General features: G+C 42.9%; 1 protein-coding gene across 1 annotated transcript; it reads right to left on the bottom strand.

Moving 5' to 3' along the window:
• Positions 1-8,085: 8,085 nt before the first annotated feature.
• On the bottom strand, positions 8,086-182,919 carry LOC126278318 (uncharacterized). Its single transcript, XM_049978336.1, has 5 exons — positions 182,806-182,919; positions 182,339-182,654; positions 75,982-76,144; positions 61,033-61,456; positions 8,086-8,116 (listed from the first exon to the last, which is right to left on the bottom strand). Exons 1-5 carry the CDS (start codon positions 182,917-182,919, stop codon positions 8,096-8,098), a joined length of 1,038 nt encoding a protein of 345 aa, XP_049834293.1. The 3' UTR covers positions 8,086-8,095.
• Positions 182,920-248,713: the final 65,794 nt, after the last annotated feature.

The following is a 248,713-nucleotide window of genomic DNA, read 5'->3' as shown; positions in this document are numbered from 1 at the left end:
AAAGAAAATATATGTAGGGGCCTGTGTTATTCTCCTACACTCCTTACTTAATACCGGATCTTCAAACGCTGTAAATGTGCTACTCTGGAAACCACTGTGAACTGTTGGCATAGGGTACTGAATTTCTCGTTTTACCAACTATTGCAGTAATTTACCGTTGCAGATGTGTAAGTGACACGAGAAGAAAGACTGTTCAGTGGCCTCTCTGTGCGCCATAATTAGTTAACATTGTGTCTCCTGCTCTCTACAGGCGACGCTTACGAGCGTGGACTCGTCTCATTTAATACCGGTCGTGGAAACTTTGTGAAGCAGGCCTCCACGGGACAGCTGGCGAGCGTCTGGTAGTACCAGGTCACGTGTTTAGGCAGTCCAATGACGTTCACCTCTTACTCAAACAATCGTGGACCATTCGCACTGCACTTGGCTTTATACCTCCAACACTCCGTGTTAGCCCTAATTGGTACTCGCCCCTCGCACTTGGGCGTTACTCCAGGACCTGCAACACCAGAGTCTTATCAGCACTTTCCTTTGAAGGATCTCTCTGTTTCGCAGGATTCTACCAATGAACCGAAAATCTGCCACTTGCTCTATCCACGAATGAGCTGACGTGCATCAGCTCCTTCCCGTGCCTTCAGATTTTTACATGGCCAAATTTGTACGAATCAACTAATCCAGACTGCTATTCAGTGACATTACAGACTGGGATGCAAAGTTTATACATTTTGTCTGTAAAACCAGAATCGCGCTGGCCGTCGAACCAGAGCAATCGTCGTCAATCTGCCATGCGAACACGATCTGGGCTTGGCCCTCCTCCCTGACTCACGAGCTACAGCACTGCGCACTAAGGTATAGCAGCAGGTCGACGCTGCCAACACTAACTGAACTGGCTGAACATATTGCTAACATTTCTCACTTTGCTAGCTGTGAGTGCTAAGTGTTACGTTGTTAATTAAAGCGACTTTTAAAAGAGAGTGAATGCTGCTTTAACACAACAGTGACGTTGGCACAACGATGGCTGCGTTGTCAGACGCCGTATATGACGTTCCCAACGTGTGCTACTCAGCCGCGGTATTATTACCCTGGCCTTTTAACGAGAACACGCGTCGACATTGCAGTAAACAACTGCAGCGATGACTTGAGGTAAATGCATCGCACTGTCGGTCGTTTCGAGTCAGTTGTCCGTACGGTATCAACGCCGATTACACGCCTACTCAGCAAGAGCTGTCCGAATCACTCACACTCCCAGGTGATACTGCGTCCGGCTGAAACTATGGAGAGCGACGTCACTATTAAAGGAGAATAATGGATCACTTGGAAGTGGCAACAGAGCCGAAACTGCAATAATGTCTAAACCGCAACCGTGAGAAAAATGTACACCACAGACAGACGTGAGAGGCCAGCTCGTCAAGTCGGCTGCGGATGCGGCCTCCGTCTCATTACGATTCGTGGCTGCAGCGTCTTGCAATGCTGAACACGACAGTACCAGAGTACTAAGTTACGCTAGCCCTCGATAGCAGACGTACAGTCAGAATGGAGGAAAAGAGGCGTGAAACCGAGCTGTCATCCTCCAGCGGTGAGTCGCTCCTCAAACAGCACAGTGGCGTGCGAGTAAGAGGGCGGACAGGGCAGCGCCGTGGTGGCCCAGGCCACGAGCGCCCCCGCGGCACACCCTGCCTGCTAACCCGCAACGCTGGGGCAGCGGGCTGGCGTACCTAGCTTCCAAAACGCCGCACATACAAACGAGATTTTCCAGTGCTGATTTCTCGGGTTCTGTTGGTCATAACAAGGTAAGATCGAGTTGGTTGTACAGCTCTTGGGCCAGGGACTATTTGTGAACCCAGCATATGGATCGCCTATCGTGCACGATCACAGTATGAATATCACACACTTCCTCCTGCTTAAGCAAATGGTGCAAATCTGTTAGTTCTCTTTGTATTTGATGCAATCTGTGGTGGCCTTGGTGAGATAAACACGACGACCGTGCTCAGCAAACTGATGAAATTTTTACAATGTATTCCTACGATCGTAATCTCGAACAGCTTCGAAAATTTTCTTTATATCTTTATCGGTTTACAAGATACAGGGATTAAAAGTTATCCTACTCCTACACATAAAATCCGATATGGGACAAAATCTAAATAATGTATAGCCCCAGCAAATTGCTCACATTTGACAGTATATTCTCAAGGCATTTACCTAGAAAAGCCACATCCGTGTTTTCAAAACTATTTTTCGAGAAACACATCAAAACCTGGGTACCAATACCCAGCAGCGAATTCCGATACCTCTGTGTACAGCAAATGGCTGTAATTTTCACGATGTATTCGAGATGCCGATACGTCGAACAGCCTTGAAAATTTTCTTTATATCTTCACCCGTTTCCGAGCTGCAGAGGTTCAAAGTTACCCTACTTTTACTCGTAAAATGCAGTGTGACGCGGAAATGTAGTTTATAAACTGACGTAGTACGGAAAAATGTCATTTAATGTGTCTCTGTTATCATATGGAAACCCCATGTACTGAAACACATACAAACTTTTTTGTTCATAAAATCCGGTCTCAGGTACAAAATTAGTTTTGCATTATATCAGTTTCATATAACTAAACTATCTAAATTTTACTGGCCAATACATTTCTCTTCGCGTGAATTACATATCCTGCTACAGCACGGAAAAGAAGGGAACCAACCGAAAAATGCTCCTAAGGGAACACAAAAAATGCGAATATGTCCCTCTTTGTTTAAAAGACTCACTGAGAAGTGGGGTACTAGCTGCCTCGTTCTATTTTCCTCAGAACCATTAAAAAAAATTCAAAAATTTTGGCATATGAACATATTCGCGTTTTTATGCTGAGGGAGAAGAAAACAGTCGCAGTGGCAAAGAGATGGAAAAGTGATGTATACTGGAAGACAGTAGACAGTGGCTGTGGTATAGAAAGGCGAAGCAGATAATGGCCGTGTCAGAGAAAGAGAGGGACAAGGAGGCCGTGTAACACAACTGACTGTGACACAACAGTGTGCTAGGAGGCTGTGCCAGTGGGCCGAGGAACAGAGAGAAAGAGGAAGTGGAAGTGGTTGCGAGCGAATGATAATGAGAGACAGAGACGTAGTATATGACGATGACAACGGGGACGAGAGGGACAGGGGCAGTGAGAAAAGACGGAAGGAATGAGATAGCAGCAGCAAGAGAGACGAGCAGCAGTAGTGCGAGTGTGGCTGTGAGGCAGCAGACACAAAGAGGTAGTGACAACGAGTTGGGCTGAATGGCTGAGTGAGAAGACGCAGCCGGGAGTGGGAGTGTATCAGCGACTTCCAGCGATGGGCTTGTGGGTATGAATGAGTTACAGTTAGGTCAGCTTGTGGGAGTTTGAGGTCAGTTGCATGTTAAAAATAGTGCGAAGGTGTTAGGCATGTCAAAATTTCTTAAGGTGGTGTGGAGGCAAAATCATTACATTTGATGATACAATTACAAGGGTCGAACGGAAATGAACTGATGAATTAGTACCAATTAAAGATTTTTTAAACTTTTAGTTACCTATTGCAGATCCGACTACAATCCTGACGCACACGTGACTGTGGCCGTGTAGCTTGCTTCCCTCAGAGGACGGCCTGCCATTAGTGTGTGTATGAAGTCGAAGTCGTCAAAATACGGCGTAAAAGATCTGGGTCGTGGCTGATGTGAACTCAACATATTGTATAAACTTTCAAGTTTATAATTGAAAAGTGGGAAATTCAACTTAGCAAACTGTGTTCAGAGGGATCAAGATGTCACTACGGACAATTTCTTTACCTATGTTCCTCTTGCACAATAAGTTTATAAGAAGAACCTGCGCCTCTGTGGTACCCTCGGAATGAACAACGCTCATATTGGTAAAGTTACACTTCCTAATGCATCCAAACCAGTTGGGTCCTCTACTTTTAAAGATGAATTAATAATGTTATTTACACTATGCTGCAGAAACACTTAAACTAACAAGAAATGGAGACCTTGAGAAACTAGAGAAGGTCGAAAGAAGAATTTTAAGGAAAATACTGGGAGCTAAAAGAAACGATAATGCTGAATACAGGTTAAGACCAAACAGAGAGCTATATCTGAAAACGGAGAAACTAACTGATGTAATGAGGAAGAGGAGACTACAGTTTTTTGGACATATATTCAGAATGGATAACAACAGACTAACCAAGCGGATATTCACATTACTCAATAGCTACAAATCCAAGCCAGCATGGTTCATAGAGACTGAAAAGGACATTGAAAATGCTGGAGTTACAATAGACACAATAGAAAACAGAACACATTTCAGAAAGGCAGTTCAAAAGGCAGAATTTCAGGGGAGAAAGAAAATAACTAGACGAAAGTGGACTCAAGAAGAAAGGGAACAACACTCTAAAAGGATGAAGGAAATTTGGAAATTGAGGAAATCTAATACAATGAAGATTAGCCAAAGTTGATTCATCGTACCCTCCAAATGGGTTATTCGAAAGAAGAAGAATGTTATTTACCCAAAAAGAAGCAGGCTGCAATTTTGCTAAGTACTAACCACTAGAGAATTGAAAACGAAACCATGAACCAGATATCAATCTCCATTACAACCAAACGACAGGCAGTGTGGATACAAAGCAAAAAGTTTTCGGTGAATATTTCACAAATCGCACAAGAAGAAGATGGCCGTATGTTCTGTTCATGAACTTGATTGACATAGGATCCTTAAATACCTTCATATTACGGAAGACGAAAAACCTTATGTGGAAAGCAAATTCTTGAGACCGTACAAGATATTTTCTTCTAGAAGTAAGGTAGGACTTGGTAATTTCACATGTGAAGAAGAGTCGATGCCGGCCAAAGTGGCCGAGTGGTTCTAGGCGCTACAGTTTGGAACCGGCGACCACTACGGTCGCAGGTTCGAATCCTGCCTCGGCCATGGATGTGTGTGGTGTCCTTAAGTTAGTTAGGTTTAAGTAGCTCTAAGTTCTAGGGGACTGATGGCCTCAGAAGTTAAGTCCCATAGTGCTCAGAGCCATTTGAACCCGGACCACCGATCCTAAAAGGGTTATGTTTATGATGTTCAATAAAAATGGCAGAAACACCAGAACAGAGTCTGAGTAGGAAGAAATTCAGGGAGTGGTGTGGCTTGGTTGATATACTTAGTGAACGTGAATGTAAAACTCCTTGTAAACGATACTAGTATTACATTTAAAAACGTTAAAATGCAGTTGTGACTTCTAGTGAAAAATTATAGTGAAATGAAGTGAAATGAAAATAAATCTTTTATTTCATCTAATGCACCAATGCTGCAAAATAAACATAATATTGCAATTTGGATTCGGTTGTTTGTCTGACAGTGATAGTTTTGAGGTAAATTATTAATAAAAAAATTGTGGTATCAGAATTTTTGTTCTTTAAGTATTTTATTTGTTGTAAGTAAAATACACGACAGATATATTGCGTTAATTCGAGTTTCCTGGGTGGGGTCTACTTGGCCCCTCTCAGTGGCTTAATGAGGTACAAAAGCACAAGCAGCTAACTGGAGCACCACGTGGTGCTCTGCCCCTGCCTAGTTCACATCGCCCACCACCCGCCTTCTTACGTCAACACCACCACAGTCCACATTTACGTCAGCGATATCAACATAACGACACTGTAGTCTTAGTGCAGTTCCTTGATGACATACGTTCCCCAAAAGTGGGAGGCAACTTGCGGTAAAATATGAAAACAATAGTCAACGATAAATTAAATAGAGAAATAGTGTAGGCCTAATAAAATACAAATTAAAAGTGTAAAAGACGACAGGATACAGAGACCAACAGGCTACATGGGACTGTCTAAAATGATGAAATACGTTTTCGTGATCTTCTATTGGAAGCTAACTTTTTTCGGCTTCGTACAGTGGCAATGGAATGATGGCTGTGTGCATAATTATTTACAAAGAGTTAAGAATTTAACCTAAAGCCTGACTTCACTGATCGAGTACACTACCAAATAGCTGCGCATTGCAGCACATATGCTCCTGGCGACTAAGCGCTCAATAGGCCAAAAACCTACAAGAAGTGAGAAACAAAAAACATTTATGACGGATTTCAACGTCCAAGTTTTCACCAGGAGCGGAAATATCTACCTGCCACTCAAAATTCAAACACTGCGAGAAGCAATTAAAGAAATATCTGGTAAATTAGGTGACCAATGCTAGTGAAATTTAAAACACGAACGTATCCACCACAAGCGTGATATAACTTTCAAGTATTCAAGTCCCTAACACATCAAATACATTGACAGAAAGGCAGGAACCCGGAAAAGGTATTCAAAACTCAAGTTCATGGGAGATGTCAGAGAAGGGAAAGGGATTCGTTGAAACCTTCGTCGAAAGAGTAGAAGTGTGACTGAATGAAACCCAACGACCACTAAAAAGGAATGCAATGAATTTTAAATCCATCAGACGAACGAAACAAATATAATTAACTTCTCGTCATCTTAACGAGATTTGGGATGTAAGACATTCGCAACTGAGAGGCACGATAATTAATTTACGAAGATCCGCTTGACTTGTACTTAAATTTATTCAATCCACAACCGGTTTCGGGATTTTAACATCTCGTCTTCAGGTGTATGAAATTATTGTGTTTGGTAGCACATAACATGTGGTCGGGCCAAAGACTGCAAGAGATTGGCAGAAACTGCCTGCCGCAGGGCATCCGCAATGTAAGAACGTCAACCATCATTTGTGTTACCAGACACGATAATTTCCTACACCCGAAGACGGAATTCTAAAATTCGGAAACTGGTCGCGGTTTTAATAAATATTGGCACCACTGAAGCGGATGTCTCTAAATAAATGTTCTCGTCATCTTGTGGAACAATTTCGGATAAACGAGAAAGGGACTGCTGATGTAAACCGTCTCCTAAGCTACAACCGCAGGGATTGTCTGTGAGCCACTGTTCTCTAAATAGTACCATAAAACGTAAAGAGAGTAATACAATTAAGAAACAGCCCGAAAAGACGTGTTGGAGTGGAAGAGAGAGAAACAAGTACGGGAAATACAGGGAGAGACGAAAACACAGAACACGGTTCACGTCTTCAAAACAAATCTGAGCGACAAGAACTGAGAAATGAAGGTAGTGATGTGTCAGTGAACGAGCAGATAAGATGAAAGACACCGAGCAGAGAAAGAAGAATGTGCAGACTTCCATAGAAGATTAAGAGGGTTGGGGGAAAAATTTTGTGGAACGAAGGTAAACTATAAAATAAGGTCCATGGAAATAGCTCAGTGTAGAAATTTCAGTTGCAGATTGAGAAGGCACTGTGGAAAAATCTTAAGAATGTGAACAGAGGCTTAGGAATGAGGCAATAGGTAGGGTAGAGTTTGAAGTCCGTCAGAGTCACATCACAAATTCATTTGCGGGAGGCTTGTTTAAGAACCCGTATGGGGGATTTTGGGAAACCAAGGAACACTGAGATGAGGATGAGCAGGGTATGATTTAAATACCGTTCCTCTCAATTACGCCTCGTTTGCCAAAACGAAGGGAAGACAAAGAGCAAAACTTGTCAGAGGAACAGCACAATTTTTGGCCTCCAAGCGAGTCAGCACTGCAGTCGTCTAAGGCACCACTGGGCGCTTCCTGCTGGCCGCAGAACGCTGTAGAAACAGATCGTGCGACATAAGTGTGTACCAAAACACTAACCGTGGCGACGGCCGCAGGCAAATAGGAGCGCATAACTTTTTACGAATGAAATACGTACTGCTCATATCTGCAAAAAATCTACATTTCATATGGATGGAGGTTCGTGCTGGGACTCGTCACGATGAAATGGCCCCTTAGTTAGAAATTATGCGGCTATTTTCAAGATATTACCTCCGCTTATACTAATGTCACTCCCTTAACGAAGACTTGCATCAAGAGCAATGGTGCACCTACTTACTGGCTGATCACACGGAACTTGGGAGGAAATCATGGCCGAGCCGAACCCTTCCTATCACAGAAGTGACTGCCTGGTGACGCAAACGTGACGCAGCACACGCGGGCAGAACACACGCCCCCCTCGCACTCGTGCCGCCTCCGAAGATAAAAAGCCAGCGACCGCCCGTTTCGTCGTGAAGACGGTTACCACGCAGCCGACCTCGACTGCCAACAGAGAGAAGAAAATGCGGGAAACAACAGGGGCAGAGAGCACGAACAACGCACGAAGTCCAGAATGGAACGGGAGGGATTTACACAAGAATCTTACAAGGAAGCAGTGCAGCTGCATGGGCTAAAATCGAGTAAAAATTATTTCACGGCACGGAGGTACTGTTACATAGTAACGTTTATTCCGTCACTTGTGCTTTTTTGCTCTTTATTATCGTCAATCTACAAACACAGATTGTATTCAGACACAGGGTATACACGTTGTTAGAAAGAGATAGTCACATTTTAAATGACTCTTTCGTCACTTCTTGGTAGAATAACTTCAAAATTCCATATGCAACTGTGCGTGCTCTACGGTATAACACTGTAGAACATACACAATATTGTGCTTTTCATTTGACAACGCATCCTGCATATTAATACCATTGTTTCGTTACACCTCAATGTTTTCACCAATTACAAAGTTGACGCCTCGTGTGAGGGCGGGACGAATATCGTTGCCCCAGTAATCGATTGTGACAAACAGGAAGGAGACGCCACGAATGTAACATATCCGCGGCCGATTACCTGTTTATACGTTCGTCTAGCCGTTTCCCTGGGAGCTAATGGTCGATGTTTCCAACCCACATATAGCCGAAAATGAAATAAAATGATTTAAATTTTCTTCTGGAACGGTTTCCTTCAGACTTCTTGCTCTGTGTTGATCCGAAATTATAGCTTATTGTTAACATCGTCTGTAAGGGCGCACAGCTGGCCGCAAATAATCTTACAAGGAAACAATCAGACTGTTAGTCACGGATTTTGATCAGTGTGTGTGTGAATTCCTAAGGGACCGAATTGCTGAGATCACCGGTCTCTAGACTTACACACTACTTAAAGTAATTTATGCTAAGAACAACACACACACACCCGTGCCCGAGGGAGGACTCGAACCTCCGGCGGGAGGGGCTGCGCAATCCGTGACATGGTGCCGCAAACTGCGCGGCTTTTATTCGTTCTTCTGCATGTTGCCGAGGGACCTGTGTTCAACAGCCGGGTAGCGGCTCTTCATGCGACGCCGCCCACTTTCCTGCGAAAACCCGCGTTGGAGTTTCATGAGCGCCTTCTCTATCCGCAACGTAGGGCTTGGTTCGTTTTATAGAGCCTACCACACTGGCGGTACGGGTTCACATGATGCCCGTGATTTTTTTTAATTTCATCGCACAGAATATCATTAAACAGCGTTTGTCATGCAAAATTATTCAAAAATAGTCATTTTCGTGGTAGGGAATTCATTAATAAATCAATTTTACAGCACGCGTTGTTCAACTGTGTACTCCGTTTCTTGTTCGTAATTCAAATTCCAAATATTCGGACTGTTCTAAAGAATTCGCAACAATGGACGAAATTTTAGCAGCTGCGAAAGGATTCCAGATAGACACAAAAGTACTCGTCCTAATTTTGACCTCCATTTTGCGCTTAATACCGATCAAACCGGCTGTCATTACTAACCGACGTATAACAGATCCATTGCGAAACAAGGAACAAAAACCGTGCCTATGCAGAAAAAGAAATTTGAAGAAGTGTATTCACCGGCCGGAGTGGCCGAGAGGCTCTAGGCGCTACAGTCTGGAACCGCGCGACCGCTACGGTCGCAGGTTCGAATCCTGCCTCGGGTTAGTTAGGTTTAAGTAGTCCAAGTTCTAGGGGACTGATGACCTCCGAAATCCCATAGTGCTCAGAGCCATTTTTTGAACAGGGATATTCCTTCAGAGCACGGTATACTATATTAGCGTCACGAAAGGTATTCCTGTAAGTTTCTTTATCTATAAGAGAAGCATGCAGACAATGTAGTCAGAGTGATCAAAAAGCAGTTGGCGAGTTTATTCATATTAAAAAAACGTAACTGTGATCTGCAAGAAGTCAGGAAAGTTTACGAAAATGCTGTTCGAAGAATTTTTAAAATTGCCGTTCTTCCGTGCGTGGGACAGGAAAAATATCATTACATTATACATTCTTAGGGAAAGTAGACTGATCAGACACTTTACATACCTCTGCAGATGAAAGAAATGCATCCACCTGCAAGCTAAAAATTATCACACCCAAATGCACTCCACTTTAGAATCCCTATAATGTTTATTTTTACAGGCAGACTAATATTCTCACGAAAAAAAATTCAATATGTTACCAACTAAAGAATAATAAAGAAATCGACGGACGATTCCATAAAAATACATTCTTTAGTCCCGCATGAAACCAGTACACTGTTTCTCACAAGAATGATAAAATACGCGCGGTTCGCATCAAAGTTAACCCGAAAAAATGCCAATGATTTTAAAAGAAAACGAACTGTAATTAAATGAAACAACAAGTTCACTGTTACCAGTCACCGTTTTATTTATTTCCACGACGCGTTTCGAAGGCTTAAACTTCCATCATCGGGTGGATTTACATAAGAAAGTATTACATTTGTGTGTGTGTTGTATTACGATTTTTGGAGGAACTCGTGACACTGCCTAGTGGAGAAACACGACACTATTTCAGAATATGGTTTAGGATTACTTTTGACAAAAAAATTAAACTGATATCTAATGGTAAACATTAAATAAGTAAACTACAGTACCTTCAGTGGTAACAGGTTCATTTTGCTGTCGTAACACATCACATGTATACTGCCACATTTGTAAACGAATATGGCGTTAGAAATCAGCTGGGTGTAAGGATCGTATAGCAGAAGAGAAGACATAATCGCAAAGTGCAAAGAGTATACATCGTAAAAACATTATTACAGAATAATTGCTTTAAGCATTTGGCGGTGTTTGTTTTGAGGTGTCAAATGTATGTGTGTGTACTTCAGGTGGTATATAAATCCAATTCTGACAAGTTAAAACCGCTAAACATTCATACTCGTTTATACAATCAGGTGAAATGTTAAAATGGCTTAAACTTCATACTTGTTGATAACAATTAGTTGAAATGTTACAGACTTAAATTACAATAATCATATTGGCTACAACAGTAAAGTTGCTCAGTTGCAGGCAGGTACAACAAAAGGCTACTACACGTTTTACCTTTCGGCCAAAAGGCCATCTTCCGAAAAGGAAAGCGGGGTTGCTGATAAAATATCGATATATCAATATTTCGATATTACCCACATAAACATCCATATGTAAGGCATTTGTCCAACGATATATCGATATAAAAACTGCAATATCGACCGCCGATATTTTTCTTTCTTCGTTTGGGTCATCTAAGGACCACGCACCAATTTCCATGCTTTCTTCATTGTTGTTCTTTCTTTTTCCTCCATTATTCTTTCATCTTTTCACTGTGTATCTTTTCTCTCTCCCCGGACCACTTTGACCCTGTCTTCTTCACCCTCCTGCCTTGGAATCCTTCAATTTTTAACAGTTTCCTCTTGAAACCCTCTCTTTCTATAGCATATTTTTCACTTATGTTGTTTCTTTGCAAATCTTTCCTAACCTCTTGAATCCAGGCTATTGTTGACTTCTTGTCCCAAAGATAATTAAAAATCTGTTTGGTTAACCTGTTGCTGTTCATTCTGCATAAGTGTCCAAAAAATAGCAGTCGCCTCTTTCGCAGCGTTTCATTTATGTTTTCTATGTTGCGATAAACTTTTCATTCCTTCTTAATATCCATACCTCTATATTTTTTGGTGGTCCAGGTATCTTTCCAATGATTTTTCTTTCTATGACTTCAAGTTTGTGTAATTTGTAGTTCAGTACTAAACATTCATTTGCATAAAGACATTCTGGTTTTACTACTGTGTTGTACTGCTGTATCTTCAAATTTGTAGACAGACACCTTTTGTTGTAGATATTCCTAGTTATTCCATAAGCTCTCTCCATTTTATGTACTCTTTCTTCTATAGCGAATTTATCTAAGCTATTTTCTTGGATAATTTCTCACAAATATTTAAATTTATTTACCCTCTTTATCTGGCCAATATCTGTTGCTAGGGTTTCTCGAGCATTTTTTTATATTTGTCATAAATTTAGTTTTTTTCCACAGAAATTCTTAAACCTGCTTTGTTGGCTATTTCTTCTATTTTTATTTTATATTATATTTTATTTACAATTTTTGGGAAATTTTTCAAGTTCTTCTTTTGAAATTATAGTAGGACGTACGTATTACTTTTACTCTGTGAAGGAGTCTTGCTATATGTTGAGCTTTCATCACGTCCAATCTTTCTCTCTGACTGTATGAAGCACGAATATGTGGCACAAAAGAATAACACCGATTGGGTAAATGGATTAACAAGAATTGTGAAAAGAACAGTACACTCGTCGCGTTAAAAATTGTTTTTTTTTTAATGCAAATGATGTACTGTTTCTTCACATCGACATTCTTCAAAAACAGTTGTTGAAAATGATGATCAAAAATTCAAATGACAAGACCGGCCGTAGTAGTGGGTGGAGACGTGTGAGTGGAAATATTGAACCAATAGGCGCTCGGTGCCACCAATACAACTGCAACGTTTAGCTTCGCCGCTCAATTTTGGCAGTGCACCTGCTAGGTCGCTGGCGTTTTCAGAAATAAAAAAACAGGGATGTCGACATGAAGTGTCCCGGACAAATCAGACGTGTAACAAAACCGAACGACGGACCCCCGTGACACCTCTGTCTATATCTCTTACTGTCAGCAAAGCAGTTGTCGTCAAGGGTGGACGGGCACAGTTACCCTTTTAGTTCTTGCTCTAAGGGCGGTGGGCAGGCTGCAAGCTTGTTGATTTACAGAATATCTAATAATAAATCTATATTAAAATATATCGCTCTAAAACTTCTAAAACTGGCAGTATATTTACAATGTGCGCCGTTGATGTTACTTTTTTTAAATATCGATTTATCGGATTCCTCATACTTTTAAAAATATCGACAGTCTTAGTTCACAACAAAGTAACAGAACAGTCAAACACTTCAAATACCTTGGTTGTGATCCCTTTTTGTCTTCTCTAAGATATCTCTCTGTCTTCTCAACTTTCTGCTTTCTTTGAGTCAAACAAAGTTGCAAACACGATTCTTTGGGTGGGGGCAGGAATATATCGATTTGGACACTTTCAAAATATACAGAAAAGTGGGTTTCATAAATTTTTGCAGCTGAATATGCAAGATTTAGAAATATATCTACGGATGATTGAGGTACGCATTTCGAGATTTGATAACGGTTTCAGACTGCCAACTTCTGTTTCCCTCAGATTATCAGCCGCAATTCGCTTCTTAATTGATTACAAATTCTTCAGCGAACGGGCAGTGCATTATTCAGCTATAAAGTATCGTAATAAATATGACCTATAACGAAAAGATAACTACCGCCTCATCAGGCTTTACAATTTGAAAGTGATCAGACATTTTTAACCAAGGGTAGCCCTGCAGTAGTTTAAGAATACCTGCATAAAGAAAAAACGTGCAAATTTTACTTTTTTATGCTGCACGAAAAACTTTTCTGGAAAACTACTTCAGTAACTCTCCTTGGTTTGCATACAGAACGTCCCTTCATCTGCGCAGCAAATGACTCAACCTTATAAGCGTTCTGCTTTCCTACAGTAAAATCTAGATGTGGAAATGATTTTCTGCGTGTCATGGCGAGGATATATCGATATCTTCCTTTGATAGCTCGAGAGCAGAAAAATATATTATAAATATCGATATACTGGATCCGCGATGAGAGACCTGGTCGTGCTTGTACGAGTTGTGCTTTCCGCGTCAGGTCATTTGGCCGAAAGTTACAAGGTGCAGCAGTATTTTTGTTGTGCCTATTGATGACTCAGCCTCTCTGTATTGTTATCCTGGAATAACTTCGCGTGACATATACAGCTTAATAATATTCTGCACGATGGAAAAAAAACACGTACCGCCACAGTGGTAGACGTGAATCTTAGCCGCTGCGCTGCTATCGATTGTTGGAACGCGTCTTACATTAAGAAGGTGAGTGTAAAACTTCAACATCGATGTTTCCGGAAGCCAGAGGTAGTCGAATGAAACACCGCTAGCTAGGTACGGAACGTTTCCTTTTACAACATCTACATCTACACCTATGTGATTACTCTGCTATTCACAATAAAGTGCCTGGCAGAGGGTTCAATGAGCTATCTTCAAGCTGTCTCTCTACCGTTCCACTACCGAACGGTGCGCGGGAAAAACGAGTGCATAAATTTTTATGTGCGAGACCTGATTTCTTCATTTTTATCGTGATGATAATTTCTCCGTATGTAGGTGAGTGCCAACATAATGTTTTCATAATCGGAGGAGAAAACTCGTGGCTGGAATTTCATGAGAAGATCCCGTCGCAACGAAAAACGCCTTTTTCTAACGATTGCCACTCCAATTCACGTATCATGCCTGTGGCTCTATCTCCCCTATTTCGCGGTAATACAAAACGAGCTGCCCTTCTTTGAGCTTTTTCGATGACGTCCGTGAGTCCCGCCTGATGCGGATCCCGCACCGCACAGCAGTGCTCCAGAATAGGGCGGGCAAGCGTGGTGTGAGCAGTCTCTTCAGTAGACCTGTTGCACCTTCTAAGTGTGAATTGCAGTCTCTGGTTTGCTGTATCCACGGTGTTATCTATGTGATCGCTCCAGTTTAGGTTATTTGTAATTGTAATCCCTAAGTATTTAGTTTAATTTGCGGCCTTCAGATTTGTGTGACTTATCGCGTAATGGAAATTTAGTGGATTTCTTTTGGTACTCATACGAATAACTTTACACTTTTCTTTTTCCAGGGTCAATGACAACTTTTCGCACCATACAGATATCGTATCTAAATCATTTTGCAATTTGTTTTGGACATCTGATGACTTTAGAAGACGGTAAATGACAGCATCATCTTCAAACAATCTAAGGGGGGTACTCAGATTGTCTCCTATATCGTTAACATAGATCAGGAACAATAGAGGTCCTATTACGGCTCCTTGGGGAACGCCGGGTATTACTTCTGTTTTACTCGATGACTTTCCATCTATTACTACGAACTGTGACCTTTCTGAAAGGAAATCACGAATTCAGTCGCACAACTGAGGCGATATTCCATAGGTACGCAGTTTGGTTAGAAGACGCTTGTGGCAAATGGTGTCGGAAACCTTCTGGAAATCTAGAAATTTGGAATCAATTTGTCATACCCTGCCGATAGCACTTATTACTTCATGAGTATAAAGAGCCAGTTGTGTTTCACAAGAACGATATTTTCTGAGTCCGTGCTGAATCCGAAGACTCGTCAAAATTCCTTATTAGCTTGTAAAATGGATCGATACCAAACTTTTGTTAAGTCATATTTAAACTCCTGGTTTCGTCGAAGCTACGGAAGTTTCGCGTGTGCTAAGATGACAGAAAGACGCAAACAGTTTGTTCTAGCGCCCGAAAAGAAATTATTAGTAACGAAAACATCCGCTAATGATTAATCATCGACAGCTGGGAACTTGGATTTAAACAGCTACGCGACGCGGACGTGATGAACAAAATGTGTTAGACGAAGAAGACGAAGACGAGGGGAAATATGAACCCGTTATAACTTACACCGGAGCACTGAATTGCGTTGATCTGTTATCAGAGTAAGGACAATACTGGCTTGAGTACAACAATGTTTTGCGACTCTGAAAAATGAAAAGCGTTGACAGGGAAAAAGTGAATCAAAACCAGGAAGGTACGATTATATTCCGAAAGTGAAGTGAAAGCAAGTGATACCAAATACTGTGCGTTTTAAATCTATTTTTGTAGACGAGTTGGGAGTTTTCGGCGTAAATAATGCAGTGCGCTTTTGGATGTGACACTTGGCAGTTTCCGGTAAACAAATACTCGTACTTCCGGCTATGTGTGTGCAGTCTGGGGTGAGCGCTAACCAGGACAGTGGAGAGCTAGCCGCGTGGCGGTGAGGGGCGGAATGCGGCGGCGGCGGCGGCGGCGGGACAGCGGCTCACGAAGCGACAGGTGCGTTACGGAGGCCCGGACTGAGCGCTGCGCCCACCGACAAGTCCGCTCGGAAACTCCTGTAAACCCTCGCCGCCAGATTTGTTAAGGCTTCGCCGCTGATGCTGTGGAGACCGAGTTGCCACTGTTGTTACGGTAGGCCGAGTCCGTGAATCGGCTTCTGGTGCAGTACACCGCTAAGACGATTTCTCCCTGCCACTGTACCACAGCTATGTCCCGGGGTCAGGTAAAAGGATAGGAGAGTGAAGGTTCTGCAACAAATTAGTCACAGAAATGAGTTAAAAAGGATTACTTATCTTTCTGACTTGCACGAATATCAAGAACTATGGAAAACCAGTCCTGAGCAAAGAAGGGAAAGCAGAAAGGTGGAAGAAGTATGTAGAGAGCTTATACAAGGCGATGTACTTGAGGGCAATATTGTGGACATTGAAGAGGACGTAGATGTAGATGAAATGAGAGATATGATACTGCGTGAAGAATTTGACAGACCACTGAAAGACCTAAGCCGAAACAAGGACCTGGGTGTAGACAACATTCCATTACAACTACTGATAGCGCTGGGAGAGCCAGGCCTAACAAAACTCTACCATCTGGTGAGCAAGATGTATGAGACAGGTGAAATACCCTCAGACTTCACGAAGAATATAATAATTCCAATCCAAAAGAAAGCAGGTGTTGACAGGTGTGAAAATTACCGAACTATCAGTTTAATAGGGCACGGTTGCAAAATACTAACATGAATCTTTACAAACGAATGGAAAAACTGGTTGAAGCCGACCTCGGGCAACATCAGTTTCGATTCCGTAGAAATGTTGGAACATGCAATGTAGTATTGACCCTACGACTTATCTTAAGGAAAGGCGAACTTACGTTCATAGCGTTTGTAGACTTAGAGCAGCTTGTGACAGTGTTGACTGGAATACTCTCTGTCGAATTCTGAAGGCGGCAGGGGTAAAATGCAGGGAGCAAAAGGATATTTACAACTTGTACAGAAACCAGTTGGCAGGCATAAGACACGAGGAGCATGAAAGAGAAGCAGTGGTTGAGAAGGAAGTTACACAGGGTGTTAGCCTACCCCCGATGTTATTCAGTCTCTATATTAAGCAAGCAGTAAAGGAAACAAAAGAAAAATTTGGAGTAGGAACTAAAATCCATGGAGAAGAAATAAAAATTTTCAGGTTTGCCGATGACATTGTAATTCTATCAGAGACAGCAAAGGACCTGGAAGAACACTTCAACGCAATGGACAGTGTCTTGAAACGTGGATATAAGATGAGCATCAACAAAAGCAAAACGAGGATAAAGGAACGTAGTCGAATTAAATTAGGTAATGCTGAGGGAATTAGATTAGCATACGAGATACTTAAGTATTAGATGAGTTTTGCTATTTGGGCAGCAAAATGACTGATGATAGTCAAAGTAGAGAGAATATATGGCAGTGAAACACGAATGGCAAACAAAAAACTTGGATCAGCAGAAAATTAAATGTGTGTATTTCAGAATTTTACTTTTCAGATGTGTGCCGATGTTTTCACAAATATTTGCAAACGCATTCACTTTAACATGTGTGTTTGCATATTTCGTTGCAAATTGTACGTTCACATGCGACCATGTCCGGCTTTGCACGGCCAGACGACTTGTGTGTCGTGGCGTATTTTGTTTGGAGGCCACCAATAAAATTCACAGAACAATTTTTAAGTACTTGAATAATATCACTTTCATATAACTTTTGCAAGTAAGCAGCGCGTGCCAGGACAGTTGTCTGGAGGCATGAATGTTACGTGTTCCATACTGAAGTGGCGTTTGGCATATCTCTTGGCAGTGATGGAAGCACATCGTGATGTAAGTAGGTTTACAACCAGTGTGAATATTGTATGCATAACAAAGGTGTATGTTTGTGTGTGTGCGTGATCCAAAATGTATCGGAAGCTGGCTGAGGCAACACAAATAAAAGAAAAAAATACGAAAAATTGTCATGAAGCAATTGTTTTGGCTCGTATTACAGCATTCATCTTGCGAAGCATAATAACCATTGTGATGCATCTTTGAGACTCACTGGCGCAGCTCTTTGTAGTGGACGCTTTCTGACAGACTTCTTCGCCATGAGACGCAGCGAATCGTTTTCACATCCACATTTTACTCTAGGAAAGCAGAACCAAATATGGTTCAAATGGCTCTGAGCACTATGGCACTTAACATCTACGGTCATCAGTCCCCTAGAACTTAGAACTACTTAAAGCTAACTAACCTAAGGACATCACACAAGACCCAGTCATCACGAGGCAGAGAAAATCCCTGACCCCGCCGGAAATGAACCCGGGAACCCGGGCGTGGGAAGCGAGAACGAAAGCAGAGCCCTCAAGGTTGAGTCATCTGCTTCGCACCTGGAGGGACGCTCTGTATGTAAACGAAGCGAAGTTGCTGAAGCAGTTTTCCAGAAAACGTTTTGCTTGTAGCATAAAAAAATAAAATACCACATATTATGTATTTGCACGTTTTTTTCTTTGTGCGGGTGTTCTCAAACGATTTTACGGAAGCTCATGGATAAAAATGTTTGGTTAATTTCAAGTTGTAAAGCTCACGTCAGAGCCTGATGAGACGGTGGTTATGTTTTCATTATAGGTCATATTTATTATGATACTTCAAAGTTGAATAAGTCACTGCCCCCTTGTCCGAAGAATTCGCAGTGAATTATGAGTGCAAATTGCGACTGATAATTTGAGGACAGCAGAAGATGGCAGTAGGTGGAAAGATGTTGCCGTCATATATCGATACCTTTGTAAATGTTACCGATATAGCGATATTTTATCAACATCCCTCTTATGAACCTTAATTTTATTTGGAGTTTCGACATAGAAATTTTGAGGTTGCTTTTGTAATATGTCTTATTCCATTAATGAACACCTTTTCTTTTTTCCTTGTTTCTTTCACTGAAACCAATGTAATACCAGTATAACGATGTTCTTTTGATACTGAAAATCAATTCAGTTGTACATCTAGGCGTAACATTAAAAATGTAACTGCAAAGATTACTGGATTACTGTTCATAGCTAATACACTTTGAATTGTGTATTGTATGAGTTGAATGTGTGGCGCCAGCTAAATAATTAACATTTCATGCTCAAACACGCTATGAACTGGAGTTTTTCATTTTCCGTTTGTAAATGGTGACTTATTTCACATTTTAGCTGAAAAAATGTGTTGTAGATGGACGCTAAGCAGACAGCGCTATAACCGCTGTTGCTGTAAAATGGCGTCACGCGAGGGTAAGTGGCAGTGTGTTCTGTAGCAGCACGAAACAAAATCCCCAGCTGGTGCGCAGAGAAATTTCCGAAGACAATACGGAAGAGGAACTTCTGATAGACGGACTATTAATGCGTGGTTCACGAAGTTTAAACTGACGGGCAGTGTGTTGGATTTTCCGCAAACAGGCCGGCCTTCGGTCAGTGAACAACTTATCGGGGCTGTGGGACCGGCGATCTTACGGAGCCCTTAGGGATTCCTAGGACCACACTGCGAAAAATCCTACGCAACAAATCGCATCTGCATGCACGGATACCTGCACACACATGAGGTCCAGATAAATCACGCATTACAACCAGTTGATGGAATTTGTCGAGCATTTTTTGCAACTGACATGTTGGCACGAATCGACACCAGCAAAGAGATCTTCAAAGAATTTCATTTTTTTTTTAGTTAAGACAGTTTTTCCCATATCACGTAAAGTAAACAAGCACGATGTGAGGATATGGGATTCGGAAAGACGACACGTTGTCTTAGATCACGTCAGGGATTCCCGTAAAATGAATGTGTGGTGCGGTTTAATGCACAACAGTCATCGGCTCTTCGTTATTTTTTTTTTTTTGTCGAAAAATCGGTAACAGCTAACAGCTATCTAGGTATGCTAGAACAATTTGCGGAAACGCAGTTGAGAGACTTTCGCCTTGATACGATTTTCCAATAAGGTGGTCACCACCGCATTGGGGCTGCGATTTAGAAATGTTCTTAATGAAACATTTCCTGACAGTTGGATTCGGCATGATAGCCCCACCGCCTGGCCTGCGAGATCACAAGACATAGCACCTTTAGCTTTCTTTTTGTGGGGCTTACGCTACACAAATGCCTGATCCGGATACGAGAACATTAAGGAGGAAAAACATGTTGTAGCTGGTATTACACGAGAATGTTGTGAAACGTACGACGTACAACCGAATATCGATGAGACGTTCTTGGAGCAACAGACAGGGCACGTGTCAAAGTTTGTTGGAATCGTACAAAGGCTGGGTGATTTATTCTTTCATTTGTCACTCTCCGCAAATTCATAAGTTATGAATATATACTAATAATTGTGCAAAGACTTTAGGCCCACGCTGTAACAACAGGAAACATTTTACAGTGAGTACATGACACGTACATGCGATCAGAAATTAACTACGTTTCGCCTCGAATCTTAGGCATTCAAGATTGTTTTCATGGCGCAGATCATTGTGCCACTGAAAACATCTAAGGCAGTAAATAATAAAGCGACCAGAATACTTGACAAATTGAATGGTTTGCAGCCGCCACGACCTCATGACACGTGAGACCTTTGCGGAACGGGATGCACCGACTGTGGAAGGGACGCGCGGCGAATACACGCGGCCGGTGCGACGGTGTCTCGGCGTTATTACGTCCCAGCAGGCGCTGTGGGCGTCCGATCTGACGACTATAGCAGCACGTGGATTTCATAACTGCCACCAAAGCAATAATTCTAATCTTTTATTTGATAACAGATTAAAGCAGACGTCATTCATACATGACCACGTTTTTAAATCGTGAATAATCGAAAAGGCTACCTGCGAAGCAGCTAATTTCAAAGTGAGCGAAACGATTTCAGTTTTACCAGCTGGGATGCTCATCGTTGAAGATTATAGCCACTAAGCCTCGAAAATTTTCTCGCGTGTACGTGGCAGAATCCAGAAAACATTATCGTATTCTTATATTTCGGATAACTAAAACATTATAATTTTGATGTGATTCTGTGGTATATTCATCTACCGACAAAGGCGATAAGAAGCAACGAACGATAACATACAAGAGTCACAAATGTATTCAGCTTTGTCGCTACGTCCACTGAAACACCAAGGAAGGTAGTGAGGTCTGATAAAAGTTATCCCGTGACATAGGGTTAGTGATATATGAACTGAAGTGTATGAAAAAGTATTTTAACGATGTTAACTGAATCTTCCGTCAGTTCTTGGTGGAACAACGTTATAATAAAGGAAAAGCACTAGTTTGCTTTTGTTCTACAGTATTACTTTTATTGTGCTAACCGGTTTTCGGCTTACAAGGCCATCGTCCGACATTTACTGAATATTGTCACCAAAGGAGATACAATGTTTGCAAACAACATAGGAAGAGAAGTTACACGTCTACATTGAAACAGAACCATACAGTAAGCAACATCTTTGTGGGTGTGGTGGTAATGCAATGTAAAAAGTAAAAAAATAAATAAAAAATAGAAACTGAGTAGACAGGAGAAAAGTTTAACAGGAAATACGGACAGCATGCCTACATAACAGTTTGTATTAATAAACAAAACCAATAATATTAGTACTTGACAAGGCTATTTCAGTAGGTATAAAACATCGAGAGTCATACACAAACCAATTAAAACAAGAGACAATTATTAATGTAACTACAGAATATGTGAGGAACGTGAGCAAAATCAGTAAAATAGACAGAAATGAATAAATGGAGGAGTGTGAGGGCACATACTCTAGATGCAATCTTTGAGAGTGTGGTGATACTAAATTTTAAAGGTAAAAAAGGCTGAACGGTATACAAATACAAAAGGAGCAAACAGGAAAAACATCAACGTTGTACTCAAAACTACGACTATGTAACAGTTTGCGTTAAATAAATGAATCAACTAAAATAAAAAGAATATTTGATGTGAACAACTACAAGTGGTATTAAACTTGGAAAAAATAAATAAAAAATAGAAACTGAGTAGACAGGAGAAAAGTTTAACAGGAAATACGGACAGCATGCCCACATAACAGTTTGTATTAATAAACAAAACTAATAATATTAGTACTTGACAAGGCTATTTCAGTAGGTATAAAACATCGAGAGTCATACACAAACCAATTAAAACAAGAGACAATTATTAATGTAACTACAGAATATGTGAGGAACGTGAGCAAAATCAGTAAAATAGACAGAAATGAATAAATGGAGGAGTGTGAGGGCACATACTCTAGATGCAATCTTTGAGAGTGTGGTGATACTAAATTTTAAAGGTAAAAAAGGCTGAACGGTATACAAATACAAAAGGAGCAAATAGGAAAAACATCAACGTTGTACTCAAAACTGCGACTATGTAACAGTTTGCGTTAAATAAATGAATCAACTAAAATAAAAAGAATATTTGATGTGAACAACTACAAGTGGTATTAAACTTGGAAGATATGATAAGTACCAGTTAGAAGAAAGCCTTAACAATTGAAACTACAGTTTATTTGGATTACATACACAATTTCGATAAAATAAAATAATTTAATGAATACAGGAAAATGGGAATATATAGGAACAGAGTGTGGGAAGTAATGAAAGACGGTGACTATTATGTGAAGTTTAGCATCTCTGTTTTGTTTATTAATAGAAATTCTTATGCAGGCATGTTTTTCCTGTTTTATGTTAAAGTTTTTCCCTGTCTACGCCGTTTTATTTTTATTTATTTACTGTTCAAAAAACTTTTTTCTTTTTACATTGCATTACCACCACACTGTCAAAGATGTTACTTACTGTATGTTTCTGCTTTAATGTTGAGGTGTAACTTCTCTTCCATTGTTGTTTACAAACATTGTAACTTCTTTGGTTAGAATATTCAGTAAATGTCTGTTGATGACCTTGTAAGCAGATAACCGGTTTACGCAATAAAAGTCATACTGTAGGGGAAAAGCAAATTAGTGCTTTTGATTTCTTAGTTTAACGATCTTTGTACTGCTAAGTTTACCGTATGATGACTGTTTGGCAGTAAAAATATAGAATTTCTTGTTTTTCTGTTGGCGAATAAAAGAAAAAGGGAAAAGACCAAGATATTTTCTTCGTACAGAAAGCATTTGCTTGAAGAATTCAAAAAGTTAATTTTACGATTTTTATTTTCGCTGTTAATTGCCACTGTTCTCTGTTTCCCTGTTTATTTGCTGGAAAAGCATCTCACAGCCAGCAGCGGAATATCTTGGAGTGGTTGTAGATTGTTGTTCAAAACTATGCAAGCTATACCACTTACAATCAGTACATCATCTTCTATTAATATTTGGCCCACGAAAACTGCTCCGAAAATATTAACAGGAAACAAGCACCACTTAGAATGCAATCACGTGAAATGAAATGACAAAATTGACAGAGATTTTTCCGTATACAAATAATACTCCGCGGAATCGGTATGCAGAGCGTTAAAACTACCTACAACAGTACTACATGCACTATAGTGTCTACTGGTAAGAACGTGAGCTGTGAGCCAACGAGGAACGTCATGAGTGGCCACAGACTGCGTATGCGCGCCCCTGCGCTCGTAGCGTACATACACCACAGTGGAGTGCGACACGCTCCCACTCAGCACGGCGAGCCGGTAGCCGCAGCTCTGCACGCATCTCCTTCGACGTCGCATATAAAGCTGCCGCCAGTGGCTCACCTTATAGTTTAATATCCCATTATCTACATCTACATCTACATCCATACTCCGCAAGCCACCTGACGGTGTGTGGCGGAGGGTACCCTGAGTACCTCTATCGGTTCTCCCTTCTATTCCAGTCTCGTATTGTACGTGGAAAGAAGGATTGTCGGTATGCTTCTGTGTGGGCTCTAATCTCTCTGATTTTATCCTCATGGTCTCTTCGCGAGATATACGTAGGAGGGAGCAATATACTGCTTGACTCTTCGGTGAAGGTATGTTCTCTAAACTTTAACAAAAGCCCGTACCGAGCTACTGAGCGTCTCTCCTGCAGAGTCTTCCACTGGAGTTTATCTATCATCTCCGTAACGCTTTCGCAATTACTAAATGATCCTGTAACGAAGCGCGCTGCTCTCCGTTGGATCTTCTCTATCTCTTCTATCAACCCTACCTGGTGCGGATCCCACACTGCTGAGCAGTATTCAAGCATTGGGCGAACAAGCGTACTGTAACCTACTTCCTTTGTTGTCGGATTGCATTTCCTTAGGATTCTTCCAATGAATCTCAGTCTGGCATCTGCTTTACCGACGATCATCTTTATATGATCATTCCATTTTAAATCACTCCTAATGAGTACTCCCAGATAATTTACGGAATTAACTGCTTCCAGTTGCTGACCTGCTATTTTGTAGCTAAATGATAAGGGACCTATCTTTCTATGTATTCGCATCACATTACACTTGTCTACATTGAGATTCAATTGCCATTCCGTGCACCATGCGTCAATTCGCTGCAGATCCTCCTGCATTTCAGTACAATTTTCCATTGTTGCAACCTCTCGATACACCACAGCATCATCTGCAAAAAGCCTCAGTGAACTTCCGATGTCATCCACCAGGTCATTTATGTATATTGTGAATAGCAACGGTCCTATGACACTCCCCTGCGGCACACCTGAAATCACTCTTACTTCGGAAGACTTCTCTCCATTGAGAATGACATGCTGCGTTCTGTTATCTAGGAACTCCTCAATCCAATCACACAATTGATCTGATAGTCCGTATGCTCTTACTTTGTTCATTAAACGACTGTGGGGAACTGTGTCAAACGCCTTGCGGAAGTCAAGAAACACGGCATCTACCTGTGAACCCGTGTCTAAGGCCCTCTGAGTCTCGTGGACGAATAGCGAGAGCTGGGTTTCACACGACCGTCTTTTTCGAAACCCATGCTGATTCCTACAGAGTAGATTTCTAGTCTCCAGAAAAGACATTATACTCGAACATAATACGTGTTCCAAAATTCTACAACTGATCGACGTTAGAGATATAGGTCTATAGTTCTGCACTTCTGTTCGACGTCCCTTCTTGAAAACGGGGATGACCTGTGCCCTTTTCCAATCCTTTGGAACGCTTCGCTCTTCTAGAGACCTACGGTACACCGCTACAAGAAGGGGGGCAAGTTCCTTCGCGTACTCTGTGTAAAATCGAACTGGTATTCCATCAGGACCAGCGGCCTTTCCTCTTTTGAGCGATTTTAATTGTTTCTCTATCCCTCTGTCGTCTACTTCGATATCTACCATTTTGTCAACTGTGCGACAATCTAGAGAAGGGAGCACAGTGCAGCCTTCCTCTGTGAAACAGCTTTGGAAGAAGACATTTAGTAATTCGGCCTTTAGTCTGTCATCCTCTGTTTCAGTACCATTTTGGTCACAGAGTGTCTGGACATTTTGTTTTGATCCACCTACCGCTTTGACATAGGCCCAAAATTTCTTAGGATTTTCTGCCAAGTCAGTACATAGAACTTTACTTTCGAATTCATTGAAAGCCTCTCGCATAGCCCTCCTCACACTGCATTTCGCTAATTTTTGTTTGTCTGCAAGGCTTTGGCTATGTTTATGTTTGCTGTGAAGTTCCCTTTGCTTCCGCAGCAGTTTTCTAACTCGGTTGTTGTCCCACGGTGGCTCTTTCCCATCTCTTACGATCTTGCTTGGCACATACTCATCTAACGCATATTGTACCATGGTTTTGAACTTTGTCCACTGATCCTCAACACTGTCTGTACTTGAGACAAAACTTTTGTGTTGAGCCACCAAGTACTCTCAAATCTGCTTTTTGTCACTTTTGCTAAACAGAAAAATCTTCCTACCTTTTTTAATATTTCTATTTACGGCTGAAATAATCGATGCAGTAACCGCTTTATGATCGCTGATTCCCTGTTCTGCATTAACTGATTCAAATAGTTCGGGTCTGTTTGTCACCAGAAGGTCTAATATGTTATCGCCACGAGTCGGTTTTCTGTTTAACTGCTCAAGGTAGTTTTCAGATAAAGCACTTAAAAATATTTCACTGGATTCTTTGTCCCTGCCACCCGTTATGAACGTTTGAGTCTCCCAGTCTATATCCGGCAAATTAAAATCTCCACCCAGAACTATAACATGGTGGGGAAATCTACTCGAAATATTTTCCAAATTATTCTTCAGGTGCTGAGCCACATCAGCTGCTGAGCCCGGGGGCCTATAGAGACATCCAATTACCATGTCTGAGCCTGCTTTAACCGTGACCTTCACCCAAATCATTTCACAATTCGAATCTCCGTCAATTTCCTTCGATACTATTGCACTTCTTATCGCTATAAACACGCCTCCCCCTTCACTGTCCAGCCTATCTCTGCGGTATACATTCCAATCCGAGTTTAGGATTTCATTACTGTTTACGTCTGGTTTCAGCCAAGTTTCTGTTCCTAGTACTATATGGGCGTTGTGACCGTTTATTAATGAGAGCAGTTCTGGGACCTTTCTATAGACGCTCCTGCAGTTTACTATAAGCACATTAATATTGTTATTCCTTGTTGCATTTTGCCTACTCCTGCCTTGCCGCGTCTCAGGAGGCGTCTTGTCGGGCCTATGGAGGGAATTCTCTAACCTAAAAAAACCCCATGTGCACTCCACACGTACTCCGCTACCCTCGTAGCCGCTTCCGGCGTGTAGTGCACGCCTGACCTATTCAGGGGGACCCTACATTTCTCCACCCGATAGCGGAGGTCGAGAAATTTGCACCCCAGCTCTCCGCAGAATCGTCTGAGCCTCTGGTTTAAGCCTTCCACTCGGCTCCAAACCAGAGGACCGCGATCGGTTCTGGGAAACTAAAATGTACTCGTGCCTTGCTCTTCTTTGCAGTGGCGATTCATACCTGTCCTTTTATCAGGCCAATAGTCTCACGCAACTGAGAAAAAAACTATCTTCCTAATATGCACGTTGCTAGATGGCTGTCCACATTCACGTCGTAATGGAATGAAAGAACAACATCGCATTATTAATAGCGGCTAGTAGATGTTTTTACCTCTACTAAGAATTAATGTCCAACCAAACGAACTTTAACATTTGGATGGTGCAGTATCTGATACCAATGCAATGTAGATTACATGAAGATAGGTAATGATGGAACAAGACTTTAGTATTAAAAGCAATTAACAAACTAATAACCACTCTAGTATCGACACGAGAAAGAAATTTATCGAGAAACTTTCCACGATTTGGAGGAATGGTTGTGGTCGGTACATCACCTTTACCTGTCTGAATGTAGAGACCGAGGTACTTTACTGCAGCAGCAGCGTCGCGGAATAGATGCGGCGAAGAACCGATTGCATCTCTCTCTCCCTCTCTCTCTCTCTCTCTCGCCCGCTCTAGGAGAGACTGCTCAAGGATACGACAACGGAGGCACAGTAATACAAAGCAATACCCTCTAACTGAAAGGAATGCTGTTTTTAAACTTCTGAAGCAAGCAGGGATAAAATACGATGATCAGAACGTTAGCTATGCCATTTGTAGCCACTACAAGGAAGAGAGGCAGTGGCTAACAAGGGAGTAAGACAGGGTTGCACCCTATTCCTCGTGTTATTCAATCTGTACATTGAGCAAGCAGTAAAGGAAAATAGGGAGGAATTCAGAATGGAAAATAAAATTCATCCGAAAGAAATAAAAGCTTTTAGAGTCTGCCGACAACATTGTAATTCTGTAAGAGACAACACACTGGGAAGGTCAGTCGAACGGAATGGGTAGTGTCAAGATGAGTGAAATGTAGTTGAATTAATTCAGCTGGTGCTGAGGGAATTATATTAAGAAATAAGACACGGAAAATTTGCTATTTTGGGAGCTAAACAAGTGAAGATGATATACGCATGAAGGATATAAAATTCAAACTAGGAGAAGCAAGAAAAATGATCCTGAAAAACAAGAAATATTTTAAAATATAAATTTATCTGTTAAGAAGTCTTTTCTGAAATTATTCGTAGGAAGTATAGCCTCGTACGGAAGTGAAATGCTGACGACGAACAAAATGAGACAGAAGCTTTTAAATGTGGTGCTGGCAGCTACTGAACCGACTCGGCGAGGAGAGAGCGCTACGCAGCAAGTGCTGTACCAGAGGGGGCCAGCTGCCACGGCAGAGTCCGGGGCGCCGCGCCAGGCGGTGGAGTGCAGTGCAGTGGAGTGGAGTGGAGTGCAGTGGTCACCTGTGCCAAACGCGTTCAGTTCAAATGCGCGCACGGGACAGGCGGGCGGCGAGGGCTGCGCCAAAACCAGTCTGCGTACTGAAGAACCAGGGAGCCTTCCCCTCTGACACACGTCGTCATGCGACTAACTGACGCATGCGAACGTATTCGTAGATTTCTGATAAAGTGAGGCGTTTCTAAGTTGGAAGAAAAGGTAACCACACGACCATTCAAGTTGGCATGTAGAATGTATGACAATGGACAAATACCAACGGAATCTACTACAGCTACTTCCACATCTAGATGACTATTTTCCAATTCACAATTACGTGCCTGGCAGGGAGTTCATCGAATCACATTCGAGCTGTTTCCCTACCGTTCCACTCTCGGACAGCGCGCGTGAAAAACATACACTTAAATCTTTCCGTGCAAACTCTGATTGCTTTTATTTTATTACGATGACCATTTATCCCTGTGTACGTTGGCGTCAATAAAATATTTCTGCATTCAGACGATAACGTTGATCGTGAAAAGATCTCGCAGCAGCGATAAAGGCCTTCGATTTAATTATTTCCACCCAAACTCTCTTATCATTCCCGCTTACCTCTCCCCTATATCGCGATAACATAAAAGTAGTTGCTCTTCTTTGGACTTTTTCTGTGTCCTCCGTCGATCGTATCTGGTAAGAAGACCATACGTCACAGTATTGATCCATTGGAGGGCGGACAAGCGTAGTGTGGGCTGTCTCTTTCGTTGAGCTGTCGCTCCTTCTAAGTATTCTGCGAATAGAATGTAGTCTTTGATCAGTTTTCCCCACCAAGTTTTTACAATGACAACGTCATTTCCAAACAATCTAAGAGGGCTGCTCAGATCGCCTCCTAAATCATTTACAATTACCAGAGCATCTATAACACTTCCTTGGGAAACGCCAGATATCACTTGTGTTTTACTCGATGACTTTCCATCATTTACTGCGAACTGTAGCCTTTCTGACAGGAAAATACGAATCGAGTCGCACAACTGAGACGACACTCCGCAGAGACGCAGTTTGATTAGAAATCTACAAATATGAAATCTATTCGAGGTTCCCTGTCGATAGCACTCATTACTCCGTGCGAATAAAGTTAGTTGTGCCTCAAAAGAAGAATAATTGTTGAATCCGTGTTATTTGTCGTTAGATCGTTTTCTTCGAGGTAATTCATAACGTTGGAAGGCAATATATGTTCCAAAATGCTACGAGCAAATCGACGTTAGTGATACGAGTCTGTACTTGACGGCGTTAGTCCTGTTTCCTGTCCCGAGTATTGGTGTGAATCTCGGAAAAATATCATTCACACAATCCCGAAGATAGGAATAGCAAGTTCAGATAAGTACGAGATGTTTAATGAAAAAAAGTCTTCATAAACCCGAAGCACAAGCTTGGATTGCGGAAGGAAGTCGGCAAGTATTCGCCTCGAGCGATTTAGGGGAATCGTGGGATACGAAAGCCTGAGCTGCCGGACGGGGTCTCAGTGTGTGAGGAGGCACTGCGCCGGAGTAACGGCGGCTCATCCACGCGGTCTGCTGATGACCGAGGCACGGGGTTCCTTCACGAACAAGTAACTTGCTGGCACAATTTGACGGCTGTTTGATCCCAGCACGGTCTACTGGGCGGCGCAGTTCACCAGGAGTGGCGGTGATGCCATCTGTGCTGCGAAACAGCGAACAGGTCTGCTAATGTTCGAAAATACGATAAACAATTTTCCAGGTATGGTCAGTAGCACGTGACCTTGTCCTGTAGTCTGGAGTCTGTTTCTCGGTTTTATATACCAATAGGAATAATGCAAAGTGATATGGAATGAGGCTAACATGTGGGATAAGTAACAGAACGCTATCGTTACTGTGGCTAATTTTTTATACAGTTTGTAGCAGAAAACTGTTGCACTGTTCGATTCAACTTACCGATACAGCTCGTCCCAACTTTCGTTGAAATTTCCTCTACAGCACTCCCTTGAACATGTTGGAATCATTCGACATGTTATCCGTCTGTACTTGCACTCTAAGCTATCTAACGTTCAACGTAGTGAAGATACATGTCCCCAGTGAAACCCAAACAGTTCAAGTGGACGCATATTAGGGAAATAAAGACGCGGGAGTGGTGCATCGCTGTGGAGGCCGAGGTAGCGGCGGAGGCGGTCTGCCGCTGCGTGCCACCGGTCTCTTTCTGTTCCGAAGCGGCCGGCCTGTGTCCGCGTCTCGTGCGGCCCCTTGTGGCGAGTGTGTGCACTGAGGGAAGGCAGGGGGCGGGGGGTGAAACCCGGCGGCCGGCTCTGACGTCACCGTCCACAGGACAACACGCCCCTCTCTTCTCCCCCCCCCCCCCCCCCCATCACCCTTTCAATCATCACGAGGCACTGCGAAGAGCTTGCACCGGCGCAAAGTCTAGTAATTTTACACAACTTACTCTCTTCCCCTTGCCAGCCAAATACTGGCAGTGAACACTTTTCACCACCGGGACTCGAACTGGCTTACCTCCGAAACGATATTTTTAATACTCGCCTATAGTAGGAAGCATCCAGATCTGTCGCAGACACTTGACCTACACTAGGACGAACTCTTTTTATTGTAGTTTTTAGTCTCGAGTATCGTGATCGCTTTTAGCTTCTTCAAACCACGTCAGATGATCTGTTCAAAAATAGGGGAATAGTAAAATATCAGAAAACTAAATTGCAAAACCAAACCAACTTCTACTCACACCTACACGCACTTGAATAGGTTACGTAGTGAGCATTCAAAGCCACGGGAGGCACACGCAGTGAAAAGGTATCTACGCTCTGATCGTAGAAACTGAAGGCTACAGTTAATTGCGTAACAGTATAAAGTTGGTAACTCGTGTGGGCAACTTGAAACGCAACGTTTTGTCAGCTGTGATGCGATAGATCTACGCCCCTGAACCGATAAATCGGTGGTGAAAAGTTATCGATAGTAGAGAATGGAACGGCGCAGATGTCGGTACACGTTTGGTTGGAGACTAGAGAAAGCAGTGGCTGTGAATTGGTCAGAGTTAAAGGGCCATCGTTAACAGAAACGAATACAGCAAGCGACACTGTTACAGTAATCTTTTTTCCTGTCGGTCCTGCGGTTGATAAACTGATCGTCCGCAGCAACTGCGAAGTGATCCATTAAAACTGAAAGGACCAGTACAGTAATGATTGGTTCAGATTTAGTATACGAAACAACAATCGAGATAAATATTTTTGCTGTTGAAGAAATTTTTAGAATCATACTAACGGTTGAGTGAGCCTTAATTTACATTTCGTAATGCACGATAAACTTTCAGTATCCTACATTCCACAGAAACAATCGCGGTATAATTCGTAGTTCGTGGTCTTCCACTAACTGCTCGCATCACAGCTTTTTTTTAAGTGGAACATGGAAAAGCATTTATCATTCTGAATCTACGATATGCAACTATAATCGCAGCAAGTGGCGCTATAATTTTCCTGCTCATTAATCCGTGTGTTATTTGTAGGTTCTCGGCGGAAAAGATGAACAGATGAACAGATATCAAATAAATAGATAATATAAAGGGCAAAGACATACGTAATCTCCTTTATTGATTTCAAAAAAGCATATGATTCGATTGATAGAGAATCTCTGTTGTCAGTCCTGGAAGAAATGGGTTTCGATAAGAAAACAACTAATATTATAAAAGCGACCCTTACAAATACATTTTCGAAAGTTAAATTTATGGGCGAACTATCGGAACCCTTTGAAATAAAAACAGGAGTGCGACAGGGCGATGGGCTCTCGCCGTTGCTGTTCAATTGTGCGCTTGAGAAAGTAGTCAGAGAATGGAACACAAATATTAAGAGTGGTATAAGACTGGGTTCCAAAAAGAAGAACCTTAAAGTAAATTGCATTGCTTTTGCAGATGATATGGCCCTGTTTGCTGAAATAATGGAAGAAGCACGGGAGCAAATCCTTGAACTAAAGAAACAAGCAGCTAAAATTGGTCTTCACATCTCCTCTGAAAAAACTAAGATACTGACAAACATCAAACACTCATGTAAATGCCTCAACGTTCAAGAACAGAAGATTGAAATAGTAAAAGAATTCAAATATCTCGGAGAATGGATTAGTTGCAATGCTGGGGAAAGCAAAGCAATGAAATCCAGAAAAAATAAACTTGAATTGGCCTTCCAACTAACAAAAAATACATACAACAAAAAATCCCTTTCATGGGGGTCCAAAATTACACATTACAAGATAGTGATTAAGCCAGAAGCACTGTACGCAGCAGAAACACTTAACATGAATTTCAAAGGCCAAATGGAGAAACTTGAGGTAAAAGAAAGAGAAATTTTAAGAAAAATCATTGGGCCAAAATTTCAAGACAATAAGATTATATACATAAAAAATGAAACTCTCTACAAGAAAATTGAAAAACTTTCAGATTCTATGCGAAGAAGGAGAATAAATTTTTATGGTCATCTTCTCAGAATGAATTCCAACAGATTAACTAAACAAATCTTTGACTTCTTCCGTAACCGAAAAACGAAGCCTAACTGGTTTAAAGAAACCGAGAAAGACCTAGTGGAATTAAAGATTTCAGAAAATTCACTTATTGATCGAACTGCTAAATTAATTACTAAAGATGAAAACATAAGGTTCCAAGACAAATCCATACAAAAGTCCAAATCCTTCATCTCGGAAGAAGAGAGGAGAAGAAGATCAGAAAGAATGAAGAAATACTGGGCCCTAAGAAAAGAACAACGCACAAAGAAATGATTGATCCAGCGTACCCCAAAGAGGGTGAAACGAAAGAAGAGAAAATAATATTTCCACAGCACGTGCTAATTGTGGCAGTTCAAAACGAATTCTGCCTACTAACAAGATTTAAATTCTCATACAGTCTCAATTAGTGGCTTCTAATAATGAGATTATTAAGAGGATAGTTTGGTCATATTCAAGAGATCAAGTCTGAGGATTTTTGTTTTAATGAACCTGCAATTGTTTTAGCAAATGGGCTACAACATATTATTTTTTGTGTCTCCATGAACACGTGTGTGTAATTGTAGCTTACTATTTTTATATAAAATCATTGATTTTTGTGTGATGTAATTAGGACTGGGCTGGTACAGGGTGTTTCAAAAATGACTGGTATATTTGAAACGGCAATAAAAACTAAACGAGCAGCGATAGAAATACACAAAGCTTTTCTTCATTTTTCTTCAAGCCTCGCGCTGTTTTTAAGCTTTTACTAAAACTGAAGGGGGCGTACAGTGCTGCAGCGTAGCGGGAACCGAGTAAAACTCGAGAGTTTGCTCTTACCAACAGTACGTTGTTCACGAACATATCTCAAATAACACAATAGTTATGACTTACTTAAAAGTACCGATGTTTCAACTGTACGGAAATCTACATCGTCATCTACATTATATGGGTACTCTGCAAATCACATTTAAGTGCCTGGCAGAGGGTTCATCGAACCACCTTCGCAATTCTCTATTATTCGAATGTCGTATAGACCGCGGAAAGAATGAACACCTATATTTTTCCGTACGAGCTCTGATTTCCCTTATTTTATCGTGGTGATCGTTCCTTCCTATGTAGGTCGGTGTCAACAAAGTATTTTCGCATTCGAAGGAGAAAGTTGGTGACTGGAATTTCGTAAGAAGATTCCGTCGCAACGAAAAACGCCTTTCTTTTAATGGCGTCCAGCCCGAATCCTGTATCATTTCTGTGACACTCTCTCCCATATTTCGCGATAATACAAAACTTGCTGACCTTCTTTGAACTTTTTCGATTTACTACGTCAGTGCTATCTGGTAAGGATCCAACACCGCGCAGCAGTATTCTAAACGAGGGCGGACAAGCGTAGTATATGCAGTCTCCTTAGTAGATCTTTTACATTTTCTAAGTGTCCTGCCAATAAAACGCAGTCTTTGGTTAGCCTTCCCCACAACATTTTCTATGTGTTCCTTGCAATTTAAGTTGTTCGTAATTGTAATATTTAGGTATTTAGTTGAATTTACGGCTTTTAGATTTGACTGATTTATCGTGTAACCGACGTTTAACGAGTTCCTTTTTGCACTCATGTGAATGACCTCACACTTTTCGTTATTTAGGGTCAACTGCCACTTTTCGCACCATTCGGATATCTTTCCTACATCGTTTTGTAGTTTGTTTTGATCTTCTGATAACTTTATTAGTCGATAAACGACTGCGTCATCTGCAAACAACCGAAGTGTCTTCCAAATCGTTTATATAGATAAGGAATAGCAAAGGGCCTATAACACTACGTTGGGGAACGCCAGGAATCACTTCTGTTTTAGTCGATGACTTTCCGTCAATTACTACGAACAGTGGCGTCTGCGACAGGAAATCAGAAATCCAGTGACATAACTGAGACGATATTCCACAAGCACGCAATTTCACTACGAGCCGCTTGTGTGGTGCAGTGTCAAAAGCCTTCCGGAATTCCAGAAATACGGAATGGATCTGCAATCAATAGCACTCAACACTTCATGTGAATAAAGAGGTAGTTGTGTTTCACAGGAACGATGTTTTCTAAACTCATGAGAATCTTTGTCGGGATAAACGTAAATGAATACTAGAGACAGAGCAAAATGTGGATTGTTACTTCCCGTCAGTGAAGTGAAAGTAAGTGATTCGAAATAAATTGTGCTTAAGTGTAATTTTGTAAATTCGTTATCAGTGCCCCGCGAGTAACTCGTAATTAGCGCAGCGGGCTTTCAGACGTGACACGTGTAATGTTTTGTAAACGTAGTGAAACAGCAGTTTCCGGTAAAAAAAATACGCGTTCTTCGGATTGTCCGCGTTTTCCGGTTATCCGTGACGTCTCAAATCCCCATTAAACCGAACAGTGACGTGTTTTCTGAACTAGGCAGTGAGTCGTGATGCAGTGCAGTCGTGAAAAAGAATTGCTCCTGATGATTCGATTAGTATTTGAAGAGGGTGCGAGAGAACCGGGTTGCAGAATGGAGTCGAGCATCCACGTAGGGAGCGGCCGGGCAGTCTAAAAGCTGAGGGCGGACAGTTTGTGTGGTGACTCGCAGCACGCAGTGTTGTGCGCTTTTTGTGAACTCCTGAGGAGGGTCGATGACAAACGAACAAAGAAAATACCGTTCGTGATCCTAAATATCACCGCTCCCGTATTAGAACCCTCCATTACCCAATTCATTATGGCGCCGTCATTAACTGGACGGGGGAGGGAGGGGGGGGGGGGGGGGGGGGGGGACAGTGCGGGTAGCGCTTGGTCACGGCCCCGCCGCTTCGTCCCCTACTAAACGTACACCACGTAAGAGAAAACGAAGGCGCTTACAGCTTACGGGATCGCAGTGTTGTACGTTCGTTCTAGCCGTCTGCAACAGCTACATAGATGCGAAACCGAGAGGTTTGTGATTATCAGAAGCGAGGAGGCGCTTCCTCACGTGTGGGTGCACTTCCTTGTGACACCATCTGTTCAAATAAGTTCGTCTCAATGACCGGCCACATAACTACTGTTAAGGGGATGGGGGTAGAAAAAAACCTTCACTCGTTCAAATCTGTAATCCACACTGTCTTAAAAAACAGGCAAAATATAATGCCTGTTGCTTGAGTATTAGTAATAAAGTTGCTACTGCTACACGTTATAACAACATGTCTAACTTTCGTTCTACTCGCCACATTCATTCAGAGAAATACAACAAAGACCAAATGCTGTAACTGCCAAACAAAACCTGGAATTTGGAATCAAATGTTAGAAAGTATCTAAGAACTAAATTTGGAACTGATTAAAATTTTGCGTCAGTTTTCTTTGGTAATGATGGAAGTTACGTCTGAACAGCAAAATTAAAGATATTCTTTCTCTCAGCGACCACACCGGCTCCGAAATGGAAGATAACAGAGAGGTGGCCGAAATACTGAATTCGATCTTCCGAAGTTGTTTCACTGCGGAAGATCGTAACAGTGTCCCTCCTTTCAATCGTCGTACGAACGTCGAAATGGCAGATATTGAGATAAACGATCGCGGAAATGAAAATCAGCCACAATCACTTAGTAGTGGAAATCCGTCAGGACCAAGTGAGTTACCTGTACGAGTCTGTAAAGATTATGCGAAAGAACTTGCTCCCTTCTAGTAGTAATTTATCGTAGTTCGCTTGAGCAACGAAAAGTACCTAACGACTGGAGAAAAGCGCAAGTCATTCCCGTTTTTAAGGAAGGCCGTGAGACAGATACACACAATTATAGACCTACATTGATGACGTCAGTCTGTTATAGAATTATGGAGCACGTTTTATGCTCAAGAATTATGACTTTTTGGAAAATGAGCATCTTCTCTATACAGATCAACATCAATTTCGCAAACAGAGAGCCTGCGAAACTCGGCTCCCTATGTTCCTCCATGGAATCAACAGCGCAGTGGACAACGGCGCTCAGGTTGATGTGTGTTCCTTTATTTCAGTAAGGCATTTGACACCGTCCCACGTTGCCGTTTAATGAGAAAAATACTAGCTTACGGAGTATCGGAACAGACTTAGCATACTTGCGATTGGATTCAAGACCTCCTTGCAGATAGAACTCAACACGTCGATCTTAACGGAGCAAAATCGACGGATGTAAAGGCAATATCCGGAGGACCACAGGCAAGTGTGATAGGACCATTGCTGTTTACAGTATATATAAATGATCTACTAGAAAGCGTCGGTTGCTCTTTGAGGCTATTCGCAGATGATGCAGCAGCAACGCCAGAAGATAGTAAGAATTTGCAGAAAGACCTGCAGAGAATGGTGCAGGCTCTGGCAGCTGACCCTGGACGTTACTAAATGTAACATATTGCGCATACATAGGAAAAGAAATCCACTACTGTACAGCTACACTAGCAGCTGGAGACAGTGTCTGCCGTAAAATATCTAGGCGTAACTATCCAGAGCGACATTAAGTGGAAGAGCACATAGAACAGATAGTGGGAAAAGCATATACCAGACTCAGATTCATCGGAAGAATCTTAAGGGCATGTAACTCGTCCGCGAAAGAAGTGGCTTATAAGGCACTTGTTCGCCCGATTCTTGAGTATTGTTCACCTATCTGGGATCCCTATTAGGTAGGACTGATAGAGGAGATAGAGAAGATCTGACAAAGAGCGGCGTATTTCGTCACGGGGTCGTTTAGCTGGTGAGAGAGCGTTACGGAGATGCTAGAAAACATCCACTGGCAGACGTTACAAGAGAGGCGTTGGGCATCACGGAGGGATTTACTACTGAAATATCGGGGCAGTACTTTTCAGGAAGACAGGAAGAGTCGGACAACATATTACTTCCCCCCACATACATCTCGCATATTGACCACGAGGAGAAAATTCGAGAAATTAGAGCCAACAAAGAGGCTTACCGACAATCATTCTTCCCACACTCTATTAGCGAGTGGAGCAGGGTTGGAGGGATCAGATAGTGGTACCGAAAGTACCGTCCGCCACGCACCATTTAGGTGGCTTGCACACTATGATGTATATGCATATGTATATGTGATGGCAAATGATAAAATGTGGCCAAGCGGTTCTAGGCGACTTAGTCCGGAACTGCGCTCCTGCTACAGTCGCAGGTTCGAATCTTGCCTCGGGCATGCCTGTGTGTGATGCGCTTGGATTAGTTAAGTTTAAGTAGTTCTAAGTCTACGAGACTGATGACCTCAGATGTTAAGTACCACAGTGCTTAGAGCCATTTGAACCATTCGAGCAAATGATAAATCGCCCAAAGCATTTAGTACTTGTAGCAAAATACAAACTTAAGACTTCACTCGTTTTTATAAATCTCATCTGTAGCCAAGTTTTCCAAATTAATTTGTCTGCCAGGAGTTGGCAAACACAGATCTGGAAAACGCTTTTAACCTGGTGCCCTCATCACGTGCCAACTAAGCTGTCAGCAGGGCGCGTTGTCCCGTCATTCGGCGACTCCATCTTAACTGAAGTGAAAAAAATTGTAATTTCCGAAAGGAATTAAGACCTTCCATATGTTGCTGCTCCTTAAAGTCTCCCAATCTCTGCTTTCTGCTTCAAGATTTTAGTGCCACAAAACACAAATAACTTCTTCATCATTTTGATAGAAATACTTCTAGTATTTGTGTGTTTCTAATCGCTGACGCACACCGTGTATCTTTGTGTCAGGTGGTTTTAATTCAGCATTAGTTAGCACACTGGTCTCACATTTGGGAGTACGACTGTTTAGAGCCCGGTTTTGGTTTTCTGCAATTTACCTAAATCGCTCCAGGCGAATGCCGAGACGGTTCCTTCCCCAACCTTAACTAAACGTACCGAATTTGTGCCCCGTCTTTTGTGGCATAGTCCTCGACCGTAAAACTTCATTTTTTTAATTCAGTGACCGACTCATCTTGAAGAGAGATGTGTGGCTAACAGCCGAAACGTCGGCAGAAAAAATACTGTTGTCCCTCGAAAGAAGAAATATTGTCGACCCGGATGCACGCCGAAAGACGATGGAATAATAGAATTATTCATATTTTTCATAACGTCTGGACGGTGGAAACTGCTTTGAAAGACGTCTCTATATTTCCTCAAGTGACCAAATCACTAGAATCTAAGAAAGCTAAAATAAGGAGCTAATTAAGTCGAACAGCCACAGGAATGACGAAATGATGAGTTTGCTCAGCAGACATTGTTGTAATTTTGATTTCTATTCCCTCAAATGCATTTAGAAATAAGACTTGATGTCGTTCCTCTGGCAGTTCGGATGGCGCGTCTCTCAAAGGTGAAATGCTTGGCCAGAGAGGCTGGCTGACAATGTGCGCGTATTTCCCTGTGGTGGGTTTAAGCGAAGTACAGCATCGGCATATGCATGTATGAGGTTTATTTTTGTCTCGTAGTTTCATTAAAAACTTGGCATTGTCAATGGGTATGGGGAAGGGATAAGTTCTTGAGCCCCCCCCCCCCCAACTTCGCCATCTTTCCCATCCATTCATGTACGGAAATTGGGAGGACTGTGTCTCCCCTAGTTCTGAGTTACAGTGTTGAGCATTGGGTTCCGCTTCATTTTAAAGACATCTTTACTTTTGAATATCAGCTTACTGGAACACAGTTCGGCACATTTGTGCCATCTTGAACGGATCTTTTCATTTGAATTGTTGTGTGAAAATTGCAAAGACTACAACGACATATTATTTCGAATGTGTTACACAAAGTAAATGTAGAAAATTATGTTACACTGAAAATAATTGTGTGTTTACTTTTTTGAAAGTTTGTCGTCTCCTACAGCAATAATTTTGTTTTTTCATACAGTCGTTCTAAACTGAATCTGCGATACTATTTCAATGTTGAGTGCATTAATTTATGCAGCACTAACGACACCCCGTTTTCCATTCTCTCGATGCCTGTTCTACGCATAATAGTGGAATTTTCAAGTAATGCAGAATTTCTACGTTAATACCACGAGAAAATACTCTTATACTTGGCTCGTCAGAAGAACTTAGATTCTACAGAATGAAGAACACCTCAATATAGCGGACAGATTCTCTCTCTCTCTCTCTCTCTCTCTCTCTCTCTCTCTCTCTCTCTCACACACACACACACACACACACACACACACAATGTATAGGTTGTGAGGCACATTTATTTTAGGATCCTTGTGTACAAAAATAAATTCAGTGCTGTTACTGGTCCCAAACTCCTGGAAAAGGGTGAAATTTCCTTTGTCTCGTAGCTTTGTACATTCGCTGTATCATACTTTAATAATCCTGGAACGTGAAATGAAGCGGCGACAGCACAGTAATCACACCGAAATAATTATACGTGTCGCAGATCTCGATAACTGGAACAGATCCCTAATTCAGATCACAGGAATGAAAAGAAGATCTCGGGAATTATATCAACACACTGACGTCTGACACTTTCAGGAACAGAGATTGAAATTTTACGGTCACATTTCCAGGAATACTCCAACAGGTCATCACGATGAGATGGCCAGAGAAAACAACAGAAAATGGACAGAAGAAAAAGTGAAACTGCTGAGCTAAACAAATATAATCGCCCTCTACACTTGAGTATAACGATGTAAAGAAACGTACCATCTGTTACTGTCAGCACAGCAATTTTAAGTAAACTTCAAACGATAAAAACCACTGATTATGATAAAAAGGAGCTGAACAAATAATAATATAAATACACCAGATAAAGAAAAGATAATGTTTCGCATGAGGCTGATGCCTGTTCATGATACTCCGTGCAGTGTTGCGCAATGTGATGTAGACAAGAGACGAACAGTGTGCAGACGACTATTTTCGTCCTTGGATTCGTTTAAATATTCCTGTAAATCGACTTGGAATGCCACAGCAACTGTCTCTCTCTCTCTCTCTCTCTCTCTCTCTTGCACACACACACACACACACACACACACACACACTCAAAACGTTCTGTTGAACAGAACTGGAAGTCGTGTGTGGTGACATCGATGCAGGGGCAGAACACGAACATAGCTCTACACACTGTTGACCTGGCGCATGATTCCATCAAAAAGTACAAATGTTTTCTTCTTTCCTGGCATAAATGCGACCATCGATCTCTCTCTCTCTCTCTCTCTCTCTCACTCGGCAAGAGAGATCGTTCAGAATATTAGACGCCTTGTTGCGTGTGAAGACGTGAACGCGCAACTGGAAAGATGTAACCAGCGCTAGGAGGCGCTTCCCCATACTTTCATTTTCTTAGTGTATTTATATTTAGCGTAATCATTATTGTTTTTGGGAACACAGAGAATTAAACGAAGAACTGCGAAATGGTTGTGGTGAAACAGAGCAGCAGATCATTTAGCCTTGGTCCTTACAATTCGGCCTACTAAGAGATTCATTACCACCTATACCCGTCGAACAAGCCATCCTACACTGCAACAGACTTACGCATATACACTGGATGCTCATATTTTTGTTTTGGACATCTTTTCCCAAACAAATATAGAAAATTTCTCCAATAATCACTTTACAGCAAGGGTTTTCGGGAGGTTTCCCGTGTTCTTAAAGAAACTCACAGAATTGGAAATGCTCTCCGATATAGTCGTGGTTGGGGAGTTGATTGAAAATGAACCAGCTGCTCAAGGGGCTGAGCCCTGAAACAACATTCCGTGCCCTCCCGGGTACTAAAAGAGGTAGACACACTTATTACAAATTGGTTTTCGAAAGGAGCCGCGTTCGTCTGCTGCAACAAGCGCAACACGACCTGAAATACTCCACACAATTCTCCTACACTGAGAAAAGCGAACAAGAGGACCCGGCAAGCGAACTTAGTCATGGCACTCTGAACACAACCAACACTCCAATGTTCTTGTACAGGGTGAAGAAAGATTCACACACTGGTTATACAAAAATGTCTCTCACATGATTTCGTTCTGCGCATATTTTGGGCAGTAAATCGACGTTAAAGACTGGCGGCCTGGCAACACTGTAATCACGTGTGCGGCCACGACGTCTGTCAGAATGTGGCAGCAGTGCTGTGCAGCTCGTGAGTGGCCAACGTTTTGGGTTAACTTGAAGGAGGTCGAGGGTTCGATTCTGGGTCGCGGATTATTTGCACGTACTACGAACATAGAAATGGAAGTACAATCGTTTTCATTGGTAAGCTTTTAAAGAAGCCTTTTGCACGTCGCGGCCGCGAATTGTTTCGCACCACTGCATCTGCTAGATTCCAAACCTGTTTATTTTGTACTCTCCCTGAATGGTCCCATTGGTCAATACCAACTACTGTTCTTGGCACGTTCAGATCCATTACAGTCCGTTAGGGCCATACGTCACCAGCAGGGCTAACAATGTACGTTGCAAATAATTTCTTTGGGACCATTAGGGGAGACTACACAGAAAATAGTTTTGGAATCTAGCAGATGCAATGGTACGAAAGAATTCGCGCCCATGACGTGTAAAAGGCTTCTTTAAAAGCTGACCCATGAAACAATTGTACTTCTATTCCTGTGGTCGTAGTACGTAATTGCAAATGTTTTGTAGAAGATCCATCGAAATCACTGTATGACGATGAAGACGCCAGATACCATACCACGTAGACTTTCTACGGTTCCGTTGTATCATTTCAAAACTCTAGTGTGATTTTTTCTTTAAACAGCAACTACTTTTTGTTGACATCTTGTTGATTTTGTAATACAGAAAAGAGAAATGTGGCAAATCACAGGTATCATTGCCCGGTCGATATTTCGTCGTCTTTGTTATCTACAAACAACACCATTCTCCGAGATATAGAGGCATGTTAACACGAGCGTGTCAAAACTCTTTTGACAAAGGCGATCTTGCATCTTTTGCTAATATGACATATGTGACTTTTAGTCACGGATACATCGAAAACGACGTACCCTCCTTATCAATTTCCGCATTGTTCCAGTCCGCTTTATGTTAATCACATAACTGAGACTCTATATTTGAACTTCGATGACAAATGAGGGAAGAGCGTACGACAACACAGCAACTTGTGTGTTGCGAAGTATGACCGTAATGGGACTCTCGTAGTTCTATATGCAGTTACACGGTATTGCTTCTTAGGAAGCTTGAGTATCTGTATTGAATCCGTTAAACTTATAACATGAATTGTACATAAATACCGTTTTTCGAGGTAAATGAATAACATGCAGTGTATATAAACACTTTTTTTCCAGGTGATGATTGGTACTAGAATAAACAGGCACTTCCCGCATTTTCCAATTATTTTTTGTTTGTTTTAGTTATTAGTGCTGCGATACTTTTCACAATAGTAAAAAGAGACTTCAGACTCATAACAAACATTTTATGGTGATGGGCAGGAAAAACGAAACAAGTTGGCTCGAAGTGCAAAATCGCTGTTTCTGATCCTCATCGGCAGATAGCTGGAGATTAGGACTGAAGTTAGAGAAATGAACTGTATTAGCAGCACTGCTGCACAACACCACATGGGAACTAATAAACACCTGCATACCGAATCAAGCATCTCCACGTTGGGAGGTACAAAAAGCCAGAAACAGTTGCAATTAGATACCGAAACGTTGTTGAAAATTATTATAGCGAGGTAAATAACAAAATAGACTTGATACGAGAAAATTAGGAACGTACGACATATTTAGAGGATACAAATCTCTAATAGAGCAACTACATTGAACAATAGTCAAAAATAAAATACAGTGGAAAGTTTTAAGGGCTAAAACTGACCTGCAGAGAATAAATGTAGAAACAAACGACACACAAATTAAAGAAGAATTTGAATGAGTGACAGCCCTTCAAATTAAACAATGGCACATAATTAAACGAAGAAAAAAAAAGAGAGAATACGGTAGCTGAGTCACTCCTGGGCAAAAGGAAAGTCCATCTAGTCATTTTTAACGTACAGAACGAATACCACCATTTCTTGTGTAAGATAATTTTAAGAGCTGTACCAGATGCGATAAATATGATATTGTAACTAGTATTACATCTGTATGATGTAATAAATGGTGTTTTTCTCTCACATTTAGCAGTCTGAAATGAGATATTACAGCAATACAAGCTGGGACACGTGAAGTCGAGACAGAAAAAGGGAAGCATGAGTGGTGCAATATAAAAACTGCTGCACAATATGTGGGTCTCCTTTGAAGAGAAAAATTTAGTATGTTACACTCACACTAGTTTCAACAAGGTTTCGTCACCTTTAACGGATTTTCAATTCTGAAACATTTGCTACATACTAATCACTATGAAAATTACAGGTATTCGATGTTGTTCGTTACTAATAATTATATCTTGCAGTTTATCAGTATCTCTTTTTGTTTCCCGTCATGTCCCCCAATTTTTAGGCGGTGTTACTATCGATGTTGATTAATTTTATGAATAACAAATATACTGGACACTTGTACATGCATCCTGTCCCTATTTCTATATGCTGCATGCCCACATTATTGAGGCTTTGGTTTCATTTTGCACCTCGGATACCCAGGCCACAGTCAATTAAAACAAACAATGAATGCTTTGTTCTAATTTGCACAACACGGAAAATATAAAACAAACGGCGGAAACAAAGTACGTTTGTAACGGATAATGTTGTCTCAAGTTTAAACCTAACTGTCCCAACACAGTTGTAATTTCGTGATTGTAAAGTTGACCAACGTCAATAACATTTCACGTTGTAACAGAGCTCATGTTGTTGACAACATGTTTTGTTACGAAACACAACTTTGAACAGTTTGCTGACCATGTTTTGTTACGAAACACAACTGTGAACAGTTTGCTGACATGTTAGACAAGAAAAAGATATGGTAGTATAAAAAAAAAGAGCTCCAGATCGTGATCAGCAATAAATATCATAGAGTTTCAGTTAACTGCACTGTATCTCTCTATTTGTGTTTCCCATTAGACACAAAAGTAAATGAGTAGCTTGCAAATCAGTGCCAAGTGCGTTGTTGATTGTAGTTTTTAATGTAACATATTTTTTGTTGGGAAAAGTTACATTGTGCAATTTGAGTGTAGTGAATACTGTATAAATATGGTTGTGCGGACTGTGAAACGCGCTGTTCTCCTTTCAGAAGTTATAAACACCCTCTGTTGACGGTGGGGTAGCAGCAACACCTCATTCTTCACTGGCGCCTTGCTGAGAACATACGGAGAAAACCTGCGGGCACGGGTCAAGTGATCTACATATCAGTTGTAAATAAACAGATGTAGCGGATGATACAGTGTCAGAGGTTAAGACTTTTTAGCAAGAGTTCATAAGACACTTGGAGCCTTGGCTGAAACGACTCAAGATAATCACACACGACCAAAAACGCATCTATCTTCCAACGTGCAAATTTCGTCAGCAACCAAAATCTAAAAATATATGAATATTTTACCCATAATGGGCGCGTGAAGCACCATGAGCGTGGAATGAAAATAAACAGTGACAGGTAACGAATTTAACACCTGTTTACAACACGATACTGGCTCATATATTCAATTTTCTATGCGTGTGTTGTTATCATCTGCGACTAGCAGTGAGTGCACTTTGGTAGTTCTTTAACGCAGAAACTCGCAAATACGAATGGAAAGGTGCTATCTGCTCTGGAAATCGCCGTAAGGGAACTGTACAAGTCCGCTGTGGCCATCCGACGTCGCCCTTGTGGGCGGACTACGAGAGCTGCGGTCAAATACGGGCTGCTTGCAGTTTATTCCGAACATTTATAAAGGCAAATGAAGCAAAGCCAAATAACTGAGCCGAAGGACAAGATGAGATTCGCGTAATTCTCTTTAAGGATGGATAAATCGATAAAATGGCTACAAGATGTGGAAGAAATTATAAACAGAAATTAAAAGAAAAAAAAAAAGAATTGTGCTGTGAAGCGTCCATAGCGACGACGATCGACTACACACACAAGCTGGTGTTTCATAAGGGCAATCCAGGACAGATCATATACGGAGAGAGTGAGGTTTTAAACCAGCGTGTAAACTGAACATTATCGCGATATCTGACGCCTGCCGCCACATGGAAATGTAAACTTCAAACAAGCGCTGGGTCGACCTCTCAGCAATATTAGTTGCCAACCGAGCAAGAAAGCGAAATCTTGCATGCACTACAATTTAAGTACATCATTTCCAGCTTGACTGCAATAGAACTATGCAAGAAACCAATGAAAGAGGCTACAAGAACAAACGGTGCACAAGCTGAATCAGTGCTTGATTCAGTTAAGATTTTCATAATACTGAGTCAAAGGTTTTTCAAAACTATAAATACCAGACAAAGAACTCACTGATAGTAACTGTTCTGTTCCACAGTCTCGTTCGCGGTGCGAGTCTGGCGGCCAGCCCAGCCCTGCCGTCCTCGCCGCGTCCCCCTGCAGCCAACACGACTGCGGTCAGGTGATCCTCGAGAACCAGTATTCTAAAATTTACACAACACACTCTCGCGAGACCAGTGTCACCTTTAGTCCAACGATTCCCCATTAAACTTCTCCACGCATTTCTCTCACATTTTCGTGTGCACCTATACAAGTCGTTTTTCAATCGGGATAATTTTTGAGCGTTAAATATGAGATGAGTATGGTAATATATAAAAACATTGTATTTTTATTGCACTACCTTAGCACCTATTTTATTTAACCTCGTCTTAGAGACGATCGATAGAGAATTTAATAAAACTAATCCACAAGGTATCCAAATGCAGGAGATGAACATTACTAGACTCGCCTACGCAGATGATGTAGCATTGATAAGAAGTTCCAAAACAGAATTAATCAAAATGATGCAATACTATTACAAAAGTGCTGAGAAATCAGGATTACATGTTAATGAAGAAAAGACAGAATATCTTGTCATAAGCAAGAAAAACCAAAGTGATGCACCTTTGGCTGTAGATGGATTCGCTTTCAAAACAGTTGACCGCTTCTAGTACTTAGGGAGTCTGCTTAGGAACAATAACGGAACCGATATAGAAGTAGATGCCCGTCTAGCAACAGCGAACAAAACAGTTTAGTTTTAGTAAAATTTTACAGAAAAGATCACTTAGTACTTACTAACTTCAAAATCCGCTTGTATCAGTCGACTATTATACCAGTAAAATTATACAGATGTCAAGCATTAATATTTAGAAAGAAAGATGAAGAGAAACTGTCAACATTTGAAAGAAAAATACTAAGACAAATTTTTGGTCCAGTATACGATGAAGATAACATGGAATGGAGGATAAGAAATAATGAAGAATTAAGAGAGCTGTACAAACACCTTATCATCGCAGATGTGCTAAAGAAGGTTGAACCGGACAGGCCCTATGGCAAGAATGTCAAAAGACAGACTACCTAAAATAGCATTGGGAAGGATAATAGGTGGAACGAGAGGAAGACCAAGACTCAGAAGCAGGTGGAGAGATAAAATCCGGGACGACACAACTAGGATTAACACGAATTCTGAATGGACAAACAGTGCACTCAACAGATGGAAATGGAAGAGGCTTGTAGAGCAGGCGTATGGTCGATAAGGCCCTTGCCACTTTTAAATAAATAAATAATAGTCTTATCAACTGAAACAAGTTATCTTAGCAGTCAAGAGTCTTTGAAGTGTAAACAACTGAACGTAAAAGTATTAAGTTATGGTGTTGTGTTTGTTGTTGTGCTTCGTGTGTCAGACATATACATATCCAGCAAAAACATAACTAAAGACATCAGTAGGATGATTTAAACGTCGCACTCACTTAAGGTATACACTGTAATTAATCAATCTTTTGGAACAAGGTGAAATTTGAGCACATAAAAGTCAGCAAATTTACGTAATGTAAATGTAGCTGTAATGCACCTGATAATAGCAGGAAGCTGCCAAAACTTTCTGTGCTAGTAAAAATTGGCAAAAAGTGACTGAAACAGTAAATATTATTTCACAGAAAAATCAAATATATTTCGGTTACGGCTTATCACCACCTCTAAAATATTCTTAAAAAATCGCTAGAGTCATTTTTAATTGTTATAATATTCCTTATAGCACCATCATCATCGCCATCATCAACCATTTGACATTTACAGACTTTCCAATTCATTCCGGTACTCAGCGGTACGCATCCTTCTTCTCGGGCTGTCCACACATCATGGTTTCTCCCTCCCCTACACCGAAAAAAATCCCTCCATCACTGTTCCTTCCCTACCCTTATACAGTATATAAATATACAGACAAATAATTAAATAAAATTGCAAATATACAATAATCTTAACAAAAATGGTCGTGGGTCAAAAACAAAGTAGCGGAAAGGTTATGTTGGCAACACTACAAAACACAAACCACAACACATACCTAGAAGTACAAAAACAGAGTACAGTGGTTTGCATAAAAGTGAGTTGTGAAAAAGATAACAAATGCATAGTGTCGCATAACAACTAAAAATTAGACCAAAATTGTGAGTGTATAACGCAGACAAAAGACGATTTGCTAGCAGACGGCATTTCCCGATGTTGGTGAGAAATCAACATATCTTTAACGAACTGTTTGTCGATCTAAAATCAAATCAAAATGTAAAAACTTAATTACAGACCACTGATGGTGCTTTACCTCAATAAAACGAAACGCGTCTGGTGAAAAAGTCAAGCATTTTTGTAGTTGCATCGACAGAACAAAAATTCCCTCAAGAACTGTAAAGCAACTACGGACACTAGGGTCACACAAATGAAGGATTAAATTCGAGTTATATTTGTTTGAGTGTCCACTAAATGCCACATAACATCCGTCAAGTTGAAAGAAAAATATAGCTTTCCTATTTCTAGTCATAAGTTGAATATTGCTGGGATATTGGTCACTATACGACCTCGTCCAGGGCTAATTGGCTAGGATCCAGCGCGCGTACTAACTGCCACACACCCCGTGTGACCGAGGCGCAGACAGAGGAACAGGAACTCTACAGTAGATCGCAATGCGATACTTTTTCCGTGGGCGACAATGTCGCCAACAAACAGGACAAAGCTATGCGATAGCCAGCTTACGCAATACCGGTAACATTAGCTTTCCTACCGGGTTTTCTTTGGACGAATGCACAAAAACGCACCCAATTCTGTTAATAAAAGTATTCTGGATAGCTGACAGGATTCGTCATATGACGATATCTGGGTTATAATTATACCGTGTGTGGTACGGAACACAAGCTCGACATCTTTTGGAAACTTAGGAACGTGGCAAGCAACTAGCAAGTACAATAAACACCACCTCCAGTCTGAAATATCGCTGGTTTACTGTGTCACGCCGTGAACCATCGTCTTCAGTTGTAATTTGCGTATCACATTATTTTCCCCTTTCCCGAGCGGTGGGAATTCGGTCCAAAGTGCGCTGCGTGGCAACAGCGTCCACTGACAGCTAACACTGACGACTAGACGGGGCAGTTATGCCCTACGATGTGCTGCAGGGGCGCGAGTCATTTGTTCGCTACTTAAACGTGAGCCTACCACTTTACTGAACGCTCTAATTTCTGCTCTCGTTAGTCGCGCTTTCTGCAAATACGAGGAACGGGGTACAGCTCCACACGAGTTTGGTAGCATACTAGAAATGATGCTCCTGTCTTCTCTGGAAAAGCACTTTTGGCACAAATTCGTATCTACTTCACAACTACCGCCAAGTGTCCGACAGAGGGTATTTCCCATTAGATTTTCTTCACGTAAGGCCGGCGGCAAGAACGACTGTTTAAATGCTTCCGGCCCGGCCGTAATTCATCAGATCTCGTCTTCCCTGCCGCTATGTTACGGGATAAGGCAGCATCCTTGATTTCGTTCATCACAATCGACATTCCTGGAAAGCCTACAACTTTCTCATTCGTGATTTACGTAATAAAATACTGTATCAGTTACGTATTAGTTCGTGCTTACCACAATGCGTTTCGAGAATTTATTCTCATTTTCAAGTGCACTTGTTTGTATAAATACTTTTTCTGATGTTTGGACGTGTGATTTTTTGCCTCTCTTGCGCTAAAGTTGACTTTTTGAGGTTACAGTACGAAGTGGAGAAAAAATTCTGGGATGTTTTCTATACGTTATAGTAGTTTGGTCTGTCTGTTTGCAAGTATTGCCGCACAGGATTAGCCGAGCGGTCAAAGGCGCTGCAGTCATGGACTGTGCGGCTGGTCCCGGCGGAGGTTCGAGTCCTCCCTCGGGCATGAGTGTGTGTGTGTGCTTGCCCTTAGGATAATTTAGGTTAAGTAGTGTGTAAACTTAGGGACTGATGACCTTAGCAGTTAAATCGCATAATATTTCATACCCATTTGAACATTTTTTTGTCCGATATTCGATTGCATTATAATCGCAAAAAGAAAACTACACTGCAACAGTGGTAGAAAATCACACATACCAAACATCACAAAAAAATATTTATGTGAACAAAAACACTTGAAAATGAGAATAAATTCTCGAAATACTCTGCGTTAAGTCCGAAAAAAATGCTAAACTAGTGCAATTTTTCATTATTGAAATCGTGATTATAGTATGTCCTTCAATGCTTCACTTAAAACGGGTTCTTGAAACTTTGTAAATTAACTTTAGTGGAACAGTCTGTCCGTCTGCAACGTTGAATATTTCCTTACCGCTCCTTCATGAGCGAAACAAACTGCCCTTCTTTGTAAACGTGCAACATCCACTGTTACTAGTATTTCAATTGGGTCCAATACACTTGAGCAGTATTCTACGGACGAATGCTTTCTCAGCAAACTCTTCTGTACGCCAACTGTATTTTGCCCTGTATCCTACGAACCTACAGCCACATCTGTGCTCTGCAAACCACTGTGAAGTGCTCGGCAGAGGATACGTGCCACTGCACCAGTCACTGTGACGCTTTGCAGTTCCTTTCGCGTGTGGAGCGCGAGAAGGACGAGTGTCTGAATGCCGCTGTAACTGGCCTCATCTCCCCCTCGCTGTCTCCGTGGGAGCGACACACGGAGCGTCGCTTCTGTAACGGATCAACCCAAATCTGCAGCTTGACTGAGAGTGCGTGATCATTCCACTTGATATCGTTACTCGTCGTTACACTGAGGTAATTATATGAGTCCACTGATTCCAGTGGCGGCTCACCGATATTGTAGTGATAATACAGAGGGTTTTTGAACTTATAAATTTCACAGTTTTATATTTCTGTACATTTAAACAAGTTGCCGATCTTGGTTCACTTTGAAATGTTGTCTAGCTCTGACTGGATACTTCTACAGCTTTTTCAGGCAGTACTTACAGGTAATTGCATCAAGACTTTAATTACTCTTAATAATGTCTGCCAGGTCATTAAGACACATCATGAATAGCGAGAGTCGCAACATACTACTCTTGGGCATACTTAGTGTCATTTCTACATCTTTCAATGACTCTCCATCTAGGATTATACGTTTCTTCCACCCAACCAAAACGTCTTCAACCATTTCGTTTAATACGAAAAAGATGGTAACTTTATCTTTAACATGTATATAAGAATAAATATTATCCGATTTCTACAGCTGTATGTTTATTTTGCTTACAACCAAACATGTTTCACCTGTCGATATTAGGCGCAACAATGGTCTACAATTGTTTCAGTATATGTAAAATACATACTATTTCTTGGTAGTAAAATCAGGTAAATTTACTATTTACAGTTATAGGATTGTGATTTATCAGTTACTTTAACGGTTTCTATTCCTTTCGTCTGACGACTGTTTTTGTGAAGGCACTAGATGAGCACAACATAGGTTTCAATTTTATTGCATTTCACAATTATACAATCCACTTGGAATTTCTTGTTGCACATAACCTTGCTGTAGGGTTGATTGACGAATAATGATAAATAATTTTTTAAAAAAAAGTCACACACAGACACACACACACACACACACACACACACACACACACACACACACACACTGAGAGGGAGAGAGAGGGGGAGAGAGAGACAGTGCCTCCATTACGACAGGAGCATCCACTGTTTCACCAACACCCGACGCTGCTAGCAGCCTCTTAAGCTCCCATGATCCGTCAGCCAACCTTACAGCAAGGTCAGGAGCAGTGGCAGAAAGAACTGTTATGTACAGATCCTATACCGTGGAGTCCAACGAACCGGAAACCTCTATCGTATACATCACAAAGCGACGTGGGCACAAGAAAAGAATAGCAAACAAAGTGAAAACTGCAGTTCTATAACTGTAAATATAAGATAACCTAAGTGTTTTAGCACGAACTCTACATGTTTTTAAAAGTACATGTGTACAGTTGGAGAATTAAAGCCACAGGTGGTGCCAAATACGAACAGATAATCATGTGTGGTTAAAAAGGAGATAAACGTTAAGTTGCAAAAGACGGATAAATTTATTGGTATAAGCATAACAAAGGGAATTGAAGTAGCAAATGAGGAAGGACGGCTACAGATGTCAACAATATCTGCGTACACAGTCTGCAAGCCGCTGTACGGTGCATGGCGGAAGGTACCTTGTATCACTACTAGAATTTTCCTTTTCTGTTCGACACGCAAATAGAGCCAGGAAAAATCTGCTGACTATATGCCAACGTGTGAGTCTTAATTTCTCTCATTTTCGTGGTGTTTACGCGGAATGTGCTTTGGCGCCAGTAGGATCGTCCAGCAGTCGGCTTCAAATGGCGGTTCTCTAAGTTTTCTTGACAAGAGTTCCCCGAGAATAAGGTCGCCTTCCGTCCAGAGCAGCTCCGTAATGCTTGCATGCTCGAAACTTCCGGTAGCAAATGTAAGAGGCCGCCTCTGAACTGGCGGGATGTCCTCCTTCAAGGCGACCTGGTGGGGCCGCCAAACTCCGGCGCAGCACTCAGGACTGGGCAGCACCAGTGTCCCGTATGCGGCCTGCTTTACAGCTGCACCACAATTTCCCAAGATTCTGCCAATAAAGTTAGTCGACCATTCGCCTTCCCTACTACCGCCCCCACGTGCTCGTTCCATTTCGTATCGCTTTGCAACTTAGCTCTAGATATTCGATCTGGCTATGTGCTCGAAAATGACGGGAGTGTTTTTGCTACTCGTTTGCCTTGACTTGCACCTTTCTACACTTGGAGCTATAGCAGCGTGTTATCAGCCGCCTTGCCACGGTTCGCGCGGCTCCCCCGTCGGAGCTGCGAGTCCTCCCTCGGCGGTGGGTGTGTGTGTTGTCCTTAGCGTACGTTAGTTTCAGTTAGATTAAGTAGTGTGTAAGCCTAGCAGCCGATGACCTCACCAGTTTCGTCCCATAGGAACTTACCAAATTTCCATATTTACCTTTAGAGCTACCTGCAATTCGTAATACGAACAAGAAATTTTATCTAAGTCATGTCGTTTGCTGCTGCGGTCACTCAACCGTGGACGAGGCCATGATCAGCATGATCAGGAGACAACCGCAGATGGCTGCTGCCGTTCTGCGTCAGATCATTTGTACACACAGATCGAGAGCGGTCCGGAGACGCTTCCCTGGGGCAGGCCCGATGCTACCCTCGTCTCTGACAGAGGCTCACCGTCGAGGTCGAAGCACACGGTTTTACGAGGGTCGCTCAGTAAGTAATGCCCGACCTTTTTTTCTCAGGACACATTTATTGCCAAGTGTAAGAATTTGCTGACAACGTCGAGCAACAGTCTTGCTGATGTCCCACTCTTGTACGAAGTGTCCACCACGTTCTGTGGCCGCACTCGAATGTTGTGGAGCAGCGCGTATTCCCTGCTGCTAAAAGCTCTTGTCCTGTTTTCACTACACGACTGACATTCTCGTCATCTCGAAAGCGTGTTCCCCGTAAAGAATCGAGTTGTGATGCGCCGGTCGGCACGAATAATGGCATCCTCACGATTCGGCACGTCTGGAGCAGTGGCTGTGACAGGACGTCCCGAGCGCGGCTGATCGTGCAGCTCTGTTTCTGCCTTTCCTGAGGCTGTAACGTTCTTTACCCATCGCCCGACTGTACTCCTATCGACAGCAGCATCGCCATACACTGCACACTGACGTTTGTGGATGTTCACAACCGCTTTCTCTGCACACAAGAATTCAATGACAGCATGCTGCTTGTAAGGCGAGTCGTATCGAGACGCTACTTTGACGCTGTAATAGTGCTCTCCCATCTGCCACAACGGTTCGAAACTTGACCGGCGCACAGAACGAACATCAAATGTGAAGCACCACCAAGGACGTTTGTCTACGTATATTGATGTTTAAAAGCCATTATTGAAGTAGCGTGGTATTTCTTAACAAGTCTTCGAGCGACTCAGATATCTGGGAACCTTATCCGCGTGCGTGCACCTTCCTTGGCACGGGCAGAGTCGGAGGGCGGGTAGAACACGCACGGGCCACGGCCCTGCCGGCCACGGCGTGGACCCGCGCGCCGCTGCCTGGCTGGCTGGCTGGCTGGATGGCCGCCCGCTCACCAGGCCTCATGAATATGCGATGCGCTGCGGCGCGGCGCGGCGGCTGCCAGCACCCAGCACACAGCACACACTCCGCAGCGCTCTGCCTCCCGTGCTGCGCCATTCAAACCACACCGAGGGCGCCACCTCTCAAAACAAATAGCCTCCGCCCGCCACGCGCTCCGCCAGTTTCCGCGGTCGCCGCGTTCCTCCTTTGTGTAAACAGTTGACAGTCGACATTGACGTCAGTTACAAAAACTGCACACGTCTGAGGCAGTACGACGTGTCGTAAACTGCACGGTGTCCGGGTCAGCGCCGATCCGAGACGGAGGACCTAAAAGCACGCACAGTCCAAACTATACGTGTTTTATACCGAAAAATGGTACACTGCGAAGATGGCTATTCGATAAAGAACGATCATAATTTCTCCAGGTAATATTTAATCTTATTCTTTTAGCTTAATTTGCTACAAATACGCCGTAGTGGCCTATGAGAGGCAGGCAAGGTCAGACACGTTAACACATGGCTTTGAAATTCTGCTTTCGTCTCAACAAATCTTCAGCTGAGGCCTACACAATGTTACGGGACGCCTATGGAGAGTCTGTGCCTCCCCACAGCACACATCTCGAAGGTGGTTCAAAATGTTCAAAGAGGGGAGAGAATGACCAAAGATGTTAAGTCCCATAGTGCTCAGAGCCATTTGAACCATTTGAAAGGAAGGCGGACGCGGTGCTCCAGTTACTGCTAACACAGAAGAAAACATCAGCACTGCTGCTATCAATGTGAGAGAGGATCGAAGAATTATCTTAACATCACTTTCTCAAAAACTCAATATTTCATTCCGTGCCACCCACACTTTGGTAACAGAAAAATTACACACGACACGTTTGTGTGCGATGAGTTCCGAGACTGTTGATTCTCGAACAAAAGGACATTCACGTGCAACTCGGCATGCAGTTAAATTTGATGTTAGAGGAAGGTCCGGAGTTTCTTTGAAATGTAATTACTGCTGATGAAACTTGGCTACATCATTTTGATCCCGAGAGCAAACAGAAAAGCTCAGTGTGGAAATCCCCTTCATCACCAGCTCCCAAAAAGGCCAAAGTGGTTGTTTCTGTTGGGAAAGTTATGGTCATCTCATTCTTTGATATTCGCGGAATGGTTTATCAGCATGCTGTACCTGCACACACACATCAGTAACTAACTGCACAATACTACAGGGATGTCCTAAAAACATTGCAAGTCCATATTAGGCGCAAAAGACCACATTTCCGTGAAGCAGGCTGAATGCTCCACCGCGATAATCAGCGGCCGCATGCTGCCAATGTTGTTGCTGAATATCTTGTAAAAATCAACTAATCGCACGGTTTTGCGGTGCGGTCGCAAAACACAGACACTAAACTTATTACAGTGATCAGAGACGCCAATGAACGAACGGACAGATCATAACTTTGCGAAAATAAAAAAGTAAACTTTTCACTCGAGGGAAGACTTGAACTAAGGGTCTTTCATTTCGCAGCTGCTCACGCTACCCACGGGACCACGGCGCTCCTGATTTCACGCTGTCCTTGATGTTGCGTATCTTCCGCATGGACTACTCAGTTTGTATATTTTGCTTATTTTTTTCATAGTTCCACACAACTTGTTCCTGTTTTCTCGATTGATCTGCGCTCAGTTTCTCAAGGCCTATCCGCTGTGCCAACTTATAACCAAATCTGAGGGGGGTGAGATGGGGAGGTTCCCTTGTCAGCACGGCAGTGAGTGCCGCGTTCAATCGGGTAGCCGGCGACCCAACACGCGGTCACACCGTCTGTGCTCTGAGCTTTATAGGCTCGTTTAAACCTAAATCCACTCACTTTTCGCAACGTTTCGTAGCACTCAGTGAAGCGAGCATTTGTAATCTACCACCGGAGCCGGAAGTTCAGTCGACTACGGTGTGTGACAGAACCGAAAGACCGCAGAGTGGAACACAACCGGTTCGGTATGCGGGAAAGGTCGCGGCTACGTTTCGTGGAGTTTTCAGTGTGCGCTGCTCACAGGACGCACCGTCTCCACACGCATACAGCAGACACCGGGGTGCATCGGAGTCCACTACGACACACAAGTAAGCGCTGCCATCCGGGCTGAACTTCCGCATCTCGGGAAGGAGAAACCCCTCCCACACCACCATTCTGGTAGTCGTTGCAGGCCTTCGGTTCCGAGTGCTTTCGAGTCCGCCCTATCGGATCCCAGTGATTACCCTCCTTTCCCAGAGTTGATGGAACGATTCACGAAACGATGAAGTTCGCGTAACTGTGCCGATCGTAAATTAGTAGGACTGATTCGGAAATTGTCACCAACTCGGACTAAGTGAACTGAGTTGCAAAATGATGAAGAAAAAAATCTCTCAAAACCTGCTCTGCCTTTGTGAGCGCTGCGTTGCGAGGTGGCAGACCGGCCGGAGGCGGCTCGCCTGCGACGCCTCCAGTGGCGTCATACGGAACTGCAGGCACCGTGTGCAGGCGGGCTGCAGCGTCCGCAGGCCGGCACTCCGGACAAGCTGGAACTGCCGCTGCTCCCTGAGACTCGGTCCCTTCTGAATCACGCAAGCACATTTGCTCGAACGTGTGAGGTAGCCACGTACAAGCAGACGCCAATTGTGAGACCACAATGGCTAGCTACAGGAAGCAAATGAATAGCAGATGGCTGGAAAATTTACTCGCGCGTATAAAAGTCGAGGTAACACAAAGGGGAATGTTGTATAAGTTATACTTTTGGCAAGACACGAAACAGTCCATTATGTCAGAAAGGGGAGGGGGCAGGGAGGGGGGAGACGTTTACTGGTCTGCGGAAGTTAACACTCGCGCATTAACAAGGTGTATTCGAACTCCAGAGACAAAATTCTCGAGGTTATTCGGGGACTTTTCCAAATGTTTTGGTACAGGTAACCTTGTGGTTTCGGGTACCTCGTTACAGATTAACTGCATTTCGTACAGTGTCTTACCATCGTTTAGCTCCGCATCTGTATTGCAAACGAAATGGTGGAAGAACAGTACAAATGACGACGTTATGCGTTGCGCCACTTACTTCGGATCAAACATGTTCCGTGCACTCACGCTGTTTGTAGCTGACGATAGTAAGACCGAGCTGACTCTTCGGCCTCGAGCTGGCTTCCAGTGCTGCTCGATTCTGTCGCGGGTCTGTTTCTGCAGCGAAGCACGCAGCAGCTGGGACTGGCTCACTGGTCGCGAACTTAACTCAAACACACGTTGTTTAGGTGTCAAGTGAATGAAACTGAACACGAGCACGACGATGTCACGGTGCAACCACATCACAGCACGTGTACATCGGCACATATTGTAGTATCATTGCCACAGATACTACTACAAGGCCGCGGCAACGCAAGGTTGGCAGCCCGTCGTCTGCCGAGCACAGCGCACTCTAGCGGGCTAAGCAGCTCGATGGAACTGGAGTATGCCTCGTTCACTTCTCAGCTAGATTACAACCTAGGCAGACGCTATTTCATAATTGGCCCTCAGCCAGTTCCGTTTGCATCGAATCTCTGAGGAGGGCCCATCAGTCTTAGTCCCTGAGAGTATGCTGTGTTAGTTATAGCTGTAGCTGCAGTCCTACAAACTACTGAAGATAAGTAATTTTCACTATACTATGTGTTTCTCGAATAATAATCCTTCTCTCTAACAGTGTGCCGTACCGTATATCATTGCAACCTGGACTCCTTCAGCTCCTATCAACTCGGGCTCCTACTTATTTGCATTTAGTAACGAGCTGAAAACACCCACGCGTTTTGTGCCTCTAAACGGTGATACACAATACATATGAGAAACCGGATCCTTCCCTGTTACGGTAACTACATACTGCGAGCGTTTTCACTGTTACTAAACTAACTTCACAGAAAAAAAGGCAGTTAGTGTTAGAAACCGGACGAATCGTGATTACATTGTTACTCTGTAATGAGTCAGCGAGCGCCCAGACTCGATTGTACCCAAAAAAATACCTCCGGACAGTCTCCGATATTTTGTCGGTTGAGTTTCGGTTCTGCCTGCGTATGCGTATTTGATGTCTCCGTAGCCCCTCCACGTAGCGAGAAAATGCAGTGCTATTGACAGCCTGTCGGATGTGTCACAGCTTGTCCCACAACTGTGTCTCTTTTTTTTAATCGAAGCTGTTACGAGTGACAAGGAAGTTGGAATGTAATTATCTGTCGCTCCAGTCGCGTGGATACTGCTGGGACAGAGTGGATGGACGGCAGGGAGGAGAGCTGTGCGCCGGCCGCGGCGGCCACGTCCAGCTGGGCCAGCTGGCGCAGCAGAGGGCGGTGAGGGGGCAGCGGGAGGTCAGGCAGGGAGCAGCACGTAGCCAGCTCACTGCAAACACCTCTGGTCCATCTCGACATCAACCGCTCCCTTTAAATGTCCGCACATGTAAAATTGTGCACTGCACCCTGTGACTGCAACATCAACAAGTCACAGTTGTAATCGACCAACTAACGCGCATGCCTCACTGTAACTGTTTATAGTGATATCAGATGGAACGATCGCATAGGCTCAGTCACAGGTAGAGCAGGCGGCAGACTCCGGTTCATCCGTAGAATGCTGGGCAGGAGATGACTTACAGAACTCCTGTGCGGATCATCCTACAGTGTTACTCGAGTGTGTGGCAACAGTACCAGATAGGAGTAACAGGTGACGTTGAAGCTAAGCATATAAGAGCAGCACGAATCGTTGCAGAACTGTGTGGTCGATGGGAGAGTGTCACAAAAATTCCTAAAACACTCAACTACCAGACGATCGAAGGAAGAAGTAAAGTACCCCCGTCAAAGTTTACTCACAAAGTTCCGAGAACGGGTAATAACTGACGAATCTAGGAATATATTAAAAACCCCTGTGTATCGTTCCCCTTGCCAGCTCTAAGAAACGTTTAAGCTAGATACAGCTCGCGCAGAGTGAACTGAAGGAGAAAGAGCCAACTGGAACATAACGCTGTGCCGTGCGCTGTACACCGCTCTGCCGAAAATCGATGTCCGCACAGAGCAGACGATGCTGAACAGAGGTGCGAAACGTCTCCTTCGCGAGCAGTACTGTTTGGCGCCATTGTCGGAGATCTTCGTCAAAGATTTCTTTCACTAAAGTAAGAGGGCAGATGCAGCGCATTCATAGGGTGAGAGATCCCGTCATTTTGCGATTACACGAATGAGGAATTCAGGATGCTTCAGTGATTTACCGTGGAACGACCAAATAAAACTAATCGCAGGAAACGCAGCTGCGAGAGAGAGTCTGACTGTAGTCTGTCCGTAAGGCGACTTGGGAAACCGTCCCTGGATCGACACACGAGTACTGCTGGTCGGTCTACTCCCGTTGTTATACAGCATCGACTGGGGACATACACAACAGCGCGTTTGGACGCAGTTTCGATCATTAAGCCACGGAGTGGTTTCCTGTTCCGGTAATCTTCTGAAAAAGCCATCAATTATTTTAGCTCAGAAGATTTACTAGTAACTGTTCTTTCCTGGGCCCGTTTGAGACTGCATCAGTGGCAGTGGTACTCGCATCGGTGCCACACCGTAAAGGCGTCTTGCGAGTACGGACGGAGATAGACAGCAGTTAGTCGACCGTGAAAGTGGACGCTGTCTTAATGCTGTCGGAGCACACATTTGACCGAAAAGACAGGGCGATAGAAACTATTGTCGGTGGAACCGTGACTTGCGAGAGAGTGTTCACCAAAATTACAATCGTGAAGAACAGAGAGATAACACAAAATGCTACGAAAACGAATTCATATTGAACGAACGAGCATTACAGTTTGTGTTTATGATATTTTTGAGCATATTTGAATGCGACAGTTTTCTTTTTGGCGACAATCGAACGCTAATCGTCAATAGTAACACTAATACTAATATAAAATATTTGTTTCAAATAAAGGGAACAGGTCACGGAGAGAAATTTACAAAGGCTATAGATACAGTCATAAAATACACTGTCGCTCTTTCTATTTGTCTGCCATTTAATTTACTCTCGCGTCCGCCCCGATAACTTGAGTGGTCAGTGCGACCGAATCGCACGCTAAGGGCCCGGGTTCGATTCCCGGCTGGGTGCGATATTTTGTCCGTTCAGGTACTGGGTGTTTTGTTGTCTTCATAACGATCGTCTCATCCCCATCGACGCGGAAGTCGCCCAAGTGGCGTAAAATCGAAAGACTTTCACCAGGCGACCGGTCTACCCGACGGGAGGTCCTAGGCACACGACATTCGATTTCGTTTCATTTCTCTCGCGTCGTCGTCGGCGGCACCTTCTAACGCAACTGCACTTACCGGTACTTCCGTCACTGTTTCTGGCCGCTCGACGGTATTTTTACGCATTCCGCAAAAGTGGGATTGCACAACGTGTCACTCTGTTCGTAGTCGGAAAAGATCGTAGCGGAAGCAACAACTCACCGAGTACGCACTGTAGCATTTCACGCAAATGTGAAGTGTACACTGTGAAAGATTTTACGGAAGGGCTTCTTACGAAGAAACGTCGCTGAAAGCGTAGCACGGCCGTAGAGCCTCCGTCGGCACAACGACGATCCCAGCGAATGTGCCGGCGCGGCACCGTCGCAGCACGCGCCGTCTGCTTCTGCGGAACGCGAAAACACGTGCTGCGCTCCGAGATCGCCGTAGGAGGGTGAAACCGGTCGCGGACGAGAAATAAAAGTAGGCTGGACGGTGCAGTAAAAGACGTGGCGGCAGCTGGCCGCTCGCCTCTGCCGCTGTCCCCGAGTCTCGGCGCACACACCTCCTGTGGCAGGCGGGACGCACTGAGGGCACAATTCGCGAGACGGATCCGGGCGCAGCAGTTGGCCCGGGCGAGGCTGCTCCTTGCCGGCCGTCCTCCACACTGGCGAGCGGCAACGCGGGATGCGACGTAGTAGGGAAACGACGCACTCGCCTGGGCGTACTCACTGCACCTTATCTCGCCCTTATTGGCAAAAATGTCCGCAACGTAAGAAGAAGGGTAGCGGCCAGAGTGTAGAGTGACAGAGAGCGAACTGGAGAGAAGGAAGAGCGCGGTCCGCAGCAGTGGCTGTCGTGGCCCGGCCGGTACACACCTGCACGGGCACCGTTCCCCTCGCAATCTTGTCCTCGGCGGTGGCCGGCGCGACGGCGCGGCGCCACGCGGAGCTGCCTGCTGGCCGATGGCCCGTGGACAGCGCGGAAGACGCGGCTGCGCGGCGCGGTCGCGTTCGCCGAACTCTTACGCACGGAGCGGGCGGCGCGCGGTCGTCGTAGCGGCGGCGGTCCTGCAGTGGTCGTGTCGTGGTCGTGCCGTGCCGTGCCGCGCGGTGCCTGGGTCCGCAGCGTAGCGCGAGAAGCGACTGCGTGCTGGCGGCCGCTGCCTGCCCGGGCCCGGGCTGTGGCGGGGGGCATTCTTGCGGCGGCCAATGGGCGGCGGGCGGCAGGCATGCCGGCGTTGCCAGCTCGGCGGCCACGGCCTCGGCTCGCCTCCTGCTGCCGGCCCTGGCCCGACGCGAGCTGCGGGGGAGGCAGCGGCCGGCCGGCCGGCACCAGCCGCCAGCCGCCAGCCGCCGGTCTCCACCTGCCACCGTAACACATTTCCGCAGTCGTCTGCCGTCGCCACTGACAGCTGAGCCACGGCGCCCAAATCGGCTCCACCTCAACTCTCGTGATTTGAAAGCAATACGTGCAGCTCGACACGTCTCCCTAGATTTCTAGAAAACGTTCGACACTATCCGCTACGATGTATAAGGTACAGTCAAACCGACTGTGCACTCCTTTTCATTAAACTACCTACCCCTTATATTTCCGCGAATACAAAATCTGATCAAAAGTATGCCGGTAACGACTTTGCCCCTCCTTTAAGACAGCTCGAATTCTGGTGCTGACACTTTCAGGAAGCTCTTTGAATGTATATAGATGAGATATTCCAGAACTCGAATCGAGAACAGCTGCTAACACGAGTAACGTAGAAGTAGATATCCGTGGAGTAGTGAACCAACTTAAATCACTTAATAAAACCGAGTCTTCTGGTCCAGATAATACACCAGTCACTTTTGTCTCAGAATATGCCGATACAATAACTCTATACCTAACAATCGTATATAATGGGCGTTCAAAAAGAAATGCGCCGGAGACATAATTACAGACCCTGGCTGTTGAGACATTGTCCCGCTGAGACACGAGGTCGTCAATGGCGGTCTCATAAAATTCCCGGGGCTCCGATGTCAACCAGTTCCGCACGTACAGCTGGACGTCGACGTCCGAGGTGAATCGTGTGCCCCTCAGAGCCTCTCTAAGGAGAGAGAGGTCCGGACTGTACGGAAGGTGCCCGAGAACCTCCCACTTGAATTTCTGCAGGAGTGTGGCGACCGTGTTGTCCTTATGAGGCTTTGAACTGTCGCGGAGCAGAATGACCCCACGGGTGAGATTCCCTGCTCGTTTTGATTTGATCGCTTGGCGAAGGCTGGTCAAGGTTTGCGAGTAACGCTGGGCGTTCACTGTTGTCCCGTGCTAAGGTGAATCAGAAGGGGGCCATCTCGGTCAAAGAAGATCGTCAGCATACCGGCGTTCGTCGGACGACGACGCCCAGCTGTACGTGCGGAACTGGTTGACATCGGAGCCCCGGGAATCTCATGAGACAGCCATTCACCGCCTTGTGCTACAGTCGCACAAGTGTCTCAACAGCCAGCGTCAATACCTCTAACATACAGGTACTGGTTTCTGTAATTATGTCTCCGGCTGTGTTTTTTTTATTTTTTATTTTTTTTACACCTCATATACAACTGCACGCTAGACGAAAAACACTCGCACCAAGTGTTGAGTGTTACTGACAGGGTATTTCAAATTCATTACGCGTCTCTAGATTTCCCGAAGGTTTTCGACACTGTGCCGCACAAGCCGGCCGCTGTGACCAAGCAGTTCTAGGCGCTTCAGTCCGGAAACGCGCGACTGATGCGGTCGCAGGTTCGAATCCTGCCTGGGACATGGATGTGTGTAATGTCCTTAGGTTAGTTAGGTTAAAGTAGTCCTAATTTCTAGGGGACTGTTGACCACAGATGTTAAGTCCCATAGTGCTCAGAGCCAATTACAGTTACGGACAACTTCAGTTTGAAAGAACACATAGAAAATGTTGTGGGGAAGGCTATCCAAAGACTGCGTTTTATTGGCACAACACCTCGGAAATGTAACAACTCTACTAAGGAGACTGCTACACTACTCTTGTCCGCCCTCTTTTAGAATACTGCTGCGCGGTTTGGGATCATTATCGGATAGAACTTATAACACTACCGTCTGCTACTGCTGTACCATAACCTTAAAGTTGTAGGCAGCTCGTGAAATAAAACTATCTTGTTAAAGCAATTATGGTATAAAGCAACAGAGCAGTGTTACCCTCTGAGAGGAATTTTGTTATGTTGACCATGTTGTACCTAACGGAGGTGGCTTATCGGAAATGAAAGTCAGAATTACGTAAACATTTGAACAGTAACAAACAAAATTTTGCCTATCTGCACTGTTCAATGGATTAGGAAAACCGTCGCCAGCCTAACTACGCAAGACAATGATTAACATTCTCGTTCAAGAAAATAGTTATTAGTAACTTTAATGGATAAACACAACCTATACTTTGTCACACGCGAGTGCAGTGAACTCTGACACATACATATGTTTACGGTAAGATTGAAACTAACAGCTAGAGCAGCACAAACTATTTGCGAAAATATAACAGATACCGAAACACTCTATTACTTTCAGGACTTGTTCAAACTGAATGGTCTTTTTATCATTACTATTAACATTCACTGCAGGATCATACAGGGTGTTTCAAAAATGACCGGTATATTTGAAACGACAATAAAAACTAAACGAGGAGCGATAGAAATACACCGTTTGTTGCAATATGCTTGGAACAACAGTACATTTTCAGGCGGACAAACTTTCGAAATTACAGTAGTTACAATTTTCAACAACTGATGGCGCTGCGGTCTGGGAAACTCTATAGTACGATATTTTCCACATATCCACCATGCGTAGCAATAATATGGCGTAGTCTCTGAATGAAATTACCCGAAACCTTTGACAACGTGTCTGTCAGAATGGCTTCACATGCAGATGAGATGTACTGCTTCAGCTGTTCAATTGTTTCTGGATTCTGGCGGTACACCTGGTCTTTCAAGTGTCCCCACAGAAAGAAGTCACAGGGGTTCATGTCTGGCGAATAGGGAGGCCAATCCACGCCGCCTCCTGTATGTTTCGGATAGCCCAAAGCAATCACACGATCATCGAAATATTCATTCAGGAAATTAAAGACGTCGGCCGTGCGATGTGGCCGGGCACCATCTTGCATAAACCACGAGGTGTTCGCAGTGTCGTCTAAGGCAGTTTGTACCGCCACAAATTCACGAAGAATGTCCAGATAGCGTTATGCAGTAATCGTTTCGGATCTGAAAAATGGGCCAATGATTCCTTTGGAAGAAATGGCGGCCCAGACCAGTACTTTTTGAGGATGCAGGGACGATGGGACTGCAACATGGGGCTTTTCGGTTCCCCATATGCTCCAGTTCTGTTTATTGACGAAGCCATCCAGGTAAAAATAAGCTTCGTCAGTAAACCAAATGCTGCCCACATGCATATCGCCGTCATCAATCCTGTGCACTATATCGTTAGCGAATGTCTCTCGTGCAGCAATGGTAGCGGCGCTGAGGGGTTGCCGCGTTTGAATTTTGTATGGATAGAGGTGTAAACTCTGGCGCATGAGACGATACGTGGACGTTGGCGTCATTTGGACCGCAGCTCAACACGGCGAACGGAAACCCAAGGCCGCTGTTGGATCACCTGCTGCACTAGCTGCGCGTTGCCCTCTGTGGTTGCTGTACGCGGTCGCCCTACCTTTCCAGCACGTTCATCCGTCACGTTCCCAGTCCATTGAAATTTTTCAAACAAATCCTTTATTTTATCGCTTTTCGGTTCTTTGGTTACATTAAACCTCCGTTGAAAACTTCGTCTTGTTGCAACAACACTGTGTTCTAGGCGGTGGAATTCCAACACCAGAAAAATCCTCTGTTCTAAGGAATAAACCATGTTGTCCACAGCACACTTGCACGTTGTGAGCAGCACACGCTTACAGCAGAAAGACGACGTACAGAATGGCGCACCCACAGACTGCGTTGTCTTCTATATCTTTCACATCACTTGCAGCGCCATCTGTTGTTGAAAATTGTAACTACTGTAATTTCGAAAGTTTGTCCGCCTGAAAATGTACTGTTGTCCCAAGCATATTGCAACAAACGGTGTATTTCTATCGCTGCTCGTTTAGTTTTTATTGCCGTTTCAAATATACCGGTCATTTTTGAAACACCCTGTAAATTGTACATAGGTTAAGTCTCTCTCAGTTAAATACTTTACTATTTAAAATGAAAGTTAATTGGTATCCACTAACAGGTTGCTTCTCACTATCATTTGAATAAAGAAATTAAGGTTTTCCTAATTAGTGGTCTTTCCGTTACTTATTACCGAGCATTAACACAATAGACAACCTGTCGATCCTGTTATACTATTAATATGCACTTCTAATACACAAGAGAGACAAACACTTAGCAAACAGGAGTATACGACGTTTCACAACTGCAGTTTTCCACTTTTACTACAGTGAGACACAAAATTAGGATATATGTAAGATACTGACTCACCTTCTGCGATTTACAATAGGCAGTAATGTGATCATTTACTAATCAAAACTTTATAAGCCTCAGCCTTAAGAACTTGTAATTTGAAGTTGGCATCAACACATTAATAAGCAGTTTTACTAGGAAAATTATTTTCATCAAGCATCATTAATTTTAAGTCACTCTCTTGTCACATTAACTTTAACTTTCTTTTTACTATGTTCAAGAGGCATTAATTAGCAAAACACTGGTCTTTAATGTTCTTTCAGTAGGGACACTCGGTAATCACTTTAGTTCAAACGTAGAGGAACCTGAGAGGTATTATGATAAGGAAAAAATTGAGGTAGGCACATAAATTCAGTTATAAATTACCTTATATTTAAGCACACTAACACATCCATTAAGCTGATCCTTCACTGTACATTGCTACAGTGCTCCATTATAGTGATTGCGCAATGTGGTGGCGATTGCATGTCGGTAGGTGGAATTGCAGGTAGAATTGCTGGACTCTGTCATTTCTTGGTGGCGGTGATAGCTACAAATTCCAGAATAGTTCCAGCTATTTATCCATCCATCCGAGGCATTGGAAAGTAGCAGAAAAAGCCTCTCTCGGAACCAGCACAATATGCATCTTTTACATGGCAGTGCACAGTTTGGTAGCTCGTCCCCGACCCGTAGCTCGTCCCCGACTGACTCTTGTTCCACCTTTTCTACCTAGGCCAACCACAATTTGCGCGCGCTACACACTTCCGTTCCCGAGGGGAACCACAACACCTTTTACATACATAATAACTAAGAACCCTAAGTGAGGATCATCAGTTTACATAACAGTAACCAAATACATCAAATAAAACAGAACCTTTGCACATATTGACATTTCTACACAAAATTATTTATTCAGAAATTACAATTATATATAGTAAGTTTTGTTCCCTCCTAATGGGACAAAGAATTTAAATGACAGCTATACTACATTGCATAGAATCAAATAAAGACATCAAAGTTCTTACAAAGAAAGGAGTATACAATTTTATGTTATCGATTCAAACAAACACATTTACAGAAGCTCAGCGATGTAGTATTAAATAAAACAAAAGCAAAATAAATCCGTACAGCACTAGAGCTATGGTGTTACAAACTGACGGAGCACATCGGAAAAGTTCAAAGAAGGTCATCACGTTTTGTATTATCGCGAAATAGGGGACAGAGTGACACTGAAATGATACAAGGTTTGGGGTGGACATCGTTAAAACAAAGGCGTTTTTATTTGAGGCGGAATCTTCTCACGAAATTCCAATCACCAACTTTCTCCTCCGAATGCGAAAATATTTTGCTGACGCCGGCCTACATAGGGACAAACAATCACCGTGATAAAATAGAGCTCACACGGAAAGATGTACGTGTTCGTCTGTTTCCGGGATCTTTACGAAACTGGAATAATAGAGAATTGTCAAGATGGTGCGATAAACCCTCAGCCAAGCACTTAAATGTGGTTTGCAGAGTATCCATGTAGATGTACAGCCCATTCTTCCTCGACAGCGAACCCGGACCACTTAGTGATGTCGGACGCTGGGAAGTGAAGCCAAGTCCAAGTTCTAACTCATTTCCACGGTGTTCTGCAGACTGCAGGTCGGAACTCTGGGCGAGCCAGTCCTTTCGGGAATGTTATCGTCTAAAAGCCAGTCCCCCATACATACTGCTATAGAACAGGGTGCATTGTCATGCTGATACAAACGATATTCCTCTCCGAACAGGGTCTCCGTTATTCTCGTGTACACAGTAAACGGTACTGTAAAAACTTGTTCGTATTCAGGTTTCCTCGACCACAATATGCGGACCGCTACTCAACTACGAAAACATTGCCGTACCATAGTACCACCGTTTCCGTGTTTCACTGCTGCCACTCTACTTAATAACTGATAACATTCTCCAAGCATTTCCCACACCCAGACCAGTCCGTCGCATTGCCACAGGATATACACTATGTGATCAAAAGTATCCGAACACCTCCAAAAACATACGTTTTTCATATTAGGTGCAGTGTGCTGCCACCTATTGCCAGGTACTCCATATCAGCGATATCAGCAGTCATTAGACATCGTGAGAGACCAGAATGCGGCGCTCCGCGGAACTCACGAACTTCGAATGTGGTCAGGTGTTTGGGTGTCACTTGTGCCATACATCAGTGCGCGAAATTTCCACACTCCTAAACATCCCTAGGTCTACTGTTTCTGATGCCATAGTGAAGTGGAAACGTGAAGGGACACGTACAGCACAAAAGCGTACAGGCCGACCTCGCCTGTTGACTGACAGAGACCGCCGACGGTTGAAGAGGGTCGTAGCGTGTATTAGGCAGACATCTATCCAGACCATCACACAAGAATTCCAAACTGCATCAGGATCCACTGCAAGTACTATGACAGATAGGCGGGAGGTGGGAAAACTTGAATTTCATGGTCGAGCGGCTGTTCATAAGCCACACATCACACCGGTAGTGCCAAACGACGCCTCACTTGGCGTAAGCAACGTACACATTGGACGATCTAACAGTGGAAAAAAGTTGTGTGGAGTGACGAGTCACGGTACACAATGCGGCGATCCGATGACAGGGTGTGGGTATGACGAATGGCCGGTGAAAATCATCTGCCCGCGTGTGTAGTGCCAACAGTAAAATTCGGAGGCGGTGGCGTTATGGTGTGGTCGTGTTTTTCATGGAAGGGGCTTGCACCCCTTGTTTTGCGTGGCACTATCATAGCACAGGGCTACATTGATGTTTTAAGCACCTTCTTGCTTCCCACTGTTGAAAAGCAATTCGGGGATGGCGATTACAACTTTGAACACGATCGAGCACCTGTTCATAATGTACAACATGTGGTGGAGTGGTTACACGACAATAACATCCCTGTAATGGACTGGCCTCCACAGAGTCCTGACCCGAATCCTGTAAAACACCTTTGCGATGTTTTGGGACACCGAATTCGTGCCAGGCCTCTCCGACCGACGTCGATATCTCTCCTCAGTGCAGTACTCCGTGTATATGCGGCTGCCATTCCCGAAGAAACCTTCCAGCACCTGGTTGAACGTATGCCAGGTGTCCGGATACTTCTGATCACGTAGTGTATTGTGAATCGTCACTTCAGATCACTCGTTTCCAGTCACCCACTCTCCAGAGGCGTCGCTCTCTCAGCATCTCAAGTGCCACTTAGCCCTGAATACAGGGGCATGTTCTCGTAGGTACTGGACAGGGAAGTCCAGAAGTAGTAACTACCTGCAACGTATTCTGATTAAGGCCAGTGCCCAAGAGTTCGCTGCCCCCGCACCAGTTCGTAGTGGGTGGTTTATTCCCAGAGTTCAGTACTGCAGTTGGTTGACCTCTAACAGGCAAGTAGTGTTATGTGTTTTAGAGCTGAGATAATGGAGTTTACCGAGACTACCAAAGGGAAGCTTTCACTGGTTCACTACGGGCATCAGTATATACCGGACTAAACAAACAAGATGTGAATCACTGGCGTCGTGTAAACTTTAAAAAGAATAAACGCGAAGAAAGCCTATCCACAAAAAATAACACAGTTTTGTATTCCAGATGAAGCAGCACATAGAGTGCGAAAACATTTTGTCAGCGCTAAAAAGTTGGCAAAAGAAACAGACGCTACAGTTTCATTACTTTATGTTGAAGAAGTAGGCGAGCTCTTCAGTCCATGCTACGACATACAGTTAGCAACACCGTTTCCGTCGCATAGAAGTGCGGAACAGTCGTTACACAGTATTAGGCGAAAATATAAGCGAACTACACAAGATCCCACCGATTGTGGAGGAATATTCTTCCAAGAAAATAATTAGCTGATGATTGGTGGCAGTAATATTTTACCTGCAGGTGTAAGAATGTACCGAACAACTGAATACCGGTGTTTGCCAGCGGAAACGGAAAAGCGTGCTTATCAGACCGCGAATCATTCTTCGTGGATGGAACATTCAAGAGTTTGAGCGAGTTGTTTGGACAGTTGTTTATCTCCCATGTCGACCTTATTAGTTCTCGGAAGGAAACAAACACCTTTCCAGTTGTTTATGCTTTGCTGCCAAATAAAAAGCGAGAAATATGTGAACTTTTTTTAAGCTATTAAAACTAACGTGCACCTCCGTCTATGGACTTGGAAATTGCTATCGTCAACGTAGCTAAAAGTTTGTTTCCTGGAAAAGAGATTACTGGTTGCAATTATCATTTCAGTCAATGATTGTGGAAACAAGATCAGTGTTGCGGCCTCGAGGAAATACACTGTCACATAAGAATGTGTTCTGCTCTAACACATCTTCCCCTGGAGATGTTGGTTGATGGTAGGCTGTGTATTCAGGAGAGCACTCGTGCAAAGTAAAAGCTTCAGGATTTTCATGACTATTTTGTGGACCAGTGGTCGATAATGAACAAATTTCAAGAGAGGTGAGGCACTATAGTGGAAGACGCTATCGCAATAAATAACGTCGCAGAAGGAGGGAATCGAAGAATAAATACACTAATGTCAAAAGTTCATCCGAATGTTTAGTCATTAGAGAAAATTCTTCGAGAAGATGCAGAGCGCCAAGGTCACGAGTTTGGCCGACTAATTTTAAACTTTGATGGGGAAAAAAACAAAAGAAGTCAGCAATGAAGACTGACGAAAGGATTGAAAAGGTTTTAAAGAAACTCCAAAGTGATGGGAACTTAAAATCACTTCCGACTTGTATGGCCTATGCATAGAACTTACAAGGACGTAGAAAACGTTAGAATCATTGAAAAATTTGTAGATATTGAAAGGCAGAGTAATATAATCATTAGCAATATTGTAAACATTGTAAAGAAATTTAATGTGGGCCGAATTCTTGAGACTACCTCGCCGTGGTGTTGGCTGGAAAGGATACAAAGTCAGCTAAATGTAGTTTTGAAGTTTGTATAATATTTCCTAATGAAGGCTGACAAGATTATCTCAAAGGCGAAACCTTTTCTAGGCAACAATCGCAACATTCACTTTGAGAGTATAAAATCTTTGCAGCGGAATCGAAGGCAAGTGACATGCGATCACATAGTCCGTTGGAAGAGCAAATTGTCATGAAACAAAATAAATTATGATGAAAAGTGACTGGTCGCAGTTTTCCAACCTTTCAACGTATGTTAAAACTAATTTCTACCAACGCATGTAGACAGTAGGGCCTAGGGCCGTTGGGGGTGCGATTAGGAGAGCAAGAGCGCCCGCCGCCTGGGTTGTTGGACTAATTAAAATGAGGGCCACGAGGGATGAAGAAGATGTCAGACACAGAGGATACAAAGAGGTCAGCTTTTTTCCAGTTCCAAGGTAAGGGATGGTTGTTGTGAAGGGGTGGGTAGCCAGTTGTGGGGCTACTGTCAATGAATTGATGGAATGCTTTCCAGTACTTGTAAGAGTTTATGGGGAGTGGGGAGTCTAGTGCATGTCTGGCAAGAGCCCTGACGTTTCTTTGCATTTAAATAAAGCCCTGATGTGTCTCTATAGTATTTGTCGGTGGAGTGTGAGTGTATCTCAGTCCTGAGTTCACAGGAAGCAGCAGTACATGTGACATGATTCTCAAAGGAGGAGCAGGGCTTGGGTGGGACATTCGGGATATATGGTCCTGGTAGGAATGTGGGGGGATACAGCGTGTGAAAAGATATCCTGCAGGAAGGATGTTGCATGAGAAATCTCATCAGGTTGATGGAAGGTCTGGCAATGACTTACAGTATGGGTTTCTAGGGATTCCTGGTAAGCATTCCAGGTGACATGGGAGTAGTCTTGGATAACTCGGATGGAGATGCATGAGGATGAGGCTGCGTGTAGGAAATGATGAGGAGTAAAGGTAGATAGTCACTTACAACTGGATTCAGGACTTGTGCATCCAAGGTGGTTGGGAGGTGTTGGGATAACATATGGTGTAGTGTTGCTTCCAGAACAGGTGTGGTGTGGGTGGAAACAATATCACCTTTCAGGGAGTCGTTAAATTGATGCCATCGTTGGAGCTATGCAGGGCATCTACTGTAGATGTTGATGTCAGTGGCAAAAAAATAAGTCGAAAATGTACGGTCTATGTGGGTGAGAAAGTCATATGGGATGAGGTGCTAAGGTCAGATGTAGATGGTGGCTTAGGTAATGATTAAGGTTCGGAAAAAGGATAAGGATAAGGTGATCAGCAGGAGTATTGTGCAAGGGTTGTGGGCAAACAGGGATGTTTTTGTGATGACTAATTGCAACTCTAGTTCTGGCAAGGGGAAGGGGGTTACATGTGTGGTGGAAGATGTAGGGAGAGGATTGGATGATCTGATATAGTTGGAAGAACGTTTCATTGACCTATGGACATTGCATTGAGAGGTGGTAGGAATTAAAAATATTTTATTGGTAAGAATTGATGGTGTGGTAAAGAATTTTGTAGTGCTGTTGCGCTTTTATAAGCAATAAGATTGGTACGTGTGGGTGAGTACTAGATGGAGTTTAGTCTAGGCTGTCAGGGTCAGTGAAGAGGAAGAAGACCTGGTTGTGGGAATATACAACTTTGGTGTTGAGATGGAAGACGTAGGAAGCAGCAAGTGAAACTTGTTGAAGCAGGTGTGGAAGTTGGAATGGATGAATGTTTTGTGGGACAACTGCCATGTATTTGATGGTGTCTTTAGCAGTGGGGGTTCAGCAAATGGAATTGTTGCGATGAATGGGCTATCAATGGTATAGATTGGGACGGTGAATTCGGGTTTCCTTGGTTGATGCTTGACTTCACATTTCATAGAATAGTCACTGCAGGTGCTGCAGGTACAAGGGGAAACAAGGTTAGGGCACTGTTTGAGAGAAAGGGACTCTTTGCTGTGTGAATAAGTGGGTAGGTTCTCACAGTCTGCGGTTAGTTGATCATTGTAGTGAAGAATCTTTTGAAAATGACATGACTGAGGATGACATATTGAAGATTCGTCTTTATGGCAGTGGTGATACATCACAGCTACCTCTTTAAGGAAAAGTTCTATGGTGGAGGCAGCTTGAGTAAAGACACAAATGAGGTGAGGGGAACCATAATCATTGTTGATCTGAAGGCCTTTTCGAGCTTCTAAATTTGTGTTTTTGTTCAGTTAGAATTCCTCTTCCTCATCCACGATATCAGAGTTGACTTTGGTAATCTCTCTGATGAGGGTGGGAGGACGGCAGCGAGGGTGGGGTTGCTTGGTGTAGAGTACTGTGGTAAGGAATCAGGCTTTGGGGTCTAAAGGTAATGCAAGGTATTTTGGAGACACAGTCACTGTCGAAGGTGAGGTTGAGGGACTTAAATAATACTAAGTCTTTTCTAGGGTTGATTTGTTGGAATATATTTTTTGATTTCGAGGTGAAAGCTTTGGTCTGAGGAATTTCAGATCTCGTTGGAGAGCATGAAGGTGTTGACAGTAGATGAAGATGTTGGCAGGGGAGGAGTTGTGTCCATATTCTGGATGTTGTCGAGATTAGTTTGTGATTTTTTGGTGTAGGGTTGCGCTGATATCAATGTTTTGACAAAGGCTGTTGCGGGGAATGATGGTTGTGGGATGTGACATTGCTGAGAGTTACCTGAGAGTTATACTGGTCCTACAGCACAGCATGCATCAGTCGGTGCACTGAAGCTTGACGACGTGAATGCTTATGACATTGTCTGAGGCAACTGTCACTCGAAGGACATTTACACGTACAGATTTTGTGGATGCTAGATCTTATGAGTAGTAGCTGAAAGAGAATAGATACAGGGAGGTGGGGATGAAGAGAGATGATTGTTACTGCTGTAATGGCAGCGGATGACCTAGGTATGAGAGGATAGCTGTAGAGGTTGTGGGTGGGGGTGGGGGGGGGAGACGTTCTGTATGTGGTGACAGTGGGAACAGAAGAAGGAGAGGTATAGATGGTAGTTGTGGGAGGATCAGTGATGGTGGACAAGTGATGAGCGGCTTTGATTGGGGTAACTGGTCACTGAAGCAGTGCTGAGACGATGGTGACAAGCTGTGGTGGAATTGTGAAGGATGCGAATGTCTTTGATGTGACAGGGGGGGGAGGTAGCTACGTCATAGGAGATGCGGCGGTGGTGACAAACAGATGGAGGTGGCGGCAGTGATGGAAGTGGTGCTGGCGAGATGGTGACGATGCACACACACAGAAAAAGTGTTGATGACACAAATAACCTCATGGAAGAAAAACTCAATATTGCAGCATCACGTGGAAGAAAGGCTGGAGGACACAAATCATCATGAAGTTGAAATGGCTTTGAGCACTATTGGACAACTTCTGAGGTCATCAGTCCCCTAGAACTAGTTAAACCTAACTAACCTAAGGACATCACACACATCCATGCCCGAGGCAGGATTCGAACCTGCGACCGTAGCGGTCACGCGGTTCCAGACTGTAGCGCCTAGAACCGCTCATCATCAAGTAATCACCCTGTATACCCATAGTATCTAATGGAATTAACAATAGGACAGCTTCATGCCATGAGAATTGCCATCGTATTACGTGAAACTAGAAAAGCGGCGGAAGAGTTGAAATTAAATGCTTTGTGTCTCCAAGAGCCAAATTAAAGTAGCAAAAGTCGCCAGTACGTCGCTAACTGGCCAGCGAGTCGGCCACGTCCTTTGGCAGCAACAATAGTATTAACAAGGCCACTACAGTGATATAAAATCACAGTGTTGCTTAGAACACCTAATGTGAGTCGAAATGTTAACCTTTCTTTTTTTCATTTCAGCAATGAGATCGACAAGTATCTGCTAAGGCTACAGGATACTAGACACCTAGGTCCAATTAATTCTTTAGTGTTTCAAATACTGATGAAATCCGTGTTGTAGCATAGCTTACTGACTGATGGCCGTAGGGACGAAGACATTATGGAACTCAATCTACAGATGCTGAACACACCTCGCAATCCGCCAACCCACGAAGGGAGGGTCGGAGTAACGTCACGAAATGAAGTCACTCTAACCTACACTGACTGACGACAGCCGAGGAACGGAGACATTGTTGGACGGGAATAGTAACAGGAAATTATGGACGACATGGAACACAGTACATAAGCGATAGAGATGGAGTAGTACATTTACAACGAAAAATGGTACAGATTTCGCCACATGGAAAGGTAGGATAACAGACTTACATGTTTGATGCAGGCCACACTCCGAACGCAAAGGTCGATATCGGACTCTCAGTAAGGATTATGCCCTCCTCGGGCACCAGTGCACATTTTGCACCAGTTATTCACGCTGTCTACCAATCAGATGAGGGGTCCTTGAAGGATATTGTCCCACTTATCGCTCAAGGCGTTTTCTAGTTCTTACCCGATTCAAATGGCTGTTTTCGCGTAACAAATTTACGGAAGTTTCTTCTCAACCGTCCTATATGTTTTTTGGGGTTCTGAATCCGAATTTCGTGTTTTCTGCATTGTAAGAATCGGTTTCATAACGAAAAACGCAAAAAACTCAAAATTTTCACCCTTTTTTTGTTTTACACTTATATCTCGAAAACTATGCGTTTTCCGCAGACGACCACTCTATATAGAATTCAATTAGCCAATATTGCCTATAAAATGCACTAGCCAGGTTTGATTTTCTGACGAGCGGTATCGGAGCTAGAGCGCGCTTAAATTGTGCGATTTTTGGTTCTTCTGCGAAAACGTGAACACGTCAAAAGCACCAACTCCCACCCTACTATATCTTTAAAAACTAAAACCCCTACGCCACGTGCAATCACATTCAAATTCCCACATTGCAGATATATAACATTCAGTTTTTTTCACAAGCGGGGAGGGAGCAAAGCGAAAATTACGAAAAATGTCTTCTGCGCTCTACAGTCAAACGCCCACACACCTGTACCTTTCCTGTCTATCTCTCATTTGCGGTATACTTCCGATGTATAACGCTTAAAAGAGGTTGCTTCGAATGAATTTATGGGGATGCATGTTTCGTGAAAACTTTACCAAATTATAGTTACAACACATTAGATGCACGAACAGAAAAACAATCAGGAAATGTGTATGCAGTAGTGTACATGCGTCATGAAATGAGGGAATGTCTAGCTCAGGAGTAAGGCATCGCTCCGAACAGATTCTCTATCTGGAAAAGAAAGGTGACATTTAGTGACAGAATATGGAGCATGACAGCAAAGCATCAGGCACAGCTGCTAAAAACGAGAGTTGTGAAGAACAGGCATGAGAGACTCGTCTGACTGCAGCGCGGCCAACAGCGCATCGAGATGCGCGAAGACTTTTGGGAGCATGGAGTTGCTTGGGAGATGTGGGCGCAGCGGATGCTGAGGAAAGGGTGGATCAAGATGTGGAAAAGAAGGGCAGAACTGAAAGATAAGTGGGCAGAGAGTCGCGTTGGGTACAACTAGTGTGAAGGATGCCTACCACAGTTGCATCACCGATGCAAGGGCGCTGGAGGCCAGAGAGAGTGTTGCCTGTCGGGCCAGAACTGGGCAGGCACGTGCTGCTGGAGAGGTGTCACCAGCACAGAGAGCGGGTGAGCTGGTGGTGCCGGGGTCGGAGGGAGCAGAGCTGGCGCCAGCATTGACTGAAGAGAATGACGCTTTGACGACATGATGAGAGGCTCAGAGAAGCTAACGGCAGGCTGATTAGGGACACTAGAGCCAGGGTTGCACGAGCCGGTGGTGGGCATCAGAACCCGGGACAGCTGCATCCATTGCAGAGGTGCTAGCAGAGACGATGGCGCAAAAGTAGGAGGCAATAAAAGTGATGGAGTCAACTGAAGATGTGTTATGTCTGGATAGGAAGGACTAGCATGAGGGTTGAGCTGGGGCCAGCGAGGATGGACAACAAGCCCTGGAAGGGAGAGAGGGCACAGGAGCGTGGGATCCATTGTGGGGAAACGTAATGAACAGTGAGGTGGTCAAGCAACTAAGCACAGGAGAGGGCAGAAGGGTCCATTTCAGGATTAAGGGCAGGAAGAAGGCGAGGCAGACTCAAGATAGTCAGTGATAGCAGTGTCACTGTTGTTGCTACACGTAATGCCTGTGGGTGACGATAGCATTCCCCGGAGGTGCTTGTGAGCGTCAAACCCGTAAATGGGATGTTTACAGTCAGCGCCAAATATAAAGACAGGAAGTACTGGAGGGATTCATAAGAAGGAGCGCCTTTGGGAGTAAGAAGCAGCAACCTTCAGCGCATAAACGTCATCCCAGAGCAGAGTAAATTCCAGTCATGGGAAGTTATGGTCACAAATGGCACTACCGAGAGGGAAGACTGTCATGTTTGGTGTGTGGCTGTGGCACATCGCATCGTGCAGTGGTTGGCACCACAGTCACACAACGGACAGTTAGAAATCCGTTACTTTAAAGACAGCTTCGATCCAGATGCTATGTAATGTGCATTCCACCCATCCAAAACCACCACCATTTGCGACTTCAGTTGAGACAGGTGAAAGTACATTGGAGGGTGGATAGGAGGTCTGTTGTGTTTTCTGCCTTGGTGCCAGTGATGGCCTTAGAGAAGGGCCAGGTAAGCGTCAGCAACCAGGCTGTCTTTGGCGTAGACGCACTGGACCTACACCTGCAGTTATGGACCAGAGAGTGGTTTCCTATGACAACAAGAGCTCTCTCGTGTTTATCCCACGCAACCTGACTGTAAATCTGTTCATAGTCTGGAGATTGGACCTGTTGTGCTGCCGCTCCAGGGTGTGTTTCCAAAAGGATAACGCTCGTCCACATACCGCTATTGTAACCCAACATACTCTACATAAGGTCGACGTGTCGCCTTTTCCTGCTCTATCGGCAGGTCTATCAGTAGTTGAGCACTCACGGGACATCATCGCACAACAACTCTAGTATCATCCACAGCAGCAATTTCTGTCCCCGTATTGAGTGACTAAATGCAAGAGGCACGGAACTGCATCTCACTAAACTACATCTGATAACTGTACGGGACAACGGATGCATCTTTGCATGCTTGTATTCAACATACTGGCAGTTATACCGTTTAATAATGTACCTGCATTTCACATTTGCAATGATTTTTGTCACACTCACATTAAATTGCGATTTTGCAACGTTAACCACTTAAATATGTTACCTGACAAATGTATGGAATTTCATTAATCTACACTGATGAGTTATTGGTGTTGGGATTTTTTTCCGTCATTGTAGCACGTTTAACAGATTTATGTATCACATCATAAAGTTCATGCGTGAGGTTATAAATTGCATATACAGTGAAATTGCATTTATACGTTTCTCAGCTCTACGTTTCTCGCACTTGTACGTTGTATACTGTGCACTTTTTCGTTTTTGCACGCAATGTTACACCACTTTTACGTTTCCCATTTATACGTTTTCGCATTTTTACGCTGTTATTTTTACTCCCCCACAGTCATTTTTGTCGCACTTGTACATCATAAAGACCAAGGAATCGTCTCGAAACGTTTCGTACATGATGTGGCCAGTGGTAGCTGGTTTGCTGTCCGCACGCAAAGTTGCGGGCCTTAGCCACAGTGAACTTGGCGGCAGTCAACTACATCTACATCTGCACAAATACTCCACAAGCTACCGTACGGTGCGTGGCGGAGGGTACCTGTACCACTACTAGTCATTTAATTTGCTGTTACACTCGCAAATAGAGGGGAAAACGACTGTCTATACGCCGCCGCTTGAGTCCTAAATTCTCGTATCTTATCTTCGTGATTCTTACGCGCAGTGAGAGTTGCCGGCAGTAGAATCGTTCGGCAGTCAGTTCCATATGTCGGTTCTCTCATTTTCTCAATAGCGTTTCTCGAAAAGAACGCCACCTTGCCTTCAAGGATTCCTATTCGGGATCCCGAAGCATCTCCGTAACACTTATGTGTTGTCCGAACCTACCGGTAACATATGTAGCAGCCCACGTCTGAACTGCTTCGATGCCTTCCTTTGAAAGGACCTGGTACGCATCCCAGACACTCGAGCAGTATTCAAGAACAGGTGTTATAGCTCACCTCGTGCTAGTCGGTTTCAAATCCTATACTTGTCGAAACATGGCTCGCAACAGCGGCCTTCACACGACGCCACTGGAGGCTGCTGTTGACCGGCCAAACGGCGAATAGCCGCTTCCTAACAGTCAGTCGGCACGAGAAGTCAGCGGAAACAGCAGCGGCAGCATCAAAGCTCCTCACAGCAACAGCTACACCTGTCCTCAGAGGCGACACGGCGCGCCGTCTGGATGCGTGAGGGCTGCAGAGCACCGTTCCTCGGTGGCGGTGGTGCTGCGATGGGGCCCTAAAGGGGGGTGGGGGGGGGGGGGGGACGCAAACATAATCGAAAAAGTGCAAAGAAGACCTAGTGAAACTAAAATGAGCCTCGCAAAGCGTCTCAGAATCCTATGTCCTGCGTCAACCATCGTACTGGCTAATGAAACGCAGATAAGAAGCCGGGCCAGGTGGTGAGAAAATCACGCGCATCCAGGGTCGAAAACTTGCAGACGTGGAAAAATGCCTACAGACATGGTTTCAACAGCCGCGTGCAGCTGATGTACCTATTTCAGGCGCAATACTGCAAGCAAAGGCTCTAGAATTGGCAAAAAAGTTAGACGTTGAAAACTTTCGTGCCTCTTCTGGTCGGTTAAACCGCTTCAAAGTAAGATGGGGCATCACTGGCGCAGAGTTTGTGGGGAGGCTAAAAGGATGGATGATGTCACTGCACAATTTTGAAAAGAGAGTGGTTTTATCACTCGGCAATTAGGAATTTTAAATGTAACATAGAAATTTGTACATGAAAGACTGCAATTAAATAAAATGTGCAGATACAATTTTAACTCCTGTAAATGATGAGAATGCCATTTGTTACTATAAAGCACTTATTGGCGTCGATGGTCCAGCAGTTAAATAAAATATAAATTGAATAACAAGAAAACAATAGATTCCTACTGGACGTAATTAGTTATGAGCAACAACGTAGCTCGCGAGATATTTACTGCAGAAGCCACGGAAATGCCAGAAGCGCACAAGTCGTCGCTACGAAGTATTCCTGCGCCCCGCGATCACGCGCAGCCTGCTCCACTCTCCTGCGACCAGCCGTCACGCCTTCCTGTCCACCACTCTCTCGTGCCCTGCGACACCCGATGCTCCTCCCCCACTTCCACACAGTCTCTCCGTTGACTTCGGTAGTCGCCTGCCGTAGTAACGAGCGCTGTGAGTGGCTAGAGCGCTTCCGCCACGTCTCCAAGTCAACGCACACTCACAAACATATTGAAACACGAACGAAATACTGGATTTACATTTAAATAACTTGAAATTAAATAACGGCTGCACAATAAACACGCTCTAACACACATTATTAAATACATAAACAAATCAAATAAACGTATATCAAAGGAACAGAAACAAAAGTCTCTGTGCTTCCTAAAACACAGTAAAAATTTGACCAATTTCTTCATGAATAGTATACATCGGATATAAACATAGCATCCTGCTACCGCTTCTTCGTGTCCTATCGCGATCGATAGTAATCGGCCACTTTGACCTCCAATAACTCATGTACTATTTAAGTTACATAGGCATGTAATTCCCACCAATTTAGGTTTACACTAATAGCTATCTAAAGACATGACGATCGACAAAATCGGATAAACCGTTTAGGTTTTGGAAATTCGTTGCTGGGTGTTACTTGTATAATTTACAGTCAGATACTAAACTTTAAGTTAATAAAGATATTGAAAAATGTGACAACACCATCAGAATCGTCGTGCAAATAGTGGTGATGTACATGTTTCTTCTTAGGTATCATGATTTCTCTGGCTATTATTAATTTCTACGTGAACTGTGAAAAGTTTGCCATTATGGTTTCACAAAGACCGCCATCTTTGGCACTACTGGCAGACAAATCCCCCTCATCGACACGAAGCACAGCCCTCGACACAGCGCCATCACTGAGCTCCGGCCACGCAGCCGGCCTGTACCACGCACTGAGGCTGGCCAGCCCTCTCGCTCCGGCTACCCCTCTTGCACCATGTGGCTGATGGCGGCCGCGCCAACTCCCAACTCAGAATGTTTTCAGGGAGCCACAACTCGCCCGTTACCTCACAGTACTCCTTATGTTAAACGCATGTGGCTCTGATAAGTTACCCTCACTAGTGATTGGGAAGTCAGCGAAGGGCGTAAAGTCGTATCCCACCGAGTATGAGTCAAAGAAGGCGGCACGGATGACTGCAAACCTCTTCCAGAATCATCTCGATAAGCTTAACGCCTGCATGCGTCATGAGAAGAAGAAAATACTTTTGCTTCTAGGCAGATGTTCGGCTCATTCTCCAGCACTACTGTTCAGCAACATAGAACTGACGTTTTTTCCGGAAAACTGCACGAGCCATGTTCAGTCTCTGGGCTGTGGCATCATTGCTGCAACAAAAGCGAAGTACAGGAAAATGCTTGTTCAACGTGTCATCGGCATCTCGACAGTGGGAAGGAGGATCCTAAACTGGACGTGTTGCAAGTAAACCAAAGTATTGAGCTCTAGGTTAGGACAATCTTTACGCATACACTATATATGTATAGCATTCCCTGCCAGTTCGCTCTGAACTTTCCTAAAATTTTTACAATAGATCTATAAATTAAATTAAAATCATCGCAGATACTGGGGATAGGCAAAATAATGTGAACAATCGTAGTTATGGGATGGGTGTGTTTGACAGTCAACAACACAGGTAAGGCACGTGTCGCACTGGACTGCACGTGTTCAGTGTGGACTCGGGCATCAGTGCAGGTTGTTTACGAGTTGTGCACACTTCGTATTCAGATTCAGAGGCCGAAGTCGACGTGCAATAAAAGACCTAACAGAGTTCCAAACAGGGCAGATTGTGGGGGCCCGATTAGCTGGAGCACCTGTAACCAAGACAGGCAACTTAAAATGGCTCTGAGAACTATGGGACTCAGGAAACTTAGTCAATGTTTCAAGAGGAACTGTTTCAACAGTCATGACACCCTACACAAAACATGGAAAGACATCATCGAGTACATGTAATAGAGGGCGCAAATCAAAGTTAAATGACGGAGATCGACGTACGCTAATACGATATGCGTCAAAACAACACAAGACTACTTCGTGCGAAATGACTGCAGAGCTCAACAGCCACCTTCGAGACCCCATATCTATCGACACGGTCCGCCGAGAACTCCATAAAGCGAATATTCGTGGACGAGCAGCTATACCGAAACCATTAGTGACGACAACCACAAGAAGCGGAAAACGTGGTGTCCGGAGCGTAAACCCTGGACGGCTGATCAGGGGAAACGTGTCATATAGTCCGACGAGTCAACGTTTTCGTTCATTCCAACATCGGGTAGGGTTTACTTCTGGAGAACGCCAAAAGAAGCCTACAATCCTGACTGCTTGATTTTAGCGATTAAGCATGGAGGTGGAAGTGAGATGGTGTGGGCAGCCATATCATGGTATTCTGTTGGTTCCATCATTACTCTCAAAGGCCATGTTGTAGCCAATGGTTATGTGAAGATTTTAGATGGTCAGGTGCACCCCATGATTCAAATGTTGTTCCCCGACAATGATGCCATATTTCAGGACGATAATGCACCCATTCACACAGCCAGGACAGTACAATCATGGTATGAGGACCGTGCAACTGAACTCAAGCGTCTTCCCTGGCCAACACAGTCCTCGGACTTCAACATTATCGAACCCTTGTTGGCGGTATTGGAGCGCAGACTACAGAGCAGATTTTCGTGTCCCTCGTCACTTCAGGACCGAAAAGAGACGTAACATTCCACTGGAGACTATACAATCATTATATGCTAGTATTCCAAGAAGAATCGCAGCTGTATTACGGACAAATGGGGGTCCAACCCCTTATTAATAAACCATTCGCAAGTAAGCACAGGTGTTCACATTATTTTGCCCATCTCCTGTACGTACGTGTAGCTTTTTAATTTATTTCTCATACATAGGCAATGCAGTACATAAGGAATGCTTGGGGATAATTGAAGCCAAATACAATAGGGAAGTGCTTTCGAAAGATTGGAAACACAAATGATACTCAAGCTAGACCCCGAAAATGTAGATTTTTGATGTAGATTACGATGTACCAGAAGACAACGACGCGGCTCATATTTCAAATAGAATTGAGTTTGATAATTTTGTTGATCGTGATGCTGATATTGCCGTGTGTTGTGTGCAAAATGAGGATGAAATAATTAAAGAAGTAGTGCCAGAATCCGCTGAAAAGCGAGGGTTGGAACTTTAGTAGTGGCAGCTATTTACTTACAATTCGATCAAAATTGATACGTGTTTCAAAGTTTTACTGACCTCCAAAGTAGTCACCAGCGATGTTGAAGTCGTGCCAGTTGTGTTGACAGTTCGAGCGGTGCGCTCTGTTGCCCGACGAATTAATAGCAGTTCTGAAGAGAATGCCGTGAAGTGTTTCCTTCCGTTAGAAATCGAGTTGAACTCACGAGAGCTTACGTCAGGAGAGTGCAGTAAGTGATATAGCACTTAGCCGCCTCATCAGTCAAACAAATCAGTAATACACTCCTGGAAATGGAAAAAAGAACACATTGACACCGGTGTGTCAGACCCACCATACTTGCTCCGGACACTGCGAGAGGGCTGTACAAGCAATGATCACACGCACGGCACAGCGGACACACCAGGAACCGCGGTGTTGGCCGTCGAATGGCGCTAGCTGCGCAGCACTTGTGCACCGCCGCCGTCAGTGTCAGCCAGTTTGCCGTGGCATACGGAGCTCCATCGCAGTGTTTAACACTGGTAGCATGCCACGACAGCATGGACGTGAACCGTATGTGCAGTTGACGGACTTTGAGCGAGGGCGTATAGTGGGCATGCGGGAGGCCGGGTGGACGTACCGCCGAATTGCTCAACACGTGGGGCGTGAGGTCTCCACAGTACATCGATGTTGTCGCCAGTGGTCGGCGGAAGGTGCACGTGCCCGTCGACCTGGGACCGGACCGCAGCGACGCACGGATGCACGCCAAGACCGTAGAATCCTACGCAGTGCCGTAGGGGACCGCACCGCCACTTCCCAGCAAATTAGGGACACTGTTGCTCCTGGGGTATCGGCGAGGACCATTCGCAACCGTCTCCATGAAGCTGGGCTACGGTCCCGCACACCATTAGGCCATCTTCCGCTCACGCCCCAACATCGTGCAGCCCGCCTCCAGTGGTGTCGCGACAGGCGTGAATGGAGGGACGAATGGAGACGTGTCGTCTTCAGCGATGAGAGTCGCTTCTGCCTTGGTGCCAATGATGGTCGTATGCGTGTTTGGCGCCGTGCAGGTGAGCGCCACAATCAGGACTGCATACGACCGAGGCACACAGGGCCAACACCCGGTATCATGGTGTGGGGAGCGATCTCCTACACTGGCCGTACACCTCTGGTGATCGTCGAGGGGACACTGAATAGTGCACGGTACATCCAAACCGTCATCGAACCCATCGTTCTACCATTCCTAGACCGGCAAGGGAACTTGCTGTTCTAACAGGACAATGCACGTCCGCATGTATCCCGTGCAACCCAACGTGCTCTAGAAGGTGTAAGTCAACTACCCTGGCCAGCAAGATCTCCGGATCTGTCTCCCATTGAGCATGTTTGGGACTGGATGAAGCGTCATCTGACGCGGTCTGCAGGTCCAGCACGAACGCTGGTCCAACTGAGGCGCCAGGTGGAAATGGCATGGCAAGCCGTTCCACAGGACTACATCGAGCATCTCTACGATCGTCTCCATGGGAGAATAGCAGCCTGCATTGCTGCGAAAGGTGGATATACACTGTACTAGTGCCGACATTGTGCATGCTCTGTTGCCTGTGTCTATGTGCCTGTGGTTCTGTCAGTGTGATCATGTGATGTATCTGACCCCAGGAATGTGTCAATAAAGTTTCCCCTTCCAGGGACAATGAATTCACGGTGTTCTTATTTCAATTTCCAGGAGTGTAGCTTGCACTGTATGTTCTTGAGACTGTCCTGCAAAATGATGGTCAGTTCCTCCAGAAAGTATCATCACTTCTGCCTCTAAGCTGGTCATAGGTTCTGTTCCAAAAATGAACAGCATGTCTCTAAAATTATTGCTCCTGCTCATTCAAGACGTGACGTGTGTTAAATACTTACCTGGAGACAATAAATGCGGAGGTGAAAAACAGGAAACGTTCTTTTAAAAAGTATAGTTATTGGAGGACTACGTGATGGTGTTTTGCATAAGCAATCAGCCCAGTACGTATGCTTGTGCCATAGATGGGGCCACGTGCATTTCCGCGAGATAGTGTAGTGGCCCCCTGGCAGCCGTCACACCCGTCACACCTGCTGAAATGCTGTGTATACACTGAAGCGCGAGAGAAACTAGTATAGTCATGTGTATTCAAATATAGAGATATGTAAGCAGGCAGAATAAGGCCCTGCGGTCGGCAACGCCAATATATATATATATATATATATCGGTTACTGCTGCTACAGTGGCAGTTTATCAAGATTTAAGTGAGTTTGAACGTGATTTTATAGTCGACGCACGAGCGATGAGACACAGCGAGGTAGCGATGAAGTGGTGGTTTTCTCCTACGATCATTTCACGAGTGTACCGTGAATATCAGGAATTCGGGAAAGCATCAAATCTTCGACACCGCTGCGACCGGAAACGATTCTGCAATAACGGGAGTGAAGACGACTGAAGAGAATCGTTCAGCGTGACAGAAGTGCAACCCTTTCGCAGATTGCTGCAGATTTCAATGCTGAGCCATCAAAAAGCGTCAGCGAGCGAACCTTTCAACATCGTCGATATTGGCTTTCGGAGCCGAATGCCCACTGGTGTACCCTTGATGACCGCACGACACAAAGATTTACGTCTCACCTGCCCGCTCAACATTGGACTGTTGATGACTGGAAACATGTTACCTGGTCGTGAGAGTCTCTTTTCAAATTGTGAAGAGTGGATGGACGTTTACGGGTATGGAGACAACCTTACGAATCCCAGCTGGTGAAGGCTCTGTATTGGTGCGGGACGTCTGCAGTTGGAGTGATACGGGACCCCTGATACGTCTAGATGCGACTCTGACTGCTGACACGTAAGTAAGCATCCTGTCTGATCACCTGCATCCATTCATGTCCATTGTGCATTCCATCGGACTTTGGCAGCTCCAGCAGGACAATGCGACATCTCACACGTCTAGAACTGCTGCAGAGTGGCTCCAGGAACACTCTTCTGCATTTAAACTCTTCCGTTGGCCATAAAACTACCCAGACAGGAACATTATTTAGCATATATGGGATGTGTTGCAACATGCTGTTCAGAAGAAATCTCCACCCCCTGGTACTCGTACGAATTTGTGGACAGCCCTGCAGGATTCGTGGTCTCAGTTCCCTCCAGCACTACTCCAGGCATTAGCCGAGTCTGTGCCACGCCGTGTTGCGGCACTTGCGAGAGCTCGTGGTGGCCCTACACGATATTAGGCAGGTGTCCCTGTTCTTTGGTCTTCAGTGTACGTATATGCAGCAGTATCAGCTTGTCGTTGATCACTATCACTGCAGCTTCAGCTTTCTGCTACAGTCAAATCGTTTGCAGCACACGAGAATTGGACATGAGTTGGTAAATAACGATGCTCTCGTTTGTATGGCAATTTACTGTCACTTAATTATAGCAGCTTCCACACACTGAAGTCGAGTTTCTTGTGACTCTGTCAGGTGTGCTAGCACTGGTTCGAAAGCCCCTTGGGCAGTGATAGTTCAGGCAGTACTACGTTGCAACTTGACAGGGTCCAGTGGCGGGTAGGAGTACCACTACTCTGTACCAACTGATTCCGTGTGTTATTAATCAACGAAAAACCTACAGAACAGTCGATGTGCAAGGTTTGAAAACGTTTCTGCTGTTTGTCTATTGGTGTATAGGTAGACGATCAGCTGTAGTTCATCTGCATACCGCTATAAAAAGCTGCTCTGACTTCGATGGAAGTTCCATACTAAAGCACGAGAGGAAACATTGTTTTTCACAATACCGTCAGTGGCATTGTACTCCTATCGTGATTTGACAATCTGTCACACACAAATCACAGAATATACCATTAAATTACCCTGTTAAGTTACAATATTATCCGCAGCCATTTTTTTTGGAATATCCAGCGACATCATTCAGTTATAAATAGTGGATATGGGATTCACATGCTATTTTCATAACCTACAGTATAAATCTGCATTAACGGAACCAGCCTGCTTCGGTAGTTGTATAAAGGTTTTCTAGGTGGAATGTAATGTTTGCTTGGACGTGACATATCCCATATATAGCGTCAAGTAGGGTAATACTACATGATAAGATAGTTGGGGTTCACTGTTAATATCACGTGACAAGACCAGGAGTGAGTAGCATTATAGGTAAACACCTTACAGATTTTATATATAGACATGTGACTGCAGGAAACGTTTTACATATTCCTTGGCTCCGGAACGCATTTGCCTGTGTCAGGCTGGATATCGGCACAGACTGGATGGTGTGTTTGATCCCTGTGCTTGACTCTTTAGATATCTACACATTGGTTTGTATCTACCTTTTGAATTTATCTGTTACTGAAAATAATTACATCCATCACTTCTGCAATTACTGCTAATTCCTCACTGCTTTTGCCGCTGTAATCACATTATTCAGAGTCTGTTTTCCGTGCATTACGAACTCAATATCTTGATCTCTTCGAACCGGTGCTGACATACTCTCATACCGTAGAACCGAGGTACCAAGCCTCCTAATACTTACAGTCATTTTGTTTCAGCTTTGCTTATTGGAAGACCTAACATGAACTATGTGGTCGAGGGCTTGATATTAAGTGTATACAGTATGTGATCAAAAGTAACCGGTGATCTAACTGAAAATGACTTACAAGTTCGCGGGGTTCTCTATCGGTAAATACGGGAATTCAATATGGTGTTGGCCCACCCTTAGCCTTTATGACACCTTCCACTCTCCCAGATATACGTTCAATCAGGCGCTGCAAGGTTTCTTGGGAAATGGTAGCCCATTCTTGAGGGAATGCTGCACTGAGGAGAGGTATCGATGGCTCGGTCGGTGAGGCTTGGCGCGAAGTCGGCGTTCCAAAACGTCCCAGAGGTGTTATATAGGCCAGTCCATTGCAGGGATGTTATTGTCGTGTAACCACTCCGCCACAGGACGTGCATTATGAACAGGTGCTCGATCGTGTTGAAAGATGCAATCGCCATCCCCGAAGTGCTCTTCAGCAGTGAAAAGCAAGGTGCTTGAAACATCAGTGTAGGCCTGTGCTGTACGGATATTACTGTCAGCCTACACACGCTGGCAGATGACGTTCACCGGGCATTCGCCATAGCCACACCCTGCCATCGGATCGCCACATCGTGTACCGTGATTCATCACTCCACACAAACTTTTTCGTTTGTTGCATCGTCCAATGTTTACGCTCCTTACACCAAGCAAGGCGTCGTTTGGCATTTACCGGCATGATGTGTGGCTTATGAGCAGCCGCTCGACCATGAAATCAAAGTTTCTTCACCTCCTGCCAAACAGACATAGTACTTGCAATGGATCCTGATGCAGTTTGGAATTCGTGTTTGATGGTCTGGATAGATGTTTGCCTATTACACGTTACGAGCCTCTTCAATTGTCGGCGGTGTCTGTCAGTCAACAGATGAGGTCGGCCTGTGCGCTTTTGTACTGTGCGTGTCCCTTCACGGTTCCACATCACTATCACGTCGGAAAGAGTGGACCTAGGGATGTTGAGGAGTGTGGAAATTTCGTGTACAAATGCATGGCACAAGTGACGCCCAATCACCTGACCACGTTCGAGGTCCGTGAATTCCGCGGACCGCCCCATTCTGCTCTCTCACGATGTCTAATGGCTACTGAGGTGGCTGATACGGAGTACCTGGCAGTAGGTGGCAGCACGATGCACCTAATATGAAAAACGTAGTTAAGTGATTAACATTGCAAGACCACAGATTAGTGTAAGCGCAAGATAAGCTATTATTAAATGCTGGTACATTAATAATCGGCGTAACCGTCAGAATGCTGAATGCAACCATGCAAATGTGCTAGCATTGTGTTGTATAGATGTATGATGCCAATTTGTGGGATGGAATAGCACGCCTGTTGCACTTGGTCGGTCAGTACACGGACCGTTAATGCTGTATACAGATGACAGTGGAGTTGTCGTACCATGATGTCCCATGTCTGCTCGATTGGAGACTGACCTGCAGATAGAGCAGGCCGAGGCAAGATGTAGACGTTCTGTAGATCATGTTGTATTAGAACAGCGGTATGTATGTGGGCGAGTGTCTTCCTCTTGGAATAGACCCCCAGGTATGATGTTCATGAATCCCAGCACAACAGGTGGAATCACCAGACTAACGTACAATTCCGCAGTCAGGGTGGGTGAGATAACCACGAGAGCGGTCCTGCTATCATACAAGCCCACGTTCAGGTGCAGTGTGTCTGGGTAGCATGCAAGCGGGTTGGATGCAGGCTCTCTGCTGGCTTCCTCCTAACCGACACGTGGCAATCATCCTCCATCAGGGAACACACCCTGCCCTCCGAAGACGTCTCGCTTGTCGCCACTGAAGTCCCAAATGGCGGTGGTTTGGGGTCAGTGGATTGCACGCTACAGGGCTTCTGGCTCTGAGCTGTCCTTGAAGTAAGCGATCTGTAACGCTTTGTTGTATCACTGTGGGGCCTGCTGGTACTCGAGTTCCCGCTGCAGATGCAGTACTTAACGCCAGAGGCAAACTGCGAACACGATGGTCTTCACTCTCGGTAGTGCCATGTTGCAGTCCGGAACCCATGACATTCTCGTGACCACTGACATAGAGTGGCTACCTTCCCGCCAAATCTTTCTGCAGTACCGCAGAAGGAACATCCAGCTTCTCGTAGCCCTATTGGGCAATCTTGTTGAAACTCAGTGAGGTGTTGATAATGGCACCTTTGTCACCTTAAAATGCAATCTTGACTACCGTCTACTCAGCACGTCCAGTTTCAAAGGCAACTGACGCTCACGACCCTTGCAGCCTGTACTTAAATGAAACGTGATTTGCAGCCTCGTAATGTTGCTACTGGCGCCACTGTTATGTAACTGAATCGAAATTTAAATATACATCGTCTTTCAGTCGTAGGAATACGCCTACAAACTTCCGTTTACGTCGCACATCTCCTTCTTGGTGTAGCGATTTTTTTGGTGCCAGTGTATGTATGTATTTGGCCAGCTTTCTGCTCCCAGTACTATTTGGGCAATTCACTGAGGCGACAGAAGTCATGGGATAGCGATATCAACGTATAGAGATGGCGATAGCATCGCATACGCAAGGTATGAAAGGACAGTGCATTCTAGAAATGGCTTGAGAATTCAGTATTCTGAGATACACAGAGTCAACAGTACACGGAGAACACCAAACTTCAGGCATTGCCTCTCGCCACGGACAACACAGTGGCCGACGGTCATCCTTAACGTCCGAATGTAGGATCTGCATAGAGTTGACAGGGCTAACAGACAAACAACAGTGTCTGAAATAACCGCAGAAATGAATGTGGGGCATACGATGAACGTATCCCTTTCGACAGTGTGGAGAAATTAGGCGTTAATAGGCTACTGAAGCGGACGATCAACGCCAGCGCTTTTGCTAGACAGCACGACGCCGCGTGCACCGGCTCTCCTGGCTCTTCATCTTATCGGTTGTACCGCTGACGGCGGGAAATTCCTGGCCTCGTCAGACGAGTCCCCACGGAGCCACGAACCAAAGCTGTCGACAAGGCATTGTGTAAGCTGGTAGTGTCTCCATAATGGTGTAGGCTGTATTTACATGGTCCAACTGAATCGATCACTGATTGGAAATGATCACGATCAGTTACTTGGGGATCATTTTCAGGCCACCCGGTCGCATGACATGAATCCCATTGTACATTTATGGGGCGTGATCGAGAGGGCAATTTGTGCACAAACTCTTGCACTTTCGCAATTACGGACGGCAGTGGAGGCACCGTGGCTGAGTACTTGTGCAGGGCAACCCCAGTGACTCGTCGGGTCCGCGCCGGACAAAAGAGGGCCCGGCAGGGCATCAGCGGGTATCCCATGACCTGTGTCACCTTACTGTGTTCCTTCTAATAAGTGGGACTAACAGTGGGATGTCCCTGAAGGTATTAACAAACGAAACAAGCACCTTAATTAGCTGCTCACATTTGGTACCTGGGAAAAAGAAATGACAGCTGTACTTTCGCACTGAACAATGAAAGTAAAACTTCTTTTCCTAAAATTAGTATTTGGACTAGTTAGGTTGGTTCCTTTGCCAAACCTTGGCTTCAGCGTAATGGCTCTCTGACAATGAAACATACTCTTCAAGAAGAAAATTGGCGGTTTTTATCCAATTCGCTGGCTCATGTAAAAACTCATTTCATGGCTCACCTTAATATTTATATCTATATGTAAATCTAAGTCCACAATCTAAACCAATATGAAGTGCATGGGAGGGAGTACTTCCCATAGTACCAATTGCTAGAGAATTTTCTCAAACAGGTTTCTGCCAGAAGAAATGAATTATTTCCGTCGGAAACGTAGTGTAAGCACATTGTGATGGCACATGATTGTATACCGTGTGATTACTGAGAAGAATGGCTATGTCGCACAATATATAGGGTAATTGCGTGGTAGTGGAACCCACTTTGAGGGACGAAGAGAAGCGCAAACACTCAAGTTTGAGGTATGGCGCCCCGGCGGGAAGCGACCGAGTCGAAAGTTGTTGCGAGGACCAAGAGAAAACGAGGTAACGGTGGGCTCTAAAGTGCATACCTTAAGAGCTACTATCGAGATGTGTTTCACATTAGCAAAGACGAGCAGGTATTGAGATATCTCAAAGTGGGTGCTTCAGAGCCCGTGTGTAACGGGCATTTTACTTTTGTGGTGGTCCCTACTACTGGCTAACAAAACACGGGAAGCAAAGAGCTTCCAGCAGAACAGCTAACACAGCTATTCGAACGATTTCCGCTTATAACGTTCGACTCGATCGCTTGCGGACCAAGATCTATTACTTGAAACTGTTACATGTACTCGTCTGCATCATTCCTGAAACTTTGCATCATCATCATCAAGTTCAAATGGTTCAAATGGCTCTGAGCACTACGGGACAACTTCTGAGGTCATCAGTCCCCTAGAATTTAGAACTAGTTAAACCTAACTAACCTAAGGACATCACACACATCCATGCCCGAGGCAGGATTCGAACCTGCGACCGTAGCGGTCGCGCGGTTCCAGACTGTAGCGCCTAGAACCACTCATCATCAAGTAATCACCCTGCATACCCATAGTATCTAATGGAATTAACAATAGGACAGCTTCATGCCACGAGAATTGCCATCGTATTACGTGAAACTAGAAAAGCGGCGGAAGAGTTGAAATTAAATGCTTTGTGTCTCCAAGAGCCAAATTAAAGTAGCAAAGGTCGCCAGTACGTCGCTAACTGGCCAGCGAGTCGGCCACGTCCTTTGGCAGCAACAATAGTATTAACAAGGCCACTACAGTGATATAAAATCACAGTGTTGCTTAGAACACCTAATGTGAGTCGAAATGTTAACCTTTCTTTTTTTCATTTCAGCAATGAGATCGACAAGTATCTGCTAAGGCTACAGGTTACTAGACACCTACGTCCAATTAATTCTTTAGTGTTTCAAATACTGATGTAAATGCGAAATCCGTGTTGTAGCATAGCTTACTGACTGATGGCCGTAGGGACGAAGACATTATGGAACTCAATCTACAGGTGCTGAACACACCTCGCAATCCGCCAACCCACGAAGGGAGGGTCGGAGTAACGTCAGGAAATGACGCCACTCTAACCTACACTGACTGACGACAGCCGAGGAACGGAGACATTGTTGGACGGGAATAGTAACAGGAAATTATGGACGACATGGAACACAGTACATAAGCGATACAGATGGAGTAGTACATTTACAACGAAAAATGGTATAGAATTCACCACATGGAAAGGTAGGATAACAGACTTACATGTTTGATGCAGGCCAGACTCCCAACGCAAAGGTCGATATCGGACTCTCAGTAAGGATTATGCCCCCCTCGGGCACCAGTGCACATTTTGCACCAGTTATTCACGCTGTCTACCAAACAGATGAGGGGTCCTTGAAGGATATTGTCCCACTTATCGCTCAAGGCGTTTTCTAGTTCTTACCCGATTCAAATGGCTGTTTTCGCGTAACAAATTTACGGAAGTTTCTTCTCAACCGTCCTATACGTTTTTTGGGGTTCTGAATCCGAATTTCGTGTTTTCTGCATTGTAGGAATCGGTTTCATAACGAAAGACGCAAAAAACTCAAAATTTTCACCCTTTTTTTTGTTTTACACTTGTATCTCGAAAACTATGCGTTTTCCGCAGACGACCACTCTATATAGAATTCAATTAGCCAATATTGCCTATAAAATGCACTAGCCAGGTTTGATTTTCTGACGAGCGGCATCGGAGCTAGAGCGCGCTTAAATTGTGCGATTTTTGGTTCTTCAGCGAAAACGTGAACACGTCAAAAGCACCAACTCTCACCCTACTATATCTTTAAAAATATACATGTTATCAACTAAAACCCCTACGCCACGTGCAAGCACATTCAAATTCCCACATTGGAGATATATAACATTCAGTTTTTTTCATAAGCGGGGAGGGAGCAAAGCGAAAATTACGAAAAATGTCTTCTGCGCTCTACAGTCAAACGCCCACACACCTGTACCTTTCCTGTCTATCTCTCACTTGCGGTATACTTCCGATGTATAACGCTTAAAAGAGGTTGCTTTGAATGAATTTATGGGGATGCATGTTTCGTGAAACCTTTACCAAATTATAGTTACAACACATTAGATGCACGAACAGAAAAACAATCAGGAAATGTGTGTGCAGTAGTATACATGCGTCATGAAATGAGGGAATGTCTAGCTCAGGAGTAAGGCATCGCTCCGAACAGATTCTCTATCTGGAAAAGAAAGAAGACGTTTAGTGACAGAATATGGATAAAGAAGAGAGATACATTGTGTAGTGCATTATTGATGTACGAAGAAATACATCTACTGATGTCACGTGCACATTGCGTTTACTCGTCTTGTATGTATTTAATGAACCGGGGACCTAGAAACGACGGAGAGGCTTCGTCCCGCGGTAGCCCTCAGTGGTTCACCACCCCACAACAGGCCACAACAGTCCACCCACCCCACCGCCGCCCCACACCGAACACAGGGTTATTGTACGCTTCAGTACCCAGTGGACCCCCCCCCCTCCTCCCCCGATAACGTCTCATACCAGACGAGTCTAACCCCAAATGTCTGCGTGGTAGAATAATTATGGTGTACGCGTACGTGGAAATGGTGTTTGCGCATCAATCGCCGACACAGGGTAATTGAGGCAGAATAAGGGCAACCAGCCAGCATTCGCCAAGGTAGGTGGAAACCGCCTTAAAAACCACCCAGGGATTCGTGCAGGGGACGGGCACGCCTTCCCACCCGGGAAGCAGTACGTTAGACCGCGCGGTTAGCTGGGCGGGCTTACTCGTTTTACTTTGGTCATTAGTGGCCCGGACAATGTTCCGTAAGGACTCGCAGGTACACGTCAAGGCTCATGGACTACAGAAGGTCCAGACCAAGCGTCATGGGGTGTGGAACGTCCAGTCTGAGAAGTGAGTTGCCGCTGTTCTTCAACTGAAGAAAATGTTATTGAATGACTGATAAATTAAATATTTATTAGTAAAGAATCATAATGCTGCAAAATATTATCTGAATTAAGACCTTCTGTCTCCTCGGCTACTTAAGACGTTGAAACTGGAAGGGGCTCGCCCACACCGCCTTCATCTTCAATATCGATGCTACAGGATGACCCTTTCACATTCCTGCCACAGCTTCGTGCAGAACAGTCCTGCTCGCCTACACCCACACCCATCTTGACACTTTGTCTTGCATTTGTAAGATATAAGTTGAACAAGCCTGTCAGACGCCGGGGATTTTAGTGTGGTAAGGAGAGCCAAGCAATTTTTTGTCAACTTCCACCCCCACTGTTCTGTATGCAAGTAGAACGGTATGTGTGGTTCATGTAGCACAGATGGGAATGGCGGAGTGGGCATACCTCTGATCAAATCTGCGACTCATATATCCATTATGTACACCGTAAGTACAATCAAAGCGCGACAATACTGTTCGACGGGTGCTCGAACTTACAGAAGACTACCAAGTTTATGGGGCACTAAAAAGGCGGACCAAAAACCAGTTCATGGGCGTGCAGTTTAGCAGCACCTGGACACCAAACAGTTTCAGAAGTAAATTTTCTGTCAAATGCAAAAAACAAAGATAAGCTAATCACCGTGCAGATGACAAAATAGAATGAAAATGGAATCGCGCTCTAGGCAGAGCATATTGGCAGTGCGGCCGGCGGACCACAGAGTCCTTAGCTTCGGGTCGCAGCAGCCGCAGTTCTGGGGGAAGATGTTGACCTTCTGGTCGTAATGGTGGACCTCCAGATCCTCTCCAACTCCCAGAGCCAGGGAGAGGTACAGCCCATCTGTTCCTCTACCATCCTGGAAGTGCAGTGGAGGAGAGTGTCGCCAGTGACATGCTCTTTCCAGTCACAATGAGCGGTTGAGACTCTGTGTGACCGTGAGACATCCGAACCGAGGATAAATATTTCTCCCCAAAAATCCAGATCTCGAAACTTACATTACAAAATTCACTGATCGTTCAGACCATCCAAATGAAATAACATCTGCTGCTGAATGATTTATGACTCCACTTTATGGTGGGAACTACAGAACCACAATATTCAACAACCTAAGGTGTAAGCAATACATTACATCACCTTCAAGGCAACAGCAAACGCCCCTTCCATTATCACAATGAAACCCCCTGCATCCGAGAAGCTTTTCCAACACTGTGTCCGGACACTTGGCTGAAAATGACTTACAAGTTCGTGGCGCCCTCCATCGGTAATGCTGGAATTCAATCTGGTGTTGGCCCACCCTTAGCCTTGACGACAGCTTTCACTCTTGCAGGCATACGTTCAATCAGGTGCTGGTCGGTTACTTGGGGAATGGTAACCCATTCTTCACGGAGTGCAGCATTGAGGAGAGGCATCGATGTCGGTCGGTGAGGTCTGGTACGAAGCTGGCATTCCAAACCATCGAAAAGGTGTTCTTTAGGATTCAGGTCAGGACTCTCTGCAGGCCTGTTCATTACAGGAATGTTATTGTTAGTAACCACTCCGCCACGGGCGGTGGATTATGAACAGGTGCTCCATCGTGTTGAAAGATGCGGTCGCCATCCCCGAGTTGCTCTTCAAGAAGGTGCTTAAAACACCAATGTAAGCAGGCCTGAGCTGTGATAGTGCCACGCAAACCATTGAGGGGTGCAAGTCCCGTCCATGGAAGACACGACCACACCATATCACCACCGCCTCCGAATTTTACTGTAGGCAACACACGCTGGCAAATGACGTTCACCGGGCATTCGCCATACCCACACCCTGCCATCGGATCGCCACATTGTGTACCTTGATTCGTCACTCCACAAAACATCTTTCCATTGTTCAATTGTCCAATGTTTACACTCCTTACACCAAGCGAGGCGTCGTTTGGCATTTACCAACGTGATGTGTGGCTTATGAGCAGCCGCTCGTCCATGAAAACCAAGTTTTCTCATCCCCGCATAACTGTCATGCTACTTGCAGTGGATCCTGATGCAATTTGGAATTCCTGTGTGATGGTCTGGATAGATATCTGCCTATTACACCTTACGACTCTCTTCAACTGTCGGCGGTGTCTGTCAGTCAACAGACGAGGTCGACCTGTACGCTTTTGTGCTGTACGTGTCATTTCACTTTTCCACTTCACTATCACATCGGATGGTCGAAGTAGAGAGGATATAAAATGTAGACTGGCAATGTCAAGGAAAGCGTTTCTGTAGAAGAGAAATTTGTTAACATAGAGTATAGATCTAAGCGTCAGGAAGTCTTTTCTGAAAGTATTTGTATGGAGTGTAGCCATGTATGAAAGTGAAACATGGACGATAAATAATTTGGACAAGAAGAGAATAGAAGCTTTCGAAATGTGGTGCTACAGAAGAATGCTGAAGATTAGATGGGTAGATCACATAACTAATGAGGAAGTATTGAATAGGATTGGGGAGAAGAGAAGTTTGTGGCATAACTTGACTAGAAGAAGGGATCGGTTGGTAGGACATGTTCTGAGGCATCAAGGGATCACCAATTTAGTATTGGAGGGCAGCGTTGAGGGTAAAAATCGTAGTGGGAGACCAACAGATGAATACACCAAGCAGATTCAGAAGGATGTAGGTTGCGGTAGGTACTGGGAGATGAAGAAGCTTGTACAGGATAGAGTAGCATGGAGAGCTGCATCAAACCAGTCTCAGGACTGAAGACCACAACAACATCACATCGGAAACAGTGGACCTAGGGATGTTTAGGAGTGTGGGAATAGCGCCTATAGATGTATGACACAAGTGACATCCAATCACCTTACCACGTTCGAAGTCCGTGAGTTCCGCGGAGCGCCCCATTCTGCTTTCTCACGATGTCTAATGACTACTGAGGACCTGGCAGTAGGTGGTAGCACCATGCATCTAATATGAAAAACGTATGTTTTTTGGGGGTTTCCGGATACTTTTGATCACATAGTGTGTATCTTGCAAATGCAACGTTTACGCCGACATTTGATACAGACACTGCTGGGTGAAGTTCAAAATGGTTCAAATGGCTCTGAGCACTATGGTCATCAGTCCCCTAGAACTTAGAACTACTTAAACCTAACTAACCTAAGGACATCACACACATCCATGCCCAAGGCAGGATTCGAACCTGAGACCGTAGCAGCAGCGCGGTTCCGAACTGAAGCGCCTAGAGCCGCTCGGCCACAACGGCCGGCACTCCAAAACAACTTCTATGTGAGTGTAGAATGTCGACGATCAGGATTGAGCTGCACGGAACTGTGCCAGCAATGTGAAGGCTCGCGCTCTAACGTCGACTACAATTTTGGCTTAGAAGACAACCTGGAAGTGCCCCTTGCAGCACTGCTGTCTGCAGCAGCTGAGGAGACACAAGGTATTAATTCATGTAATGTTTTGCAGCGTTATGCATCTTTACTAATCAATTTTACACAGCCACAACTCACTGTTCAGCCAGGACTTTCTGCAACGCTGAAGCATTGCCTGGACCTTCCACCGGTCAGGACGAAGCACCTGGACTTTCTGCTGCCCGAGAAACATTGCTGGGCCACCAGCAGTCAGACGGAGACGAGTAAAACAACTGCGGACACAGCGTCAGTACAGGCATTTCTTTACACATCGATAGTCCAGTACACAACGTTTGTACCAATATATGGAGAACCCACTTGAAGTGATAACCCCATCCTGGGCTCTGCATTCATTCACTTCATGACTCACGTACATTATTACATACAGATTTCATATCAACCTTATATTCATTAGCACACACCTAATACATCGTAAATACTATTCAGACTTCAAGAAGAATGTAATACTCGTAATTCAAATCCCAAAGAAAATGGCAGTTCAAAATAAGGTCTTATGGGACCGTACTGCTGAGGTCATCGGTCCCTAAGATTCCACACTATTTAATCAAACGAACTAACGATATGGACGACACCCACACCCATGCTTGACGGAGGACGCGAACCTCCGACGGGAGGATCTCCGCGGACCGTGCAAGACGCCCTTTGACCGCGAGCCTACCCAGCGCGGCAAATCCCAAAGAAAGCAGGTGTTGACAGCTGTTAAAATTACAGAATTATCAGCTTAACAAGTCACGGTTGCAAAATATTAACACAAATTCTTTAGAGTCGAATGAAAAAACTGATAGAAGCCGACTTCGAGGAAGACCGTATTGGATTACGTAGAAATGTTGGAACACATGAGGCAATACTGAGCCTACGACATACCTTAGAAGATGGAATAAGAAAATGGAATCCTACGTTTACAGCATTTGTAGACTTACAGAGTGCTTTTCACATTATTGACTGGATTACTCTCTTTCAAATTCTGAAGGTAGTTGGGGTAAAATACAAGAAGCGAAAGTCTATTACCAAATCGGACAGAAATCAGATGGCAATCATAAGAGTCGAGGAGCACGAAAGGGAAGCAGTGGTTGAGAAGGGAGTGAGACAGGGTTGTAGCCTATCCCAGCAGATGTTATTCAATCTGTGTATGGAGCAAGCAGTTGTTGTTGTTGTTGTGGTCTTCAGTCCTGAGACTTTTTTGATGCAGCTCTCCATGTTACCCTATCCTGTGCAAGCTTCTTCGTCTCCCAGTACTTACTGCAACCCACATCCTTCTGAATCTGCTTAGTGTATTCAGCTCTTGGTCTCCCTCTACGATTTTTACCCTCCAACCTGCCCTCCAATACTAAATTGGTGATCCCTTGATGCCTCAGAACATGTCCTACCAACCGATCCCTTCTTCTAGTCAAGTTGTGCCACAAGCACAACTTCTCCCCAATTCTATTCAATACCTCCTCATTAGTTATGTGATCTACCCATCTAATCTTCAGCATTCTTCTGTAGCACCACATTCTCTTCTTGTCCAAACTATTCATCGTCCATCTTTCACTTCCATACATGCCTACACTCCATACAAATACTTTCAGAAACGGCTTCCTGACACTTAAATCAATATTCAATGTTAAAAAATTTCTCTTCTTCAGAAACGCTTTCCTTGCCATTGCCATTCTACATTTTATATCCTCTCTACTTCGGCCAACATCAGTTATTTTGCTCCCCAAATAGCAAAACTCATTTACTACTTTAAGTGTCTCATTTCCTAATCTAATTCCCTCAGCATCACCCGACTTAATCCGACTACATTTCATTATCCTCGTTTTGCTTTTGTTGATGTTCATCTTATATCCTCCTTTCAAGACACTGTCCATTCCGTTCAACTGCTCTTCCAAGTGCTTTGTTGTCTCTGACAGAATTACTATGTCATCGGCCAACCTCAAAGTTTTGATTTCTTCTCCATGGTTTTTAATACCTACTCCGAATTTTTCTTTTGTTTCCTTCACTGCTTGCTCAATATACAGATTGAATAACATCGGGGATAGCCTACAACCCTGTCTCACTCCCTTCCCAACCACTGCTTCCCTTTCATATCCCTCGACTCTTGTAACTGCCGTCTGGTTTCTGTACAAATTATAAATAGCCTTTCGCTCCCTGTATTTTACCCCTGTCACCTTCAGAAATTGAAAGAGAGTATTCCAGTCAACATTGTCAAAAGCTTTCTCTAAGTGTACAAATGCTATAAACGTAGGTTAGCCTTTCCTTATTCCTTCTTCTAAGATAAGTCGTAAGGTCAGTATTGCCTCACGCGTTCCAGTATTTCTACGGAATCCAAACTGATCTTCCCCGAGGTCGGCTTCTACTAGTTTTTCCATTCGTCTGTAAAGAATTCGCGTTATTATTTTGCAGCTGTGGCTTTTTAAACTGATTGTTCGGTAATTTTCACATCTGTCACCACCTGCTTTCTTTGGGATTGAATTATTATATTCTTCTTGAAGTCTCAGGGTATTTCGCCTGTTTCATACATCTTGCTCACCAGATGGAAGAGTTTTGTCAGGACTGGCTCTCCCAAGGCCGTCAGTAGTTCTAATGGAATGTTGTCTACTCCGGGGGCCTTATTTCGACTCAGCTCTTTCAGTGCTCTGTCAAACTCTTCACGCAGTATCATATCTCCCATTTCATCTTCATCTACATCCTCTTCAATTTCCATAATATTGTCCTCAAGTACATCGCCCTTGTATAGACCCTCTATATACTCCTTCCACCTTTCTGCTTTCCCTTCTTTGCTTAGAACTGGGTTTCTATCTGAGGTCTTGATGTTCATGCAAGTGGTTCTCTTATCTCCAAAGGTCTCTTTAATTTTCCTGTAGGCAGTATTATCTCACCCCTAGTGAGATAAGCCTCTACATCCTTACATTTGTCCTCTAGCCATCGCTGCTTAGCCAGTTTGCACTGCCTGTAGATCTCATTTTGAGACGTCCGTATTCCTTTTTGCCTGCTTCATTTACTGCATTTTTATATTTTCTCCTTTCATCAATTAAATTCAATACTTCTTCTGTTACCCAAGGATTTCTACTAGCCCTCGTCTTTTTACCTACTTGATCCTCTTCTGCCTTCACTACTTCATCCCTCAAAGCTACCCATTCTTCTTCTACTGTATTTGTTTCCCCCATTCCTGTCAATTGTTCCCTTATGCTCTCCCTGAAACTCAGTACAACCTCTGGTTCTTTCAGTTTATCCAGGTCCCATCTCCTTAAATTTTCACGTTTTTGCAGTTTCTTCAGTTTTAATCTACAGGTCACAACCAATAGATTGTGGTCAGAGTCCACATCTGCCCCTGGAAATGTCTTACAATTTAAAACCTGGTTCCTAAATCTCTGTCTTGCCATTATATAATCTATCTGATACCTTTTATTATCTCCAGGGTTCTTCCACGTATGCAACCTTCTTTCAGGATTCTTGAACCAAATGTTAGCTATGATTTAGTTATGCTCTGTGCAAAAGTCTACCAGATGGCTTCCTCTTTCACTTCTTACCCGCAGTCCATATTCATCTACTACGTTTCCTTCTCTCCCTTTTCCTACTACCGAATTCCAGTCACCAATGACTATTATATTTTCGTCACCCTTCACTATCTGAATAATTTCTTTTATTTCATCATACATTTCTTCAATTTCTTCGTCATCTGCAGAGCTAGTTGGCATATAAACTTGTACTACTGTAGTAGGTGTGGGCTTCGTATCTATCTTGGTCACAATAATGCGTTCACTATGCTGGAGCAATCAGTAAAGGCAACAAAAGAAAAATTTTGAGGAGGAGTTAAAATCCATGGAGAAGAAATAAAAACTTCGAGATTTGCCAATGACATTGAAATTCCGCCAGAGACTGCTAAGGACGTGAAAGAGAAGTTGAAGGGAATGGACAGTGTCTTCAAAGGAGGATATAAGATGAACATCAAGAAGAGTAAAATTAGAATAACGGAATCTAGTCAAAGTAAGTCAGGTGATGCTGAGGGAATTAGATTATGAAATGAGACACTTAAAGTAGAAAATGAGTTTTGCTCTTTGGGGAGCAAAATTACTGGTGATGGCCGAAATAGAGAGCATACAATGTGTAGATTGGCTATGGCAAGAAAAGCGTTCCTGGAGAATAGAAATTTGTTAACATCGATTATAGATTTAAGTGTGAGAAATTCTTTTCTGAAAGTATTTGTATGGAGTGTAGCCTTGCATGGAAGTGAAACATGGACGGTAAACAGTTTAGACTAGAAGAGAATAGAAACTTTCGAAATGTGGTGCTACGGAAGAATGCTGAAAATTAGATGGGTATATCACGTAACTAATGAGGATGTAGTGAATATAAATAGGGAGAAGAGGAATTTATGGCACAAATTGGCTAGAAGCAGGGATCGGTTAGTAGGTCACGGGTTGAGGCATCAAGGGACCACCAATTTAGTACTGGAGGGAGGGTGGAGGGTAAAAATCGTAGAGGGATACGCTAAGCAGAAGGATGTAGGTTGTAGTAGGTACTGGGAGATGAACAATCTTGCACATGATAGAGTAGCATGGAGAGCTGCATCCAACCGGTCTCTGGACTGAGGACTGCATCACAACTGTTTGTTAACGTTTTCATCAAACATAGTTTCGCACAAATTCGTTCAAAACAATGTCTTTAGAGCGTAAGACACCGAAAGCGTACCACGAGTGAGCCGTAGATAGGAGGCAGGGGTCGTTTAGCCGTAGGGGGAAGGAAGCACATTTCGTAATTTTCGCTTTATTCCGCCCTGTCTTATAAGAAATTTAAATGTCACAGACTGTAGGAATTTTAACGCACGTTCACGTGGTTTAGGCGCCTTTGTAGATAACATGTATAGTTTTCGAGGTGTACTGAGGTGGGAATGGGTGTGCTCGACGTCTTTAGGACCAAAAAATCGCAGCCTTTCATCGCGCTCGATCCATCTGAGTGACGAAGGACGCAGAGGATAGTGCGACCACAGGGGCTTATCTCCGGCACGCCTCCTGTGGGGCCCACACTCGCAACTGATTGTTCATAGTGCCCCTGCCCATCTTACTCGTTAATCGAGGCTTTACTGCCGACTCCCGTAAGAGTTCGGACACTGTTTGTGCATCCGTACAGAAGAAGATAGTCAAATGGCCGGTGAGCCTTAACTATAATATATCCGAAAGAACAGATACCATCTTCATACATATATACTTCAGTATTTGTATGTTGTACTGTATTTTTCTTGCGCTACGAGGAAGACTGTTCATGGCACCAATTTAGTTTCAACAAGGATCATTGGTGTAATTCTAATACTGCAAGTAGTAATTATGCCTCATTACGTAAATTTCATCCCAGTTCATACTTTTTGTGTTAGCTGTTGGGCTGCCTCCCAGCATAGTTATTCCAAAACCGACCAACACACTAACACAAAGCCTGAGAGTGGAGTGGCATCACAATATCATACGCTTCACCATTACGGGAAGGGAAATCCAAGACAGCACAGAAAACGTCCGCATAATACCCACATGCAGAATCAAGGAGGTTAACTGAAAAGAACTCAGAAGAATGTTCCATTGTCCAGGTAGTCCACCGCTGGATGATGATGTAGACGATTGCAAGAAGTGACAACAACCATATAAAGTGCAACGGAACCGTCGACACCATTCAGTAGGGATCCATCTAGAGGAGCGCCTTGGAGGCGCCGCAAACATTAATATGTGAAACGAGGACAGCAAGGGAGCTATACCGGAGCAACAAGAGCCAAGAACAAAGAACCCGAAAGCTGCATACATACAGGCAAATTAAACTACTTTACGGAAAACAAAACTGGAACAGTGGAAACAATTCGTTGAGACTAATTTAGAAACTGATCGCTGGGGAACACGGTAGAAAATGGTCTGCGAGAAAATACTATCACCAACAATCTCATACACGCTAAAAAGAAATGTCGGGACGGTATCAGAAAGTCGGGAACAGTCAGCTACGCTAATAGAAACAACGCTTCCAGACGATGAAGAAGAGGACGAGACAGAAAATCAGTATAGGTTACTAACACCGTTATGCGAACTCTACAGAAAGAGGAATTTGTGTACCCCTTCGCACGTGAAGAAATTTTAAAAGCGGTAAGCCGTCTGGCATGCCCCCTTTCCACTTAATACGAGAATAACACTCTACTTAGAGGATAACGAGGGGACGGAATACGATAACAATGCTTATGAAAGCGAACTGACTGCAGTGACTGTACCTACTGACTTATGGCTTCAAATCTTAGCTGTTTTGAGATGGTACAGGTCTTCTTATCTTTTTACTTCTGAGAGTGCGTGGGAATAGGATAGAACGGTGGACACGGGACAGGCACAGCGGTGACCGACGTCACGGAAAGAGCGGCTCCTGGCATCCTGGCATCCGCACAGGCAGGCAGCCTGAGGCGTCCAGGATAGGGTATGGCGGCGGCTGCGTCTTTCTCAGTGGCCCCCAAGCCCCGCGACGGAGAAGGGACTTTCGTCAGCGAGATTCCGACACGTTCCCGTGTTCTGAAGAGTGCCTGCAGCAGGTAATAATATAACGTTTTCGTAAAGAAATACGATTTAGGAAAAGTAAGAGCCCGACCTTGGACACAGTTTCTTCCTTTCAGAGGACTTTCGATGCGATGCTAGTTCTTAGGCGTGAAGACGTGTGACGGTAAAAAAAAAAAAAAGTGATGCCATGAAGACAGAGCAGAAGCACTAGCTTTTCTGGGAAAGAAGGGCGAATCCAAAACCCACTGGCACTTTAACGTGACATGATTTCTGGGCATGACTTTTGTGCAACAAGGAATAACATTACTGGTCGGACGAGTGTACTTCTTCAGCAGTTTGGTGGGCATGTACCGTCTGGCACGAAGAAAAGAGCAGGCCGTATGTTTCAGCTGCAATATACACTGAAGAGCCAAAGAAAGTGGTACACCTGCCTAATATCGTGTAGCACGCAGAAGTGCCGCAACACGACGTGGCACGGACTCGACTGACGTCTCAAGTAGTGGTGGAGGACACCGACACCATGAATCCAGCAGTGCTGTCCATAAATCCGTAAGAGTACGAGGGGGTGAGATCTCTGCTGAACAGGACGTTGCAAGGCATCCAACCTATGCTCAGTAATGTTCATGTCTAGGGGACTTTGGTGGCCAGCGGAACTGTTTACCTCAGATGAGTGTCCCTAGAGCCACTCTGTAGCAATTCTGGACGTGTGAGGTGTCGCACTGCCCTGCTGCAATTGCCTAATTCCATCGGAATGCACAATGGACATGAATGGAGGCTGATAATGAGACAAGATGCTACAAGCGTCACCTGTCAGAGTCGTATCTCGACGTATCAGGGGTCCCATACCACTCGCACACGCCCCACACCGTTACAGAGCCTCCACCAGCTTGAACAGTCCCCTGTTGACACGCAGGGCCCATGGATTCGTGAGGTTGTCTCCATATCCGTACACGCCCATTCGCTCGATACAATTTGAAAAGAGACTCGTCCGACCAGGCAACATATTTCCAGTCATCAACAGTTCAATGTCGGTATCACGGGCCCATGCGAGGCGTACAGCTTTGTGTCGTGCAGTCATCAATGGTACACGAGTGGGCCTTCGGCACCGAAGCCCATATCGATGATGTTTCGTCGAATGGTTCGCATGCTGATGCTGACACTTGTTGATGGCCAGCATTGAAATCTCCTGGAATTTGGGAAGGGTTGCACTTCTGTCACGTTGAATGATTGATTCTCTTCAGGTGTCGGAGGTCGCGTTCTTGCAGGATGTTTTTCCGGCCGCTGCGATGTCGGGGATTTGATGTTTTACCAGATTGACGGTACAATCGTGGAATGGTGGTACGGAAAAATCCCCACTTCATCGACACCTCGGAGATGCTGCGTCTCATCGCTCTTGCGCCGGCTACAGGACCACGTTATAACTCACTTAAATCTTTATGACCTGCCATTGTAGTTGTAGCAACCGATCTAACAACTGCGCCAGACGCGTGTTGTCTTATATAGACGTTGCCGTCCGCAGCACTGTATTCTGTCTGTTTACGTATCTCTCTATTTGAATACCCATGCCTGTAACAGTTTCTTTGGCACTTCAGTGTAACTGTTAAGAAAGAAATTCGATACATTGGAGCATTTATGAGGCAATTAATACGGAAGTTAGCCAGTCGGGGCATTCGTGCATGCAAGTTCGAGCGGCCTGCCAGAGACGGTGTTTCCAAATGTGTTTTTCATTTGGTTTCCAAAAACAAAACAATAGAGAGATACAAAAATTGGATATCGAATGTTAGTAAGTATCGATCTCGATCCAAAGACTGAGCTATCTCAAGTGCTATGAGAACAACTGACTGTATCTGGTGGACAGCCAGAAATTGCGAGCACAATGGCCTCATTGGTTAACTTCAATGCTAACTAACTCGGAAACGTGGCAGTCTATCGAATTTTTTCTTAACAATTGTTTGTCAGCACAGCCTTCCCTCAAGACGATTACATGCTTTTAGTCTGTTACTGACCACCCTGGAACACTGTTGTTACTATGGGTAATAAACACAATGATGCCTTAGGATGTCGTGTCAATAACGTCGTTAAAAAATAGCGATGGCACACGTAAATAACTACTGAAAATCCAAAGTCATTTTTCGTGTCCACAGTCTGTGTGAATGTCACTATACGATGAGGCCGTGCGGAAGCATTGGGGGAGGTGCCGTTGCGGCGGTGTCGACTCCTCCCTCAGAGCCGCTCGTGTCTATCGGAGACGCGCAGCGCAGCACGTTGTCTGTGCCTCGCGTAGAGGCACAGGGTACCTGCAACTGGCCACATCCGCCTTGTGGACGGCACATGCAAGCTAGCTTTATGCAACGTTCTACACATAACTGATAGACGCGGAGTACCTTCACAGCTGGCTGGAGAGAGAGTGCCACGCTGTGAAGCTGTCCACTGGTAACTGCCTCCCCGCAGCAGTCGCCACGCCACCGTGCCCAGACATTACACAAGCCATGAGAGAGAAAGAAACGGTAGCTCCGTGAGACGCCAACGTGCCGGCAGCACCTGTGATCACGTGTCAGACACAACTGCCAGAAGCAAGAGAAGGGCGCATTAGTAAATTTCATTACATGTCTCTCTAATTCTCGGAGAACAATGCGAGTATTCTCTCCTGGGACTGAAAACGCTTTATTTCCTCGATGTTTATTTCGTTACCACTCGTTGGTAATAATCTTGCTGCTTTGAACTCTAAGTAATTACGTTGCTTTGCTGTTTGTGAGGGTGCTAGCATCTTTCCGTATCCTTCCCTTTGGAAACTATTTGGTAGCAATACATCGTTTGTTGCCTCCGAAAATGTAAAAAATTATAACATATTCCATAGGTTTTGACGGCTAACTTTGTAGAAGTCTTTCTATAAATAAGTTAAGTAATGCTTTGACACACAGATCTTTTACCAGTAGGTTCGATCGAGACGGAAGTATTACGGATATGATTCGTGAACTCAAATAGGAATCGTGGAGAGAAGACGGCGTTCTTTTAGTGAAAAAACTTTCTAGAAAATTTAGAGACCTGTCGTTTTCAGCTGACTAGAGAACGACTCTACTACAGCTAACGTAGTTTTGTCGAAGGATCACGAAGGTAAGAGAAATTATGGCTTGTATAGACAAAGGCTTTTTTTCCCTCGGTCTGTTTTAGACTGGCACAAGGTACCTTCCACCACATACCGTTCGGTGGCTTGTGGAGTACGAATGTCGAAGTGTATGCGTTCTGAGCCAAAACTGGAAGAGTTATGATGTTCGTGTGACCAATTCATGAGCATAAGCGACGTAGAGTTTGGATCGGCATTACATATATTAGCAGAGGCATTAAAAAAAAAAGAAACATGAAGTACCTGTCACATGTCTACAGGTTTAAAGAACGTTGAGTGTGTGCGTGTGTGTGTTTCGCGTTTCAGTCTGATACTGGATCGGACATACCGTGAACTGGTCTCTCATCTCCGCAGAAAAATAGGCTGCCATCGCTGATGGTGATTATGATATTTGGTTTCTGGGGCGCTCTACAGCGCCGTCATCAGCGCCCAAACAAAGTCACAGTTTTTACACAGTCCAATTTCCTTCACATTCCAATATAGCCACTGTCACGAATGATGATGAAGATGATAAAATGATGACGACAACACAAACACCCAGTCCCGGGTAGAGAAAGTTCCCAACGCGCCCGGGAATCGCACCCGGGACCCCGCGATCCATAGGCAGCAGTTATCGAAGAACGATAACATAGTTCCCGCAAAACTGTGCAGGGTAATTTTTAGGGAACATGCGGTTGAGGTGGGTTGCGTAGTCACAATTGTATCACACACAGTCGTATATCCTACGCTGACAACAACAACCGTGTAACGGTCTGAGGCTGCCGAGTCACCACCAGAACCTGACGAACTGATACGTAACACACCACGAAAAGCGCACGTGGAAATCCAAATCATTTTCTGGAACGTGTTACGCAAGTGAAAAGTAATTATAATTTAGATTGACCATGACGGGAATTCTTACCTCAGCAGACAGGCATTGGCGTAGCGAGGTGGAACTGTTAACATGTTTCCACATTTGTTTTTATCTGTTGTAGCATTATAACAGTAGGGCTGGAGGACTGAACCAATCATTTAATCCGACTTTACTAGTATTATTAATATGTGCTCTGATTTTAGGAATAATAACCTGAAGTGACATCATGATCACGCACGTAACTCATTCTAAAAAAATGTGCATTGTAAAGATCGAGATATAGTTGCAGGCATCCGCCTGAAACGTATTTTTTTTACCACGACGCTGCCATGAAGGATTTAGTATTCACAGCGAGAGTCGAGCTGGAAACGCCTTGACAACCAAATACATTAATATCTTGGCGTTTAGAGATGCATAGCAGTTCTTTGCATTCTCAGATTTACTCTCAGGGACACAATGACTTTCATTAGATTTGGCCATATCCTTAACGTTGTTGTAATCATAAAAACGTTTCTCTGATTTAGTATGTGTGTTTTTCATACATGTGTAACTCTATCTCCATCCTTTCCTTAAACTTCTTGCTCTCTACCTTACTTTTTTCTGTCGTATGATGAGAATTACGAACTCCTACATGCCCCTCTTAAGAATAATTACAGTTTTGATTGGTAAGTGGTTTGTATGTTGCACATCCTTGACTTTCGTCATGACTATTTTTCTTCTAGGCAGTGAATCTCCTGTCAATATGTCTCAGAATCCCTCAACTCTTTCAATATTTCCTTTGCGTACAAGTACAAAACTATAGTTATAAATCACTGCTCAGTACTAATTTCTGTCTGCCATTCCTCCATTCATCGTCCTATGCTTGGAATGCCTTTACCGTAGTAATTTGATCAGAATACCTTCCACCTACAAATCGTTTTTTTCTATTTTTGATGACGATTATATGTATCACTAAGAAAAATCTATGAGAAGGTGGAACCTTCACCTGCCGTAGTTTTGAATGCATAACCACAAATTACAAGCATGTTTCCCAGCATCAGCATCTTGCCATCTTGATTCTACCGGCAAGATAGCACAACGGCAGTAGGTTGACGAACAAATAGATTTTCACATATGAGACCTCAACTTTTCCCGGCGAATTGAATGTTCAAATAGCTTACGGGTTTGCTGCCGGGAGCCGTCGTCTACCATCGCCGATATTTCGACAGGAGCACACCCTGCCATTCTCAAGGCACAAGTGCAAGAAGGAAGCAATGTGCAAGGGAATTTAATACCTCAGTTCACAGAGGAGAAACAAGGAAGATACCACACACAGAAAAACTAACCGCAGAGTCAACACACAACCAAAGATAACCAACATCAGAAATATCGATAGTGACTATTAATTAGCAGGTGAGGTAGCACTAACTCTGTCCCTCTGTTTTTTGATGAGAGACAGAGCCGGATTCCAAGCAGCGTTTAAACAAAATCCACCATCTCTGCTTATAAGGTTGCTTCATAGTTTGATTTCAACAGCTTTCTTAATAACACTATCCCAATAGCTGGACGTGCAAGCCAGAATCTCAGTGTTGTTGTATTCCATAGGATGACCGGTGTCAAGGCAATGTTCTGCAATAGTGGATTTGCTCGGCTGTTGTCAGCGTGTGTGACGCTTATGTTGAATACACCGGTGTTCCACAGTCCTGATTGTCTGACCAATATATGACATGCCACAACTGCAAGGAATACGATAGACACGAGCCTTGCGCAAACCAAGATCGCCTTTCACGGACGCCAACAGGGCCTTAATCTTAGAAGGTGGTCGAAAAACACATATCACATCATATTGACGCAAAATACGGCCAATCCTGTTGGGAATGCTTCCTGTGTAAGGCAAAAAGACCGTAGACTTCCGTGCCACTTCATTACTATTGTCACTCACCCGTTGCACAGAAGGCTGATAGCGAAACGCACGTTTGATCCGCCTGTCACTATAACCATTCTGACGAAAGGTGACTGCGAGATGTGATAGCTCAGCTGCCAAACTTTCAGGCTTTGAGATAACGTGGGCCCTGTGAACCGAGGTACGAAGCACTCCTTCACGCCGAGCTGGATGGTGACAACTATCAGCCCGCAGGTACAAGTCAGTGTGAGTAGGCTTCCTTGCACATTGCTTCCTCCTTGCAGTTGTGCCTTGAGAATGGCAGGGTGTGCTCCAGTCGAAATATCGGCGGTGGCCGACGACGGCTCCCGGCAGCAAACCCGTAAGTTATTTCAAGATTTTCACATAGTTTACCACCCTACCAAAACGTTAAATAGAATTAGCCCACAAATTAACAATAAAACTCGGTAATGCACATAAACAGTGATTGTCGGTAGTCCTATATATTTACTGCCGCGCGGGGTAGCCGTGCTGTCTTAGGGACCTTGTCACGGTCCGCGCAGCTCATCCCGTCGGAGGTTCGAGTCCTCCCTTGGGCATGGATGTGTGTGTTGTCCTAAGAGCAAGTTGGTTTAAGTTAGATTAAGCAGGGAGCGACGACCTCAGCAGTTTAGTTCCATAGGGTCTTACCACAAATTTCGAAAATATATTAACTCTAATTTCCAGATAAATCATAAAAGAAGGTTGTATACATGGAAGAATCGTGGAGATACTAAAAGAGATCAGATAGATTATATAATGGTAAGACAGAGATTTAGGAACCAGGTTTTAAATTGTAAGACATTTCCAGGGGCAGATGTGGACTATGACCACAATCTATTGGTTATGAACTGTGGATTAAAACTGAAGAATTGCAAAAAGCTGGGAATTTACGGAAATGGGACCTGGATAAACTTAAAGAACCAGAGGTTGCACAGTTTCAGGGAGAGCATAAGGGAACAATTGACAGGAATGGGGGAAAGAAATACAATAGAAGAAGAATGGGTAGCTCTGAGGGATGAAGTAGTGAAGGCAGCAGAGGATCAAGTAGGTAAAAAGACGAGGGCTAGTAGAAACCCTTGGGTAACATAAGAAATATTGAATTTAATTGATGAAAGGAGAAAATATAAAAATGCAGTAAATGAAGCAGGCAAAAAGGAATACAAAAGTCTCAAAAACGAGATCGACAGGAAGTGCAAAATGGCTAAGCAGACATGGTTAGAGGACAAATGCAAGGATGTACAGGCTTATCTCACTAGGAAAATTAAAGAGACCTTTGGAGAAAAGAGAGCCACTTGTATGAATATTAAGAGCTCAAATGGGAACCCAGTTCTAAGCAAAGAAGGGAAAGCAGAAAGGTGGAAGGAGTATAAAGAGGGTCTATACAAGGGCGATGTACTTGAGTACAATATTATGGAAATGGAAGAGGATGTAGATGAAGACGAAATGGCAGATACGATACTGCGTGAAGAGTTTGACAGAGCACTGAAAGACCTGAGTCGAAACAAGGCCCCCGGAGTAGACAACATTCCATTAGAACTACTAACGGCCTTGAGAGAGCGAGTCCTGACAAAACTCTACCATCTGGTCAGCAAGATGTATGAAACAGGTGAAATACCCTGAGACTTCAAGAAGAATATAATAATTCCAATCCCAAAGAAAGCAGGTGTTGACAGGTGTGAAAATTATCGAACTATCAGTTTAATAAGTCACGGCTGCAAAATACTAACGCGAATTCTTTACAGACGAACGGAAAAACTACTAGAAGCTGACCTAGAGGAAGATAAGTTTGGATTCCGTAGAAATATTGGAACACGTGAGGCAATACAGACCCTACAACTTAACTTAGAAGCTAGATGAAGGAAAGGCAATCCTACGTTTCTAGCATTTGTACACTTAGAGAAAGCTTTTGACAATGTTGACTGGAATACTCTCTTTCAAATTCTGACGGTGGCAGGTGTAAAATACAGGGAGCGAACGGCTATTTACAATTTGTATAGAAACGAAAATCTAATAGTCATGGGCGACTGGAATGCAGTTGTAGGGGAAGGAGTAGAAGAAAAGGTTACAGGAGAACATGGGCTTGGGACAAGGAATAAAAGGGGAGAAATACTAATTGAGTTCTGTAACAAGTTTCAGCTAGTAATAGCGAATACCCTGTTCAAGAATCACAAGAGGAGGAGGTATACCTGGAAAAGGCCGGGAGATTCGGGAAGATTTCAATTAGATTACATCATGGTCAGACTGAGATTCCGAAATCAGATGCTGGATTGTAAGGCGTACCCAGGAGCAGATATAGACTCTGATCACAATATAGTAGTGATGAAGAGTAGGCTGAAGTTCAAGACATTAGTCAGGAAGAATCAATACGCAAAGAAGTGGGATACGGAAGTTCTAAGGAATGACGAGATACGTTTGAAGTTCTCTAACGCTATAGATACAGCAATAAGGAATAGCGCAGTAGGCAGCACAGTTGAAGAGGAATGGACATCTCTAAAAACGGCCATCACAGAAGTTGGGAAGGAAAACATAGGTACAAAGAAGGTAGCTGCGAAGAAGCCATGGGTAACAGAAGAAATACTTCAGTTGATTGATGAAAGGAGGAAGTACAAACATGTTCCGGGAAAATCAGGAATACAGAAATACAAGTCGCTGAGGAATAAAATAAATAGGAAGTGCAGGGAAGCTAAGACGAAATGGCTGCAGGAAAAATGTGAAGACATCGAAAAAGATATGATTGTCGGAAGGACAGACTCAGCATACAGGAAAGTAAAAACAACCTTTGGTGACATTAAAAGCAACGGTGGTAACATTAAGAGTGCAACGGGAATTCCACTTTTAAATGCAGAGGAGAGAGCAGATAGGTGGAAAGAATACACTGAAAGCCTCTACGAGGGTGAAGATTTGTCTGATATGATAGAAGAAGAAACTGGAGTCGATTTAGAAGAGATAGGGGATCCAGTATTAGAATCGGAATTTAAAAGAGCTTTGGAGGACTTACGGTCAAATAAGGCAGAAGGGATAGATAACATTCCATCAGAATTTCTAATATCATTAGGGGAAGTGGCAACTAAACAACTATTCACGTTGGTGTGTAGAATATATGAGTCTGGCGACATACCATCCGACTTTCTGAAAAGCATCATCCACACAATTCCGAAGACGGCAACAGCTGACAAGTGCGAGAATTATCGCACAATCAGCTTAACAGCTCATGCATCGAAGCTGCTTACAAGAATAATATACAGAAGAATGGAAAAGAAAATTGAGAATGCGCTAGGTGACGATCAGTTTGGCTTTAGGAAAAGTAAAGGCACGAGAGAGGCAATTCTGACGTTACGGCTAATAATGGAAGCAAGGCTAAAGAAAAATCAAGACACGTTTATAGGATTTGTCGACCTGGAAAAAGCGTTCGACAATATAAAATGGTGCAAGCTGTTCAAGATTCTGAAAAAAGTAGGGGTAAACTATAGGGAGAGACGGGTCATATACATTATGTACAACAACCAAGAGGGAATAATAAGAGTGGACGATCAAGAACGAAGTGCTCGTATTAAGAAGGGAGTAAGACAAGGCTGTAGCCTTTCGCCCCTACTCTTCAATCTGTACATCGAGGAATCAATTATGTAAATAAAAGAAAGGTTCAGGAGCGGAATTAAAATACAAGGTGAAAGGATATCAATGATACGATTCGCTGATGACATTGCTATCCTGAGTGAAAGTGAAGAAGAATTAAATGATCTGCTGAACGGAATGAACAGTCTAATGAGTACACAGTATGGTTTGAGAGTAAATCGGAGAAAGAAGAATGTAATGAGAAGTAGTAGAAATGAGAACAGCGAGAAACTTAACATCAGGATTGATGGTCGCGAAGTCAATGAAGTTAAGGAATTCTGCTACCTAGGCAGTAAAATAACCAATGACGGACGGAGCAAGGAGGACATCAAAAGCAGACTCGCTATGGCAAAAAAGGCATTTCTGGCTAAGAGAAGTCTACTAATATCAAATACCGGCCTTAAACTGAGGAAGAAATTTCTGAGGATGTACGTCTGGAGTACAGCATTGTATGGTAGTGAAACATGGACTGTGGGAAAACCGGAACAGAAGAGAATCGAAGCATTTGAGATGTGGTGCTATAGACGAATGTTGAAAGTAAGTGGACTGATAAGGTAAGGAATGAGGAGGTTCTACGCAAAATCGGAGAGGAAAGGAATATGGGGAAAACACTGATAAGGAGAAGGGACAGGATGATAGGACATCTGCTAAGACATGAGGGAATGACTCGAAAACTGTAGAGGAAGACAGAGATTGGAATACGTCAAGCAAATAATTGAGGACATAGGTTGCAAGTACTACTTTGAGATGAAGAGGTTGGCACAGTAAAGGAATTCGTGGCGCGCCGCTTCAAACCAGTCAGTAGACTGATGACAAAAAAAAAAAAAAAAAAAAAAAAAAAACCCAAATTGTAGTTATACTAGTTGAGGGGCATGAAAGGGAAGAAAGGGAAGCAGTGGTTGGGAAGGGAGTCAGATAGGATTGTAGTCTCTCCCCGATGTTATTCAGTCTGCATATTGAGCAAGCAGTGAAGGAAACAAAAGAAAAATTTGGAGTAGGTATTAAAATCCATGGAGAAGAAATCAAAACTTTGAGGTTCGCCGATGACATTGTAATTCTGTGAGAGACAGCAAAGGACTTGGAAGAGCAGCTGAACGGAATGGACAGTGTCTTGAAAGGAGAATATAAGATGAACGTCAACAAAAGCAAACGAGGATAATGAAATGTAGTCGAATTACGTCTGGTAATGCTGAGGGAATTAGATTAGGAAATGAGACACATAAAGTAGTAAAGGAGTTTTGCTATTTGGGGAGCATAATAACTGATGATGGTCGAAGTAGAGAGGATATAAAATGTAGAATGGCAATGGCAAGAAAAGCGTTTCTGAAGAAGAGAAATTTGCTAAAATCTAATATTGATTTAAGTGTCAGGAAGCCGTTTCTGAAAGTATTTGTATGGAGTGTAGCCATGTATGGAAGTGAAACATGGGCGATAAATAGTTTGGACAAGAAGAGAATAGAAGCTTTCGAAATGTGGTGCTACAGAAGAATGTTGAAGATTAGGTGGGTAGATCACGTAACTAATGAGGAGGTGCTGAATAGGATTGGGGAAAAGAGAAGTTTGTGGCACAACTTGACTAGGAGAAGGGATCAGTTGGTAGGACATATGTTGAGGCATCAAGGGATCACCAATTTAGTATTGGAGGGCAGCGTGGAGGGTAAAAATCGTAGAGGAAGACCAAGAGATGAATACACTAAGCAGATTCAGAAGGATGTAGGTTGCAGTAAGTACTGGGAGATGAAGAAGCTTGCACAGGATAGGGGAGCATGGAGAGCTGCATCAAACCAGTCTCAGGACTGAAGACCACAACAACTCCCTGTAGGGTAAATCAGGGTGATATGGTGAGCAAAAAATTTGGGCCTCTTAGAAGACAAGAAATTGTTTACTTAAACAAAATAAAAACACTCTTCTTTCTCAAAATACATAAGTAACACATTAACAGTAGCACATATTCTTTAAGGCACTACAAAAGTTAAAAAAACAATACTTAGTTTTATCGATTTCACCATTCCACCTATGTATATAGGTGAAATGGCGAATACCCTTTGGGTGAAATGGTGCACTTATTTCCCTTGCTTTTTGCCATATACGTCACATATAGATTCATGTTTTGAACGGCCTTCATGCAGCCAACGTTGGCAGCTAATACATTTGATCCAATCCACATCCTTTCTAGTGAAACTGTACAGCTCACCGCATCCTACACAACAACACTCTTCATCATCCGCGTCGTCATCATCGTCTTGCAATTGGATATCCAGAGAAGAGTCGGATACGGTGTCAGTGGTAGACGCTTTTCGTTTCTTAGGCTGCTTCTTTTTGATAATTCCTTTGGTAGTCTCTTTGGTTACGGATTTTCCTTTGGTTACTGTTTTTCCTTTGGTTACGGTTTCTCCTTTGGTCCTCTTTTTAGCATTTGCTCTATTCTTCACTAACTCATTTTGTCGTTTTCTGTTTCGCAGGTTTTCGATCTGTTCTGGGGAAATCAAAACCTCAGCTAAAGCTCTGGACTTCTCCCTGGCAGATGCAACTTTATCTAGGATAGGTATCTGCGAAATATGGTCCAAGAGTTTGCCAGGGGTTATTTGAGATTCTTCTTTTGCCACTGTCGAGGTCATATCTGTTGCTTCTGATGAAGACTGCGTGTTCTGTGGATTTTCCGCCCGTTGCGAACAGCCCAGTTGTGGTGAAGCTTGTATGTATTCAAGCCCCTGTTCAAGTCCCCGATCGTTATCTACGTCTGCAGTTGCTTCTTCGAGGGATTAAGTATCTCCTGCCAGTGCGAAAAACTTGGTCGAGGTGAAGTAGGTCTGTTTTCATGTCGTTCATTGTTTTCCTGATGTCGATCTGAAGCTGATGTTAAAAACGCGTATTTGGGGATAATATCAGGATTAAACGGGATGATTCCTGTGCTTCTGAACCCCGATATTGCGTTCTCTGTCGTAGCTGCTTGCACCCATGCCTTTGTAAGTAGTTCTCCGAACACTAGTCTGTACATTTTTCTATTTGGATTCGTTGTAATGTACGAATTGCAAGCGTTGTAATACTAGGATTTCAGAGCTTTAAAAAATGCTCTGTCTAGCAGCTGCAGATTGTGTGTGGTGTGGCTGGGTAGACAGAGCAAAATTATATTTTTTTCTTCTGCAAACTCTACTGTATCCACGCTGCTACAATGAGAGCTATGTCCATCCACAATAAGCACCAATGTTCCCTCAGGTTTCCTCGGTGTAAAATGGTTCCTTAGCCACAGAAGAAAAATGTCAGTTGTTACGTACGCCGTCTTTCGTGACGTGAAAACAGTGGAAGCCGGCGGCATACCGCCCTTGTACTCGGCCTTTTCATTTTGGCCATTTTGGTCACAGTAGCCATGCACCGACACGATATCGACCTTTTTCGCAATTGGTAAACGGTCCATTTTAACACGGGTAATGTATCACGAAGCAAATACCGTCCGCACTGGAGGAATGTTACGTGATACCACGTACTTATGTACGTACGTTTGTGACTATTACAGCGTCATCTATCACAAAGCGAAAAAGTAGGCTAACTAAAAATTCATGTTTCTGTACGTACTACACGAATATGTAAAAAAAATGAGGGTTCCTATTTAAAAAAAAAACGCAGTTGACATCCGTTTGACCTATGACAGCGCCATCTAGTGGGCCAACCATAGCGCCATCTGGTTTCCCCCTTCAAGCTTGACAAGATTCGTTCTTTGTAGTTTTTTCGTTTGACGCTTATTTCGTGAGATATTTGGCCCGGTCACAATCAATGGCCTACCCTTTATACACACCCGTCTTCCATTTTGAAAATGTAATTCGCTTAAGAAGAACAGGCAGTTACTTAGTAGAGCAATGGAATTACTTGGTTTGCAACAAGTCTGTTAGCCCTGCTAAACTGTTACGTGCTGCAGACAGAGCCTACAGCTTTTTTACTAATGCGGCATTTATAGATAACACATGTATCGTCTACATATACCTGTTCCAATATTATGTTAGAACACCAATTTTAACCTCGATCAGTCCCACTTTGTAGCAAGTGTATTAGTTTGTTTATTTAAAATAACAGTAATGCATGACGGAAAATGTCAAACATTACCTTATTGGACGTCGACAGTCGTAGTTGATTGTTACAGATAGCATTACCGCCTCAGATAGAAGCGGCTGTGATGAGGCAATACGAACATCGTAACCAACCATACAATGATTAAGCGTGAGATGTGAAGGATGATATAACATGACCGTCCTCCCAAGGAAATGACTTTAGAATCTGCGAACGTATATCTCTTAAGCAATGTACACCAACCCAAAAAATAACATTTCTTCTAGATTACTGCATGTAGTATCCGCACTGAACCCACCACTGCTAATAAAAGTACCAGAAAAGTCTTGATTATGTTCATGAAGCTGTTACAACAGTCCAGACTCTTGATGCAAAAGAATATGCATTTTTAACATTGACAAACTCATCTTTATATATAATGTAACCATAGGTTATATTTCTTCGAAATGAGGTCCAGTGCTTCCCTGGAAAAATTGTTTTCTTTGATATGTCTATTGCTGACGCAGTATGACTCACATGTAAGGGAATATGGCAATTTCATCTCGACACCATGTCTGTAGAAAGCTTCGTCTTTCCGCTATTAACTCTAGTAACACTTGCGCATTTTCGATAATGCTCATTACTGACGGGTGGGGATTACTTTGTGCCCATTTTAAATAAATTTGAAAAAACATATTCGTTAATTATTGTTGAATTATATTAACAACATACTTTGTGAAGAGGTGCTGATGAGTAAAAAGAGCCCAGAACCTGAAAATATCTTTTAGAACATTCTAAGCACTATCAATGCACTTTCAATAAAGCGTACAACTGAGAAAAAAAATGAAAAATGTAAATGTCATTCACTATTGTGGACTCTAATCATACTTTTTGTAGAGATAATGATGTCTAAGTTAGACCCTGAAGTAAGGATGGCGGTTATCACTGAAACAACCAGTTTACAGTTATCATTTTTTTTTTCAACGCCAGTTTAATCTGACTATTAGAATCGTTCAAAACAACTGATTTTCGGTTTTCTGTTGCTATTACTTCCTGCAATAAACGCAGACGTCTAACGCCCTCAGTTTGAAGACATACATAACCAAAATATTAAATTAAATAGGTAAATAAAAGAAAACTTAGTCTATACACCATTCGTTGCTTTCTCTCGAAGATAGATAAGTGTTTTAATGCTACAAAAAAGTCACCAATATTCTCCGACTGTTTGTAGTTCTGCTCAAATCTCGTGTTGTAACCGAGGATCATACCTTTATTTGAGAATTAGGAGCAGACAGACTAAAAGCTGAAAACAGAGGTTGAAGAACACTATTTTCGTGTTAATTTGTCCGTTTTCAGGGACAACAAGCGGATAAAAGCACATTATGCACGCACAGGCTGCAGATCAGCGTTCTATTTTTATCCTGGACTATAAATGAATTGCCAAGTTTTAAGTGTTCTTCTCAGATGATGTCACAAGATTCTTGTGGCTCATACTGTTTTAATCTTTTGAAGCAAAAGGGTTATTGTACTTAACTGATACCTCACGTAGTCAAATACTTCCAGATTACGGATGAAGTCGTTCTGTAATATAACTGATGCCTGACGAGTCCAGAAAAACTGCCATTAGGCCAGATTGAACAAGTCTTGCACACAGCATGTATATGTATAGCAACTAACAGGCCACACCACCTGACAACATGTACATTATTATCTAAGTAGTACTGTAGGAATTCTTATGCCATGTGACTGTTGCTGGTTTCTATCCCCTTTTCTACTAAAATAGCACTGATCGCTTTTCGCTTTTATATCAAAGCAATGGAAATTTTACAAATTAAAATTGACGGTTTTTTAGAAACTCTTCTTTAAAAACCAAATATTTTAACACTGATACTTCTATTGTTGTTGTGGTCTTCAGTCCTGAGACTGGTTTGATGCAGCTCTCCATGCTACCCTATCCTGTGCAAGCTTCTTCATCTCCCAGTACTTACTGCAACCTACATCCTTCTGAATCTGCTTAGTGTATTCACGTCTTGGTCTTCCTCTACGATTTTTACCTTCCAACCTGCCCTCCAATACTAAATTGGTTATCCCTTGATGCCTCAGAACATGTCCTACCAACCGATCCCTTCTTCTAGTCAAGTTGAGCCACAAGCTCCTCTTCTCCCCAATTCTATTCAATACCTCCTCATTAGTCATGTGATCTACCCATCTAATCTTCAGCATTCTTCTGTAGCATCACATTTCGAAAGCTTCTATTCTCTTCTTGTCCAAACTATTTATCGTCCATGTTTCACTTACATGCATGGCTACTTTCAGAAACGGCTTCCTGACACTTAAATCAATATTCAATTTTAGCAAATTTCTCTTCTTCAGAAACGCTTTCCTTGCCATTGCCATTCTACATTTTATATCCTCTGTACTTCGACCATCATCAGTTATTTTGCTCCCCAAATAGCAAAACCCTTTACTACTTTATGTGTCTCATTTCCTAATTCCCTCAGCATCACCCGATTTAATTCGACTACATTCCATTGTCCTCGTTTTACTTTTGTTGATGTTCATCTTATATCCTCCTTTCCGTTCAACTGCTCTTCCAAGTCCTTTGCTGTCTCTCACAGAATTACAATGTCATCGGCGAACCTCAAAGTTTTGATTTCTTCTCCATGGATTTTAATACCTACTCCGAATTTTTCTTTTGTTTCCTTTACTGCTTGCTCAATATACAGATTGAATAATATCGGGGAGAGCCTACAACACTGTCTCACTCCCTTTCCAACCACTGCCTCCCTTTCATGCCCCTCGACTCTTATAACTGCCATCTGGTTTCTGTACAAATTGTAAAAAGCCTTTCGCTCCCTGTATTTTACCCCTTCCACCATTACAATTTGAAAGAGAGTATTCCAGTAAATATTGTCAAAAGCTTTCTCTAAGTGTACAAATGCTAGAAAGGTAGGTTTGCCATTCATTAATCTATCTTCTGAGATAAGTTGTAGGATCAGTATTGCTTCGCGTATTCCAATATTTTTACGTAATCCAAACTCATCTTCCCCGAGGTCGGCTTCTACCAGTTTCTCCATTCGTCTGTAAAGAATTCGTGTTAGTATTTTACAGCTGCGACTTATTAAAGAGATAGTTTGGTAATTTTCACATCTGTCAACACCTGCTTTCTTTGGGATTGGAATTATTATATTCGTCTTGAAGTCTCAGGATATTTCACCTGTTTCATACATCTTGCTCACCAGATGGTAGAGTTTTGTCAGCACTGGCTCTCTCAAGGCCGTCAATAGTTCTAATGGAGTGTTGTCTACTCCGGGGGCCATGTTTCGACTGAGGTCTTTCAGTGCTCTGTCAAACTCTTCCCGCAGTATCGTATCTCCCATTTCATTTTCATCTACATCCTCTTCCATTTCCATAATATTGTCCTCAGGCACACATACTCCTTCCACCTTTCTGCTTTCCCTTCTCTGCTTAGGACTGGTTTTCTATCTGAGCTCTTGATATTCATACAAGTGGCACTCTTTTCTCCAAAGGCCTGTTTAATTTTCCTGTAGGCAGTACCAATCTTACCCCTAGTGACATATACCTCTACATCCTTGCATTTGTCTTCTAGCCATGCCTGCTTAGCCATTTTGTACTTCCTGTCGATCTCAGTTTTGAGACGTTTGTATTCCTTTTCGCCAGCTTCATTTACTGCATTTTTATATTTTCTCCTTTCATCGATTAATTTCTATGTCTCTTTTGTTACCCAAGTGTTTCTTCTAGGCCTCGCCTTTTTACCTATTTGATCGTCTGCTACCTTCACTATTTCATTCCTCAAAGCTACCCATTATTCTTCTACTGTATTTCTTTCTCCTGTTGCTGTCAATCGTTCCCTAACGCTGTCCCTGAAACTCTCTACAACTTCTGGTTCTTTCAGTTTATCCAGGTTCCATCTCGTTAAATTACTACCTTTTTTGCAGTTTCTTCAGTTTTAATCTATAGTTCATAACTAATAAATTGTGGCCAGAGTCCACATCTGCTTCTGGAAATGTCTTACAATTTAAAACCTGGTTGCTAAATCTTTGTGTTACCATTATATAATCTACCTGAAGCCTTCCACGTGTACAACGTGCGAAATTCTAGCAGGCAGGTTCCTCTTTCATTCCTTACCTCCAGTCCGTATTCACCTTCTATTTTCCCTTCTCTTCTTTTTGCTAATATCGAATTCCAGTCCCCCACTACTACTAAATTTTCGTCTCCCTTAACTAGTTGAATAATTTCTTTTATCGCATCATACGTTTCTTCCATCTCTTCATCATCTGTGGAGTTAGTTGGCATATAAACCTGTACTACTGTGGTAGGCGTGGGCTTCGTGTCTATATTGGCTACAATAATGCGTTCACTATGCTGCTCGTAGTAGCTTATTCGAGTTCCTATTTTTTATTCATTATTAAACCTACTCTTGGAATATCCGAATTTAATTTTGTAATTTATAACCTGTATTGACCTGACCAGAAGGTCTTGTTCCTCCTGCCACCGAACTTTACTAATTGCAGCTATATCTAAATTTAACCTTCTCATTTCCCTTTTTAAATATTCTAACCTACCTGCCCGAATGAGGGATCTGACATTCCACGCTACGATCCGTAGAACGCCAGTTTTCTTTCTTCGATAACGACGTCCTCCTGAGTAGTCCCCGCCTGGACTCCGGGTTCCACTGGATAGGGCAGGAGACCACTACACACAGCATGCGGCTACACGGGTAGCAGGGGTTGTGTGGCGTGGACTGGGCGGTTTTTTAGGTTAGATGGCCTCGGGCAAGTACAGAAAGGGCAACAGCCTCAAAGGGTGCGGGGCAAAGTCAGGACATGCGGGGACCAAGCAGCAATCCAAATTGTAACTGTTAACTGTCGAAGCGGCGTTGGTAAAGTACCGGAACTTCAAGAGCTGATAGAAAGCACCGAAGCTGAAATCGTTATAGGTACAGATAGCTAGCTGAAGCGAGAGATAAATTCTGCCGAAATTCTTGCAAAGGCACAGCAGTGTTTAGAAAGGATAGATTGCAGGCAACCGGTGGTGGCGTGTTTGTCGCTGTTAGTAGTAGTTTATCCTGTAGTGAAATAGAAGTGGATAGTTCCTGTGAATTATTATCGTTGGAGGGCATACTCAACAACCGGGCTAGGTTAATAATTGGCTCCTTTTACCGACCTCCCGACTCAGCAGCATTAGTGGCAGAACAGGTGAGAGAAAATCTGGAATACATTTCACATAAATTTCCTCAGCATGTTATAGTATTAGGTGGAGATTTCAATTTACCAGATATAGACTGGGACACTCAGATATTTAGGACAGGTGGTAGGGACAGAGCATTGAGTGACATTATACTGAGTGCACTATCCGAAAATTACCTTGAGCAATTAAACAGAGAACCGACTCGTGGAGATAACATCTTGGACCTACTGATAAGAAACAGACCCGAAATTTTCGACTCTGTAAGCGCAGAACAGGGAATCAGTGATCATAAGGTCGTTGCAGCATCCCTAAATGGAAGTAAATAGGAATATAAAAAAAAGGAGGAAGGTTGATCTGTTTAGCAAGAGTAATAGGAGGCAGATTTCAGACTACCTAACAGATCAAAACGAAAATTTCTGTTCCGACACTGACAATTTTGAGTGTTTATGGAAAAAGTTCAAGGCAATCGTAAAATTCGTTTTAGACAGGTACATGCCAAGTGAAAGTGTGATGGACGTGAAAAACCCACCGTGGTTCAACAACAAAGTTAGGAAACTACTGTGTAAGCAAAGAGAGCTTCACTGCAAATTTAAACGCAGCCAAAACCTCTCAAACAAACAGAAGCTAAACGATGTTATAGTTAGCGTAAGGAGGGCTATGCGTGAAGCGTTCAGTGAATTCGAAAGTAAATTTCTGTGTACCGACTTGACAGAAAATCCTAGGAAGTTCTGGTCTTACGTTAAATCAGTAAGTGGATCGAAACAGCATATCCAGACACTCTGGGATTAAAATGGCTTTGAAACAGAAGATGACACGCGTAAAGCTGAAATACTAAACCCCTTTTTACAAAGCTGTTTCACAGAGGAAGACCGCACTGTAGTTCCTTCTCTAAATCCTCACACAAACGAAAAACTGGCTGACATCGAAATAAGTGTCCAAGGAATAGAAAAGCAACTGAAATCACTCAACAGAGGAAAGTCCACTGGACCTGATGGGATACCATTTCGATTCTACACAGAGTACGCGAAAGAACTTGCCCCCCTTCTAACAGCTGTGAACCACAAGTCTCTATAGGAACAGAAGGTTCCAAATGAGCACAAGTAGTTCCAGTTTTCAAGAAGGGTCGCCGAGCAGCTGCGCAAAACTATAGGCCTATATCTCTGACATCGATCTGTTGTAGAATTTTAGAACATGTTTTTTGCTCGCTATTATATCATTCCCCCCATGAACCATGGACCTTGCCGATGGTGGGGAGGCTTGCGTGCCTCAGTGATACAGATGAAACGTCCCCTTTGTAAAATTTATACAAGACTGTGCTTAAACTGACACACAATATTTTTAGCGCAACGCAATCTGACTTCCAAAAATCCCTACGAAAGAATGGCCCTGACTAACATTAACCTATACGTTGCACAAATCACTTAGCTCACAAAAATCTTCGTTACTCAAGCTACTGCAATACAGCGAGCGCCACTACTGCCAGCTAAATAAAAGATTCAAACTACGGAAGTCACTAACTACTGAGGCACAGTTAGCAAATGACAGATTTTAATAGAGAACAAACAATGTATTTACCTTAATAGTCATTATATATATATATATATATATATATATATATATATATATATATATATATATATCAGTTCATAGCACCAATTCTTACAAATTTCAAAACTCCGCCATCTCTCTCCCCACGTCCACCACTGCTGGCGGCTCACCTCCAACTGCGCAACGCTACGCGCTGTTAACATCCAGCTGCCGCTGCCCAACACCACAATGGCAGACAACAATGCAAACTAGCCACAGACTGCGCACAGCACAGCCAGTGATTCTTCATACAGAGCGCTATGTGGCGTTACCAATAAGAAAACCTAAACAGCCTACTTACATACCCCCATGCTCCCCACAAAAAAATTTACTAATTGTTTTGGGCAGTGGCCAATACAGATTTGAAAATTTTTTTCATAATTACAATAACAAAGAAATGAAATGCACACACTTATGGATACAATGTTGGTCAAAAGCTAAAATTTTCTCACAGTCCATAAAGACAGTCCTGATCATTCATCAAAGTAAAACTGCAGTGTTTTTCTCAAAGTCTGAGTAGTAAAAGAAAATGCACACAGAAGTAGTGGATTTCCATGCAGTCTTGAAGAAGTAGTGTTGTCCTTCCAACGGAAAGACAGTGCTGACTCTTGACATGCAGACAGGTAATGTGCCACAACAGAGCAAACCCATAGCAGAGTCAGTCGAAGTTGAAGACTATTGGTACTTAGGTCATCACAGAGCAGACCCATTGTAGTCCTGGTAGAGATTAGGGTATTGGTGGGCCAGCAGAGATGCAGACCCACTGCAGTCCTTGTAGAAATAATGGTACTGGTGGGCCATCAAAGATGCAGACCCACTGTAGTCCTTGTAGAGATGGCCAGCAGCCATCTGTTGCGACTGCACAGGTGCACAATCACCATCGAAGAGTCTTGCAGAGAATACAGCAAGTCCATAGACCACCACTTGTGCACTCACAATTTTTTTTATATGTCCTTAGAACCAGCAATGCTTTTATCCAGTCCCTTGCTGAATTATTAATGCACGTGGAAACACTATCAGTCCCTATTTCTCACATATTGTCCATATACTATGACCAACAGAAACGTGTGCAGTGAAATGTAATTTACAAGTTACTTAATTTGATGAACTTGTGTCAATTACAATTTTATAACATTAGAATACAATAATAATGGTACAAAATACATCATTACAGAACATAACAATACAGATAACATTTGTAGTAAACAGGCATTACAAAAGAATAGAAATAAACATGTACATCATTGTTACAAGAATTATGACGTAAGTACATACATAAAAGATCAGAATAACTTTTGAAACATCAACTTCACACATGAGCATTAGAACAAAACAGAATAAATAATGTTTAAACATCTTTACGAAGTAAATAGCATGTTATTAATGCAAATTATATTTGAGGATAACAGTATTTCTCATCATAGTGAATGTAGCTTAGTATTAGAAGAGAAAAAATTCTATGAAACAGTACACAAAGACAGGAAGAAAACAAATACACAAGGGTACACAAACAAATAGCAGGATAACACAAAAGGAAAGGACAGGGTTTGTTTTCAGTGTAACATTTGGTACTGCAGTCCAACCCAAAACGTCATTCTGTAGATCTTACGTCTTATCTCAACATTTGTTTCCACCAAAAATATCCTATCCAAGCATGCTTTCTGTATTTTGTTCACATCCTCATTCAAAAATAGTTTTTCTCCACTGTACACTACTTTTTTGGCAAAACCATTTTCTTATAGCTTCTCAATGCTTCTCTTCCAATTCATCATAGTTAGTTTCTTATATAGTCTCCCCCCTCTTAAGCTAACTTAAATCTACTGAGCTCAGATACTTAACTAAGGGACGAGGCAATGCAGCAGCACAAAACAATTAATACAAATAGCAATGATAAAAAAAATGCAAGTAAGCAAAGCAAGCAGCAATAAATGTAATAACTTATACCTAAACATGACAAACCCATAAGCAGAAAAAATAGTACACTGAAGACAATAACGCAGATAAGGGAAATGTATATTTACATCTTAATGTCTATGTAATTAAAATGGTGCACCACTACTTATTCAATGAAATAAATTACCAAGTACTTGAAAAGAAAATTATGTATGCAGTTCCTGTGAAGGGCAATGTCTTTTTGTGCTCCCTCATTTTTTTGGAAGTATATCACGAAGTTATTCCTTACTGGGTCTGTAGGCATAAAATATTTATATCAGTACATCTATAAAATTTTACTTTAACCAGTGCTGCAGGGCAGCTAGAAACTAGATATTAAACAAAATAGGCGAAGCAAGGCGTGAAACGTAGTTCGCTAGCCATAAGTCATTTCATAATGCAGTAAACAATCTTCTAACTAGCAAGACAATAGACATGGAATGTTTCTCATCATTTCATTTCAGTAAATATCATAAATTAAGAACTCCAAAGTGTAATCATATGTTTTCAAGTGTCGTATTTGCTTTCTACAAAGAAATGTCAATAGCGAGCATAATGGCTTTTTTTTTTTTTTTTTTTTTTTTTTTTAACCTGTGCCTCTGAAAGGCACACACCAATGGCTTGTTTCCAGGTGGCTGTCGCCCAGCTGGGTGCCCACAACGCATTACGTGCAGGTGGTCACTTAACTGTCTTACCGAAATATTTACGACACCAGTTTCCGCTACAGTGGCAGTCTCATATAAAAAATTTCACAGGTCAAGAATTTGCGTTACACATCTGTAGAAACAAAATTCTATTAATATAACAGTGTCCAAAAAGTTTTTGTCGGCATTGTAATACATTCAAGCAGTTACACACATTTCATAACTCTTAAAGTACGATTCTTGGTTTTCCTCAACCTTTTTCACAAACCAGTCCCCCTAACCACTACTCATTATTCCTTACCTTATTCGTCGACACTTCTTCAATATTTCATCATAACAGATACGTAGCATAATCAAATAACTCATATAGCATCAGCTTATTGATCATAAACATACCGCAACAGCATAATACACATAGTCATCGTAATAACAACATCATAACACCTTAGTCAAATTCTCAAAATCGTCGTAGCTTCCTCCACTAATTTCAAAACCTAAAAAAATTCTCTGCTCATGTCAAAAGTGTCATCTACCTCAAATGTACTTTAAAAATCATGATCCTATACCAAATACATCATTCAAAGCTCTGATAATATCACAATGGTTCCGAAAAAATATGAACTGTTCACAAAGTACAGACAAAATACAATTTCATAAGTGTGAAGTTATCCAACGGTGCAATTACGTAAACATCTGTCACTGATGTAGTAAAATAAATGTTTGACTCTCCCAGTTAGATGATCAGATAGCTCTGTAATTTATGTGTTAGAGAAATATGGTACTGATGTGTAAAGTTGTATAAGCAAATACCATATTAGCTAGGGCTCCTTGTGCTTGCCATACACATGGTACACAAAGTAAGCGTGTACCCCCCTGAGGATTAATGTAATTATATCCTCAGATGTTACAGATTACAGCAATGGAATGAAATGCATCACGGAAAACCTTTGTATCATTGTATTTCAAATATCTTTAAAAATAAATGTTTTAAGTACAAAATTAGTCACTCAAATACGCGTACTGTAGCGCTAAACTGTGCGTCGTGTTGTAAGATAATCTCTGTGGTAGTGTCGTAGTTATCGTCCTCCGAAAGCTAAGTTCTACAGAAGTCAATGTACTTACCTCATGATAAACAAAAGTGAAATGCTTTGCGTATAGATATCGTAGTTACTACGCTTATTGCCGTGATGAAGTAAGTACTGTACTGTAACGTATTGTTGTGCTACAGAAAAGGCTGTCTCATTGTAGCTATACCACAAAGTTACTACTAAAACATGTTTTACTTTCCAGAATAATACAGAAAAAGTGTGCAGATATAAAACAGATACAGTGCAACAGCAACATTGTAAATTGTCACTCATTAGTAGCGTCGTGATAAAATCGTGTAGCTGTCACATAAACTAACCACTGAGTCATCTGGTATCTCACAGAAAGTACTTTAAATCCAGAATTTATTTTCAAGTAAACCAAAATGTTGCATTAAAATCTCATTAGCAGTACTGGTAACCGTTCTAAGTATGTCAGCCTTATAGTCGTTACGTAATCGTGCAACTAACAAGCAAGAATGTACACGCACAATAACACTGTGACGTTTGTTCACTATAACAATGCATTCGTAATTTCTGTTTAAATAAGTTGTCTTGGTTCTTGAGTGGATATTTAACTTCAAACATGGTTGCATGTTAACAGATTCTAAGTCTGACAAATTGTACTAGTAGCGTGAAGTGAAAAATTTTATGGCAAAGACAAAGTTAAAAAGTAGATTATCTTTCAATAAACGGTTTTACATGTGAAATGTGGTGTAAACCTTTACTCTTCCTAGTACGCAGACTGTCAACTGAAAAGCAATTATCATGTGTTACGTCGGTAAGGAACACTGGAATTTTGCTCAAGTTTAGCTTATCTTATTTTTCTCGGAGCCAGCCGGCGCACGTGGCTGCCTGCGGTGCGAGTCATTGTCTGTTACCTCTTTGTTGGCGCGCGTCGTTACTGGTATTAGGAGACCTAACTTCTACAAATTCACCTTGCCGAGAGGGCCCAGCTCTGTTTGAATCCCAGCAGTTCTGATGAAATTCCGGTCTGTCGTTATGATAATATCGTCTGTCGCCATGTCGGTAGTTCCTGTAGTTTCTTTCTTGTCGGTTAAGTGTTGGAGAATTTCTCCCTGAATTATCACTGCGCGGTGGACCCTTGCGTCTGAAATTATTCTGTCTCCCGTGATAATAATAGTTCTGGTTGCCATATTGTCTGTTTCTATGATTGTCTCTGTCATGTTCACTACTAAGGAAATACGATCTTTCTCTGTAACTATTATTACTCCGCCAGTGGTTGTCATATGGGTGGTGTCTGTTTTGGTCACGATTTGCGTTGTAAGAATAGACATGTCGTGTCCAGTTATTGTTTCTGTCGTCACGGAATTGTGACGGATGTGAACTATAGTGATTGTTTTCCTGTTTTCGCATCCCGCGACTGTCTGTGTCAATTTCTAATTCTTGTAAGAGTCCCTGAAAAGCTTCAATGTCGTCTTTGCAGCGCCCTGCCAAAATAATATTCCTTAAATGTTCAGGCAATATCATTATGCAAATGCGGATGAGTTCTGAAGGGCTATATGGGTTTGAAAGTTATTGATTCTTATGCAACATGTCTTCAAAATATTTGACAAGACTGGAAAATTCAGATTGTTCAAAGTGTTTCATCATCATTACGCTATGTTTTACTCGGTCTTGTGTAGCTTGAGACCAATATGCTGAGAGGAAAGCATGATAAAATTCTCCTTCACTGTGACAATCGTGAATGACCGATCGCATTCTTACAGCTGGTTCATTCTCCAAGTAGCCACACATAAATTCTAATCTGTGTTCTAATGACCAGTTGGAAGGAAAACAATGAGGGAATTGATGAAGCCACGCTTGAGGATGAATGTCGTTGCCAGAATTCTTAAATGTTTTGAATTTACGTGTAGTAATGAACAGCTTATAGTCAAAATCAGCATGTCGGCGAGTCGCATGTCGGTCATTGTTACGTCGTTTCGGCGGTTCCATCTCAAAATTCGGTGTACCTTGCCAATTTCTTTCATAATTTCCGAAGTGCCCTGTGTTATTATTTTGTGGCTGTTCCGTATTTCTATGTCCCTCTTCCCGTATTGGAGCGCGAGTGTCCTCTGAAATACGTAATTGTTGTATTACCTGTGTCAGCTGATCTTGTACTTCCCGGATTTCTCTTTGGTGTTGCGTACTAATTTGATTCAGACTTTGTTTGAATTTCCTAATTTTTTCGCACTCTTCTGTGTCATTAAAGACTACCGGTTTTGTGTCATTCAAATTATCATCTACCTTCGTAGATAAATTAGTGAATTGATCCGAAAGTTCGGCTACTTTTTCCGATAGTGAACACATTTCGTCAGTGTGTTTTTCTGAACCAAGTTTCAGAGTGTCTATTTGTGTTGAAATCGAATTTACTGTGTCCTTTAAGTTTTCCTGAGTTCTTGCAAGTTGCGTAACCGAATCGGTGGATGCAACTGAGTCCATTTTAGCTTGCAAGGTGTCGTGATTTTCACGAACAACAGTTTGCAATTCTTTTATGGCTGCTTCGTGATTCTGTAAAGCGTTTCCATGCCGCGAAAAAATAGGTTGAAAATGCTCACAAATTTGTGTTTTTACGTCATTACAGATTTTTTGACATTTCGATTCAATGTTATGTAACTCAGTAGTTAAATCTTCACGTGTTTGATCAAGTGTGGTGTCTAACTTCCGAAGATTTTGTTCCATTGTTTCTAACTTTTGAAGATTATGTTCCATTGTGTCTAACTTTTGAAGATTATGTTCCATTGTGTCCAACTGTTGCTGTGTTTGTCTCTGATTTTGTTCCATTGTGTCTAACTTTTGAAGATTTTGTCCCATTTGTTTCTGATTTTGTTCAAGCGTTGTGTCTAACTTTTGTAGCCTTTGTCCCATTTGTTGCATTAACTGTAATAACAGTGCACTGGTGTCTGAAACATGTTCCTCAGTGCTTTTCGGCAGTGCATTTGAACCGGCAATATTCGCATTTTGAAAAGCAGAAAATGTGGCTTGATTTATTTGAGAAAACGGTGAGGACGCAAAATCTGAATCTACAGTATTTGCAAGATTGTGTCCTGTCATTTCGGAATCCTGAGGCGAGCTGTTGCCGACCGATCGATCAATAATGCTTCCCTGTTCACTAATTGTTTCACTGCCTACACCATTATTTGCAGCCCGCTCCATTTCCCTATGCGCTATTACCAAATTACTACTTTGAACGTTAGTGAATTCATTACATGGTGACGCTAACACACTGCTTTCGTCTTCACTGTCATTTCTCAGTTTACTTTGGAGCCTAGTGTTACGTTTTTCACACGCCATTATTGTCACAATTTTTCACACGACAACACAGAAAAACACAATTTGAAGAACAAAAATAAGAGAACACATTAACATAGCACTGAAAATAATATCTAGTTAATTTCAAGCGCAGCTGCAAAATACTTCGTGCAAAACTACATGCATGCCACAACTATTTTACTGTACAACAATGAAAAACTGCAACTACAAAGGAAATTCTCTCTATGATTACGCGCTAGCAATAAACAAAAGCTACACTAATTACACAAACTACAAGGAAAAAATCAGAAGATTTCAGTGAGGTATCCTTGGCTAAGGGTCGACATATCAAACGTCCCCTTTGTAAAATTTATACATGACTGTGCTTAAACTGACACACAATATTTTTAGTGCAACGCAATCTGACTTCCAAAAATCCCTACGAAAGAATGGCCCTGACTAACACTAACCTATACGTTGCACAAATCACTTACCTCACAAAAATCTTCGTTACTCAAGCTACTGCAACACAGCGAGCGCCACTACTGCCAGCTAAATAAAAGATTCAAACTACGCAAATCACTAACTACTGAGGCACAGTTAGCAAATGAAAGATTTTAATAGAGAACAAACAATGTATTTACCTTAATAGTCATAATATATATATCAGTTCATGACACCAATTCTTACAAATTTCAAAACTCCGCCATCTCTCTCCCCACGTCCACCACTGCTGGCGGCTCACCTCCAACTGCGCAACGCTACGCGCTGTTAACATCCAGCTGCCGCTGCCCAACACTACAATGGCAGACAACAATGCAAACTAGCCACAGACTGCGCACAGCACAGCCATTGATTTTTCATACAGAGCGCTATGTGGCGTTACCAATAAGAAAACCTAAACAGCCTACTTACACAGATAGCAGTACCGTAGGTGCAACCACAACGGAGGGGTATCTGTTGAGGGGCCAGACAAACGTGTGGTTCCTGAAGAGGGGAGGCAGCCTTTTCAGTAGTTGCAGGGGATGATTGACTTATCTGCCCTTGTAACAATAACCAAAACGGCCTTGCTGTGCTGGTACTGCGAACGGCTGAAAGCAATGGGAAACTACGGCCGTAATTTTTCCCGAGCGCATGCAGCTCCACTGTATGGTTAAATGATGATGGCGTCCTCTTGGGTAAAATATTCCGGAAGTAAAATAGTCCCCCATTCGGATCTCCGGGCGGGGACTACTCAGGAGGACGTTGTTATCAGGAGAAAGAAAACTGGCCGTTCTACGGGCCGGAGCGTGGAATGTCAGATCACTTAATCGGGCAGGTAGATTAGAAAATTTAAAAAGGGAAATGGTTAGGTTAAAGTTAGATATAGTGGGAATTAGTGAAGTTTGGTGGCAGGAGGAACAAGACTTCTGGTGAGGTGATTACAGGGTTATAAACACAAAATCAAATAGAGCTCATGCAGGAGTAAGTTTAATAATGAATAAAACAATAGGAATGCGGGTAAGCTACTACAAACATCATAGTGACTGCATTATTGTGGCCAAGATAGATACGAAGCCCACACCTACTACAGTAGTACAAGTTTATATGCCAACTAGCTCTGTAGATGACGAAGAAATTGAAAAAATGTATGATGAAATAAAAGAAATTATTCAGATAGTGAAGAGTGATGACAATTTAATAGTCATGGGTAACTGGAATTCGGTAGTAGGAAAAGGTAGAGAAGGGAACGTAGTAGGTGAATATGGACTGGGGGTAAGAAATGAAAGAGGAAGCCGCCTGGTAGAATTTTGCACAGAGCACAACTTAATCATAGCTAACATTTGGTTCAAGAATCATGAAAGAAGGTTGTATACGTGGAAGAACCCTGGAGATACTAAATGGTATCAGATAGATTATATAATGGTAAGACAGAGATTTAGGAATCAGGTTTTAAATTGTAAGACATTTCCAGGGGCAAAAGTGGACTCTGACCACAATCTATTGGTTATGACCTGTAGATTAAAACTGAAGAAACTGCAAAAAGGTGGGAATTTAAGGAGATGGGATCTGGATAAACTTAAAGAACCAGAGGTTGTACAGAGTTTGAGGGAGAGCGTAAGGGAACAATTGACAGGAATGGGGGAAAGAAATACAGTGGAAGAAGAATGGGTAGCTCTGAGGGATGAAGTAGTGAAGGCAACAGAAGATCAAGTAGGTAAAAAGACGAGGGCTAGTAGAAATCCTTGGGTAACAGAAGAAATATTTAATTTAATTGATGAAAGGAGAAAATATAAAAATGCAGGAAATGAAGCAGGCAAAAAGGAATACGGACGTCTCAAAATGAGATCGACAGCAAGTGCAAAATGGCTAAGCAGGGAGGACAAATGTAAGGATGTAGAGGCTTATCTCACTAGGGGTAAGATAGATACTGCCTACAGGAAAATTAAAGAGACCTTTGGAGATAAGAGAACCACTTGTATGAACATCAAGAGCTCAGATGGAAACCCAGTTCTAAGCATAGAAGGGAAAGCAAAAAAGGTGGAACGAGTATATAGAGGGTCTATGCAAGGGCGATGTACTTGAGGACAATACTATGAAAATGGAAGAGAATGTAGATGAAGAAAAAATGGGAGACACGATACAGCGTGAAGAGTTTGACAGAGCACTGAAAGACCTGCGTCGAAACAAGGCCCCAGGATTAGACAAAATTCCATTAGAACTACTGACGGACTTGGGAGGGCCAGTCCTGACAAAACTCTTCCATCTGGTGAGCAAGATGTACGAGACAGATGAAATACCCTGAGACTTCAAGAAGAATATAATAATTCCAATCCCAAAGAAAACAGGTGTTGACAGATGTGAAAATTATCGAACTATCAGTTTAATAAGTCACAGCTGCAAAATACTAACGCGAATTCTTTACAGACGAATGGAAAAACTAGTAGAAGCCGACCTCGGGGAAGATGAGTTTGGATTACGTAGAAATGCTGGAACACGTGAGGCAATACTGACCCTACGACGTATCTTAGAAGCTAGATTAAGGAATGGCAAACCTACGTTTCCAGCATTTGTAGACTTGGAGAAAGCTGATGACATTGTAATTCTGTCAGAGATAGCAAAGGACTTGGAAGAGCAGTTGAACAGAATGGACAGTGTCTTGAAAGGAGGATATAAGTTGAACATCAACAACAGTAAAACGAGGATAATGAAATGTAGTCGAATTAAGTCGGGTGATGCTGAGGGAATTAGATTAGGAAATGAGACACTTAAAGTAGTAAATGAGTTTTGCTATTTGGGACGCAAAATAACAGATGATGCTCGAAGTAGAGAGGATATAAAATGTAGAATGGCAATGGCATGGAAAGCGTTTCTGAAGCAGAGAAATTTGTTAACATCGAGTATAGATTTAAGTGTCAGGAAGTGATTTCTGAAAGTATTTGTATGGAGTGTAGCCATGTATGGAAGTGAAACATGGACGATAAATAGTTTGGACAAGAAGAGAATAGAAGCTTTCGAAATGTGGTGCTACAGAAGAATACTGAAGATGTAATGGGTGGATCACATAACTAATGAGGAAGTATTGAATAGGACTGGGGAGAAGAGAAGTTTGTAGCACAACTTGACCAGAAGAAGGGATCGGTTGGTAGGACATGTTCTGAGGCATCAAGGGATCACCAATTTAGTATTGGAGGGCAGTGTGGAGGGTAAAAATCGTAGAGGGAGACCAAGAGATTCAGAAGCATATTCAGAAGGATGTAGGTTGCAGTAGGTACTGGGAGATGAAGAAGTTTGCATGGGATAGAGTAACATGGAGAGCTGCATCAAACCAGTCTCAGGACTGAAGACCACAACAACAACATCATTTCTGGGAACCCTAAATCTACTCTGTAGGAATCAATGTGGATTCCGGAAACAGCGGTCGTGTGAGACCCAACTCTCTTTATTTGTTCATGAGACCCAGAAGATATTAGATACAGGCTCCCAGGTAGATGCCATTTTCCTTGACTTCCGGAAGGCGTCCGTTATAGTTCCACACTGTCGCTTGATAATCAAAGAGCATACGGAATATCAGACCGGCTGTGTGGGTGGATTGGAGAGTTTTTAGCAAACAGAACACAGCACGTTGTTCTCAATGGAGAGACTCTACAGACTTTAAATTGGCCTCTGGCGTGCCACAGGGGAGTGTTATGGGGCCATTGCTTTTCACAATATATATAAATGACCTAGTAGATGGTGTCGGAAGATCCTTGCGGCTTTTCACGGATGATGCTGTAGTGTACAGAGAAGTTGCAGCATTAGAAAACTGCATCGAAATGCAGGAAGATGTGCAGCGGATAGGCACTTGGTGCAGGGATTGGCAACTGACCCTTTACTTAGACAAATGTAATGTATTGCGAATACATAGAAAGAAGGATCCTTAATGTATGATTATATGATAGCGGAACAAACACCGGTAGCAGTGACTTCTATAAAATATCGGATCGATTTGAAGTGGAATGACCATATAAAATTAATTGTTGGTAAGGCGCGTGCCAGGTTGAGAGTCATTGGGAGAGTCCTTGGAAAATGTAGTCCATCAACAAAGGAGGTGGCTTACAAAATATTCGTTCAACCTATACTGAGTATTGCTCATCAGTGTGGGATCCGTACGAGGTCGGGGTGACAGAGGGGATAGAGAAGATCCAAAGAAGAGCGGCGTGTTTCGTCACATGGTTATTTGGTAAGAGTGATAGCGTTACGAAGATGTTTAGCAAACTCAAATGGCACACTGTGCAAGAGAGGTTCTCTGCATCGCTGTGTAGCCTGCTGTCCAGGTTTCGAGAGGGTGCTTCTGGATGAGGGCTCGAATATATTGCTTCCTCCTACTTATGCCTCCCGAGGAGATCGCGAATGTAAAATCAGAGAAATTCGAGAGCGCACGGAGGCTTTCCGGAATTCGATCTTCCCGCGAACCATACGCGACTGGAACAGGAAAGGGAGGTAATGACAGTGACATGTAAAGTGCCCTCCGCCACACACCTTTGGGTGGCTTGCGGAGTATAAATATAGATGTACATGTAGGAGATCGGAATGGGGGACTATTTTACATCCGGAATATTTTACCCAAGAGGACACCATCATCATTTAATCATACAGTAAAGCTGCATGCCGTCGGGAAATACTAGACGTCAGTTTCCCTCGCTTTCAGCCGTTATCATTACCACTGCTTCTATAGCTAATTAATATCTAGATTTTTACCCAGTAATTGGTAGAAAATAAAAAAAGGGCGCTTACTATAACGGAGGTCAAATACCGAAAAATATCGGTTGTTTAGAACTAAAACACTGGTATTGGTTTTAATTGGTTGGTTCTTCCCAACCCTTTCCTGAAGCTGGGAATATCGAATATGATAGTCACTGAGGAAAGTTACATCTACTTCTGAGATTCAAACTTCTTGATTTAGTTTAACTAAAAAGTTTAAAAAATAAATTCAATCTGCTAGAATAATTCAAAAAAACAATAAATACGCGTATTTTGCCAAAACTTTAAAATACAGAGTAATTTAGTCAATTGTAATACTTTCAAAAGGAGCTCATAAAGTACCCCCCTGCCCTCCCTTGGTATTTAGAGGGCCAAAGCATATACAGGTGTCGTCCCAATTTTCCTAGATGTGTGTATACGTGCGTGGTGTTATCCATACCTTGTGCTAATGCTACAAATATTGTTTACTCACTCTTTAGAAATATACACTGAAGCGCCAAAGAAACAGCTATAGGCTTGCGGATTCAAATACAGAGATATGTAAATACGCAGAATACGGCGCTGCGGTCAGCAACGGCTGCATAAGACAATTGTCTGGCGTTGTTATTAAATCGGTTACTTCTGGTACAACGGTAGGTAATCAAGATTTAAGTGAGTTTGAACGTGGTTTTATAATCGACGCACGGGCGATGGGACACAGGATCTCCGAGGTAGCGATGAAATGGTGAATTTTCCGTACGACAATTTTACGAGTGTCCGTGAATACCAGGAATCGGGTAAAACATCAAATCTCCCTCATCGCTGCGGCCGGAGAAAGATCCTGCGAGAACAGGACCAACGACGACTGAAGAGAATCGTTCAGCGTGACAGAAGTGCAACTCTTCTGCAAATTGCTGCAGATTTCAATGCTGGGCTATCAACAAGTGTCAGCGTGCGAAGCAGTCAACGAACATCATCGATATGAGCTTTCGGAGCCGAAGGCCCACTCGTGTACCCTTGATGACTGCATTACACAAAGCCTTTCACCTCGCCTGTGCTTGTCCACACCGACATTGGGCTTTTGATGTCTGGAAACATGTTGCCTGGTCGGACGAGTCACCTTTAAAATAATATCGAGCAGATGGACGTGTACGGATAAGCCTCATGAATCCATGGGTCCTGCATGTCGGCAGGAGAGTGCTCAAGCTGGTGGAGGCTCTGTAATGCTATGGGATATGTGCAGTTGGATATGGAACCCCTGATACGTCCAGATACGACTCTAACAGGTGACATGATCACGTGCCTCCATTCAATTCGATTATGAATTCCGACGGCCTTGGGCAATTCCAACAGGATAATACGACACTCCACACGTCCAGAATTGTTACTGAGTGGCTCCAGGAACACTCTTCCGAGTTGAAACACTTCCACTGGCCACCAGACTCCCCAGACATAAACGTTATTGGCCATATCTGGCATGCCTTGCAACGTGCTGTTCAGAAGAGATTTCCACCCCCGTGTTCTTACGGATTTATGGCAGCCCTTCAGGATTCGTGGTGTCTGTTCTCTCTAGCACTACTTGAGACATTAGTCGAGTCCACGGCACGTCGTGCTGCGGCACTTCTGCGTGTTTTCGAGGGCTTTACACGAAATTAGGCAGGCGTACCAATGTCTTTCGCTCTTAAGTGTGCATGTCCTGTATTCCCATATTGACCAGGATCTTCCCCGAAAAGTGGCGTATTCTCCATCATCATCAGGATTTCTTTCCAGCGATTCGGACATGAACTTTGTGTGCGATATTCCTCCACTGATTTCAGTCCTTTTATATCTACTCTCTCTCCACTGCGTCCCACGTTACTCCTTTCCTGTTGAGATCTTCATTAACCTGGTCTGCCCATCTCTTCCTAGAGCGACCATTCGGTCTATTTCCTTGTACCTCCATCTCCAAAATGCAGACATGGAGTTATAGTCGTATGTATATCTTAAAATGACATAACTACTTAGGTTTCGCAACACTCAATCTTTTCTCCTGTGGCAAGATCACCTGCAGGTCTCTTCTTGCGTTTTCGTTCCTGACTCTGTCCCTCCTGGTTTTTTGTAGAGCTGACACAAGGAACCTCATTTCATATGCTTGTATTTGACTCTTTTCTCTTTTCTTTGTGACACAGACCTCCTGCCTATACATTTTGACTGGCAGGAAATAGGTTATATACGTGGTCTGTCTAGCACATAGAGGAACCCCTTGTCCCAGATTACGTTTCGTACTTGGTGAAAGAAGCTGGGTCTTTTTGCTACTATGTTTAAAATTTCTGGTTTGGCACATGCTGCACTTGACATGATACTACCCAGATAATTGAAACTTTACACCCATTCAACCTTCTCTCCTTCTGTTACAAAGTGTGGGTATCCTACTCATCTTCACTGCCACTGTCTTGTTCTTCCTCACAGTCTACTTGAATTATTTCAGTTTTTTATTCCAGTAATCCAGTCACCTCTGAACCTGCACTTCCGTCTCTCCGGAAATGATGATATCACCAGCAATACAAAAACACTGAGATCTTCATTATCTGCTTCCTTGATTTCTTTTGTAATTGTACTGAAGAGCTGAAGAGTAGCGTGGGAAATGAACACACACACACACACACACACACACACACACACACACACACACACGCGCGCGCGCGCGCGCGCGCGCGCGTTTGCACGTGTGACCACACTAACTTTAGATATCTCAGATACAACTTTATGCCTACTAATTCTTACAAAATATCACTCCATCTATTTATACTTACATGTTGGCTAATAACACAAAATCAGTCCAACTACAGCAGTCAAAACTTCATATATGTAATCTAAAACAACAAGATTTACTTAACAGATGGAAATAATAATGTTTCAAGAACTGACATTATCCTACTATAGCTCAATTATGCTATTTTCTGTGACAGTCTCACTTGTTGACACCACTTTCTGTACTAGGGTTTGGAAGTGGATTTATCCATAATAGGGTTGGTATATGGTTCAGGCTGGATCCACCTAGCGTAGCGTCCAATGGTGGATCCACTAGTGTTATATATGGGACAGCATCTAGAAGTGGGTTCAGCAACGTTGGTGCATCTGGGGGGCTATGGAGTGAGTCCCTTCAAGAACGCAACACACAAGACAATGCGATTGAGATACGTTTGTTTCCAATAGATTAAAGACAGCTCCTCAGACATTTTTATATTATTTCCATCTGTTAATAAATCTTGTAGCTTTAGAGTACATTTACATCACATACACAAAGGTTTAATTACTGAAGTTGCACCGTAATAAACATAAGAAAAATTATAAATACATATTTTGTCATGTAGTAAGAATCAGTAGAAACAAAATTACATTTAAAATACCTAAAGTCAGCAATCCAAGTCTGTGTCTATGTGTGTGTGGTGTGTTTTACTGTATATAAGGGTTGACTTGGCAGTTAGCACAGTATGTTGATGGATGTGTTCTTTCTGGGTTGTTCTGCGTTCTCACTGGGAAGAGGAAGAGGAACAAGAGTTCCTGCAGAAACTTTGTACAATCTCTTTGGCTTGGTGTAGGGATAAAAATCATTATTGGGTGCTAAAAAAATTTGTCAGTGTACCCAATACAAGTGTAGATATTCTTGAAAATTTACCATACACATAGAATATGAATAGAAATATGGAAAAGAATGGGGAAGATATGGAAAAACGGTAAGAATATGGAAAAACGTAGAAAAAATTTGGAGCATATGCAAAAATATGGAGAAGATCCTCACTAAAAACGAGAATAAAAGGTATCTTTGTTTATACAGAGGGATAATCGAAATTAGTAACATAAGTACTTGATATATGGATATGGATGACATTACAAATACGCTTGCAAAGTAAGTATTGCACAGGAAGAGGAAATTGAATGACACCACAATGTATATACTTCCGTAGTGAAAAGATGGAGCATTCTAGACACATGACATTTTGATAAAACTACCACATTCAATTACAAGTGGGTCAGTAGTAGACATACCAGAAAAAACTTTAGCTGGGTAGCGCCAGAAGTCATTTTGAAGAAATATAACCTACAGTTACATTATGTATAAAACTGAGTTGATCGATGATAAAAATCATGTTCTAATGGATCAAATGTCTGGACTACTGTATAAGCTTCATGAAAATAATGCTAAACACTGCTGAAATCTTTTTTTAAGAATGATGAATTCAGTGTCATATACTCTATATTCATTATTTTACATGACACTTTGGACATGAGAGATCTAGAAGAGAGTCACTTTTTGGTTGATTTATATTGCATTAGAGATACGTATTCACAAGGTTCTAATCCTTGGGGGGACGATCACATCATATCACTCGTAACTGCTCTCGCTTAACCATACTCCTGCACGATAGGTTTGAATGCTTCTGTTGCCTCGTTAAAGCTGTTTCTATCTGAAGCAGAAATGCTGTCTGTTATAGTCCGATGGCTTCTGTCGGCGTCCCACAATTTAATGTTTAACATTTACCACAGACGTATTGAAAATAATGCAGAAAATCAGTATTACGCATACATCCGTTGCCGTTGGTCTGCTGGAAGACTAACTGTTAATCATATACAATTTATGTTTCCAAATCTGGAGTGGTGTATTTATACTAAAGAAGACTGCAGTTTTAACACAACTTTTGGTAGTACCGTTTGGTTAAATTTATGTCCAAGACTCATCCATCATGAATGGACGAATGATGGATGTATCCCTAAATAAGGAGACATTTCTGACCGGGTGATAAAACATCAAGATTAGTATACTGTGAAGTCGCCACTTTATAATATAATAAAAAATTAAATTTAGATATATAGAAATAATGAAAGTAATTAATCGCAGATAAGAAAATAATAAAGAGGTGATCTGAAATTGAAATTTTGATTCCTGTCTCTTATGAAATTTTCTGGCATGTCGGACAAGCACATTAAGGTGGGCTATGCCTGTAAATGGTTAAAAAATCTTTTCATATTAGTTCCATATAAACCAAACAGTCTTTCTCTTGTTGTAGAATTATGCTTACCAATTGATAATACTAGGTCCGATCACCATATCCACGTACAAAATCTTGACCATGTACTTTGTATTGTTGTAAAAGGATTGTCGTGATAACTCCGAACTACACAGGTGGGCTTCTTGGTTTTCTATATATTGCAGTACTACTTGGAATAATGACTCATACAATTTTTCACTAGTAAAATATTACTATATTCTTCCTTTGATGCACATAAAAAATACAGACTTTTTACTTATTGTCACAATCAAAATGGCTACCATCGATTATGCTCTAAAATAACGTCTGTCTACCTTCGTTCATTAACAGAGAGCAAGTCCTTCCTCTTACTGAGGAACAAGAAAAAACATGTTTTTTTAACTTTTCAAAATCAAAAACACATGACAGTAGGTGCAGACTCTGCATTGGGCTACCGTTTCACATTTCTCTTTGCCCTCGAAGAAAACGAAAACATAAAAGCAAGAAATGCAAAACATACATCATATGGAGAGGAGGTGGTACTAAGTTTCGATTTACAACTACTGTGTTTGAACCTGCACACAAAGTGAGTATTAAAAGAGTTGAGAAAAAACAGTCATGTTCAAAGGTCAAAAGTGATCACATGTGCTGTGCAAAATAAAGACAATTTATAAATCAAAAATTATTCTGAAGAGGGAATGTGAAGGAGTTCGTGATTCTCTTTGTACAGTAGAAAAATTTTTCAGTTAGGTCAAAGTTCAAAATAGGATGGACAAAGAGTTGCACATGTATTAAAGAACACACTCATTAAACCAGAGAAACCGTTTTATGATAGAAACAATATTAGGAATATAGTCAAAACTAGTGACGACATTTGCTCCCTGCCAGTAAATCCGAGAATGCAAAGAACAGCTATACACAGTGTAAGTGATTAGTGTTCAATCAGACAATTCATAACCCATGTAACTGACGTCACAAACTGTAGAATTGTAACCATATAACCATTAATACTGTAATACTTGTATTTTTATTATTTATTATGTTTAATATTGTCAATCATCTAAGTCTAATGTAAAATATTACAAAACGTGGTTCGCGCATTACATAAATGGCGTAAAGTCAGTTTGACAGTTTCTCAACCAATGTCACAACCTCAGAAACTTAAGCATTATAACTATAGAATCCTTAGAACTGTAATTATTTAATGAATATGACATTGTCCACAGCATAAAGTGTAATTTACAATAGTTAAAAACAGGTCTGTTGCACAACATTCTGTTCAAATGCATTGAATCTTTGTTGATAATGTTTGCTTACTAAGGGCAAGTCAGTTGTGACCTGAAGATGGCCAAATAAGTGGAAAACTAGTGAGACATAAACAAAATCGGTAGAACAAAAACAGTTTACTTGTTACTCAACCTTAAAAGTTGTATGGTTTCACAAGGAAGTGACAAAAGAGTCAATAAAATAAGAACAAAAGATTTACTGCTACAAAATTGTTTCCAAAGTGCAGGCCACAAATGGAAGACAGCAACCTTACAAACCCCAAAGTAACATAACGCCATAGAGGTTAAATCACCGAGATTATTATCCATGTGTGTTAGTGAAATAAGCATCGAGGAAATAACGTATATGAATATCACAGCGTTTCCTGCCTCCTAGGAGAGAACATTTGGATGGTTATCCAAGAACAAGAGAGCCATGTAATAAAACGTATCAGAACAGTTAATACACATTGCTTTCGCCTGTGCTTAGAGCTTCCACAGATGGCACCTGGCCTGTATTGTAAAGCCCCTACTTCCGGTGGTTAGCATCTGATGTATGATCACAGGTGCTGTCTGCACATGGACGTTCTTGATATACCCCAGTTTCTCTCTCGTTTTTAATGGTCGTGGAGCATCTATTTCTCTCTTGCCCATATCTGCATCATGTCTGGGTGTTGGGCCTCGTCGACTGGTGGTGCCTGATGCTCTTCTTTCAGTTGTCGCAAGGCAGTTAACACCTGACATCTTCACAGCACGTCATTCTATCTCCAACTATGAAGGCAGGTTGAACGTGTATGAGACCATGCAGGACCGTGGGAATTCTACACCTATCAGCTATGTGTAGAATATTTTTCCGGCAGTTACCTAAAGATAATATGCATGTGTTGTCCACAAGAAGAATCTTGTCAGTAGCAGTTATAAGTATAGTGGTGCATTTATGTGAGGTATAGGTAGACAAGAGTGGCTCTGTGGAAAGAAGGTTCACCGGCACACAGGCACTTCCCCCAGCACCGCCGCACAGCGCCTTGATATGATCAGCTTTACGTGGACTGCGGATGCGTGTATTTACATCGGTTTTTAAGTAGTTATGTACAAGACTACCATGGACAGTCTTTTGGTGACATTGTTTTAGAGAAGAATGACATCATTTTTTTAATAAATGGCGATGGTAATGGCTTACAGTGTGTATTTAGCATTATCTTGTATGTGTACATACTCAGAGTTTTCGTAGTTATTTACAAGTCTTATAGTGATGTCACATACTACTAATGCTGGTTTCCTATTTAGCAACATCATTCTTATGTTATATTTTCAATGCAAACGGTCTGCAGCTGTGATGAATATTTTGAATGATTTCATGATGCCTTAAACTGCCATTCGCTTTATTTCATTTACTATTATACAATTTCGGCTTTAGGCCATTCAAGTATCTAAACCAGAAGCATTATACGTTGGATACAGTGACACTAGTGATTCCCTCTTCATATATATATATATATATATATATATATATATATATATATATATATATATATATATATATATATACACTCCTGGAAATGGAAAAAAGAACACATTGATACCGGTGTGTCAGACCCACCATACTTGCTCCGGACACTGCGAAAGGGCTGTACAAGCAATGATCACACGCACGGCACAGCGGGCACACCAGGAACCGCGGTGTTGGCCGTCGAATGGCGCCAGCTGCTCAGCATTTGTGCACCGCCGCCGTCAGTGTCAGCCAGTTTGCCGTGGCATACGGAGCTCCATCGCAGTCTATAACCCTGGTAGCATGCCGCGACAGCGTGGACGTGAACCGTATGTGCAGTTGACGGACTTTGAGCGAGGGCGTATAGTGGGCATGCGGGAGGCCGGGTGGACGTACCGCCGAATTGCTCAACACGTGGGGCGTGAGGTCTCCACAGTACATCGATGTTGTCGCCAGTGGTCGGCGGAAGGTACACGTGCCCGTCGACCTGGGACCGGACCGCAGCGACGCACTGATGCACGCCAACACCGTAGGATCCTACGCAGTGCCGTAGGGGACCGCACCGCCACTTCCCAGCAAATTAGGGACACTGTTGCTCCTGGGGTATCGGCGAGGACCATTCGCAACCGTCTCCATGAAGCTGGGCTACGGTCCCGCACACCGTTAGACCGTCTTCCGCTCACGCCCCAACATCGTGCAGCCCGCCTCCAGTGGTGTCGCGACAGGCGTGAATAGAGGGACGAATGGAGACGTGTCGTCTTCAGCGATGAGAGTCGCTTCTGCCTTAGTGCCAATGATGGTCGTATGCGTGTTTGGCGCCTTGCAGGTGAGCGCCACAATCAGGACTGCATACGACCGAGGCACAGAGGACCAACACCCAGCATCATGGTGTGGGGAGCGATCTCCTACACTGGCCGTACACCTCTGGTGATCGTCGAGGGGACACTGAATAGTGCACGGTACATCCAAACCGTCATCGAACCCATCGTTCTACCATTCCTAGACCGGCAAGGAAAGTTGCTGTTCCAACAGGACAATGCACGTCCGCATGTATCCCGTGCCACCCAACGTGCTCTAGAAGGTGTAAGTCAACTACCCTGGCCAGCAAGATCTCCGGATCTGTCCCCCATTGAGCATGTTTGGGACTGGATGAAGCGTCGTCTCACGCGGTCTGCACGTCCAGCACGAACGCTGGTCCAACTGAGGCGCCAGGTGGAAGTGGCATGGCAAGCCGTTCCACAGGACTACATCCAGCATCTCTACGATCGTCTCCATGGGAGAATAGTAGCCTGCATTGCTGCGAAAGGTGGATATACACTGTACTAGTGCCGACAATGTGCATGTTCTGTTGCCTGTGTCTATGTGCCTGTGGTTCTGTCAGTGTGATCATGTGATGTATCTGACCCCAGGAATGTGTCAATAAAGTTTCCCCTTCCTGGGACAATGAATTCACAGTGTTCTTATTTCAATTTCCAGGAGTGTATATAAAGAGGGAATGTGAAGGAGTTCGTGATTCTTTTTTTACAGTAGAAAATAACTTGCAGGACGACGGCTCCTTATTTAGGTTCTCCCTGATTTCGCTGCATCGCTTAAGGCAAATGACAGGAGGGGCACGGCCAATTTCCTTTCTTCCGAGCTTGTGTTTGTCTGTAATGACCTTGTTGTCGACGGGACGTCAAACACTAACTTTTCTTCCTTTCGTAAATTCTTGAATGATTGTTGTATCACGCCCTTCAGACACTCTATATGTTCATTGTACTTCTACCAATAATACCAAGAACATATGTCCATTATCTTTGGGTGTTGCCGCCAGTAAGTGCCTTATGTGCTACGCCGGATTAAACTCAAACCCAAAATCGTCATTTCAGGGTCCAAAAAACCATCCAAATGCTTTATTTGGTGATTCCACATCTGACAAAAGCCATCTTACAACCCTTCCTTGACCAGTGACAAATACAAAGAAACCTCAAGAAGGTGGCGCTAAATATATTGCTATGAATTACAATTATTAATACTTGACAATCAACTGATCACTCTCACTCTAGACTAATCTTCACACTTGCCCTTCAGACCGCCATGCTCTGGTGTACACAGCACCCATCCTGAGTTAACACGTCTTCTAGAGAAGTTTCAACATCCGTACACTGGTCTTCTACTTTGTTGTGCCTCATTGTCAGACTTCTCTCACCTGTTCAGTGTAATGAATCACGACCTAGCATCCCGGCCAACTCAGACATCGTTGTGGACACCGCACGACCAGTGAGTAGCGCCCAGCGGCGACCGCAAGGCACGTAGCCACAGCTGGGGCGTGTGTTTAGGTTCTACCATCAGCCGCGTCATTTCGCTTAGAATCGTCTAGCACCTTGTGACGTCACATAATTGATAATGAATCCTCTCGTGGCCAATGAACACGGATTCTTATCGGACTGCTATTTTGGTTTGACTTGTTCTGTTTGGCTCTTGTGGATAGGTTACGAACTGTTTCACTTACCCTACTGTGACTGTATTCATTTTTTTTATAAATCGGAGTACCTGTCATGTTGCTGCTGAGCCCATCATCTCTCGAATCCTATCAATGTAGTCTTTTTCAGTCTCGTAGTCTCTTTTCAGTCTCTCTACCTTATGGTAAAACTTAGTAAATACGTTTGTCAGTGAATATATTTATGATTAGTGTACTTTTGGGATCTGTAAATTTCTGGTACGCATTTGGAAACAGACATGAAAACACTTCATCCATAGTTGAAAACTATTGGTCCATATTTGAAAACATTCTTGAAAACGTCTCCTCCCTACTTGAAAACTTCTACTGCGTAGCCGAAAATATTTGCTTCATATCATACAATATCGATCGTACCCGTATGTTCTCGTTCCAAGTTCTCATATGATCTCCTTAAAAAAGAAAGAAAAAAGGCGGTAGTAAAACTAACATCTGTACACACGCAGATGTACCTGAACACAGGCCTGTTCAAATAAGCATTAGTATGTAACTTATTCAGCTACGTATGGTTCCTTATAGTAATTAGATTTGTTATTTAGTTTTTTAGTAATTCGGTACCACCTTTTTTCTTTCTTTTGAAACAGATACTCACTTGGCAATAAGTCGAAATCGTTCGTGTATATTGAGGTAGCTGTATAACATTAAGTCCAGTTTTAAATAAGGTCAACTACTCGTATTTCCAAAAATGTGAACGAGACCTGGATGGTGGAAGCACTTATGCAGTCTTCTGATAGTAAGCACTCGACGACACTAGCAAAACATTTCAGCTGTGATTAGTTTCCTCTGTTTGTGTTCTTGCTTCTGAGTAGTAACGTTGTAAAAAAAAACCTGCAGCTCAGAATGACGACAAATTTGAACGGAATATTATCGAAGAATGGGGAAATGTTAAGAAAACAAAATAAATTAACAAAAATTTTCCTTCTAGATGGCACTGTAAGGGACATAACATAAATATGTTCGGCTACAAAAGATACATGAATCACAGTACGACGGCTATGGTGGGAAATTGCACGTTTGAACCAACAGTACTGTGCAGTGTGCAATCCATTATCCAATCAACAGAGGTTCTAGCTATATAAAGCTTCCGGATGATATAGCAGCCAAGCAAGCATGCATTAATGTCCAAAACCAGAATCAGTATTATTTTGTGGGGTAAGTCCTGCCTTGCAAAAGAAATTAAGCATCTCACCTGGAGAGGACGTCTCAATATAGCGAAGGCTTTGAAATTCGTGGGTTTTATAACTTTGATGGTATCGAGTTCCTCATTAAACCCCAGGACATACCCAAATTTCAGGCCTATACTACTGATATGAGTTAGAGTCGCCAGACCCGTTCATTTCTCAGAAGTTGCTGATCAGTGCAAGATGCATGTGAAGTTGGTGTTATTCTCAGATGATAAGATAGGTAGAAGGAGAATTATCGTTACTGTTTGACCAAGGACATTCCCCCCTACCCTTCTCCCAGTTGTCAAAAAATGATCGTGTAAAGAATTTTTGCCTGAGTTACCTGAATGTCCTTTCAACAAGCAGGTTTTTAGGACATCGAGTTGATTGTTCTACCAGGAAACCGGTACACGCTATAATAACTACCAAGGAAAACGAAGTCTTAATTTTTAAGAATGCTCATCACGAGGAACGATACCCCTTTGCAGTTTACACTGGTTTCGAATGCTTCCTCGCTCCTGTGAGACACTGTGGAGATGATCCTATAGCCCCAGGTACTACCTTAACAGAAAAATACAGGGTGTTTCAAAAATGACCGGTGTATTTGAAACGGCACTAAAAACTAAACGAGGAGCGACAGAAACACACCGTTTGTTGCAATATGCTTAGGACAACAGTACATTTTCAGGCGGACAAACTTTCGAAATTACAGTAGTTACAATTTTCAACAACAGATGGCGCTGCGGTCTGGGAAACTCTATAGTACGATATTTTCCACATATCCACCATGCGTAGCAATAATATGGCGTAGTCTTTGAATGAAATTACCCGAAACCTTTGACAACGTGTCTGGCAGAATGGCTTCACATGCAGATGAGATGTACTGCCTCAGCTGTTCAATTGTTTCTGGATTCTGGCGGTACACCTGGTCTTTCAAGTGTCCCCACAGAAAGAAGTCACAGGGGTTCATGTCTGACGAATAGGGAGGTCAATCCACGCCGCCTCCTGTATGCTTCGGATAGCCCAAAGCAATCACATGATCATCGAAATATTCATTCAGGAAATTAAAGACGTCGGCCGTGCGATGTGGCCGGGCACCATCTTGCATAAACCACGAGGTGTTCGCAGTGTCGTCTAAGGCAGTTTGTACCGCCACAAATTCACGAAGAATGTCCAGATAGCGTGATGCAGTAATCGTTTCGGATCTGAAAAATGGGCCAATGATTCCTTTGGAAGAAATGGCGGCCCAGACCAGTACTTTTTGAGGATGCAGGGACGATGGGACTGCAACATGGGGTTTTTCGGTTCCCCATATGCGCCAGTTCTGTTTATTGACGAAGCCATCCAGGTAAAAATAAGCTTCGTCAGTAAACCAAATGCTGCCCACATGCATATCACCATCATCAATCCTGTGCACTATATCGTTAGCGAATGTCTCTCGTGCAGCAATGGTAGCAGCGCTGAGGGGTTGCTGCGTTTGAATTTTGTATGGATAGAGGTGTAAACTCTGGCGCATGAGACGATACGTGGACGTTGGCGTCATTTGGACCGCAGCTGCAACACGGCGAACGGAAACCCGAGGCCACTGTTGGATCACCTGCTGCACTAGCTGCGCATTGCCCTCTGTGGTTGCCGTACGCGGTTGCCCTACCTTTCCAACGCATTCATCCGTAACATTCCCAGTCCGTTGAAATTTTTCAAACAGATCCTTTATTGTATCGCTTTTCGGTCCTTTGGTTACATTAAACCTCCGTTGAAAACTTCGTCTTGTTGCAACAACACTGTGTTCTAGGCGGTGGAATTCCAACACCAGAAAAATCCTCTGTTCTAAGGAATAAACCATGTTGTCCACAGCACACTTGCACGTTGTGAACAGCACACGCTTACAGCAGAAAGACGACGTACAGAATGGCGCACCCACAGACTGCGTTGTCTTCTATATCTTTCACATCACTTGCAGCGCCATCTGTTGTTGAAAATTGTAACTACTGTAATTTCGAAAGTTTGTCCGCCTGAAAATGTACTGTTGTCCCAAGCATATTGCAACAAACGGTGTATTTCTATCGCTGCTCGTTTAGTTTTTATTGCTGTTTCAAATATACCAGTCATTTTTGAAACACCCTGTATGTACCACAGGCGGCACCATAAGCGTACGAGGTAATATTAACATATGATTCGAGTCTTAGATGTAACAGATCATATGGCAGCGATAATGCTGTCATTTGGTTGCTCACTGAGCTCGAGAAATCTTCATGAGAAATTGATAGCTTTACAGCATCAGCATTACCATGGCCAAGTCAAGGGGATGAATGATTTGTACATGAAGCCTGTTGACTGTCATATCTGAGTATCCATTAGATTAGGAAGCAGGAACTCCTTGTGAAGACTATTTTCATCTAACAGGGAAATTCCACAGTGTTTCCCATAAGACATGCAACCGGAAGTATCAGTTACCACGACACATACCGGTTCTTTCGACAATCTAAGCAGGCATAATGCTCGCGTTATCAGTAATAATGTGGCTAAATTCGGTATGGAAGAGGATGAGACAGTATCCTGTCCGACAGTGTCGAGAAATATATGTCATTCACCAAATGACTGACGCCTAGAATTATACTCTGCTTCCTGGACTCCCTACTCTTTATCTAGGCACCACTCCAGAAATTTGTTGACACTCTGCCTCAGGGAAATATGCGTGTTACCTGAGGCGCAAATCCCAATGACCTGAAGTTTCAGCTTGTGACAAGAAAGTGGACATTCCTGTACGAGTGTCTGGAGTGGTTGGGGAATCTTAACAAAACCAGACTGCACGACATAACTGTATTCTGCAATAACCTTACAGGCAATGCCATATCGGATGCAGAGTATATGCATGCTGTAAAAGTTTGACAAGAATTTAATATCCCAAATTTATGATAGTATGCTAGACATAAATGGACGCAGATCTTTATTCGCTAGCAGATGTTTTTGAGGAATTCCACAGTGTATACATGATCATATATTCTCTGGACCCTGCCTTCTATTACACAGCACCATGATTGTCTTAGGACGCCATGCTTAACAAAATGAAAGTCATCATCAAGCTTTTGACCAATATTGATATGTTTCTTTTCTTTGAGCGAGAGATCCATGAGGAACTTTACAAATGTGTGCATAGACACGCCAAGGCGAAAAACCCATGTATAAGTGAGAGGTTCAGTTAATCCCTTGATTAAAGCTACATCATGTCTGTAGATGTGACTCACCTAAACAGGCATGTCATGCAGCAATTGCTGCCGATTGGCGAGTTTCAACGGCTGCCTAAAACTGAATGCAGGGGATTAGATGAAAATGTCCATAGTGTGGCAGCAGATTCTGGTGTAGGGTATGATATGGAGGCAGACCTTGCATACCTTAATAATTTGCATGATATGCAAAGAGGTTTTCCACTATGTTCAGAGCAGCTAGTTCTATGGGGCACGACCATCCCCAGGTTGATGACAATGCTGGGTAACAAGCAGAGATGTATCATGGATTACAGAAATCACCAGGTTCTGCTTGTGCTATTTATTTTCTAATATTAATTTCCAGATATAATTTATTGTTAAATTCTGTTCTATTCGAAATGTTGTCCCATGTCTCCAGTCCAGTCAGGGCAGTACAGCACTCTCCAATGTGTAAATCAACTGGTGGGAGATGATTCATGTGTAACACTGATTAGCATTATTTTAAAGTCAGGGTATACAAGATTGGATCCAAACCTCAACTGAGGAGTGGGTACTTGATTCACCTCCATATATAGGATTTTTCATTATTGTTAGTAGGAACATGATGTCCAGAAGCCCAAATAGGTGACTATTTAAGTCTTGGTAGTGATGAAAATTGTAGAACACATGTCTGTTGTCATCAAGTATCATTGTTCCTCTTCTGGTGCCATCCAAAAGAGTCGAAATAATAGATGTTATTTGTATTTTTCTTAACATACGTTACCCACTGTGTTGCTGTCCTCCAAAAATACCTAAATTCACATTCTCTTGATATCTACATAGTCATCAGCAAAGTATCCTGTGCAAATACATCACAGAATCTTAGAATGCTGAATTTATCCTGAAAAACTTGAGCATATCTGCATTTCTACGTGGTCTATATGGTTTGATACCTAATGGCCATTTTTTGTTTCTGTGGAGCCATAATTCTTTAAGTGTGATTCAAAAAGTACTTGAAGTGAAGTGAAGCAAAGCTGGACAGCAAGTAACTCTTTATCATGCAATCCTCCCAACGATAGTAGTTGTGAATCTTTGAGTATGGACTCTAAAAAAAAGACAATTGATTTATTAACAGAAAGAGGACAGTTAATACATATCTTGTGGAAAGAACTGGAACAAATTTCATGGAGAAATAATAATTTGCATTTTTGGCAGAACTGGAGAGAATTAGACTGTTGACCTCAGCAGTTAGAAATCGTAGAGGTGCAGCCATCAAATTGCTTGAACGAGCACCGTAATGGGAATCCATCACAAAAGTAACAAAATGCAGACATGTTACGCACTCAAGACACACTTGTGATCACAATCGGAATAAGCCAAATAAATTTACTGGGATATGAAGACGTAGGCCATGTACTGTTAGAAGAGAAAGAGGAAGTAGTAAGACAGGATCTGCATCCCGTTATAGAGATTGCCATAGGTAATGCTAGATTGAAAGGGAGACTGACAGCACAATCACATCAGAGCAGTATCAGAATCATCATATCAGATGTGTCTGACAGGTGAATAGCTGTTGAGAGGAAATGTAAGGATGGGTAATAATGATAGAACACTGTCCCAGTGCACCTGTAACTACTTCCCTTATACATAAGACTCCCGTTGGAATACAATTAGGGAAGGAAACATACTTACATCTATTTACAAGCCTAATGTCACATCCTAGCCAACAGAAACAGGGGAAATACCTCATTCGATATTCGTTACAAATGTAGCGCTGATTATCTTTCCTGAGTATGGCATGTAAAGACAAAAAACTGACCAGTCATCTCCAGTCTAGTCCAGCACGATCTATCAGTTCTATTGTGTACCCGAAGAGCTGGTTAGCCGAGAAACTGCTCCTTGCAACGGTCTTTTAGAGGTTATAAAATTTATTTCATCTTCATTTGTCCTTATCATTGGAATATTTCGGTCATATATTTTGGCAATTTCTCTGGGTTTTTGTTCTGACATTTCAAAGAATTTTTTGTTGCATCTTTACCAGTGTATGTTACAGGATTTTTATAATCATCGATACAATATTTAATATAAGAATTAAATGAAAATGGAATAGGTTTTTTGTATTTGTTAACATAAGCTTTTTCAGCATTTGATTGAGAAGTGTTAACATCTTTTTGAAGATATTCGAAATCTATATAAATTACATGATGAATCTATATAAATGATGAATCTATGATGAATGATGAATCTATATAAATTACATGATGAATTATCATAATTTCGAAATCCAAAATTTACTCACCATGCAGACACATTCATGATCATTTCAGTTAATCAACCTATCAATTTGATGTCAATGGTGTGCCGCCAGGCGGGTGGAAGCGAGAGTGAGAGTATTACAGACATGGTTCAAGAGTTGGAGTGATGATGGCACGTTTTTTCGTTGCTGTGAGATCTTTTAACGGAATTTCAACAACCTACCTACTCAGAGAGACCCAATCTCTATAACAGAATCACTATATTATCGATTTTGTAAAGTGATACATACTATAAACAGATGTTTACAACTTCTCTGTGCTGTTGCCTTGGGAGACTTCATTCTGCTGAGACATTTGTTTACTTTAAGGGAGTTCTAAAGTGAGAAGGCATCCTGTTATGGAGGTAGAGCATGCTCTTAGCAGTCTGTGATGAGCCAAAGTGAGTGTAATATTATGATCCTTTGATGCATGACATGGCAGATATGAATCTTATAAGAACAGGTTTCTCTACCTGATGAGAGAATACTTAGGGGAAATATAGCCTATGCCATAGTGTTGTACAGGCTTCTCACAAAAAGTAACGACACTTTAGCGATGTGAAAATGCGTGTGTAGTTTTTCTTGTCTCCGAAAATAACTCATATGCAATTGAGGAATCTATATTTTGCATGAGGAATTCTAGGCCTATTGACAAAACAACATTCCCTTTCAGGGTTTTTAAACTGAGGAGTCAATGACAGGCATGGACCTGCAGTTAGCCCAAATTGCACCAAGTTGTGTCATGGTCAACAGCAGTAGTGGTCAGCACAGGGACGGGCGACTGGAAGTCGAGGCTTAGGGCTGTTGCCAGTGGTGGTTTCTCGTCTGCCCAGCTCTTCAGATACACAATACAATTGTTGGACTAGACTGGAGATGAAACGTCAATTTTTTTTTGCCTTGAGTCGCCATGCCCGGGCAAGATAATGAGCAGCATATTTGTAAGAAATAGCATATAATATATTTCCGATATTTCTGTTGACCAGGACGTGACTTGTGGTTCATAAATAGGTGTAAGTAAGTTTCATCCCCTAATTATGTTGCTACAGGAGTCTTATGTGTAGGGGAAAGAGTTACAGGCGCACTGGGACTGTGGCTTGCTGTTCTAATATTATTACCCATCCTTACATTCGCCCAAACAGCTAGTCACCTGTCAGTGAGCAGGAGGCTACTCCCCTGTACTTCAGTGACAGTTTGCTGTCAAATCACTATTTCCCATCCTTCCCATATAGGGCTACTGGGTAGACTGGCTGGAGCAACTCTCTTGTGCTAGAGTAAGATCAAAAATATCCACTCCAGATCCAGATGTTATTGAAGAAACTGCGTGGAGCTACTGTCTAGTGCTCAATCAAAGGCAACTAACCCTTCTCAACTGAAATTGTTTAAATAAACAGTATGCTGCACCGTGTACAAAACAAGAACTTTGTCCATCCTCTCCAAGAGCTCAGCATAAACCAGAGATCACTCGCAAGTGGAGGAAGAGAGGGAGAGTGGTGGAGGAGGGAATTGGGGAGGGCCAGCATTGTCCTCTGGTGGTGGTGTTGTGAACTAGGCTAGTTGGTCTAGAATTTCAAGGTCAGCACACAAATTTTATGTTCCCACCAATAAATTTGAATTTCCAGCGGTTATTTTAATTTCCCTCGAAAATTACAATTTCTCATCACATCCAGGGGTGGGGGAAGTGTAGGTTGGTGGAGGGGAGGGTTGTGGGGGAACTGACTCATGAGACAGCCGTGAAAGACCCATGACATCATCAAGAGTTGGGGTAAATAATTGTTCAATGAATTAATTTGCATAATTTATTTAAAACAATTTGATACAAAAAGTAGCTCAGTACAGACCTGCCCTACTACTAGTGATGTGTGCAGCTAAAAGCACCATAAAGTGTAAAGAATTGGTTAAAGTACTCACACCCAAGAGATCAGGCAGAATTATCCCCTTCCTGATACCTGCCCCAGGGATCTCAGTAAAGGGTTCACTGGCTAGCAGTACTATGGCTATATCCAGAACAGTCAAGAACGCATAGAACTCCTAGGAGCAACTATAGATGGCACAGAGGCAAAATTGCTTGATGAAAGCAGCAGCCATCGGAAAAGAACTACATGTAAAACTATCCACAAAAGAATTATGTCTCTAAAGAAACAAAAAACGGCTATTAGGATGCTTTGCTGATGACTATGTAGATATCAAGAGAATGTGGAATTGTGAATTTAGATATTTCTGGAGGACAGCAACACACTGGGTAACGGATGTTAAGAAAAATACAAATAACATCTATTATTTCGACTCTTTTGGATGGCACCAGAAGAGGAACAATGATACTTGATTGACAACAGACATGTGTTCTACAATTTTCATCACTACCAAGACTTAAATAGTCACCTATTTGGGCATCTGGGCATCATGTTCCTACTAACAATCATGAAAAATCCTATATATGGAGGTTCATCAAGTACCCACTCCTCAGTTGAGATTTGGATCCAATCTTGTATACCCTCACTTTAAAATAATGCGCATCAGTAACACACATGAATTACCTCCCACTAATTGATTTACTGGGCCCATGACATGTGACATTTCGAATATCACAGAGTCTAACAACAAGTTAAATCTGGAAATTAAATTTAGAAAAAAAATAATGGAAACAGAACCTGGTGCATGTGATACCAATTATTTAGTTGATGTTTTAAAAATGTAAGGAAAAGGGAGTGTCTAATGCAAACATCAAACACTTAAATCTGAAATAAACACGGAGGGCAGTATATTTATACCAATTCTGGTGCAAAGAGCATTTTTTTAAATTCTGATTTATAGTCAAGATTTTAGTTTTCCTGATTCGCCCATATAAAAATGTATCAATATCCATGAACGAAATTTTAATTTAATTAAAAATTAACAATCTAATAAATTTTTTCTTTATACATATGTTCTCTGAGATTGTGTTTATCTATATCATTAAACCAAATTTTCTTTTATTTAAATAGTTGAAGTTTTAAAAACGCCAAATATTATTCTGTATAAATAAAAGCAAAACAAAAATGTTCTGTGAAGCTGAGCTATTTCAAAACATAGAATGAAGAAAAATGTGGACTAATATATGCTGATTTAGAGAATTATTGTAAAGAAAAAGGATAATGAAATGTAACTAAACAAGACCTAGAGGAATATATTGATTTATTAAAATGAAAAAAATAAAAAAGAGAGAACAAATGTATAAAGATATAAAAGAACTTTGAACAATTTGTTAAACAATAATATAAAAAATATGCTATACTTAATGAAGAATAATTAATTGCTCTTACTTTAAATCCTGTTGACAACATTACAATAATTACAAAAAATGAGTAAAAAATCTTTAAAGGAACTTCATGAAATCTGTAAATTAAATATTTAAAAAAGTATTCCAAACTTAATGAAAAAAATTAATAGATATCATCAAAAAATCTAAGGACAATATTAATAATAAGATAAATTGAATAAAAAATGTTCAAATGCTCTTTGTAAGATCTGTAAATTGAAAAAATTAAAAAAATATTCTAAATTTAATAAACAACCATGAATCCAGCTTATCAGTAGATACAAGGGTAATATTAATAATATGGATAGTAAGAATTATTTTCAAAAGTTTCTAGTAGAAAACATCTAGAAAGCAAACAAAAAATTATCAGAATAATTTACTAGGTTTCAATTTTCTATATGATGACGATTTTTTAAAACATTTAACTGAATTAACAGAAAAGCTTCTGCTTTAAATCGAGAATTATAACTTATGAAATTAGGTGGAGATGGATAATCGGATTTCGAAATTATAATAATTCATCATTAGTACCTTTTGTAATTTATATAGATTTCGAATATCTTCAAAAAGATGTTAACACTTCTCAATCAAATGCTGAAAAAGCTTATGTTAACAAATACAAAAAACCTATTCCATTTTCATTTAATTCTTATATTAAATATTGTATCGATGATTATAAAAATCCTGTAACATATACTAGTAAAGATGCAACAAAATATTCTTTGAAATGTCAGAACAAAAACCCAGAGAAATTGCCAAAATATAGGACTGAAATATTCCAATGATAAGGAGAAATGAAGATGAAATAAATTTTATAACCTCTAAAAGACCGTTGCAAGGAGCAGTTTCTCGGCTAGCCAGCGCTTCAGGTACACAATACAATTGGTAGATTGTGCTGGACTAGACTGGAGATGACTGGTCAGTTTTTCGTCTTTACATGCCATACTCAGGAAAGATAATCAGCGCTACATTTGTAACGAATATCGAATGAGGTATTTCCCCTGTTTCTGTTGGCTAGGATGTGACATTAGGCTTGTAAATAGATGTAAGTATGTTTCCTTCCCTAATTGTATTCCAACGGGAGTCTTATGTATAAGGGAAGTAGTTACAGGTGCACTGGGACAGTGTTCTATCATTATTACCCATCCTTACATTTCCTCTTAACAGCTATTCACCTGTCAGACACATCTGATATGATGATTCTGATACTGCTCTGATGTGATTGTGCTGTCAGTCTCCCTTTCAATCTAGCATTACCTATGGCAATCTCTATAACGGAATGCAGATCCTGTCTTGCTACTTCCTCTTTTTCTTCTAACAGTACATGACCTATGTCTTCATATCCCAGTAAATTTATTTGGCTTATTCCGATTGTGATCACAAGTGTGTCTTGAGTGCGTAACATGTCTGCATTTTGTTACTTTTGTGATGGATTCCCATTACGGTGCTCGTTCAAGCAATTTGGTGGCTGCACCTCTACGATTTCTAACTGCTGAGGTCAACTGTCTAATTCTCTCCAGCTCTGCCAAAAATGCAAATTATTATTTCTCCATGAAATTTGTTCCAGTTCTTTCTTCTCTCAGAAGGTGGTACTTCTTGTGGTAGTCCAAATCCATGTCATCCTATAAAATGACTTTTATCTTAATAATATGAATATTTATATATGTGTTTGGAGAGAGAGAGATTGATTTTGATGGATACTTTACGTTAAGTCGTAACCGGTATCTGAATTTGGTTGCTGCCTCCTTAAATGATCAGATTCTGCACCAGTTTGTGATGGATTGTAATTTGGAGGAAGTTATTGTTCTTTAAGATTTAAAGTACGCCTGTGTTGGTTACTTGGCCGTATTGCAGATAGCTTTGAGCCCAAGTTTTCGTAGCTTAACGTACCTATGGGACCACTTTTATAAGTAAATAAGATGTGCTTTTCGTGAGAAAAGGAGATTGTTTGGCATACAAACATCCTTCAAACTACACGTCCTGCTACATCAAAATTGGTCAGTGGAGTTCAGGACTATACTATTATACAAGAACATAATCCAGTTACTGCAATTAAGAAATTATGAGAGGATGTTATGTATTAAATAAAAACAAATGATAATGCATTTCTTTCCCTGTGTTTTAGTGAACTTAGTAGACTTTCAATTCTGTCGATAGATAGACGACAGTGTCGTTGAAGTTCAACTCCTTTTCCAAAAACAAGATATTTCTATTCTCCACTACCAGAAAATTTGTATACATAAATGTTTGGCAACTCTTACACATACTTTACTCAGTTTTATCACTACACCAGATATTTTCATAATATGTAACAATATGTTCTGAGCGACGGCCTAACAACATGTCCTCTTTCCACAAGATACGGATTAACAGTCTTCTTTTTTTTATAAATCAATTGTCTTTTTTATAGAGTCCATACTCAAAGATTCACAACTACTAACGTTGCGAGGATTGCACAATAAAGAGTTTCTTGTTGTCCAGCTGCGCTTCACTTCACTTCAAGTACTTTTTGAATCAAACTTACATTTACGGTATTTACATACATTACTGAGCTTCTCAGAATAAAATCAGGCACAAATTAGTTAAAAACAAGGGCAATGATGCTCACCTCACATTACATTCCTTATGATCAATTTATGGTGCTGTACCTCCTATCATAGTTTCTACTTGAGGGCTTTTGGAAGTTCCTCTTATGAGTACCCCTCTTCTCTCGCATGTTGTATGCTTCCTATGTGAACTCTAGCTTTCTGAGGATGGTTTTGAGTGACTCATTGATATCCCCACATCTTTTGGAGTTGAACAGTTAGCCTAAGTGGATTATTGCGCTCACACTACACACGATTCAAAGAATTTCACAGGGCTTCTGAATCCCAATTAACCAGGGTTCTTAAACATCATTGTCTTCTGTTTTATTCTATCCTGAGTCTCTGATGATCAGTAGCTAGCAAGGAAAGCATCTGAAAATTCTTTGGACGTTCTACAGGTGGGCCCATTACCTCGCTTTTCCCTGTGATCGATTGTCCCATGCGTCCACATACAAATTCCGTTCCGTATCCTAAAGGCTAAGTAGATGTCATCGTACTATGAAACTGTGTTACCCAATGTTTTGGATGTAACATATTGCCACTGTCACAGTAGTTCTGCAAATTATGGACAGAGATAAAACATTTAAGGTTAGGTAACAAGTGCTAGCCTTGCAAAAAGACTACACAAGAACACAAAAGCCTGCAGTATCTCAGCACAAATATACCTCAAAGAATAACCCCTCCAAAAGTGAATAACGCTGTTATCGACACTGTAAACGACAACAACAACCTACATTTCAGAAACCACAGACCAGCAAACATACGAAAATCCACTAGAAAAGTTAGACAATAATCAGTAAACTCGTGCCTGCAACTACCACAGATCTAAATGTTCACAATAGTAGTAGGTCAGCTGGGGTGTCATGGTATTTTGTTAGTGTGGGTTGCCTACATCAGGGCAATGCATACATTCAGGGGAAAATTTTCGATTGGCAGGTCTGTAACCTATTGTTCTGCTTGTTCTGCTATGTGGATTATGACCCCTGGGGATAATCCATACTTTCAAGAAACCTCTCACAATTCACCCTCGCCCCCTCTTCTCACACCCCTTTGGGAACTCCCCTCACCAATATAAATACACTTGCAAGACTGAGTTATTAAAATACCCCACTCACACTCTAACAGTTTAATTGACTAATTAGTTAAATGGAACAATTAATTAACCACTCCCCCTCAGGCAAATTCCTCAGTCATACACCTTCCCCTCTTCACCTGAAAGTTGGTAGGAAAAAGACTCAGTTGATTGACCATTTCACGGGAAATCGATCGCAATGTATGGAATATCGTTTAGATAAGGCAATGTGTGGAATATTGTGTATTTAAAACAGGTTAAGGGATATAAGGCAGTGTCTAGAATATAGTTAATTTATTTATTCAAAGAATTTGTCAGAAAATTGACATCTGCGTATGGAATATCATTCATTAATCAATTTATGGGTGACAAGGCGGTATGGAATATTTAAACAGTTGCGATCCTTTTTTCCAATTTTGCATGGAAACACTCTGTGGGCTTAGTTTATATTTACGCTACTGGCCATTAAAATTGCTACACCACGAAGATGACGTGCTACAGACGTAAAATCTAACCCACATGAAGAAGATGCTTTAATATGCAAATGATTAGCTTTTCAGAGCATTCACACTAGGTTGGCGCCGGTGGCGATACCTACAATGTGTTGACATGAGGGAAGTTTCCAACCGATTTCTCATACACAAACAGCAGTTGACCGGCGTTGCCTTGTGAAACGTTGTTGTGATGCCTCGTGAAAGGAGGAGAAATGCGTAACATCACGTTTCCGACTTTTATAAAGGTCAGATTGTAGCCTATACCGATTGCGGCTTATCGTATCGCGGTATTGCTGCTCGCGTTGGTCGACATCCAATGACTGTTTGAAGAATATGAAATCGGTGGGTTCAGGAGGGTAATACGGAACGCCGTGCTGGATCCCAACGGCCTCGTGTCACTAGCAGTCGAGATGACAGGCATCTTATCCGCATCGCTGTAACGGATCGTGCAGTCACGTCTCGATCCCTGAGTCAACAGATGGGGACGTTTGCAAGACAACAACCATCTGCACGAACAGTTCGACGACGTTTGCAGCAGAATGGACTATCAACTCGGAGACCATATCTGTGGCTGCCCTTGACGCTACATCACAGACAGGAGCGCCTGCGATGGCGTACACAACGATGAAACTGGGTGCACGAATGGCAAAACGTCATTTTTTCGGATGAATCCAGGTTCTGTTTGCAGCGTCGTGAAGGTCGCATCCACGTTTGGCGTCATTGAGGTGAACGCACGTTGGAAGCGTGTATTCGTCATCGCCATACTGGAGTATCGCCCGGCGTGATGATATGGGGTGCCATTGGTTAGGCGTCTCGGTCACCTTTTGTTTGCATTGACGGCACTTTGAACAGTGGACGTTACATTTCAGATGTGTTACGACCCGTGGCTCTACCCTTCATTCGATCCCTGAGAAACCCTACATTTCAGCAGAATAACGCACTACCGCATGTTGCAGGTCCTGTACGGGTCTTTCTGGATACAGAAAATGTTCGACTGCTGCCCTGTCCAGCACATTCTCCAGATCTCTCACCAACGGAAAACGTCTGGTCAATGGTGGCCGAGCAACTGGCTCGTCACAATACGCCAGTCACTACTCTTTATGAACTGTGGTATCGTGTTGAAGCTGCATGGGTAGCTGTAGCTGTACACGCCATCCAAGCTCTGTTTGACTCAATGCCCAGGCGTATCAAGGCCGTTATTGTTCTGGGTACTGATTTCTCAGGATCTATGCACCCACATTGCGTGAAAATGTAATCACATGTCGGTTCTAGTATAATATATTTGTCCAATGAATACCCGTTTATCATCTGCATTTCTTCTTCGTGTAGCAATTTTAATGGCCAGTAGCGTATTTTTAGAGTCAGGAGCGCTATGGCATTTATTTTTTATTTTCCTCACTTTTCGAAGCATACTGGCGTCTAAGCACATACGGGAAAATCAGAACATTTAGTTATCTAAAAGTTCATGGCATATTTCGAAACCCACAACAGATCGTGAAAAAAGAAATGAAAACAGAAATCGAAGCAGTGGTCAAGTCACGAGAAAAATTAGTGGAATTTTCGCTAAATTTCGGATGTCGTACAAATGCTGGTCTGGACAAGTTGTAAAGCCACAATGGCCGAGTGGTGGACAGAATCCAGAGGAGGGTGGACTGCTTGGAATTTGTTTCTGAACAGTCGAACATAGAAGTCACATGTGAATCTCAGACGTCACGGAACTTTCTGTAGAGACATTGCTCTTACCCATTTTATTTGAACCAGTCTGCAGAGACACATATGTGCCCCCCTCCCACAAAGGATGTCTTGTGACTCTCCGACGTCTTGGAACTTGCTGTGAATGTAGCATTATGATTGGTTTTTAATGAATTTACAGCCAAATTGCTGCTGCCGTTGTGGGAGGACTGTACACCACTTGCCGCAAACGGATAAAATTACGAGAATTTCAGCGAGAAACATACAGAAGCTACAGCATTGACAGTTGAGCGCGGCAAAAGTTGTCTGTGGATAATGCACGGAATGAAGTGCCCGTTTCGTGCCTCCCGCGCGTGAGTCTGCCGTCAGGGCACCGAGAAACCGCCCATGTCCTAATTGTAGATCACGTTACCAAATAACACCGTAACACCGACCACCGACGGATATGGGCATCCATCCATCTTGGGGCCCCAAACAGAATGATCACGTGGTGGCGTTCCGCTGACCGGGAAATTGCAGGCTCTCTTCCTGTCTCCCTGCCTCTCAAGAGGCTGCTCTGTGTTTGTCTGTGTGAACAACGTCTCCAAACACCCACACGGAGGTTTTCATCGTTCTTCAGGATACTGAGTTCCTATTGGTTAATGCTGGAGACAAAGGGAGAGCTGACACAATGTCGATATCAAAAATAGACTGAAATAATCAATTTGCACTAACCTATCAAATTAATTGTTTAACATTTTACAGGAGACAAATAGATCGCTTAAACACTCATCTCCACCTTACAATTATCTTTCTTCACAATAAAACATATTTTGGTTTGAGTATCACACGAAGGCGTTATGCAAATCGAGGAATGAAATTTCCGTTACAAATAGGTCGCAGCGCTAAATATATCCGATGTTGCCAGCGGTAGAATCCTTCTGCGGTCGGCTTGAAATGTCGATTCTCAATAGCATTGTTCGAAAAGAACATCGTCTTCGCCCCAGGGATTTCCCATTTCAGCTGCCTGGTAAGTGTATTCCGATTGCTGGAAAAAATTATTCGCCATGAAAAATGACTTTCGTGGTGAATTTATGCCATTTGATACGAATTACGTGCCGGCTGGTGGGTGGATACAAAGAGTACGATTCGGGAGTGAGGGCGCCAATCGAGCCTTCTTGCGTTCCGCTGTGGCGATGTCTCTCAGCACACGTTCAGTCCCCCACGTACACGGGGAGAGACGAGCATCGCCGTAAGATGAGATGTATTACCGACCCTGCAAAGTGATACGTCGTATAAACCTGATTATTTACATCTGCTCTGTGCTGTTACCTCAAGAGACTTCGTATGTGGCGAAGCGTCTACTTACTTTAACGGAGTTGCAAAGTGACGAGCCATTCTGTGACACAGGTAGATCGTGCTCTTAGCACTCCATTATGAGCCAAAAACGAATTTAATATTCACGTCCTGTGGTTCAGGACGCAACAGACATCAAGCTGAGTAGAACCGACTTTTTCTACGTGATGAGAAAATACTTGGAGGAATTGCAGCGTATGATATAGTGTTGTATAGGTTTTTCACAAGTGACGATTCTTAAATTATGTGAAAACACGTGTATGCCTCTATTTACTCTGTCTTCGGAAATAACTTGCATAAAAGGGGAGAAATCTACATTTTGCGTGAGAAATTCGAGGTGTATGGTTAGCGACATCGCTGTCGCGGATTTGGTGAAGTCAAATTTTTAAACGGGAGTGGGGAGGGGGGGAGACACACGGGACTATGTCAGGGTGCAAGTAGTCAGAGCTACTGTATACATCCGAGGTGTCTGTTTTGAAGTGGTGCTCCGCCGCTCGCCTCAAGAGTGACCACCGGGCTTCGGCGATCGGAAGCCGAGATTCAGCTCAGCCTGTGACGGGCGGTTAGGCACAAAGAATGCGCCGACCTGTCTGACCTCGCCCAAGGCAGCGGGGTCCTGCGGAAATGACCAGCGTGACGACGCGCTGCTCCTGATGGCGGCGCGGCCGCGGCTCCCGGCGGCCGGCCCACGGTCCACGGCGCGCTCTTCGTGGTCACCAGTCTGTGTGACCGGCACGAGTTTCTTCACCAGATATGTGTAGTGGGGACGTTGTGCTGTACTAGCGTGTTTGTGCTCATTACACCTCACATATATGTAGCGGTACTACTTATTTGTGACGGAAATTTCATTACTCTATTTGCATAACGCCTCCGTCTGGTACTCAAACGTTGGAAGTGTGTTTCATTACGGAGAAGAATCATCGCAAGGTGGAGGTGAGTGTTTTAAGCTGTGTATTTGGGTCCTGTAAATGGTTAAACAATTACTTCGATAGGGTAGTCTAAAAGGGTTATTCCAATCTATTTTTGATATCGACATTGTGTCAGCTCTCCCTTTGTCTCCAGCATTAGCCAATAGGAACTCAGTATCCTGAAGAAAGATGAGAACCTCCGTGTGGGTGTTTGGAGACGTTGGTTCACACAGACAAACACAGAGCAGCCTCTTGAGAGGCACGGAGACAGGAAGAGAGCCTGGAATTTCCCGGTCAGTGGATGATTTTTTTGGGGCCCGCGAGATGAAAGGAGACCCATATCCTGTCCGTAGTCAATGGTATTTAGTAACGTGATCTGAAACTAGAACGTGACTGACCTTCGTGTCGACGCCCTGACGATAGACACAAATGCGGGAGACCCCAGATGCCACTTCATTCCGTGCACTGTCAATAGACACCTTCTGCAGCTTCTAACTCAAAAATGGTTCAAATTACTCTAAGCGTTATAAGACTTAACATCTGAGGTCATCAGTCCTCTATTCTTAGAACTACGCAAATCTAACTAACCTAAGGAATCACACACGTCCATGCCCGAGGCAGGATTCGAACCTGCGACCGTAACAGCAGCGCGGTTCCGGACTAAAACGCCTAGGACCGCTTGGCCACAGAGGCCGGCAGCGTTTAACTGTCAGCGCTATAGCTGCTGTATGTTTTTCGATCTGTACAAAACAGTTTGCCGCTGAACTTCTCGTAAATCGTTCGTTTTCAGTAAGTGAGGGACAATGCTCTCACACAGGCAGCAGCAATTTGGCGTTTAAATGCTGTAAGAACCAATCATAATGCTCCATTCACAGCAAGTTCCAAGGCGTCAGAGAGTCACAAGACATCCTTTGTGGGCGGGTGGGTGGGGTACGGGTATGAGTCTCTACGGACTGGTTCAGATGAAATGGAGACAGTGCAATGTCTCCACAGAGAGTTCCGTGTCGTCTGAGACCAATGTGGTGTGATCTTTGTTCGAGTGTTCAGAGACAGCTCCAAACAGACCAGCCTCCTCTCGTTCAGACAGGTGGGATTCTGTCCCCCACTCGCCATTGTGGCTTCGGAACATTTGTAGAACATCGAAAATTCACCGAAAATACCAACTACTTTACTCGTCTGCAAGACAGTGCTTCGAATTCTATTTCTTTTTCTTTTTTTCACGATGTGTTGTGGGTTTCGAAATATGTCATAAACTTTTAGATATGTAACTGTTCCGACATTCTTGTCTGTGCTTAGACACCATTGTGCTTCAAAAAGTGAGGAAGATGAAAAATGAAGTGCTGCAACATCCCTGACTCCAACAGCAAATATAAACCAAGGCCACTCTGCGTTTCAGTGCGCCATCAGATTAAAAAAGCGCCGCATTTTGTTAAATATTCCATACTGCCATGTCAACCACAAACTGTTTCAATAAAGAGTATTGCATGCACTCATGTCAGATTCTCAACAAAATCTTTAGATAGATAAATAAACTATATTCCAAAGACTGCTGTGTATCTCATAAACTGTTTAAATAAACAATATTCCACACATGCTTTGTCTACTAGAAATTGTTTAAACTGTGTTCCATACTCTGTAATCGATTTACTGCCAAATGACCAGTAAACTGAGTGTTTTTTCCGCCAATTTTTAGGTGGTGTAGGAGAGGTGAAGGGCTGAGGGATTTACCAGAGGGGGAGGGGTTAGTTAATTGACGGATTTAATTAATTAGTCAATCGTATTTATAGAGTGTGAGTGGGGTATTCGAATAACTCAGGCTTGGAAGTGAACTTGAATCGGTGAGGGGTGTTTCCAAAGGGGCTTGGGAAGGTGGGCGGGGGGGGGGGGGGGGAGGTGAGGCATGAGAGGTTTCCCATGGATTATCCCCAAGGCGCATAACCCACTTAGCAGAACAATACGTTTAGGACTAGTCAATCAAAAGTGAACAGATTTTCTCGTGAACATGTGCTTACTAACAATACTCACTAATACCCCTGTTGCCCTTTTACTTGAAATCCTGTTACATGAAAAAAATTAACAAGTAATTAAACTGAAATAACTGACTGCAAATCCAGATACATAGCAAAGCCTTGTCCTGACAGTTGCATGTTTACACACAATATTAATTCAACAATATTGGTGTGAGTGCATCACAAAAGGTATCAAAAGTTCTAGATCCTGACAAGGAATAACAATTTATACATCACATCTTTTTTGGTGGAAGGTATGGGGGTAGCTCTACTGAAGTAGCCCCAGAGTATCCTATGACACAGAACCTCCTTTCAGTTACACCACTGTAGAATGTCATGCAACAGAAAGTTTACTTGTAACTGGCAGTGGCCCTTAGCTGTGAAGCTGAAGCTGACACAACGTACGAGGTGCGACAATAAAGTAATGAGACTGAGTTTCATTGCAAGATATGGCAACCCTGCAGGCTTGCGTAGGCACAATATCTTTGACCTTGTTCTATAAGCTGCTTCTAGTCCAAGCGTCAGATCGATTTAACAGCTCAGTCGTGAGTTGTGCTGTAATAAGTTAACACGTGTTTGTGTCTCTCGTCACGGAAATGGAACCGCATAATATTGCGCAACGGAATGCCATTTCTTTTTGCGTTAAATTGGGTGCAAACGGGACGACAACTTACAGTAAGCTTCAGAAGGCTTTTGGAGAGGAGGTTATGTCACGTGCTCAAGCTTTTCGTTGGCATAAAATGTTTAGTGAAGGCAGAACGAATGTTGAAGATGAAGACCGGAGTGGACGACCATCAATCTCACGGATGGATGTCAACTTGGCCAGGATGCGTGAACTCGTACGATCTGATCGAAGATTATCCATGAAAATAATTACAGAATAACTGAACATCAGTTGAGAAACGGTTCGTCTAATAATAACTGAAGATCTCGGTATGAGAAAGATTTGTGCAGAAATAGTCCCCAGAAATCTCACACCACAACAGCGATAAACAAGGAAAAATGTGGCGGCAGATCTGTTAGAGAAAACGGAAATCATTCCAGAATTGTTGAGCCGTGTTATCACTGTTTTTTTTCTGTACGATCCAGAGGCAAAACTCCAAAGTTCGCAATGGTGCTCGCCGGGATCACCCACATCAAAAAAAGCTCACACGTCAAAGTCAAAAGCGAAATGCATGCTTGTGTGCTTCTTTGACTCCAAGGGAATTGTTCACAAAGAGTGGGTGCCTCCTGGACAAAACGTTAACCAATATTAATACAAATAAATTTTAGAAAGACTTCGTAAAAGAGTTCTTTGTGTCCGTGCCAACATGGCTGATAGTTGGATTCTGCATCACGATAATGCGCCATCCCATACTGCTCCGTCAGTCCAGCAGTTTTTAACCTCAAAACAAATTTCAGTACTACCACAGCCAACTTATTCACAAGATATCGCTCTGTACGTCTGTTCTCTATTTCAAGAGTCAAAACTGCGGTCGAGGGACACCATTTTCAAACAACACAAGATGTCCAAAAGGCTGTGACGAGGGTCTTGAACGATATTACAGAAGACGAGTTCCAGAAATGTTACCATCAATGACGGATCCCTGGAAAAAGTGTGTGGAATCAGAAGGGAACTACTTTGAAGGAGATAACACTAAACTTGACTACAGCGCTAAGCAACTTTTTTTCACATCAGTCTCATTACTTTGTTGTCGCATCTCGTATAATATTTCAAGGTAATTCGTATGAAGTCCCACATAAACGAATAAGTGAATAAGGGAAAAATGTCTTCTGAAATAACTATAAATTTATTAGACCAACCAGAGAATGATATTGGAGATGAACTGATATAAGCAACATCGAATATATCCAAGATCTTATATAGTGATCTGGATTCTGTGAAGTGATGTGCGACGATAGTGCACCTCTGTGTAGACCTCAGCGGTGGATCTCTGTCTCGTTCTCCACAATCAAGTCCCGAATGCTCGCCCTAACGCCTATCATGTCCCTTGGGCGACAACTCGATCCATCACCATCCGTAGCCTAGGACCGAATCTTACTCATACCACGGTCTCAGCCCGACTGTCTTCTCTCTCTCTATGCTATGATTTTCCGTCAAAACTCCACGTGAAGTACCTTCAAGAAGCTGAAACGACCAGCAACAGTGCATCAGCGCACCAACATCCGAACTGAGTCGACGTGCCAAACGCTGCCCTGACGATATTGTGACAGGCGTTGTTCCGCACTGGCCCATTTCGGCCACCGTGGCGGAATGATTTTTACGACCTCAGTAGATACGGATCTCAGCGGGGAGATCCACAAGAAACATCAGCCGATACCAGGTCCAGGAAAATGCTCTCTGCCCAATCACGAAACGTTATTAAGCCGCCGGGCCGTCCAAGTCGTAAAAATGCGGCGCAGAGCCTCCGTCTCTGGGACAATGCACCGTGCCGTGCGGCCCTGCCTGCCCTGTCTCCCATTTCTCGGCCCGTGTTCGGCGGCGCCAAGTGCGTGAAAGCGACAGCCAACGAGACTCCCAGGCCCTTCCGACATACCTGCGTCCGCGACCCTCCTTGTTCCAAGAAGTGACAGCAACAAAGTGGCATTTTTCGCCATTTAAATGCAGCGAGCTTTCCTTCGTCTCGCTGCAGCCGTAACTGTCATCCAAAACATAAACGCATTTCCGTCATCTCTAATTACTCCGTACAAGAAGCTACTAAAGAACTTAGTACACATTCCCTACCAACCCTCCTTAATAAACATATCGATCGAAGTGTCGTCAAAGCTCAATACGAGCACCCTAATTGCATATGCCTTCATGAACTAGACAATGAGAGTGAGAGAAATGGGAGCCGGAAGAACTTGCCACCTTCCACCTCCACTTCAGATTCTATAGCTCTGGTCTTCAGTATTTTGTGTTATCGAGTACAGTTATGCATACTAATTTGTAACTTGGAACTTAAAGGTGTGTCCCGCTGTTAGTAAGTTTTCTGGGTCAGGGTAACATTACACACAATGTAGTTTTACATTCATAAAAATAATTAATAACAATTAACCAACCTTGCAATATACGTCATGTGAAACCTGATGAGGCCAGTAATAACTGTAACATGTTACTTTTACAATCAATTACATACAGCTATAAACAATTTAATTTATTTATATAAAAATTGTGCCATTTCTACGAATTCCTCAAATACAAATGTAGCACGAGGTAAAAATCAGTACCCCAGACAACTATCCACCAAATCTAGATATATACTGACGGAAAAAATCGCAACACTGTGAAGGAGTTGTGCGAGATAAGCGAAAGTTGGTAGGCATGTTTCTACACTTAAAAAATTATGTCTCTCAAAATTTTGCGCCAGTCGCATAAGATTGGAGCTAATAGAGTCACCTTGAGGATGCATATCAAGTGTACGCGCTGTAGCTATCGTGAGTGTTAATTACGTTTGACATTGGACTAATGAGTTGACGTTAGTCGAGAAGATGTGGGGAAAGGGATGAGGTCATATAGGAAATGAGAAGATGTGGGGAAAGGGATGAGGTCATATAGGAAATGAGAAGATGTGGGGAAAGGGATGAGGTCATATAGGAAATGAGAAGATGTGGGGAAAGGGATGAGGTCATATAGGAAATGAGAAGATGTGGGGAAAGGGATGAGGTCATATAGGAAATGAGAAGATGTGGGGAAAGGGATGAGGTCATATAGGAAATGAGAAGATGTGGGGAAAGGGATGAGGTCATATAGGAAATGAGAAGATGTGGGGAAAGGGATGAGGTCATATAGGAAATGAGAAGATGTGGGGAAAGGGATGAGGTCATATAGGAAATGAGAAGGTGTGGGGAAAGGGATGAGGTCATATAGGAAATGAGAAGATGTGGGGAAAGGGATCAGGTCATATAGGAAATGAGAAGATGTGGGGAAAGGGATGAGGTCATATAGGAAATGAGAAGATGTGGGGAAAGGGATGAGGTCATATAGGAAATGAGAAGATGTGGGGAAAGGGATGAGGTCATATAGGAAATGAGAAGATGTGGGGAAAGGGATGAGGTCATATAGGAAATGAGAAGATGTGGGGAAAGGGATGAGGTCATATAGGAAATGAGAAGGTGTGGGGAAAGGGATGAGGTCATATAGGAAATGAGAAGATGTGGGGAAAGGGATGAGGTCATATAGGAAATGAGAAGATGTGGGGAAAGGGATGAGGTCATATAGGAAATGAGAAGATGTGGGGAAAGGGATGAGGTCATATAGGAAATGAGAAAATGTGGGGAAAGGGATGAGGTCATATAGGATCCATGCAGGGGACTGGAGGCAGGTACAGAAAGAGTGGCAGAGTGCGTGGTGTTCGAGGATTTGGAGGGCGGAAACCCTGGTGATGCTGCCACAGCAAAGGATAGGATAGACCGAGGATTTGTAGGTGTGAAGGATGGCAGGAGGATGCAGTCCCCATACCCAACCAGGCAGGTTTATCGGAAGCGGAACCTATTTTAGGCTTTGTGTTAGATCTAAGGAGATCGGGAGTCTAGGTGAGTTGACAGTCGAGGGTGAGGCCAAGGTATTTCAGGGTAGGAGTGAGTTGGGTAGGAAAACATAAATGGTCAGGTAAAAATAGTGGAGCCAAAAGGAGAGGGTGGTAGGACCTATGATGATTGTGTGGGTCTAAAAAGGCTTGATGCGAAGGAGCCACTGGTTGCATCAAGTGGTGAAGTAGTCGAGGCGGGCTTGAACATTGATGGGCAGGATAGAGTGCCAGGAAGGCAATGTCGTCAGCACATCGGAGGAGGTGAACAGGCGGAGGAGGTTTGGACATACCTGAGATATGCACAGAGGCGTTTAAATAGTCATTCTCGCGCTGTCCATGCGGAAATACGAGGGCTGTTCGGAAAGTAAGGTCTTTTTGGTTACGAGAAGAAAACCACAGTGAAAATCAATTTTTTTATTCGCAACACTTAGCCACACTTTCCAGCTACATCTCTAAACAGCTGCCACTGGAACTTACACATTTATCGTGGATTTGTACAAACTTTTCAATACCCTCGTCACAGAAAGCAGCCGCCTGTGCTTTCCGCCAATTCTCTAAGCTGGTCTGCCTTTCGTTGTCTGTGCCAAAATGTTGTCTCCGTGGCCAGCGACTCATGTGAGCAGAGGTAAGCAACGGAGGGAGTCCTATAGAGCTGTATTGTAGGTGATCAAACACTTTCCATCGAAAATGCTGGATGACCATCTTCGTTGCCCCTGCAGAATGAGGCTGAAAATTGTCTCGAAGAAAGCAATGCATGACATTTATGTTAGGTGAGCTGTAAGTAGTAGGGTAAGGGCGGCACAGGTGTAATTTTGATATCAAATTGATACGCAAATTAATTAAATTGTTCAGTTAATCACTCCTGCCCCCACCCATGTCTGTCGACCCCCACCGCCGCCCCCAGATGATGTCACATGTTTTTCTCAGCCTGCACATGAGTCCCAGGCCCTACCCCTCCCCCTTCCCTCCCTCGACCCCAACCTAACGTATCGGCGAAAGTTTTGAATTTTGGCGGACATTTCGAATTTTGATGGGATTTGGAGTTTTGGCAGGAATTCCTTTGTTCCAGGGCTGTGCTGATCCACCCTAACCCCCTCCCCCCACCACAGAATTGATGGGAATTTAAAACTGACAGTACACTTTCTGGGATTCGAACCCTGGTCCCCCTGGGCGGAAAGCCCAAGTGTACCACCCTAAAACAATTAAACCACCAGAGGTGCTTGGAATTAATGAGAAATTAAATATGGCTGTGTCGTTTCTGGGACTTGAACCCTGATTCCACTGGATAGTAAACCCAAGTGCACCCTCTAACACAAGAAACTGTTTAGTTGCGGCAGAGAATGGTTAGGTTAGTGTACTTTATTTATTTTGTTTCGGAAACTGACGCAAAGATCGACTCTAATTACATAATTAATCACGGAGATTTGGCCTAATTACACTACTATATGCATAGTACTACAGAAGGATGGCATAAAAGCGCAATACAACTCAAAAACTGACGGTACCATACAACTTGTGTTATAATTCTGTGAAAATATTTCACAATACCATTCGAAACCAGTGACACACACTCAAACTCTACCCTACACCTACAAGCTGACGGGAAAAAGGCAATGGTGTAAGATACTATATTTATTCTTTATGGTGGGAAATATGTTCAACTGACGAGATACTGGTGTAGAACAGAGATAAGTTTAAAAAGTGCATTACCTGTAAGCATTCCGTATCTGTCACTGTTTGACGGCAGAATTCGCTATAGATGCCTGCTCAAAAATCATTCTGCCACATTTTGTTCCATATGTTGTTTTATGACATTCAGATGCTTTTGCTCTACCAATACTGCAACTTGTTTGAACAAAAGCACCACTAGTACACTCTTCTGCCTCCATACTGACTTTCCACAACACTACTGACCAGTCTGAACTAGAATCTTAAAAATATGAGTAACCTGTAATTGTTGCTTGTTTCCCTTGTTGTTCCTGGCTCACAATGACTCATTCTGTCCCTGAAAACTTTCTGTTGCCTAATGGTTCCCAAGAATTGCTGCAGCTTTCTCTGAAACAAGCTGTCTGCATCATCACTATTACTTGTTAAATGGTCGCAGGTTCGAATCCTGCCTCGGGCATGGATGTGTGTGTTGTCCTTAGGGTTAGTTAGGTTTAAGTAGTTCTAAGTTCTAGGGGACTGATGACCACAGCAGTTGAGTCCCATAGTGCTCAGAGCCATTTGAACCATTTGAACTTGTTAAATCGTGTTAAAAGAAACGTAAATCAAATACATCTCTGTCAACTTTTATTGTGCACAAATGCCTAGCAATAGCAAGTTAAAATTTTGCCACATATTATATTATGACCTACTTATGCAGCGTTTGAAATTTGGCTTGGATATCACTTGTCCCTTTTGTGCTACCACTCTTAGAAAATCCATGTTTTTCAGGTAATTTTTTAAATTTTTGTATTTTCGTGTACACGTAACTCTGTATGTGTGACTGATATGGACAAGATGAGTTTTGTGTGTGTTTAGGCCACATTAAGCTTACCACAAAAAATTTATACCCTTTTTGAATTAATTATATTTGGCATAGAGGGCACCTACAATATGTACCTTTTATGTTACTTTTTTTAACCACATTTTGGAATTTTTTATTTTCCCTCAGAAATATGTTGTTGGCGTTTTGAGTCATGGAGTGTGTTCTCTAAGTGGATGTTACTGGGTTGTAAAAATTTCACTGGACTGTGCGGAATAGTTCCAAAGTTATTAAGACCTGAAGTTGGGTCTGAAGATAGATTGCCAGATGCGGGTTGCAATTTCCGGGTCACGCCACCTCCTTTCACAAGCCATAATTCTGGAACTAATTGGCAGGGGAAACTAATACTTTGTACATGAGTGTTCCACACATGGTAGAATTAGTGTACTGAATTTCAGTCAAATCTGAGACTATCAGCTGGAACATTTTCTCAAACTGGTTGAACTGACACGGAGTGAGCCACGCCTGCAGTGCTCCGTCCCTCGTGGCGCCGTGGCATGCCTGCGGGTTCTACATCTACATCTACATCCATACTCCGCAAGCCACCTGACGGTGTGTTGCGGAGGGTACCCTGAGTACCTCTATCGGTTCTCCCTTCTATTCCAGTCTCGTATTGTTCGTGGAAAGAAGGATTGTCGGTATGCTTCTGTGTGGGCTCAAATCTCTCTGATTTTATCCTCATGGTCTCTTCGCGAGATATATGTAGGAGGGAGCAATATACTGCTTGACTCTTCGGTGAAGGTATGTTCTCGAAACTTTAACAAAAGCCCGTACCGAGCTACTGAGCGTCTCTCCTGCACAGTCTTCCACTGGAGTTTATCTATCATCTCCGTAACGCTTTCGCGATTACTAAATGATCCTGTAACGAAGCGCGCTGCTCTCCGTTGGATCTTCTCTATCTCTTCTATCAACCCTATCTGGTACGGATCCCACACTGTTGAGCAGTATTCAAACAGTGGTCGAACAAGCGTACTGTAACCTACTTCCTTTGTTTTCGTATTGCATTTCCTTAGGATTCTTCCAATGAATCTCAGTCAGGCATCTGCTTTACCGACGATCAACTTTATATGATCATTCCATTTTAAATCACTCCGAATGCGTACTCCCAGATAATTTATGGAATTAACTGCTTCCAGTTGCTGACCTGCCATTTTGTAGCTAAATGATAAGGGATCTATCTTTCTATGTATTCGCAGCACATTACACTTGTCTACATTGAGATTCAATTGCCATTCCCTGCACCATGCGTCAATTCGCTGCAGATCCTCCTGCATTTCAGTACAATTTTTCATTGTTGCAACCTCTCGATACACCACAGCATCATCTGCAAAAAGCCTCAGTGAACTTCCGATGTCATCCACCAAGTCATTTATGTATATTGTGAATAGCAACGGTACTATGACACTCCCCTGCGGCACACCTGAAATCACTCTTACTTCGGAAGACTTCTCTCCATTGAGAATGACATGCTGCGCTCTGTTATCTAGGAACTCCTCAATCCATTCACACAATTGGTCTCATAGTCCGTATGCTCTTACTTTGTTCATTAAACGACTGTGGGGAACTTTGTCAAACGCCTTGCGGAAGTCAAGAAACACGGCATCTACCTGTGAACCCGTGTCTATGGCCCTCTGAGTCTCGTGGACGAATAGCACGAGCTGGGTTTCACACGACCGTCTCTTTCGAAACCCATGCTGATTCCTACAGAGTAGATTTCTAGTCTCCAGAAAAGTCACTATACTCGAACATAATACGTGTTCCAAAATTCTACAACTGATCGACGTTAGAGATATAGGTCTATAGTTCTGCACATCTGTTCGACGTCCCTTCTTGAAAACGGGGATGACCTGTGCCCTTTTCCAATCCTTCGGAACGCTTCGCTCTTCTAGAGACCTACGGTACACCGCTGCAAGAAGGGGGGCAAGTTCCTTCGCGTACTCTGTGTAAAATCGAACTGGTATCCCATCAGGTCCAGCGGCCTTTCCTCTTTTGAGCGATTTTAATTGTTTCTCTATCCCTCTGTCGTCTATTTCGATATCTACCATTTTGTCATCTGTGCGACAATCTAGAGAAGGAACTATAGTGCAGTCTTCCTATGTGAAACAGCTTTGGAAGAAGACATTTAGTATTTCGGCCTTTAGTCTGTCATCCTCTGTTTCAGTACCATTTTGGTCACAGAGTGTCTGGACATTTTGTTTTGATCCACCTACCGCTTTGACATAGGACCAAAATTTCGTAGGATTTTCTGCCAAGTCAGTACATAGAACTTTACTTTCGAATTCATTGAACGCCTCTCGCATAGTCCTCCTCACACTACATTTCGCTTCGCGTAATTTTTGTTTGTCTGCAAGGCTTTGGCTATGTTTATGTTTGCTGTGAAGTTCCCTTTGCTTCCGCAGCAGTTTTCTAACTCGGTTGTTGTACCACGGTGGCTCTTTTCCATCTCTTACGATCTTGCTTCGCACATACTCATCTAACAAATATTGTACGATGGTTTTGAACTTTGTCCACTGATCCTCAACACTATCTGTACTTGAGACAAAACTTTTGTGTTGAGCCATCAAGTACTCTGAAATCTGCTTTTTGTCTCTTTTGCTAAACTGAAAAATCTTCCTACCTTTTTTAATATTTCTATTTACGGCTGAAATAATCGATGCAGTAACCGCTTTATGATCGCTGATTCCCTGTTCTGCATTAACTGATTCAGATAGTTCGGGTCTGTTTGTCACCAGAAGGTCTAATATGTTATCGCCACGAGTCGGTTTTCTGTTTAACTGCTCAAGGTAGTTTTCAGACAAAGCACTTAAAAAAATTTCACTGGATTCTTTTTCCTACCGCCTGTTATGAACGTTTGAATCTCCCAGTCTATATTCGGCAAATTAAAATCTCCACCCAGAACTATAACATGGTGGGGAAATCTACTCGAAATATTTTCCAAATTATTCTTCAGGTGCTCAGCCACAACAACTGCTGAGCACGGGGGCCTATAGAGACATCCAATTACCATGTCTGAGCCTGCTTTAACCGTGACCTTCACCCAAATCATTTCACAATTCGGATCTCCGTCAATTTCCTTCGATACTATTACACTTCTTATCGCTATAAACACGCCTCCCCCTTCACTGTCCAGCCTATCTCTGCGGGATAAATTCCAATCTGAGTTTAGGATTTCATTACTGTTTACGTCTGGTTTCAGCAAACTTTCTGTCCCTAGTACTATATGGGCGTTGTGACGGTTTATTAATGAGAGCAGTTCGGGAACATTTCTATAGACACTCCTGCAGTTTACTATTGTTGTTGTTGTTGTCTTCAGTCCTGAGACTGGTTTGATGCAGCTCTCCATGCTACTCTATCCTGTGCAAGCTGCTTCATCTCCCAGTACCTACTGCAACCTACATCCTTCTGAATCTGCTTAGTGTACTCATCTCTCGGTCTCCCTCTACGATTTTTACCCTCCACGCTGCCCTCCAATGCTAAATTTGTGATCCCTTGATGCCTCAGAACATGTCCTACCAACCGATCCCTTCTTCTGGTCAAGTTGTGCCACAGACTTCTCTTCTCCCCAATCCTATTCAATACTTCCTCATTAGTTATGCGATCTACCCATCTAATCTTCAGCATTCTTCTGTAGCACCACATTTCGAAAGCTTCTATTCTCTTCTTGTCCAAACTAGTTATCGTCCATGTTTCACTTCCATACATGGCTACACTCCAAACAAATACTTTCAGAAACGACTTCCTGATACATAAATCTATATTCGATGTTAACAAATTTCTCTTCTTCAGAAACGCTTTCCTTGCCATTGCCAGTCTACATTTTATATCCTCTCTACTTCGACCATCATCAGTTATTTTACTTCCTAAATAGCAAAACTACTTTACTACTTTAAGTGTCTCATTTCCTAATCTAATTCCCTCAGCATCACCCGATTTAATTTGACTACATTCCATTATCCTCGTTTTGCTTTTGTTAATGTTCATCTTATATCCTCCTTTCAAGACACTGTCCATTCCGTTCAACTGCTCTTCCAAGTCCTTTGCCGTCTCTGACAGAATTACAATGTCATCGGCGAACCTCAAAGTTTTTACTTCGTCTCCATGAATTTTAATACCTACTCCGAATTTTTCTTTTGTTTCCTTTACTGCTTGCTCAATATACAGATTGAATAACATCGGGGAGAGGCTACAACCCTGTCTCACTCCTTTCCCAACCACTGCTTCCCTTTCATGCCCCTCGACTCTTATTACTGCCATCTGGTTTCTGTACAAATTATAAATAGCCTTTCGCTCCCTGTATTTTACCCCTGCCACCTTTAGAATTTGAAAAAGAGTATTCCAGTCAACATTGTCAAAAGCTTTCTCTAAGTCTACAAATGCTAGAAACGTAGGTTTGCCTTTTCTTAATCTTTCTTCTAAGATAAGTCGTAAGGTCAGTATTGCCTCACGTGTTCCAACATTTCGACGGAATCCAAACTGATCCTCCCCGAGGTCTGCATCTACCAGTTTTTCCATTCGTCTGTAAAGAATTCGCGTTAGTATTTTGCAGCCGTGGCTTATTAAACTGACAGTTCGGTAATTTTCACATCTGTCAGCACCTGCTTTCTTTGGGATTGGAATTATTATATTCTTCTTGAAGTCTGAGGGTATTTCGCCTGTCTCATACATCTTGCTCACCAGCTGGTAGAGTTTTGTCATGACTGGCTCTCCCAAGGCCGTCAGTAGTTCTAATGGAATGTTGTCTACTCCGGGGGCCTTGTTTCGACTCAGGTCTTTCAGTGCTCTGTCAAACTCTTCACGCAGTATCGTATCTCCCATTTCGTCTTCATCTACATCCTCTTCTATTTCCATAATATTGTCCTCAAGTACATCGCCCTTGTATAAACCTTCTATATACTCCTTCCACCTTTCTGCCTTCCCTTCTTTGCTTAGAACTGGGCTGCCATCTGAGCTCTTGATATTCATACATGTGGTTCTCTTCTCTCCAAAGGTCTCTTTAATTTTCCTGTAGGCAGTATCTATCTTACCCCTAGTGAGATAAGCTTCTACATCCTTACATTTGTCCTCTAGCCATCCCTGTTTAGCCATTTTGCACTTCCTGTCGATCTCATTTTTGAGACGTTTGTATTCCTTTTTGCCTGCTTCATTTACTGCATTTTTATATTTTCTCCTTTCATCAATTAAATTCAATATTTCTTCTGTTACCCAAGGATTTCTAGCAGCCCTCGTCTTTGTACCTACTTTATCCTCTGCTGCCTTCACTACTACATCCCTCAGAGCTACCCATTCTTCTTCTACTGTATTTCTTTCCCCTATTCCTGTCAATTGTTCCCTTATGCTCTCTCTGAAACTCTGTACAACCTCTGGTTCTTTCAGATTATCCAGGTCCCATCTCCTTAATTTCCCACATTTTTGCAGTTTCTTCAGTTTTACTCTACAGGTCATAACCAATAGATTGTGGTCAGAGTCCACATCTGCCCCTGGAAATGTCTTACAACTTAAAACCTGGTTCCTAAATCTCTGTCTTACCATTATGTAATCTATCTGATACCTTTTAGTATCTCCAGGGTTCTTCCACGTATACAACCTTCTTTCATGATTCTTAAACCAAGTGTTAGCTATTATTAAGTTGTGCTCTGTGCAAAATTCTACTAGGCGGCTTCCTCTTTCATTTCTTAGCCCCAATCCATATTCACCTACTATGTTTCCTTCTCTCCCTTTTCCTACACTCGAATTCCAGTCACCCATTACTATTAAATTTTCGTCTCCCTTCACTATCTGAATGATTTCTTTTATTTCATTGTACATTTCTTCAATTTCTTCATCATCTGCAGAGCTAGTTGGCATATAAACTTGTACTACTGTAGTAGGCGTGGGCTTCGTATCTATCTTGGCCACAATAATGCGTTCACTATGCTGTTTGTAGTAGCTTACCCGCATTCCTATTTTCCTATTCATTATTAAACCTACTCCTGCATTACCCCTATTTGATTTTGTGTTTATAACCCTGTAGTCACCTGTCCAGAAGTCTTGTTCCTCCTGCCACCGAACTTCACTAATTCCCACTATATCTAACTTTAACCTATCCATTTCCCTTTTTAAATTTTCTAACCTACCTGCCCGATTAAGGGATCTGACATTCCACGCTCCGATCCGTAGAACGCCAGTTTTCTTTCTCCTGATAACGACATCCTCCTGAGTAGTCCCCGCCCGGAGATCCGAATGGGGGACTATTTTACCTCCGGAATATTTTACCCAAGAGGATGCCATCATCATTTAATCATACAGTAAAGCTGCATAGTTTCCCCTTGCTTTCAGCCGTTCGCAGTACCAGCACAGCAAGGCCGTTTTGGTTAATGTTGCAAGGCCAGATCAGTCAATCATCCAGACTGTTGCCCCTGCAACTACTGAAAAGGCTGCTGCCCCTCTTCAGGAACCACACGTTTGTCTGGCCTCTCAACAGATACCCCTCCGTTGTGGTTGCACCTACGGTACGGCCATCTGTATCGCTGAGGCACGCAAGCCTCCCCACCAACGGCAAGGTCCATGGTTCATGGGGGGAGGAGTTTACTATTAGCACATTAATATTGTCATTCCCTGTTGCATTTTGCCTACTCCTACCTTGCCGCGTCTCAGGAGGCGTCTTGTCGGGCCTAGGGAGGGAATTCTCTAACCTAAAAAACCCCCATGTGCACTCCACACGTACTCCGCTACCCTTGTAGCCGCTTCCGGCGTGTAGTGCACGTCTGACCTATTCAGGGGGACCCTACATTTCTCCACCCGAAAGCGGAGGTCGAGAAATTTGCACCCCAGCTCTCCGCAGAATCGTCTGAGCCTCTGGTTTAAGCCTTCCACTCGGCTCCAAACCAGGTTGTACAGTGGGTCGGCCTCGTTGTGGGTGCGAATGCTGCTCACACATTTGACTCAAGTAATAACGTTTCGCTATGTGTATTCCTCAGATCGCTGATTTGTTACATATTTTCAGAAAAGGCGACGGTGTTGTGTCGCGGTGCAAAGTGGTTTTTCAGTGTCACGACTGTTGAGTGAGAGCCGGTCAGGATAAGAATTTCGCCTTCGGCTCCTGCACTGTTTGCTGTGAACCGAAGTGCCCCCAGAGCGCCAACCAGTTTCGCCGTCACTACAGAGATATCCACAGGGAACTTGCGATTAGGCCCAGACTCGTGCTTTGTGCTCCGAGAGTGAACATCCGGCTCCGTTTGCTTCCTTACGGCCTCCCTAGTTTCCGCTCCATGCTTTGGAATCGGTCATGTGTCCTGTAACTTGTTCCACTGCCTTGACACGGTCTGATATTTCATTTAGGTTTTTATTGTTACTCACTTTTTGTTTTTATTTGCGTGAAGGACATGTGACAAATGTAGTTGTGACGCGGTGGAACGGGAGTGCAAGCCACCTTGTGTCGAATTTCTTCTGTTTAAGAGAAATCTAAGGCCCATATTAGACTCTCAAAGATCTTTCACGAATATTTTATAAGATAATAATGAATTAAGGATCGGTCTACCTTCTTGAAAGTTCACAAATTATTGTTTTATTTTATCACTCAAACATGTTTCTCCACATTTGTGTCATCGTCAATGGTTATTTTTATTATTTTCCTGGAATACACATATTACAGGTTATTTTTAGGTTAAGGAATATTATACATCAGATTTTGTTGTTATTTAAATTGTATTTGGACTTTACCTTTTATTTTGCATTGTGTATGTGTCCTGCGGCTGCCAACCAAAATCAACCACAGGTCTAAATTAGGACACCTGTCATGTGCAAATATTACGGATTTTACAAAATCATTTGCATTGAATTTTCTTTTATTGTCTATTCTTTAAAATTCAAGTTCCAGTAAGATTCGTGACAGACCTTCGTGTTTGGCCTTTCCATTGCAGTATTTCGCCAGTCTTTAGCTGAGACAAATTAGTTCTTACATGTCAAACTTCTTTTTATGTAGCTGATCTGAATCTGGGGGCCTAGGTAAAAGTCGTGCGAAGCTAAGGTATGGCTACGCTCGAAGGTAAGAGTTACTTTGAATAACAGAATCCCTTACTAAGTGGAACCCGATTCGGCGACACGATGGTGGAATGCCGGATCCTTGCTACGTCCTACGACATTTATATGCTGCTTACCCCTGGATTCATTTCTGGCAACGTTTGTTAATGTGAAAAATATCTCGCTGAATCGTTGTTCGGAGACCATGTGAAACACTAAGTTGTTGGCTGATAAGTCAGTTCAAAGGTCGGAGGAAGGCAGGCAGATAGCACGTCCAGTACGACCGTGCCCAGTGTTCATGCCAACCATCTAGTTCGTGACAGCTCTGCCTTCTTCCTGTGAGAGCAGCAGCACAGTACACCGCCAAATATTTTGTGAAACGTCGCTTACGAAAGACCTTGGACAAAGTTACGGTACAGTAAACTGCACTGCTGTGCGCCGGCGCCTCTGCAGCGCCGCCAGTTTCCCAGCGCTGCCGTGGCTGCGGCTGCCGCCGCGGCACGCAGGCGCATTCCTCTGGCCGCGGACGCGACCCGCCCGGGGCCTGCATTACGGCTGCGGCCGAGTCCCGCCGAGCTACGCCGAGCTCAGCCGAGCGCGGCCGCTCGCCGCGTTTGTTCACCTCCCGCGCCATCGGTATAACTCGCGCCCCAAGGTCATCCGTCTCTCTTTCTCTCGCGCTCTTTCTCTTTCTCGTCTCTGGCACGGAATTTCTATCTGCTGTGGCGCGTCTCTGCCAGAAACGAAAGGGGCGAGGCACAAAAGCGGGCCGCAGCCACGAACAGCGCGGGGACGGTTGGCGGCGATGGAGAGGGGGGTGGGGTGGGGGTGGGAGTGCGAGTGAGCGATGCGCGATAACCGGCCGGTGATAAGCCGTGACTCACGAGGCCGCTGCGGCTGCGGCTGCGGCTGCGCCTGCGCCTGGCCGATCTTACGTAAGGACGCGGCGGCAGCAGGTGGGTGGCCGCTCGGCCGGGCAGCCGCGCCGCCCCCGACATCTAGCAGCCGCCGCTGCAACCCGAGCCGCTCTCGTGGCGCAGCGACCGACCTCACACGAAATTACATAATGCCAGCTCGTAGCGTGCCCGTTCGGCTCGTTGAGTTAATTAAATGTCTTTGGGTTTTTAAATGCACCGAAGTGCCCATTACCCGGTTGAGGATTATCCGGCTTGCGGATCAGCCGTGAATGGTTCGACGATTTTTGAAAAAAATTGTAAGCGTAGCCAAAATTACGGGTTTTGTTATATTAAGCTTCACGATACAGACAAAAATATACCGTCTTTTCCAACCGAATGTTTTATTTGCTTCTACCACATATGTTTCCCATATTCGCGCTACGCATATCCTGTATGTTGCTGTTGCGGTCTTCGGTAGGAAGATTGCTTCGATGCAGCTCTCCACACCACTCTGTCCCGTGCGAGCCTCTCCATATCCGCATAACCACTGCAAACTGCGCCCATCTGAGCCTGCCTAATGTACCCGAGCCTCGGTCTGCGTCCACAGCTTTTACCCTCACACTTCCCACCGTTACATGACTGGCGATCGCTTCATGTCCCATAAAGTGTGCTATCAACCGACGCCTTCTTTTAGTCAACTCATACCACAAGTTTCTTTTCAACCCAGTTACTTTCAGTACCTCAACATCAGTTGCTTGATTTACGCCACCCCTCTTTCAGCATTCATCCGTAACGTCACAGTCGGAACTATTCAATTGTCCTCTTGACAGGTTTATCGCCCACATTCCACGCAATACTACAGTCCTAAGACTTCTTGACAATGAAATCTATATTCGGGGTTAACAAATTTTTCTTGTTCAGAAACATTTTTTTCGGCATTTGTCACTGAGGTAAGACATATTCCAACCGACCCATTAATTCAGTTTAAGAAGAAGTTCGTGACCGAGAGGCAGCAGCCCGTTTGCTCTAACTCGGAGGAGGTGAGCCGATGTGTGAATCCGCGATAACCAGCCTGGGACGAGTAACAACGGCATGTGACTGGCCTCTCCGTCCCAGAGCCCAAAGATATAACGCAAGAAAGTTCCAAGTGTACCGAATAAGGAGGGCATCAAGTGATAACCGCGAGGTCAACCATGCCCAGGGCACAGAGCAGAAGCAGCCAGCCCTGTAGTAGCAGTGCTGAGTGCAAATGAAGCCATATCAGCAGGACGATGCTGCACTACCGGAGAGAGCGGTACGAGTTGTGAGCAGATGGTGCCGTACCCATGAGTCTCGTCAGTCTCATTAACACGTAATTTATTTCGCTAGCCTCGGGTAAAATGGAACGTATACTGGACTTGGAGAACTGTCGAATTAGGACATCGTAGTTGGGGACTTGTAGACAGAGAATTGTGTCAGGTTACTTCCGTTTACTGGAATCACATCGGTAGGTAGCCACTTCTACCCTTCTCCCTGACTAGTCCCACCGAGTTCCGTACTCTGCACCACTCAGCCGAGGCCGGGATAAACCGCTTGGTCCACGACCATTTGACCTCAGCGAATCCCACAGCAAGATGTGAGTTCTTCTGTCGCGCTTCCAGCATTCTTTCGTACCTTCCCTCGGGACACAACACATTGCCAGTCTACATTTTATATCCTACTCCTTCGGCTGTCATCAGTTATTTTATTGCTCAAATAACAAATCTCATTTGATACTTCTAGTATCATGTTCCCTAATCTAAGTCCCTTTGCATCGCCCGATTCAATTCGACTACATTATATTGCCCTTTTTTGGCTTTGTGGATGTTCTCCTTTTAAGAGACTTTCCATTCCTTTCAACTCCTCTACCATATCCTTTGCTGTCTCTGACAGAATTATAATGTCATTTACAAAAAGCAAAGTTTATATTCTTCACCCTGAACTTCTGTTCATTTTGCAAAGTCTTCCTCGATTTCCTTTATTGTTTGTTCAACATACAGATGGCATAACATCAGGGATAGACTACAGCCTTGTCTCATTCCTTTCTCAACCACTGTTTCCCCTTCGTGCCCCTCAACTCTTGTAGCTGATCTCTGGTTTCTGTACGACTTCAAAACGTCACTTCGCTCCCTGCGTTTTACCCCCGCTAGTTTGAGAATTTCAAAGAGATAAGTCCACTCAACATCGACAAAAGTTTTTTCTTAGTTTACAAATGCTACAAACCCACGTTTGCCTTTCCTGTACCTCTCATCTAAGAGAATATATAGGATCATGTCTATACGTTAAAGTATAAATGAAGTAGCAAATGAGGCAAGATGGTTGCAAATACACTGTGTGATCAAAAGCATCCCGCCACCTGGCTGAATATGACTTACAAGTGGCGCCCTCCGTCGATAATGCTGTAATTCAATACGGTGTTCGCCCACACTTAGCGTTGATGACAGCTTCTACTCTGGCAGGCATACGTTCAGTCAGGTGCTGGAAAGTTTCCTGGGCAATGGCAGCCCATTCTTCACGGAGTGCTGCACTGAGCAGTGGTATCGATGCCTGGTCGGTGAGGCCTGGCACGAACTCGGCGTTCCGAAACATCCCAAACGTGTTCCACAGGATTCAAGCCAGGACTATGTGCATCCCAGCCCATTACAGGTAAAGTAGCTTACCCGCACTCCTATTTTCCTATTCATTATTAAACCTACTCCTGCATTACCCCTATTTGATTTTGTGTTTGTAACCCTGTATTCACCTGGCCAGAAGTCTTGTTCCTCCTGCCACCGAACTTCTCTAATTCCCACTATATCTAACTTTAACCTATCCATTTCCCTTTTTAAATTTTCTAACCTACCTGCCCGGTTAAGGGATCTGACATTCCACACTCCGATCCGTAGAACGCCAGTTTTCTGTCTCCGTTTTGGTTAGTGTTACAAGGCCAGATCAGTCAATCATCCAGACTGTTGCCCTTGCAACTACTAAAAAGGCTGCTGCCCCTCTTCAGGAACCACACGTTTGTCTGGCCTCTCAACAGATACCCCTCCGTTGTGGTTGCACCTACGGTACGGCCATCTGTATCGCTGAGGCACACAAGCCTCCCCACCAACGGCAAGGTCCATGGTTCATGGAGGGGGGGGGGGGAGGGGGACAAAGCCACTACCCCTCGCTATACGGCGCGGCCCACTGGACTCACGTGGTTACAGCACATGTGCCGACGCTCAAGGCGGACAAGTCATCTTCTGTCTCAGTGAGCGACCGACCGACCGATCGATCCAACAGCCAATGACCGTTGCCTGAGCAACTCGAGAAGACTGGCGGCCTAACGCGCAGACTCAGATGCAGGAACTAAGCCCCCGACTGGGCGACCACTCGTAGAGTTCTCTCACTGCGCCACGAATTCGGACGAGAGACAGACAAGCAAGCTGAGGACGAGTGACTGACCCCAGACTGACTCCAGACTCACCCAGACTGACCCACTGGCGAGCTCATGACCTCCCTTAAATGCACGTGAACAGGAAACCTTTCCCCCTGCCCACGAGAGGGAGACACCGAAGCGGCGATTGCCACAGCGCCGCCACAGCCAGAAACGGAGGGCGACTGCTTCACACTACGTGCTGCAGCGCGCCCTTCAAAACAGCAATTTTTTACCACGGCTCAACAGGGATGCTATTGTCGTGTAACCACACCGCCACAGGCCGTGCATTATGAACAGGTGCTCGATCGTGTTGAAAGATGCAATCGCCATCCCCGAATTGCTCTTCAACAGTGGGAAGCAAGAAAGTGCTTAAAACATCAATGTAGGCCTGTGCTGTGATAGTGCCATGCAAAACAACAAGGGGTGCAAACCCCCTCCATGAAAAACACGACCACACCGTAACACCACCGCCTCCGAATTTTACTGTTGGCAGTACCACACGTTGGCAGATGACGTTCACCAGGCAATCGCCATATTCACACCCTGCCACCGGATCGCCACATTGTGTACCGTAATTCGTTACACTACAGGTTTTTCCAATTTTCAATCGTCCAATGTTTATGCTCCTTAGACCAAGCGAGGCGTCGTTTGGCATTAACCGGCGAGATGTTTGGCTAATCATCAGCCGCTCGACCATGAAATCCATGTTTTCTCACCTCCCGACTATCTGTCATAGTTCTTGCAGTTGATCCTGATGCAGACTGGAATTTCTGTGTGATGGTCTGGATAGATGTCTGCTTATTACACATTACGACTCTCCTCAACTGTCGGCGGTCTGTCAGTCAACAGACGAGGTCGGCCTGTACTCTTTTGTGCTGTACGTGTCCCTTCACGTTTCCACTTTAGTATCACATCGGAAACCGTGGACCTAGGGATGTTTCTGAATGTGGAAATTTCGCGTACACCCAACCCCCTGACCACGTTCGAAGTTGGCGAGTTCCGCGGAGCGCCCCATTCTGCTCTCTCACGATGTCTGCTGACTACTGGGGTCCCTGATAAGGAGTATCTGGCAGCAGGTGGGAGCACAATGCACCTAATATGAAAAACGAATGTTTTTGGGGGCCTCCGGATCCTTTTGGTCACGTAGTGTATGTTGTGTCTCCAAATGAAAAGGAGACTACAGTTTATATGTAAGGAAATTTTAATAATAATATTGTAACATCATTTATTGGTATCATTGTTAAAGTCAGTTATTATTATCATTATTATTATTAATGTCAATTATAAGCATACACATAATTCCTGTGATGCTTTATTTAATATCTTTGGAATGTGTTGTTGCTGGTCAAATGTAAGAGTGGGCCTTAAGGTAAGTAAACACACATTCTTGCCGCCGTTTGATTTCCTGAAAGATGCTTGGTCGTTCACTATGCCATAACGAAAATTCTCGCGGATTGTCGGATGCACAGTTTCATTGTTTATCGACAGTTCGACCCCCAGCGTCATGTAAGGCGACCAGTCGGTCCGAATGAGCTCCTCCCAAGCCTAAATCGTGGCACTGGCGCTGATAACGTCCGCCTACCCAGGGCTTCGCGTCTCGTCGATGTTTACCAGGTATAATACAAGTATGAAACCGGAATTTCGCTATAGATAGTGCTAGCCGCCAGTGTAAGGGCAGTGAGACCGCATCTGCAGCGCCATCTCCTTCCCGTAACGGCTGACGACGAATGTCAACACACAGTAACCCAAGTTCGATACATCGATATCTGTTTCAAACCCGTAAACATGACGAGTTTCGTGCCTACGAACTACGATTTGCGGTCATCGTGGTTTTCTGTTATCGTTTGAAGAAAACTGATGCAGAATCATATCGAATGCTGGCCGAAGCTCCTGGAAAACACATTGTTTCGAGTAGTTCAAAAAAATTCGAAATTGATGATTTTGACGTGAGAAACGACGAGTAACCACCGAAAAAGTCCAAAGACAACGAATTGCGGGCATCTTTGGATGAAGATGATATTCAAAGTCAACAAGAACTCGCGAAACAGTTGAACGTGACGGACAAAGTCGTTTCTCATCGGTTGAAAGCTATGGGAAAGTGCGGAAACGGGTTCCGCTCGAACTGAATTAAGGGCAGCAAGCAAATCGAAAGACCACTTGTGAAATGCTGCTCGCCAGATACAAAAAAAGTCTTTTCTCCTTCGCATAGTGACAGGTGATGAAAAATGGATATATTTTGAGAATCCTAAGCGTCTTAAATCTACGCGCTCAGTCCGGAACCGCGGGACTGCTACGGTCGCAGGTTCGAATCCTGCCTCGGGCATGGCTGTGTGTGATGTCCTTAGGTTAGTTAGGTTTAAGTAGTTCTAAGTTCTAGGGGACTGATGACCACAGATGTTAAGTTCCATAGTGCTCAGAGCCATTCGTCTTAAATCGACTACAAACAAATCGCTTTGGAAAGCAGACAATGCTCTGCGTTTGGTGGGATCAGAAGGGTGTCGCCTACTGTGAGCTGCTAGAACCTGGTGAAACCATTAACACTGATCGCTCCCAACTGCAAATGATCGATTTAAACTGAGCATTACGTGAAAAACGGTCGGAATATGGAAAAAGGCAACACAATGTCAATATTTGTCCATGATAACGCCTCTTCACACGCAGCAAAACGGGTCAGGGGAACGATCGAGGCATTCTTTTGGGAAATACTAGGGTATGCGTCTTATCGTTCAGTCTTGGCTCCATCCGTTTATCATCTATTTCCATCACTAGGACACGCTCTCGCTGAACAACGCTTCATTTCGTATGAAAAGGTACGAAAATTGCTCGCTGACTGGTTCGCTTCAAAAGAAGAACAGTTTTTTTTGCCGTGGCATTCATAGCCTGCTGCGGAGTTGGGAGAAATATGTAAATAGCAATTGAGATTTTTTTGAATAAAATGTTGTTTATCAATTCAAACACCAGACGTGTAGTCATTGCAACCAAATTCCGGTTTCATACTTCTCACCTGGAACACGTATCGCGTAGCCGTGTATGCCACTGGAAAAACCACCACGTCTTTTCTCGGTTAACACATTCGCCGCCGGGATTCCATACAGTGCCGCTACATAGGACATTTTAGTTGGGGATAACTTATATTAACAGAGTTATGCTGTGATAGATGATCGAGTTTCCCATTATAACTCACTCCTAGGCACTGCAATAAGAAGATTTGATGCCAGAGTTGTTGCTGCTGGTCTGACGCGGCTCTACGTGCTAGTCCATTCAGTCCAAGCCTCTCCATCTTCGAATAACTACTAGAACCTACATCCATTTGAACCTGCTTACTGTATTCGTCTCTTTGGCTCCTTCTACAATCCGTATCCCCCGCGCTTACCTCACACACTTTCCTTCGTAACCAATCTCACGATTCATTGATACCTCAGCATGCACCCAGTCAGTCTGCCCGTCTCTGTAATCTACTTGTGCCATATATTTACTTTTCCTCAATTCGATTTGCAAACGTGATTTACCCATCTAATCGTCAGCATTTTTATTTAACGCAGCATTTCAAACGCTTCTATTCACTTCTTGCCTGAACTGCTAATCATCAACGTAAGGCTACGCTCCATACAAATACCTTCAGGAAAGACACCATAAAGATTCAAGTGATATTACATATTAACAAATTCATCAGTTTCAGAAGTGGTCTTTTTTTGCTATGACCAATCTGCATTTTATATCCTCTCTACTTCGGCCATCATCAGTCATTTTACTGCCCAAATAACAAAACTCGTCTACCACTTTCAGTGTCTCATTTCCTAATTTAATTCCCTCATATCACCTGATTTAATTCGACTACATTGCGTTTACGTTTGTTGATGTTCACCTTGTACCTTCCTTGCAGGACACTGTCCATTCCGTTCAACTGCTCTTTCAAGTCCTTTGCTGTCTTTCACTGAATTACAATGTCGTCGGCAGACCTCAGATCTTTTATTTCTTGTTTGAGAACTTCAATTCCCTATCAAAATTTTTTCTGTTATACTTTACTGATTGCGCGGTGTGAGGCGCCTTGCCACGGTTTGCGTGGCTTCCGCCGTCCGAGGTTCAACTTCCCCCTCTGGCATGGGTGTGTGTTGTCCTTAGCGTAAATTTGTTTAAGTTACATTAAAGCAGTTTGTAAGCCTAGGGACCATAACCTCAGCAGCCCATAGGAACTTACTACAAATTACCAAATTACCTAAATGCTTCTTCAGTACACTGACTGAATAGCTTCGGGGATAGACTACAAATCTTTCTCGCTCAACTACTGTTGTCCTTTCTTGTACTTCGTATCTTATAATTTGTGGACTGATTACTGTACAAATTGTAAATAATCTTCGCTTCCAATGTTGTGACATTGAGATTTTCGAAGAGTGTCTTCCAGTCAACATTGTCAAAAGTTGCCTCTAAGTCTACAAACTGTGTAAAAGTGTAGTAATGCTATAGAGCCTATCTTCTAAGATAAGCCCCGGGATAAGTATTGCTTAGCGTGATACATGATTCTTACTGGAATTAAGGAAAACGGGGAAGGGAGGACCCACCAATATAACTTCCTTTTCACGCATCGTGTTTATTTAACGATATATAACCACAAAATTTTCTTTAACAAAATAAACAAATTTGCAAAATTCTTTTGGCCTTAAATCTTAAGTTGAATAAGCTTTTGCAAAAGAAATCAAAACAGCAAACAACATGGCAATGACAACAAGATGGCCGGACCTGCAGCCCGCCCGTTGTCGGGTGAAACAGCGGTGTCTACTACCGCGCTGGACACAGCCTGTCTTATTAAATGCCGTTCTGCAACCCACGAAAACTATATAAGCACCAGCGATGACAAGAGTGACTCACCAACAAGCGACAAACGTCGGCAAACCCCTGCATATCAGCAACGTTGACTGGATATGCCAGCTGCTATTCAAGCCGACCAACTGTCTACAGCAGGGAAACCGACGTGCTCGCCCAGTGACGCACAAACAAATCGCCAACATCACCCTACACTGTGCATCTGATATAAGACCTATCGGACACAAAACGATGATGAACCTAACTGTTACGGGTTTGCTGACGCTGACCGAGAGATCAACACCGCCACCCAGCGGCAGCGGCCGAGTAACAGCACTGCACAACGTCAAAGGTATCGACCTGCATGATACAAAACCTACCCTAGCATGGCCTGTCGCAGGCAGCAAGACATCCGCTGCTGCTCTTACTACCGACCTAACTACCGTAGAGATTGTTTTCCCTTGGCTCTTGCCTTGGCACTTTTTTTTCCTCTGTCCTCCAAACAGCTATCCTCCGTTCGACTTTCGACCCAATGTATCTCCAGAAGAGCGCGTGTTAATGGTTAACCTTAGCCAGACGTACGCAAACATCGCAGTACCCACATCCTGCAGCACCTCACTCTAAAGAAAACTAACCCTTATAAAGACATGGCAGTAGACCTTTCGAGTTGGCCATCATGCCTGTGTGGGGGTGAAGGGGCTCCATTTCTACCAGTGATTCAGTTACTCAAAACGTATGATGTAACTTTTAATTTGAAAACTATATGTCGAAAGGTTAGAAGTTAAAATGCGCACCTGTGCTTAAACGTTATACAACAATATGACAATGGCAAGGCTCACTTCAAAGCAACCAACCTCTTAATTTCAAAAGGCAACCGAAGTGTGACTGGGTCCCAACCCGTCCCTTCTGACAGTCGAATTTTGACTAAAGCCCTGGTGACAGTTGGCTGTTAATATTTTCAAAGTTAAACTGATTGTCAGTTATTAAGACCGCTCTGAAGGAACGTCTTAAAACATTACTTGTGAACACTTATTACAAGAGACCTCACTCGGCGAAACCACAAGATCCAGCTAAGATACACCAACAATGACAGCAACCAACAACTCAGTACAACAGGTTGTTCAGATTATGACTAATGACTAGGAAATGCAATTACAATCAAAGAATTGAACCGGTTAACATCTAAAACTAACCACAAGGTCCCTCTTTGTTTAACTGCAACCAGTGCCTTAGTGTAAATGTTCCGGCTGTATTTACGACCAGGAACTGATTCATTAGAACATTAATGGTCGGGTACAAACCAGAAAGGAAAGTCAATATAATAGCGGGACGAATTCTCAATTCTCTCTTAGTAAAATACTACGGCCTATATTTACGGCCAAAGAGCCGACAGAGTAAAACTCTGAGGGTCGGGTACAAGCCAGAAACAATAAGGAGGGCAGATAGACAATGACACAAATCACCACGACGATTACAGATTGTTACTCCCCTTTGTCAGCAAGCAGTTTCGTGGATCCGTGGTGCGTCGCAGCGGTTACTGAGTGGTGCCGGAGAGAGCCAGGTAGAAGGGGGCAGCCAGGCCACCAGCGGTCGTCCGACACGAGTGTCGCCAACCAACTGATGGGACGTCGGCCTGCTGCTTGTAGCCGACGCTGGACGCTCCCCCAGTGACGTAGTCCGGTATCCTCGCTCTGCACAGACCCTCCTTGCGCAGCTCGAGCCTTCGGCCGCTCGGACCTCCACCTCTTGTCGCGACGCTACCGCCAATCCCCAAACTTCGTGCCTCCCTCTCTCGGGCCAGCGAACCCCATACATGTATATATATATATATATATATCGGCAAACAGTACAGTCTACTGACTCAATGGTGCTACGGCTCCTAGCGGGTAGATATATTTCTATGGAATACAAACTGATTCTCCCAGTAGCTACCTTCTACCAGTTTTTCCATTCCTCTTTAAATAATTCGAATCAGTAATTCGCAGCCATTAATTACTAAACTGACACTTCAGTACTATTCATACCACTCAGCACCTGCTTTCTCTGAAACAGGGTTTACTACATTCTTCATGAAGTCTGAGGGTATTTCGCCTGTCACATATATCTTGCACATTATGTAAATAATTTTTAGGGAATGATGTCTACCCCAGGGACCTTGTTTCGACTTAGGTTTTTCGCTGCTCTGTCTTCGCCTACTTCCTCTTCCCTTTCTGTAATACTGTCTTCAAGTTCATTTCCCATGTTTAATCCCTCTATACATATTCCTTTCAGCTTTCTTTGCCTAGTACTGCTTTCCCATCTGAACTTTTTATCTTCATACAGCTACCTCTGTTTTCTACAAAGACATGTTAAATTTTCCTGTCGCCGGTATCTCTCTTCCGCTTAGTTGTATACGTTTCTATATCCTTAAATTTCTCCTTTAACCTTTCTCGCTTAGCAATTTCGCACTTACTGTCAATCTGATTTTTAAGACGTTTGTATTCCCTTTTGCCTGCTTCAATTGTTGCATTTTTATATGTTTTCCTTGTGTCACCTGTGATACATAATGATTTCCACAAGCGTTGTCTCTCTACGCGCTCGACCCTGTGCTGTCTTCACTACATTATCTCTCTAAACTACCCGTTTCAACTTTTACTGAATTACTTTCCATTTAAGTCAATCGGTGCCTAATGCTCCCTTTGAAACTCTCACCAACATCTGGTACTTTCAGCTTATCCAGGTCCCATATACGTAATTTCCTATCTTTTGGAAATTTCTTCAGCTTTTGTCTACAGCTCGTAACCAAATAATTACGGTCAGAGTCCACATTTGCTTCTGGAAATATTGGCAGGCAAAAATCTAGTTTCGGAATCTCTGCGTTACCATAACGTAATCAATCTGAAACTTTGCAGTGCCTCCACGCCTCTTGACGTTCACAATCTTTGTACATGACTATTAAATCAAATTAAAGACTAAATTATCGTCTTCATGTAATCTCTTGCAATAAACAGTACGGAAATTTACCATTGACGATTGTGTCCTGCAGATGCACTCTAAGTCTTGCATCTAAGTAGCTTCCATCGCAGCTTCTTGCATTTGTTATTTGTACAAATTCTGTGCTAATTTCTTTAGCAGATGAGCCTGGTTTCGTAAAATCATTTCATTAGGTGTATGTTTTAATTGCAAATTTTTGGCCTGATTTCTTAGGCAGCTACACCTTATTTCGAAAAACTATTATGTGAATCAATTGTATGTTTCGTTAATACATATTTGAACTTATTGTGTGTACATCATTCGGCGAGACCCCGCTCCACAGAACGCCTGGCGCGACCTGTGCAGTCTGCGCTCCGCATTAACCCGAGTAATAGGGAGACTGCTGTGGACAAACGCACCATGTGTGCCGGAACGGCTTGCAGACCATCAGTTCATACAAGCCAGATGGAAGAGCTACATTCTCCACACACTCTCTTTTAAGACTTTAGTTTTACAGCCTTTCACCTCTTAGTCAGCGTGAGAGTGATACAATGCACTATATCAGTGTCTACTCTGGACATTGGAAGGTCACAAAAATTCTACTCTCCTTTCTAGCAAAAAAGAGGCCTAGTGGAATTATTCCTACCGACCACTAAGCCATTCTTCCTACTGACGAATGTGCCTTACTTTAATCTTCAGTAAGGTCATGGTCGGTCACCTCCAAACACAGCCACGTACACCGTGTACAGCATCTTCCTCTCTCCATCACTCACTGCACCTTCCACTTATCATCACTCCACACCCCTAGTCAGCCTCCTACACCAGCAACGCATCACACGTCGATATTTCTTCTTCCTACTCTAGACACTGAAAACCCCCAATGGTGAACTTCATTCACTTAACTGCATCGTTTCCAAACATCTTACATTTAACACAACAATGTTGTTGTTGAGGTCTTCAGTCCTGAGACTGGTTTGATGCAGCTCTCCATACTACTATATCCTGTGCAAGCTTCTTCATCTCCCAGTACCTACCGCAACCTACATCCTACTGAATCTGCTTAGTGCATTTATCTCTTGGTCTCCCTCTACGATTTTTACCCTCCACGCTGCCCTCCAATACTAAATTGGTGATCCCTTGATGACTCAGAACATGTCCTACCAACCGATCCCTTCTTCTGGTCAGGTTGTGCCACAAACTTCTCTTCTCCCCAATCCTATTCAATACTTCCTCATTAGTTATGTGATCTACCCATCTGATCTTCAGCATTCTTCTGTAGCACCACATTTCGATAGCTTCTATTCTCTTCTTGTCCAAACTATTTATCGTCCATGTTTCATTTCCATACATGGCTACACTCCATACAAATACCTTCAGAAATGACTTCCTGACACTTAAATCAATACTCGATGTTAACAAATTTCTCTTCTTCAGAAACGCTTTCCTTGCCATTGCCAGTCTACATTTTATATCCTCCCTACTTCGACCATCACAAGTTATTTTGCTCCCCAAATAGCAAAACTCCTTTACTACTTTAAGTGTCTCATTTCCTAATCTAATACCCTCAGCATCACCTGACTTCATTCGACTACATTCCATTATCCTCGTTTTGCTTTTGTTGATGTTCATCTTATATCCTCCTTTCAAGACACGGTACATTCCGTTCATCTGCTCTTCCAAGTACTTTGCTGTCTCTGACAGAATTACAATATCATCGGCAAACCTCAAAGTTTTTATTTCTTCTCCATGGACTTTAATACCTACTCCGAATTTTTCTTTTGTTTCCTTTACTGCTTGCTCAATATACAGATTGAATAACATCGGGGATAGGCAACAACCCTGTCTCACTCCCTTCCCAACCACTGCCTCCCTCTCATGCCCCTCGACTCTTATACCTGCCATCTGGTTTCTGTACAAATTGTAAATAGCCTTTCGCTTCCTGTATTTTACCCCTGTTATCTTTAGAATTTAAACGAGAGTATTCCAGTCAACATTGTCAAAATTTTCTCTAAGTCTACAAATGCTAGAAATGTGGGTTTGCCTTTCCTTAATCTTTCTTCTAAGATAAGTCGTAAGGTCAGTATTGCCTCACGTGTTCCAGTATTTCTACGGAATCCAAACTGATCTTCCCCGAAGTCAGCTTCTACTAGTCTTTCCATTCGTCTGTAAAGAATTCGTGTTAGTATTTTGCAGCTGTGGCTTATTAAACTGATTGTTCGTAATTTTAACATCTGTCAACGTCTGCTTTCTTTGCGATTGGAATTATTATATTCTTCTTGAAGTCTGAGGGCATTTCGCCTGATACATACATCTTCCTTACCAGATGGTAGAGTTCTGTCAGGACTGGATCTCCCAAGGCCGTCAGTAGTTCCAATGGAATGTTGTCTACTCCGGGGGCCTTGTTTCGACTCAGGTCTTTCAGTGCTCTGTCAAATTCTTCACGCAGTATCGTATCTCCCATTTCATCTTCATCTACATCCTCTTCCATTTCCATAATATTGTCCTCAAGTACATCGCCCTTGTATAGACCCTCTATTCCCTTCTGCTTTCTCTTCATTGCTTAGAACTGGGTTTCCATTTGAGCTCTTGATGTTCATACAAGTGGTTCTCTTTTCTCCAAAGGTCTCTTTAATTTTCCTGTAGGCAGTATCTATCTTACTCCTAGTGAGATAAGCCTCTACATCCTTACATGTGTCCTCTAGCCATCCCTGCTTAGCCATTTTGCACTTCCTGTTGATCTCATTTTTGAGACGTTTGTATTCCTTTTTGCCTGCTTCATTTACTGCATTTTTATATTTTCTCCTTTCATCAATTAAATTCAATATTTCTTCTGTTAGCCAAGGATTTCTAGTAGCCCTCGTCTTTTTACCTACATGATCCTCTGCAGCCTTCACTACTTCATCCCTCAAATCTACCCATTCTTCTTCTATTCTTTTTCCTTTCCCCATTCCTGTTAATTGTTCCCTTATGCTCTGCCTGAAACTCTGTACAACTTCTGGTACTTTCAGTTTACCCAGGTCTCATCTCTTTAAATTCCCACCTTTTTGCAGTTTCTTCAGTTTTTATCTACAGGTCATAACCAATAAGTTGTGGTCAGAGTCCACATCTGGCCCTGGAAATGTCTTACAATTTAAAACCTGGTTCCTAAATCTCTGTCTTACCATTATATAATCTATCTGATACCTTTTAGTATCTCCAGGGTTCTTCCATGTATACAACCTTCTTTTATGATTCTTAAACCAAGTGTTAGCTATGATTAAGTTGTGCTCTGTGCAAAATTCTACCAGGCGGCTTCCTCTTTCATTTCTTAGCCCCAATCCATATTCACCTAATACGTTTCCTTCTCTCCCTTTTCCTACACTCGAATTCCAGTCACCCATGACTATTAAATTTTCGTCTCCCTTCACTACCTGAATAATTTCTTTTATTTCATTATACATTTCTTCAGTTTCTTCGCCTTCTGCAGAGCTAGTTGGCATATAAACTTGTACTACTGTAGTAGGTGTGGGCTTCGTATCTATCTTGGCCACAATAATGCGTTCACTATGCTGTTGTAGTAGCTTACCCGCATTCCTATTTTCCTATTCATTATTAAACCTACTCCCGCATTACCCCTATTTGATTTTGTATTTATAACCCTGTATTCGCCTGACCAAAAGTCTTGTTCCTCCTGCCACCCAACTTCTCTAATTCCCACTATATCTAACTTTAACCTATCCATTTCCCTTTTTAAATTTTCTAACCTACCTGCCCGATTAAGGGATTTGATATTCCACGCTCCGATCCGTAGAACCCCAGTTTTCTTTCTCCTGATAACGACATCCTCTTGAGTAGGCCCCGCCCGGAGATCCGAATGGGGGGCTATTTTACCTCCAGAATATTTTACCCAAAAGGACGCCATCATCATTTAATCACACAGTAAAGCTGCATGCCCTCGGGAAAAATGACGGCCGTAGTTTCCCCTTGCTTTCAGCCGTTCGCAGTACCAGCAGAGCAAGGCCGTTTTGGTTATTGTTACAAGGCCAGATCAGTCAATCATCCAGACTGTTGCCCTTGCAACTACTGAAAAGGCTGCTGCCCCTTTTCAGGAACCACACGTTTGTCTGGCCTCTCAACACATATCCCTCCGTTGTGGTTGTACCTACGGTACGGCTCTCTGTATCGCTGAGGCACGCAAGCCTCCCCACCAACGGCAAGGTCCATGGTTCATAGGGGGGGGGGGGGGGGGAGGGTACACAACAATAAGCAACACCTATTCCCACATTTTCTACAACTGCAGGCGTGTCCCAATGATCTTTCCAGAGTACAGTAGCTATAGAGAGGACATGGTGTGTGACATCGTGCATAGGGTACTGACTTGAGTACATGACTTCATGAATGTGACGAACTGTTTTGTTTGTTGGAAAAAGTCTTACCCTGTTGGCATTGAAAAGTCTCATCTTGCTGTCAGCTTCTGCTTGTTGAAACAAGTCACAGTATACCACAACAAGTCACATCCTACTTAGTCAGGGACAGATGGTGCAGTTGGTTGCAATTATGTCCAACAGTGATAGTATACGTAATAATTTCTTACAATCTCATATAACAGCTGTGATGTATTGGGTATTCGTTACAATTTCGTGTAGAAATGGTGATGTATAGGAAGATATGTTATAATTTTGTTTAATGTTTGGAATTCTATCTGAGATCCAGTAGGTGATATGCACTCTCAAATTACAGTCTCAACTTCTGGTCTTAGAGTACAGCTTATAATATCCGGTAGCTGACAGGTTAAATCAAATATACTCTGTCAGCTCCTTGTGATAGAATAGAAGACACGCGCTGTCAGTGTAGGCAACGGCACAAAAGTGTCGTAATTCTGCGCTGCCTCGCTCTTTCCGTAGTTCACACTCGCTACGAAGCGAAGGCGGTTGTTGTTAAAAGCGGACTATGTTCTTAACATTACACTTTGAGACACAGTCTGCAACATCCCATCCGGATGTTGTGTCGAAGGCCAGATACAAATCCTTACCTGCAGCGACTGTCCGGTCTTAAGGAGACCTTGCACCTACACCGAACATTCCGCTCACCTAATTTACATAAATTACACAACTACAAATAATTGTAATCAGTGCAGTTTAGGTTAAACAAACAAGGACATAAAACATCTGAAGAAGTCATGAAGTTTGTGTTTGCTGTGGAGAAACACAGATCTTCGACGGCAGTCGTTTATAAGTTCCTAAGTTGCTGTTGCTGAGTTCAGTGACACAATTCGCGCCAAACCATGAGGACCGTGCTATGTGCAAGCAGTGACCCCGCATCGCCACACGAGGGTGGCGAGTTCTTCCCACCCCGCTGTAGATCGTCTTCTGTTGAGGACTACTTAATTCTCTGCTGCAGCTGTGACAGGTAGTCCTTTGACCACTGCTTGCACACATGTTGCTTGCACGGTTGGATGAGCTGCCGTCTATCTATATAATGGCTCTGAAAGCAAGCCGGGCTCCAGGACTGTTGTCAAGGGTTCACCGACGATGAAATGGCTAGGAGTAAAGTATAATTTTTAAAGTATAACAAACTGGAAATTTGTGGTAATTTACTATTAGAACAAACTGCTGAGGTCATCGGTCCCTTGGCTTACCCACTACTTAATCTGACTTAAACTAGTTTACGCTAAGGACAACACACACACACCCATGCCCGAGGGAGGACTCGAATCTCCGACGAGGGTTGCCGCACGAACCGTGGCAAGGCGCCTGAGACAGCGCGGTTAAAGTATAAGAACTCACCTTGTTCATCAGGGAGTTGCGTAATGGGCCAGGAATTCAAACAGGCTGCAGCCTGACCTAGAAGTGTGTCTTCTACTTTGAACGTCAGCATTTGGCTTCCCACGACTCTCTCTCCACGGATTTTACACCTGCTCCCGACAGACCAACCAATGCGGTGCGTGAGGCGAGATAAAATGTCATTCTATCCCATTCAGCGGCGCTTAGTTCTAGATATGTCTTGCGTAGAACTTAGAGCTGGACAGTTTGTCCATTTCACGTAGCTCATTCCCTGCTTCCACTAATGTCTTCCCATTGTCACTGTACACGTACTTGCGAACGCCTCGTCATGAAATAAATCTACGAAGAGCACTAATGAAAGAGTGAGTGGTCAGATCAGTGAAAAGTTTGATGTATACTGTCTTTTTTGCAATGCAAACGAACAAGGCAATGTGGACCTATGCCTCCTCCGTTCCTGACGTACAATGGCCCACCACAGTCAACTCTGCAATTAAGGAAAGATTTTCGTTGTTCTACTTGGACTGAAGAAAGTTGTGCAATGAGCAAGGTTGCATTGGCTGCCTTCACGCAGTAACAAGAAAAGGCGCATGCGGATTAGTTGTATAATTACATATCTTCCTTTGGGTATTCAGACCACTGTCTAAAGCTTGCTTACAGGAGTTGAGGTACTGCGTACAGCAGACGAAGATGCCCGCCCATGACCATCAATTAAGTGACGTGATGCTTAGGAAGAAGACTCGTGGAGTGCTTCTTGTTGTAGGCAGCCTTAGACTGTTCCAATCTGCCGCACACCCTTAACAACTGATCCTCATCCACAATGGGGTGAAGTAGTTCAGTTCGCTTTTCTTGGACATTGTTCAGCCATACTGAGTTCTTTTATATCCATATAACAGTCCTGTTCCTGCACCATGCGAATTACTGCCTTTGATGTTGTGTGAAGTTCCAATCTCCCTTCTGACTGCCTTATCCAAAATTCTTGAAAAAGTAATGTATTGTAGAGTAGCTTCACACCTCTGTAAAAATAAAGTTTTAACAAAATGTCACTTTGGTTTCCAGAAAGGTTTTTCAACGAAAAATGTTATATATACTTTCACTAATGAAATATTAAATGCTCTGAGTAACCGGAAGTCACCCACTAGGATTTTTTACGATCTCTCAAAGGCTTTTGATTGTGTAAATCATGGACTGCTTCTAGATAAGCTCAAATACTGTGGTATTAATGGGACAGCGCTCAAATGGTTTAAATCATACCGAACTGGAAGAGTGCAGAAAGTTGAAATAAGCAGTTCACATAATACGCAAAAAACTGGTGATTTCTCAAACTGGGGAACAATGAAGAACAGGGTGCCTCAAACTTCGGTCTTTGGTCTTCTGCTGTTCTTAATACATATTAATGACTTGCCATTCTATATTCACGAAGATGCAAAGATGGTACTTTTTGCCGATGATACAAGTGTAGCTATCACACCCAACAGACAAGAATTAACTGGTGAAATAGTAAACGATGTTTTTCAGAAAATCATTAAGTGGTTCTTTGCAAATGGGCTCTCATTAAACTTTGAAAAAAGCATAGTATATACAGTTCCACACAGTAAATGGAAGGACACCATTAATAATTATAGACTTCGATCAGAAATCGGTAGCTAAAATAAAATATTCAAAATTTCTAGGTGTATGCATTGATGAGGGGTTGAACTGGAAAAAACACACTGAAGATCTGCTGAAACGTTTGAGTTCAGCTACTTACGCTATTAGGGTCAATGCAAATTTTGGTGATATACATCTCAGTAAATTAGCTTACCACGCCTGTTTTCATTCTCTGCTTTCGTATGTCATCATACTCTGGGGTAACTCATCATTGAGTAAAAGAGTGTTCATTGCACAAAAGCGTGTAATCAGAATAATTGCTGGAGCTCATCCAAGATCATCCTGCAGACACTTATTTAAAGAGCTAGAGATCTTCACTGTAGCCTCACAATATATATATTGACTTACGAAATTTATTATTAACAATCCGAACAAATTCAAAAGTAATAGCAGTGTACATGGCTACAGCACTAGGAGAAAGAATGATCTTCACTACTCAAGGTTAAATCTAACTTTGGCTCACAAGGGGGTAAATTATGCAGCCACAAAAGTCACTTACTTAATAGCATCAAAAGTCTGACAGATTGCCATATAGCATTTAAAAGGAAATTAAAAGAATTTCTTAATGGCAGCTCCTTCTACTCATTAGATGAATTTTTGGGTATAGTAAGTGGGTACTTTCCCCAACCCCACAAAAAATTAAAAAAATAAAAATATTAAGTGTCATGTAATATTTTGTGTAATGTAATATCTTGTATAGATACCTTTTATTAACCTGACACATTCCACATCGTCAGGAAGTGTCGTATTCACGATCTATGGAATAAGTACTAACCTAATCTACTCCAGCCTCCTGCGACCAAGTTTCCACTGTGTCTCTCGGTAGGATGCCGCCTGCGTTTCTTTGTTTATCTCAACAAATACGCTCTTTGCAATATTGACCATGACGAATAATGTTGGGCTATTTCATTCAGAATCCAGTCCGCGGCGACTAAGCAGATATGTTGATTACGTTTCTCTGGTCTGTCTGCTGATTCACCTGAGTAATTAATGGTGCTAAGAGACCACGCTGTTGATGGGTGATGAAACCAGCAAGGTCTTTTCCCCGCAACCTACTGTCTCCAAGATATTGCGGCGGTATTCCTCTGGAGATGTCAGCAGGATTATCCGTTTCTTCGTTCCAGTCGTCTGCTGCATTGATCGATTTCAGAGACAACATTTTCAATAAACGTTTTATATGACGTCGGATCTTTTGCCAACAGTGCTAAGACAACAGTAGGATCCGTCCAGATTTAAGTTTCGGCGAAATTTAAGGGTTGTTGTTGTTGTTGTCTTCAGTCCTGAGACTGGTTTGATGCAGCTCTCCATGCTACTCTATCCTGTGCAAGCTTCTTCATCTCCCAGTACCTACTGCAACCTACATCCTTCTGAATCTGCTTAGTGTATTCATCTCTTGGTCTCCCTCTACGATTTTCACCCTCCACGCTGCCCTCCAATGCTAAATTTGTGATCCCTTGATGCCTCAAAACATGTCCTACCAACCGATCCCTTCTTCTAGTCAAATTGTGCCACAAACTTCTCTTCTCCCCAATCCTATTCAATACTTCCTCATTAGTTACGTGATCTATCCATCTTATCTTCAGCATTCTTCTGTAGCACCACATTTCAAAAGCTTCTATTCTCTTCTTGTCCAAACTATTTATCGTCCATGTTTCACTTCCATATATGTCTACACTCCATACAAATACTTTCAGATATGACTTCCTGACACTTAAATCAATACTCGATGTTAACAAATTTCTCTTCTTCAGAAACGCTTTCCTTGCCATTGCCAGTCTACATTTTATATCCTCTCTACTTCGACCATCATCAGTTATTTTGCTCCACAAATAGCAAAACTCCTTCACTACTTTAAGTGTCTCATTTCCTAATCTAATTCCCTCAGCATCACCCGATTTAATTTGACCACATTCCATTATCCTCGTTTTGCTTTTGTTGATGTTCATCTTATATCCTCCTTTCAAGACACTGTCCATTCCGTTCAACTGCTCTTCCAAGTCCTTTGCCGTCTCTGACAGAATTACAATGTCATCGGCGAATCTCAAAGTTTTTACTTCTTCTCCATGAATTTTAATACCTACTCCAAATTTTTCTTTTGTTTCCTTTACTGCTTGCTCAATATACAGATTGAATAACATCGGGGAGAGGCTACAACCCTGTCTCACTCCTTTCCCAACCACTGCTTCCCTTTCATGCCCCTCGACTCTTATGACTGCCATTTGGTTTCTGTACAAATTGTAAATAGCTTTTCGCTCCCTGTATTTTACCCCTTCCACCTTCAGAACTTGAAAGAGAGTATTCCAGTCAACATTGTCAAAAGCTTTCTCTAAGTCAACATGTCCTAGAAACGTAGGTTTGCCTTTCCTTAATCTAGCTTCTAAGATAAGTCGTAAGGTCAGTATTGCCTCACGTGTTCCAAGATTTCTACGGAATCCAAACTGATCCTCCCCGAGGTCCGCATCTACCAGTTTTTCCATTCGTCTGTAAAGAATTCGTGTTAGTATTTTGCAGCTGTGACTTATTAAACTGATAGTACGGTAATTTTCACATCTGTCAACACCTGCTTTCTTTGGGATTGGAATTATTATATTCTTCTTGAAGTCTGATGGAATTTCGCCTGTCTCATACATCTTGCTCGCCAGCTGGTAGAGTTTTGTCATGACTGGCTCTCCCAAGGCCGTCAGTAGTTCTAATGGAATGTTGTCTATTCCCGGAGCCTTGTTTCGACTCAGGTCTTTCAGTGCTCTGTCAAACTCTTCACGCAGTATCGTATCTCCCATTTCGTCTTCATCTACATCCTCTTCCATTTCCATAATATTGTCCTCAAGTATGTCGCCCTTGTATAAACCTTCTATATACTCCTTCCACCTTTCTGCCTTCCCTTCTTTGCTTAGAATTGGGTTGCCATCTGAGCTCTCGATATTCATACACGTGGTTCTCTTCTCTCCAAAGGTCTCTTTAATTTTCCTGTAGGCAGTATCTATCTTACCCCTAGTGAGATAAGCTTCTACATCCTTACATTTGTCCTCTAGCCATCCCTGCTTTTGCACTTGCTCTCGATCTCATTTTTAAGACGTTTGTATTCCTTTTTGCCTGCTTCATTTACTTCATTTTTATATTTTCTCCTTTTATCAATTAAATTCAATATTTCTTCTGTTACACAAGGATTTCTAGCAGCCCTCGTCTTTTTACCTACATGATCCTCTGCTGCCTTCACTACTTCATCCCTCAGAGCTACCAATTCTTCGTCTACTGTGTTTCTTTCCCCCATTCCTGTCAATTGTTCCCTTATACTCTCCTTGAAACTCTGTACAACCTCTGGTTCTTTCAGCTTATCCAGATCCCATTTCCTTAAATTCCCACCTTTTTGCAGATTCTTCAGTTTTAACCTACAGGTCATAACCAATAGATTGTGGTCAGAGTCCACATCTGCCCCTGGAAATGTCTTACAATTTAAAACCTGATTCCTAAATCTCTGTCTTACCATTATATAATCTATCTGATACCTTCTAGTATCTCCAGGATTCTTCCATGTATACAACCTTCTTTTATGATTCTTGAACCAAGTGTTAGCTATGATTAAGTTATGCTCTGTGCAAAATTCTACCAGGCGGCTTCCTCTTTCATTTCTTAGCCATAATCCATAATCACCTACTATGTTTTCTTCTCTCCCTTTTCCTACTGACGAATTCCAGTCACCCATGACTATTAAATTTTCGTCTCCCTTCACTACTTGAATAATTTCTTTTATTTCATCATACATTTCATCAATTTCTTCATCATCTGCAGAGCTAGTTGGCATATAAACTTGTACTACTGTAGTAGGCATGGGCTTTGTGTGTATCTTGGCCACAATAATCCGTTCACTATGCTGTTTGTAGTAGCTTACCCACACTCCTATTTTTTTATTCATTATTAAACCTACTCCTGCATTACCCCTATTTGATAGTGTATTTATAACCCTGTATTCACCTGACCAAAAGTCTTGTTCCTCCTGCCACCGAACTTCACTAATTCCCACTATATGTAACTTTAACCTATCCATTTCCCTTTTTAAATTTTCTAACCTACCTGCCCGATTAAGGGATCTGACATTCCACGCTCCGATCCGTAGAACGCCAGTTTTCTTTCTCCTAATAAGGGTAGATGAAAGGATTAAGGGTAGCTCAGTTTTAATCCTCTCCATTAAACTAGCTAGTAATAGGTCTGCACACAATTCAAGCCTTGCCAGTTACATTTACTTGATTGGTGCGACTCTGGATTTTGGGCTTAAAAAGCAACACTGAAAAATTACTTTCTTCGCAGACACTTCTAAGATGACTACGGGCTCCATTCACTCGCTCGGAGGCATCTGAAACACGTGTAGCTGCAACCACTTTACTCCACTGTTGATCACTCTGCGTTCGATGTGAATACTGTTCTATGACGGTGGGCGATTATTCTTCACTTGCTCCCAGTGTTTCTTCACATCGTCTGGAATCGTCCTATCCCATTCTTCAGGGTGTTTCAAAAAGGACTTTACAGCTTTAAAACCTCAAATAAATTTATTGGAAGAAGATATAGAGCTGGGTTTAGTGTTATTTTATAGGGAAACACATCACCTTTTTTTACCTTAAACTATAGATGTACGTGGCTTCCGTTGGTTACCCTGCACACATCCCATCGGAAGTCTATTTCTTCCCAAACTTGCTGTAGCATTGCAGGTGTAACTTGCTCAGTGTCAGCTTAAATTATTGCTCTAAGTTCAGGTAGAGAAGCCGGCACAGGAGATACAAACATGATATCCTTGACGAATCCCCATTAAAAAAAATGGAGTGGTGTCAGGTCTGGGGAACGCGGGGCCATGCAATTGGGGAATCACGGCCAGTCAGTTGGCCTGGAAAGCTGTCCCGGACATCAGCCAGGCAGTGAGGTGGTGCGCCATCTTGCGTGAAGTAAACATTTCGTTCTTGGTCATCCTCATCGATCTGAGGTATGAAAAATTGTTGTAACATATCCAGGTACACTATCCTGTTGAAGGTTCTCTCATGGAAAAAAAGGGGACGTGCACTTTGTTCTTGCTCAATGCACAAAAAAGTTCACTTTAGGGCTATCACGAACATGTTGCAATGTTTGATGTGGATTGATCCTCATGTAACCAGTTTAACATATTCGCACAGAAGTTCTTGCGGCAAATGTTATCAGTGTCTTTTATTGCTTGTACAATCGTCAATCTATACGGTTTCAAATCCAAACTGTTTCACAACACACGCCAAACAGTCGTACGTGGGATCTGCAGTTCGCGAGATGCAAGCAGGGTCAATTTTGTAGGGCTATTTGCAAAACGTTGTCTCACTCGCTCAACTATGTCTTACCGAGCACCCTGCGCCCACAAAACATTTATGCCACCCATAAATTGTAATCCTACAAGGAGGATCTTTAGCTTATTCGATACCGAAATTACGCTGAAGTGTTGTCGCCTACTTCGATTCTTCAAACCAAAACACGCAGCTAGTACGATCAGGTCCAGTGAAGGAGCTATCTTTAACGCAACTGCCGGTAGCGCTCCTTACGGTGCGATTCAGCACTATCAAACTACGCAAGAGAAAACTTGACGTATTTCCATACAAATTGACTCTACAATCATCTATGTAGGTACTATGAACAAATTTATATCAATTTTCAAAGTTGTAAAGTCCATTTTGAAACACCCTGTATTTATCTTTGCCAAAGTTCTCGCAGGAACATCTTGCAAGTCCTTAACACTGGTCCTAGAAGTCCCAGTGGATCGAATACAGAGGCAGTTCGAGAAAGTACACGCCATTTAGTCCTTTATGCGGTACTGTCCTCTGCATCGGAACCGACTGGAAGGTATCATTATGAGAATACCAAAACGGACCCAAAGTGTTGACTTGCTGTTTAGTGCCCATACTGCATGGCATTTGCGGTTCATGATGTTCAGGTCAGATGTTTTCCAGCAATCATGAAACGTTTGCACAACATTTACGAAGGAGAAATCCTGCAGTTTGAAGTAATATCATCAGCTCTTCCTGCAAACCATGGTATTCGCTCCGCTCAAAACATCGTCTACATAAAAATCTGTATCTGATACATTTTTAGCCCTAGGATATGCTGTCCTTTCATCTACAGCTAGATGTAACGGGCATCTTGTAGCTAAAAATGGCGCAGCTGCCTTACCGTAGGTGACGGTTGTCAAACTATAAGCCACAGAATTTTTTGTAGGTCTCGATCTGCCTTTCAGACCTCGATCTGTCTATACAGTTTTTAATATAAGCAAAACCGCAGCACAACTGAGTATAAGTAATATTATACTGTTGTTCCAGCCGTCAAGATGTCATTGAGAGAAGTATTCAATGGTGACTTCGCTGAGGCATTGAACACTGCTCAAAATTTAATAGCACTGCTTGATTCTTTAAACAATTCGTGATGTGGCGTGTAATATGTTCAGATCTCCGTGTTTCTGGTTGCCAGTTTCATATGACGCAGATCTTCATACTCCCTCATAAAACTAACATTCTGTGTCCTTAATTCTGGCTGTTGTGGTAGCCTTGTCTCTATGTGCTGTAAGCAGCACGTATCAGTTTTTGTGGAATCTCCCAGTCCTGCACGATTAATTTTCGCTGGTAGCTTCACCACGATTCAACAATTTGCATTCCTCTGAATGGTTTGTGAAAAAAGCTTCTCACATAATCGCTATTCTTCTGTGTACACTTCGTTTCTTCTTGCTGGCACAAGCGTTCAATCTGAATGTTGAAGTTGTTGTTGTGTGTGACGAATGACAATACTCTTTGCGTGTCGGACTTGAATGAGAGATGAGGTTTTTTTCCTGACGGAATCCAACCGAACGATGTGTTCTGTAGTGTTGGTTCTCTCTCTTAAGCTGACCAGGTTTCAATACGTCAAAAAATATCGAAACTCCAAGCAGAAGATCAAGCTCGCCAGTTTCATTAAATGATGGGTCTGCTAACCTCATTTGCTTAGGAAACTTATGCGGGGACTTCAAGGGATGCTGTTTGGAATGGCTTAGTTATGCATGGTAGTGGGCAATAGTTAGCAACTCCCGAGGAAAAGTACACACTGCAACTTTGTTAAACTCTTAGACATGAATTTCATTTGTAAGCACTGTCAAGAAGTGCTCTGGTTCCAGTTGTTGTTGGTTATATTTATAAGGGCAGTTGATAACAGTAACTACTTCTACACGTTGGTGGTTTCCTTTCAGTGTGCAGTATGTTTGCTTTTGTGGTATACCCGTTTGTTGTTTACTATCGACAGTATAACTGGCTTGTTGCTTGTGCAGTAGCGTACTATGGTGCTTTTTGTTACTGCTGCTGCTGCCAGTAATGCATTCTTTCGGATATAATTTGTGCCCAAACAAATGAAAAGTAGTTTTCGTCTCTTAATAAAGTCCGTTCTCCTCGCTGTATCACTCACTTTCAACTCTGGACATCGACTTAATTTGTGCGCTGAATTATAGAATTCGCGGCACAACTTCGCAGCCGGCTGCTGGGACTGTAGCAGAATTTTGTCTGAATAAATAATCTCTAACGTCTGACAGCCGCTTTCGAGAAAAGTCACCGCCGGCCAGAGTGGCCGAGCGGGTCTAGGCGCTACAGCCTATAACCGCGCGTCCGCTACGGTCGCACGTTCGAATCCTGCCTCGGGCATGGATGTGTGTGATGTCCTTAGGTTAGTTAGGTTTAAGTAGTTCTAAGTTCTAGGGGACTGATGACCTCAGAAGTTAAGTCCCATAGTACTCAGAGCCATTTGAACCATTTTTGAGAAAAGTCACCAGATATTTCATACGAGGAAATGTGGCGTCACCTATTTTAGATTTCCTGTGTTTTCTCTGTTTCACATTAGTGTGATCCAGCAAAATGTGTGACATTAATACCTCACTCAATGAAATGCCGATCTGCATGACGTCAGTCGCGTCCATAGTTCTCATTAGCTGATTAATGAACATCCGAAAGTCCTTAGCAGATTCATTTTGACGTTGGGTGTATGCAGGAGTTCTTTTGTGTGCAAATCATTAATTAACTTGGGATTGTTGTGGCTTTGAACACTCAGATCCTAGTGTCCTGTCCAGAGAGGGACAAGGGCTTTACTCGACCGGTGGCATCGAAGGGCGGCTTTGTGTGGGCAGCTGGTATAACTCCACCCTCTAAAGAACCTACAAGCTAAGAGGGTGTTCAGAGACACAGAACTCGGTGTAAATCTCAGGTTGAATAAAACTTCGAATGACAAAGTTCAAAGACAATTCACTTCTGGAACTCCTGACTTTAACTCAAATGTTCAGAGCAAGATACTACTGTACGCGGCTCACTCAGCTCTGACAACCAGCTGGATGCTATACCGCGGTCCTGAGACTATCTTCTCAGTACCGTCTCGTTCCCGACAAGCCTCTCCTCAGTCTGGCGACGACAGGAACAGGGCCAGAGTCCCACGTGACTACCTATTGTGCTCTCCTTTGGTTCGTGGCGAGTCCCTCTTTAGAGCGCTCACCGAGTTGCTGGAGCATTCCTTCTGATGCGAATCGCCGGTAAGGGAGTGTACATTACCATATTCGGGGCCCCTTCTGATGCAATTGTGTCACTGCGACGCGCTGCTGTACGTGAGCTGCGTCACGCAGTGGCTGACCGTAATCCGCCTCGCAGTGTGTGTAGTCTATGTTCCGTCAGACGGCAGCCTGTCGCTGTTTGAAAAACCGATCGCGCCAACACTTCCGCCTTCTTTTCTGGACAGCTCCTAGCTACAACTGCAGTGTAATGTCGCATTTCCTCCCTTAACAATGGAATACGCGACACTATGGAATCTTAATGTTACTCTGTGTAACCATTAAGTTTCCAAGCAGGTTATGAGGTTCACCAGACACATATGGCAACAAGTAATAAAACCGCGCGCCCTAAGGCTCCTTGTCACGGTTCGCGCGGCTCTCCCCGTCGGAGGTTCCTCCCTCGGGCATGGGTGTGTGTGTGTGTGTGTGTGTGTGTGTGTGTGTGTGTGTGTGTGTGTGTGTTGCCCCTAGCGTAAGTCAGTTGAAGTTAGGTTAAGTTGTTGTGTAAGCGTAGGGACCGTTCCCCTCAGCAGTTCGGTCCCATAGGAACTTACCACCACCTCATACATGGAGCAGATAGTTCCGGCTACCTCCGCTACTGTCACCCCTCTACTGAACAGAGGAATATGACGGTAAGGCTCCGATTTCTCCGTTTGCCACTCCATTTTGTTGTGTCGTTAGCTACACTTATCATCTCCAAATGAAAATATATTAAGACACGAAGCATCAGCTAACTACAAATAAAAAATGACAGTCGATAAATAAACCCAAAGCTAACGGAATACCAACATGCAAAACAAAAATGCTAAGGTAATAATTAATTTTGACAGGATTCGTGATTAAGGACGTTTGCACACAGATTGTGTAAACAGAGCCAGACTGCCGGCAGAGCGCCACAGCGGCTGCTGTGGCCGTGGTCTCGGGCGCCTTGCCACGGCTCTCGCGACTCCCCCCGGCAGAGGTTCGAGTCCTCCCTCGTGCACCTCGGTGTAGATTGGATTAAGCAGTGTCTAAGCCTAGGGACCGACGCTGCAGCTGCTGGCGGCGTTTGGCGCTGATCGGCGGCAGCCTGTTGTCGGAGCTGCGGGGCCGAGTCACGGCGTCTGTCAGCTTGGGATGCACTTCACCACACGATTATCGCGGTACTGGGGTGCTCCGCAGTAATTCCGTAGATTTTCCTAGCGTGCTGTATGTTTATACCTATCACGGGTACACTGTCGGTTCAGATCGAATTCACTAAACGAAATTGGAGTGAGCCCTCTGGCTCAACATCTACCAGTAAGTTTGCCTAGTACTCAATCTCACTTTATATGTGACATTAGAAACGACGTCTCCTTTGTACCCCCAATCCAAACCAATGCGCCTGCGCGAGAAGCGGAAGAGCTGCCCCCTGCGAAGCGAAGAGTTGCAGCGCCGCCGGCGAAAGTGATAAATCGCAAATTAAGATGTAGTGGGTCGAAAACCAGACCGTTGTTGTTTTATATCATATAAAATAGGGTTCCATATATTGCTCAAAGGAAAACATTTATCTCTATTAATAATGTCATCAGATAATCTTATTTCGATGGATTCCTCGAGCACACAATCCCAGTAACGAGAAGCCGATGCAATGATTTGTGTCTCTTTAAACGACATGTTATGCCCTTCACTACGACAATGTTCGGAGAAGGCAGATGTTTCAGGCTGGAGCAAAAACGTATGTGACGCTGATGTTCCACACATCGCTGATGAACAGTAGGAACAGTCTGTCCAATGAAGGCCTTTCCACAATGACAGGGAATTTTATAAACTCCAGGCTTTCTCAATCGCTAAAGGCAGAAGGGAAATGAATTTTCCTGAGGGTTCTAGAAATTTTTGAAGAAATATTTCTAGCAAAGGGTAGAAAAGCAACTGATTTACTAGTATCCCGTGCTGGTTCACTTGATGATCCAAACTGAAAAGCACGATTAATTTGAAATCGGTATAACCGGTATAACCGGTGCATTGAAGACATCCTAAAGATGATAGAGTTCCTGTGTCAAATTTTCGGAATCAGAAATGTCATAAGCTCTCTTGACGTAGAAGTCATATGCGCTGATGTGGTGGATGACATATCGTAGAATGAAGATAGCGGTCCGTATGTGTGTGTTTATAGTATCCGCCGTGTCCCAAAGTACCATATTCTTTTTTGTGTACTTTATTGGCCACGACATCTTGGTAGATGATTGTTGCAGTGTCTGCGTGTTTATGGGTTGCATTTTTTCATATGACTCGTCAAGCCAATGGCAGCACGGCATCTCTTGCCGCAATTGTCACAAGTGTATCTGGCTCCTGAGCCAAGAGCAGTGGTAGCATTGGGAAGCTTTTTCTGCCTTAATCTGTCTAAACAAGCCTTCATCGCTCTTCGACATTCCAGATGATATATCATCACGCCACTCTGGTCTGATGCTAGCCCGTGCCTCGTTCTGTGTCGATTCCAAAGCTCTTCATATCTCGTTTACAGGAGTCCTTGAACCTCAATACAGGACGTCCTACAGGTCTTTTGGCTATAGAGAGCTCTCCAAGCATCACCTCACGTGGTAATCTGCCAGGATCCATACGGTGGACGTGTCCCAGCCAGCGGAGTCGTCTCTGCTTCAAGATAGCTGAAATACTGTTGTAGTTAGTTTTAGATAGCACTGCTTCGTTGGTCACTCGGTCCTTCCACGTTACTCCGAGGACAGGTCTCAGGCACCGCATGTGGAGAGCATTAAGGCGACGTTCTTGTTTGGCACAGGTAGTCCATGTTTCCGATGCATACAAAACGATGCTGATGAGTAAGACAAAGCGCTACGAGACAGTCGCTCGTGAACTCCTGTATGCTGACGCTGCAATTGTTGCGAACTCCGCAAAAGAGCTGCGAGAGCTAGTTTTTGTGTACTAGAATATGCAAAAAAGGTAATTTGCCACCTTTTTCAATTTCTATAGCAAATTTGATGCGTGGATGAAGACAGTGCTTTGTTGCTGACTTTCTTCGCTGTTGATGCATGGGATGCAACGCACACTAATCTTGAAGAGTCACACAAATAGCCACAGCAACCGTAATTCGCGGTACGTACATCTCAAAGCACGTGAATAAATGATAATTAATTGAAACCCTCAGCTGCGGGCAGGTGTTGTTGATATACCTCTATGGGGACAGCTGAAAATGTGTGCCCCGACCGGGACGAGACCCGGGATCTCCTGCTTACATGGCAGACACTCTGTGCGTCTGAGCCAGCGAGGACGCAGATGAATAGCGCGATTGCAGGGACTTATCCCTTGCACGCTTCCCGTGAGACCCACATTTCCAACTGTCCACAATCTACAAACGTAATGTTCCCAATAGATATTTGCCCATCCACGCATGTAAGCAGGAGATCCCGGATTCGAGTCCCTGTCGGGGCACACATTTTCAGCTGTCCCCATTGAGGTATATCAACAACACCTGTCGGCAGGTGAGGGTTTCACTTAATTTATCATTTTTTCTAGAGAAGCTTCAGGGTCATCAATGGTATCTGTTCTTTCGAGAACAGTTACTATTTTCATACAAAGGACGTCATGTTAGTGCTTAGACATTTTCGAATACTTTTATTCGCACCGCAAAAAGTGCGGTAAATCAGTGGTGCCACGCAGTCTAGACGAGTGCACACACTGGTTGCAGGGAGAAGAGTGTTCGGAATCAAAGCACGTGGTCGGTAGAAGAAGACTGCATTCTTAACACTACGCTGAGAGACACAGCCTGCGCCCACTGCTCTCCTGCTTCCGGCCTCGTGCGGCCGTCCCACTGTGTGGGAGGCCGGGTACAGATCCTTACCTGCAGCGACTGGCCGGTTGCACCAGCACACAACCCTCTGCACATTAGTTTTCTGATTGTGAATAAAACTACGCAGTCAGGGTAGGGTTAGCCACAATGTCAACTGATCACCGTAGCCTCCAAGTAGTGTCAGAGGTGATGGTAATCACTATGACCTGGAGAATGGCTCTCACCGTATGTCAAATTGAAATATGTGTACGTTTCTTGCCAAATCGTCAATGAGGCTCACAGGCAGTGATGTGCAAGCCCTGATATTATATCGATAAGCAAATGAAGTATTTAATGGTCGTGAAGAGATTTCTAATGCTGATCTGATTCGTAATAATACACCTAAAGCAGTCTTAGGCTACACACTTTCATGTAAGTAACGCAGTGGTTAAAAGAGCCTGCATATCTCAGTATAGACTGGAGTGAATAAGCCAACAGTTGCATGAAAGCAAAAGGTCGTACTAATTCGTGTCAGCTTCTCACTTGTACCGATCCACATTGAAATGAGACTGTTTCCTCAAGTACGTATTGATTTATTCACAGTGACTCTACACTGAAGAACCAAAGAAACTGGTACGCCTGCCTAATATGGTGAAGGGCCCCTGCGAGCGCGCAGGAGTGCCGTAACCCGACGTGGCACGGATTCGATTAATGTCCGAAGTAGTGCTGGGAGGGAATTGAAACCATGAATCCAGCAGTGCTGTCCATAAATCCGTAAGAGTACGAGGGGGTGGAAATCTCTTCCGAACAGCACATTGCAAGGCATCCCAGATATGCTCAAAAACGTTCATGGCTGGTGAGTTTGGTGGCCAGCGGAAATGCTTAAACTCAGAAGAGTGTTCCTGGAGCCACTCTGTAGCAATTTGGGACGTGTGGGGTGTCCCATTGTCCTGCTGGAATTGCCCAAGTAAGCTGGAATGCACAATGGACGTGAATGGATGCACGTGATCAGGCAGGCTGCTTATGTACGCATCACCTGTCAGAGTCGTATCTAGACGTATCAGGGTCCCCTACGCCGTTACAGGGCCTCCATCAGCTTGAACAGTCCTCTGCTGACATTCAGGGTCCCTGAATTCATGAGGTTACCTCTATCCGTACACGTCCATCCGCTCGATACAATTTGAAACTAGACTCGTGCGACCAGGCAACATTTTTCCAGTTATCAACAGTCCAATGTCGGTGCTGAAGGCCCAGGCGAGGCGTAAAGCTTTGTGTCGTGCAGTCACCAAGGGTATTTCAGTGATCCTTCCGCTCCTAAAGCCCATATCGATGATATTTCGTTGAATGTTTCGCAAGCTGACATTTATGGCCCAGCACTGAAATCTGCAGCAATTTGCAATCTGTCGAGTCGAACGATTCTCTTCAGTCGTCGTTGGTCCCGTTCTTGCAGAATCTTTTTTTGGCCGTAGCCATATCGGAGATTTGGTGTTTCACGATTCCTGACATTCCACACTTCATCGCTACCTTGGAGAGGCTGTGTCCCATCGCTGGTACGCCATCTGTAACACCACGTTCAACCTTCTTAAAGATCGATAATCTGCTATTGTAGCGGCAGTAACCGATCTGACAACTGCGTCGGACACTTGTTGTCTTATATAGGCGTTGCCGACGGCAGCGTTGTATTCTGTCTGTTTACATATCTCTGTATTCGTGCCTATACCAGTTTCTATGGCTCTTCAGTGTAAATAGGAAACATTCAATAGAACTCCAACATGTCACGTAGAAGAAGGTGTAATTACCAGGGTCACTCCGAAAGAAATGCACACTATTTTTGTAAAAATACAGTTTTCATTCTGCATGTGTGAAAGTTTTATAGTGTGTAGATACATCCTTCCCACTTGTTTCAAACTCAGTTCAACCTGTTCCCGTGAGTGGCGCCGTCAGAGCATGTCTTCAAGATGGCTGCTACACTCGACGTTCGTCAGAAGCAACGTGCTGTCCTAGAATTCCTGTGCTGTGAAAACGAGACAGTGGGAAACATCCACAAGATGTTGAAAAAGGTGTATGGAGATGCTGCCCTCGATCGCAGTACAGTTAGTCGGTGGGTAAGCAGGTTACGTGATGAAAGGGGGCACGGCAATATTGAGGATTGTCCTCGCAGCGGCAGGCCTCGTACTGCACAAACTCCAGACAATTTGCAGAGAGTTAACGAATTGGTTACTGCTGACACATGCATCACAGTGAACGAATTGTCACGTTACGTTGGGATAGGGGAAGGAACTGTTTGCAGAATACTGAAAGTGTTGGCGTTAAAAAGGTTTGTGCCAGGTGGGTGCCCAGGATGTTGACAGTGACTCACAAAGAAACAAGAAAAACGGTATGCAGCGAACTTTTGGAACAGTACGAGAATGGTGGAGATGAATTTCTTCGAAGAATTGTGACAGGTGATGAAACATGGCTCCACCATTTTTCACCAGAGACGAAGAGGCAATCAATGGAGTGGCATCATGCAAATTCACCCAAGGAAAAAAAAATTCAGAACCACACCTTCTGCTGGAAAAGTTATGGCTACAGTGTTTTTCGATTCCGAAGGATTCTTGCTTGTGGACGTCATGCCAAGTGGAGCCACCATAAATTTTGATGCATATGTGACGACACTGAAGAAACTCCAAACTCGACTGAGTCGTGTTCGACCACATCGCCAAAAGCAGCACGTTTTGCTGTTGCACGACAATGCACGGCCACATATCAGCCAAAAAACCATGGAAGCGATCACAAAACTCGGATGGACAACACTGAAACACCCGCCTTACAGTCCTGACCTGGCTCCATGTGACTATCATCTCCTTGGGAAACTGAAAAAAATGGCTCTGAGCACTATGGGACTTAACATCTATCGTCATCAGTCCGGAAACTGAAAGACTCTCTTTGTGGATCAAAGGTTGAAGATGATGACTCCCTTGTGCATGCTGCCAAACAGTGGCTCCAACAGCTTGGTCCAGAATTTTACTGTGTGGGTATACAGGCGCTGGTTCCAAGAAGGCGTAAGGCAGTTGAGAGGGATGGGAACTATGTGGAGAAATGAAAATATTGTTCCTAAAGGATGTATCTACACACTGTAAAACTTTCAAAGATGTAGAATAAAAGATGGATTTTCAAAAAAATAGTGTGCATTTCTTTTGGAGTGACCCTTTTAGATGAATGATGAACACTAACTTCACTTAACGAAGGTTTATTCAGCACTTGCAGATACAAGAGCGCGGAGCGAACTGCCTCTGGCCAGAACGCATGCAATTTTTCCAGTACCTGATTCTTGACATTTGTAGATACTTCTAGAATGTACTCGAACCGAATATAGAAATTAAAATCGAACAGTGCACGTGAGTTTTGAATTAACGACCTTCCATGCAACTTTTTAGCATCATAACCAATACACCAAGGTGCTACTCAACCCCATCTGCGACATTGCTCCCTCCTTAAGAGAACAGCGTCTCGGTGTTACGTCCGACTGATTCTCCACCTGGCGGTGATCTTCTTAGAACTTCTTTTGTCGCTACGCTCTTCGCTACCTTTCCGCTTGTTTCCTGTCGCTGGAGCTTCGAATTTACCCTGGGTTGCAGGATTCTTGTAGGGCTTCATTCGAAGGACGAGGATCGTATCTCTGATCTTTCGTCGTCTTGTGTCGAGTTCGAAATCTTCAACTTCATAAGTAGCATCAGACAACTGTCTTGCAATCCTATACAGTCCAAAGTAGCGCCTGAGGAGCTTCTCAGAGAAACCAGCCTTCCGAACAGGAGTGAAGATCCAGGCTGGTAGACAACAGGGCGGTGGCTCGCGTCGTACCTTCGCCGACCGTTTCCCCTTGATCCATAATTAACGACCTTGTCTTCTACGATGAATTTGGCTTCTCCAATGCTTCGCCTATTTTCACGCTTTTGTAATGGCATAGATCATCAGATAATCAGTGCAAACAATAATACATCTATTGCCACTAGCAGACGTTGGAAATCGTTCGAGGAGATCAATCCCAACACACTGGAAAGGCGTTTCGGTTGGTAGAATTGGTACGAGTCTGTCAGGTGGTTTCTGAGAACTGCCTTTCTCCTCTGGCACTCTCGACAGTGTGACACGTAGTGACGGACACTCCTGAATAAGCCTGGACAGAAAAATCTATTGCGGATTCTATCGTATGTATTAATAAATCCTTAATGTCCGGCCTCAGGGGTGTCACGGAATTTCTGTAGAACATCTAAGCGCATGTGTTTACGAATCACTGGTAGCCACCTCTTTCCAAACGGATCAAAGTTTTTCTTGCAAAGTAACCCATTAACTACCTTAAATTGTCCTTTCACATCCTCTGACCGATTTAAGGCAAGCATAATTTGAGATATCTTGGCGTCCTTCTTCTGCTCAGCAAAAAGATCCTGGAGTGCTGGTCTTGCACAGGGTTTCTTGAGAGACAGTCGGCATCTTGGCGAATTTCTTCCACTTTTGTGAACTACGGTAATGTCACACTCTTGAAGACGTAGTGCTCACCTGACGAGTCGTCCTGTTGGATCCTTAAGACCTGTCAACCAACAAAGTAAATGATGGTCTGTAACAACTGTGAATGGCCTTCCTTAAATACTGTCAAAATTTGCACATGGCCCAGATCACAGCAAGACATTCTGTTTCTGTAGTTGAGTGGTTCCTCTCGGCTTTTGTAAGTGTCCTAGAAGCATAGGCTAAAACTTTCTCTTTTCCATTCGAAATTTGCACCAGAACACCACCCACTGGCACCTGTGTGTAGTTGTGTAGGTGCTGTCTCATCATACAGACCAAGTACAGGGTCAGTCGTCTGAGCTTTTGGCAGCACATCGAAAGAATCTTGCTGAGCACCACCCGAGGTATATTTAGCATCAGCTTTTAACAACCCTTGGAGCGGCCTGGCTCTGATAAAAAAGTCTTTGATAAAACGACGGTAATAAGAACACAATCTGAGGAAGCTTCTCACATCTCTAATACTTTTAGTATTCGGAAATTCCGTTATAGATCTCACCTTTTCTGGGTCTGGTAACACACCTTCATTTGACACAACATGTCCAGAGAGACACTCTTGGATTAAATTTCAGTCCGTCTTGTTGGAGACACTTATGAACGGCCCTCAGTCTTTTTATATGTTCATCAAATGTCTCTGCAAGTGGCGCAGAAAGTGATACAATAGCATAACCTAACTCGCCTTAACATAGTACTGGAAATCAGAAGAGCAGAGCAGTTGCCGCCTCCTATGGCTGGAAAGTGGAAAATGACTCATGCGTGCCCTTATCTCAAATGAATCCTGTAGGTCCTCCTGAAGTAATGAAATTAGTAACATATTGATGTATGGTATGTGAGCGAAGTAACTACACTTGCAAATCTTATAATTTATCTTGCACAATATATTGTAAATGTACATCATTATGTATGAATCTGTTCACAGCCACCAAAAGTAGCATGGACTATATGAGCAGGCTGAAGATGGTATTGGCAATTTAATATGTGACACACTTGAGAAAAATCTTGACTGATACCATAACATAACATGCAAAACTCTAACGTTAAACAATATATATTGTTCTAACATTTTCTTTTGTCTCTGTCGACAAAGTTTTGTACGTCAGACATATAACATTACCCAAATCTTCTGGTGTACAAAAATGTAATGTGGCTGCAAGTGTAAAACTGTAAACACATAAATCTTCAAAACTTATTATTTGTTTAGTAAAGAGCAATTGATTATTTTCCTTTTTTGTACTCTTTGGAACATTTCAGAATCCTGAATGCAATAATGTAATAAAATATTACTCAAGCATGCCAAAGTGACACGCATCAAAATTGGCATACCTGAGTCTCCCCTTATTATATAAAAAAGACAAAACTTAATGCCAAATGTAATGTTTTGGGTCTGAAACTGCCCAACCATATCCAATTTATTGCAATACGTTGGTGATGTCGGTCGCATTTACTCGTGACCATATGGTTTACGTTGAATACGGCAGTTTCATGTTACACAGTGAAGAGCATACTTACACTGAATCAACCGACACAATAAAGAACGGCAAAAGGTTTGAAAACTTGACACGGGGTTAGAAGAGTGGTTCTCAGATCAAAAGGGAGTTAGTTATTATCACGATAAATAACTCACACTCTAGAAAAGACTGCGAGAGGATCAAAACATGTAGCGATGTACTGCTAGAGATAGCAGAAGCCCACTCAGGGGAAGTATTTGTTCATGATATCTATCCACGAACTGGCGTTGAATTCAATGTGTCATCGGCGTTCTCTTTACATGAAACAGCCAGATTTGTGCTACACTAAGAGGAAGCAGTACAATTTGTTTCCACCCATTCATGCAACACCAATCTCAAATGCATGTTTTCAAATGATGCAAACTACAGACATTGAAAGTGTAGAGAGGTTGGGCATCTTGGTATTAACTGTCTTTGCTTGAAGAGACAGTGAGCCTGCTGAAGCTTTGCACGATCATCCTCCCACTCTCTCATTGGCTAAGAGCTGTGGGGGAATGTTTGCCAGGCGTCCATTCATCAGCAGTCTTCCTCCATAGGAGCTCTGAAAGGCCATAAATATGCATCTCTAAGAAGCAATGAGCCATCAGAACGGTCTCCCAGCGAGCAATAACTCTTGATCAAGGAAAAGAAAATTGACTCTACTAAAAAGTTTGTAATTACCTATTCCCGATTCTCTTCGCCACCTCCACATTTCTTCGTCTTTTAGTAAAAGTGGCATATCAGGTTTACAATTTGCTTATACGTGTTGTCAGTTTCTTCCTTGCATGAGTGGTGTTCAGTAGTGGAGTAAAGAGAGTTCTGGGAAAGTTTTAATTTATGCAACATGGTGGAACACTCCCTGTATTGTTCCTCTAGCCAGTCAAGCCAAAGACCCTATTTGGGAAGGAAGGTTACTAACAATAGGACAGCAAACTATCACTGAAGTGGAGGGGAGTAGCCTCCTGCTGATCTACAAGTGAATAGCTGTTGGGACAGACATAAGGTTGAGTAATAATATTAGGACAGCAACCCACTTTCCCTGTACTGCTATTTTTCCCTTTATTGTTATTTCATTCCCTTTGCCCCAGAGAGATGGGGGTGAGCTGTCAGCAGCACAATTCTCTGCTCTTCAGCCAAGCAAATTAAAAAAATGGAATGAGATACAAAAACAAAAGTTGTTTTTGTCTATTTTAAATTAAAAATCGGAGATTGAGAGTTTAAAATAGAGAAATATATACATGAAGTTCTGATAAAAACACCAAAGCACTGTATTTTCACTTGAAAAACTGAAAGACTTGCACTATGGTGAGAGGTGTTGTCAGAGAAAAAAGTACATTCTGTAGGGATGAGGGGTGTGGAAAGGTAGGTAGGGGTCTGCGAGATGGGATAACTATGGAGATGAGAGGTAGAAGCTGAGGTGAACAGTGGGAAATACAGTCAATGGGTAAGGCAGAGGATGGGTAGTAGTGACTCATATGGGTAGACCTGTGATTGCGAGAGGAATGGGTGGAGATAAAAAAGGAAAGAGGAGCTCTGACGTGGAGTGGGATGGGCGGGGAAGAGTTAAAGTTGGTAGGAGGTATAAAATTCAGGGTGGATCTCATTGTCTGGGAGGGGGACTTGGTTGAAGTTGCATTGGGAGAGGATATAGTGTGTGTGTAGGTGCAGGGACAGAAGAATGTGTTTGTAAAGGCACAGCAGCATACCAGGGTTGGTGATCAGAGGGGAGACAATAAGGTAATTAGAATATCCACACATAAAAAAAGTTTTTAATCCCCTCAGTTCCGAGAGTTCCGGAGCCTGTAGGGAAAATTGGAATAGAGGTCAACATAAACAACATACCTGCAGTTTTTATTGCTAATGAAAAACACACATTGCATGTTGTACCACCATACAGTGAGACCCTCAGAGGTGGTTGTCTATATTGCTGTACACTTTGGTACCTCTAATACGCAGTAGCACATCCTCTTGCATTGATGCATACCTGTGTTCATTGTGGTCTCTGACGATTGTCTGGTTGAAGGCATATGCGACACTAATCGGTGAAGAGAAGTGATGCCCATGCTGAGCAGTCCATTCGGCATGTTGTTGGGCCCACTTGTACCGTTCTGCATGGTGTTGTGGTTGCAAAGGTGGACCTCACTATGGATGTTGGGAGTGAAGTTGCGCATCATGCAGCCTATTGCACACAGTTTGAGACGTAGTATGATGTCCTGTGGCTGCATGAAAAGCATTATTCAACACGGTGGCATTGCTGTCAGGGTTGCTGTGAGCATAATCCATAGGTAGCTGTCACCCACTGCAGTAGTACCATTGGGTGGCCTGAGGAGGCATGTTCACATCGACAATTTCTCTCTCTCTCTGTATCTCCTTCACGTCCGAATAACATCACTTTGGTTCACTCTGAGATGCCTGGACACTTCCCTTGCTGAGCGCCCTTCCTGGCACAAAGTAACAATGCGGACATGATCGAGCTGCGGTATTGACCATCTAGGCATGGTTGAACTAGATCTGTGTACCTCCTTCCTGGTGGAATGATTGGAACTGATTGGCTGTTGGACCCCCTCCATTTAATAGGTGCAGCTCATTATGGTTATTTACATCTTTAGATGGGTTTAGTTACATCTCTGAGCAGTCAAAGCGACGGTGTCAATGATACAATATCCATAGCCAACATCTATCTTCAGGAGTTCTTGGAACCAAGGTGATGAAAAACTTTGTTTGATGTGTGTAGTTTGCAGACAGTACAGAAGATGGAGAGATGTTAGATGTGGGTGAAGAGGAGTGGAATTTGATGAGATGGTAGAGGATACAGGTGAGGGAATGTAAATAGATGCAGAAAGCGAGGCAGAATGGATGGCGTTTAAGGATTTGGAGAGACTTACAGCACTTTGGTGTACCAGACATCCATGCAACATTTGTGTAAGAGATGATGGGTCAGAGCACGGTTTTGTGGGTGTAGAGAATAGTGGCGGGGTATAATCTCCAAGTTCGGCCTGTTAGTGGTTTTAGGAGTTTTAGTCTATTGTGGGTTTTCTGAAGTTTCTTCCACATTAGTTGCCAGTTGAGGGTTAGTCCAAGATATTTAACTGTATTATTTAGCTGACAGGACAGTTGTAAATGATAAGGTAGAAGTCAAGGGGGTAGAAGATGTGGGTGGTTTGTACAACAATTATCACCTGGGTTTTGGAGGGAGCCATTGGTTGCACTGGGAGGTAAACTGACTGAGATGGATTTGGATGGATCGTTGAGATTTCTGGAGTGTAGGGCAGAGGGAGAGGAAAGCGGTGGCATCAGTATACTGAAGGAGGTGGACTGGTGAGAATGGTTTGGGCATATCAGAAGTGTGAAAAAGATAAAGGAGAGGAAACAGAACAGAGTCTTGGGACAATCTCCAACAAGAGAAAAGGTATGGGAATTGTTATTGGTAATAGTGACAAATGAGGGACCAACACATAGGAAGGATACAATAAGATGGATATAGTTAATTGGAAGTGTGTCTGTCGAAGTTTGAAACTGAGACCAGAACACCATACAAGGTCGAGTGAGGCAAAAGTAGTGGATTTACAACAGTTGAGTTGATGGGATAGGAGATGGGTAGGGTGCAGAAGCTGTTCATCAGAGGAGAAATTCGGATGGAAGCCACACTCCTTAATCAGAAGAAAGTGGTGTTGGTTCAAGTGTTGATGGATGTGTTGGGAGAGGATGGATTTGTAGACATTGCTAAACACTAAACTGAGGCAGCTGGAGCAGTAGGAGGAGATATTGGAGCAAAAGTAGTATTTTGGATGTTTTCCATTGTTTAGGATAGTTATCTGATGAGAGAATAGTAGCGTAAAGGCTTACAGGGGTGATGAGAAAGGAGGGGTTGCATTTTTTGAGGTGTCGACAAGTAATGCAGTCATGACTGGGGAAGTGGTGGTTTTTCGTGGAGCGTTTATTTTATGTTGCTTGCCATCATTCATGAATTTAATTGTGTTTGCAGTATGTTGTCCAAGTACTGAAAGCTGAGAGTCAGGGGTGGAACAGTGATTTATGCACATTCATGTGCAGTAATTAACATGTGAGTCATCATCAGCAAAGAGAATGTCAGACAAATAGATGCAAAATTGTTAGGTTTGCTCAGATTGTTCAACTACTGCTTTTTTCATTATTACATGTGGAGACTCTCAACGGCCACATTGACATGATGGCCAACAAAACAGGCCTGCTTCCATCTCTGCATAAGTGTTAGTTTTCACTAAAGTGAGATCTCACAGGATGTGGTACTGTCATATCTACATACATCTGGTTAAGATTAACCATTAATACGTGCTCATCTGGTGAAAGATTGAATCGAAAGTTGAACAAAGAGTAGCAGTTTGAAGGGCAGAGGAAAAAAAAGCATACATGTAAATTTAGGCGACCAATAAGACGGCAGTCCATCTATTTCTAGGCACAAAGAACTCATGGGAGAATGTTGTCTCTTATTTATCGAGAAACCAAAAGACAGAACGTCTACCGCCAATTGTTTTGCAGTAAAAACCTTCGTATTACCTTCTAATTTTCTCACAGAAGTCACAACATGAGACATGTGTGACAGACTGTAATATTTTTGCCCACAACTCTTAGAAGAAGTAGTATAGACTTCTCGAAATCCCACCACATTCCGTCAGCTCTGTTCCATTAGTTAGAAGGCTGTCTAGTCCTCCACCTGTCTACATAGAGAACTATCTCAATGAGAAAAATAGTACATTATATTTTTTTCTTGCAAGCATATCGCTGTGGCTGCCCTGCGCTTTGAATTTATCTCATTCTAAAGGTATTTCTATAGCTGTATCACCGACTTTCCGTGAACGGTTTTAACCTTCCTCACTCAATTCGTCAATCAGTTGAGGTACAGAAGATAATTTCCTCATTACAGCCAAAAAAGAGACCACCTCTCAACCTCCTTTCGTCAGGGTATAGCTTACCCTCCATATTCCCACTGGGAGCAGTCTCTGATACGAAGCTAATTCTCTCGAAATCCCATAGCGCTACGGCACACTGTTCCATTATTTACAAGCCTGCTATGTCTAGTCCTTCGCCGTGTAGATAGCTGTGAAGACGAAAAAAAAAAAAAAAAAAAGACAAACAGCACACTAACGTTCAAGTAGAAATTCACCACAATGCAGATGTTCGCGTCCAGATATTCTTTACGATTGGAACTGATTCTAACGATTTTTAGTTAATGATACAATAGACCGGTAGCAGTTTTCCTTGGCTGTTATAGATTCAATAATGACATTTATCGATATTCATCTGGAACAGCCGCCAATCCCCAGTCCTCTGAAAATCGGAACCCTGCTGTGGACACGAAATTACATCCAAATGAGTTTCCACAAACCACTGTATGGTGTGGACTATGTTGTAGCAGTATTATCGATCTCTTTGTTGCTTCTCCAATCACCTGCGTAATGAGTGAGTAAAAATTAATATCTATATGCCTCTGCACGTACCCTAATCTTCTCTATGATCGCTATGCCAGATATAGGTTTTTTTTTAATGGCCAAGGATGACTTATCGCTGAACCTTTACTGTACAGGGCCTACATAAAGAAAAACTGATACATCTGCAATTCGTCTATATTGAATGATTGTCTATAAATATGTTTCTTTACATCTCCTTTACCGCATTCCAGTGATCACTAGACTAGATATGCAACACCATAATGGTATCAGAGTCTTCATTGACAGCATAGTGTTTCACAAGAAACACATCACCAGTTTTTCATTTGGGATATACTAGTATAATACAATTATAACACTATCATGGAGCTCCAGAGTGCATGCTATCCACTGAATCGTTATACTGGTGCAACAGCCTCACACCAGTAGTGGAACAGAGAGAGAGTGAGCAGTTTTTTTAGTGCAGGTTGCCTACATCAGGGGCGGTAGACACTCAGGAGCAAACCTATTGTTCTCCTTTGTTAACAGGTCATTAACCTATTGCTCTCCTTTGATTGACAGGTCCTTAACTTATTGTTCTGATAAAAGGATCCTTCATTTTGATTGACAGGTCCTTAACCTATTGTTCCCCCGCCCCGCCCCCTCCCCTCCCCCCCCTCCCCTAAGGAAACCCCACCACCACTCAGGTCTGAGTTATTGGAATAGCCCATCTCACTTTTATCAAATTGATTAACTACTTAATTAAATTTATCGATTAATTAACCTATCCTCCTCTTGTACAACCTGTCCAACCCGCTCCTCCCTCCACGAAATTGTGCGGAAAAAAGACTCAGTTGATCGGTCATTTGGAGGGAGTTCGATTATAGTGTATGAAACATTGTTTAAACAATCTAGACAATGTGTAGAATATTGTTTAGTTATTTATTGCAGTGTACAGAATATAGTTTATTTAATAAGTTAAAGAATTTGTCTAGAAATGGATCACTTTGTATGGAATATTGTTTATACAATTTAGACAATGTGTGGAATATTGTTTATTTAAACAATGTAGGGGATTTAAGGTAGCTTATGGAATATAGTTTACTCATTTATCTATTTAAAGAATTTTTTTAGGAAATCGATCACCACCACTGCCACCCCATGCCCCCCTCCCCTCCTCTACCTGGAAATTGGCGGCTTTTCAGTGGAGAGGAAGTATCTCACGAAGGGAAATTCAAGGGTATATTGATTTTTTATAAAAATAAATCAGTTTGCGGGGATAGGATTTCACTTGCTCATCATTCTCTGCTGTTTGGAAAGGTCTTGTGAGAAGTAATTACATTGATCGCATTTCTTTTTTTATTCCGATTCTGCATGGGATACCGTTATGAAACACACATGCAACGTAATTACACACAGTTAAAAATCTTTCGAATCCGAGGCATGCGCTGCCCGCCGTTCCCTGATCACTGGACCGCACAGGATGCTCTCAGCGGCCCCCACGAAGTGACGACGCAGCCGTCAGCTGCCGAACCACGCGCAGGTGTCAGCTCGTGTCCTTCAAGGATGAGGCAGTGGTGTCTCTTTGATACATGACACCTGAAAATACCTGTCGAAATACGTGTTCACCTAGGCACCGTTGGTGGCAGAGCTGTGGCTCTGGCGCTATAGAAATATGTTGCAATGCTTCCCAGAATAGCACGGGGTGCATTGTTCCTAGCGATACTAACGGGGCATGCGAGCTGTGTCTAGCGGCGCACACGTTTACCTCCTCAGCACAGCTGATGAGTCACCGTGAAATGTTTGCATGACGGCTCACCCTTTAAAAGGTTCTCAGTGTTGTACTGATGTCACGTGGCTACGTAAATAAGAGCCCAGTCGACCTCTTGGAAATTGGTATAGTGCTGCAGAAATAGTTAACACTCGCTTTTGTAGGAGCTTTCATGATGTCTCAGCTAGTCCACATGGAAATCCTTGTCCTAACAGAACCTGTTTACGAAAATAGCCCAGAATAATGTCGAATGCAATCCCCATTATGGTCCCAACATGACACCCCATCCATCACATGTTACCCTTCCTGGAAGGGAAGCACTGTCCATATTTTTTTCTGCAGGCGACACTTTCAGTGGCATTAAACTATTTTGTACAGATTGCTATATTGCACTGACAATTAAACCCTGCAAAAAGTGGTCCACAGATCGTCAGATACATCCAATGTACTCACCATGCCGCAGTGCAGCGCCAACGGAGGAGACTGCCACCTTGATCACAGCCCATGACTACAGCCACAGAAGTGCATGTCAGTCAGAGAGAGGCAAGCCCGCTGTGGACTAGCGCCCACCCTGGGAGGACGTAAGTGGTAGGAATTCGAATGCTATCAATACTCTCACTGCAAACGGTCGTCATGTTGAATCTTCTCAAATTTCTGCAGAGTATACACACAACACACGAGGTCCTCAAGCAACTCAATGTAAACCGCTTATTAGCTCATTATTCAGTCACCCAAGTGAGCCAAATTGTCATAAGCCAGAAGCTTTCTCAGAGTTGTTGAACTGTTGTACAAAGGCTGGGTCGGTTCCCCTCCGCCCAAAGGGAGTACTGTTTCTGACCCCGACTTGCATGCTTTCAAAATGTGCAGAAGCAGTCAAGCGAACAGCTTACATGGGGGGAATAATGGTCCAGTGCAAACACACATCCATATTGAGTCTTCTCAAATTTCCACGTGACCACGGAAGCCGACCAACACATATTAAGTATTTGTTCGCTATTCAGCCATCTAGAGGATAACATGGTAAACTCAGCTACATTCCTGCATCCCAACACGCCTCTCCATTCAAGCAGCTCCTACCGTTAGCCGGAAACGTGAATCATTCCTGTCACAGGCTACCGGCGCTGCATGCCAAGCACACATAGACAGAATCGTCCTACGAAATCGGTCACATATATATTTGATCGCTGTACTTACAGTTAAATGCTACAATTGTGGTCTCAGTTGAACAGAAGTCGACAGTGAGTGAAGTAGTGGAAATAGAATCTGCTGGCTGCTGTGGCTCTGGAAATACAAATATCAGTACCATTATTATGACTTGACACACTCTTCATTTGCTGTCACAGTATGCCACGTCAAATCCACACCATCCTTATGACTGGGCATAGTCATTTCCTTTGCACATGTCAGAACACACACACACACACACACACACACACACACAGCTTTATAAGCCTGATACTCGAGGCAAACCTATTACGCATCCCATACTACTACTAAGTATAATACATGCCAATAAGTGATTGCTTGCGATACGTAATAATAGTGACCAAAAATAAGAGATGGGTTGACAATTCTCATACGTTTTTCTTGTGAATGGTACCACTGTGTCTTAGAAAGAGAGGCTAATCGTCTTACAAACCGCATGGTAAAAAACACGATCAGAACAACTACTGTACGTTACTGTCACAAGCGCTCTTGGTTCTACAGGTGCACACGAGTATCCATGTTAAATGTTAAACTGGCTTTATAAATCGAGGAATAGCATTACCTCCAAATGAAGTGGTTTTTCCAGACAAATACTGTGACACCGAACACAGACAGTGATTGCCAGACTGTATATTATCAGACCAACAGTGCGGTTACACCTCATCGACTGTGCAACCTCGTAATAAAATTAACGAATTTAGAAAGTGATTCGGTTAAGGAATGTGGTATGAAACCGGTATTTGCAACTCTCTCACACTGCCATTAGATATTTCTCCACTATTTGTAATGCATTCTGTCTTGATGCCAGGTCAGAGGTTTGGTGATATATCGAGTGGATTATAGGTGATGGTTGATTGGGAAGTATCACAAACAGTAGATGGCATGCCGATTGAGGTCGTAAGAAATGTACACTAGCTTTCCAGATCTCTAGTGCTATGCTTTCCAGTAGAAATGATGTCTATGATTTGCAATCAAGTCTTTCCATTCAACCACATACCTGCATTCTCTCCTATGGAGGAGTCCTTTAATGATTACAGCCACTAGTGAATCATATTTCTAGCACTCTGATATCTCAAAACAAGTCACCTTTTATGAAGCTATGTGGTACATTAAAAATTTAGATAGTCCCTATGCCTCTTACAACTACTGCATTGTGATGTGTCCCCAAACTTCATACAGACACTGCAGTCTGAAGCAGATCTGTGTCCCTCAGGTCTCATTCACGTCTATCACCTTAACATAATATCATTGTTATTCTGTACCATCCAACAGAGAAAAATTACAAACTATAAAAGCTACACTGACTTCACCTGATAGAAAACTCCACAAGATTTTTACTGCATCTCTCTCCTCCTATATACCAAAAACAAATACCGTCTGCGTGCCGGCATTGAGCACACGTGACGATCCTATTAAATATAAAGGTATTGATCCATTGCACAGACCAGTGTAAAGATGCATCGCTTGTACTGTAGGAGGATGACCGTATCACTCAAGCTATAGAATAAGTCGGAAGAGACGCATGCTGAGACACTGTGTTGTTGTTTGAAACATTGCTTTTTCTGCTGTAACACGCTTTGTACACTGCCATACATTTTGTTTTTCCACCACGACTTCGAGGTCCATGTCAGGTTCTAAACTGACATTAGCACGTTCTGACCCATTGCTTCTCATATAGGTACAAAAAGGGGGTCACTATACATTCAGCTACTTTTCAAGGTCATCAGTCCACCCACTTTCCACAAACGAAATATATGCAAATGGATCACTGTATATAGGAAATGTCTTAGGACTTATGGTAGGTTAATGTGTAAGACAAGCAAATATACTAGTACCAAATCTTTATTAAGTTCTGCATTTACATTTACTTACAGAAAACAATTCTGAAACTTCCTGTAAGATTAAAACTGTGTGCCGGACCGAGACTCGAACTCGGGACCTTTGCCTGTCGCAAACAAGTGCTCTACCATCTGAGCTACCCAAGCACGACTCACGACCCGTCTTCACAGCTTTACTTCCGGCAGTATCTCGTCTCCTACTTTCCAAATTTCACAGAAGCTCTCCTGCAAACCTTGCAGAACTAGCACTCCTGGAAGAAAGGATATTGCGGAGGCATGGCTTAGCCACAGCCTGGGGAATGTTTCCAGAATAAGATTTTCACTCTGCAGCGGAGTGTGCAGTGATATGAAATTTCCTGGCAGATTAAAACTGTGTGCCCGACCGAGACTTGAATTCGGGATCTTTGCCTTTTGCGGGGAAGTGCTCTACCATCTGATCTACCCAAGCATGACTCACGACCCATCCTCAGAGCTTTACTTCCGCCAGTACCTCGTCTCCTACAACAGGTTAAGGACCTGTCAATCAAAAGGAAGGACTTGTCAATGAAAGGAGAATAATATGTTATTGACCTGTCAATCAAAGGAGAACAGTAGGTTTGCTGCTGAGTGCATACCTGCCCCTGATGTAATCAATCCACCCCAACGAAATGCGCTCTCTCTCTCTCTGTGTGTTCCACTACTCACACCTCTACATGCAATACAGAGCTACTGCAAGAGTAGGGTAAGATCCGGAGTTTTATCATAGCATTGTTCGTTTTTCCAAAACACGCTATTCAGGAGTGGACTTTCCACAATACTGTATTCCATCTAGGACAGAGTGTATGACCATGGTAGTACACATATGCATAATGTAGTTATTTTTTAGAAGTAAATCCAGTAACTAAGCACTCAACTGACTATAGGACGTTGAGAGCCAATTAACCAACAAGAACAAGCCAGACCAAATCAGTATCAGTATTTGCTCCAGCAACAGCAATGATCTTACTGCCTCCTACACTTTAAAAAAAATGGCTCTGAGCACTATGGGACTAAACATCTGAGGTCATCAGTCCCCTAGAACTTAGAACTACTTAAACCTAACTAACCTAAGGACATCACACACATCCATGCCCGAGGCAGGATTCGAACCTGCGACCGTAGCAGTCACGCGGTTCCGGACTGAGCGCCTTAACCGCGAGACCACCGCGGCCGGCTCCTACACTTCATTCGGAATTTTAGTGCCATAGTGTCCAGGTGACAATCCAACGGGAACTGCAGCCGGTTGGATTACACCCACCTAAAAATCCATGTAAATGAATTTGAGCCTGACATACTCTACTTTAGCTCACCAATCTGTCAGTCCGCAGTGTTTGGGTGCTTCCCTTAAGAATCCAGCAAATGAATTTGACCCTGACATATGCATTGTTCTTCAGCTCACAACGGATGCTTACTGCTGGGCATTTAACACTTCTGACGACAGTGTATGGGATTTCTAGTCCTATTAATGTGCAGGCAGACTACCAATTCCACCACAAGTTTTCCTGTCTGCTTGTAGACAACTCCATCACCTACAAACATCCCACATCTAAAACAAATACAACACATGCGGCTGTAGATTGAATGGTGGAGGGTACATCGCGCCAGTATTATCAGTTACCCTTCTGTCCCAATCTCATACACTGATCAAGGAAAAAATTGCCTATGTACTTCAATACGTACCCTAATCCACTCCTACGTTTCTGGGAGAAATTTGACATCTCTCCCAAAGATCCTTTTCCATCAGATAGTCGAATGGAGATCGCCTACCTGCACGATCCTAGCAGCATCCGGATGATACTTTTGCCTCGCGGATCAGTCACACAACACGAACACATAAGGGCTCACAGGACTGGTAGACAGCGACTATGTTGTGTCGAGCTATCGATTCGATATTACTGTTCACCAGAATGTATCAGTTAATCGAAAGTGAGTGTGCATTCCCGACCTCGACAGCAGCGGTTTTAATTAATCAATTCTGATTCTCCTTGGTACTGTTATGTAAAAGTTAGCTGCTCGAGGGTCGTCACAGAATGTTTTTGTAAAGCAACCAAATGATGTAATCAGACAGTCTGCAGAAAGAGGTATGTGCTGCAATGGAGCGAGAGTAGATCTGCAGTGTTGTTTTACCTGTGATAGTGGGGTCATCGAGACGGAGACGGGCTGTTCGTGATTTCGGTCACTCAATCATTCTAAGATAAGAAAATATAATGATTCATCCAGAGCAAACAACAGATTGGGTACCATGGGCAGCCAAGACAATGTATTAGCATAAAGACAAGAAGTATGTTGCAATAACAGAAAATTCAAAAGCAACAAAAGCAGCAAACACAAACAAATTCTCAGTATGATGATCGTTATTAACCAAAAAGTGCTGGGATGGATTACAGATTTGTAAGCCATAGTAGCAGTAAATTGACCAAGAAGAGGAATATGCTGTTTATTGTAGCTTACCAGATGGCGTTTGGTAGAAGTTAAGAGTGAGAATCACAGACATGCACACGTTTGAGTGTTGAGGAGTGAAACAGCTGCTCCAATGCCCACATGTAGCGGTAACAGTTACATGTTGCAGAAAGCAAAAAAGGCAAGATGGGAGTGCTGCACAGTGCACTCATCATTGCTGCCGACTGGCTTGTCCGCTGCAGTAATGTGTCCCTGTGTGAACAACAGCAGCTTCCTCTCCACTCAGCTTGTCCGTTGCTATGTGTCTGGTGCCATTCACTGACACCGACGGTGCCATTCCCTCCCCCCTCCCCCACTCTGATACGGTGGACCACAGTCCGAGTCGAGGACGGATCCTAAAAGGGAAGGTTGCACTGAGGAACTATTTTGTCGAGCGCTAGGCAGAGAATCACATCCTGAAACATTGAGCAATGACCTGGGTGCATGTGTGAGTATAAGGAGACAACAAACTACACATGACATCGAAAGAGAGACCAATTCCTGCAAAAGGGGCCAACTGACACAGCAACTTAGAGGGGAAGGCCGAGCTCTAAAAAGGGATCCAAATGAGGCAACTAGTATGGGTGAGGAGAAATCCGTGACAAAAACAAAGCCTTTCGAGTGCAGCGTCTGTGTTCGTTACCTGGCATGCATCCGAGTGACTTCGGAGCTGTTGGCCAGAATCTTGCCAGTCTGCAGGACAGTCAATGGATGGTGGATGAAAAACATGCTGTCAACGTAGCCACAGGATGGTCTAAAATGGCCAGAAGATGTTGCTGTTGCTGTAGAACTGATGGAAGTACTACAGCTATGGAGAAACACATGAAAAACAGTCGCTGAAGCGGCCCTCGACGCATCCAAGCCAGCAGGATTGAGTGCCAACATGCCAATCTCTGCCACGTCTGGACCTTTAGCAATCTCGGCTGCCATCTTGTCGAGACCTTCAGCGACCTCTAGACGTATGACAGCAACAACCTCCAGCACGTCTGAACCTGTAGCGACCATGTGGTATCCTGTAACACACATAGCCCACTTGCTGGAACAGGACAAGGAGCTGCTGTTCTCCATCCCACTCATCGATTAGTGTGATGAAGACACGCGATCTGCCCCCAACACATCAAATGCTGCTAGTGGTCCTAAACAACATAAAGATTGAGAACAATACTGGTCACCAACATACGACCCATCTCAGCAGAACACCCCTGTGATAGTGCAACCATATGGTCAGTTCTGAAGGAAGTCTCTGGTCAGCAGCACAAGGTCGGCAATGTAAATGTCAGTTCATAGTAAAAATATTTCTGCTACTGTTAAATCAGATATATGTACAGTATTTAACAGGAAATCATATAACTTTCTTGGCAAATGCCTTTCCGAGATTGATGTCTGAATTACTCCTCTGTGAAACCGACCAGAGGGAGATTGAGTCAATAATTAAATCACTGAAGACTAAGGACTCTCGTGGTTATGATGGAATGCCTAGCACAATATTAAGTACTGTGCTGCACATGTTAGCCCTGTATTTAGCTATATTTTTAATTTTTCTTTTAGGAATGGCCAGTTTCCTCGACGATTAAAGTACTCAGTAGTAAAGCCGCTTTATAAAAAGGGAGGAAGGGATAATGCAGACAAATTTAGACCTAGTTCTATGCCATCAGTGTTTACTAAAGTTGCTGGAAATGCTGTGTATGTAAGGATAATTGATCATTTTATATCACACGATTTGCTATCAAATGCACAGTTCAGATTTAGACTTTTTTAACAAGTGAAAATTCTGTATTCTCTTTTCTCTTGTAGATACTGCATGAGTTGAACTAAATGATTCAAACACTAGGCATATTTTTTTGATTATCTAAGGCATTTGATTGTGTGGATCACAAAATACTGCTCCAGGAGTTGGACCATTATAGAATACAGGGAGTAGCTCACAACTGGATCACCTCTTACTTTGGTAACAGACAGCAAAAGGTCATTATTCACGATGTTGAGAATAGCTGTGATGTGGGGTCTGAGTGGGGTACAGTCAAGTGGGGGGGGAGAGGGGGGCTGCCCCAGGGATTAGTGTTGTGGCCACTCCTGCTCCTTATGTATATAAATGATATGTCCTCTAGTATTATGGGTAACCCTAAAATATTTCTGTTTGCTGGTGACACTAACTTGGTAGTACAGGCTGTTGTGTGATAACTGGCTCAGTTTCAAATAGTGCAATTCACAGGCGCAGTTTTTACAGTTTCTAACACAAAATTCAACAGAACCTGACATTTTAATTTCACAGAATGGGCATATGGTTAGGGAAACTGAATAGTTCAAGTTTCTAGGTTTTCAGATACATAGTAAACTGTCATGGAAAGCCAATGTGCAGGATTTTGTTCAAAGACTTAATTCTGCAATTTTTACTACTCTAACGGTATCTTAAGTGAGTGATCATTTGACACGAAAATTAGTCTACTTTGCTTATTTTCATTTGCATATATCATATGGTATTATATTTTGGGGTAACACAGAAAGGTGTGCAGTATACTGCTTCATCCATTTTCAATAAGTTACCACTCGAATTTAAAAACCTTAGCAGTAATCCATGCACTTTCAAATCCAAACTGAAGGGTTTCATCATGGGTCAGTCCTACTATTCTGTCAAGAAGTTACTTGAAAAATTAAGCTGATTCTTGTTGTATTGTTGATTGTGTTTACTTAAATGTAAGGATTGACTTTTTTCAGGTTCATAAACATTTTATTTTTTGTCTGTTATTACTTTTATGTTGCAATTTCATGTACTGACACGTTTCATGACCTTGGAGATTTGCTCCTTAATTTGATCCTACAGAGCTTGACATGTAATTAAATAAATAAATTAACTACCACTATCAGTTGTGTGGTGCAATGAAAAATTATGGCACACATATGCTATCTACAAACTAGTGGAGTTTATACATTTTCAGACTTTCATTCTTTTAACTATATGCTATATAATGTTGCACTTCTTACTGCAAATTTCATCTACTATGTTGTCTATGTTAGTTATTCGATGTCCTTGAGCTCACTGCAGTGATTTTTTGAGGACTGCAGTTTCATGTTACTACTGCTGTGTGGGACAATCTAAAGGCCACTCAGGTGCTTTGCTTTGGTCACTAGTCATCTTAGTTTTTGGGTTTTATTTTATCCTGTCCTGCTTTTATTCTCTTCAACCAGTGTGCTGCACAGGTTCTATCTATGTTTCTAGTTTTCACATGAGGCACCAAACTTTTCTTCTTATTGACTATGAGATGTCTTATGAGTCCTCTCCAACAAAAATTTTCTGTCACAATAAAAATGGCATTTTATAGACTACAGATTTAGTGAAAATCCAGTTTTAAAGATGTTTTAGTTTATTCATACTACATGTACATAAGCACATAGTATTTTTGATACTGTTTCAGTACATCTTTGAAGCTATTATTGTGAAAACCAACTTGAAATTAACTGTATAAAATAGAAGAGGGTATTAAACCAATCTAATGTCTAATATAATCATCATTTTCTCTTCTTTCATTGTTACTAAATTAACATACTAATCAACTGTTTCTTTTTCAGTATGTTATCTGTGCATGAAGATACTTCATACTTTTATAGTAATTATGAATCTATTCCAGCACTTAATGTTTACAGTTGTCATATAATTCTGTATAATATTATGATGTCTTGTATTACCCAGCAATGCAAAGTGGTCACATAATTAAAAACAGTCACAATACAATTAAAATTGTGCACATTGGTATATCAAACTGCAAACATGGAAGACAAGTGTAGAAAAGGTCTTTGCAGGCGGGCACAATGGCTTGAAGTTAACGTTATGAAATTTGTTGGCTATGAGATAGAGAAGTAGTTTATCATGCTGGTAGAGGAGGCAATGGAACGTACAGCCAAAATATTAAATTTGAGACAAGAAAATAGTTTGCAAATTACAGAAGTCAAGCAGAGTGAAATTCAAGTTTCTAGGCGAAAGGAGAAGAAGCATGGTGCTTGCAATAAGTATTCCAATGATGATATGGATAAATGTACCATCATTTCAGTATTGCAACAGATGTGCATATATCACCAAGTTTGCTTTACTGTTGCTCATGATTTAAGGCTACTACAGTGCTGAAACTTGGTGATTCTGTTTAAAATTTTGGGAGCAACAGTGCAGTTGCTGAACACATGCTCAGTATAAACCGGATTTATCACAATTTGCTGTCACAATCACTCAATCTTGTTGTGACAAATTTAGATGACATTTTGGCAGCTAATATATAATGATACAGTAGAGTCTCGATTATCCGATCTTCGGTTATCCGACCTTCTGTGTTATCTGACCCTTTCACCGCGCCGGCCGTACGCCAGCCGACGACAGGTCAGTGACTAACGTGTTGTTTGTTGATACTCAGTTCACTGCCGCCGTCTGCTACTCCTCACTCCTCACGCCTCACTCCTCAGTGCTAACTTAGATCTGTTGTGGAGCAGACGTGTTGCACTTTGTTTATTGTAAAAATCTGTGGTGATGGTGTAACGTCCCCTTAGAAAAATTTATGAATGACTGTGCTGATAAACCTCTTACATTATTTGATTTTCAAACAGCTGAGCAAAACTGAACATACTCAGACATTCCTCTCTTTACTTACTCTGATCATCACTAAACTGACACACATTTTTTTTTTTAGCTCAACACAATCTGACTTTCAATAATCCCTACAAAAGAATGGCCTTGACTAACAATCACCTATATCTTTGATGAATCACTTACCTCACAAAAATCGCCGTTACTCGAACTACTGCAATACAGCGAGCGCCAATACTGCCAGCTAAATAAAACATTCTAACTACAGAAGTCACTATATAATGACTTTTGAACACTATTAAGGTAAATACATTGTTTGTTCTTTATCAAAATCTTTCATTTGCTAACTATGCCTATCAGTAGTTAGTGACTTCTGTAGTTAGAATGTTTTATTTAGCTGGCAGTATTGGCGCTCGCTGTATGTATATATATATATATATATATATATATATATATATCTTACCAAGCGGGAAAGCGCCGGTAGATAGGCACAATGAATAAAACACACAAACACACACACAGAATTTCGAGCTTTTGCAACCGGCGGCTGCTTCGTCAGGAAAGAGGGAAGGAAAAGGAAAGATGAAAGGCTGTGGGTTTTAAGGGAGAGGGTAAGGAGACATTCCAATCCCGGGAGCGGAAAGGTATATACTAGCGCACACACACATCCTAATGAACTTCAAGATCAAGATATAAAGGCCATGTTTTTGCCTCCAAATGTCACATCCTTATGTCAGCCTATGGACCAAGGGACCTTAGAGACACTGAAGAGAAACTACCGCAGAAACTTCCGTTCCTCTTTAACTAATGCCATGGACAAGGGAGAAGACATGCTAGAGCACTTGCGCCGTATTAATTTGAAAGACGTAGCTTAAGATGTGGCCCAAACTTGGGAGAGTGTTGGAGCAAATACAATTGCAAAATCCTGGAAAATTTTGATACAGGAAAATCAAGAAAATTCTCCAGATGATGAAAATCTACAGCAGCAGACCGAACCAGAAAATACTACCCAGCTTTCATTGTTACGAAAAGTTCCGGGATGTGCTGACGAACAGAAGATGACATAAATGAATGGATTGTCCAAGATGAAGAATTTGAAGTGACAGATGAAGGAACAGTCAACATGGTAAACGAAAAAGAAGAAGACGAAGAAGCAGGTACAGTGGAGGAAAGTGCGCCCAAGAATTCTCACAACGAAGGACACAAGACCTTAGAAACTGCTTTAAAATATGTAGACCATCTGGAGTAAACATCGTCTACTATGTTTTACTTCTTAAGAGACTACGTGATTTAGCGGCAAACAGCAGGCAAACAATAGACAATATCTAACTTCTTCGCACAGTAAATATCTATTCAGTCTAATTCGATTTGTATTGTATTAAATGTTTAACTCATTTGGCCTATTTTATTTTTATTTTTTGTTTCTTTTTGTATTATTTTCCGTGTTGTTCGTCCTTCCCGCATATCCGACCTTGCCGCGGACTGTTTAGGTCGGATAATCAAGACTCTACTGTACAATCACTTTCTGATGCTCATTTTTTCCTCATCTGCAGCCAGCCAGCAAGTCATAATGCTGTAAAAGTGGGGTCATCGTCAATCAAAGAATTATTGAGCTATCCCAGATTAAAATCTATTTAAAAAAATTATTCAACAAGAGTGTCAGACTTTCAAAAAGCCTAACTCAGAAGGGTCATCTGAGGTTTGGTCTTTCTCTGAAGCATCGGAAAGAGCTACTTTTGTTTCATCAGGTTACGTTTGTTTCATTTTTAGACAAACCATTTCACAGATGACAAACAAATTAAAATATATGACTTTGCTATTATGAGCAAAGAATCTGTGGACTTGTTGAACATGCATATTTGAAAATGATGTAAAATCTGCGAAATCTGTTGCCAGTTGTCTTTGTTTTTCTTAAAACAAAAATTCGTTTGCTGAGCCTTTGACTTTTAAATATGTTTATCTATTCATTTATGTTGTTTCTGTTGTTAAATGACCCATCGATTGCCACCCACGGAAAGCACAATGAGACGTCAGGATGACAGTAGATTTGTTTAATTAATTTCTTTATTCAGGCTCTCTCGGTCATAGTACGTAAGGAACAGCTTGGTGGAGGCGTCCGGTTGCCACATGCGAAACAATAGATGTCCAGCACTGCTGATGGCACAAAGAGTGGGGTCGAATATGACGTCTTCATCTTCTGCTTTTATGCTTGGGCTATCTAAACCATTGGAATCTGAACATCACTTTGGTCCAAGCACAGTCTTGATCACTTGGGTCCAAGCACAGACTTGTGCTCTGTCTTCTACGTACAAAAACAAGGACTATGCTCAGCAAAACAAGTGATGCTGCAAGGGTTGGTATAACAATAGTCAATGTTGTCTCTTTCCAGTATTGATTTTTCGTTTTCCCGATATGAATTTAAATGCTGCAATAAGTTTTCCAGGGAGACTCATCCCTCCTGCTGGTTCAGAAGCGTATTTATAGGCTGCATTAACTCTGGATTTAAGCTGGTTAGATTTGTGGTAGGTAGCACTTGCATTGGCGCCTCTGTCCAGTGCAAACGAGGATGCGAAATATTCAGGTTAGTTATCTCTGAAACCGTGGCAGGCAGACGAAAAGTAGGCCCCATTATCTTGCACGCTGTTGCATTTAATAACAAATCACTCACGTTTAATTATAGCCCCTTTGCTGATGTAAGATTCTGTTGCTCAAATCAACTAGCCACTACTACCATACTATCAAAGGCAGAGTACAACCAATGCATCTCGACCTACTGAAAGTCCAATTCAAGCTTGATCACTTAATTAATGCACTCTCTTACCTCGTTTTATACCATTAGCAACGTCACTGCGCACTAATCCTGCCCCTGTCTTATTACCATATTCGGACAGTCGGTGATTTGCCCTCGGTGGCATTTCTGTAACTTTGCTTCTTCCATTTCTACATATCTTCCCTTGTCTTTTGCAGTTAAAAGCAGTCACTGCATTTTTACTCCTATATATTTCTTCAGTATGCCCCACTTGATAGGATACACATGAACTATTTAGCATTTGTGATGTGCTTGTTTTCCTGCTACTTGTCTAGGAACGGAAATTCAATCTTCCACTTCATCAGTGCTCACCAACACCTTGGCTACCTTGAAAGAAAAAGGTAAACTTTTGTGCTCAGGTTCTAAAGCCAATCTAAACTACGGGAGTAGTTCCTTCTGTATTTTCCTTAGACCCACTAAATACTGCTCTGGAGACGACAAGTTTACCCTTAGCTGACCTCTTACAGCATGCTGCATAACCAACTGCAGTTTTACTTTCCCTCATGCTTCCCATACATTATGTCCAATGGACTGTGACCATTTTTCATTACTTCTTCCCTGTCCAAGACTTCGTCTTCAGTTTGTAGTTCCCTGATATTCTGAGTAACTGCCTCTTCTGCAGCTCTGGCATGCCTCATTACTTCTCCAATCAGCTGACAGAGTAGTTGTTTGTAATTCAGTACATCCTTCCCTAAACCTCACCTACATGCAGGAATACCTATTACATTCTTCCCTCTTAAAATCACTGCTGCTCTGCAGCTGCTTGTACTAAGTACACTAAGTGTATACCCAACTGGAAAAAAAAGAAATAAAATAGATGACTAGTTACTAAGTCTTAACCCAAATGTGCTCCTCACTACTACACTCCTGGAAATTGAAATAAGAACACCGTGAATTCATTGTCCCAGGAAGCGGAAACTTTATTGACACATTCCTGGGGTCAGATACATCACATGATCACACTGACAGAACCACAGGCACATAAGACACAGGCAACAGAGCATGCACAATGTCGGCACTAGTACAGTGTATATCCACCTTTCGCAGCAATGCAGGCTGCTATTCTCCCATGGAGACGATCGTAGAGATGCTGGATGTAGTCCTGTGGAACGGCTTGCCATGCCATTTCCACCTGGCGCCTCAGTTGGACCAGCGTTCGTACTGGACGTGCAGACCGCGTGAGACGACGCTTCATTCAGTTCCAAACATGCTCAATGGGGGACAGATCCGGAGATCTTGCTGGCCAGGGTAGTTGACTTACACCTTCTAGAGCACGTTGGGTGGCACGTAATACATGCGGACGTGAATTGTCCTGTTGGAACAGCAAGTTCCCTTGCCGGTCTAGGAATGGTAGAACGATGGGTTCGATGACGGTTTGGATGGGATGTACCGTGCACTATTCAGTGTCCCCTCGACGATCACCAGAGGTGTACGGCCAGTGTAGGAGATCGCTCCCCACACCATGATGCCGGGTGTTGGCCCTGTGTGCCTCGGTCGTATGCAGTCCTGATTGTGGCGCTCACCTGCACAGCGCCAAACACGCATACGACCATCATTGGCGCCAAGGCAGAAGCAACTCTCATCGCTGAAGATGACACGTCTCCATTCGTCCCTCCATTCACGCCTGTCGCGACACCACTGGAGGCGGGCTGCACGATGTTGGGGCGTGAGCGGAAGACGGCCTAGCGGTGTGCGGGACCGTAGCCCAGCTTCATGGAGAGGGTTGCGAATGGTCCTCGCCGATACCCCAGGAGCAACAGTGTCTCTAATTTGCTGGGAAGTGGCAGTGCGGTCCCCTACGGCACTGCATAGGATCCTACGGTCTTGGCGTGCATCCGTGCGTCGCTGTGGTCCGGTCCCAGGTCGACGGGCACGTGCACCTTCCGCCAACCGCTGGCAACAACATCGATGTACTGTGGAGACCTCATGCCCCACGAGTTGAGCAATTCGGCGGTACGTCCACCCGGCCTCCCACATGCCCACTATACGCCCTTGCTCAAAGTCCGTCAACTGCACATACGGTTCACGTCCACACTGTCACGGCATGCTACCAGTGTTAAAGACTGCGATGGAGCTCCGTATGCCACGGCAAACTGGCTGACACTGACGGCGGCAATGCACAAATGCTGCGCAGCTAGCGCCATTCGACGGCCAACACCGCGGTTCCTGGTGTGTCCGCTGTGCCGTGCGTGTGATCATTGCTTGTACAGCCCTTTCGCAGTGTCCGGAGTAAGTATGGTGGGTCTGACACACCGGTGTCAATGTGTTCTTTTTTCCATTTCCAGGAGTGTATTTCATTCAAAACCTCTTGTTTATCTTCCGATATCTTTCTTCTCACTCCTTTTCTGGTCCACATCTAGAGTGAACACCTTGAAAAGGTTTCAGCCGCCCTACATCCAAGATTTTCAAAACTCGGCGCCTATGACTCTGTTACTACGCAAAAAACTTTTTTACCTTTCCCTTTGGCTTGGACAAAGTTGATAGTATCACCCACTGGACAACTTTACACTGCGGCATTCTTGCCGTACGGCCCTCTGATTCTTCCTGTTTCGCCAGTGCTCGTGTATTTGTCTTCCGTTGTCTACTCCAGATTTCCCTCATTACTCTGGCAAATTCTTCAGCAGTCTCCAATCTTTCCTTTCAGAATATTGATGATGGCATTTTACGACTATATGCTACTTCGAATGGCGATAATCCTCTACTCGTACGCTGCTCTGAGCTGTAGGCCGTGACGACATACTTCAAACAGACATCCCAGTTGGTGTGATATGAGTCAATGTAATATCAAGGCATCTTCCCGATTGTCTTATGCATTCTTTTCAGTTCTTCCATTGGCTTATGGATGGAGAGGACTCGTCCTTAACTTCTTCACATTTAATAGCTATTACAGTGGGTGTTCAAAAAGTTTTAGACAGTCAACTCTATTTTTTTTTATTTTTTGCAGGAGGAGAGTGAAATTTTTTGTGGACATACTCGGAACATTTAGCTATAGGTTGGTACATAAAAGTATTTTCTTTTATTTACAGGTGAGCCATAATGGACCGTGAACTAGATGTCAGGTGGGGACTATGGTTGGTGATGGAGTTCCTCATCAAGACCAGTGATGCCTCTGCCACATTGATGCACAGGAAGTTGCTCCCTGTTTATGGGGAGGACACAGTGGATCGCAGCAGTATCCAGTGGTGGTTGCAGATGTTTAAAGATGATTTCTCTCTACTCGACAATCCACAATGTGGTAGACCATCAACAGCAGAGAGTGATGTGAATAAGGAGACTATTGAGCAAACCATGCAAAATAACAGATGTATGACGACACAACAGCTTTCTGAAATGACTTGTTTCTCATTGGGTAGTGTGGTATCACTGGAACAGTCATTAGGATACAGAACATTTGTGCACTTTGGGTGCCTATTATTACTATTATTATTATTATTATTGACAAGAGAAATGAGGAAGAACGTGTGTGAGGGTCTCATGAAGACATGCACTGAATATTGGAAACAGTTTTTTGCCGGCATCATTACCAAGAATGGAACATGGTTGTTTTTGTCTGAACCTGAGAGCAAAGCCCAATCCCTGGAGTGGTGTCATTCGGATTCCCCTCGGAAGAAACAGCAGGCTGAAAGGTGATGGGCTCTTTCTTCTGGGATCAGTGTGGTGTCATTTTCATTGACTTTCTGGAAACTGGCTCCACAATTAATTGGGACTGTTAGTGTTTGTCAATGGACATGCTGCGACACGCCATCAAGACCCACAGATCACAGCGTCAGAGTCAGCTCATCAGACTGCATCATGACAATGCCAAACCTCATACAGACCTTACGATGCAGGAGAGAATCAGGAAAATGGGTTGGAAAATTGTTCCTCATCCTCCCTACAGTCCAGACTTGGCTGTCTGATATTTACCTCTTTGGTCGTCTGAAGGCCCACCAGAAAGGTAAAACATTTGATTGTGAGGAAGACCTTATTTCCTGTATCAAGCAATGGTGTAAAAGTCAATCCCCAGAATTTTACAAAAGGGCATTTACATCATGGAAAGAACACTGGGCCAAATGCATCACAGCTGATGGAGGCTACACTGAGTACACTCAATGTATAGCTAAATGTTCCGAGTATGTTCACAAAAAATTTCATTCTCCTCCTGCAAAAAATTATAAAATTAGAGAAGACTGCAAAACTTTTTGAACACGCTTTGTACAATTCCTTGAATAGATCTGACATGAAGCCCCATTCCCTGTTCTCCAAACTTCAATATCCAATCAATCACAAGTGCTTGTGCAACTGTTTCTGCCTGTTGTTTTGGATTTCCTACAGTTTCTATGTATCATGAAAAATGACCTATGATTGTATGTACTTATTGCCTGAAGGTGTTTTATTGATTGCACCTAAAACATAAGTCTCTAAAAATTCTAATGGTGCTAATGCTTCAGGTAACCTCTGCAATGGTGCTCTTGTTCAACACAAATCCATTCACTGTACACACTGTATGCAATTCCACACAAACTGGTTCACATCTGTCTGCCTTTTCCTCCACTGATATCTTTCCGCTACTCTTCTGTTGGTAGATCTGCAACCTCCATGACCGACTAATATCTCATCATGCTCAGTGCGTGTAGCACTCTATTCCTTAGCTCCACTTGTACCACTACCATCAGTCCCAACATGATTTCTTTGCATAGCGACCCATTCTGCTTACAAAACTGTGATTGCATGAAGTACTGCTTACATTCCAGATCAGCTCTTTGTGCAGCTTGCCATTCCTTACACTCATTACCCCATACATTCCAGATCAGCTCTTTGTGCAGCTTGCCATTCCTTACACTCATTACCCCAATATGTAATACTGATATTTTCCTACTTCAGCCATCCGTATTTCTGTGCTTCTTCCCAGGTTTATGCATAACTTCTAAATCAAATTCACTTAGGCTTACTGGCCATGTTGTCAACCTACAGGAAGGATTCCTTAACCACAACAAACATTTTAATACCACATAATCTGTTATTACTCTACACTTTTTATCATACAGATAGTATTTATAGTATGTGATTCCATAATAAGGCCTCACATAATCTCTCTCTCCAATTTCGTTGCCTTGATGTGTAAGCTACTGGATGTTCTATGCCTTCTACCTGTTCTGACAAAACACAGCCAAGTGGACTGTTTGATGAATCATGTATGTTCCTCTTAACTCCTCAAAATCATGCTGGATTTCTGCTGAACACACAAATTTAGTAACATTTTTTAACAGCTATGTCAGCAGTCTGACAACATCAGCAAATCCTCTTACAAACCAGCAGGATGGACAATTGCAACTCCTTTACAGATTATTATTGTACAGGAAATTCATGTGCATTCAAATTAATCTTGTGTCTTTCTTATCCCTCTCTTTATTTATGATATGACCTAGGCATGCTACGTATTGCATCACAAAACTACACTTTTCCATACTCATTGTTAACTTCACTGCTTTTATCCTTATGAAAAGTTTCCTTAATCATTGTATATGCTGTTCAATGTCACTCCCATAGATGATTATATCATGGAGATACACTAAGCATTGCCATTATTTCAAACATCTGAGTACTCTGTCCAACAATATCTGCAATGCTGCAGATGCATTTTTAATACAAATTGCATGCTTCTCAATTGATAGTGTCCAAAGGGTACCAAAAACTCTGTTTTGTGTCGGTCCTGCAGTGCAACTTCTGTCTGGTGATAACCACTCTTCAAATCCATTGTTAAAAAATATTTGCAATGTGATCCGAGGTCTCTGTGATGTTTGGCACAGGGTAGGTGGGCGATTTCACCTCAAATCATACAGGTCGAGTGAATGTCACACATCATTATTTCAAAGTATGCTGAAAAAAAAATTATGTTTAAGTTCCACATGAAACCCCTCCAAAACTACAAGATTTTGATTTTCTGATGATTTGTTAAACACTACACACCTCTCTAGACGAGAGTAGCTGGGAAAATATAACAAAAAGGGAAAATTGAAAAATTGTAATAAAGAAACCAAGAACGATAGAGATCTGCATTTATTTTCTATAAATACTTTGTTCCCAATTCTATGAACTACATCTGAGCACTTAAAAAAAATAAACTATGAAAATTTGTAAACTTTTCGTAAATTTCAAAATTATGTTTAGAAAATACGAATAATCATAGGATGTTAACTGTCTTGAAAAATGATAAAGTGGAAGGACTGCTGAATGTTAGCTATGACATCAATGCATGAAATTCTTAAATTGTCAAAATATTTGTACACAAAGATGAAAGAATCTGAATTTTTTTGGTTAATTAGGACCTAAATCTTCTAAAAATTTCATGGTACATTAATTGGTCATTGTACTTTGGGTACGTACAATAAGAGTGGGCGATACTTGTCTGTACAAAATGTGAGGACTTTTTAGGTACACCTAGCTCTACTCTCAAGTTCAACAAATCATGGACAGTTAAATATTTAAATTGAGCACCAATTTTACATAAATGTCATGCAAAACTGGCATTTATGAATCAAAATAACTACCTGACAATAGTATAATTGAGTGGGAAAACAATTCATAGTTTTGTTTGGAAGCATTTTATAGCAAAATTGAAACACATAATATCTATCCCCAGTTTTCTTTTAATTGTATTATTCACAAATTGTTATTGTCTTGTGTCATGATTTTACTTCATGAATTAAAATTGCCTACAATGTAACTGTTGAAAAGACCTCATTTTCATTTCTTTTTCTTCTGCTTCTCATTGAAATTGTATAGCCTTGCTGAGTCTCCACATGGACAAGGATGGTCTAACAAGAGAACTACTTAGGAAACGAGAACTGCAGTGATCTTTTGATGATGGGTCATTTGAAAGCATTAGCAGGATCATGAGGTGTCAAAGGAGTTGGTTATATCTGGCATCTCATGAGAGACACTTATTATCTGTCCCAACCACAACTGATTGTCATACAAACAAGAAATGAACTGACTTAGTACAAAGTCCTCTAACATACAATGTGGTCTCTCCATTTCACACTCAGTAACAGGCTGCATTTCGTCAAGAACTGTTCTTGCAATGTAGCAACTTGATTGAATTCCTACCACAGGCTTCATAGCAGATCATTCTTCTCTCTTTTTTAAATGGAATTCTCTTAATGTACTTTCATTTAGAATGAAGGGTTTCTTGGTTGTTACTAATGTTGATATGGTGTGTACAAATCCAGTAGAATCTCTCATAGCATCAACAGCTTCATACTGGAGATTAAATCTTGTTGCAAGATGTTCACAGAGACCTCATACCCTATTGAAACCACACATCACAATTTGAGCACATATCACCATCTTCACAATCTGCACAAAGTGCATACAATTCACAAAATTTTGAAGATCTTGGTTGTGTAAAACTTTTTCAATTTCTTCCACTTCTCTTTTTACAAAGTCTTTTCTTTAGTGCTTCTTGCCTTTCCTGGACAGTTAGGGGGGATATAGTACAGCAAAAAAGCTAACAATCAACACATCAACAACTTCACACTCAGGAATATGAACATCGGCAACTGTCTTCTTCAATTTCACATTAGGGTGATGGTGATCCTTCAGGTGGTTTGTCTCCGAGATTCTTCTTGTAGTGAGTGCAGCAGATGCTAATACACTTACTCGAGGACCAAAATATTTCTGCAATACCTCTTGACAAATTTCCAAAAACTGTGAAGTGTTTTTCACTTTTCATAAACACCACCTTTCATAGTCCATACATCTCATCTACATCTACATCTACATCCATACTCCGCAAGCCACCTGACGGTGTGTGGCGGAGGGTACCCTGAGTACCTCTATCGGTTCTCCCTTCTATTCCAGTCTCGTATTGTACGTGGAAAGAAGGATTGTCGGTATGCTTCTGTGTGGGCTCTAATCTCTCTGATTTTATCCTCATGGTCTCTTCGCGAGATATACGTAGGAGGGAGCAATATACTGCTTGACTCTTCGGTGAAGGTATGTTCTCTAAACTTTAACAAAAGCCCGTACCGAGCTACTGAGCGTCTCTCCTGCAGAGTCTTCCACTGGAGTTTATCTATCATCTCCGTAACGCTTTCGCAATTACTAAATGATCCTGTAACGAAGCGCGCTGCTCTCCGTTGGATCTTCTCTATCTCTTCTATCAACCCTACCTGGTGCGGATCCCACACTGCTGAGCAGTATTCAAGCATTGGGCGAACAAGCGTACTGTAACCTACTTCCTTTGTTGTCGGATTGCATTTCCTTAGGATTCTTCCAATGAATCTCAGTCTGGCATCTGCTTTACCGACGATCATCTTTATATGATCATTCCATTTTAAATCACTCCTAATGAGTACTCCCAGATAATTTATGGAATTAACTGCTTCCAGTTGCTGACCTGCTATTTTGTAGCTAAATGATAAGGGACCTATCCTTTCACTACTGTATCTAGCGAAACATTAAAACCAAACACAAAACTCGATGCACAATGATTTATGTGCAAGTTCTCAATCGTTTGTTATAAGCAGAAGAGCACTGGAAATAGTGTTGCCAAAATGCATATTTTACACTAGAAACTCAGCTATGAGAAATATGCAGAACTTTCGAAAAATTTTTAACAGTTTGCACAAAAAAATATTGCCCACTGTGTTTGCACTGACTACTAATATATTAGCCAAACAATATTTTGTGTAATTCCCAGAAGTTTTCAGCTGGGTGTTTCGGAGTAAATGATTTGCAAAAACTTCTAAAAATGGAATTCTTTACATTTTTATTAATAAATATTTAAATAATACAGATAGCTGTAGCAGGTAAGATACTGTTTATAATTTCATCAGTAATCTGGTAATATGACAGAAGAAATAACATTCTACAACTTTCCAAATTAGAAAGAAAAATTTCATTTCATAGAAAAATTAACTTCACTTTCGTATTAAATTTGAAAGTTAAAGGAA

The sequence above is a fragment of the Schistocerca gregaria genome, chromosome 6, assembly GCF_023897955.1.
Source record: "Schistocerca gregaria isolate iqSchGreg1 chromosome 6, iqSchGreg1.2, whole genome shotgun sequence".
NCBI lineage: Eukaryota > Metazoa > Arthropoda > Insecta > Orthoptera > Acrididae > Schistocerca > Schistocerca gregaria.
This window is presented reverse-complemented; position numbering and strand designations above follow the sequence as displayed.

What these genes read in the sequence shown, in the direction of transcription:
- LOC126278318 (XM_049978336.1), bottom strand. Translation starts at nt 182,919, where the DNA reads ATGTCGGGGGCGGCGCGGCTGCCCGGCCGAGCGGCCACCCACCTGCTG. An exon ending in GCCGCAGCCGCAGCGGCCTC is followed by an intron (nt 182,655 to 182,805) that starts GTGAGTCACGGC and finishes CGTTTCTGGCAG; the next exon opens with AGACGCGCCACAGCAGATAG. An exon ending in GCATCGGTGATGCAACTGTG is followed by an intron (nt 61,457 to 75,981) that starts GTAGGCATCCTT and finishes CCTCCCCCGCAG; the next exon opens with CTCGCGTCGGGCCAGGGCCG.